Source organism: Mchenga conophoros, linkage group LG7 (genome assembly GCF_057382185.1).
Source record: "Mchenga conophoros isolate Kocher_MC1m ecotype Shallow Benthic linkage group LG7, M_conophoros_male_GT1.1, whole genome shotgun sequence".
In the NCBI taxonomy this organism is placed as follows: Eukaryota; Metazoa; Chordata; class Actinopteri; order Cichliformes; family Cichlidae; genus Mchenga; species Mchenga conophoros.
In genome coordinates, this window is record NC_140532.1 from 27,848,897 (window position 1) to 28,092,765 (window position 243,869).

The 243,869-nt window shown below is 39.7% G+C and overlaps 5 protein-coding genes across 7 annotated transcripts; 1 reads left to right on the plus strand and 4 right to left on the minus strand.

Annotated features, from left to right (window-relative positions):
• Positions 1-18,501: 18,501 nt before the first annotated feature.
• On the minus strand, positions 18,502-26,673 carry fezf1 (FEZ family zinc finger 1). The gene is made up of 4 exons (XM_085281158.1): positions 25,775-26,673; positions 24,682-24,816; positions 23,885-24,017; positions 18,502-21,530 (listed from the first exon to the last, which is right to left on the minus strand). Exons 1-4 carry the CDS (start codon positions 26,582-26,584, stop codon positions 21,295-21,297), a joined length of 1,314 nt encoding a protein of 437 aa, XP_085137284.1. The 5' UTR covers positions 26,585-26,673; the 3' UTR covers positions 18,502-21,294.
• Positions 26,674-39,967: 13,294 nt separating this feature from the next.
• On the minus strand, positions 39,968-224,710 carry cadps2 (Ca++-dependent secretion activator 2). Of its 3 annotated transcripts, none has more exons than XM_085283227.1 (27): positions 224,240-224,710; positions 205,068-205,181; positions 192,287-192,619; positions 187,978-188,058; positions 187,706-187,858; positions 187,099-187,220; positions 185,731-185,842; positions 183,460-183,599; positions 178,318-178,384; positions 177,513-177,621; positions 176,842-177,042; positions 153,517-153,653; positions 130,512-130,699; positions 110,949-111,050; positions 104,875-104,938; positions 103,823-103,946; positions 103,462-103,562; positions 89,058-89,214; positions 86,382-86,523; positions 78,635-78,790; positions 76,879-77,026; positions 66,430-66,444; positions 64,113-64,187; positions 63,666-63,749; positions 53,472-53,579; positions 41,212-41,316; positions 39,968-40,565 (listed from the first exon to the last, which is right to left on the minus strand). In XM_085283227.1, exons 1-27 carry the CDS (start codon positions 224,570-224,572, stop codon positions 40,395-40,397), a joined length of 3,642 nt encoding a protein of 1,213 aa, XP_085139353.1. In that variant the 5' UTR covers positions 224,573-224,710; the 3' UTR covers positions 39,968-40,394. The 3 variants fall into 3 exon arrangements, with proteins under 3 accessions (XP_085139353.1, XP_085139352.1, XP_085139355.1); XM_085283226.1 differs by having other exon boundaries at positions 187,628-187,858; XM_085283229.1 differs by lacking the exon at positions 110,949-111,050 and having other exon boundaries at positions 187,628-187,858.
• On the plus strand, positions 73,331-75,192 carry LOC146570291 (zinc finger MYM-type protein 1-like). Its single transcript, XM_085283231.1, has 3 exons — positions 73,331-73,858; positions 74,283-74,397; positions 74,605-75,192. Exons 1-3 carry the CDS (start codon positions 73,419-73,421, stop codon positions 75,130-75,132), a joined length of 1,083 nt encoding a protein of 360 aa, XP_085139357.1. The 5' UTR covers positions 73,331-73,418; the 3' UTR covers positions 75,133-75,192.
• On the minus strand, positions 161,049-163,405 carry LOC146570292 (uncharacterized). Its single transcript, XM_085283232.1, has one exon. The coding sequence runs from the start codon at positions 163,337-163,339 to the stop codon at positions 162,644-162,646; it is 696 nt and encodes a 231-aa protein (XP_085139358.1). The 5' UTR covers positions 163,340-163,405; the 3' UTR covers positions 161,049-162,643.
• Positions 224,711-233,248: 8,538 nt separating the features above from the next.
• LOC146570293 (spexin prohormone 2-like) lies at positions 233,249-241,492 on the minus strand. Its single transcript, XM_085281159.1, has 4 exons — positions 241,418-241,492; positions 241,282-241,330; positions 240,712-240,789; positions 233,249-233,465 (listed from the first exon to the last, which is right to left on the minus strand). Exons 1-4 carry the CDS (start codon positions 241,490-241,492, stop codon positions 233,374-233,376), a joined length of 294 nt encoding a protein of 97 aa, XP_085137285.1. The 3' UTR covers positions 233,249-233,373.
• Positions 241,493-243,869: the final 2,377 nt, after the last annotated feature.

Consider the following 243,869-nt stretch of genomic DNA (forward strand, 5'->3'; position numbering starts at 1 on the left):
AGATTGACAGACGGATTGGTGCTGCGGCCACAGTGATGCGGACGCTGCACCGGTCCGTCGTGGTGAATGAAAAGCGTAAAAGTTGAGCGTAAAAAAAGTGAAGCTCTCAATTTACCGGTCGATCTACATCCCTATCCTCACCTATGGTCACAAGCTGTGGGTAGTGACGGAAAGAACGAGATCGCGGATACAAGCGGCAGGAAATGAGCTTCCTCCGAATGGTGGCTGGTCTCTCCCTTAGAGATAGGGTGAGAAGTTCAGCCATCCGGGAAGGACTCAGAGTAGAGCCGCTGCTCCTCCACATTGAAAGGAGCCAGTTGAGGTGGTTCGGGCATCTGACAAGGATGCCTCCTGGGTGAGGTGTTCCGGGCAGGTCCCACAGGGAGGAGGCCCCAGGGCAGAACCAGGACACACTGGAGAGATTATATCTCTCGGCTGGCCTGGGAACGCCTTGGTGTTCCCTCGGACAAGCTAAAGGAGGTGGCTGGTATTAGATTATTCTGTTATTATATGTTACCTTATATATGTAATCAAAGTAGTTGAATTAGAATACTGCTGTAGATCACATTATACCCTTTAATATAGAGTGTGTGAGCTGTATGTAGTTTAGTTCTCATTATACTTTTGAGTTAACAGAACATATTCACATATTAGTTCATTAGATAAATGTGCATCACTCTGTATCCTTGATCTGCTGGGAATGTGTTACACTGTTTTCTTGACATGCTTAATTGTTGAATCATGAAGAGAAGGTTGTAAGCAGGAGACTCTGTGTCTAAAGACAGGGGAGATAGATAGACCACATTCCACACCCCCACCTTACAGAAAGCAGAGAAACAACTGCCGAGGTCATAACTTAGGCGCTGTAACAGAGAAAAAATGTGATGTTTTGGCTTTTACGACTAGCTGGGGGCCACTAGAGACTATAAAAAGCTGAGCAACCCGTCACCATTTTGAGACATGTGCCTGACCCTCTGGTAGCATCTCTCCCGTCCGGACGTTGTAATGCTCTGACTGTTGAATTGTATGGAAATAAATGATTGTTGATTGAGCATTTATACACCGAGTATTGTCCCTCCTTCAGCCCAAAGATTCAAAGAATTGGGAGATTTCAACAACTTGGTGCCGTGTGACCCGGATCTTTGGTGTGCTGAGGAGGTGCAGATTTGACCTTTGGTGAGATCGTGAGGCGAGGTGAACAGAGGACCGGTCCAAAAATAAAAAGGTAAGCACAGCCTGTTGTATTATAAATACCAAATGTGCATATTGGGCTTTCCAAATTAATCTGTTCACTGAGTTACACGTATTTTCACAGTAAATTTGTCGGTGTCTGGTTTTTGGCGCAAGATACTAACAACATAAGTTGAGGCTGAATTCCAGTGTGTTAAATAAACTGCTTCTACCGAGATACTAATAACATACTACGTTGGACTAGTTGCAGTAAACTGCTTCTACCGAGATACTAATAACATACTACGTTGGACTAGTTGCAGCCACTTTACCTTCCACATTTAATTTTGTCTAATACTGGCTTCTGTAGCAATAATACATTAGAATTTATTCTGAAGACGCGGCCATTAGTCCAGTACATTGAAGTCGAGGTTTGTTTATTTTGTTTATGGTGTCAGTGACGTCCTGGCTTTTGCCGGCTATGAAATAGAAGTTGATTTAAGGAAAAGCAGATGCTGGCTTCACGGTGCAGTTGAACGCTGGCAACGCGAGAGCGAAACACGTCCGTAGGTTTGGTTTATGATACGGCGTGTTCCGGTGGTGCGGCCGTGAAGTGCAGTAGTGGTTGGTGCTAATTTTAGTACATTGAACAGAGGCTTGACGGTGGTTTGTGGCGTCAGTCGAGTTTTAAGGGCTGCGGTCATAATACAAAGTAAAATTTTAAGTACATAGAGCAACACCTGGTTTATGATGTCAGGTATAACTTCGGGGATGCAAGCATCACTTTTATGATGCGACTTTGCCCCGTTGTGGCGGTCATAAGCGCAGAGAAAGGGGTATTTTGGTCTATGGTGCAGTGTGCTTTATGAAGATCTAACAGTTGAGCTCAGAAGTTTCTGTGTAATCTTCCACTGATGAGGAACGCTCTCTGTGTGTCTCACTGATGGTGTAACGCGCTGTGTGTGTAAGGCGCGCTCTGGCTGTGTGTGAGGCGCGCGCTGAGTGTGTTTCTGTGTGTGAAGTCTGAACACAGTGACAGCAAAGACACATTTTAGGATCAAAGGTTGATGTCTAGTGTACCTGTGGAAATAATTTTGCCCTAGGAGTGGCGACCCTCCTGTTCGTGGACGCGCGGCCAGGACCGGCGGCGTCCGGATGCCGAGGTGGTGACTTGGGGAGGTGAGGGCCCCCGCATAGCTACGGAAATAACACTGGAACGGCCGTGTAATCACGGGTTCACATTTATTCCGGACTAGAACAAGACACATTTTGCGAACAAAGGTTGAGTCTAGATTAGTAAAGAAATAAAAAGGTTGAATTCCTCGTTTCAGTGGTTGAAATTGTTGTGTGCCTGTCCCCTGACGAGTGTGAAATTAAAATAAAGAGGGAATTTGGAGCCACATAGAGATAGACGGGCATAATTGGGTGTATTACTCTGTGGTGTAATAAAAATAAAAAGGAGAGATAGTAAGAGGTGTGCAGTGGAGAATTATGGAGGAGTAGAGAGAGGAATGTGTTGGGAGACTGGCGTACAGTTTACGCTGTCAAGGTAGGCGGGTTGCCTGCTTATCGGTTTAAAAGTGATGAAAATGAAATTAAAATAAATCTCTTAGTGTGTTAATACAGGAAGCTGCGGACCTGGACCAACTGCCCCCACAAGCACAGCGGCCGAAGCAAAATTATAGGTAATGGGAACCACACCCAGCACGAATCAGCAGCTGTGAAAAAGACAGCAGCGAGGAGAGAATTAGAGGAGAAATTAAGAGAAGTTTTAACACATAAAATTGGGGCCAACGGACTTGTGGAGGTTGGGAAGGCGTCCGGAGCATCACAACAAAAGGTGAAACAAAAGCACACACAAGCAGAGAAATCTGAGAGAAAGGCTCCTTTTAAGGTAACGCCTAGTTTGAGAAAAGATAAAATTAACCTGCTTTTATACAAATGCACATACACGCAATGAAGAAACAGCTTACACTCATGAACACGTGAAGATTTTCCAGCAAGGTTAAAGAAAAATTAACATACTTAAATGATGAAGTCTATACATTACTGACAAAGAAACCCTCTGGGTTGCAGGACAACAATTTAACTAAAAAAAAAAAAAAAGGAACACTGGTCTAACCAACCAGGCAAGACACAACAAATTTAGTGGTTAAAAGATTCAAATTGTGACATGTTTTCTGTTGATTGATTAATAAAAGTGATTACTGAATGAAAGAAAGTTCCTTTTTTGGGCTTTTAAACATGATCTTAAGAATTTTAACATATACCGGTGTTGTCCTGTCAACTTGGTGGGTTAGGAGTTGATTATATCGGGAGACAAAAAACAAAAAAAGGGGGAGAGAAGGCTGACACAGGGCCTGGCCCCATTGTCTCCCCTCTGAATAACACAGCCAACACAACAACATTTTCCTGTTCGTTTGTTTTTGTTTTTTGTTTGTTTTTGTTTTGTTTTGTTTTTGTTTTTTCTATACATATTTAATTACAGGCTGCTTTGCCGGCCCTGAAAGCCGAGGCTGACTGGACTCCTGCTCTCCCCCATACGTGACACTGACCAAATGCTGCAACAGCTGGACCCACAACAACGACCTGAGAATGTCAACAGACCTGCAGGAATGTGATCTCATGCAGCCGAGACGGAGAGCACTAAACCTAAGGCCCGTTTCACTACACGGGGGAAAATTCCCAGACTGCGTCAGCTGACAGAGCTGTGACGAGACGCCCGCCAAGCCCGAATGAAAAGTAAGGCCGAGCGAAAGAATGCTGACCTTGATAACTTTGCATTCACACTGTGCAGGACAGTGATGGACCAACACGGATGATCGGGCGGCAAAAAGGGCGTGACCGAGACAAGAGGAGTAACTGAGGACAGAAGGCACCTCAGAATGGACAAAAACACAGAAGAAGATGCAGGTTTCACCTGCGGTGAACATCGACACTGGAGAAAGGACTGCCCCAATTGGGGTCAGAACCAGGACGGACTGAATTTTGAGCAGCAGCAGCAGCAATGGTCGCAAACAAACTGAAAAGGAGGGGGGCAGGACCCCAGGGCATGCTTCAGGCCGTGGTTTACCCAGAACACCAGAACAGGAAAGTGATGAACACAAACACCCACACAAACACACACATCTACATGCACTGACTCAGAATGAAGAGAAACAAACACACACACACACACACACACACACACACACACATACACACACACACACGTCTCCAAACACACAGATTCAGAATGAAGTGAAATACTCACATGAACACGTGCACTCGTTGAGTGAGTGAGAAATGACACACACACACATATACACACACATACATGCACACACACATTGGAATGCTGATTCACTGAGAAGTGATGCACACACATACACATGCACACGCTTGTGCAATGAAGAGTGATCCACACGCACACACACATACACGCTGATGCAATGAAGAATGCTTTGCTTATGCTGATATGCAAAATGCTGCACACAAACATCCCAATGCATAATTTTTATGAGGAGCCATTGATTACCATTAAATACTTAGAATGTGTTATATGTCACCCAGAGGGCATTTATGTAGATTTTAGGAATAAGGTCTAAAAAAGTTTGGTTATGAAAACAATGTCTGTGCGTGATGTCTGTTTATGGCTCAAGGCCTTGACTGAATTCTTTGCTGTGCTTCACACAGCCCTGATGAGGAACAGTGGCACAGAGTGAAAATGATGAATTAATAGTGTAAGTTTTAGGTCGGAGTACGGCATTTTCTGTGATTGAGTTTTAATTCAAGGAGGAACAAAAGGTGTTACGGCACCTGAGGTTCTCATTCCCACACAATATTGTCCTGGCAGGAAGCAAAATGTTCCTGTGAATTTCTGGTTGATTGTTTGGTTTTGTTTAGCGCTAGCTTGATTTTATCAGTGAGCTTTGGCTTGTGTTCTTTCTCGTAAGCGAGAGAGGGATAGTTTTATGCTTGGACATGTCTGCAACGGGCCCTAGTTTGTGTTATTTTAGTAGTATTTTGTTGGTTATGTCTGTTTTCGTTTTTGTTACAGTGCACTGGAGAAAAAACATCTGAGAGGTGTGATCCACCGGTGGTGATATGTTGATATTTTGTGAGTTCATGATTTAACAATCAGCTCTTTAAACAAGGCCTGAAAGATTGAAATTTAAAGCGCTATAAAATATTATTACTGTAAACAGTTGCAAAGTGTGCTTCTCCATGATTGTAATTGGCTTGGGAGAAATTCACTTATAGGAAACACTGATCTAAAAGGATTGCACCGAGTCAATCCGGCCCAAAAAACAACAAGGAATTGTTTTCCTTTAAAATGATGACGTCATCTTGCTGGTGATGGAGGCTCGAATAGGTTGCGCGGGAGACTCCATTATCAGCAACATCTGGTATGAATGTGTATGGAGGTATGCATGTGAATGGACTGTGATGGACTGACGACTAAAAGTTTTGACTGACTTGATACTGAGACAATGACTGCACCCACTTTAGGATTAGTAAATGCCAATAAACAATTCATAAACAATTCACCCAGCCGACAAGAGAAGGGTGGATGCTTCGCTTTGTTTTGTTTTGTTTTTTCAGGAGCAGGAGGATAAGAGAGACTGGAGGAGGAGACTCTAGCTTCACATAAGTATGAACTGCAGACTTAACACTGTGGTTGCTGATTTTGAGTTACCGATGTTTGCATTAAGAAAACTGTGCTATATTAGCTGTGTTTTGAGTAAGGTATCATGTTATATTATTGGGAATGCCAAATGCTACAGTGGAGAAGACTTTTGATACCACTCATGACTGGAATATGTTATTATTAACCATAGCAGGCCACTGTAAAAAGTCAATTAAATTTTATAGAGGAAAATCGCCAAAATTGAACAATACCTATGAATGACTGGCCACATTCAGAATAGAGATATGCAATAATAAACATTGGTCCACGTGATTTAGGTTCTCACTTGAAATAGTAAGTTATTAAATGTAGAATATAATCGACAGGGACATTTGATAGGATGTGGTACTGCAAAAGAACAAGAGCAAAGTAAATAAAGAAAATATTGTGTTTAGTTTGGATAAATTCAAATTAAAATGTACCATTACACTCAGAGGATCAATATGAAATAAAACATATGCAAAATTTGTAGGAAGTACATGACTGATAACTGTTCTGTCCTGAGCGTTTGTTTCCAGAGCACCCACTTGACCACACCAACAGTTTCTCGCCACCGAGGAGGGGTACTTGCAAAAAGAATAAAATAAAAATCTGAGTTTAACAAAACATTTTAAATGTAAATATCAAGATTACCTTTCTTTTTCCATGAAATGTGCTTGTGGGCACGCCAGCCATTTTGAAAAGGTGGGCAAAACAATTGGCAAGGCCACACCCCCACACATGTGATATAATTTTAAAGGTACTGTTGCCCTCTCTAAGAAACATCAGGAATTAGAGGAGTGGCAAGTAGAGTATGCGAGCTACAAGCAAAAACTAAAATGTGTACTATAGTGTGCAAAAATGAAATACTGGGTCATCAGGGGGACATGAGGGACATTTATAAAACTAAAAGTCCCACTAACCTTAAAGTGCACTTGAAAAGCTCACACAAGAAGGCTAACCTAGCTTACCTAGAAGACCTCATCAGGGGGAGCACACTCCCCCTCCTTGAAGAGCTCACCCACTCAACCCGCATCCCCAGAAAACAGCTAACCCCAGATAAGGCAGCGTGATGTATCCCGAGACAACAGGACTGGGACATCTAAATAAAGGTGTGAAACAATCGCCTTCAAAAGGTTATCAATTCACTTCAACCAAAATTAGGACCACACGGTGCGGCAAGAGTTAATAGTTATTAGTCTCAACACCCAAGGATAACCAGAAGAGCTTGACTGATATGATGGAACTGGGATTTTGTTACACTTAATTTTTGCAAAACACAAATAAAACTAAATTGAAACTAAGGATTTTCAGAAAATAAAAACTACACTAAACTAGCAAAGAATTGGTAAAAACTAATTACAACTGGTAAAAATTGAAAATCTGGAGTCGAAACTAAATAAAAATAACAACTAATGGAAATGGCGAAAAGTTTAAAACCCTGGTGCAGAGATTGGCAAATCTGACCAGGAAACGTTATAAAATGGATTGTCAGGATAGTCAGCGTTAAAGCCACTTTTGACAGTCCATACTAGGATGGCATTGGACATCTTCGGGGCGGAAGAGGGTTGGTGTGACCAAGGTGTGGTTTGGCTTGTTGTATGTACATTTCAAAATGTTACAGCTCTGGATGGACCAGTTACCAGGGCATGGAAGGATGACAGACTTTATTACATGAGGAGAAGGGACATTTTCGGGATCGAAGATCCTCAGGGATGACAAGGCTGGAGCAACGGTACTCGAGAGAAGAATTTCTGATACTTTCTGAGATATGATGTCACCAACCTTCTCTTTTAATTGTCTAGCTCCAATGAATTGACACATGGGAGTGTGTCAAAAAGGGGGAAGTTGAGTCCGAACATCAAACAATGGTTTTATGAACATCTTATGACGTTATTTCTGTGTTTAATAATTTAGCTATGGTAAAACTTAAGCTTATAATGTGTTAGACTTAGAAAGGGTTCACTAATTTTTGATTTCTTTTACACACACATAGATTATGATTAGAATAGGTCCTAAACATAATATTTTAAACCAAATTTGAATCATTAGAACAACAATGGATAACAATATTAGATTATCAAGGCTAGGGAGAGAGGTGTTTTGGTTTTCTGTCTCTTGCAGAGAAAGGAAGAGACACCAGACGGGGACCCGGAGATGTGAGGACCCTTCACAGCAGGGACAGATGTAGGGACTGCCGAGACAGCAACTGGGGTCAAGTGTCATGACGTTTGGGCTCCTGGAGAAGATGGATCCCACAAACACAGCAATAACCATGAAGGGGTTGGCGAAAACCAGGAACACCAGACCAACGAGGTTCAAGAGGCTCTTGGCAAAAAGGGGGACACACCGGTGACCCCAAAATACACAGATCTTTGTTTGAAATCAGGGCAGAATAATCCCCAGAACTGTGCAATGACTAAAGGGTGGTCTAACCCCGGAGGTCGAAGAAAGAAGCTGAGAATCACCCAACTGGAAGACACTGGTAGCTGCAGCAATAAAAATAAAGGTTAAAAGCTCCTTAGACAGAGGTTCTAGTCTAAGTACATTTGAAAGGTATAAGGTGGCATTAAAATGGGAGTGGAAAACTGGAGCACCAAAATAAAGCTGTGGGAGAATTGGGGAGTGATGGGAGAGTCATCTGTAACTGCTGTTATGGTTGTAAATCTAACTTTGCTTGCATCTGAACTGCGTGAACACAGAGGTCATCCCACATATGGTCCACCCGTTAAAGGGGGACAGAGGGCCTCAGGATCAAGAAAACCTGGACCTTGCGACCCTGGAGTGCATGTTGTAAGTGATCTCTTTCAGAGATCAAAAGGGGGAATTATTAGATTATTCTGTTATTATATGTTACCTTATATATGTAATCAAAGTAGTTGAATTAGAATACTGCTGTAGATCACATTATACCCTTTAATATAGAGTGTGTGAGCTGTATGTAGTTTAGTTCTCATTATACTTTTGAGTTAACAGAACATATTCACATATTAGTTCATTAGATAAATGTGCATCACTCTGTATCCTTGATCTGCTGGGAATGTGTTACACTGTTTTCTTGACATGCTTAATTGTTGAATCATGAAGAGAAGGTTGTAAGCAGGAGACTCTGTGTCTAAAGACAGGGGAGATAGATAGACCACATTCCACACCCCCACCTTACAGAAAGCAGAGAAACAACTGCCGAGGTCATAACTTAGGCGCTGTAACAGAGAAAAAATGTGATGTTTTGGCTTTTACGACTAGCTGGGGAACACTAGAGACTATAAAAAGCTGAGCAACCCGTCACCATTTTGAGACATGTGCCTGACCCTCTGGTAGCATCTCTCCCGTCCGGACGTTGTAATGCTCTGACTGTTGAATTGTATGGAAATAAATGATTGTTGATTGAGCATTTATACACCGAGTATTGTCCCTCCTTCAGCCCAAAGATTCAAAGAATTGGGAGATTTCAACACTGGGGAGAGGGAAGTCTGGGCTTCTCTGCTTAGGCTGATGCCCCTGCGACCCGGCCCCGGATTAAGCGGAAGAAGATTGATGGATTTTTTATTTCCTATATTGTTTCTTTTTGCTTTTTTGTGATGAGAGATAAAATAATTTCATTCTCATCACATAAAAAGAAAAGAGAAATCAAATGTATTCAGGAGTTGGAAGAAATCATCAAATCATTAGAAAAAGCGTATGTGTCCTCCCTGGAACAGGAAATGCTGAACAAAATTTATAAAACAAAACTAGAGTTAAATGAGATTATTTAAAAAAACAACTAAAGTCTTAGTACAAAGACTGCACTTGCAAAATCTTTAACATGGTAACGAACCCAGTCGATTTCTAGATAACAAGTTAAAAAAATAAAGAAAAAAGTCGTAACTGGGAACACAGTATATGACCCTGAAAGAATAAACAACACTTTCAGGGACTTCTCTTTCACATACGCCATAGATAAACCACTTCAATTTGATGTCTTATATGAATGTTATTTATTTTAACTATGATAATAATAACAACTGTACTGCATTAAAACATTCACAGCAGGTGGGCTATCCAATCTTTAAATGATGACGTTACTATGTTACTACGTTACTACTCTGCATTTATACCATCATGTGGTGGCCTTGCTGGATCCGCTGTCCACCCGCCGTGTGATCCTCCAGGATCCCCCCACCCAAGGGAAATACACCGCTCTCAAGGCACTGCTGCAGTGCTACTCCCACTCCAATGCAGAGCAGGCCGAGAAACTCCTCTTTCTCTTCGGTCTGGGTGATGGTACCGCTCTTGAGCTCATGGAGAGCATGCTGTCCTTGCTAGGAACGGATGACAGCAGAGCTGGCCTCACCAACTCCCTGCTGCTGGCCGCAAACGATTACCGCTCACTCGCAGAAGAAGTGGATTGCATTCTCCTGGCTACTAGGAGCTTCAGCATCCTGGCAACAGTTCCTGACTCACTGACGGCATCTCCTGCACCCCCACCGATTCTCCGGGGGGGGGTGCACCATCTCCTCGATGGTGGCTGGGCCAGAGGTTGGTCTGTGCCTCACCTCTGGTGCCAGTACCCACATCTCAATTTTAAATCGCATGCAGACATTGAGGGTTGTTTGGAGGGGCTCGGGTGGTCTGTGTGTGCCTGTTTGTCTATGTGTCAGGTCTGGTTTTAGGCTCCACCTCTGTCAGAACATCTCAGTTCTGTGGGGGCCTATTTCCACCCACCACACTTTCTGCCAGTGGCTGGTGCCCCCACCTGCCAGTGCATTGGTGGTTCTTTGTGAGCGAGGCTGGGTGCTCGGGTGTGTAGTAGCTCACTCTCAGCAGCTGCTTGGTGGGGCCTGGCCTCTCTGGCTCTGTTGGGCCTCCGCTGGGGGTTTGGGGCCCTCAGGTCTCTGTTCTTGGGACCCTGTCTGCTCCGGTAGATCCTGCTCACTGCTGAGGCCCCCTGTGGCTTCTACACCGTGGCCACAGAGGAACCCTCATCCAGGGCTCTCCTCAGCTCTTTTCTAGGCAGGTGTCATGATTGCCCCTATGGTGGTCCTCCTGGGGCTCTCATGCTCTGGGGGGCCTCTGACTGTGCGGAGTCCAGGTCTCCTCCATGACTGAGTCATGTCTTGGGTGGCAGGGCAGTAGCAGTGTACAAAGGTGTACGAACAGGTATTTCAAATGCACACTATCTTGGTTGGCTGGTGCCTTTAAACATGTATCATTAATACTGTGTGCTGCTCAGTAACATTTAATATTTATTATTTACTGCTACTTGATGTTTTTTGCTTGTTCTTTTTTCAGTGGGTGGTGAAGAAGATTTTCAGTGTTTTTTCTCTCTCTCCTATCTCTCTTCTCTATTTTCTCTTAACTTTCCCAACTTCTTTTTTTTCCATGCCCCAGTCTTGTCTGTTCTGATTCTAATGACTGAAATAAAAAAAAATCTAATAGAAATCTAAAAAAAATATGACTATCATGTGGACCAGTATAGCAAAAGCCGTAATGGTCTAGAGCTTTATGTCTTAAAGACATTCCTGCAGTTTAACTGGTGTGTGTTATCTGGCTTCATGGATCGATGAAGTTGGGTGTCATCTGCATAGCAGTGGAAATGTATGCTATGCCTTCTGATAATACTGCCTAAGGGTAGCATCTCATGATCCAGTGTGTTTTGGCATTCTGGTGTATTCACTCTCACTCTAAATCTCACCTGCCTGCACTCCTGATCGCCACAACGTACCTCCGCTCTGGACGAGGAAAGAAAAAGGTTGGACATTCTATTCTACTAGTTCCATCACTCAGTCACTGACATGGAGATCCACCCCTCCCTTTAGTCTTGCTTCTTCCTGTAGACCTCCTATACTTACCATAGCAATCTTACTCACCTTCAACCTAAGCTCTGTGAATAACACGTCTTCTCCTGCTGTTCAAGTGCCTCCTGTTCCTGCAAAGTTCTCTCTCCATCATGCTTTTCAATTAATTTTTTTTTTCAATTCAATTTTATTTATATAGCACCAAATCACAACAACAGTTGCTTCAAGGTGCTTTATATTGTACAGTAGATCATACAATAATAGATTCAGAGAAAACCCAACAATCATGCTTTGACCTTAGCGATTCCTGTATTAAATAAAGTTTTGTCTAAAATTGAATAGCTGTCAAGGTTACGGGTGCAGGACTCAAATGCAGGACTCACTCTGGTTGAAAGTCAAAAAGGTAGTTTATTTACACAAGTGAAATATATACATATATAGAATGCTGGCGGGAAAATGGGGTCCAGGGCAGCCAGGAAAAGGTCCAGGGTAGGGAAGGTCCAAACTCCTCTTCACACAGCCAGTGAATCACTATTATCCGCAATCCAATCCAGTCCAAGCTCACTCACACTCACGCTCATCCACTCAGTATCCACAAGCAAGGGAAACAGGCCAGGGTCCAGGGAAGTCATTCCACAAGGAGAGAAGCTGACGTTAACAAGGAGCACTAGGAAAACACGAGGAAATCACTAGGCGAGCTGTGTTACACTGACGGAGGCTTGCACAATGATCCAGCAAAGAGTCAGACTCCACTGAGGCCTTAAGTACTGCAGGAGTACTCATCGGCGATGGATGGCAGGTGAGTAGAGCTGCACAGGTGAGTACTGAGCCGGGGACCAAAGCCAGAGTCCGCCCTGGCGATGAGGAGCGAAGGAAAAACAACAACAAACAACACTGAAGAAACCTGGGACCATGACAAAAGCTGTATATTGATTCTACTTTTGGGTCCAACATTTGCACACTAACCACTGACCTTGACAGTATAATGTAAACATGGTCCAAGCATAAAACTTTGTGGAACTCCATAATTAACCTTAGTTTGTGAAAAGGACTTTTTAGGTTTGTCAGCATCACTCTGGGACAGAATGTTTCTAACAGAGGTGGGACCAAGTCATTGTTTTGCAAGTCTCAAGTAAGTCTCAAGTCTTTATCCTCAAGTCTCAAGTCAAGTCTCAAGTAATGTCAGGCAAGTCAGAGTCGAGTCTCAAGTCACTGGTGTAAAAGTCCGAGTCAAGTCACAAGTCTGAAACTTTGAATTTCAAGTCCTTTCGAGTCTTTAAAAAAAAAAAACAACGAAAAAAAAATGTTGCAGTTATGCTAAATGTAAATATTAGACCATGTAATTTTAAAATCTGTGTTTTTCTCAACACATGACAAAATAGTGAACTTAGAAAATATACACAAATTGTGAAATTGCACCTCTTTAAAATGCAGCTCAATTAAACCTAGCTCCAAGAATAATTTTCACCGACAGTTCTGAGATAAGCTGCATGTTATTCTTGGATGCGGTTGTAGGACCCGCTTTAAAATCGCATGACAAAAATATCATACACATTAAAAAAAACTGCATCACCAACGTAGCCTGGACAACATTTGCTAGTTAGATGAAGTCAGCTATCTCATCGTAGCATATTTATATGCATATTTATAATCATACGGTTCTTGGAGTGAGTGCACACACTCATGAAGTTTAGTAACTTCCGGTCACTGCAACAAGCCCAGGTACAGTTTACCGACGGATGGGTGCAGGACCATGAAATGCACCGTGTAGAACGAAAGACCATCGTACGTATCATAAGTTTACCAGTCTCACAAATCGTCGTCATAAATACACATTCGTTAACCGTTTATTAATAGGACCTTTGAGCTCAAGGGTAATTAATTAGTAGTGGAAATAATTTCTGGTAGCATCACAGAAATGTAGCAGTGACAATAATACTGTATGCTGTAATCGTACTGGGCAATTAGTGATACAAAAAACCTGTTTTATCCTGTGAATAAAAGTATATGTTTTTGTCAATGTACCATAATAACAGAAGCGAAACGCAATATTATGTCAGGACAATTCACTATTTATGCACAATAAATAAAGGAGCATAGCGCGACCATTTCTGTTCAGCGCCAGACTTGCTTGTAACCTATATCACCAGTTATGTTATGAAAGTGACGCATTAACTACAACAGCAGACTGACCTTTGTGTAAATGCTTGGAGCAGACTAACCTGTGAGCTGGAGTGTTCTGGGACGTTATATTTGACCTTTGAATGGCTGCAATCCAGGCCACCCGTCACCTCTTTGTTACTTCGGAAACATGGCTCGAACAATTTCTCTTCAACGAGGTAATCCGATAACAACCGATCTCTTTACCCGTCGGCTTCCCGTGGCTGTCATGCGACCGGCTATTGCAGTTAATAATACAACAGCTTCTTGTGTTTCTTTTTATCGCTGTGTGACTGATTTCAATTGAAAGCCTGCGTGCGCTAGTACCGCTTGCCACGAGTTCCCAGAATCCTTTGCGGTTCTACCCGTGAATGACGTCACATTTTCAATCTCTATATAATATGCATGTTAAATTTTGTATTTGGGGTAAAATATCAAGTCTTTTCAAGTAAACCGGTTCAAGTCCAATTCAAGTCCCAAGTCATTGGTGTAAAAGTCCAAGTCAAGTCACAAGTCTTAGAACATTTTTTCAAGTCAAGTCTAAAGTCATAAAATTAATGACTCGAGTCTGACTCGAGTCCAAGTCATGTGACTCGAGTCCACACCTCTGGTTTCTAATTGTACAGATGTTGTGCAAATGAAAGAATTGGCCAATAATTACCCGAGACAAATGGATCCAATGATGGCTGTTAAATACAGGGAGTGCAGAATTATTAGGCAAGTTGTATTTTTGAGGAATAATTTTATTATTGAACAACAACCATGTTCTCAATGAACCCAAAAAACTCATTAATATCAAAGCTGAATGTTTTTGGAAGTAGTTTTTTAGTTTGTTTTTAGTTTTAGCTATTTTAGGGGGATATCTGTGTGTGCAGGTGACTATTACTGTGCATAATTATTAGGCAACTTAACAAAAAACAAATATATACCCATTTCAATTATTTATTTTTACCAGTGAAACCAATATAACATCTCCACATTCACAAATATACATTTCTGACATTCAAAAACAAAACAAAAACAAATCAGCGACCAATATAGCCACCTTTCTTTGCAAGGACACTCAAAAGCCTGCCATCCATGGATTCTGTCAGTGTTTTGATCTGTTCACCATCAACATTGCGTGCAGCAGCAACCACAGCCTCCCAGACACTGTTCAGAGAGGTGTACTGTTTTCCCTCCTTGTAAATCTCACATTTGATGATGGACCACAGGTTCTCAATGGGGTTCAGATCAGGTGAACAAGGTGGCCATGTCATTAGTTTTTCTTCTTTTATACCCTTTCTTGCCAGCCACGCTGTGGAGTACTTGGACGCATGTGATGGAGCATTGTCCTGCATGAAAATCATGTTTTTCTTGAAGGATGCAGACTTCTTCCTGTACCACTGCTTGAAGAAGGTGTCTTCCAGAAACTGGCAGTAGGACTGGGAGTTGAGCTTGACTCCATCCTCAACCCGAAAAGGCCCCACAAGCTCATCTTTGATGATACCAGCCCAAACCAGTACTCCACCTCCACCTTGCTGGCGTCTGAGTCGGACTGGAGCTCTCTGCCCTTTACCAATCCAGCCACGGGCCCATCCATCTGGCCCATCAAGACTCACTCTCATTTCATCAGTCCATAAAACCTTAGAAAAACCAGTCTTGAGATATTTCTTGGCCCAGTCTTGACGTTTCAGCTTGTGTGTCTTGTTCAGTGGTGGTCGTCTTTCAGCCTTTCTTACCTTGGCCATGTCTCTGAGTATTGCACACCTTGTGCTTTTGGGCACTCCAGTGATGTTGCAGCTCTGAAATATGGCCAAACTGGTGGCAAGTGGCATCTTGGCAGCTGCACGCTTGACTTTTCTCAGTTCATGGGCAGTTATTTGGCGCCTTGGTTTTTCCACACGCTTCTTGCGACCCTGTTGACTATTTTGAATGAAACGCTTGATTGTTGGATGATCACGCTTCAGAAGCTTTGCAATTTTGAGACTGCTGCATCCCTCTGCAAGATATCTCACTATTTTTGACTTTTCTGAGCCTGTCAAATCCTTCTTTTGACCCATTTTGCCAAAGGAAAGGACGTTGCCTAATAATTATGCACACCTGATATAGGGTGTTGATGTCATTAGACCACACCCCTTCTCATTACAGAGATGCACATCAGCTAATATGCTTAATTGGTAGTAGGCTTTCGAGCCTATACAGCTTGGAGTAAGACAACATGCATGAAGAGGATGATGTGGACAAAATACTCATTTGCCTAATAATTCTGCACTCCCTGTAATGGTTTAAGTACTGCTAGCCTAGTCCCAGCCAAGTCCTGTGGCATGTAGCCGATTAATAGAGATAGTTTGATCATATATAAAAGTGAAGCATTAATTATGGTACTATTTCTTTGAGAAGTCTTGAGGTGGGGTGTAAAAGACACTTTGATGGTTTGGAGGAAGTAATTACTGAAATTAACTCAAAAAGATCAATGAGCACACACAGTTGATTTTCATTTATTATGCTTTTTTGTTTAGCAGCAGGACAAAAAATTACTTTGACAAGAAACCCTTCTTCATATAACGTAGTCTTCAGTTCAGCTATTCTCTTTAGAATATAACACACTTTAAAATAAATATCATAAAATACTATTTTATTATTATTATTTTTACAATTCTCCTGAGATTGAAATCAAGTTTAGAAACAAACTAAAGAAAGGAAGGTTTCAACTTGTTCTCAGGACTCAGGACCAGAGATGCAGAGGTAAATAAGAAATGTATTGTATTTACTTATTTATTTTTGTTGTGGGTGGTGGGGGTTCTTTCATAGGACGTTAGAGCTGTGTGTCCTAGCAGATTAGGTTTTGTACACACAAATATTTAAATGCAAATCTTTAAAAAAAAATGTATGGAACCACTGAGAACCCAGATTTCGAAAGTTTTTGTGACTGACAGAGAAAAAAAATGCTGTAATAATGAAGTAAAATGCAACAAGGTACAATGGCTAAATTTAGTAAGTAAGGAAAAAATGAAAGCATCAGACATGATATAGAAACTGTACCCTTGCTTACATTAATTCATGAAACAGAAATTTCATATTTTAGCTACATTATATCCTTTTCTGTGGGTTTTCTTCAAGACATTATCTCGTTGCATTCTGTTTTTTCTTTTCTTTTTTTTTTCTGTTTTTTTTTTTTACAAGGATCTCTTATTAGGAATAGGAAACACCAGCCATGCTATCACTCCACTTCATATAATCATATAAACGTTTTAGATATAAAAATCTGGGCTTTTCTGTAGAATATGTTGTTAAAATTGGGGAATAATTTTGATATAAACCAGGTTAGCTTTCAGTTTTCAGCTTTGATTCAGTGGGATCCACATTCAGCTGACATGAACAGCAACAGAATTACAGTCATTTTTAACTACATTTTTTCTTCATCCGTTTTATCAATATTAATAACACTGTAATCACCCATTTATTTGCTTAAATCTGTAGAGTTGGTGAAATAAAGTATTTTATTAATACGGAAAATGTCCGAAATACTTCCTTACTGCACAGGAAAACTGGGTGCACACATCTACAGATGGTATAGTAGGAAGTTATCTTAAAATAACAATTTCACGACTAAAACTCCCAAGAAACTTTTGAGAAGATTCTTTCATTTGTGTCTCTATCAGAGGAATCAGCTGCTCTCTAAGGGAAGGTAGCACTTTGTGAAAGTTTACATACCTTTAAGGGTAGAATTTACAGCTTTAAAGTTGGTTAATTGGTTGATTGCAATGCCCATTTTTAAAAGATGTTCGTTGGTCTGTTTTTTCATTGCAGAATTGGACCCCAGAATGCTCTTTGATAGACCCTCTGTTTTTAAGGCATGTTCAATTGAGGAAAAAATACCTCTAGGATAGGTATTTATGAGTGACCCTTATAAGTTGCTGTGGGTGGGTAAACTAAACTCTGGAAATAATTACAAACTATGTCCCTCTATTGTTCTTGCTGTTTTGGCCTCCTAGAGCCTTTCACAAAGAGTGTTCTTAATAATTTATATTGTTTTGGTGCACCTCATCTCACAATGAAAAGAACCTGCAAGTCGATCCTAGAAGTACGTTCCTGGAAACAGGCTGGTTGAAGCATGAATATCCAGCGTGAATTTGAAACAGCAGCTTTTTGGGAGGGCTAACTATCTTGCAAAATCAAACACGGCTTCAGCCAATATTAAATATGCAGAAAATCTTAAGGAAGATTTTGTTCCTTGGAACATTCCCAGAGTTCAGGTACTAAGGCGGTGAGCAAAACGATGTTATTACTGATATAAATACCCACCAAATCTATAAAAATGTAATTAAAGTCACAAATTTAAGCAACTACAAACTCTGAAACCTGCTGGAGTACAGAGAAGAACAGTTTTGGACAATCGCCTTTTGTCATGAAATCAGTGTCACATTTGGATCACATGATTATGAGCGAGAAAACAGCATTCATGGTGACAAATGTCTGATATGCTATGAATAAAGGGAGTGAAAAATAAGCTAATAAGTTAACCTTTACAGATTTGGACACTGAAATAGTCTCTAAATTCTTTCTTTCTTAAACTATGAATTTTGATTGTTAGGTTTTATTTTTTGGTGGATGTGTTTTTAATGAAACACTAGTCAAATGTGTTTGGACGAACAATGTGAATTTATGGAAGAAACATGTTTAAATACGATGCCTTACTGTATTATTTTGTTTGCAATTGGTCTGCCCCCCCCCCCCCCCCCAAAAAAAAAAAAAAAAACCCAACAAAAACCAACAAAAACAAAAACAAAAGCTACTGGTTTCATCAAAAGCGGTGCCTGAAACAATTAGGCAACGCAATTTTTTAGGCAATGCAGGAGTAAAAAGTGCACCTGTTTGAGACTATTTCCTGTGGTGGAAATACACCAAACACATACTTGGTTCCTTGGTATTTATACTTTGAGGGAATTAGCTGATATTAAGAAAAATATAGATGTAACTAGATTTACTTTTTACTATTAAATCTTATTGAACATGAGTCTGCACTGTTTCACTGCTGTCACTTGTCTAGTCTAGTAATCTCACATCCTGAGTTCTGGCTGAAAAATAATACTGATGACTAATGATGGAATAATTATCCATCATTATAACAAAACAAGTGACTAGTAATTCGAGGATATGAAAGTTAAGTTTCCCCTCAGAGTAACCTCAGACCAGCAAGCTAAGAGAGACATGGAGCATGTCAGGACCAGGTATCAAGGGGCCACTATGGGGCTTTAAAGGGGTTAGGAGTCCCCCACACACACTTTCTTTCTTTCTTTCTTCCTTGACGTTCAAGTTCATAGTCATGGTTTGTGTTGGAGTGTTCAAGGAGAGAGTTTTCCTTTTTTGTTTTTCCTGGATCACAAATGAAAACGCAAATAACATTTTTGTGACTGGATGTTTAAAAAATGACTCTGTCAGGTATGCTAAGTGTAAAAGGGGTATTTAGGGAAATTTAATCATGTGTGACAAAATCCTTTTTAAATTCAAAGATTTTGTGCAAAAATGTACTTCCTGTCTGTTGTTGTGGTCGTAGACACAACAACAGGTCATAGAAGGGATTGTTTACTGATCAGTAGGTAAGTGGCTCAATCCTTGGCTCCTCCAGTAATTTAATCAAAGTATCCTTGACCAAGAAACTGAACTCCTCATGTTGCTCCTGATGCATCCATTGGAGTGTGACTGTGTGTAAATGTTAAACAAAGTGCTGCATGAATGTGTGTGTAATTTGGTGAGTGAGACTTGTAGCAGAAAGCATTTTGAGTGCTCAACCAGCTCAGGCGCACTCTCACTACTGGTAATGCGCTATTTCCTTGAGTTAAGTGAGCAAGACAGAATAAACATTTTCCGCTCTTCCATCACACGGGCACAGATTTTGTACCAGGAAGCTGTCAGGTTAAAGACAATTTAAATAGATCTGCATACACAAATTCAGCTCTTTTACATTTTACACGTACTAACAACATGCATCAGTGTGTTGTTTCACCTGGCATTACTGCCTACTTCTCTTCAGTTAACCAAAGTTCAACCCAGTACATAAGTAAACAACATGATTGGCTATCATGTGTGCCAATCAAAAGAATTCTGTTGTTAAAGATTTAATGGGACACTAACAAATGTTATAATTAAAAGTTGTTGGGTTTTTTCCATGGCTATCCCTCCTCAGACTGCAAAAACAATTATAGATAATATTGATTATTTTGTGAATATGTCACAGTGATGCCATCAGAAGGAGGGATAATCTCATTTTAGACTTTTGCCTTATTATTTATTTATTTAGTCATTGATTTATTTTGCCTCTTTGTTGGGATATTTAACGAAGAATTTGCGAGCAGAAGTGAGTCCAGATTCAGGAATAGTTGGAATGATTTTTGGATGGACAGCATTGTGCGTTGCAACATATCTTCACAAATACACATCAAATTGAAATAAGAAAAACTGAGAGAAATCATCTTGATGTAATCTAAAAATGATTAGAAACTTATGCAGATCCAGGAAATCCTCTGGATAACATAACTCAGTTTAGGCATGTTGTGGGTGGAGGTATGCAGACGCATTGATCTTTTAAGTCACTGGGTTTTGTGAAAAAGTTGTGCTATTTAGCAATTTTACGCAAAATGAAACTGCTCTTAATCACATGACACTAGGCCAACTGTTACAGGGGAATCTGTAGCCATTATATGCCAGGATATGATTGTAATAGAAAAATACTACATAAATTAAATTTGAATGTGATCCAGTTGTTGTTGTTTTTAGCCTTCAGTTAAAGATGGCAAAGTCTTCTTGTTAAATTTGTTAGAACACCTGTAACTTTGAATAAAATCATGTCTGAAATGCCTGGCTTTAGTTTTACAACTTTATCATCTGTTGTTATGATTTCTCTGGTGGGGGTGGGGGAGGGGGATTTTGGAAGACATCTATGATGATTTCTACAAATCATAAGTAACTCCTCCCCATATCACATCATTAAATCATGTAGAATTACAAGAAACAACACACAGGACATGATGTCAGTTAAAAACTTTGATCATAGTCAGAAACACATAAAGAACATAGTCATAGTCACAGTTTTAAGGATTCAGGGAGCTTCATTGCTGCTTGTGAGAGAAATCATATGATTGAGTTATATATTTTTTTAAATAATAATTTAAGGTTACAAAAGAACCCTCAAATTATTTAACTTCTTCAGTAAATGAGCCAATTAGTTAATATTGGTAAGGAAATTATTTAAAGACATTTACTCTTAAGCATCTGTAATTTGAGAACAGAAGGAGCAAAAACCATGATAAAAATGTATTTTAGTTACTTTCCAGTCTCACTTACTGATAAACTGGTGCATTAATTTGGATGAAAAAAGTGCACAAATTCTAAACACATGCATATGGCTGATTTATGAAAAACCTTCCCCTTACCACCTACAGGGCTTCTTAAGTCTAAGGACCAAAGTGTAGCTTATTTTACATGTAGCTTGGCTGAAATGTAATTGTTGACTATGCATTTTGGTGTGCTGGGGCTTCAGAGTCAGTGTTCAGGTTTTTACATCTGTGGGGGAGACTGTGCGCCGGCTGGGTCATGTAGCTTTCTGACGTGTTTCTTCAGGTCAAAGTTCCTGCAGAAGCCCTTGCCACAGGTTGGGCAGGTGAAGGGTTTCTTATCGTTGTGGGTGTGCATGTGGAAGGTGAGGTTGTACACCTGATGAAATGCCTTGCTGCAGATGGAGCACTTGAACTGCTTCTCGCCACTGTGTGTCAGCTTGTGGTTTTTGTAGTTTCCTGTGTTGAGGCAAAAGGGTGAAACTTAACAAGACATCAAGACATGGAATCTCCTTACAATTCCAAAGAATTTCCAAGAGTATATTTGCTCAGTGGTATCAGCATCACATAATCTGACTGTGAGGAAGTGAAATGGGACCAAAACAACAACAACAAAAAAAAACACAAAAAACAAGCAATTATACTTTACAGTACAAAAGTTATTAAATTGGTAATTGATGGTTAAAATGGTTTTACTTTTTAAACTAATTAACATTACATTTAGGTTAAAATGAAATAATAATTAATAATGTTCATATATTGATTCATAATTTGTTTTTAATGATCCTCTACAGAAATTGGATCGATGGTTATGGTAAAAATTGCAACTTATTACATAAACTAATTGCATAAGTAAAAATAAATTATAACATACTGATGTAAATCAGTCACTCGTACACATATTTTAAGAATTTGTGCACTTTGTTCAATTATTAGTAAATATTATTATTGATGTTATTATTAGTATTTCAATTTTTATCACCGGCAGAAGGGAATAACTACTAACATTTTATCAATTATCAGGATACCTTTTATCAGTGATGAATACATTACTGTATGAGTCCATAGCATGTGGGAAAAAAGCCCAGCAAATATTTTTCCTTATAATATTTATTTTTAATTTATTTATTTATGTTGCTTATTTTGTTTTGTTTTGTTGTTCTGAGAATTAGAAATCATGCCACATATATGTGTTTTTCGTTTGTGAAAAATACAGTTTTACTCACATTAACAACTAAAATAAGGATCACATGTTCACATTTGAGAAGCAAAATCCATCCAGTATTTGGCATTATTGCTGAAACCCTACTGAATTCTGTGATATTTAAAATAACCAAAAAAGAAACATATGTTTTCCTCCTGTTAATATGAACCAGAGGAGTGTTTTCAGAGCAATTCATCACCACAATCACCGGCATTACCTTAATATTAAATAAAACCTGAAATAAAATACAAGTATTACCGCATTTCTAACAACATAAAAAAAGGAAAATGTACACTTAAAAAATGACTTTTTGCTCTCAGTGAACACAAAGCAACACTGAAAATAATAAAATACTGAACTGTAAAAAAAAATCAAAGGTTTCTTTATTTAAAGAATTAATCACTGGCTGGTATAAACTAAATGTATACAAATTAAGTAAATTTTATTTGACCATATTCCATTTAACATTTTACACAGTACCTATGTAACAACATTTTATTTAAATGAAAATCTAATTTACATGTACTCAAATTACTTAAAGCATTTAGTCGTAAAAGTTTTCTGTGTGTTTCATGAGGCGATGTATTGGATGTATTAGAGCTGATGTATTAGTAGATGTAAAGCAGTAGCAATACAACAGTTTGAAGGGAATACATCAGTACAGCACAGTAAAACTGTAAGCATGTAGACAAATATAATGTCACAACTAAGAATGTGCGTTTCTATAGAAGATTTTTCACCACTTCATAACAGCTCAGGATGAATCCAGGGAGCGATTCCTCTTCAGATTTAACTGTTTGTTTTAGCCGTCATAGCAGACTAACCTTTTCTAAAATTACAAGTCCGGCTAATTTCAAGAAAGTAAACTTTGGTAATTGTTATGAATACATAAATACAACACAATCATCAACTACCACTCTAATGGGCTTTGGGCGACTGCTATGTGTCTGGCAGAGATGCCCCACATGGTTTGAAGGTTTGAAATAGCACCAAATATTTGGCCTTACAACATGTAACAGCTCTGCTACAGGCAGTTACAATGAAACATTTATGTTTCCATAACATATTTTAACAAAACAAACAAACAAAAAAGAAGAAAACAAAATAGTGCTGCTGGACAAGCATCTGTATTATTTTTGTGTCTGTTAAACTCGCATGTCTTGAATATGCTGAATTATGTTCGATTTACATTAATATATAATAATTATATATAATAAACAGTGTGGAGTCTGTAGCGAACTGTCTTCACGGGAACTTTAAACGGATTTAGCCTCAGACCCGCTGTATTTGTCCATCGCACCCACTTCTGTTACATATCATCACCTTTTGTTTTTGTTGTTTTTTCCCTCTTTATGCCAATGAATTTATCGTGTTTTCGCTCTGTGTTGTTTGACCTGTAAGTTCAGTCCAGCTGTATAGTGAGGATGTGGCTCTTCTCTCGGGATCTTTTGCTTTTTAGGATTTAACACCGCTCTAAAATGTAACGGATTCTTGGAATAAAATTTCTAATCAAGATGTTTTGGTTGATATATTAAATCTAATCCTTGAAAAAGGAGAAAAAACAAATAAGAAAATACTGATCCATTTTCTTTTTTTTTTACCGTCTCACCTTTTTGGTGAAATCCCTTCCCACAGAACTCGCACACGAATGGTTTGTATCCTGCATGGATGCGTGTGTGCGTGTTGAGGGTTGAACTCCTGTTAAAGGCTTTTCCGCACTGGTTACACTTGTGAGGCTTTTCCTGTAAAAAAAAATTACAGGGGGGAAATAAGTAACTCAGTGGAAAATGTGCCATAAATAAAAAATAGCACCAAAAAATACAAAATAATCTTGCAGAGATGCACAAGGACCTTATACTTTCACAGATAATGTATATAATGTGTAGAATCAAATTCATTAATATAACAGCGCATAAAGATGAATACTTTTTATGCTTAATTTATATTTTAAGCGAAACAAACATAATTAGCGCGTAATTAATTTCCTCTGTGAAAGTGACACCTCACAGGGGTAAATAAAACAGAAATCGATTTTTGAGTCTAAACCTGCAATCCGAACGCCACGCTGAAGCCACGCCCACCAAACGCATATTAAATCATATCAATCATCATGACTGAAAACAATCGATCGTACTTCAGTGTGATTAAATCTCTGCGTACGATTCAGAGGTGAAACATATTAAAGAAAAATAAATCAATAAACAGAATAATAAAGAGTGACCGACTTTATCGCGACCTTTGGTTGACATTTAAACGGTAAATAAAACAGAGAATATAACATTTTAAAACTTACAGAGATCAGCGAAATGATAATCAAACATAACATTTAAAACCATCATTAAAAAACAAAACAAAAAACGTTAAAAAAAAAAACCCCCCCGAGATGAATGACTGAACTCATCCTACCTGAGTGTGGATGATTTTGTGCCGGCACAGCGTGCTGGCCTGTCGGAATCCCTTCCCGCAAACTTTGCACACGAATGGTCGAGCGCCTGTGTGTACGGGCATGTGGCGGGTCAGGTTGTAGTGCGCGTTAAAGACCTGAACAGGAGGGGGGGGGGGGGGGGGGGGGGGGGGGGGGAAACCCGAGACAAAACAAATAAATAAACAAAAAGCAACACCTTGTCAACAAGAAAAATATAATCATTATTATTTTAATAATAATAATAAAATAATAAAATGTCAGCCGACTACATTGCTCAGTTAAAGGTTAATTATGTGGAAAAAAAGAAGAAGAATGGGTGCCTGTAATTATTAGATTAAGTCTAATTATGTGTAATCTGTTGGGGGGTAATTTATTGGACTTGGAATACACGGAATGGGTTCATTGTAACACAATAACAAATCTCTAAAGATGCGCAGCATGAGCCAAAATTTAAATTCCTAAACAACCCACCAAGTAGGCATTACGGTAATTTGGTCCTTTTAAAATGAGTTTTAGAGAAATTATAAATGTTAAATTCGATAAATTCCATCTGTTATTTCAAATAACCACAGCAAACCTCCGTTTTTTCCTTTATTTATGTACTCTGCGCTTCCATTCCGGGACTCCGTTTATTAATTTTGCGAACTAAATGCCGGGTCTGCACACTCTAAAAATTCTATTCGACATATGTATGCATTTTTATTTTAATGCATACATATGTCGAATACTTTTTTAGTCAGAGTTATTTTTTTTAAGGTTGTTTAGATCGTATAGAGTGACCGAGTGTATCGGACACTATATTATTTATCTAACCCTAAACACATCCATTAAACAAAACTTAACCTTATGTAAAAGGATCGAGTATTTGTAAGTTAAACACTAATAACTAATCAAATCCAACATTTAACTTACACTAGATTACTTGTTTAAAATATCTTCAAAACCTCCGAATTTTTTCATAAAAAAAAAAAGAGGGTGAGAGATAACTAACATCAATTCTGAAAATAAATCCATTTTCAGTTTCCTTCTGTGGATAAAGAGTAAATAAATTCAATAATCCGCGCTGACGCTCACCTTACCGCAGACCTCACAGGTAAAAACTTTGGGCTTGCTACCGGGACAGGAGCCGCTGAGCCTGGCGCTTGCCGCTGCAGCTGTCGCGGAGCCCTTGAAAATCTTGTCACTCAGGATCTGGTCCCTCTGCTTTATGTAGTGAATCTGGTTCGGAGATAGATCCTTGAAGGCCTGCACGCCGGAACCCGCGTACCGCTCCGCGGCCTGTTGCATGCCGGTCTTGCTCTTCTCTGCCATGAAGGCTTTATGTCGGGCAGTGAACAGGTACGAGGCCATAGGGTGCAGGTTCACCAGGCCAGCCGGCGGTGGACACGCTCCGGAATCCCCGCTGCAATTCAGGTAGCAAACAGTGCCCATCGTGGGAAAAGAGGACTGGTTTACCACCCTGGGTCTGAAGAGTTTGTACTGCCCGGTGGTTTGGCTGACAGCAGTGTCTTCTTGTTGATTTTTATAGTTTAGCCCAAACCCCAAAAATTCTGCGGGAGCCGGGAGAGAAGACGCGTCTAAGTGGCCCGGATCCAGCCCTGTGATACTGAGCCGGTGTCCCGGCTCATAGCCGAGCGGTACCAGCGGGATCATGCAATGCAGCGAGGACGGATATGCTTCGGGTTTCCCCACTGGAGCGGACTGAAACCAGTTGGGGAGCGGTATTGACTTGGGCTCGGGTGTCCTGGCCATAATCCGGTCGATGGAGAAAGCGAGAGGCTTGCTGCTGCCGCCGGAGGTGAGCATTTCTGAGCCCGCAGGTTGGCTCCCTGAAGCCGTGGGGGAGCCAAGGATCCCTGCTGGGCGGCGGAGAGGACCGTCCATCACCTCCGCATCAACCGGGTTGCGACAACAACAACTAAAGCTGCTGGAAAGAAGATGAGATCGGCGCTGCTCCTCACCGGCACGCAGAAAAGGACATCATCCGCCAGGGATCCCCCAACCCCACCCCCACCAAAACACAGACCCTGCTTTCCTGGTTGTTGACAACAATCAGGGCGCCCGAGGCTCGTTCGATATCGATGGGGCAAGAGCCGAGACCTTGCCGATCGTTACCGTCCAAGAAGGAGAGTGGAAAAGTAGATAATTTGCTCAATTCTCCTCTGTCGATTCTCTGCGTTTGTCGCCGCTGGAAGAGGAGGAGGAAAGTGTTCTTTACTTGGCAGGACTCCTGCTCAACTGAAAGGTACTTGGTGAATCCTAGGTCCCCTTGTGGTTTTACGTGACATCTTTTTTTTTTTAATCGTGATGAGCCAGACGCGCAGCGGCTGCAGGGTCAGGAACTGTCAGTGTTTTAGATCAGATTTGGACACGTCTTTGGCTCTCAAAACCCAGCCCTTTTACGCACGGTTCAAAGAAGACAGGGACATGTCATGTAGTTGAATTCAAAACAGAAAACAGATCGAGATATTGAGCAGAAAATGGATTTGATGTCATTGATGTCAGTCTGGATGGGTTTAGAAATCAACAACTTTAACTCAAAGCGCCCTTTTTTTTCTTTTACGCACCAGATTTTTAAATCTTAAAAAGCGGTTTGGAAAAAAGCGACTACTCGAGACAAAGAGATGGACAGAAATCTGCAGTGAAAATGCTCACTCTCCCCTATCGAGTCTTATCCTTTTTTCCAGTCACACGAATACAAGCAACTCTTTTATCCACAAAGCACAGAGCCGGTGGGCTGAAGCGCAAATTCCACAAGATGAATGAATGAAACCAATGGCGCACGAACCCACAACAATAGCTCCATCCTGTCAGTGATGGAGGCAGAGAGTGAATGGGCAGGTTCGGAGTGGACTGAGCTGAATTTGTCCTTCAAGGGTTTGAACAAAAGATGAAGAGAAATAAAAGTGACCGTCGAGGGCCCAGGGAGCGACAGCAGAAATTAGAGTGAACACAGTCACATCAGAAAAGAAAAGGTTAACAAGGTATTTGTGTTGGTTGACTATTAGTATAGTACACGCATTTCTTTTTCTTCTTCAGTGTCTCTCAGTTGGCTTAATGTAATAATGTTTTGTTTTGAAGTCAAACTGTTTTAAATAATGAGGGAATTAGATGGAAGTTGAATGTTTGTGTGTTCTTGGACGATGGTTTTTAATGAGTCAGGGGTCACAGAGGCTCAACAAATCAAGTATTCGTTTACACGTAATAAAAGTGTGATAAAATAAATTATGCGCCCATTATTAAAGCAAGAGACATTGCAGTGTTAACGTGAGGCCACGTCTCTCCTCACTTATCTACTAAAGCCTTACAGCACCAGTTTTAATCTGTCCAGCCGAGTTTCGTTGCTTTTATGCCATAGAAGTATTAGACAACTTATCATTTTTAATTGAAGTTATAATAATAATAGTAGTAGTAGTACTATAAGCGTATAATGTTGGGTGTGCGTCACCCCCCCCCCACACACACACACACTAAATATTCTAAAAATATTTACACACACACACACACACACACACACACACACACACACACACACACACACACACACACACACACACACACACACACACAGTTATACTTACATTAATTACTAAGATCTTCATATCTGAGCGTCAGGCCACGTCTCTTGTTATATACTGAAAGATCACAGCGGCAGTTTTACTCTATTTAGCCAAGTTTTCCTTTTTGCTTCTTTTTGCTAGAAACACCGCAAGACTTATTAATTATATTATAAGTCACGTTCTGAGAGTTATTATCATTTTTATTCCTATTTTTATTATCGTTTTCATTAAGCAACACGTTAAATCACTTCAAAATATTGTGATGTCTGCCAGCTAATTACATTTACGTCTAAATAATTAGCCATACTATTAATAGCAATATTAATAACAATTATTATAAATTGTTGTTGTTTCATTGATTTTTTTTGCCCATAAAGGCTTCTTATGCCAGAGCCTCTAATAAACCACTGTCGTGTTAGCGCCGCATAGACGCTGCTTCTGTGTAAACTGACTTTTCACCACTTCATATTTTGAACTGAACTAATAAACAATACTTTTATAAATAATTATGAGTGTCATCATAAGGAGTAGGTTATTCTGCCAACCTACCCTGGATTTTCGCGGTGTTATTTTTTTCCCCTGTTAATTCAGTTCTTACATTTTGTTCATGAAATATTAATTTCTCTTAACTTTATTTCATACTGCGCAAATAAATGTATTTTTTAAAATAATAACTTTAGAACTTTAGAAGTAGAACTCCAAACCTGTTCTACTTGTTTTATTTTATTCTCCTCAAACAGTTACAGGAGAAAGTATTTGTCTTTACCAATTTCTGAACAGAATGCCAATAAAATGAAAGTCAAAGTCTTGCTGATTTAATGGTACTTCTTTTGATTAATCGGTGACAGATTTATTTTGAAAATATTTTACGATTTTTTTTTTAATTTAATACAGTTCAAATGAGAACATAATATAAACAAGACCATGAATTTTGCTAAGAATTATCACGATATTAGTGACCTGGAGAATGTGTGTCCTATCGTCTGCTTGTCTTATTGATTTTTATGTGAGCGATAAATGTTTTGTGAGTTTTTAGTTGTTAGGCATTACTGAGGATTTTATTACAAAAAAGAAATTAATCCTTAGATTTTTAAAAAAACCCTTTCTGGTCTGTCTGGAAATGACTCAGATCTCCACCATGCTTGTTGCGTTAGTTACCTATTGAATAAAGATGCTACATATCCAACACTGTTTCTCAGATTTTAGATGATTTTCCCTGAAACTGAAAACAAACATTAAATTACACAAACACACACATACCTAACCATAACCTAATTGCAGCCCTGACACTAAAACCACATTTTGAGTCTCAAAAACGCCTTCAAACTTGTGGGGACCGGGATTTTGGTCCCCACGAGGGCTGTTTGTCCCCACAAGTATAGTAAATACCAAGTAGCCTCCCCCTGCTTTGTTGACAGCGCTAAAAACCCTTGGCCTTCGCTCAGCAAGCTTCATGATGTAGTCAGCTAAAATGGTTTCATTTCACAGGTGTGACTTGTCAGCGTTTATTTGTGGAATTTCTTGGCTTCTCAGTTGTGTTGTGTAAAAGTCAGGATGGTCCACAGCTGACAGCCCCATTTAACAACTGTTAGAATTTAGCTGAATGGTTCTTCCCATAATATAAGTAAAGAGAAATGAAAATCCAACATTACTTTAAGAACTGAAGATCAGTCAAAATTGCTGCAACTTTGAATGTGTCCCCAAGTGCAGTTGCAAAAACCATCAAGCGCTACAACGAAACTGGCTCATATGAGGACCGCCCCAGGAAAGGAAGGCCAAGAGTCACCTCTGCTGCTGAGGATAAATTCACCAGACTCAGAAATCGCAAGTCAACAGCACCTCAGATTAGAGTCCGGATAAATGCCACACAGAGTTCCAGGAGCAGACTCATCTCTACATCAACTGTTCAGAGGAGACTGCACGAATCAGGCCTTTATGGTCAAATAGCTGCTAAGAAACCACTACTAAGGAAAAGCAACAAGCAGAAGAGATTTGTTTGGGCCATTAGACCAGTGGAAATCTGTGCTTTGGTCTGATGAGTCCAAATTTGAGATCTTTGGTTCCCCGCCGTGTCTTTGCAAGAAAGGGTGCACGGATGGTCTTTATATGCATGGTCCCACAGTGAAGCGTGGACTTTCTAAAAGTACCATGGGAGGAAGAGCCTTCAGCTGTCAGGCTCCTTTCCTGTGTTCAAAGTTGGTACCATAAAATTTTTATGCAAATTGGAGATAGTCAAGCAGAAAATATTAAAAAAATTATTAGTTTTCTCAGTATTATATTTAACTGTCTTTGTTAGTTTTGGTACATTTAGAAGTAGACTCATGTGGTTAGAGATTTTCAGTTTCGTGCTACCCTTTTCTTCCCTTGTATCTTGTTGAATCACATTAGTTTCTGTGTTATTTTGCTAGTTGTTTTCTTTTTGCGTCTTGTAGTTTTACTTTCTTTGTTTCATCATCTGTGATTAGTTTTAGCTGTTCATGTTTCTGAGGCGTTTCCACTCCCAGTGTGTGTGTGTGTGTGTGTGTCCACAGTTATCCATGGGTTTCTGTAGATGGATTATTTTAGCTTTCCATCGTCTTATTCTACTCATGACTTACTTTAGTCATTTACATTCCAAGAGGTAAACTAAAGTTCAGAGGACATATGACCTTGTAATTAATCAACAGGGCAAAGCTTGTAATAGACACACTGGTTCATTGTGTGGATGTTACACTTTGCCTCTTTTATGTGCGAAATGCACACATGCAGAAGTTGCACACCAGGAGGGGGAGATAATATATTTGAGCAAAAATGTTGCTGACCAGGAAAGGTATGAAGTACATTCCAGGCTCCTTCTTAGGTAAGATTAAGCTAGATGGCAAATGAATTTACATGTAAATGTATTAGTAATGTCTCTCTAAATGCTTGTTTTCATTTTGGCTTGAAATAAAACATTGCCCACTGATGGAACTCAGCTTACTCTAACTACTGCATGCACGTCCATTTCACACTCACGTGAGACAAAGCATGACATCCACAGCTTGTCTTTTACATGCTTTGCTGTGATGTTGGGTTAAATTTAAAAACATTAAAAATAAAGATGAGCTGATTTGAAAAGGCTGGTAACAAAAATGATTTGCCTTTGAAGAATGAAAATATAACTCAATTTATTTCCCCAAGTGAAATACACCCTTCCCTCCTATAACAAATGTATCCAAAAGGCTTTAAACAACAGCCTAACTGGTGTTCCCCTGTCATCATCACAGTAAGTGATGCTAAACAAACCAGAATTCCACATGGATTTTAGCTGTTGCAGCCAAACACTCCAAGCTATTAATTGATTTATACTCAGTTTATCAGTCGTTAAGGCTACCATCAAGCGAGTAATAAGATGCCTTTTCAAAACAGAAGGTAACATTTGCCAGATATATACTGTCAGAATGTTTTGTCAGACTTCACCTTTACCAAGAACCAAAGGTTTTCAGTTTGTGTACAAGCTCTGCATTCAGTGCTGTGTGAAGATGTGTCTGGTTCCTCTTGAACGTCTCCAAAAATTTCACAAGATGAGCTATTCCATATTCCACACTCCACATTTGGAAGTCAACAGATGCATCAGGGGAGGCTGGGGCTCTCTGGCTGTCATGGAGTATTTGTTCCCTTTCACTTGTGGCTTTCATGACTCGTAGTTTGTCTGCATAGTCCAGAAATTTCACTATCACAACCCCAGGTGGCAGGAGACCATATCTCAACTTTAGCTCCACTACCAATTCTGCATGCTGATATAATCACCAAGTCCTCATGGAGCCACTTTTTGAAGAAAGTACACCAATCAGCACCTTGCCCTTCCTCCCAGAGAGAGAGCCCAACCAAATATTTGAACAGCAACTCCAGTTTTCCAAGTCATCCATTTTACATTGTAGTATATTTTATGGCAGTAGTTTAGTTTCTCAAAAACATTGATTTCACTTTTCTTAGTTCTGGTCATTTTGGTCACTATACCCAATAAGCACAAAGTGAACAAAATCATTGAAAATCTTGCAAATTTATTACAATTAAAAAACAAAACCTTTGTCATCTTGGCTGTGTGCTTAGGGTACGTTGGGTTCTTATTTCTCCACAAAGCAATACTGGAGCTCTGTCAAAGTCACCATTGGGATCCAACAGGTTCTTGGTCACCTCTCCGGCTTTCTACCCCAATCAGTCAGATCGGCCAGGTAGCCAGCTCTGGGAAGAATTCCTGGTTCTTCTTTTTCCATTTATGGATGATGGAGGCCACTGTATTCATTGGGACCTTCAATGTTCCAGAAAGTTTTTCTCTACCCCTTCCCAGAACAATTTAGTCTCAGAGGTCTACAGACTTGGACTTCATGCAACTTTATATCCTGTCAGATATGAAAATTATGCACTTTCGACTTTGCACTGCAGAGTTCCCACATGACACACCTCACTTCTGTTTAAAACTCAAAATTGTTTCTCATTTACCCCTTTATTCTTTAATATTTTGTGTTCCATAACGAGTCATATGAATTGTTATCTGGAAAATCCTTCAATTTTCCATTAATTTTTTTTATCCCTTATATAATCCTTCAAAATCAATAGGACAAAAAAAGCCACATTCCCCAAAAAATGCTGTATTTCTCCAATTTAAATAACTCTTTTAAAACTACTTCAGTCTGAACAATAAATATTAAATGTTAATTACGTTTTTGCATTTTAACCCTTTAAAGACCAGTATGCTTAAAAAGCTACACTACAACAAAATGATTTTGATAAAATACATTTAAGGAGTACATGATTATCCATGCAGTTTTATTTTTTCAACAGTGTCAAATTTATTATTATTTTTTTTTTTTACAAAAACTGACACTCAAGGACCTAGCAGAAAAATGCCACCTTCCCACAAAGATTTTCCACTTTAAATATATCAAATATTAATTATAGCTTTTGGATTTGAACCCTTTAAAGAAGAGGGACTCCAGCTGAGGTGGGGCAGAGGCTGCAAATGGACAGGCTGTGGTTTTTGCATGTAAGGTTCACACATGGTGCTGCCAGCTCTTCTCTTTCCATCTGTGCAAAAGTCACACTGCCCTTACATTTGCTGACGAGAGGGGATTGCAGTGGCACGCTGCAGACTTGAATTGATTAGATTTTTTTGACCTGTAAACATTGTCCAAAATGAGTGTCCCTATGCAAGCCTGCCCTCCATGTGTGTCAACATAAGCTGCTGAGTGTTTCCCATGCAGGTTTGTCATGGCCACAGTTTGAGTGTCATCCATCAGCAATAGTGCACAAATTGTGTCATGGTGTGTAGGTTCTGGGATCCAACCTCTGGCTGCTGGGATGTAGCAGTCTTTCTGTCTTTAACTATTTTAAGCCAATTTAAAGAACTGACAAAACAATTATAAAAGAAAATAAAAATCCATATATTCTGGCAAATATTAGCTATATTCACTCAGTACAGCCGAAATAGCATGAAAATAAAAAAAAGGAATTAAACAAATCGTCCCCAGGAGTCTAAGGTTATTCACAGTTACAGGTTTTACATGTTATCTTACATTTTACGTGTCAATTCAGTCTATTTTTATATATATATTTTGATATTTCATGCATTTAAAAATAACTGGAAAATTTAGCAAAACTTAACAGAAATATACCAGCTTTATTACTTAAGAACTTACAAAACAAACAAGATGGAAACCAGGAACAATTAATCAAATACACAAATCATTGAGGGGAAAAAATGTAAGGGAGGACAAAACAACTAGGACTCAACTGCACACAAGAAAATTTGGGAGGCAACAGCTGGGCAAAACAAGACAGGTGAACAGAATAACTAACGAGAAAAGGGGAAGCAAAACTTCACACAACACGCACAAGACAAGGAACTATCAAAATAAGATTAAGACGTGAACTTCACACAGTCACAGAGATAAACATGGAGACATGACTAACACTATCATACTGAAAGGACTACACCGTGTTCCAAATTATTATGCAAATAATATGTTTCTCTGATTTTCCTAAATAGTCGATTCAAATGGCAGTCGGCATAATATTCGAGTCATCAACCGTTAGAGTATAAGTCAAATGTTACTGAACAAACCTCCCAATGAAAACAGTATGTTTTCAAAAATAAAAAACTTAAAATGCACTGTTCCAAATTATTACGAACACAGAGTGTCAAAACATTTTATAGGTTATAGAGAATTGAAAATGGCCATTTGTCGAATTTGCAGCATTAGTAGATCAATTTTAGTGAAATCAAAAGCCATTTCAATCAAAAGCATCTTAACAGGTCAAGTTACATATTAACATAGGAACCCTTTATTGATAGCAGTTTCACAATTCTTGCATCCATGGAACTTGTGAGTTTTTGGAAAGTTTCTGCTTGAATGTCTTTGCAGGATGTCAGAATATCCTCCCAGAGCTGCTGTCTGGATGTGAACTGCCTCCCACCCTCATATTTTTTTGTTTGAGGATGCTCCAAAGGTTCTTAAGAGCATTGAAGTCAGGGAAGAATGGGGAACACACCATGAGTTCCTCTCCTTTTATGCTGATAGCAGCCAATGATGCACAGGTATTCCTTGCAGCATGACATTTGACACTGTCTTGCATGTAGGTGATTTTGTTGCAGAAGGCACAGTTCTTCTCTTTCTACCATGGAAGAAAGTGGTCAGTCAGAAACTCCACATACTTTGCAGAGGTCCTTTTGACACCTTCAGGGACCCTAAAGGAGCCGACCAGCTCTCTCTCTGTGATTCCGGCTCAAAAAATGACTCCACCCCCTCTTTGCTGACGATGCAGCTTTGTTGGGACATGGTGGCTGTCCACCAACCATCCACCACTGCATCCATCTTGACCATCCAGGGTTGCACGGCACTCATCAGTTAACAAGAATGTTTGAAAATTAGTCTTCATGTAGTTCTGGGCCCACTGCAGCTGTTTCTGCTTGTGAGCATTAGTTAGGGGTGGTTTATGCACAACTGCAAGTCTCTGGAGGATCCTACACCTTGATGTTTGCAGGGCTCCAGAGGCACCAGCAGATTCAAATATGTGTTTGCTGCTTTGTAATGGCCTTTTAGCAGCTGCTCTTAATCTGAAGTATTTGTCTGGCAGAAACCTTCCTCATTGTGCCTTTATCTGCATGAACCCGTGTGTGCTCTGACTCAGCCACAAATCTCTTAACATTATGGTGATCATGCTTAAATTTTTGTGAAATATCTAAGGTTTTCATTATGTGTCCAAGGCATTCAACTATTTCATGCAACAGCAGAGAGATCCTTTTTCCTTCCTATATTGCTTGAAAATGGTGGTCTGCTTAATAATGTGGAACATCCTTCTTTAGTGGTTTTTCCTTTAATTGAGCTCACCCGTCAAACTCATGATCACAGGTCTCCGAGATTAATTCAGTGATCCACAAATCCCTGAGACACAATTCCATCCATGAGTTTAATTGAAAAACAACTTATTTAATCTTTATGACACTTAAACACAATTTGCATAATAATTTGGAACTCGGTGTAGATACAGAGATGAAGAGCTATGATATAAGTTAGGTCTCAACATCCAAAAGAGCAAATCATGAGCTCACAGTAAAAACTCGAAATATCTTAAAATTCAAACCGCTGGGTAAAAGACCCAGGACTAGGACCGACACAAACATGATCAGAGGGTTAAATTAACTGGCAGATTATTGCAAACATTTGATCTGAAGAATACACTGAAATCAGTATGTAGCAGAGCTTCTGACATGAACTTTAAACATTGAAGCTTGGCTCTTACCTGCTGCTCCTTGGCAGGTAGCTCCATGCCCTCCTGGGTTTTAATTGCACCTTAGAACACATATGCATCAACACTACAATGAGCGGGTGGAGGGAGGTTTGGAGTCTTCTCCCACCCCCATTCTCTGCGGCCTGCTGGAGCGGGAGGGCTAGTAGGAGGAGTTGGCCGTCCGTCTGCCTCTCCCCACTGCAGGGAAAAGGGTAACACCACCTGGGTCTGGGTGCAATTCCCCCCTCCAGGGGCAAGGGTACCAAGACCCGGTTTGTAGAGTACGCTTGGGGAGTGTGATTGTGTGTACAGCGTCTCTTTATGTCTGTCTCCACGTTGGTTGAGTGTGGAGTGAGTGCATATGAGAGCATGAGGGTGGGAATGGATGTTTGTGTCTGTGTGTGCCTGTATGTCTGTGTCTATATGTCAGGTTGGGTATCAGACGCCACCTCTCTGGGGACACCTCAGGCCCTCCAAGGTTTGGAGGCCTATCTCCACCCACCACCACTTCCCCTGCCGGTGGCGGACTCCCTCAGGTGTCGGTGTGTTGGTGGTTCTTTGTGTCTGGGGGTGGGCGTCCGGGTACACACCGGCTCACTCCTTGGCGGCCGCTTGTCGGGGCCTGGGGCCTGGGGCTCGCTCGGGCCCCTTTGGAGGTGGGGTGCCCCCGGCCTCTCGGCCTAGGGCTCGGTCACTCAGGCGCAGCTGGGGGCCGGCGGAGCTCACGGGCGCGTCACTGCAACTCCCCCTGACTTCTGCTCCGCGGCTGCTGGGCGAGCCCTCATCTGGGACTCTCCTCAGCTCTCACTGGGACAGTGGCGCGGCTGCCCCTCTGTTGGTCTTCCATGGTCTCTTGTGTTCTGGGGGCCTCTGGATGTCTGGAGTTTTGATCTCCTCCATACCCACTTCACACCCTGGAGGACGGGGCTGTGGCCCCCCCACACTCCCTAGCAGATCATTACATGGAGAAACCTTTGGAATGCAAGCATGCTGATCCACACAGGTATGCACACATGGGTATTCACAGACGCGGACTAAAGCTTTCTTGGCTGCTGCCTCAAAGCACACTGTGCGCTGTCTATCTTGCGTGCTGCACAATATCGTTTATTACTTAGTGAATACTTATATCTATGACTAGCTAGTTTATTGTGATGGTGCTTTGTTTTCTCTATTATTATGTTGCTCTTTGTTGTTTGCTGTCTCCTCTGTTTGTTTTTGTTTGTTTGTTTGTTTTCTTTTTTTTCTCCATACAGGTGACCCAGGAGTTTTTTTTTTTTTTTTTGTCTCTCTTCCCCCCCCTTCTCACCGTCTCTTCTCCCCTTTGGTTTTCTTTCTTTCTCTCCCCCTCTCTCTCTCATTCACTCCCCCTGTCCTATTTATTAAAAAAAAAAAAAAAAAAAAAATGACAAAGGATGAACTGAAGCTCTGCCATCACGTAATGTCGCATACTGCTGTTTCTGATGTCATTTAAAAAAAAAAAAAAAAAAAAAAAAAAAAGCTTGGCTCTTGAAGGATGACTACAAATCACATTTTAAATTGCACAACATAATTTATAAGCATTTAAGCATGGAAATTATTATGTATGATATTGTTTTGTTTTTTAAACAGGAATTGGCTCACTGGTGTGGCAAGGACAATGGAAAGCTACGTTAAATATACAGTTGGAATTTGCTAAAATTCACAGCTGCCCACATGCACAACCCAAATGCCTTTTGGAGAAAGGTTTATGGCCAGACGAAACAAATAGAGCTATTTGGCCACAATGATATGAACGATAACAGGTATACTTGGAGGAGTAACTGTGAGGCTTTCAAAATTAAATATACTGTATCAACTGTCAAGCATGCTCTGGGGCTAAAGAGTATGATGGCATTGAAGCATGCCATTATTCTGGGGCTATTCTGCAGCCAGTGGTACTGGTACAATGGCACTGGTGCACAAAGCGGATGGAACAAGAAGGACTACCTCAAAATGCTGCAAGATCACCTGGTGGTTGAAACTTGGACACAATTGACCTTCCCAATGATGAAATGACCCCATTTGATCATTTTAGTCTTAAGTAGCTTGATCACTTGAGAGTTAATGTTCAGTTGTCATTTCAGTGGTCCACTGAAACCCTACTGATGAAAACTGGGCTGTGAAATCAGTTTCTTGACCATTAATATACAAATTGCCATAACCATTGATCAACATCCACTGATCAGTTTCAGTCATTATCTAAATGTACTGTTTATAAGGTTGGGGAAAGCTGCATTCAGCTGAGACTGAAGAAGTCACTTAGATGAGTGATGAAATCTTCAACTACAAACGCTACGTCCAGATGAACAGAAACAACTTTTGGGGTTTTCCTTACCTGGATGATGCATCAAGACATCAGTAACTTAAATTTGCTGATGTGAAACCTAAGCAAAGACGAGCTACATGTGCCTTTGTCAGCATCTACATGTAGCCACACCCCTAAAAATGCATTACTTCAGTACCAGTTGAATGTGTCCATTCACTTACCATGAAGGGAGAAATGAGCTATTAGCTTAGCAATTTTTACATGTAAGTAGAATCATTATAGGATGTACTGTATAATGCAGCAAATGGCTGAAGGGAATAAATAACTAGCAAACATTTTGTTTTAATCTGGGGTACAGGGCATTTCCAACGTTAGGCTACAGCTGTGAGCAAAGACATAATAGAAAGCGCCTCCAATTGCTAAGCTTTACTATACAAAGTTGCACCAGAGCATGGCTGTATGTCCATAAATCAGAGCATGGCTGTATGTCCATAAATCAGAGCATGGCTGTATGTCCATAAATCAGAGCATGGCTGTATGTCCATAAATCAAACCGCAGAGAATCTGGGAAACACTGATAGTCACATCTAATGCATTAGTGCGCTCTGTCTATCATTCACACACATTCATACTCTGATGACCAAAATCGGAGAGCACCTTGGGGTTGAGTATCTTGCCCAAGGATACTTTGGCATGTAGGCTAGAGCAGCGGTCCCCAACCTTTTTTGCGCCACGGACCGGTTTATGCCCAACAATATTTTCACGGAACGGCCTTTAAGGTGTCGCGGATAAATACAACAAAATAAAACTAGTACCGGTACAGAAAAAAAGAAGATTTATTCATAACACACGTGAAAAGACCCAGGAAAACCGATAAAAGGATAAAAACGATAACAAAAATAACGCTGAAAACCGATAAAAACCCTGAAAACTATACATTTCACACCTGAGCCTCAACTCTCGCGGCCCGGTACCAAACGACTCACGGACCGGTACCGGTCCGAGGCCCGGGGGTTGGGGACCGCTGGGCTAGAGTAGCCAGGGATGGAACCACCATACTTCCAATTGGGTGACTGTACCTCCTTGCCTACAGTCACCCCTATAATGAAGTAAGACTACTCACCTCCTTTACTACGACTGGTTATTGTGTTGTTAGCTCTATCATGAGGTGGACTGGAAAACACTCATAGCATCTCATATTGCATATTTGTGTGAATGTGTGTAAACTCTATATTACATATAAACACTATATAGTACAGCTACCTGCAGTGAACTATACCTACCAGGATGGTTCATCAGTAGTGGCTAAAAAGCTCCATAGTTTCAAACTTGGCTATGTAGTGGAAACGGGGGAATCAGTAACCAATTTTTAGCTATAAGGAAATGATAAGCTCTCATTAGGTATTTTTTGTGTTTAGCCCTCCCCTCCATATGCCAAATTTGCAAATTATTAATATAGAAAGTTTGGTACGTTATCAACTGGTGTGACTCAAAAGGATTAAAAATTTTGAGATACTTTCCCTCAAACCACCATTGAAAACTCCAGCTGTCCTTGAGTCTATTTGTACATCTAATTTTTGACCCATTTGACCCCTTTTGTACCTTATTACATTTCAGAAAAAAATACTGCATCTCACTACATTTACTTTAGATTTATGTCTTTTTATTTACTGATTTCAAGAATTCTAACATATGTGCACATGTTGTGCATCACTATGTTATAGAAATAAATTGTATATAATTGTAAATCAGACAAGAACTGAAACAGTGGAGAAAATACCATGGAGATGTACAACCAAAACTTAGAGGTTTCTGAATGCCAAGAGCGTCAACAGTTGTTGATGAGCTGTTAGCAAAACAACTACAGCAGAATAGAGCATCTCTCTGGCCAATGCAATCTAGCACTAATTGATAACTTGTCTTTGTTGAAACACCACAGCAATATTTCAGCCACAGTACAAGAAAAAAAAAATCTGTTAACTATTCTTTCAGCTTTGTGTGAACTACTTAGTGAAGCGTAGTAGTGTGTCACAGACTGCAATTGAATGTCCATTACAAAGGGTGATAATCAAGCAGTAACCGGTTGTGTGCAGATGTGTGTTTAGTCATCCTCTACATCACTGTCTCTCGTGCTGATGCCCCGTAGGCCATCACCTGCCTTGACAGCCACAGTAGCCTCCTCCATCGTCAGCCTGTTGTAGATGGTTTCATAGCTTTTGATGTTCAGTGTGCTGTCCTGGACTCCCTGCAACCTGAAGTCATGATAGGTCTTCTGTTGAGGTGAGAAGAAGATAAAAAGAGAAGGAATAGAAAAAAAATTCAGAAACCATCTCTGGAATGTATTAAGCAGGATAAGGTGTGTGCCATTCACTGTTCGAAAGGACAAAAACAGGAAGACTGAGGCCCAAGGACGTGCAGTCTTTTATGTGCCATACCAGGGCGACAGACGGTAGCATGCAAGGAATAATGTTTGCACCTTACATGAGGGCTATTATAATTCATTGTCTCATTGCTTTCAAGTTAAACTCTGTATATTAGCAACCAATGAAAAGACAAAGAGAGCTGGAAGCAACAACAGCCCACAGTTGAGCATTTTTTTTCCTTCACGTCTCCCCGCCTCTTCACACTGCTACTTACAAGGACACGTCAATGTCTTTATTATTTCTTCCTTTCCCTTTTTGTCAGATCTGACTCTTTTTGCACAAATAAGCCAGATTCTAAGATGTTCCTTTAATTGAATGGAGCCAGTCTCGGGTGATTCACTCCATTTTTTTTTAAAAAGAAAAGATGGCTTAAAATGTGGTAGCTGAACGCAATAGGTCATTTTGAATGACAAACAATCCCTTTTGGAAAAATGGACTTCTTTGTCTATCAAATGGTTAGGCTTGGTCTCTCTTACATACTTCACGTTTATTTACCTTAACAATGTTGATGAGTGTTTTCAGCTGATACATGTGCAGCTGCAGGTCCAGTCTGTCAGTGAGCCAAACACATATCGCCCTCATGGAGTCAGTGTACCATTGCTATAAGAAACAGAAACAAACCAAACAGGACAAAGATAATTATGAGAAGAGAAAACAATAGCTAGGGATAAGTCGAAGGCCCAAACTATCAGCTCTAAATATTTATCAGTTTGGCTGCTTCAACACCGGACAATGACAAAAGTAGATTTTAAATCAATCAATCAGGATGTTTTTGAAATGCAGAAATGCTTTGTTTCAAGGGGGCTAAAATAAGCATTGATTTGAGTATTTAGAAATTACAGCCATTTTTCTACAAAGTGCTGATCGTCAGAGATTCAAAAGTAATTGAAAAATTTTAAATAAATTGGATCAAAATCGTTTGCTTTCTATGAGTGCATGAAGTCCAGACCTGATGAACAACACAAGTTTTTGTATTTAACAACCAAAACACATACTATATTAGGTTGAGATCAGATGACTACCTCAGTGTTATTGCCTGACTTGATAGGGGTGACTCCATTTCACCCTATCACTAGTATCCTGCTCTGTCACACTAGTCCTCTTCATATCATTCACTACAACCATCAATCTTCTGTGTGGTTTTCTTCTTCTCCATCTCCTGCTTGGCAGCTCCATATTTAGCATCCTTTGTTCAATATATCCATCATCCCTTTTCTGCAAATGTCCAAACCATCTCAGCCTTACCTTTCGAATTTTGCTCAACCTCAGGCCGTTCCTCTGATGTATTCATTTCTAATCCCTTCTATGCTGACCACTTCCAAGGAAAACCTTGACATTTTCAGCTCTACCACCTCCAGCTCTGTCTCCTAGCTTTTTGTTAGTGTCACCACCATTTTCAAACCACAGATCATAGCAGGTCTCACTACCATCTTGTAAGTCTCCACCTGTTCCACCCTGCCTGGAATCTCCTGTTCATCTCTTGTGTACTGCCCCTTGCTTTGGAAGGTTGACCTCAAATGTTTAAACTCACCTGCCTTCACTATATCGACTCTTTGCATGTTCACCTGTCCAACTATCTCCTTTTTATTCATACACACGTATTCTGCCTTGCTCCTACTGATTTTTATTCCTCTTCTCTCCAGAGAATACCTCCATCTCAGGCACCTCCAGGCTCTCTCTCACCTGCTTTCTACTGAATCGGAATTAGAAATGATTATTCATGCCTTTGTTTCTTCACAATTGAACTATTGTAATTCCTTGTATTTTTTGTAGGTCAATGTACAAACACGCACAGGACTTTATAAAACATGCAACATTTTACAAAGTCACTGCAAACGTACATGACTTTGCAGCATTAAAATGAATAAACCATGTGAAGATCTGTGTACTGGATTTTGTAGTATGTATAAAGTGACCTTTGACTGGTAGAGCACATTCCTGGAGAAAGCTTTTTCAAGTCTGTTTTTGAAGTCAATAAGGCCAAGAAAATACTCTGAGGAGCATCTTTAAACATTTTTCTTTTCAGTTGCAGCCAAACCCCTGAAAAGATACTAATAAAAACTATACTATGTTAATTTAGCTACAGATACTCTGAACAAGAACAGTTTATGGTTTTCATACCTGTGTGTTCACCTTCAGATTCGTTTACGTGTTAGCCGTTTGCTTGTTGACAGATCTAAAATGCCTTGCTTTAATTCAGCTAGCAACACCACAATGTAAGGTCAAAGGACATGTGCTAACAAAAGTGCAAAACTCAAAGAGGGTAAAACATTTATTTATTCAAAGGCACCAATTTACTGGTGAAGTCCTGAATACGAGGACAGAGTTCAGGGCTCTGCTTTGAACTTCAAAGAGTTGGAAAAAAATCAGGTTCCTTCTTTGTAATGTTCATTAAATGATCTTCCTTCACACCTTCCACCAACAAGCCACAGCTGCAGGAAAATCAAACACACCTTTTCTCACCTAAAGAGCAATCCTCACTTACAGAAACATTCAAAATGCTGCTGGTAAAATGCACACACTGGGTGGCTTTATTCAGTTACCAGTCTTACAAGAATACTTGCGGAAATTGCTCTGACACAGTAATGACCCGTATATTCAGATCTGCTCTGAGAGATCACCGCTGACTTAATTCTATACAATGGCAAGGACTGTAATTACCTTCCCATTTAAGAGAGAAAAACAGTCCAAAGGTTTTTCACACACTTGACAAAAGCCAAAACACATCCATGATTACGCAGCTGTCATGCAAATATTTGATTCATTCTATTGTGAAAGCAATCTGTAACCTCCTACATCCTGGCTCCCAATTATACCAAAGTAATAAGTTTTTCACTCAGTCTAAGTAGCTTAGCCTCGAGGAAATGCAACAAAATACAAACTTAAAAATTAGGGTTTAAGTTCAGTCACCGTTCCTGATTTGATTATTTTTCTGCCCAGGCTGCATTAAAGCATTTTCTCTCTTTAAAAGTCTTATCTTTTCATCTGGAAAGTAATCAAATGGTGAAAAATTATATGCTTTTAAAAGAAAATTAACTTCTTATTTAATCAAGAATTTTACATTGCAAAAATGAGCTTGCCAAATTGTGCTGCAGTGGAGTAGAAAAGCACTGTACGAGAACCAATCGATTTACCACAAGAAGATGGGAGACCTAAATAGTTATTTTTAAAATAATTTATCTTTAAATAATTTTTAAAAATAACTGTAAGCTGATCAAATGAGAACTAAATTTTGCACTGCTGTATACATTACTGTTGGACTAGATGATGACGGTTCTTCTTGGGGAGCAGCATTGGTGCTGGTGACACCAACAGACTGAATGAAGGCTGGCTGGCTGGCTCTGCGATTAGCTGCAAATTTAAAACTTGTGAAGGTTTTGAAACAACTAATAATCAGGAGTCGGGCTCGGCACTTTAGTTCCAGTGAAATGAACTCTTAAGGATTCAACATACCAAGAACTTTTTGACAATTTCATGTTTCCAACTTTGTGGGAACAGTTTGGATGGCCTCCATCTGTTCTAACATGACTGCGCACCAGTTCACAAAACAATGTTGTAAAGACCATGGATGAGTGAGTTTAACATGCGAAAACTTGACTGGCCTGAACACCACTTTTGGACAATACCTTTGAGATAAATTAGAGCACAGTCAGGCCTTTTTGTGCAATATCACTTTCTGACCTTACAAGCGGTTCTGGAAGAATGGTCATGTCGGTAGCAAGCTAGGCAAAGATGCTCAGACCTCCGAACCTCCAACCCCCAGCTCCAGCTCTTCCAAGGGGGTACCCAAGGCATTACTGAGGTAACTGAGATTTCTCCAGTAGGTCGAGGGCCTGCCTAGGGTTCTCCTCCATCCCTGAGCCACTTCATCGATAACATGTCATGGATGTCTCAACCACCTTAACTGGCAGCTCAAGCAAATGATTTTTTTGGTCTCACCATTGAGAGGGCCAAAAGTTAGATAAAAAGCTTACACACTTTGCTACAGGTTTGTTGCTAGCTAGTTAGCGATGCTACACACCTGTGTTACACTCCTAGTCTATATGTTTGAATGATTCAGCCCTCCTTAGTTTTTGTTATCATATTTAGGACAGATGAAATCAGCTGCACGCTTACACTGAGGCCCAGAGTTACTGCAAATATCAGAATTATCTAGAAATTAAATGTTGTCATTTTTAGATTTTAACATAAGACTCACACTCATGGGAAATAATACACTATTAGCAAAACACAGAATGAAAGAATTACAGATTAAAGTTTTCAGTTGAAAATACAATTGAAGACCTTTTATCTTTAATCAGGTTTTATTTAATGCTGTCAGAGAAAATGTCGTGCCCTCTTCATGCAGCTTACTACATTCAGTTCAGTTTTACTTAGACAGCACCTAATTACAACAATAGTTGCCTTGTAATTTGGCGAGATGAGCAGCTTTCCTAAACACCAAACTGAGTTACTTTTTTATGCTTCTTTATACTTACATGGATGTCTGTCTTTTGTGCGACCACATTGCACAATAAGGTAATTTAGTCTTTATACTTTTTCATCATTGAATTTTGGATCAATTTAAAATTTACTCTAATATTGAATACGTATGCAGCATTAAGAGTGGGAATATAGGATGATTTCTCTGTTGTCACAAGGTGTGAATCCAAGTGTGCAAGTCCTGTAATCACAAAGAGAAATAAATAATCACAAACTGTCAACTCTAAAGTTTATCCCTTGAAGCTGAAACCTTGTTTTGATGCACCTCGGAATCTTCCCTTACCATTCTTCAGTTTAATTGTTCTATTGATGTGCTGACATCAGCATAACAGTAGAACAATACAATATATTAATTATACAATATAATATTTTACCTTTGACTCGCTGCTACTTTTTTTAAATTGAGATCGACAAAGATGATGTCGCAGGTTTCCAGTCAGTTTCAGTCGTGCTACTGCAGGAACACAAACATAACATAGGAGGCATGATCAGCGGTGTTCTGATCAGCTGCCTCAGTACTGGACAACATACATTAATGCTTCATATTATTTCTGCCAAAGGAAGTAAGCTGTGCAGAGTACTGCACATGTAACTTGGTGAACTCAAATTAGAACCTCAATAAGAATAATTTAGATCGCGTTTTAACCAGAGTACTTAAAACAAACTCTGTATCAAATGCATAGATAAATGCAAAGAGTCAGTGCTAAAAATTTAATGGAAAAATGAAACAAATTTGGACTTAACATGCCAAATGCTACCATTTGGCATTAGCACATAAATGCTAGATTTGGTTATTTCAATCGTATGGGCTCAAATTGTGGTCATAAATATTTTGTAGTTGTAAATCAAATGCGTTGTTGTGAGAGTTGTGAGTTTTGTAACCTTGTAAACCAAAATACCTGAAAATTTTATGTTTGTGCATCTATAGATGAGAATTTGTGTGTAAAAAAGATTTGTTTGTAAAAAATTATTTAGACAAGACACCTTTTTTTTGTTAAGGTCTGGTTACAGATACAAAGCAAAAACTACGTGTGAAACTCTGCGCTAAAGTTCCCTGGCTGTGTGTGAGTTTGAACTCACAAGTATGAATTTTGACCCAATTTTTCTTCCTTTCAGCTAATTGGTCAATGTCATGTCAATCACAAATTTAACAATCCAATCAGAGAACACATGGGTTTGGCTGTCGGAGGGGTGCTTTACTGAGCATACATTTTTCTGATATTTTGGTTTACAACGTTACAAAACTCAGTTCACAACTACGCATTCTGATTTACAAATACAAAATATTTATTGCCACAATTTGAGCCCATGCAATCCTGTTTCTTTTATTTTGTAGACATCTGCTGTTTTTGACCGGATATCAGCAAGAACTGATATTACAGGCTGAACGCTGAATGCAGTGAGAATATCTTAAATTCTCTCAGTAATTCATCTTCTGTTAAACCTGCATTAATTAAATCCACCATTAATAACGGGTTGCTGAAGTCCACACTTAAAAAACAAATCTGGTGTCACTGTTCTTACAGATGTGGAGAGAGAAACATGCAACTGTTTGCACAAATTCAATAACTGAACACGGCTTTCCCCAACAGCCGACAATGGTCTCAGCTAATTAGCTGTAGCACATTAATTAATGATTAGTTCCCAAACACACATTTAACTTACCAGAAAAGTGCAACGGTGCCTGAGGTTCTTCTGTTGATTAGTCCAGTTTACTGCAAAACATTTTTCGCTGTCAGTTTGAAACAGCCCAGTCCTGGTTTTGGAAAATAAACTGTGGGCCTCCTCTCAGAATCACTGCTGTATCTGCGCTTCCCAAACAGAGGCAAGTTTTTCCGTGACTGCTGCTGCCATCCAAGCTGTGATGAACGACTGTACCCCGATTTTACAGCATCGAGTTAATAATTAGAATCAAACTTCTGACAAATGAGACCCCATGGACACAAATTAGCATGAGGAGATGAATTTTTCATTCATAATTCTCCCTGTAGATATTAATAGTTAACTATGGTACATACTGCTCAAGCCTTTTAATTCAGCGGAGTTTTTGTTACTAATATACAATATAATATATAAAAAGGCCCATGTTTCTGAGCTCGTGAACATCAGATTTTTTTCATAGATTTGTGGTACAAACGTGTGATTTATAGAATATGATGCTGAACAAAATTGATTAATTGAATTACTTTTACTTTATGCACAATTTTCCAAAAATACAGTTTTATATGTGCTGACTGCCTTTCTGTAAAAGTCACCGCGTGCTGCTGGTGACTGCTAACATGTTAACACACATCTGCACACCACTGATGTATGGCTGCTTTGCCTCACAGCTAAATGCATTTGCAATAATTTGCAATTCCTGTTGGCTTATTCTCTGCAGCTCAGACTATTTACGCTGTTTTTTCCTCTATTATTCTGGACTAATTAAATTTAAAAAAATGTTGCAAGCATGTGTTTTTTTTAACCTAAATTGTAGCACATCATTCTTCAGTTTAGTTTGCATCAACTCATTTATGTGCGTCTGCTTGTGTCCTTATGCCGTCTCTGACAGCTCCTATGTGATTCCTAAAATTTGCTGTCATACTTTTTACACATTCTCTATCCTGCTATTATTTTCTCTTCCTCCTTTTCCTTCACAATCTTTTTTAAATGCTGCAGTTCACATAGTATCCTAATCAGCCTTGTACTCATTATTAACAAATGCTTGAGGATTTTCAAATTACTGCATGACACCCTCTGATTTTCTGCTCCTCCTCCATTCAAGGAAACGTATATTTGAGTGTCTGGGAGGCGAGTTTCTAGAGTGAGTAATCAGCTGCCTGCTGGTTTCCTTGCAAACCGCATTAACCATCATGGAAATTGAGAATGAAGAAGGTCCTTAACCCTCTGATGCATGAATTATGAAAGCCTTGGTCAAGATTTTTTTCTTAAGTGCTTTTATTCTTCTCAGGACATGAAAAAAAATGTTCAACTCTTTTTTCCCCAAAAATATGTTTTTTTATAAAGTTATAAACTTGTCCACTCCAGTGGACTACATGCGCCTGAGCACTTAGCATGAAATACTGTGAATTTACTATAAAAATTAATTACCTTGTGTTCTATTGTAAATATACAAACACTTGTTTGCTTGTATCCTTTGAAAAACATCTCAGCAATTTTTTTGGAACTTTCAACTCATAAGGCCCCAATGTTTAGACGTAAATAACAAAACCAATCAACAGTCCTAGCTGTGAATCCTACACCTGAATATGGCAAACTATCTCCAACAAGAGCAACATTTTTGAGTCTACACAGTTCTATAACGATGCAGGACAGTATTACCAAGCCCTTAGTAGCATGCTGGAAGAAAACACAAACTGACATCTTAGTCTCTGCATCTCCAAACACTTCTGTGTTCATCACACCTAGGCTGTCCGTAGTTCCTATGTCTCTGTTCTGCTCTGGCAGCCACTCTCATCATCACTGGACTTATCACTGAACTCATCATCACTGCACTCATCAATGAAATCATCATCACTGGAGCTGGATGGAATTTCCTGGACTATTCTGTACGCTGCCTTATTCTTTGCTGCATTTGAAGTCTACAAAATATGATAAAATAATTATTATAGTAACTCAAACTACAGCTGATCTGCACAGAAATATACATTTTAAATGAGTAGCTTATAAATGTAACAATTATATGCTTACTTATAACCAAAACAGTCCCAAAAAACAGTGAGACAATTTATGACTTATGTTAAAAAAATATAGTGGGTAATGCATGATGTCCACTACAGTGGACACATGGTTAATCGTAGTTTTCTACATATTAGACATAACAATTTCTTATTCCAAACAGATAATATCCTTCCCTAGATGTTACTGCATATCATCATATTTTTTTTACCTGTTGGGCTCTTTTAGCATAGAAGGATTGACAGGATATGCCAGCAGTGGTCGGCAGGGGTGACAGTTTGCCTGCCATCTTTGATTCAGAGGAAATTTACTTGCAGTTGCACTAACTGAACACTGAATTGACCTCAATGGAGCATGGCAGCAGAGAGCACTCTAGAGGCTAATATGCAGTTCCACCATAGAAACCAATGCATTAAAGAGATATGTACGTTTTAGTAGCTGTCCACTCCAGTGACCACTATGCATCAGAGGGTTAATTGAGATGATTAGAGGATAAGAGTGAAAACAGATGGAGGGAATAAGCACAGGAAGGATAGGGGAACGAGTAGGTATGCATTGGTCTTGTAAAAATTATGTGAAGAAATGGGTGTATGCTTCTCTGGTGCCAAAAAGATTTGAACATTTGAGATATATTCACACTTTTGCACAATAAATGTTCCTCGGTTATAAAGTTGTAAACTCCTGTATATAAAATGCCGGAGATGTTTTATTTCTGGGTCTATTTTTTGTTTCAATTGTTGAGTTCTGCTTTTTTCCTTAACAAATATATGTTATGTTTTCTCACATAAGAATTAAATGATCTAATATTTTGTTTTCTTTCTGAACTGAAACTAATATCAGAAATAAGGGGAAAAGAAAGAATCTCAAACATCTTATCTTGTTTTGAAGGATAAATCTGAGGTTGAATTAAGCCTGTTTTGAGATAAATTTTTAACTGTATCCAGGTTTGTCCTTGGTTTGTCAGTTGTTCCCTCCTAAAGTCGAGAACAGAGAACTGTGTGTGTGTGTGTGTGTGTGTGTGTGTGTGTGTGATGCACACAGATGCTCCCTGATGAGCACTTGTACACAAAAACACAGATGTTTGCATGCACAAGCAAAAGGGAAAAAAACTGTTAAGTGTGTTTACAGTTCATGTTGATTCCCCATCTTTTCATTTTGGTGTTCTTTGCTTTCATAGCCTTTTTCTTCCTCTTCTTTAAATCCATCAGTGTTGACAAAAGCTTTTGTTTAAAAGGTGTGGCAAATGTAAATAAATTTGCCTTTGACTCACAAAGCTCTATATAAACAAGGAAACCGCATACCCATATTGCTGCTGGCAGGAGGTCTGATGCTGCTGTCGAACAAAGGATTTGGTTCTTTGTTTACACACAAAATGCATGTGCGCACATATGTGTGTGTGTGTGTATGTGAGATACATGTTGAAGGGCTGAGTGGAGAAACCTCAAGGCCCCGCTGTCACCTCCTTCTTGGCGCATGACTGGGTGCTTCTGAGCTCTATTAGACTTACTCTCCTCGACCTCCCTTTTTCAAACACGAACGCGCACACACACACACAAAATTCAGTCCAGTGCAGATCGAGCCTCAGTCACAACACTCTGAACTCTCGGAGGAGGCGGTGGGTGGCAGAAATCCATCGCTCAGCTTCGTGCCGCTAATGTGTATGAAGGTCTGAACCGCCATGTCTGAGTTGCCGCGTTAACTAATGATGGCGAGCTGAGGCGTGTTTGACAACTTTCTGCTAAAATATTCTTAAAAATCTAAATCCAAGTGGGGGCGGTAGGTTATGAAAACGGACAGCGTGGGATAGAGGGATGATTAGGCGGATGGATAGCTGGGTATGTGAAAGTGTTTTTGGCTCCAGCAGAGCAAGCCAAAAGCTCTTGATGTTTTCTAAGTGATAAACAGGTCAACAGAAGCAGTCAGTGTTTTCGGAACTAAGCAACCTGCTGCTGCTTCGAAAGAGGAGAATCAGTGTGTGCAAACACCTGACTGTGAGCTCTGCTTGTAGAGATTTTATAAGCATTTACTGTATATATAAGATTCCTATGAACAGATCAGATACTATTCAAAATTATTTTTGGTTTTTGGTTTGCATGTCTTTATGTGTGCATATTAAATCCATTTTTTGTCTGTAATTAAACATTTTACACAACAACATAAAGCACAGAAAATATCAACCACAAACTGACTTGAAAGATGAGCATAAAATGTTTTGAGAACCCCAGAATTAGTGGTCAAATTGGATTCACAGCAGTTACAAGTATTTCTAATGAGTACGTTCCTGTTTAGTCACAGTCAGGTTAGTGAGGCATTATTTAAAACAAACAAACAAAAACTGCTTTCCATTTTTTTCTCTACAAAGATGCATTTACATTTAGAAAACCAGAAGTAACATTTATTACACTGCCTCACAAGGCTCGGTACTGGGGCCTGTTTTGTTTACGTTTGTGTGTGTGTGTGTGTGTGTGTGTGTGTGTGTGTGTGTGTGTGTGTGTGTGTGTGTGTATATATATATATATGCATATGCATGCTTGTATACATACATACACTTTTTCTTCCTTTTTTGGAACTAGCCAAATTTACATCTTTACATTGAGGATACATTAATGCAAATGTTTTTTGCTTTTTGAAAGTTGCAGCTATTATAATAAACGTGTCATAAATGGTACAAATAGTCAAAGAGTATCGGAGAACAAATATCAAAATATAAACGTTTTTTTCTGAAAGCTAAGGGTTTAATTCTAAGCCTGTACGTTGCTGCAGACTTGTGTGCGTCTTTATCAAACAAACTGAAATGATTAGTTTATGCTGCCTGTTACTGAGCTTGAGGAATCTAGTTTTACTTACTGTGTACCTGCAAACCACAATGACATGTACACAAAGCTGCCTCATTTTTCTGGGACTTCTGTTTGGATGCTGACAGAACTTGGAACGAATAAGATGTTTTCTCGGTGGTCCTGGTGATTAAGCGAGCACTTCTGTGTGCCACCGGTGGTAGAGCAGAGTATCAACTGTTTGCAGGTTTTGAAGTTCAATTCTGAATTATTGACCACAACACTGATTTTGAAGAAGGTTTAACCATCAGAGCACAACACAGCTCCTGAAAGCAGCTTTACGTCCAATGGTGTGAGTGTGAACATCACACCCACAGGAACAACAACAGACCGAAACAAACTGGAACCATTTCCCAGTATTCATGTTAATGAAAGAAATTAATCAGGTAAGTGGCGCCATATAGAAACACGTGGTGGCCCAAGGGGGCCCCGGGTGCAGATTAAAATTCTGTCTTTTTTGTACATTTCATACAACCAATTATGGAGTGTGTTAGGAGACTCTTCACTTACAAATAGAACTGGAAATACATCCTGCTGCCATTTTCATAAAATATTTTCCCTCTGGCTCTCCATCTCGGAGCTTTGTCAACAATAAAAAGAGGGAAAAAAAGTAGAAACAGTTCTACATTTTTTAACCAGTGGAAATGTTACATCAAAAATTTCTACACTCAAGAGCATAAGGTTTTATTTCCAAAAGTACTGACTTGAAAAATGTATTATTCAGCCTTCTGCAATTTGCCATGGAAAAAAAGTACTCCACCTATATAAAAAATTGTCTAGCTCTACAACTGTAGGTGCATAAAGGAATTAAAAAACTGATTCTATAAACAAAGTCTGAGAGTAAATTCAAATCAGCAATTTAGTGACAGCTGAACAGAGAATAAAAGCATTTTCTGCTGATAGAAAGATGGATACTTTATTGATCCCACAAGTGAAATTGTTGAAAGAAATAAAAAATAGATTTTTTTAAGATACAAATTCATCACTCTTGACCCTGTTTTTCTTTAGGAATGTACAGAAAGTTAAGAGACAGGCAAAACAGCAGAGGTAAAGCATGTGCTTAAAGAACAGAGACATGAAGCAGAAACATGTGTGCAAAGAGCTGAATGGCACACAAAGCCTTTAAAACCTTAAAACATGACAAAGTGCTTGCCCAAAGGGAATGGGCTCAATTTTGGAGAATATTATTGGATATTGACCTTACAATGTAAAGTTTGTAGATATTGCTTTCACTATGATTTTGTGCTATGTATGCAATTTAAACAAATTTGTAAATGTCAAGTTGGCTTGGAGTGGTGTTTATTATTGCTGATTTGCTTGAAGCGTTAGCATTCTTGCTGAAACAACTGTTGGCTGTGAAATAGTGAAGAGAATGTTAGACCTAACTTACTATGTCCCCAAGACAGAAAGCTACATTTATAGTTTAAATGTTTTTACATAATTTTTACATCACATGCAAATAGATCTATGACTGTTGCATCATTTAGCATACTCTTTCAGAAGAGCATTTTGATTTTAAATGAAGAAAAAGTAAGAGGATTTGTCTGATCCTGGTAAAAAGAAAAAGAAAGAAAAACTAACAAAAAACCACAACAATAAAACTAATTTTTAAAAGAATTTCTTTACATGTACTTACGTGACCAATTTGCTATTTTAGGCTTTTGCACACAGAATTACAGATTAACAAAGAAAGTTATGTATAACAATAACGTAGGAATATGAGCATAATTTCAGCAAACTGGAAACAGTACTTGCACTTACATCAAATACGGTCTCAATGTAGAGCTCATCACTGACACCACGGTGCAGAATGTCCTGGTTCTGTCGTACAAAACTAGTGTAAGTGTCAGCCAGATCCATCCTTGGTTTCTGCAGGACACAGGACAAAGGCAGGCCTGAGGGCAACTCATGGATGGTAGAGCATGAAAATACAATGTCAAACAATGTTACAAAAAGTATTTTTAGCACAAAGTTGTAACGAGACATAACTGGCATTAAATGTGAATAACTCAAAAAATAATGGTAGATTGCAATCTGCAGATACTCGGCTGGTTGTGCATGATGAGGTCTTCACACATTCTGAAATGTAGAGTGTTTAATGCAGCGAGGTGGAACACACATCCAAACACTATTGTCAGCGTGAAAACAAATAGCAATGCAAGCTAATACTCTTAGTGAATAAACCTTGATGCACTGATCTTTTGATTGTTTGGTCACTTTGGATCCACAGTGCATCCACTTCAATTGTTCCACATTTTGTCACCTTACAGTCTTTTTCTTGTAATGGATTAAATTCTTTTTTTTCCGACCACAACATTCTTCACACAATACCCATTTCCACTGATCATCTGTCAGATGTTTTTACAACTTTACTGGAATTCCACCAGTAGTAAATTCAGTTGACTGGACATGACTTGGATAGGCACTTATATATCATATAGGACACCGGGCAATGTAAAGTCTCATAGCTAACAGTGCATGTCAGAGGACAAACCAAGCCATGGAGACCAAGTTACTGTCTGTAGACCATTTTCCAACAAGTCAACAACTCTACACACACAGCCAAGATAATAAAGGAGTGGGTTCTGGACCACTCTGTGAATGTTCTTGAGTGGCCCCGACAGAGCACAGACTTGAACCCGACTGAACACTTTCCCTTAATTAACTTAATAAATAGCACTACTACATGCATCCCACTGTTCTCCTGGATACTCTGACTACTAATGGCTAATACAGCTTACTGACGTTCCAGGAATAATACATTTAGATTGTCAGGTTTTCAGTAATACAAATCTGTGCTGCTGTTGACATTAGCCAAGAAGTCTTTCTCTCACATTTAAAACTTCTATACGTCTGTGCCTTTCCAAATGATCGGCTGACACAGTGGACAAACGCAGATGTTCTGGAAACTCTTGCTTGTACTCTTTATTCTGAAGTGAATAAAAAGTGTATGATTTACTAAAATAATTTTCTCTGCAACAATTACAAGCAAAGCCTAACAATTGTTTTCACTCAGGAACTGTTACCTGCTGCTTCAATCATAAAAAGGAAAAAAAAATCCTGCCCTGGACATGCTGTCCAGAGATATTACACCTGTAATGCCAATAGTAATTGCCTCGACATCTTTCACAGCCATGTTTTCTGAGCTGACGTGCATTAGGCCCAAGAGGAGACTTGTCATTCTGTTTTCTGTGCTGCACAAGAAAACTAGAAACCTTCTGGATTTCACTTAAAGTCAACAGGCAGGTTGGATATGGACTCAATATTTATAATTGTAATATTTCATCAAAGACAGCATAAAAGTCATCAAATCATATCACAAAGTTTCAAGAGCCTCAATATGGACAAAGTCCAGACAAGGTCACACTGTTCTCTCAAATAATTTTAAAATATGCAAAGTTGTGAGGGCCTCCAAGGTTATGCCTGACATTACAATTTAGTGATTTGTCCGCATCGGTCCATGCAAATGAAGCATACATCCCTGTTTTTAAACACACGCGCCCACACAGACACCCGAGCAGCAAAGCTAAAATAATTAACTTATTCGTCAAATAGTTGCCTGACAGTAAATTAATTGGCAACTACTTAAATGACAAATTAATTGTTCAAGTGATTTTCCAAAGAGAGAAAAAAAATCAAGCAGTCATTAGATTATTGTAGCTTCTCAACTTTGACGGTAACTCTTAGAAGAAGATAATGTGACCTCTCTGGTAAGTTGAATGTCTTCTGGTAAAAACTGTCTCAGCAGTTGTTTCAAAGGTCTATCAGAGAATGACAGACTGGGGTCAGTCAGAGACGATTAGCTGTAATTCAGACAGACTACCGAAGAAGAAAACCTGCAGACACAAGAGGTTAAAGTGGGGTCACATGGCTGCAGGGGGACTGTTGTGTGTGATGAAAAGAAGAGAATGGAGTGTTATAATCATCCTGAAGAAGTTACCCAAGCCCACTGACTGACAACCCTGTCATAATTCTCATAAGGCACTAGAGTGACTGGGGAGGTAAGTGTAAAAGATGATACTCAGATGAGTATCGTCTCTGATGTGTACAAGCAGACACTTTGAGGTCATGCCCATGCTGATGCAAATATATTTCAAAACTATTTTTGCAACTGTTTCTGTGGTTTTTGTTGATTTCAGTTCAGAAATGCAGTTTTGTCAGATATCACTTGCATCCCCACCTTTACCTTTGATGTGTCTTTTAGCATTGGCTCTCTGATGCACAGTCCCATTTTATGACCCTACATCGTCCCTACTGGAGAGGTGGAGGTGGCAGGAATCATAACAACATCTGGGTAGTTGACTTATTAACATAAGTTAAATCACTTGAAGTTCTCCTTTTTAACTACATTTTGATACCAGGTTCATTCTTTCTTGATAATATTTGTTTTCTAATAAACTCATTTTTGATACTTTGAAATTCAGAGCCTTGTTTAAGAATATTTGAAATTCTTCTCTGATAGGGTTAAGTTCTCCTTCTGGCACAGTGCAGTATCATCCTAAGACTGAACAATAGCAATGATCTCCAATCTCAGTCTCAAAAACATCTTTTCTATGGTCCCAAAAATTGCTTACGACTTTCAGATTCATAACTTTTTCAAGGCACATGTTATAGTGGATGCATACTGACCAGTATTAACTTGTCACTTATGCTTCTAACTGATGCTGTAATATTTTTTTTATTTTGAATGTCTTCTGGTGATTCATAGTTTATCAGTTCTCCTGTATTAAGTTCCTTCATTTCAGGAAAAAAACATTATTTTTTACTTACCATGTTTTATTTTCTGCTTTATTTTGATAGTTATTCGTGCCTTGAGTTCAGTTTGACTTCCCCTTGTATCATTTCCCTGATTACTTGCTCCTTTGTTGTTCCCCAGCTGCATTCACTTCCCCTAATTTGCCTGTTTTTAAGTAGCTTTAGTATTCTCCCTATCCTCTTTCAGTGCATTTGTTATCTCTTCCCTTTGATGTTTCTGGTCATTTACAGTTTTAAATGGATTGACCCATATTATCAAGATAGCAATAATAATCTAGCAATCCTATTGATGGCGTGGCTGAATATCAGAAGGTTGAACAGGTCATCTACTCCAGTCTGCATGCCAGATATAGACAAATGCTCTATGAATGTGTGAATGTTACACAGAAAGCAGTTACACAGAAAAAGGTGCTTGTATTCATGGGTGCGACTAGATGACTGAAGCAAATTGTATAAAGCCTTTGAGTCCTCAGGTATGGTAGAGAAACACTATATAAAACCAGTCGATTTAGCAGAACCCTACAGTCAGAAAATGTTCCTAACTTCCATCCATCCATCCATCCATCGATCCAATCGCTTCCGCTTATCCTTTTCAGGGTCGCGGGGGGCGCTGGAGCCTGTCCCAGCTGTCATAGGGCGAGAGGCGGGGTACACCCTGGACAGGTCGCCAGTCTGTCACAGGGCCAACACACAGGGACAGACAACCATTCACACTCACATTCACATTCACACCTATGGGCAATTTGGATTAATCAATTAACCTATCCCCACAAGCTGCATGTCTTTGGACAGTGGGAGGAAGCCAGAGTACCCGGAGGGAACCCACGCAAACACGGGGAGAACATGCAAACTCCACACAGAAAGACCCCGGCCTGATGGTGGAATTGAACTCAGGACCTTCTTGCTGTGCGGCAACAGTGCTAACCACCGTGCTGCTGTGCTGTTCCTAACTTTACAAGTGAAATTCCACTGGAGGTAGTGAGTTGGAGATCTCATGACAAGGCCTGGATTTACTGCACGTGTGGTGGTCAGTTCATTTACTAGCACAGATGTTATGTGCAGCAAAGTTCCATAAGCAGGTTGAAATGTTAAAACCAGGAGCAACATCGCTTTGAACTTGAAGATACATTCTCTTGAGGTGAATAACAATATCTGTTGATAACAACACATATTAAGGCCACTCAGTGCTGCATACATTGGCGTGAATTGGCTTGATGCCATGACAGGTCACGTTAACTTAGTCTCAGATATCAAACAGCACCTTTAGATATCTTATATCTATGAAAGTGCCATTTGGTACCAGTATGCCTTGGTGGGTCAAAACTGCTTAGACTCATAATAGACCAAAAGCATAATATTCAGGTTGGTCATAAAGTCTGGACTTAGGTATGAAAGAAAAACAGTCAGGTTCCTATACATCTATGCACATTTGCCACACAACCACAGATATATGGACAGGTTCAAAGTGTATAAAGTACAGTTCTCCTGTATGAGGTACAACATTTAAGAGTGTGTATGTGTGTCACTGGCTACATGTAAATGCCCCTGGTGTCACTTGAGACATCAATTTTCTCTTACCCTTTCCTCCCCTTAAGGCTTTTCACAGTCATTCACCTCTTTTTCTTTTGTTCTGGCGAGGCGACAAAGCACCATGACAGATCACAGATGTCGGCACAGTTCCAGCCAACAAGATTAGAGATTCTCTCGTGTTGAGCAATAGAAAGGATAGACAGAGAAAAAGGGAAAATGCACATACAAGTAGTTCGTCACTGTTGTCCCGTTCTGCTTTCTCAATCTCCTTTACTGTTTCTTTAGTTTTACCTAAACACTAGTAATCCTCTCTGCATCTAGATAATGGATGTCTGTTAACTTATCAATATTTGACAGCAACAAAAAACATTTTAAAATAAAGATATGTTCCTGTACAGGTACTGATCAGTGCAGGTATAAGTCTAAAGAGAGGAGAGGGAGGAGGTGCCTTTTGTTATCAGGGTAATGGGGCATTAAATTATTAAGTAACTTCACAATGATATCAGTTCCATTTCCTGCCTTGGGTTCATTTAATTTTTTTCCAGGTGGATGTCCTGTATGGCAAAGAAGAAAGTGCTTGTGTGAATAGATGAATGAGGCTAGTTGTGTAAGCTTTTTTGAAATATATAACTGTGACCTGACAAAATGTGGAACAAGTGAAGCCCTTTTAATACTTTCCAGATGCACTGCTGCCTTAAGGGCCTGTGGTACATCAGCCATTAATCCGTTCTGATTATTTAAGATTGAAGTCTGAGGAGTTTGAAAAGAAGGTGACCGGACGTTAAGTATTTTGAAGATGTTTCACCTCTCATGCAAGAGGCTTCTACAGTTGTAAAACCAAAAGTTAGAGAGTCCCAGGTATTTAAACCCTAGTGGGGGTTGTCCCTTAGGAGGTTGTCACTGACCCACTATTACTCATGTGCATCATCACATGAGCCAAGGTGTCAAAAAAAAGGCCTGGGTCATTACCACGAGAGGTTTCAAGTGAAAACACTGTGCGACCTTGCCCCACCCACCATGTCAGCTATTGAGGTCACCTGATGTAAGATGTGAGTGGGGGTTTAGGTACCTGAGAAAGGATCTCAAGACTGTATTGTAGGTGGCTGACAGCTGGTGTTGTAAGCCACCACTTCTGTTCAATGATGGTTGTTCATAGTGGAACTAGATGGGCTTATTTACTCCTCTGTCTTCTCAGTCCAAAATGTGTACATTGGCATCCTTGAAAGATTGACTTATATAGCACAGATGTACAACTGCATCTTGTCATGTCAAGGTGGCTCTTCTATACTGTGCATTGCATTTATGGAGTTGCTGGTTTCTCCAGTTAAAAAGGTCTGGGGAAGGACGTTTTATCCTTGGGATCAACCATTTTTTAGGTGTGGCTGAAGCTCTGAGATTCTCTAACAAACCTGCAAGATGAGGAATGACTATGTTGTTATGTTTCTGCCTAGTTGTTGTCTAATCTTCTTTCTTGCGCATCTTTGCTGATTTGATGAAAGCCTGGTTGACATAACTACATGCTTCAAGAGCTTTCTCTGCACGTATGTGTTCCTTTTATTTTCCTTCTTTCCACTTCTGCATGAACATTGAAGTTTTAATTAATAGTAGGGCTTCTTTGAGTAGTCTTGACAATGACAACAAAAACAACAAATGTAATAATTGTCATAATAAGTAAATTAGATGCTTGGCTGGTAAAGATAAAGATAGAAATATAAAGCAACTTATATGTAATTTTTACAGATCTTATTTTCCATTGCTTAGCTAACATTTCAAGCAATCATATTTACATTAAATGTCATTAGCCGCAACATCTAACAGGCACCATCCAAAATCATACTTAAATCTCCATTGCTGAGGTAACATTTAGTTAGTAGACGTTAGCTAACATTTTTTAGGACGCACTTCAGTTGTGAATGCACCATTCAAGTTTTAGCTTATATAGTGATGAGATATAATAAAAAAAAGTTTATAAAATTCTGATGATTCAGTTTCCACCACATTGTTTTCCACTACTGTTAATAACTAAGAGATATAAAATGACAAAAAGCCTTACGCTGTGGGATTCTGGAAATCTACAATAGAAACTAAATATAATAAACTATGGTTACAGCTCATCGTTTTTAATAATCCTATAAAAAGGTGCGTTGGTATTAATGAAAAAGTTTACTAAAATTATATTTGGGAAAAGAAATCAGCCATAAATAAACTGACCCACTCACGACAATGAAGTGAAACAAAGGAAAACTAGAAATGAATGCTTTGTGTATTTGTGACCAGGTGTGAAGTCCAAAAGGCTCCGCCCCCTGCCCTTTATCCCAAAAGAGGCACACATGTCAGGTTACCACTAGACAAAAGACCAGAAGGCCAAGGTAGGGGTTACATTATAATTTCACCAGAAGAAGGAGCTGAGAGGGAAGTAAGCTAGGAACCAGAGAGAATTATAGGATAGAGGGAGATACAGCAGCTTAAGATTGTTCTCCTGTTCTCTCCTTAAAACTATAAATATATAAAAATCTGGAATCAGTGACCTTTCATTGAACTTTTTTTTCTTAATTAAATAGGATTTAAAAAAAAGAATTGTACCCCTTTTCAATAATAATAATGTACTGAAGTGTGAAACCCAAACACACTGAACTAACAATTCTCCTCTATCAGTTCAATGCATTGCTTACAAAACTGACTAATTAATATATATATATACACACACACACATATATATATATATATACACACACACACATACACATATATATATATATATATATATATATATATATATGTGCGCGTTTTTTATTTTGACAGCGAATGCGCACCTGCGGACCACTTATGTGCAGCCCCGGTTATTTAGCTCGTCATATTGCAGCCACAGAAATTCTTTTGTCCATGAAACCATAAAGCTGCACTTTCTTTTTGCCTTATAGTCTGATTTGTCATAACTTTTCCGTTTTGTGGTAAGCTTTTCTTTGGCTGTCACTTCTTCACCCTGACCTGTCTTATTTGGCTCAGCAGAACTAAAATATAAATCCTGCTGCTTTTACACACGCACTCACATAAGCTCAGCGATTCTCTGCGCGATCAACCTCTCACATGTTTAAGCTGCGGGAGATTTCACTTGTCATGTTTGCATAGTAAGCTAACGATTGATAAGACGATGTCAGAGGAATTGGTGCACAAATTATCATCACTCACAGATCAGTGCTGTCGCTCTCTATACACAGTTCGCACGATTGCAAAGTGAAAGCAAAAAACAAGCGCAAATTCAAACGCGATTTCAATATGTCACATATTGACAGCGGCTCACCGATGCCAATGACATAATTACCCAGCTACATTTCCGAAAGAATGCAAAAGCATTGACATATATTTCTCCTTCCTACGATAGCCCGACGGGCAGGGCAGAGATAGATTTTGGTAGCCCGACTGGAAAAATCGCTAGCTCCAGGACGTCGGGCTAGCGATTTTGCGAGCCCTGTATCTGATTGAGGAATCACTCATCTTTGGAAAAGAGAGTTTATTAAAGAGAAATGGCTCTTTCCAAAATAAAAGCTATACTATCCGCTTCTTCTGGGCTATATTCTCAGCAGCATATTAAACATATCAGGTCCCCATAAGGAGAATCCTGTGCTAACGGCTGTCTAAATGACTCGGGTAAAGTTTGTAGCATGCGTGCTTGTTGTTTTTGTCTGCTTCCACTTGTCTTTGCACTAGGATGATGTCGGTGTAAATGTGCAGTCATATTCGTTGTGTTCCCACTAGTGCTGTCAGCGTTAATCTCGTTGAAATGACCTTAACGCCACAACACGGCAAATCTCCGTTAACAAGCTACCCCTGATAGCCCCGTGCGTGGGGCTGGACGGCCAACACGTTAACGAGCTAACTGCGCTAATGCTGGGCAGACACTGTGCGATTTTTTCAGTCGCGCGATTCAGCTCCTGCTCAAACTGTACGATTGACTCGCAGGGGTTAGCAGTTCATGGGTCACGATGCAGGGTCTCACACTATACGGCCCGATGCTCTGATGCGACCTGAGTGCTCACACTGTGCGTCCATAAAATGAAGGTTATAACAGAAATTCTGTCGCTCGCTCTCTCTCTGTCTTTCACTCACACAGACACGCACACCACCACCATCAACTTTGCTAAATTGCTAATGAAAAACACTGATCAGGCAGCTGTGATTGAGCAGCAATGTAGATCCAACTATTTTCACGGTTGTTGTGGTCGTGATAATTTTGTGAGGCCACATCGAAAAGGCTCAGATGAGCTTTCCAAAGTTCTACAAGTTGTGCCTCCATCGCTTGTGTCCAGATCACACGCTGCACTGCCGTGCTGCACCGTCTTTTTCACTGACATTTGTGTTTGCGTGTTCGCAGCGTGAGAAACTGTGGTGACACCCTCATGACGGTCGTGAGGATTTCAAACATTGAAATCCTCACGACCAAGCGATTGATGATCGGGAGCTGGTCGTGAGGTGTTAATCGCTTCTCGTTACCCCACGTATACTACACGATGCACGACGCACGATGAAGGCCAATATCGGGCCGATCGCCAAAACGGTCGCACGACTCAAAAATCGGCTCAAAATGGGCCAAAAATCGCACAGTGTGAGCCCAGCATAAAACACTAGTTCAAACCCATGTAATTGAGCATTGCGTGGCACATCCGACATACTGTTTTACTTTAGCGCTTACCTTCAGGGTCATACGTCACATGAAAACCAAAATAATTCCAAACGCCAGATCTGAATGAGGGTGGGGGAGGTTCAATTTGCCATGTTGCAACGAGCTTAACTTCTGTCTCGCTAGCTTGCCCTGCGCTCAGTGAGTCTGCGTTCGACTACTCCGCCTAGGCTGCACTGTCGAGCGCAGATCCACTGAGCGCTCAACACAGACAGCATCGTCAGAAGGAAAGTTGATAAAATAAATTGAAAATTTTGTATTGTTCGATACACATGCGTACCGAACCAAAAGCACTGTATCGAACGGTTCAATATCGATACGAGTATCGTTGCACCCCTTATGAATAAAGGCAAACTAAATATTTAGAAAAGAGTGCTTTTCAACAACAGTTTGTTCAGTAACATTCAATGTCTTTTGCATACCTGTCAAAAACCTTTAATTAGAAACTGACACAAGTTTAAAAAAAAGGAACATAATTTAATTTTTGTTTGATATGTATGAATTTCTTTACTTTTTACTGAATTGAGAAATTGTTTTTAAACTCTTAAGTCTTCTATCATTTCAATGGATGTTAAAAAAGCTCATTAACAACTTGATAGCCAAATGCTGGTTTGTTATGTAATCTTTGTTTCTGGTATTGCAGACAGAATAAAGACCCTCCTTATCTTTCACATATGTTTGACACTGTGTGGAAAAAAAGTAACATGCAGCTGCAATAGGCTCTATGCAAAGAGCAGCCAACTTTGCATTTACAGGTTGCTTTATTTTCCAGCCAAAACTTGAATGATCTCAATGTGGATGGAGACACAAATATGTGATGAATGGGCTGAACAATAAAACAGCAGGCAGACAGACTCACAGGGAGTTCCACATATTTCGCAGCAGCTTTCAGCTTTCAAGATCTGGTTTCCAGCAAATAACAGGTTGCCTGGATAAGCAGTGAAATAACAGCACAGCACTCCATTTCCAGGAACAAAAACATGGCTACTCACTGTGAAAGACAGGACTGAAGAGAAGAATGTCCCTTCATCATATCTTGAGAGCTTGGAGAGGACACCGTTTAAAACAGCAGCAAACTACAGAGAGGTGGGAGCACAAAAACACTTCTAAGATTAGGTTTCTAGCTGCTTTCTTGAGTCTAGTGAGGAAAGTTATTATCTAATCTTGTTTCAAGATTCTTGGAATATTTTTAGAACAACAAAAATTAGCTCCCCCTTTCTGTAAAATGAAACTCACATTTCTTTAACAAAAAAAAAAAGCATGAAATTAATTAATCAAAGGAAAAAAAGTGTCTAAATACCAAAATCTGGAAAAACAAAACAAACAAACAAAAGCTAGGCTGGGTTATCAAAGAGTATGGTTTGACCCCTCTCCCTACTAAAATATTTTTGAAAAATATACAAAATAATAAAGCGTAAAAGAGTAAAGGTGAGGTTTACCTTTGACACGAGTGATGTAATAATGTCCTTTAATGCCTCGTCAATCAAAACATCAATTTTGGAGTGGTACTGTTGCTGTAGGGATGAGGGTAGGGGGGGACAAAAAGTCACATTATTTATTTGTTATTTTCAGGAAACTGACCAGGCACAGACATAATACAGACTACCCCTCTGCTCTGATATACAACAGTATTGTCTGTGCTGCAAAAGAAATAAAAACCTACAACAAATCCTCACACATGCACCCCTTCCCAGGACAGCCTAGAAAACCTTCCCATCCGTGTAACGCTGCTGTGTTAAGCAGCTAATAGGGTGCATTATGCAGCTGAATAATATGCCCATCTGTGCTGGAAACCTGACGGAATCTGAAGGATACTTTTTGTGCATCTCCCTACAATTAGAGCAGCCTTGTATTCCTCTAAAGCAGTGCTCTAGCTGAGAGGACCAAAGTCTCACACAAGATTCAATTAATCCACTATTTCATGTCTCGTTTGCCACTCCGTAAAAAATAAAATAAAATGAAAAAAATATATATACATATACATATATATATATATATATATATTTTTTTTTTATGGCACCCTTTTCCCTTCAAGGAAGGAGAGAGAAAGAAAAAATGCAGGGGCTGGGCACTGAATGGTAGCAGCAGCAGGGGGGTTCATCTCATAGTGACAATGCCCTTTCACTGGCCTTCTAAAGAACACCCAAATTAAAAATTTCAATCAACAAAGCATACAGATCGCTGACAAATTGCGGGTCCAGAGAGGTCATCGCCAATTTTTTTCCCTTCCAAAAGTCTTCAATATGGCAGCTCTCTTTCAGTGCTCTGAATCTTCCTAGCAAATCTTGAGAACTTTTCTTTTTTCTTCTTCTTACCTCAATTAACACTACTGCTCCTTCCTTTTTCCTACAATGCCTGCCTTAAAAAAAGCAGAGAGGAGGAGAAGAAATTGTTTGGTCTTTGCCATATGCGACACAAAACTGAAAAGAACAATTATATCTTTTAAAAACATTTATTTGCCTGTTGAGCTGTAACTACTGCTGCTACTTCAGCCTTGCGAATTGGCTGAGATCAGAATTAGGTCACATTTTTAATATGAGCCCCCCCCCCCCTACCCATCCCTCACCATTTAAATGTGCTCAGCAACAGAACAACAGCACATTGATTAGCAATTTCATGGGCTTTGTAAAAGCAAAACTGTTAATCAACCAGAGAAGTCTTTATCAAGGGTGGACTTTTCACAGACTCTGTGTTGCCTTCCAGTCAAACCCCTCACAGTTTTTTCTAAAACGGCAGGATTTGGCACAGAGGGATTTAAGAACGTCCAAACACTTTTCTGGAGATCAGTAGACTCTAAAACTTAAACAGAAAATTGTTGGTTTGGATTCAGTTCAGACTCTCATGGGGCTCATTCACAACCCCTACAAGCAACTTAAAAGGGGCCAGTTCACCTCAAAGGTATCAGATTTGGGCAATCACATTTTCATTTGGTAGGTGGTTACCCTCAGGGATACACATTTTCCCCTAGTGGTATGCCAGGGCTAGCATTTAGCATACAGCTGAAGGATGGGTAGACATTCTTCTTCACACTGTTACAAGTTGGAGGTGTATTTTCTTTTAGATGAAAGAAACTAGTTCTTACATGAAGCTGTTTACAACATTCCACCAGTTTTACCGACATACTTTAAAATGGTTTGAATCAATGACTGCAGAAAATATATATTTTCTACAGTCATTGGTTTGTACGGTTAGACCAGGCTTAATTTTGCTAATAGATTAGTCTAATGCAAAATAGACTGTTTAATTTCAAACCAAACCAAAACTCCCATCTTCAGGTTGGCACTCTTTATTAGTCAAGCTGAAGAATCCTGACAAAACTTCACATTCACATAACACTCAACATCAAAATATTTTCTAGGAAAAAAGGCTAACGTTAATTCAGTTTTTATAATTAGCTGTTTTAGCCGAGTTTTATAAGTTAGCTATCGTCAACTCAAACACCAGAAATATCAAATCTCCTGAGTATGAATATCACGTAATGGTAATGGTACTCTTTCCAGGTACTGCAAAGTTGCAGAACATATTTATTCACTGTGCTTCATATGCTTAAGAGTTTGGAGATAGCAACATATCTATTAACTGACCATTAACCATCAACTGGACAAAATAAATGGCTCAACTTTACAGGGTTCAAAGGAAGCTAAAATAAACTTCTGTTCATTCTTCATCATTTTATTGATGTTAATTTAGATTTCCTAACAAGGAAATGGGAAGGGCTGGGGAAAGGAAGGTTAATGAGGAGGTGGAGGCACTTACCCACTGTCCGTCAATCTGATGTTCAAACAATGATGAGAAGGAAACATGGATATGAGGGATGGTGGAGAACATGAGACAGAAAAGAAAAAAAGGACAGTAAGCCAAGATTTTCTTATTTTTAATTTTTAAATGCATCAATTAATGACTTGCAATATTCAACTCATTCAACACATGTCAAACAGATGATGCATATGACGACACTGAAACTGCTTGTGGCCTTTTCATAACATAATTAACATAACAGCCAGAAAAGTAGGTGTAAATGAACTCCAACCCCATCTTTTAATTCCCAAGTTGGAAATATGGCTTGAAAACTGTTTGCGTGCACTTTAAACCAAACACTCAAAATAATTAAGTAAATTAAGTTTTGTAAAGTTTTTTTTTTAAACAGTCCTAACTTTAACAGTTTAAGTTCATCTAACATTTTCTTCCATTTGAATTAGTTCATCTTATTATTTTTGACCAACTTCAACGATTTTGCATATTAAATACCTACTACTTAAATATTACATTTAATTTTACTTAGTTATTTCAATTATATGGCAGTCATGTTTGGAAGGTTTTGTTTCCTGGGGTCAATTTGACCCCCAACATAAAATGTAGCAGTCTTTTGTAGCAGTAGCAGCTGGACTGATTCAGATTCTGATAAAAGACCATGGAGTAAAAGTAAGATGTCCTCCTCTTTTATCAGTTGCCCACAGGTTCTTACCCTTCTTACAATGTCCACAAAGTTTAACATTTTTTCTTGTTTTATTTTCAAAAAAAAAAAAACAAATGCCTCAGAATAATACTTGTTTTTTTTTCTTTTTTTGATAAAATGCTTTTCATGGTGTAGAGACATTATACGAAAGTAGAATCTTTCAGTTTAACTGGAAGGAGTTAATATAGAATTCAGAAGTAATGAAAAAGGATAGGAATAATTGTTAGGTGAGTGACATCAGCTGGAAAGAGCAATGAGAGGTTAACCTTTGGTGATAGGACCGTGTACAGAAATCTCAGAACTTTTTTGGAGGAATTTGTTGCTGCACATCTACTCAGTTAAAGCAAAAGATGGCAGCAATCCAGAATTAGTCTTCTTTTGAAAAAACCTTGCAAATTTGTTTGTTCGAGTCTTTGAAAGTCAGAATTCTTGTTTTGTAAAATCAGTCTCTTGCAAAAATAACTAATATTACTAAAACCAAATGTGCTAACTACTTAGGTCAGTCTGATGTACAGTTTACGTTCTTATTCTCACCATAGCAAAGATGCTGGCAGGTCAAAACGTGGAGTACCCCTTACAACTTGTTTGGAGGAAGAAATACTACTGTATGGAGAAGAGCCATAACTATCACCTTATCAATTTATTTTGAGTGGTTTTGCTATATTGTACCTTTGATCTTTTTTCAGTGTAGGGTTTAAACAGAGCATGCCCAACATGTTCTACTACAAAACTTGACAGCTGTGTGATTCAACTCATGACTTCATTCAGATCCATTTGTTGTTTGTTCTCTAAACAATAACAACAAAAATAAGGTTGTAACTAAAACAATAGAGCTTTCAAACATCCTACACAGCAAAAGTTGTTGGGTGAGGCTTAAAGACATAAGGGTATTATGACAATTTGCAGAATAGTCTTTCTCTCATTCATTCATAATGAGCCTGATGAGCCAGATCTGAGATGGTGCAACGCTGTCATCATTGAAAGTAACTTTGTGGAGGTTTCCCAAGAACTGCTGATGAACTTCTTCAGCAATCTCGGTCCTTTAAGATAAAACTAATTTTCATTTCTATTCTATAGTTTACTTTGAAGCAATTGTTTCATCTTCAAAGTTCTGTTGTCCAACAATATTGGCACATTTTATTATGACACTCAATGAAATATTTCAAGTAAGTAGTTTTGAGAATTTGCAACAATCCTGAGCCACAAAACTCAACATGACCATGGTATTCAATTTTCTTCAGTCATATTTGCAACCACTCAACGACACAAGTAAAACATGTAAAACCAGTAAGCTGTAGAAAAGTTTTAAAGAATTTCTTCCTCTTAAAAACTTCAGAGAATGTTCTATTTCTTCATCAAGGTTATTTAGTTATTTAGGCAGACTTCAAAATCCTGACAAAACTGACTGAAACATCTGATGTCAAACTGACATTCACTGTGTTTGGAAACCCAGGATTCAAGGACAATATATAATCAATTTGTCCCTCTCAAGGAACAGAAAATGGTCAGTTAACTTTTTTCACTGAGGTCTCCATTCAATAAATTAAAAGTCTAAGGCTAAATTAATAATAAAACTATTGGAGATGTAATTTTCAGTAGACAATAACATACATTTTGAGAAAATCAGAAGTCAGAATCGATGTTCTTTGTTTCACCACGTTTGGTTCTCTATTACTGTGACGGTCCGTCTGCACTCACTGGTCGACTAGCTCTTCTGTCTTTCCCACCTCTTATCTCTCTCTCTCTCCTCTGTCGTGTGTATTTGTGTATTCTGGTTTTGGTACAGAGGCAGGACTCTCCAGGGTATCTCGCCTTCTGTGTCCAGACACCTGGTTTAATCACGCACCTGTACGTCTTGATGCATGCTCAATCATCCAGGTCAGTAAATCTCCAAAAGTTGATTCTGTTCATCTAGACGTAGCGTTTTGTGGGAGAAACGTTTCGTCACTCATCCAAGTGAAGTCCCAGCCCACTGAAAGAACAATGGGCTGGGAGGTCAGTTCCTCATGGCCATTGATCAGTGGTCTTTGATCAGTGGGCTTTGGTCAGTGGTTGTTAATCAATGGTCATGAGAATTTGCATAATTAAGATTAAGGAACTGACATCCCAGCCCATTGTTCCTTCAGTGGGCTGGTTTCAGTCATTATGCAAATGTACTGTTTATAAGATTGGGGAAACCTGCAGTCAGCTGAGACTGAAGAAGTCACTTGGACGAGTGATGAAACGTTTCTCCCACAAATTGCTACGTCCAGATGAACAGAATCAACTTTTGGAGAGACACGCTCCTGCTCCTGATGTCCTTTCTGTGGTCTCTTCTTAAGGGAGTGGCAGATTTTCAGTCTTACTTGGATTGTTGTCTTGCAACAGTCAGTGCCACCCAGCTCCAAGCCTCGAGTTAATGTTTCCACTAAACTGTGAAAGCAATACTTACCTGTATATTCCCTCTGCTCAGGTTTACCTGTCATGGAGTGGTGAGAAGTCTTGGCCTGGATTTGCTCAAACTGAGGAAACTCGTTGAACTCCTCTGCAAGTTTGAGAATGCTGTAGGGGGATTTTGTAGATGGTGAGGGTATGGTTGTCTCTCCACACATGGGAAGGGTTGTTGTCAATGACCTCTATCCACCTCCTATGGTCCTCCTTGACCTCTTCGATGCCCGTCCCTTCAAGCTGGCTCTGGCAGTGTTGTCCAGAGAATTGTTCCTCAGCCTGAGGGCTGAGTTTCAAGTTTTGATCAGAGCCTATTCTTCACTTGTCATCCAAAGTTTTCGGTTAAGAAAAACCTGGATGGTTTTGGTCACTGTCATTGAGTGAAGGTCTCCAGGTCCTGCTGTTCAAAGATGGACCAGTTCATCAGATCAAAACAATCCTGTAGCTGGAAAAGAGCATCATCTTGCCATTTAATGACCCAGGTACTCAGAGGGGTTTGTTTCCTAGAGGGGGTGTAAGAAGTGTAAGGAGGAGAGAGAGAGGTAGTCAGATCGCCCCAGGTGGGGGAGGGGTGTCACTCTGTAGGGCTGCTTGATGTTATTGTACACATTGGCACAGTGTCGTGTTGATGGAATTTGGGGAGTACAGATTTCAAAGGTGTATTGTTAAAGTTCCCAGAAACAATATGGATGCCCTCCGAGTGCTCACTTTGCGGTTTGTTGAGGATGAGTTGGAGATGGTTGAGTGCTGAGCAAATGGTAGCACTGGGGGGATATAAACGATGGTAATTATGGCTACCATTCGCTCACGAGGTAGATGAAAGGGCCTGCACTGAATGGACATGGCCTCTAAGTCTGGTGAGCAGTGACTGTCTATAATTCTAGTGCTACGGCACCAGTCCTGAAGGACATAAGCACAGAGCCCACTGCCCCGTCCCTTACAAGAGTCTTTGTAGATCGTAGATTTATTTGGGACTTCGATAATGTTGCCTTGCCTCTAATAAATCTCACCTCAGACAAGGTCTCGTTCCAGTGGAAACCCACAGCTCAGGAATCTTTAGACAGCCTAAGCAATGTTTTGCTGCAGCTCTTCATCTCAGAGGAAGAAACCCTCTTGCCTCTGTCCTGTGTTATCAGTTCTCAGATCAGCTGAAACACTCAGTTTATTTAAATCAAGTTTGAAGACTCACCTGATCTCAGCTGAATTTGAATAAAACACCAAATCCACACTTTTAAGCTTAAATTTCAAAACTTAAATTTTAACTACTGATTTTATATACTGTTCCTTCCTTTTTACTTTTTTTACTTTCAATTTTAAATCATGCTTTTTATTTGTTTTTGTTTTTTAATGTCTCTGTAAAGCACTTTGAATCACCTTGTTGTTGAATTGTACTATATAAATAAACTTGCCTTGCCTAGTATGAAACAATATCTATCTTATAACCTCTGTTCTGGTGGTCATCTTTGGCAAAAGATGTTTGTATGTCCTTGTTTGATCGGTTTTTGGCCAGAATAAGCCATTGAGCTTGCCACCTGCTGGGCTGTTGAGACTCTTTCTTCCTATGCCTGGCTGCCCATTGTCCCATTATCGCTTTGGATTTCATCACTGGCCTTCCACCCTCATCGGGTAATTCACCATCATTAACTGGTTTTCTAAAGCTGCTAATTTCCTTGCTTTGCCCAAGCTTTTATCCACCCTTGAAACAGCCCAGTTACTTACAGAGCACTTCTTCAGGTTACATGGGATCCTTTCTGAGATTGTCTCCAACTTTGGCCAATAGTGCACCTCACGTGTCAGAAAAGAATTCTGTTCAGCACTCGGAACGCAGGTTAGTCTAGCTGATTTCCACCCACAGACAAATGATCAAACCATGCGTGCCAATCAGGAACTGTAGGCAGTTCTCCACTGCATCGCTTCATCCACCTGAAGTTCACAGCTTCAATGTACGGAATATGCCTATAATTCCTCAATTCCTCTACCACCAAACTTTCATCATTCAAAGCGTCAATCGGTTACCTCATCTCTGCCTTGCGGTCAAAGTTGAACTCTGTCCCCTCTATGCAGCACCAACTTTGTTGCTGTTGCAGTTTGTGGAGGTTAACCCTCCTGAGAACAAAGGAACAAAACAATCGTCTGACTGATCAACACTACATCCCTGCGCCATCCAACCAATCATGTCAGAAGGTTTGGTTGCAGTGGCTGTAGCTCAGGAGGTAGAGCAGGCCATCTACTGACCAAAAGGTTGGTGGTTTGATCCCTGGCTCCCCCAGTCTGCATGCCAAATATCCTTGGGTAAGATACTAACCCCAAGTTGCTCTGAGTGCTTTAGTGAATGGGTAAATGTGGCATATTGTGTAAAGTGTTCTAGGAGAGGAGAAAAGTGCTTTATAATAATCAGTCCATTAACCATTTACTATGTGTCTGCAAAAAAATCCTGCTTCACATCAAGTCTAGGAAACTTTAAAGGACTTTGAAATAGACACCCTGTCACTTTCCATTTGACACTGGCACGCAAGATGAAGGTACCCTCATGTGTCTCAGCTCACACCTTTCCTGGGACATTCAAAACTTTTCTAATCATTTTAAAAGTGTTACCAATAAATGCACCGTATTTTATCCCTTTGTGTGAGTCCAACCTGTCTCCCTTGATACTATACAAATACCTGATCAAATTATGTTTCCACTCTGCATTTAATCATTAGTTATTCTTAATCTCTGACTTTGTTCCACAGGGTGTCTTTGTCTTGTCTTCCTCCCCTCATGCCTAACCGGTTGCAGCAGATGGCCGCCCCTCCCTGAGCCTGATACTGTCAGCAATTTCTTCCTATTAAAAGGCAGTTTTTCTTTTTCACACTCACCAAAGCGCTTGCTCATAGGGGGTCATCTAATTGTTGTGGTTCTCTCTGTATTGTACGGTTTTTACCTTATAATATTAATGCCCCTTGGGGCAACTGTTGTTGTGATTTGACACTATATAAATAAGACTGAACTGAACAGAAATGAATTGAACTTGGATGAAGGAACTCCAATTGCCAACAGGAGACCAAGGCTGTTCATTTTCATGTTTTCTAAATGGATTGTTGGTGTGGAACACAGACGGTATAAATAATGGACGTACCTAATGTGACCCACTGGTTTGTTAAGTCCTGTTTTGAAGACTCAAGAAGAGTCTTTATGCTGTTGCTATCTTGGTGTTTTGTGAGTGGGGTTTGACTCTGGTTGTTCAACTACAAGCTTATTGGTTAATGGCTTGCTAATCACAACTCATTTACCAATGAGCAAATTCTAGAAAATCCTCCTTTTCTAAATTTAAAATAATTCAAATTTACAGAAACAATAATGAAATGCCCAGTGGCGGCTGGCCCATAGGGGGCGCTCGGGCTCCGCCCCCCCAAATGTGGAGGAGTAAAAATATATATTTTTAAAAAATTCATCAATGATAGTTTTACTATGTGTGTGCCCATATACAGCCAGGCGTATTTTAACATTTTCACCAGCTGACTCATTAAAGTTCAACCAACAAACGGTGTTTTTCTTCTTCTGGGGCGCTCGTCAAAGCGCCCTTGATATGCAGCGAAATAGCCTATCATTAAATGGTTGCCAGGGGAAAATAATAAATATTTGACCTATCAGCGTCGCTGAATTAAACGGTTTGGGGGCGCTTAAAATTGCGCCCCTGCAGAAAACGCGCGAAGATTTGCTGTTCTAGAATTTTACCTCAGTCAGTAGCCTAAGTGAGCTATAAGGGGCCGATGGGGCCGCTGTAATGAGGGGTACCACTGGAGGAGTGCAGCGTAAGATACAGGACATTTATGCTAACGCTCACTACGTACATTGTTATGCCCATCAGTTAAACCTGGTAATGCAACAAGCAACCTCCCACATCCCTCAAATCAGTCACTTTTTTTCCGACATAGCAGGATTCGCTTCTTTTTTTACTAAATCGAGCAAGAGGACTGCAGTGCTTGACGAGGTGGTGGCGCACCGACTTCCAAGTGCATCGGCAACCCGTTGGAACTTCAACAGTCGTGCTGTGAATACAGTGTATGAACATAAAGACGATCTGGTGAGGTGTTTTCAGACCATCCGTAACAGTGAAGGATTTGATGCCCCTACAAAGAGAGATGCCGGTGGTTTCGTGAGAATGCTGGAAGACGAAGCTTTCTGTTTTTTCCTGGCCTTGTTTCACAAGATAATGCCACATGTAGACATGCTGTATAACCACCTACAGAAGAGAAACATCGATTCTGTCACCATCGCAGGGATCACCCAGACATTCATCAGCCGCATGCAGGCTATCAGGTAGGCATAAAAGCATAAATATGTAACCTAGAATAAATGTTAATTATCTATGCATAGATTCTATCAAATTCTCTGCATATATTCTGTGTTCTGTGACTTAAATGTTTAATGGAATTCAGATAATTTTGATTTATATCAGCCTTTGAAGTAATTTTATGAAAAATATTTGATTAAGTATATTTGATGAAGTATATTCCCAGTAATGATTTGATGTAGCCTATACCATAGGCTATTTCCTGAAATTATGGCCAGGGCCTTTATTTACTTGCACTGGTTTTCCCCCAGCCATTAAACCAGGTCTGGTTATTAATTAAATCCGGTAATTCCCGGTAATTAGAACACAACCTTTGTTTGGTTTGTGTTTGGTTAATATATCCCTATTCAGTTTTCAGAAGCCATTAATGAAACTTATGTATTGGATCAGGGAGGCACTTCCTAATCTGGTTGTGGATGAGGAGTACAGGGGACCTGTTCAAGACCCACCCACAAAGAGACGGAGAACATTGGGGGAAGACAGGCAACACCATTTGGCACTGGAGGTAAGCACTAGCTGCTTGGTCTGATTTAAATCGGATCATCAGATAAAATCTAATGACGATGCTGTCAGATGTCATTTGATATAGTGGTCATGACTGTTTTGTTTTGTTATGGACAGATTTTTTTTTTCAGAATAATGATTAACATGAGACATGTGCCAAAGTCTTACCACTGAATCTAACTCTTACCAATTATATATTATTGGATAGGTGTGCGACACCATTATGAGCCATGCCAAGGAGAGGTTTTCTTTCACCAAGCACCTTGTCAGCGCCACTCTGTTGCAAGGAGACTTGTTCCAACAACACAGCAAAAATTTTCCAGATGCAGCACTACAAACCACAGTGGAAGCCTATCCCTCATTGGACAAAGCCAGACTTAAAACAGAACTGTCCCTGATCTACGACAACGAGGAGTTTCAGAGTTGTAGTGGTGCGCTGGCGCTCTATCAGGTTCTGATGGAAAACAACCTTCAAGACACATTCACCGAAACTGTAAGTCTTCTTAACATCCTCATCACCACACCAATGACAACATCAGAATCGGAGAGGTGTTTCTCTACTTTAAAGAGGATAAAAACTTTCCTGAGAAACAATATGGCTCAGGATCGGCTCAACGCTCTGGCTATGCTGTCCATAGAGAAAAAACTCACACAAGAACTTCCTGATTTCAACACCAGGGTCATCGAGAAATTTGCCACTCAGAAAGACAGACGAGCAAAGTTCTTGTACAAATAAGAACCCTTAACCATATTTACTCTCTTTCTCCATCCCTCTCTCTTTCTCTCTTTAGCCCACCCCCCCAATCAGTTTACAGTTGTTGTTTTCAATAGTTATTTTTCATTCATTCATTCAAAAAAAAAAAAATCTGTTCATGTTCATTTTTACAAATCTATACAAATGGCCAGAATATGGTTGTTCATTTTTACAAATCTATACAAATGGCCAGAATATGGTTGTTCATTTTAAATTTAAATTAAAATTGTGTTGTTTGATGTACTCATTAAATGGGTCATTTTAGTCGATATCATAAAAATTGCCCCCCCTGAGATTTTTTTCAGGAGCCGCCACTGGAAATGCCCCACATTCTTGCAAATTACTTGAACATGAAAACTTGAAAATATGAAACAGAGTAGCAGTAACAGTCTGAGTAGATGTTATTTACAAAGCTGGTATACAAAGGATGCAGACAGGAATTTATTGTGTGTCTGCTGGAAAAAAAATTACAGGAGATGTTTTTCAACAGCAGAGGGCTGGTGGAAGCTGAAGAATTGAGGAAGCTTAAGGTTAAGAGAACAGTGAGTCTAGCTTTCTGTCAAGATTGCCAACAGCCAAGGCTTTTGCTCTTCATGATGCCAAGGCCCCTGCCTCACACAGACTCCACAGTTATCCATTTAATAGCCTCTGACAGTTTCAAGTGAACATGAATACACCTGAACTTCCCTTTTGCTGGGTGTTTGGTAGAAAACTTTAGTGGCTGATCTGACAATTTGACTCAACCTTTTCAGACTAAAGCCAGAAATAAAAGACTGCTAAGGTTTGTTAAAAGCTCACTCACTTTCACTCTGTAGGGAAAATTGATGGTGAGCTGTGAGATTGAAATGGAAAAATATAAATAAAGCCATCTAAATAAGTGATTTAATCTGATATTCAAACCAGGACTAAATTTTCCACAGACATTTCTGATCACAATCAGTAAATTTCAGAGTGACTTCTGCAAGTGAGCTGGGACATGGTTAAACTGAGCATCTGAATTAACTCAATTAAATTATCCCACTTAGAACTGTTATAAAGGAAACTATCCACCAAGACCAAAACGACTTTGTAGCAGACTGTAAATATGTTTATGTCTGAGGTAAAATTGGACATTATAACACATGAGTGGATTGGTGACTCACGTTTTGTTAGCTGACTTACTTGTGGCTATTAGAGGAACTTTACTGGCACGTTTACATTAGTTTTTAACACTTGGTTTTGACCTGGCTAGGACACCGTTAGCTATCAAACATGTTTCCAGTTGGCTAGTCAGCCACCGAAACTCACCAGCTAGCCCAACAAAGTCACTAATTTAACATCACATTACACAGGATAAGATAATAAAGCCAACACGCGTTCATTCTGAAACCATGACTTGGTTTCAAAGTAAAATCAGCATGACTGGAATTGGAGCCACTACCAAAGTGATTTTTCTGTCACAGCAGGAAAAAACTTTTAACAATCCCATCATTATAATATGTAAGAAAGCATATTAAAGTGGCAGACTGTTGTTTATTTATTTTTTGTTTTTGTTTTTAAAGAAAACCACAGGAGGACACAAAAAGAATTACATTAATAAAATGCAAAATGTTCTTTCAGAGATTTTCTCATATTAACAATATATTCTTATATTATTAAGTGTAATGACAGTAATAACCCCTTTTGTCATTGGCTAATAACTTCAAATGTAAATTTGATCCAACAGAACTACAATTATAAATAGTTTACCTCCTGTTCGCTGTCCAGCACACAGAGTTTGGAGCATTGGTTTTTGGCATCAATCAGCACGTTGAACATGGTGCAAACTGACAGTGGTAGAAGGGAGTCTGTTGACTTACACACTTTCTGCATTTTGGCATCAAATGCAGATTTTGTTCTACAGGACAAAACAGAAAAAAATGTTTAAACTGTGTTAGTCTTTTCCATTAAGCAGTGACACATGTTTGTGGATGGTTACATTTAGGTAAACTAAAACAATTTAGCCATTTTATGATCGACTGAAGTAAAGCACTTTTCAAAAGAAAAGCTTTTATATTATCAGGTAATAAATTTTTTTGGTTATATACATTTAATGCTGTCTTCTATCTTTTTAAATAATCCGATGAACACATAGAAGGTAGTACTTGAAATTTAGGCCTCATTCACAATTCAATTAAGTTCAATTTTATTTATACAGTGCCAAATCACAGCAACAGTTGCCTCAAGGTGCTTTATATTGTAAAATAAAGACCCTACAATAATACAGAGAAAACCCCAACAATCATGACTCCCTATGAGCAAGCACTTGGCAACAGTGGAAAAGAAAAACTCCCTTTAAACAGGAAGAAATTAGATAGATAGGATTCAAACCACATAAAAAGATCATTTATAACCTTCACAACCTGACTGAAACTCTTCAAATAAGCCATTCCTCTGCAGATGTTCAGTAACCATTTTACAACTAATTTTTCAAAAACAAAAACAAAAAACAAACAAAAAAACAAAAGGCTGGTGATTGGCCTTTAATAAGACAGCTGGGTCAACTGATGGATTTCTTAGTAATGGTTTAATTATTGCTAGCTTGAAGATCTACTGACAAGATATGAAATATTTATTTTACATTTATGCAAGAGATGTCCCAGGGTAGAAGTGAAACCAGGATTGTGCAGTAGCCTCTCGCCATATTGCTCACTTGCTTAGAGCCCAGTGAGTTACAATAAATAAGTATTGAAAAAAATAAATATCACTGCCAACAGTTGAGTTATGTGCAGGGAAAAATAAGACAAAATGACAGAAAAAAATAAATGTAAATCAAACTTCTTTTTAAATTGCATGGTTCATGTCCCTTTAAAGATCATAAATTTTACTTTTGTGAAGTAGTTGAACGTTTTTGTAAAGTGATGGATGTAGCCATCATGAGCTTTCTTTTTCGAAGTTCCATCAAATTCCCATCTTTTTCCACTGAGAATAACACATCTGTTTGTGACTTCATATTGTCTGACAACATCCTCCTAAATTAAATCTGATCTTTAATATCTGATATTATGTTTTCCATATATACCAAAAGTATTCAGTCACCCATCTAAATCATTGAATTCAGGTGTGCCAATCACTTCCATGGTCACAGGTATATAACATTAAGCACCTAGGCATTCAGACTGTCTCTACAAAAAATTGTGAAAGAATGGGTCGCTTTCAGGAGCCATTCCTGTTGATGGTTAAGTACCTCACAAATGTACTTTTGGAAGAATGGTCAAAAATTCCCATAAACATACTGTTAAACTTTGTGGAAAGTCTTCCTAGAAGAGTTGAAGTTGTTATAACTGCAAAGGATGGGCCAACGTCATATTAAACCTTATGAATTAGGATGTCACTCAAAATCATATGCATATGAAGGCAGATGAGTGAATATTCTGGTAATATAGCTTATGTCTAAGCAGGTCCTATCATGCATCATGTTTATCTATTTCCTATGAAGTAATTAAAGGTGTTTGTGCAGTCTGACCTTTTGACGCAGGCCTCCATCATGTCACTGGCCATCAGTTTGAGTCTTTGCTCCAGATGCTTTGCAAACTCTGGTTCTGGCCAGTGAAGGTCCATCACAAACATTTGTAGAGTGTTCAGCTTCCAGAACAAATCCTCTGAGGTAGCTGAACCATTGCTGCGTGAAAGATTGAGGGGGGTTAATAACTGAAATGGACTCCAACGACAATGAATACAAGCTCTAACAAGCTTGTAAGTTTTCCGCTGGCCCAACAGGTTCTTTTATAATTCACTTTTGTTTTAACAACTCTGTAGTACTGTATTTAGAAAAAGGTGTATGAAGTGCAGGAGACTATGAACAGAGCATGAAGTGGATATCTCAGTGATCTCAGTGGATAGACTGAAAGCCAACTTAACAACGATTACTAGAATAAATTATTTTCAGCATAATGTACCAGATAAACAACTTTAATGAAATACATGTTTTACATCCGCAAACTTAATTTCAGTGATCCACATTTCCTGTTGATGGTCATTCTTAACTTGACTGTATTTTTATTTTATCATTACTTTTAAAAAAGAAATGTTATTGTACTCATAACGTACTAATAGTTATTTATATGCTGAAGAACAACACTTTATTTGTAAATGAGTCTAGCAGAGTAAACTGTGCTTTCTAGACACTTTTAGGACTCAGTGTGTGTAGAGCCTGAATTATTATTTGACAGGAAACACATACACTGGCTAAATAGCAGTAACTGATTAAATATTTAAATTTAACCAAAAACCAAAGTCCAACTTTCTTGGATGGCCTGGTATAGTTAACTGCTTAAAAAGTTATTTTTATTTGTTAGGTAATTTCATAAGAATTACCTAAGCCTGCAGTTCTCCATTGCATCTAGTGTGTGTGTGTGTGTGTGTGTGTGTGTGTATGTGTGTGTTTGTGTGTGTGTGTGTGTGTGTGTGTGCTTATATCTATGGACTCAAATCAGGGTCACAAAGAATCTCCAGCACCAAAGTCAATCCTCAGAGGGAATGGTAGAACTAACCACAAGTCTCAGCTGCCAGATCTCTTTTAAAAAAGCAAAGACGCACATCTGGGATCATTACATCAAAGCAAGCAGATATAGCTGCCAAAAAACCTTAAGTTCAGAAAAGGAATGACCCCTACTTACAGCTCCTGCAGCAACATCAAAACATACACAACACAGTGCTAGAACAGACAAATGTGTGGTACAGACCACTAGTGGATGAAGTCCTTATTCTTTGGGTGATTTCCATGAGTCTTAAAACGGAGACCCTTAGCTATCAAATCTGACCTTGAAACAGATAAGCATGCAGCTACCTACTTACTTAATTCTTAATACAACAGGACAAGTGGACAAAGCAAGGTCCATAAAGACACAGGTGAGTGTGTTTGATGTAGAAAAATCTGACCGGCTTGGCTTTAACCTGAAAGAACACCTTTGGGATGAATTAGAATGTCGACTGTGAGCTAGCCCAAAAATGTGCTACTGGAAGAATGCTCAAAAATTCCCATAAACACTCTCCTAAACCCTGTGGATGGCCTCCCCAGAAGAGTTTAAGCCATTATAACTGCAAAGGGTGGGCCGACATCATATTAAATCCTGTGGAATAATACTTTTGTTAATGCAGTGGTCCCTCGCTATAACGCGGTTCACCTTTCGCGGTCTCGCTGTTTCACTTATTTTTATTTTTGAGCAATTTTGCATGCTTTTTTTTTTCTTACAGCACATTGTGTTCTGCATCCTGATTGGCTGTAGACTATTGTCAATCAATCTTGTGCCATGTCTCCTGTACAGCACAGAATGCGTTCAGCTTGTTATATTTACATAAATCTTCTATCGCTAGCAGTGTGACTCTGAAGTGCTGCACTGTATGTTTATAAGTTTTCTCCCCAATGTTCATGCCTGTCTGAGAAAAGTATATAGTGTGTAGTGTGGGGTTTAATAGCTTTAAAACATCTATAATAATTGAAAAAATAAAGTTGGCTACTTCACAGATTTCTCATATCGCGGGTTATTTTTAGAACGCAACTCCCGCGATAAACAAAGGACCACTGTATATCATATGATATCATGTATGCATATCTCATGTAACATGTATCATAAGAGCTTAGCATCTCTGGGTATTCTGCATCTGTTGTGGTTCTTTAATAGGTTCTGCTAGTTTGTGTGTTGATCTGTTCAGCTTCAACACACTGCCAGGCTGAAACAGAGACAGGCGGACACTTCCCGACATTCTCCCCTGTGCACAGGTTGCACAGCAACACATGGTAAATGCTTACTGACATAGAAGTGTTCAGTGCCCAGCTAGACTGGAGTGGGGAGGGTGGAGGATGGAGGAGCAGAGAGAACAAAGGTGACGGGGGTTAAAACGACCACCTCTCACAACCTCACTTTTCTCACTTCGCCTTTAAAAGACTGTTACCTTAACAAGTGGCACACAGGAATACATGCTTTGGGCCGAGTCCGTAGTGCAATTAAATGCTCAGTGGTTATCCCCCTCATGTCTAATTAGTGGTGCTCGTCTCTGACTGTGCTCTGCCATACTCCCTGGGGAACAGAACAATCCCACTCACCAGTCTGTGCTCATTAATGAAGTGCCAGCTTTTTAGTTTCTCTTTTTTTACGGATAGGGGAGGGCCAAGTAAAGTGAGCTAGAGGAAAATTGTGGTCTATGTTGTGGGAAAGACTGGGGGAGTAAGAATGAGGAGCCTTTTTAAGAAACACACCCTCAACCAGTATTTTGAGACCCCCCCACCACGCAATATGTCCACCAATAATGTCAGCTCTAATGCAGACTCTACAGACAGACACACACAAATACTTTGCAATAATTAAAGAAAACTAGACTAGACATGCAATTTCACAGATGAAGGTGAACCCACAGTACAACTACAGTCTTAATTCATCATTTTCTAGTGCTCACGCTGAAGCTTAAACATCATCTTATGTGTAGCAACACAGTCAAACACATTCAGTCCATAATATACATAAAAGAAAGAGAAGGTAGTATCTGCAATTAAGGTGAACATTTGCCTCTTTTATTCAATTAAACCACTATTTCCAGGCCACATTTGAAGGGAAGTTTGTTTATTTTAAAAAGAATCATTGTCAATAACGGATTTTTATCTGGAGGTAAATTAGATAAAATAATGGACAAATCATTCACTTCTATTTAGGGATTATAAGTTGCACTTCATTGTTTTTCTAAGCTTAGCAGCTGCATCACTTTTCAAATCATAAATGATGGACATAATCACCATGAGTTTTTCAGATGAAATTACTTGTAGTCCCCCTCTTTTTAAGTCAGGCATGTAGTGCATATATAATGCAAGTCATGGCTTGATTTTTTATTTTTTTTTTGCAGTGAATGGCCAAAGGTTATAGGGACAGCTACTTTAAAGATAGTCCTCATATTCTGTATGTTGAAATTTTTTTTAAGTATATTTCTAATAAAATGCCAACTGGAGAACAAATATAATCCAAACTGTAAAATCAGGACAATCATGTTGATTTTCTGCATATTTTGCCACATAATCACTATTAAAAAAAATTTTGAGGTAAAGAGAAGCATACAGGTTTTCTCACATAATCTTTTTTCTTAATCTACATCACATAGATTCATTCCTTGCAGGCTGCAGCAGAAAATTGAAGGTTTGTGTTGTTATTACACTGATACTTAAAACACTGAGGCATGCACAGTGCAAAGCATAAAGACTCAACACACATGAGGGACCTTTAGCTATATCACTGTAATCTCTCTGAGGGACAGAGTTTTATCTGAAACCACAAACCTCACACTCATGCTGAGCCCAGCTCATTCAGACAAGAAAGAAAAGTACATACTTCTAAAGTTCACTCTCTGAGACGAGGAGTAAATGGCAAAGTTTTTGTGTCTCTGAGGAGAAAGAACACCTGTGTGTCTTGTCACATGGCTACTCTCTGTTGGTCATTGGACAGAATGTAAGTTTGGGACGCTGCAGTTGCTCCACTTTTCTGGTCACAGTCTACAGTCAGCCTTCTATTGCTTTAGCGTAATGATGTCAGGCTCCAACATGAGCATGCTACTATTAGCTTTCAGCTTCTTATCAAAATATTGCTAAAAACAAAAAAGAACGTTAAGCGACTTTCTAAATTTTAAAACCTTTTAAACACAGCTTTCTGACACAAACGATAAAATAAACCATCAGCTATCTTGGTGTGTTCAATTAAAATTAGACAGTGGAGCATTTAACATGGACCTTCTGTACCATCTCCATTTAGAATTTACTAGCATGTTGATTGGCTGTGTTAAAGCAAAGCAATAGACAAAGCAGACAGCTCACAATTCAAGTCCTGTGACAGAATGTCGACCTGTCCATGGAGTACACCCCACGGCTTTTAAGAGGAAGAGAATGGATGGATAGCAAGTTTTGGATAATTCAGAACATTTGCACACCACTAGTCCAGAGCCTCTGAGATCCCCATCCACCCATCATCGTGTTGGGCAAGTTACTTTGAAAAAGTAATTAATTGTAGTTACTTGTTACTTCTTCAAAGAAGTAACTGAGTTACAATATTCTAAAAGTAATTAATTACTTGTAAAGTAACTAAAGTAACTAAAGTAAAGTAAAAAAAACAAAAAACGTTTAACCCTCTGGGGTCCAGGGTATAATTGGCCATTTTTAACTACTTTTGATGTTTCCTCTACATTTTATCTTTAAAGACTATTTACTTTGCCTTGTTTGGTATCATCCTTTAAAGCACAACCTCACGTGTTTGAATTTACAGTTAAGTTTTCATTTTGACATACTGTACTAACACAATTGATCTAAAATCAGACAAAAAACATAAAATCAGAGTAGAAAAAGTTATATTTTTTACTGTAACAACCACAAACATGTTTAATGAATCATATTTCATAACTTCAAATGCAAATATAAATTGTCAATTTAAAATCCTATGCACAAGTTTTGCAAACAAAGTTATTTGCAGCCATTTACCTTTTACCTTGATTTTTTAAATAACCATTTCAAACTATTTACAGAACAATCAGCTCTTCTGCATTCAATAAGATGCCACAAATTATTTGTGCCACTCCAAATATTTCTGTCCACTATAAAGGAGAACATCACAGCCTGATACCTGCAGGTCTGACAGCAGCAGGTGTATCACTCCTTTTTGTACCTGGAGACAGCAGGTTCATTGTTCTGACACACAACACAAAACTATCCACAACACTACACACTAACTACACAAGACAACACATTAACTACACACTCCAAACACACTAAACGTCACAAATCTCTCACATCTCAAAACTCACTCTCTCTCTTTTCTGCTGTCTTTCTCTCTCTCTCACTTCTTAAACTTCCCCTGCTTTTTTAAAAATTTGTTGCTCATAAGCAGAGAGCGCTTGCTACGCTGTCCTTAGACAGTAAACATCAGAGATGGGAAGTAACGCGTTACTGTAATCTGATTACTTTTCTCAAGTAACGAGTAAAGTAAGGGATTACTATTGCAAAAACGGTAATTAGATTACCGTTACTTTCCCGTAGGAACGCTGCGTTACTAAAACCGTGATTTTTTGCGAGAGTGTCTCATGACAGTGACGTAAGCGAGTGCGACGTTCGTGGCAACAGCTGTCTGCAGATCAACAATGGATCATATATCGAGTGTGGGAGAGAGTATGAGCGTGCAGCGTTTAAAGCGTGGACGTACTGACCTTACTTTGAGTTTGATTCCATAAAAAGTGACAAAAACATTAGCGTCCGTTGTGCGTGGGAAGAAAACTTCTTTTTACAGCGAAAAAAACCCCTAAACTTCCAAACAAGCACCGAGTGCGCAATGACGTAATGGGCAATTCACGGAGAAAGTCGCAGATTCTTCAACTGACCGCTGCGACACACCTGCACCAGGGTAAACCTCCGCCTACCGCAGTCCTGCTTTACAGGCGAAAATAGAGCAAAAGGACCGCTGAGTCTTTGACTTTATTTATGTTCTGCTGTGTTTTACTTGCATCTATTTGAAAGACTGAGTGTAAACACAAAAAATATTTTATTTTATGTGCTGGAATGTGCAGAAAATAGGTTTAAATGTTAAACTAATTTCTTCAAGTCAGAGAATGGTGCATATAATTTAATTTTTGCTTGATGCATAAAGTTAAAAGATTAAAACTAATAAAACAAGTTTTAAAAAGAGACTTTTCCATTTGATTACATTTTGTATGATGGATTATGTAGAAAAAGTAGAATTGGGTAAGCTGAACACAGCTTCAACCGTCTGTTTGTTGAAAAATAGTAACGGACCACGTTTTCTTGTTAGTAACTGTAACGGCGTTGTAACGATAGGAACAGTAATTAGTTCGATTACTCGTTACTGAAAAAAGTAACGGTGTTATTCCCATCACTGCCCATCATACATATGTGTTGCCATACAGCGGCCCCAACCAGGCAGTTGCAAAGAAGATTGGTATCTGCGGAAGCTTAAGGGGGAAGGCTGGCTACTTTATGCAGAAGAAAGCTTGCTAGATTGTCTGTTAATGATCTGCCAGGTCAGAGTAAGTGCAAGGTTCATCAACGGCAAAAAAAGAAAATGTCAAAAGGATATAATAGGTGAAGAGAGAAAGAAGAAACACTGAGTGTAAAAGTAGCCGTCCTTTTCCGCAGCACAAATACAAACCAGAATAGCAGCTACTTGTTTTGTCGGCAACATCTGATGAAATCAAAGAACAATAAAGAAGAGTCACTGCTCACTTCTATTCATGCCATTTTCTTTCACTACAGATGCTTTTTGTCAAAGAGGGCAGTGTGTCCTTGCTGTTTGTGTTCACTTCCATCCTAGCTTATTATTTAGTTTCGATGATGACACATCAACAATCATTATTGCTGATAGCAAACAAGTAAAATGACAATACTTCTTCTTTCATAGGAAAACTAAAACTGAAGAAAAAATATCATATAGAGCAAAAGCAGAACTCAGATAAAGAATGGGAGAAAAAACAGAGGCTTCTGTTCAAGCTGTTTTCTTTGCCACAGTTCCTCCCAGGCAAATTTACGTGTACTCACTCCTTCGCTTTTACTTTAAATGCCATTCTAAAGCTTTTAAATTTGCTATGATTAAAGTGTAAACTGTTTAACAATAATTCAAAGAAGTAATCACAGTATGGAGGAACCATCTCATGTTTATACTCTTTATATATAATGGCTAATATAACTTAATTTCACAAACTAGGTATACAGAAAGGAATTTGTAGATCACCGGACTTGAGAATCATGAATCCACAGAGAAATAACACCCTAGAATTTAAATATGAAGTTGATGCTAAATGCACATTTAGAAGTCCATGTCTCAAAAGTAAAATCCAAATTTCTGGTTGAGAAAAAAAAAAAAAAAAACACTTTTAGTTTTAAACATTGTAAAAAAGTTGCCTATCAACAGGTTTTTGGATCTGCACAAATACTCCAACACCACTGTTTGCAGGAGGTCAGAGGTTCAAGAGAACATTTGCAAGACTGAATGCATGTCACCTTTAAAACACTGTAAAGAACAAAACACATTTGTAGCAAAGAAGCAAAATTTCATGAACACCTGACAAGGGCATGTTAATGTATTAGTGAAATATTTAAGATATTTGTTGTTTGATATTTTCACTTTTCATGTAAAAAGCTCAGTAGGAATATAAACTTTTGCATAATAAAGAAGAAACTCAAGGAGTATTTTATGCTTATAAGCATAGTGACGGATTACATGGGTGAGCCTTACTTGACAGGCTGCCAGGTTTCCTTCTGGAAGCTGCGGTGGATTGATTGAGCAATGGCCAACTCCATTAGATCAATGTATCGTACCACCAGTGGGATGTACAGGTCTTGGAGGTGTTTGTGGAACATCCCATTGCACAAGTGAGCTGTTTGGGGGGGGGATGAGAAAAATGTTATAACTATGTGGACTTTCTGTTCACATTAACAGTCATTAGATGGATTGAGCCCGCAAAGTCTCATCTCAAACTTCAAAATAGTTTTTAGCTTTTTAGCAGGTTTCCAGTCCTCACGACTGAAAATGTGCTCTTCTGGATTAAAGTAAGGAATAAGACAAAACAGAAATGATTAAAGGTTATTCAATAGTCAAATACAAGTTTTCTGGGATAAAAACAAACAAATAAACATTAAAAAATCCACAAAAATTTAAGCTAAGACTGAGTATTTATTTTGTTTATGGTTGAGATTATTACTTCAGATATAAGAAACGTGATGGATTTTACTTCTGATATTGTTCTCTCTCACACACAGTATGCTACTATTTTTAGTTCTTGCCCTTTATTAACTTCGCTTAAATTTCAGTGTAAGCTTTAGCGACACCTAAATTGCTACTTGTTTAAAAGTGTAGAACTTATTACGCAACCATTGTAATATGACAAATCCATTCATGCATTGCTTTTCTGGTGTTACAGCAGCCACATCCAGTCTTCATATGGAGACTGGGAGAGCTGTTGGCATTGGGATATTTTAGCCAACAGTGTGGCTCCAACTTTACATTAAGAGTTTTTGTTTTCTTATGTGACATTTCCTAATTGGACAAGCTGATACAGACATTTTACCCAAATTAATATCTATTTGATAAATTCTAAAAGTTTAAATTAAAAAGCTTCACTAAATTCAAATGTATACTCTAGAAGGTCTACACGTCTTTTATCAAATGTCATTGTGTCCACAGGTGTTCCTATTATCACTCCATTATCCCCCATTCAAACTGTAATGGTGGGTTTTGGAAAGACAGATAAATCCCTGCAGACAGTCGACAGTCCACAGTGAGGAGAGACAAAGATAAGGTGTTGGTGAGAAGCAAGCAAGCTGGTCTCCCAGGACTTCATTAGTTTTAATTCCTCTCACTCTGCTCCATCATGATGAACACTAGCCTTTTTGCCCACTAGAGAGTAGAATCCACCTCCCTCACGAAAGCTTGTCACATATGACAATCAAGTGAGCATTTAAATAATCTGCAACCGAGAGATAATACACACGCTGAAGAAAATACTTAGAAATCAGCCGACCAGTGAGTATTGCAGAGGATTTGTTGTCCAAAAAAACAATGATGTGAATGATTAAAAACAACGACATATTATATTTTTGTGAAGCTTTGAGAAAGCGATTCATAAATAAACACTCTTGTCCATCAAATCCTTTTTTCCCTCTTTTGTTTGTGAGCTGCAGCGTTTTCAGTGATTGGGACTAAAACTAATCAAACCAATCCCTTACCTCTCACTTCAAGCATAATTATAAGAAGGAAGACCTCATTTGTGCAAACAGTGAAAACTATGATTTCGCTCATACTCTGTTTCATCTTTTTCTATTGCCTCGTTACACTCCAAATCAAGTTGGCTAATGTTGTGACACTTGGAATAATTATGGTACAAACAGAAGATGGTAATTAGAAAGAATGCAAGATATGAGCCACAGAAAAGAGATTTGTGGTTTCTATGCATAATGAAACACTGAGTCTTTATTCTCAACACCGCCCTTGGGCTGTCTATCTGCCTGCCTGTCTGTTACTGTATTTGAGGTATTTTGGCATCCACCATGTTAAATATTGCATCTTGCCAAATCTCTGCTGGCTTGAAGACAAAGCCCCACAGCTGAGGGAGGGTTTGAAAGGAGAAACACAATGAGCCAATTAGATTTTTTCTCCAGCAGTCAAATGAAATATTTACAGTGAAAGAAAGTTTATCAAGGAAGAGAATTCAATATTTACAGTGAAGTACAGTTCATTGCGGTAGAAAATGTTAACAAAATCTCAGGAATAAAAGTGCAACATTTATGTTTGTCATAATTTGAATTCTCCAGGTTCCCCTTTTAGGGAGTTTTCTTTTTCCATTGTTGGGACTTTGACATGAAACCTACATTCACATAACTTGGGTATTAATAAACTTCCCATTAGCTGCAACTTATTCTTTAGGAATCTTGACAAAGCAAAAAAATTAGAAAGTATTATTAAACTGGATCTGTTCCTCTCATGTCTTGCTCTACTTGTTTGCTCTTAGACGGTGCTAGAGTAGCTTTGCACCAGTCACAGTGCAAAACAACCCTTATTTAACATGCAGAACTAAGTTTGTTGTGAAGAGGGAACTAAGTGCCAATATGAAAACAGCAAATGAAGTATAACAGAGAAGCATCATGCTTTGTTGGTTGCTTTAGATAAATTTACCAATGATTACTAGGTGCTGCTCACACATTCTATCTGCCACCACCACTACTTTTGGAACTTGTTGAAATGTGGGCTTGTTCCCTTAGTGTACCAAGGCAGAACAGGTCTGGCAGCAGCACTGCTTAGTGGAAAACAGGCATTTGACATCATTTCCTGTAATGAGCTTTAGCAATCAGCTCAAAGCAGTCCTGAGCTTTAGAGAAGGCCTTAAAAAACGTGTTCAGAAAAACCAAGACCTACGGTCTGTTCGTAGAAAGTTGTTGAAGAGCTGAAATAGTGGGAAGCTATTCCAGGAATCGATCGACTGGACCTGAAGAGCTGCCTCCATGTCGGCTCTGTACAGAGACAGAAACTTCTCAGCATGTTCAGCCATCAACTCTGGCCAACATGAAAAAGCCTGGAACAGATGCAGATGAAACGAAATTATATCAGAAAAACAGATAATGCAATCACAGAGTGTTCTTTTGGTTTTAATACATTGATTTCTGCTCATTTTAGATCAGTTCTTTGTGTCTGTACTCATTCCCAGTAGTATAATAGTGAACCCTGTGACTAGTATTACTAGTGTTACTAGTATCTCCCATTTTGACCTTGGGACTTCCAGGCCAAATTCGGCACAGATGTTTCTATATACTATGCCGGCCACTTGGTTATGGCGTTCCATGTATGCCCGAGCAAGTAGTCGGTCGTGGTCATCTTCCTCATGTACTCGTAGATATTCATCGTCTCATCCTGGACTGTGATACTACAACTCAAAAGTGTCGGGCCTCCTTCCGCTTAGTGTACAGTCTCAGGATACTTGGTGGTTGCAGCTTTCATAGCAGCCTCTTCCTCTACATCCCAGGACTCTGGGCTTGTAGCTTGAAAGATAGAGACCATCCACAGGGCGAGGGGGGAATTTATTTTATTTTAAAATATGGTTTGTTTATCATGAATTTGTCCACTGGATAAGAACTTTGGTGTGGCTTTCTTTAAATGATTGTTGTTGTTGTTGTTTTTTTAAATGCAGAATATTTACAATGCAGTGAAAAGGAGTTGCACAAGAGGATAATATTAAGTGGGAGATCAGCCAGTCAATTATCATTTATATTTTATAAACCTTTTTGACTGTAGCTTTATAGAGTTGCAAAGTAAGTATGAGGTGAAAGTTGAGGAGGATATATGTGGCAAAAAGTAGAGGAAATAATGGAATGGAAATATTATTTATATGTACACTCATACAAAAAGCAAAACCTACAATGTACATAAACATCTAGAAGAATCAATGTTTATTTTCAGAAAACCTCAATGTAGTCTATACTGTAACATCCTTACAAGACTTTAAAATAATATAAAAAGAAAAATCCAACAATCAGATGTCACCCTGTGAGCAAGCACTTTGGCATCAGTGGGAAGGAAAAACAGCCATCTGCCTCGACCGGTTTGGGGTTAAAGTAGGGAGATAGGACAAAGGACATGCTGTGAAAGAGGGCCAGAGATTAATTACTTAAAGGACTGTTGGTAACGTCACATCACTTGATCATCTTTTTGATGTTAAAAATATGACAACAAAATTATTCCCCAAATATAGACAGAGAAAAAGGATTCACATTTTTGTTTTTGTCTGCCAACTTTCCAAGGCTAACCACAATTCTGGTAATAATACATAAACACACACATATACAAACAAACACACACACACACATATTATATACATATATATACATATATACACACATACACACACACCCCTTGTGTGTGTATGTGTGTATATATGTATATGTATATATGTATATGTATATATGTATTAGGGGTGCAACGATATTCGTATCGATATTGAACCGTTCGATACAGTGCTTTCGGTTCGGTACGCATATGTATCGAACAATACAACATTTGTAATTTATTTTATCAATTTTCCTTCTGACGATGCTGTTTGTGTTGAGCGCTCAGTGAATCTGCGTTCGACTACTCCGCCTAGGCTGCACTGTCGAGCGCAGATCCACTGAGCGCTCAACACAGACAGCATAGTCAGAAGGAAGAGCGCAGGGCAAGCTAGTGAGACAGAAGTTAAGCTCTCCTTGCAACATGGACCTCCCCCACCCTCATTCAGATCTGGCGTTTGGAATTATTTTGGTTTTCATGTGACGTATGACCCTGAAGGTAAGCTAGTCATGGACTAAAGTAAAACAGTATGTTGAATGTGCCACGCAATGCTCAATTACATGGGTGGGAGCTAGTGTGTTAGCGCAGTTAGCTCGTTAACGTGTTGGCCGTCTAGCCCCATGCACGGAGCGATCGGCGGTAGCTCGTTAACGGAGATTTGCCGTGTTGCGGCGTTAAGGTCATTTCAACGAGATTAACCTGAAAGCACTAGTGGGAACACAACGAATATGACTGCACATTTATGCCGACATCATCCTAGTGCAAAGACAAAAACAAGAAGCATGCTACTAACTTTAGCCGAGTCATTTAGACAGCTGTTAGCACATGATTCTCCTTATGCTGCTTAGAATATAGCCCAGAAGAAGCGGATAGTATAACTTTTATTTTGGAAAGAGCCATTTCTCTGTAATAAACTCTCTTTTCCAAAGATGAGTGATTCCTCAATCAGATACAGGGCTCGCAAAATCGCTAGCCCGACGTCCTGGGGCTAGCGATTTTTTCAGTCGGGCTACCAAAATCTATCTCTGCCCTGCCCGTCGGGCTATTGTAGGAAGGAAAAATATATGTCAATGCTTTTGCATTCTTTCGGAAATGTAGCTGGGTAATTATGTCATTGGCATCGGTGAGCCACTGTCAATATGTGACATATTGAAATCGCGTTTGAATTTGCGCTTGTTTTTTTGCTTTCACTTTGCAATCGTGCGAACTGTGTATAGAGAGCGACAGCACATAATTTGTGCACCAATTCCTCTGACATCGTCTTATTAATCGTTAGCTTACTATGCAAACATGACAAGTGAAATCTCCCGCAGCAAGCTTAAACATGTGAGAGGTTGATCGCGCAGAGAATCGCTGAGCTTATGTGAGTGTGTGTGTAAAAGTAGCAGGATATATATTTTAGTTCTGCTGAGCCAAATAAGACAGGTCAGGGTGAAGAAGTGACAGCCAAAGAAAAGCTTACCACAAAACGGAAAAGTTATGACAAATCAGACTATAAGGCAAAAAGAAAGTGCAGCTTTATGGTTTCATGGACAAAATAATTTCTGTGGCTGCAATATGACGAGCTATATAACCGGGGCTGCACATAAGTGGTCCGCAGGTGCGCATTCGCTGTCAAAATAAAAAACACGCACAAGGGTTAGGGTTAAATTTAAAAACTGTACTTTTGAGTTAAAATATATATTTATAATTTTAATAAATGACAAATTAAAAAGGCATGAACATTTTTTTTGTATCGAAAAAATATCGAACCGTGACACCAAAGTATCGAACCGAACCGTGAATTTTGTGTATCGTTGCACCCCTAATATGTATATATACATACACACACACACACACACACACACACACACACACACACACATATATATTTATATATATCATTCAGTCATGCTTCCTTCAATGATTTGATGCCTTTTAGTCTCTTTTTTTCATTTAATTAACAGAATTTATTCACAGGCAACTTGAATGAATACGGCGTCAAGAAATCATTCGACATTAATTGTGGAAGAATTGTCAGCCTGTGTTTTCATTTTGCAGTTTCCAGCATCAAGAAACTGAAAAGGAACATTTGAAATATCGCCTGATTCTCCCCTCAAGGTCACAAATACAAGGCATTACCATGTCAAAGGAGCTTGCAAAGAAAACCGTCTGGACTTCTTTAAGTTGCTTGAAGACGTTTTCAAGCAACTTAAAGAAGTCCAGATGCTTTTCTTAACAAGCTCCTTTGACTACGATGACCTGGATGACTGAGAACCTTCACAGACATACGGCATTACCATGTCATTTTTTTCTGGCATCTTACATATCTGCCTCATCTTCCTCTGTTGAACAGAAAAACTGACCTCAGCGCATCAGCATATGATTTGAGGCTGGATGCACTTTTCTCTCCAACTTCATGTAGCTATCAACAGCAGAGGTCGACTTAGCGAAACAACCTTTGTTCACTGGACTACTACACAGCCTTGATTCTCTTCAGTTAGCTGAAGAAACCTGTGTTAGTGAGTCGTTAAAGTTTTCACAACAGCACCTGTGGGTTTTTTGTTAAAACACTTAATCGCTTTACAAAGAACCAGCAGTCACAGTAGTGACCTTGGCTCACATCTACTTTTAACAGGCCAACTTTACTTTCCTAATTCAGTTTTAGTCATCAAACATTTTAAGAGACATTAGCTCTTTCACACATAGTGGTCACTACAGTGGACAGCTATTCAAAGGCTGTATTCTTGTATTTGTGTCAGTGTTGATGGTATACTTGCACATAAACCACTACACTGGACAGTGATGTGTCACTCCATACCCTGCCACCCACTGGTCCTTCAATGTTACTATAGATGTATGACATGTCTCATTGTAATTTTTTTTATGCCTAAAGATGAATAAAAATACTTAAGAAAACAATGCTGATTGAGGTTGTCATAATTCATGCATGACAGCCCATATGGAAAAGATACATATAAATCTTATAAGGTTTGTATCGGTCTTGTGTGAAGCTTGTATGAAAAGCATACAAAAGTGAAGACAGATATAAGATCCCTTGAAAAATCATATAAATGAAACTTGTATGTTTTGGATAATTACTAAAACAATATATGAAAGTGGCCACTTTCATGAGTAAATCATATAAGCCTTATATGATTCACTACATGAAGTAGGCCACATCTGATGCAAGTCTTTTATTAGTTTTTTCTATTTCTTTTCCATATGGGAGGGTTAAACACATGGTAAGTGGATTAAACATAGTTTCTAATAAAATAACTCCACTTCCTGTTTTTGCTAGATACAGGATCTATTCCAGATGCTCAACTGTTTGAGTGGTTTTCTAGCCAAACAAATGCATGCAGGTAAATGTGATCAGAATGATACTAAGGGTATTTTTTGGCACCACAGGAGAAATTGTTATAGTAAGTGATAAGGTCTGTTTGGCAGACTAGGTTGCATTTGTCCCAAAGATACAAGATTTAGGTCAGGGTTTTGCACACGGTAGTTCTTCCACCCAAAACTGGGGAAAACTAGGAAACTTTTCTTTCTACTTTTAGGCAACACATTTGTGTTGTTATTTTGGGTTTATACTGCTAAACTGATAAAGAGATGATTCATTCTATGAGTGTGAGGCAGACAGATTTTATAACCAAAGAGTAAAATAAACCAGTAACTTAGAGATACGATCTTATATGAGCCCTGAAAAGGTTAAATGCACTGGTTCTTATATAGCGCTTTTCTACACTACCGGAGCACTCAAAGCACTTTATACAACATGCCTCATTCACCCATTCACACAAGCACTTTTTTCTAAGCTTAAGTGTCTGACATTTACACGCATTCATAGTTGGAGCTTTAAGTTGCTCATCACATTATCATCTACTAATATTTTGCTCTGTAAAAGATACAAAAGTTAACTACATGGCAGAGAAAAGTGAACTGTAAACAAAAAGTATTTGCCCGCTTCCTGATTTCTTTTTTGCATTTGTCATATTTCAGATGTTCAAACATATTTTAATATTAGACAAAGATAACCCAAGCAAATAAAAATGCAGCTTTTAAAAAAATGATATTATTTATTAAGGGGAAAAAGTTATCTAACCTACTTGGCTGTAAATGAAAACCTACAGTGGGGCAAAAAAGTATTTAGTCAGCCACCGATTGTGCAAGTTCCCCCACTTAAAATGATGACAGAGGTCAGTAATTTGCACCAGAGGTACACTTCAACTGTGAGAGACAGAATGTGAAAAAAAATCCATGAATTCACATGGTAGGATTTGTAAAGAATTTATTCGTAAATCAGGGTGGAAAATAAGTATTTGGTCACCTCAAACAAGGAAAATCTCTGGCTCTCACAGACCTGTAACGTCCTCTGTAAGAAGCTTTTCTGTCCCCCACTCGTTACCTGTATGAATGGCACCTGTTTGAACTCATCATCTGTATAAAAGACACCTGTCCACAGCCTCAAACAGTCAGACTCCAAACTCCGCCATGGCCAAGACCAAAGAGCTTTCGAAGGACACCAGGAAAAGTATTGTAGACCTGCACCAGACTGGGAAGAGTGAATCTACAATAGGCAAGCAGCTTGGTGTGAAAAAATCAACTGTGGGAGCAATCATCAGAAAATGGAAGACATACAAGACCACTGATAATCTCCCTCGATCTGGGGCTCCACGCAAGATCTCATCCCGTGGGATCAAAATGATCATGAGAACGGTGAGCAAAGATCCCAGAACCACACGGGGGGACCTGGTGAATGACCTGCAGAGAGCTGGGACCAAAGTAACAAAGGTCACCATCAGTAACACACTACAACGGCAGGGAATCAGTGCCAGACGTGTTCCGCTGCTGAAGCCAGTGCATGTCCAGGCCCGTCTGAAGTTTGCCAGAGAGCACATGGATGATACAGAAGAGGATTGGGAGAATGTCATGTGGTCAGATGAAACCAAAGTAGAACTTTTTGGTATAAACTCAACTCGTCGTGTTTGGAGGAAGAAGAATACTGAGTTGCATCCCAAGAACACCATACCTACTGTGAAGCATGGGGGTGGAAACATCATGCTATGGGGCTGTTTTTCTGCCAAGGGGACAGGACGACTGATCCGTGTTAAGGACAGAATGAATGGGGCCATGTATCGTGAGATTTTGAGCCAAAACCTCCTTCCATCAGTGAGAACTTTGAAGATGAAACGAGGCTGGGTCTTCCAACATGACAATGATCCAAAACACACCGCCCGGGCAACAAAGGAGTGGCTCCGTAAGAAGCATTTGAAAGTCCTGGAGTGGCCTAGCCAGTCTCCAGACCTCAACCCCATAGAAAATCTGTGGCGGGAGTTGAAAGTCCGTGTTGCTCGGCGACAGCCCCAAAACATCACTGCTCTCGAGAAGATCTGCATGGAGGAATGGGCCAAAATACCAGCTACTGTGTGTGCAAACCTGGTAAAGACCTATAGTAAACGTTTGACCTCTGTTATTGCCAACAAAGGTTATGTTACAAAGTATTGAGTTGTATTTTTGTTATTGACCAAATACTTATTTTCCACCCTGATTTACGAATAAATTCTTTACAAATCCTACCATGTGGATTCATGGATTTTTTTTCACATTCTGTCTCTCACAGTTGAAGTGTACCTCTGGTGCAAATTACTGACCTCTGTCATCATTTTAAGTGGGGGAACTTGCACAATCGGTGGCTGACTAAATACTTTTTTGCCCCACTGTATGTCTTACATTGTTAAAGTAACCAAAGCATTACTGTGACCTCTGCCCCAAAACCTACGGCCTCACCACAGACAGTAATTACTTCTTATTTTATCATTTACACACTCAATTTTATCAGAAAAAACTCAGTTTTACCAGAAAAAAAAAAGATGTGTAACCAGTAAAGCCAGTAAGTATTTTGTAACCACAGGCCATACTATGAAAACTTTACAGGCTGGTGTAATGATGTACAGTGGAGGGGAGGATAACTGCAAACAGCAAACTTGCCTCTCTTCCCTTCCCATGACAGAATAAAGGAAAGGGAGAAAAAGAAAGGAGCCAAATAAACAATCATGCTAAAACAGTTTTCTGTTATATAAAAAAAACAAGTCAAAGTGTTGTTTAAAAACAAGACTGTTTTTATATCCATCATATTCAAAATGGACTTTTACGTGATGAAATGCTTCATTCACTGCTTTAGTTTCCTTAGATAATCCCCCCAAACATATTGAAGAGTCAATCTTTAAACAAAAAGACTCCAGAGAGAAAAAACAGCATTAGTAAGAACTGATTTAAACACTAGGTTGTCACTCTGACATCTCTGTATAGAAACAGCAACAACACAAACTAGCAAGGCAGTAAGCAAAGACACAGCAACTGAGTAAACAATTATTAATTTCTAAATTTAAGCTGTGACAGCTTGCGATGGTCTGAAAAAAAAAAGGCCTCTAATTTGTAGTTAACATCACATCTGAAGCATCCACCAGTCGCCATGGCAGCAGCAGAGCATGGCTTGTTAATAATAGTGCAGAAACAGATGCCTGAGTGCCATGCTGCCACTTAGGGCTGATTAAAAACACCACATCTCAACACCTAGGATTGATCAGTTTTACACTGTGGCATAAAATTCTATGTGCATATGGGGTGTGGGCGTTGTTTTCATCGTGCCTCTACTGCAGACGTTAATGCAACGCAGCCATTTGCCATGTCATCTGCCATTTTAACATGAGCTGCCAAACAAGGCAAAGAAAAGAAAAGAAAAAGGAAGTGCTGTGAAAGTGATCAAGAGACATATGAAATGATCAAGTGACATGTGGCATCTTTGCCACTACCACTCAGATGACGAAAAAACCCCTCATAGTTCGAAAAGAGTTTCAGAGTTACGCTTCTGCAGTTTGAAAAGACTTGTTAGCGAGACGTATTCTCACAACACTGAGAACACACAGTTTTGAATACTTTAACATACACTACGTCAGATGCAGTCGGCTTTTAAGATTTGAAGAACTTACTAGTTTCATAATGCTTCTTCACTATATAATGGATAATTCTGGTTGCAGTTTTTTTCCGTTGATATCAGCATCGGTGTGACATCCAAGGCCCTAGAGTGGCACCTAGAGTGGCACCAATTGATAGTTTTTAGGTCAACCATTTCTTCTTATGCCAATTATTTTATTTATTTACTCAATGATTCAGACTTTAGTTTAGATTTTTGGAATTATCCATTTCTAAATTCCTTAAGCTTAAAACGTTCCTTTTTTGCTAAAGCATATAGTTAGGGCTGGGTCAGGTGACCCTGAATCCTCCCTCAGTTATGCTGCAATAGATGTAGACTGCTGGGGGATTCCCGTGATGCACTGAGTGTTTCTTCTTCAGTCACCTTTCTCACTCACTGCGTGTTTATATACTTTTCTGCATTGAATCGTACTTGTTATTAATCTCTGACTCTCTTCGACAGCATGTCTTAGATCCTGTCTTCCCTCTCTCACCCAAACCAGTCAAAGCAGATGACCGCCTGGTTCTGCTGAAGGCTTCATCCAGGTAAAACCTTCCTTCACACTGTTGCCAAAGTGCTTGCTCATAGGGGGTCATATGATGCTGGGTTTTTCTCTGTATGTATTATTGTAGGGTCTACCTTACAATGTAGAGCCCCTTAGGTGACTGTTGTTTCAATTTGGAGCTGTATAAAAAAATTGAATTGAATTAAGAAATTTACAATACAATTTTATTTATATAGCACATTTAAAAACAAGGTGTATGCCAAAGTGCTTCACAGAAACCAAATAAGAGCAATAATAAAATAAATAAAATAATATAAGTACAAATAGAATATACTAACAGGTGGGAGACATAACTAACCAATGATACCAGGCATAGTAGGCACGAGCCGAAAGGCTGAAGGCTGAAGGCAAGGCTAAATAAATACGTTTTTAATCGAGATTTAAAAGATTGAATTGAATCAGACGCGCGGATAGCTTGAGGAAGATTATTCGAGAGGTAGGGTGCGACAGCGGTGAATGCGCGGTCACCTCTGGTCTTAAGGCGGGATCTAGGTCGCACCAGGAGCATTTGGCCTGCTGATCTAAGCGCTCTCCTAGGGGTATAGAAGCTGAGGAGATCCTTAAGATAGCTGGGCGCGGTGTTACTTATGATTTTAAAAGTGAGCAATAAGATTTTAAAATCAATGCGATGTTTAATGGGGAGCCAGTGCAGGTCGGAGAGAACTGGAGTAATAGACTCAAACCTACCAGTTCCGGTTAAGAGACGCGCAGCAGCGTTTTGAACAAGCTGCAGTTTGTGAATAAGGGCAGAATGGAGACCAGTATAAAGGGAATTACAGTAATCTAATATTGATGTAACAAAGGCATGGATACGTTTCTCCAGGTCCTTACGTGGTATGTAGGGCTTGGCCTTAGAGATTACACGTAATACAATACAAAATACTACATAGAGTGCACTATACAGGTCATCGGATGTTCAAGATGGGCTTTACATCTTCCAACAACTGCTCACACTGTCAAGGCAATACACCAGACAATTATATCCACGCTCTTTGGTTCTGTCCACCAGTGCAGATGTTTTGGCGCGAGATATGTGAAGACTTATCGAAGTGTCTGAAATGTAACATTCCAACTTCCCCCTTAGTGTGTTTGTTGGGCAGCTTAGATAATGTCACTTCAGAAAAGAATATCGCCCATATGGTTTTCACTGCCCTATGCATAGCCAAGAAAACTGTCCTCATGAACTGGAGAAATAAAAATAATCTTAATTCTAACCAATATAGAAATTATCTATTAGATTACATTAGTCTTGATACAGCCTCTGCCACCACATCAGATCAATTGCTCTGGGCTCCTTTGATCAGCTCCATCACCTAGTGGGGGTGGGGGGTCATAGTTTGGTCCCGCCTTCACTGTTGTGATTGGTGTGGGGGTAGGGACAGGCTTAGGGCGTCGGGGGGTTCCCCGGAGGCATCTTTCTTGGGGGGCTCAACCAGGGATAGCGGTCATGTCCGGTTGGGGGCTCTATTGGCTCTCAGGTGACTGTTTCCTCGTGGCTGCGTGCAGCGGGGCTAGGGGAGGGTCTGTGCTGACGGACGTGGGTTACTGACCTGGTAGCCTGGCTGCCCCTGGGTGGGTCCGGGATGGGCGTGAGGTTCTGGGGGTGCTCCGTCTCTGGGCTGGGGCCCTGGCCGGGCCTCGGGGCCTTGGGTCCTGGTTTGTGTGTTGCCGAGGTTGTGGGCGGGTGAGTGCATGGGGGCCCATCCCTGGCGCAGGGTGCCGCCGGTGCGTCGAGCCACCTGGGGGGCCCTTCAACTGGTGGGGGAGATTGTCACACCTTGCAGGAGCTTTCCTCTCCTCAGGAACTCTCTGCAGGAGGGGGAGATACAGGAGAGGTGGAGGAAGATCTCAGCCTGGGCGTCTATTGTCTCATGTAGTCTGGAAGATGAGTGGATGGTGGGGTGGGTGCAGTTTTCTCTGTGGTGGGGTTGGGTGGACTGTCCCGGGCTCTGTGGGGCGCTGCTGCGCTGGGCCCCGGTCTGGATGGGCCTGGGCCCCCTTTCCCTGGCGGGTCGCGGAGTATGGGAGTGCCTACTGGGGTCAGCGGGGGAGCTGGCCCCAGGGAGAGGGGTCACCTGCCCCTCCCTTCCTTCCCTCCCCATCTCCAGCTGCCTCCCTCTTCCCGCTCCACCACAACCACCCACACATGCAGGGCCTTGGAGTAGGGGTATGTCACCAGGGTGCAGAGGAGGCTACCCCCCCCTCTGTCCCCTTCTGGCTGCCTCTGCCTCAATTTTATCCCACAACTTAGACATTCACATTACTCACACTCTCATTACACATACATATAGGATCTTGGGGGTGGGCACGATACACGGAATCCAAAGTACCATCAGGGTGTACACCTCACCCCTGGCATCGTTGCCCACCTCTCAATTTTAAATACACGTAGACATTGAGGGCTAGCAGGAGGGACCATGCGCTTACCTGCTGCTCTCTGGCAGGTAGCTCCATGCCCTCCTGGGTTTTAATTGCACCTTAGAACACACATGCATCAACACTACAATGAGCGGGTGGAGGGAGGTTTGGAGTCTTCTCTCACCCCCATTCTCTGCGGCCTGCTGGAGCGGGGGGCTAGGAGGAGTTGGCTGTCCGACTGCGGTCTGGAGTGTGGGGCCTTCCTGCTGCTGCGGAGTCGGGGCGGTCTGCCTCTCCCCACCGCAGGGAAAAGGGTAACACCACCTGGGTCTGGGTGCAGTTCCCCCCTCCAGGGGCAAGGGTACCTAGACCCGGTTCGTAGAGTATGCTTGGGGAGTGTGATCGTGTGTACAGCGTCTCTTTATGTCTGTCTCCACGTTGGTTGAGTGTTGAGTAAGTGCATATGAGACCATGAGGGTGGGAATGGATGTTTGTGTCTGTGTGTGCCTGTATGTCTGTGTCTATATGTCAGGTTGGGTATCAGACGCCACCTCTCTGGGGACATCTCAGGCCCTCCAAGGTTTGGAGGCCTATCTCCACCCACCACCACTTCCCCTGCCAGTGGCGGACTCCCTCAGGTGTCGGTGCGTTGGTGGTTCTTTGTGTCTGGGGATGGGCGTCCGGGTACACACCGGCTCACTCCTTGGCGGCCGCTTATCGGGGCCTGGAGCCTGGGGCTCGCTCAGGCCACTTCGGAGGTGGGGTGCCCCCGGCCTCTCGGCCTGGGGCTCGGTCACTCAGGCACAGCTGGCTGCCGGGCGCGTCACTGCAACTCCCCCTGGCTTCTGCTCCGCGGCTGCTGAGTGGGCCCTCATCTGGGACTCTCCTCAGCTCTTACTGGGACAGTGGCGCGGCTGCCCCTCTGTTGGTCTTCCTTGGTCTCTTGTGTTCTTGGGGCCTCTGGATGTCTGGAGTTTTGATCTCCTCCATACCTGCTTCATACCCTGGAGGACGGGGCTGTGGCTCCCCACACTCTCTAGCAGATCGTTACATGAAGAAACCTTTGGAATGCAAGCATGCTGATCCACACAGGTATGCACACAGGTGTACACACGGGTATTCACAGACGCGGACTACAGCTTTCTTGGCTGCTGCCTCAAAGAACATTGTGCGCTGTCTATCTTGCGTGCTGCACAATATCGTTTATTATTTAGTATCTACTGATATCTACTGCTAGCTAGTTTATTGTGATGGTGCTGTTTTTTCTATTATGTTGCTCTTTGTTGTTTGCTTTCTCTTCTTTTTTTTTTCTCCATACAGGTGACCCAGGTGTTTTGGTTTTTTTGTTTGTTTTTGTTTTTCTTTCTTTCCCCCTTCTCACCGTCTCTTCTCCCCTTTGGTTTTCTTTCTTTCTCTCCCTCTCTTTCTTTCATTCTTTCTCCCTGTCCTATCCCCCAGTCATGTCTGTCCCATTTGTAGCAACTGAAAATAAAATAAATTCATAATTATAATAAAGGTCAATCAAATGGACCAATATGGCAAGGCCATGATGATCCACTTGGTAAAATAAATCCGCTTGGCATCTTTCTTGGCCTTAAGACAACAATTCTGATGGCTAAAGATCCAAACAGGACACAAAAAAAAGGAAAAAAAAAAGAGATTAGACGTAATTGATAGAAGCCAGATTTAACTACAGAGGACACATGTTTGTCCAGCTTGAAGGAACTGTCCAAGACAACACCCAAGTTCCTCACAGTGTCAGAAAGGGAGTTGGCAAAGGGCCCAAATACACCAGTTAGTTCAGCCCGAGGGATGGGAGTATCAAAGATTACAATTTCTGTCTTCTTATCATTTAAAATGAGGGAATTGCTCAGTAGCCAGTTTTTAACTTCACTCATACAATCAAAGAAGTGTTGCAACGATGACGCGACATCCTCAGCTAGTTCAAAATAGATTTGAATGTTATCTGCGTAAAAATGAAAGGAAATATTATATTTATCAAAGATTCGGCCCAAGGGTAACAAGTATAAAGAGAACAGCAAAGGACCCAGCGCAGACCCCTGGGGGACACCAGAGGTGACAGGGGCAGTGGAGGAGGAGTAGATAGGATTTAAACCAGCTAAGGGCACTGCCCGTGATGCCCACCAGATGCTTAAGCCTCATTAAAAGGACATTATGATCCACCAAATCAAAAGCAGAGGACAAATCAAGCAAAACTAAGACCACAGGGTGCCCTGAGTCAGCAATTGAGAGAAGGTCATTAAAGACTTTCAGTAATGCAGTTTCCATGCTATGGCGTGGCTTAAACCCCGACTGAAATTATTCCCCAATATTATTTGCATCCAAATAAGTTTGGAGTTGGGAGTGAACAATCTTCTCTAGGACTTTAGACAGAAATGGGAGTTTGGAAATAGGACTAAAGTTAGCGAGATCATTCTGATCGAGGAAGCTCCTTTTGAGTATAGTTTGCACTACAGCGTGTTTAAAGGCAGCCGGAACATAGCCCAATAACAATGACAGGTTCATTAGTGATAAAATATAGGGCCCGATAATGTTAAACCCTTCTTTAATAATGCGAGATGGAAGAATGTCATGAACAGCGTTTGCATTTTTCAGGTGATCAATTATACCCCTGAGAGTGGGCAGTGAAAGTGGATCAAACTGATTGAGGTTAGTGGAGCATCGTAAAGCTGGGGCCTGACTCATCACAGTGGGGTGCGAGACTCTTAGAGATAAGATTCTGCCTGTAAAATGATTTAAAAATCCTTCACAAAGAGCTAAGGAAGCCAGTCTAGGCATTACAGGACAGGGATTAATCAATGAGTTAAAGGTTTTAAATAAAAAATGTGGATTGTGACTGTTATCTGTAATGACAGCCGACAGGAAACCTGCCTTAGACAACCTAACAGATTTCTGGAATTCCAGGCGGGTCCTGCGAAGGATGTCAAAAGACACCTGGAGCTTATCTTTTTTCTTTTAAATTTGCATATTTTTGTCACTCAACACATTCTGAGGTGGGAAAAAAAGGACCTTCTTTGAAATAAAAGTCAAAAGTCTAGCAGTCTTTTAAATTGCATCTGAAGTCCTAATGTATTAAAGACAGAAAAAAAGGAATAAAATACCTCAGAGTGATGTTCTTCATTCTGTTGCAAGACTTCGATGCAGAGCTCTCCCAGCCTCATCATGTCCTCCAGTCTTTTCTCTGGAGGTACCTGATGTTCCACTATGTGGGAAAATTCCATAGCAAAGAAGCAGAAGCCATTGCAGATTAGTTTTACACTCAAACATGACTACAGAACATTTCAGAGAAGCCTCTGTTGTGTGTACAGTATGTTGGGTTCTGGGTCAAACCCTACTGATCACTAACAAATCTATCATTACGTTATTCATGATCATCTATCGTTTACTGTGATCCTCTGTTCTCCCTTCAAGCACCACCCTGAAGTGACATCTTTTGGTAAAAATCAAGCTATAAACTCTCACCCTTGATTTTAGCATATTCAATCAACTGACTATAGTTGATTTGAGCTGCTTGTTCCAGACACCTCTGCACCAGTTTCTTCATATCCTCTGGAGGAACAGGGGTAGTGATGTCTTTCATCAAAACCTGAAAAAACACATATCTCATTTAGGTCTTCTTAGAGCTCAAGAGAAGCCCCACTGTATGGCTTGTCAAACCTTCTGTGTGTCAGATGCAGCCAATCAGAATAAAACCGGTGGTCAAACAGTAGGATAGCCTCCTTGGACATAGAGCCACATAAAGTGGGGTGTTGAGCACCAGAGTAAAAATATGACGTGAAAATAAGTTGGATAAAACTTGATTTTAGTCAGGATAAAAGTCAGAATACTTTCTGGGTGCTGTCATGTTGAGCTTTATTTAAATTTCCATGTATCCATCCATTTACATTATATATAATATATACATTAGGTGAATGTGCAGTAGTAGCATGTATGCAGCAAGCAGGTGAATTCTGTACATTAAGTGAATTAGATTCACTTAATTAATTGACTTACTTGAACAAAGATTTGTTCAAGTAAGACTGGGGTTAGCTTTCTTGCCTTTCTAGCAGCATAAGTCTTCTTCAAGTCTTATTCCCTTGAAAACTGGTCTGTACTTTGTCTGAAGACATTGATAATCACTTGAAACCAAATTGCACAGATACGTGATTAAACTGATTCTAAGACAGCTGATAAACAAAGGCAACACGCTTTCCTTTTCTATACATGTATGTTACATGTTTCATGAAAAAACTGTGCAGGACATTTGTACAGTGGTGCAAAAAATATTTAAGCCCTTCCTGATCTCCTAACTTTTTTTGTATGTTTGTCACGGTTACAGTAAATGTTTCAGATGATTAAAAAAATGTAAATATTAGACAAAGACAACACAAATAAACACAAAATGGGGGGTGTTTATTATTAAGTAGAAAAGAAATACAAACCTGGATTATGACACATACAAAAAAATCGGGGCAAACACTTTTTCACACCACTGTGCTGTATGTTAAAATATGATTTAATCAGAGGCCAATTACCCGTTCCTGAAGGGAGAGCGTGGCCTTTAGGGCCCCATCTGGTCGTCCAAAGGGAAAGCAATACCTGCAGATGCAAAACGTAGGCAGCCACTTAGAAACAATCTCAAGGACAACTTCATAGAAAAAAAAAAGAAAAAAAAAAGAGAAGAAGAAGAATAGGAAAATGCGTTCAGTGGCAGAAAACGGTCAGTTGGCAACAGATGGCTGCCTGCTCTTGTCTAATTACACTGATGAAGGAAGCGTTTCTCACCTACAGCTCCATCGGAGTACAGATGAGGCAGTTCATGCAGGTTTCTCGTTGTTAATTGACAAGTGAACAGTACTTAATAAACAAAGGCATGCAGTCACACAGGTCAGCCATTTATTAGACCAAAAAGAAATACAGGCAGATGTTTTGCTCTGCTAACAGAGAAGAAATTATGAAACTCACTAAACTAAACTAATATCACATCGGACTTTGTTTAAAGATTCAATTCATACTTTATGTCACAAGTTCATGATCTTCATTTAAAAGAAAAATCAATCTCCACTAAAGACCAAAATGCTCAAAAGGCCTGAAATGTCTTTGATAAATACGTATTTTATCTGCATCGGCAAGCAAGCTTCTGACAGAAAGGAGACATAAGTGGTGATAATGTTTAAATGAGTGAATATGAGATATCTGATTAAAGAGAAAATCGGCAGAATTTTAGTCAGTCAATTCTATTTTAGTCAGTATGGGAAAACGAGGATTTTTAAGTGCTATAGTAAAAATTTTATAAAAAAAACCAAGACTATTTATGGTAAATCTTCAAAGTTTCTAAGCATATGTAATGATAACTGTGAAATTGTATCTTTATATATTTAATATTTTTTAACATATTTTTAAAAAACCAATGAAAATGTTGTGCTTTTATTTTTAATAGTGTAATAGCTTTTGAGGTATTCATGTTCAAACATATCCACAGATTTCAATCTGGGATGGACCATTTTTCAAGAGACTTGAAAAGTATTTGATATTTGAAGCTAAAATTTAACTGAATCCTCTTTGGACCATAAATGTCTATTTTATTTTAAATAGTTTTTTGGAATTTGACTTTAATGAATAGAGACAATAAAGACAGACAGGAAAGTGGAGGAAGGAGAGGGGAAGACACGCTGCAAAGGGCTGCGGGTCAGACTTGAACCCAGGCAGCTACTTTCTGGCCATGCGGCATATGGCTGCCTGCTCACCCACTGAGCCAAACCGGCGCCCCGACCACAGAGCTTTTACACAAATGGGGGAGGGATGAACAGAATGTTCTAAAACTTGGCTGACAGGGCTGAGACAGAACGACCCTTATATAAATTTAAATGACACAAGGGAAAGAAATTGATGATGTGAAAGATATTTAATTGTTGATGGCACTAGTACAGCACATTTACTGTTATGACATCTACTAAGGGAGTTTCAACAGCGTTTCTCTGATTAACCTTCACAAAGAGAAATTTTACTGAAGTGATGTAAAACATGAGGGTACAAGCATCATGTTATCATCTTTCTGACCCATTCATCCACTCCAACCTCTTCCAATGTTGAAGCACTACAGATGCATGATGTAAGTTAAAATTTCCTTTGTTTTTCTGGTTGAGACAGTAGATATGACAGTGCTAATAAAGGTGAGAGATCGTTTCCAGTCTCAGACATGAAAAGCTCTTTTTCATGTCTGATTTTATTTCATTTCATCATCCAAATATTGTCTAAGCAATCTGTTTTGCTTTCCAAAAACTATGAATCCCACATGCACTTAATAAAAAACAACAATAACAACAAATAGTAACTATGCATTACTATGTACTGGACCAGACAATATAAGTAAGAGACTGCAGGGATTTTCAGGTTTCACTCAGACAGCCACACTGAAGCCTACTGAGAACTTACACTAAAATTACAGACTGTCAGACTAATTTTCAGTTTGTTAACAAAAAGCTGATATTTTTCAAATAAAATAAACGGTGGTCTGCCTGAAAAATGTGAAACTGGAGGAGTAGGACTGATTATCAGTGATTCAATGTAGGTACGGGGGCAAATTTTATAGTGAAAGGAAGTTAAAAGACATTAACAACTCTGACTTAATCCAAACCAAACTGTGGAAATCCATCTCTTTTCTGGGTGACATTTGCATAATCCCTGCCTTGTCTTGGCCATTGTTTATCAGCATTAGCCTCTTGTTTAGGTGAGTTAGTAATGACTCCTGCTGATCGACCCCCTCTTCCCGGCCCCTCCTGTGTTCTCTGGAGCCAGATGGAGGGCCCTCTCAGACATGAAGGGTTTAAAGAGATGGGTTTCAGTACAGTTAATGGCACAGGTCCATTCAGATGAGTGTTGCTCAAGGTCTTGGGGCTGTCGCTTTCACACCATCCTCACAATGTGCTCAAACAGCAGCGGCATTGCTGAATGGCAGCACGCAGATTCAGGGAGGTCTCATCAGCTGCCATCAATACATGTCTTGCACCTGTTGCATGTTGCCGATGGTGCTAAAAATACCCTGACTGCTTTCATTTATGAGAATGAAGATAATGTTTTTATTTTTGTTTTACAAATTTTCGGCATTTTGTTTTTTGTTTTTGTCAATTTATTTTTAAATGCTTTTTTTTATTACGTTTTAACACCCCCACCCTCCCACGACAGTCCATCTACATAGTTGGCAAATCCACAATCATAGATTAAGAAAACCACACATTGTAATAAGAATATAAATGATTACAATAGTAATAATAAACAATCTTACTGTGTAGTCCAATTTATGTATGTCTTTTTAAGTTAACCAGTTAGCAACAGCCATCAACTTAACAATTACAGGCATTATTATTTCAACAAGTTCCTCTGAAATAGATGACCTGAACCTAGAAATCAATTTATACTCCCAGAAGCAGTGACAATATGAACAGCACTTAATGTGCAGAGGAGAGCGAGAGCAGTTTATCTTGTGCAAAACAACAGAATGAAGAATCTAACACTGAGTTTCTCTCAGTCTGTTGCATATGAAGGTAGATTTGATCAGGACTATAGCTACCTGCCTGTCATCCCTTACATATTCTGTGCCTAAATCCTTTACCCACTTATGAGGAGAAAGAGAAGGGAGTAGAATACAGAAGGTGCTCCAAGACAAATATCCAAAGAAGCGTTCCTTTGGAAGTTTTGCCTACAACTGTTGGCTCATCTTCAAACAGGTCTCCAAGTACATGAATCCCCCTGTCCCACCATTAATGCTGTCATATAAAATAGGATTGAGCTTTACCACTGGACTTCTATTACGGACATCACAAGTGACCAGACTCCATGGGGAGTGTGGAGAACAACTCCACGAATTAATACATGATTCCTTTTAAAATACGCATGTAGCTAAGACCAAAAACAGCAGGCATGGCAAACCCAGTTGTACAACAGAATTTTAGGCATCCGTGTCTGTATGTAATTGTAAAAGTCTAAGCCTCTGTTTAGGTTTTTTGCCATCCCGTATAAAATTAGAGACGGCCTTTTCTGTATCCTGAATTTTCTTCTTCGGCAAGTACAGAGGATGCATCTGCAGAGAGTATAAAATACGAAACAAAGTGGTAATTCATGCCATCATTCAAGGTCTATTTTAACTGCATGCAATAAACTGGAAGAAAATTGAGCTTCCACAGGTCCACATGTTTGGTGATATTTTAATTCCTAAATATGTAAATCCAGATACTGACCGACTGAAGGGAATATTGTTCATTGTCCCCCACATTTCCAGTAGTGTGGCCTGAGATTGACTAAAGTTGACCTTTTAACGAGTTATAGAGCCTAATTCACTAAAGAGTGTTAGAGTAGCCACAACTGATAATCAAGAGGAGGACAAAAACAAAAGAATATCATCAGTCAGACATTTCTGAGGAGAGAAAAAAAGTCTATTCTAAAGTTATGGAGGGCGACATACAAGTTGTAAAGAGATTCACACATTTTCTTGGAGGGAAACATAAAAGTACATACAGGCCCTCCTTAATAGTTATTGTTTTGTCAAGTGTTAAGGAGGGCAGCAATGTAAAAAACTAATTCCCATGCTTTTTGAGTTATATGATGCCAGCCTAGCTCCTTTGCAATTTACTATGGTCCAGATCTGAAAAATGAGTTTCTTAAAATTTGCCATTTCTTTCTTAAGGAGTGACAGGATATTGACGACATGGTTGATGCCCTTCAGATTAAGTGATAGAATTTTAATATCACTCATATGTATTATTTTTCATGTGATTATGAAATTAGTAATCACACACACAAGAACTGGTGCATAGCACACATGCAGTGTAAAAAAGACTGTCCCTAATAACCCACCCACAACCACAAACTCCAGCTTTGAACAGCCCCACAAGACCCCACAAGAACAGAAACAAATAAACACAGAATGGAATTATGACCTCTTGAGCAAGTGAAGCCAAGATCCGTCCCTCCACCATAAAGAGAGAACCATATACCGCCAGCAGGGGTATCCCACTCATGATGTTAGTTCCCCACACACTCCCACACCCTGGCCAATTGGCAGTGTCAATGAATGCAAACCACAGTAAGTCAAGAATTATTTGAGAATAAAAAAAAAAAAGCAACATAAAGAAAAAAGGGAGAGACAAAGAGAAAAACAAAAATAATAAAATTCTTAAAATACTAATGTGTTAGTATGGTCCAACACTGCTTACTCATTTTGTAATGCAGTGCACCTCCAAAGAAAAAGAAAAAAAAACAAAATCGGCATAGCCTGTTCGTATCTCCTTATCACAAACAACTGCAACTGAGTTTCACTCAGAACACTGAAATATATACGGATACTGTATTTCCTCTCTTTATAGGGTGCTCACGCGCCCCGTTAAATTGCCGTCTGGCCCCTCACCTGCGTTAAACAATCTTGGCAATGTAAATCTTGCTTCCTTGAAACGACAGGTCGCCTTTCTCCCTGCCCGCTGATTGCATTCTGCTTTTGTCACTTACGTTGTGCAGTTTGATGATAGTAGATTGTTGTCGTTTTTCATCAGGGGGCCAAGGCTGAGCCCTGTCGATCGTAACAGTTCTTTGTTTAGCTTCCAGGCCCAGCATCTTCTGAAGCCAGGTTTCAAACAACTAGATTGCCTGTTTTCCTTCTGTGTCTCAAGTTCATTATCAGGATCCGTGACTCTTCCCTCCAACGAGACTGTGCAGCGTATATCATTTACAGTTTCTTATTGGTACTGTTTCGAATTTATATCAGTGCAAGTCAAAAAGCCGCTGGGTCAGCTTTTTGACTTGCACTGACATACCTACAACCATGAGGGAAAATAATGACAAACCTGCATTCATATACTAATGAATAAGGAGTATCAGTGTTTCAATGTGATTGTTACATGTGAAAAATTAATTTGTTCTCAAATGTGAATCATGTATGCAATGTCTGGTGAGTCATATAAAATCTTGTGAAAAAGTATTTCACCCTTACTGATTTCTTTTCTGTTTTATGTTGTATATTTGTCGAACTTACATATTTGAGATCTTCAAATTAATTTTAACATTAGACAAATATTACCCGAATAAATACAAAATGCTAATTAATCATAGTTAATTAATGATTTAATGTAAGTTAACAATGATGAACCACATTATTTTGGGAAAGCTGACTTCAATTTCACAGGCCACACCCCCCCTGAATACTGCTAGACAAGCTAAATCAAGAACTCACTTAAACAGAATCTGTCTGACTAAGTGACTCTAGCTCTTCTGGGAGACACCGATGGGCACCTAAGCTAGCTGAGAAACATAATCTTGTCTCTATATCACAGGTTCCCCTTTCCATAATGAAACTAATATTTAAACAAGTCGACAAAGTCTAAAATAAAAGATCAACACTGATTTTTGGCAGAAGGACAGAAATCTGAATTTTCTATGTAAATGACATTGAACAGTTCATCCACACAGAAGGTTTTGATTACAATTTTAAATTCCATGACTTCCATGACAGAAATTTCATGACCACATAAGTCTTGACACTTTCTAGTTTTAGCTGAAAAAATAAGTCTTCAGAAACAAATATACTTCTATTGGTCTTCAATATGAAGGTGTTACATACCTAAAATGTGTGATCTGGTTCTCCAGCAGAGCAATGAGACGACTTCTGATTGCCTCAAACTGCACTTTTTCCTCCATGGTCACTGTGCCTATCCCATCAGGCCTGATGAGAACGAGAGAGAGAGGGGAAAAAAGAGACAGACTCATGTTTACATAATGGTGACAAATTACTGCTTGACGGTGGGAAGCAGCTGGCGTTTTTAGCATGACCAACTGATAATGAATCGTGGAGTCTAGATTTCATGTAAAAAGCTACGTTCAGAGTTCGCCACAGGGGGTAGCTCTGCATGCTTGATTTGACATTTGAGTCTTATGTCTAATGCCCTTCCTGACACAATCTTAAAGGACCTATTACTTGCTAAGCAAATATGTAAACTACTACACTATACATTATAAAACTAAACTTGAAGCTTGAAAGCTAAGCTTGTTGTTTCCCTTCTACAATGTGGTTAGCATTGTGAAAGGGTTTATTTTAATGCAAATCAACATCTTTTCTTAAATATAAATTGGTACTTTTGGTTGCTAACCCTAGTAGTAAGTGAACCGCACAATACTAAAAGAAGTCTCCTTAACTCAACTCAGCATGAAACTAAAGTGCTAAAGTGCTTCACAGGTAAAAAAAAAAAAAAAGGGAGATCAGGAAGAATACTTTTGCAAAATCTTACCAACATTAAGACAGTAAAATGTTCAAGATAAAAAAATAAAGCTGAAAATAAATAAAGTAAGCACAATAAGTATCACCATGACTAAGTTGTCTTCCATTTAAAAAAGACAACTATCCATCTACTGTCCTGCAGCCTCAACTTCTGGATGCCAGATGGAGATGGGTGCCAGGTCACCTCAGGTATAAATGATCTCAGAGCAGAGGCAAAAAAGCTTTCTCCTGGCAACACTTCCAAACAGTCGTACTGGCTCAGTGTTTTTCTAATGATACTTTCATGAAATAAATAATGCCATGGTGTAATATTTCATGTGTTGTTGTGTTTCAAGGTTGTAGTTTACAAATAATAATAATAATAATGATAATAATAACAATATAAACTAATAATAAAATAATAATAGACCTTAATTCAAAACCTTAGAATTGAAAGTGGCAGTACTGTGTAAACTGTGGGCTGTATATACTATACATAATTCTTAGTCTTCATTCTTCATCAAGACTCTCTTAACCTCCTAAGACCCGAACTCTTCCACGACATGCATGTTTAATTTCTCTTTGATATTTGGGCTGGTTGGGGCCCGATGAATGTAAAAACAAAGAATTACCAGATTTTTTTTTTTTACCTTATTTTTGTTTTTAAGAAAATTAAGAGCCACATATGAGGATATTTGTTTAAATAATAGAACAGTAGCAGTATAATGCCCTCGTAAGTGGATATCAGGCCCTTGTAGACCAAAATTGAGTATTTTGTTCTAAATAACCCAAAATGTGATGTCCACATATGTGGACACCAGGTCCTAGGAGGTTAAAAAGCAAAAGATTTTTATAACTAAGAACTCTACACCAGCTAAATGCCTGAAACATCAAGAACCGAAATAAAAGCAAAATTCAACACCACAGAAAAGAGTCAGGGTGCTTTTTCTCTCCTTGGCTTCTTTTTTTACTCTGGCTTGTTTCACAAACAAACAACAAACTGATCAGTCAGCCAATTTTTCTACGATAACCTCAAAGTTAACCAATCAAACGCTCAGACTTGTCCTGCTCCTCACAATTCATCTGGCTGTCAGCAGGAGAGTTGACAAAAAATGTTTGGTGAATGCTTCATTAATGCTTTTAAAGCCTTCATTCTGTTCTTGCCTTGGTCTGAATAGCAGTTTGTTAAAAAAAAAAAAAAAGGGAAAAATGCAATCAGGACCCAGAGCAAGCAGCCTTGACTTTCTGGGCTTTCTCTGTGCCTCTGAAAGAGAAAAGAACCCTCTCTAAACGGCACTTGTGGGCACCGGAGGGAAGAAGCACGGAGGTTGTCTGTTAATGAGTTGTTCTTATAAAAGCTTTCAGTGGTTTAGCCCATGACTGCTGCATGTTGAGTACCAACAACTCTGCTGAGCTCTTCAAGGCACATCATGACTCTCCAAAGTTGAAAATAATAGCATGACAAGAAAGCAACAAAGTCTCAAAGACAGAACTGCGGATACTGAATCATCAAGCATTAACCTCCTGAGAAGCATAAATGTGACAATAATAAATTTACTTTACTTTACTCAGAAAAATGTTTTTCTACAGCAGAGTTGTGGAAAGGACACCAGTGAACACAATGATGGAAGAAAACAAAAGAGAAATGAAACTAAATTATATTTTTATTCTCTGATGTTCAATAGTGCCACCTGCTCTCTTGTAGAAAAAAATATGTTTAATTTAAAAAAGGAAAGAAAATTTAATTCAGTATATAACATGAATAATATAAACATAAATATTTCATATAATATAAAATAAGTAAAACTACTTAGCATTACAAATACAGACTTTTAAATTAATAAAGATGTCAGTAGTTACTTATAAGGGGTTCAAATTAAACACATTTAAAAAGATTTTTTTTAAACTAAAACAATTACATAAATTAATTAAATAACTTTTTTCTTTTAAAGCAAAGACATGCAAAGTTAACTAAAATCCGATTCAGTGTTATTCACAGCCCGGGGAAGGTGGAAGTTGCAGAGGTGGTGGTGGATAACAACAGGACGTTGTCATGTATTGTGAGAGAACATCAGTGCCACTCTTCAGCTCCACTCAACTCAATTCAATCAGTAATGAGAAGCAGCTTTCTTTGCACAACAGCACTTGTTAGCACAACTTGTAAACCCTGTTGTTCCCCAAATCTTTCAATTCATCACAACTCCCCCACCGCACTGCTCACAACCTTATTTAACAAGCACCAGTTAATCCTGAGGGAACAGAAAGCAGAGCCATTGTGAGGGGGGCGTGTGTGTTCACTCATGTAAAAATTTGCTTTCATGCTGAAGAAGCCAAGGGTCTCATTGCACAAATGAAGATGTGAAGACTGTGATGGGAGCAAGATGCATGATAGAGGGACTGCCTGAGGCTCCAAGCCCCCACAGTTATTGCCAGCTGTTCTGTAATCTGAGTTGTTCATCTTGCTCAAACAATCAATCTGCATCCCAGAGAAAGATGACAGAAAATAAAAATGGCTGTAGAGTTTTGCAGCTCTTGCCTTTTTGTAACAAGACTATATGAATAGTTTGAAGGTCAGGTGGTTTTTTTATATTGAGTTGCTGTTTTTAACATATTAGACATCTATCTTGGTGCATAATTTGTCATATTTGACTATAATACACAAAACCTCAGGAGCTGAGCAACAAATCTCAGCACACAGATACATTTTAGGTTCCTAAAGGTTCTTATTTAGATATTATGTTGTCTTCATACTGCCAAAAAGGCAAAACAGCCTCTACTATTCTCCATCTGATGTAGCTCAGGAGGTAGCGAAGATCTGCTAACTGGAAGGTTGGTGGTTCGATGCTCGATGATATTTAGGCATACATTTCTGCATGCCTAAATATCATCGGGTAAGACTATGAACCCTGAGTTGCTCGCGAATGCTCCCTTTAGAATAAATGTGTGTGAATATTAGCTAGCTCTTAGGTGGAGAGAAAAGTGCTTGTACGAATGGGTGAATGAGACATGTTGTATAAAGCACTTTGAGTGTTCAGTTCAGTTCAGTTCATTTTTATTTCAAACATTTCAAACATGTGCCTTCACAATCATTACAAAATATCATTCCATTATTTGTTTGAAAAGGAGTAGGCTGAAGTATTTACTTATTTGTCCCTACCCCCTCAAGTTTTACCTCTCAGTATGAACCTGACCCAGTATGAACCTTCCAGATCCCTCAGGTCATCTGGATCCGGTCTTTTATCAGTTCCCAGAGTCAGAACCAGACACGGAGAAGCTGCATTCAGCTTTTATGCTCCTTATATCTGGAACAAACTCCCAGAAAGCCTCAGATCAGCTGAAACACTCAGTTTATTTAAATCCAGGTTGAAGACTCACCTATTCTCAGCTGCATTTGAATAAAGCACCAAATCCACACTTTTAAGCTTAAATTTCAAAACTTACATTTAACTACTGATCTTATCTATTTCTGATTTTATCTGTTTTGATTTTATATACTGTTTTGTTTGTTTGTTAAGCTTAAATTTCAAAACTTACATTAACTACTGATTTTATCTACTGTTCTGATTTTATCTGTTTTGATTTTATATACTGTTTTGTTTGTTTGTTTGTTTGTTTGTTAAGTGGGTTTAGAGCTCTGGGTAGCTTCCCAGCTGGGTCTAGACTGGGTCTAGAGAGTATTTTAAATTCAGGGAATTTAAAATAGAAAGTAGCTCGTCCACAGAAGGACTGGTAGCTCCCCTTACGATAAGGGTTCAGATCGCGCGAACAGGTGTGGGATTAGAGCTCTGGGTAGCTCCCCAAGTGGGTCTAGACTGGGTCTAGAGATTTTAAATTCAGGGAATTTAAAATAGAAAGTAGCTCGTCCACAGAAGGACTGGTAGCTCCCCTTACGATAAGAGTTCAGATCGCGCGAACAGGTGTGAAATGTGTGTGTTTAGTTAGTTAGTTAGTTGGTTTTAATCAATTTTAAATCATGCTTTTTATTTGTTTTTGTTTCTAATGTCTCTGTAAAGCACTTTGAATCACCTTGTTGTTGAATTGTGCTATACAAATAAATTTGCCTTGCCTTGCCTTGCCTCTCATTCATTTAATTTTTTTTTGTCTTAAATTAAACAAACAACATATGAAACATATGAAGTAAAACAAAACATAACATACATAAATCAAAACAAGAAATTAGCAAGCCCCACCACAGTATAGTTTCTTTCATATGAAAAATACAGAATGTGTATATTTGCAGATACACAAGTTATGGAAAAACAACAAACCAAAACAAAACAAAAAAAACAAAAAAGAACCGCAACACCATTTCCAGCAACATTACCGTCCTGAGTGTTCACGTAGAGTAGAAAAGTGCTATGTAAGAAAGAGTCCATTTACCATTTATAAAAGCATCATATCTTTTTTATTTCACAATACTAACATCTAATTTAAAAAGGTTGAATTATGCATGTTAGTTTGCCTGGAAACCAACTTACAATTGGTGGCTTACAGGCAATATTTTACAGGCAAGTCCAATGAATAGCTTAAAATGATACAAAAGTAAGTGGTGAACTGCCAGAGGTTAAAAAAAAGGTAAGGTTACTCAAAACTGAAAAATATTGTGTATTTCATAATTATACCAAAAAACAAAAACAAAAAAAACCCCAGCAACACAAAATGGGTTAACAGTTTAAATCTGTTCTGCACCAATAGAGGTTGATCAAGCCTTGAAAGCTGGTGCTACTAATTCCTACAGGTGTTCCAACTTTTTGGGATTACTTACAACCCACTCTGTCTGCATAAAAGCAGTGCTGGAACACACTGTGGTACCATACCCATCAGTGAGCCTCAGCTGAACAGCATTGTGCTGCAGAAAGTAGTGTGTAGCTATAAAAATGGCGAGAAAAAGGCAATTAACAATGGAAGAGAGACAGACCATTATAACACTTAAAAATATAGATCTTTCCTACAGAGAAATTGTGTCAGTGATTCCAGTTTCCCTCAGCATCAAAAAGCACTCAGAAACTACTTGCTCTCAGGCTAGAGCAATAACTACCATTGTTAATTTCTCCAGATCAGACAGGTTTCGTGAAGGGTATGCATGGTTTTTTCAACCTGCGCAGGTTTTTAAACATATTACACACCAAGTCAACTACAACCCCTGAAATTGCCTTATTACTCGATGCTGAGAAGGCATTTGACCGGGTGGAGTGGGATTATCTGTTTTATACTCTACATAAATTTGGATTTGGCCCTAATTTCATTTCATGGATTCAGTTACTTTACTCCTCACCTTTGGCACGTGTTAGAACAAATTCGTTGTTCTCTTCTTATTTCCCACTTCTCCGTGGTACGAGACAAGGTTGTCCCTTATCCCCTCTTCTTTTTGCATTATCAATTGAACCATTGGCGATTAAACTGCGAGCTGACAGTTGCATTAAGGGCATCTTCAGAGGTGACCAGGAGCACAAAATATCCTTATATGCTGACGACCTCCTGCTGTATATGTCAGAGCCTTTATGCTCTCTTCCCCGTGCTCTTGCCATTTTTGAATGTTTTGGTAATATTTCAGGTTACAAGTTGAACCTGCATAAAAGTGAACTTCTCTGTGTCAACTCTATAGCCAGAAAGATTTCATTTGCAGATTTTCAATTTAACGTTAAATCAGGGTATGTGACCTATCTGGGGGTTAAGGTTACCCATTCATACAAAGGTCTTTATGAAAGAAACTTTGTCCCGCTGCTTAAGAATACTGAGACAGATCTTCAGAGGTGGAACAATTTACCACTGTCATTAACTGGCCGCATCAATTCTATCAAAATGAACATACTACCCAAGTTCCTTTATTTGTTTCAATGTATCCCATGCTACTTACCCAATAAGTATTTTATAACACTGAATAAGCATATCTCTGCATTTATTTGAAATGGCAAAAGTCCACGAATTCGTAAAGATTTCATGCAGAGGACTAGGCCAATGGGTGGATTAGCCTTGCCAAACTTTCAGTCTTATTATTGGGCAGCAAATATTCGAAATATGCTGTACTGGATGAGTAATTTTACTACAGAGACTCCAGCTTGGCTCCAAATTGAGTCATCCAATTGTGGCAAAATTTGCCTATCGGCTTTGTTGAGTTCAGCTCTCCCATTAGAACTATACACCTACAGGGAGTGCAGAATTATTAGGCAAGTTGTATTTTTGAGGAATAATTTTATTACTGAACAACAACCATGTTCTCAATGAACCCAAAAAACTCATTAATATCAAAGCTGAATGTTTTTGGAAGTAGTTTTTAGTTTGTTTTTAGTTTGAGCTATTTTAGGGGGATATCTGTGTGTGCAGGTGACTATTACTGTGCATAATTATTAGGCAACTTAACAAAAAACAAATATATACCCATTTCAATTATTTATTTTTACCAGTGAAACCAATATAACATCTCCACATTCACAAATATACATTTCTGACATTCAAAAACAAAACAAAAACAAATCAGCGACCAATATAGCCACTGTAAAATTATGATATTATTTTATGCCATGTTAGACCCCGAAATAAAGATTGTGAATTATTATGTAGTTTAAGTTGGCATTATTCTCCTGAATTAGAAGAAGGTGATAATTATTGCAGTATTTAAACTGATTTGCATTGCATTAGACTGCTGATTTATTGTGAATGAATGATATTGTTTATGATGCATTATACTGTTGAGTTATAAGAAATACTGTTCGCAGAAAGTCATCGCCTTATTTGTCTGATTAGAAGAGAATAGAACATGCTGGAGTTTTCTGCCCCATCTCAGCACGAGCAGATAAACAGGGAGCCAAGGTCGTAGCTTAGGCGCCGTGTGAGAGAAAGAATGTGAATGTTTAGGCTTTTATGATAAGATGGGAGAACCAGAGGCTATAAGAGTTTGAGCAATGCTCCACCACTTTGAGATTTGAGGCTGTCTGCATCAGTGTCCATCTCCCACGTGTGTGATCATTAAATCATCGTTTGACTCAACCCGACCGGACCAGTGTTGTTATTGTGGTTTTTCTCTTGTCTCCATCCCCAATATTTTGAACCTTAACACCACCTTTCTTTGCAAGGACACTCAAAAGCCTGCCATCCATGGATTCTGTCAGTGTTTTGATCTGTTCACCATCAACATTGCGTGCAGCAGCAACCACAGCCTCCCAGACACTGTTCAGAGAGGTGTACTGTTTTCCCTCCTTGTAAATCTCACATTTGATGATGGACCACAGGTTCTCAATGGGGTTCAGATCAGGTGAACAAGGTGGCCATGTCATTAGTTTTTCTTCTTTTATACCCTTTCTTGCCAGCCACGCTGTGGAGTACTTGGACGCGTGTGATGGAGCATTGTCCTGCATGAAAATCATGTTTTTCTTGAAGGATGCAGACTTCTTCCTGTACCACTGCTTGAAGAAGGTGTCTTCCAGAAACTGGCAGTAGGACTGGGAGTTGAGCTTGACTCCATCCTCAACCCAAAAAGGCCCCACAAGCTCATCTTTGATGATACCAGTCCAAACCAGTACTCCACCTCCACCTTGCTGGCGTCTGAGTCGGACTGGAGCTCTCTGCCCTTTACCAATCCAGCCACGGGCCCATCCATCTGGCCCATCAAGACTCACTCTCATTTCATCAGTCCATAAAACCTTAGAAAAACCAGTCTTGAGATATTTCTTGGCCCAGTCTTGACGTTTCAGCTTGTGTCTTGTTCAGTGGTGGTCGTCTTTCAGCCTTTCTTACCTTGGCCATGTCTCTGAGTATTGCACACCTTGTGCTTTTGGGCACTCCAGTGATGTTGCAGCTCTGAAATATGGCCAAACTGGTGGCAAGTGGCATCTTGGCAGCTGCACGCTTGACTTTTCTCAGTTCATGGGCAGTTATTTGGCGCCTTGGGTTTTCCACACGCTTCTTGCGACCCTGTTGACTATTTTGAATGAAACGCTTGATTGTTCGATGATCACGCTTCAGAAGCTTTGCAATTTTGAGACTGCTGCATCCCTCTGCAAGATATCTCACTATTTTTGACTTTTCTGAGCCTGTCAAGTCCTTCTTTTGACCCATTTTGCCAAAGGAAAGGACGTTGCCTAATAATTATGCACACCTGATATAGGGTGTTGATGTCATTAGACCACACCCCTTCTCATTACACATCACCTAATATGCTTAATTGGTAGTAGGCTTTCGAGCCTATACAGCTTGGAGTAAGACAACATGCATGAAGAGGATGATGTGGACAAAATACTCATTTGCCTAATAATTCTGCACTCCCTGTATAAACGTAACCCTTTGTTGTCTGACTCGCTCAGAATCTGGGTGCAATGTAGGAAAAGGTTGGGGTTACACTTAATGTCAATTAAAGCACCTATCTGCTCAAATCCTATGTTCCCACCCTCCAGGATGGATTCTGTCGTGGTCTGGGTGGTTTTCCACAGCATCGGCTCCTCCCCACTGGGTGGAGTCTTTGTTGTTCCTCACCTGATGGCAATCATACCAGCAGTATTTATGACCGGCGCACTCAACTGGTCTTCGCCAGATTATCTGCCAACTTTAGTCAGTTCTCGGCCTCACGTCTGTTCCTTGGTGACTCATCGTGTGTATTAACCTTATTTCCTCTGTTTTCTCGTCAGCCTCTGAAACCCACCTACCAAGCTCTCCTGGATACAAGTTTGCAGCCGCCGGTAATCTCTCCCCATTTTGGAACTGCCAGTCTCTCCTGCCTGCCTCCCTGCATTGCATGCAGCACCCACCTGGACCTCTCCTGCCTCCCCCCTCCACGCAACCCCCACCTGCAAGCTTGTAAGACAGCTCAGTGTATTATCCTCAGATTCACTCGCAGCCCTCTGTGGGATTCCCCTGACTGCTCTCTCCTCTGTTTCAGTGCCCTGGCCAGCCACAGTTTCCCCTGCATAGTACCTGCACCCAGTTATCCCTGCCATCTAGTTATAGTCACAGTATTTTCTCTCGCCTCAGACATCTAGTTTATGTTCCTTAATTCTAGTCTGCAATTTCTGTTAGCCTCTGAGCATTGTAAATAAAGTCTCTTTTCGTTACACCACACCTCTGGCCTCCGGGTTTGAATCTGCACTTGAGTCCATCCCATTTCCACGGGCCACTGCGCCATGACAGCTTCTGCCTTTAAAATATGGGAAAGTAATGGCCTTAGAAATATCAAAGACCTTTTTGTAGATGGGATTTTTGCCTCATTCACGCAGCTCCTGAAGCAGTTTAATGTTCCTCGGCAACATTTTTTCCGCTATCTACAAATTCGCCACTTTGTAAAGAGTGGATTTCCTTCCTGAACTACCTGAGGAAACTTCTTTGGATAAAATTATTAATATAAACGGTCATAAGAGAGGGGCGATTAAAGAAATCTGTGCTATATTATTAGATCTTCAATCTCCTTCTTCTCCATCCTTAAAGCACAGTGGGAGAGAGACCTTGGGATGACTATAACAGATGAGCTCTGGCAATCTTTTCTCCAGAGGGTACACTCTTCTTCGATATGTGCCAGGCATGGGCTCCTTCAATTCAAGGTCCTATACCGATTACATATCTCCAAGGAAACGTTAGCCAAGTTCTATCCAGGAGCTGACCCTCTGTGTAACAGATGTAAAGCAGAAACAGGTTCGCTCCTTCATACCTTTTGGACATGCCCCAATCTTCATAACTATTGGGTGGGAAAACCAGCACACTGCAGACCACGGCCTCTCTGTGTGAGGATCTAAACGTATTCTACGCTAGATTCGACACAGCGAACACCATGAGACCGGACAGTGTGCGCACCGCGGATGACGTCAGTGCGCACACTGTGTCTGAGGAGGATGTGCGGAAGTGCTTCAGGAAGGTGAACGCACGCAAAGCTACTGGTCCGGACGGGATTCCCGGCCGCGTCCTCAAGTCATGCGCGGCTCAGCTGGCTGGAGTGTTCACACACATCTTCAACCTTTCCCTCTCTCTGTCTGTAGTCCCAGCCTGCTTCAAAATGGCCACCGTCGTCCCTGTACCCAAATCCTCCACCATCTCCTCATTGAACGACTGGCGACCTGTAGCCCTGACCCCCATCGTAAGCAAATGCTTCGAGAAGCTGGCCAGGGACTTCATCTGCTCTGCACTACCCGACTCACTGGACCCTCTACAGTTCGCATACCGCCACAACAGGTCCACTGATGATGCCATAGCCCTGACACTACACACTGCCCTGTCACACCTGGAGAAGAGAGACACGTATGTGAGAATGCTGTTTGTAGATTACAGCTCAGCATTCAATACCATCGTTCCCTCGAAGCTGGACAGGAAACTGCAGGATCTAGGACTGAGCAGCTCCCTCTGCAGCTGGATCCTTAGCTTCCTGTCTGACAGACGCCAAGTGGTCAGACTGGGCAGCATCACCTCATCCCCCATCACACTGAACACTGGTGCTCCACAGGGGTGTGTACTGAGCCCTCTCCTGTACTCACTCTACACCTACGACTGCACAGCCACTAACAGCTCCAACATCATTGTGAAGTTTGCGGACGACACTACAGTGGTGGGTCTTATCACCAATGGTGATGAGACGGCTTACAGGGAGGAGGTCAGCGCCCTGACCCACTGGTGTCAAGACAACCATCTCACCCTCAACGTCGCAAAGACAAAGGAGTTGATAGTGGACTTCCGGAGGTGCAGAGAAGTACACACCCCCATCACCATCAGCGGCGCTGCTGTGGAGAGAGTGAGCAGCTTCCGGTTCCTTGGCGTACACCTGGCTGAGGATCTTACGTGGTCAGTACACACAAACAAAACAGTGAAGAAGGCGCAGCAGCGCCTCTTCTTTCTCAGGAGACTGAAAAGATTCGGCATGAGCCCCCGCATCCTCAGGACCTTCTATCACTGTGCCATTGAGAGCATCCTCACTGGATGCATCACCACCTGGTACGGCAACAGCACCGCCTACAACTGCAAAGCTCTCCAGCGAGTAGTGCGGTGCTCTGAACGGATAATTGGAGGTGAGCTTCCCTCCCTCCAAGACATCTACAGGAAGCGCTGCCTGAGGAAAGCGGGGAGGATCATCAAGGACTCCAGTCACCCCAGCCATAAACTGTTCAGACTACTTCCATCAGGAAGGAGGTTCTGCAGCATCCGGTCCTGAACCAGCAGACTGAGAGACAGCTTCTTCCACCAGGCCATCAGACTGCTGAACACTTCATAGACACCTCAGCTTCACTACTGGAACTTCAACATTATGCACTCCATACTGTACAGTAATGCCACTGTTTTGCACATGTCTCAACTCTGTATATTTTTATATATTTTATTTATTGTTTACTCTATTTAATTTGTAAAATATGTGTATATACACACACACACACACACACACACACACACACACACGTAGAAAAACATTTAGTATACACATCCAGAAATGCATATACTATTATATATTGTACATATATTTATTAGTTCAGATGTAGCCATTCTTGTATTTTGCTTGTTTACATTATTGTATTTTGCACAACTCTGTTGCTTGTGAAGCTCGCACACAAGAATTTCACTCACATGTGCTGTACCAATGTACCTGCACATGTGATGTGACAATAAAAGTGATTTGATTTGTCTATATTTAACACTCTGTCAGAGATGTATAACGTTAAATATGATCCTTCTGCTCTAACGGCTATCTTTGGGATGATACCTCAAGACATCACTTTGCCAAAATGCTATTCGAATTCTATTGCCTTTGCTTCACTTATCGCAAGGCGCCTTATACTTTTAAGATGGAAGCAGGAAGCTCCTCCCACACATGAACAGTGGCTTGCAGAGCTCATGAGGTTTTTACATTTAGAAAAGATGAGATATACATTGGCAGGTTCAACCACCAAATTTCTTAAGGCATGGCAGCCATTCCTGATGTACATGGAAACATTTAAAATGACCACCTTGTCATCACCAGATGCCATATCTCTATATCACTATCATAGTTAACTGTACACTGAATGTCCCTTATACATTTTATTTTTATATTTGTTTGTTGTTGGGGTTTTTTTTGTTGTTTTGCAGGGGTTTCTTTGGTTTGTTTGTTTTCCTTCTCCATTTCTGTTATTTTTTGGGATATTGTAAATACTGAGCAGCAAACTACTGTATGTTCAATGTTTTGTTATTAACATGCTGCTGTGACTGAAAATAAAATTTATAATAAAAAAATAAAAAATAAATTTTTTTTTTTTTTAAAAGCACACAGAAACTGGGGCAAACTGACAGGAAAAGGTCTGGCAGACCCAAAGCCACCACTGAACCAGAGGACAAGTTTCTGTGTGATAAGCAGCTCACAGGACAACAGCTTCAAGCACAGCTTAATAGTGGTGGTAGTAAGCAAGTCTGAGTTTCAAAGACAAGACTTTGAGCTGCAGATTTGACAGGATGAGTTGCAGCAATAAAGGCATTGCTAAGATGTCAGAATAAGGCAAGAAGGCTTTCCTGGGCCATTAAACACCATCATTGGACTACTGAAGTCTGGAAGAAGGTATTACAGACTGATTAATCAAAATCTAAAATCTTTGGTTCATCACGCAGGATCTTTGTATGCCGCTAAGTAGGCGAGAGGATGGTTCCACAGTGTGTGGCATCAACTCAAACATAGAGGAGGAAGTGTGACAGTCTGGGGCTGTTTTGCTGGATCCAGGGTCACTGACTTGTACAGAGTGGGAGGCTCCCTGAACCAAAATGGCTACCACAGCATTGCAATACCCTCTGATATGTGCCTAGTTGGTCAGGGGTTCATTCTACAGCAAGATAACAACCCAAAGCATAAGTACATGCTATGCCAGAACTATCTCAGGAAAAAAGAACGAGATGGTGAGCTTGAAAACATGAAGTGGCCAGCACAGTCTCCAGACTTAAACCCATCGAGCTGGTTTGGGGTGAACTGGACAGAACAGTGAAAGCAAAGCAACCTACAAGTGCCACACATTTATATGAACTTATGTAAGAGATATGGGAAGAACTTTCTGAAGAATATTTAATGTACATTGTAGAAAGAATGCCATGAGTGTGACCGGTAGTGTATACACACACACACACACACACACACACACACGCAGTTGGCAGTGTAGTGTCCAAGGTGACATGGTTGAAGTCACCTGAGATAGCAATAAAGGCACTCGGGTGCTTAGTCTGTAACCGGGCTATGGCGGAGTGGGTAATGTCACATGCAGCTGTGGGGTTAGCAGAAGGAGGAGCATAAACCGCCAACAAGATTACATGAGTAAATCCCAACAGTGCACCGTTCAGTGTCCGGGCAACAAATCTGCTCTTTCATTGTTATGTGAGCAGGGTTATACCACTAGTTATTAACAAGAACGGCAAGCCCTCCTTTCTGCTCACCACTGGCTGCACTGTCCCTGTCGGCCTGAACAGCTGCTCCAGACCTTCTGCAGATGTGTTGTGATCAGGCATATCCTGATGACAGACATGTTTTGTACCTCTTTCTCTGTTTAGGCCTCTGCTATCTCGCCGTCTCCCTCCTTCTCTTCTTCTGTCCTCCACCTCTGCATCCATGGTGTATTTTTCTCCAGATTTCAGCCGGTATATCCATGGTTCTGGCTGGTTAGCTGGCTGGCATCAGGGTGATCAGCTGATCTCTGGAGTAAACAAAGTGTGCGGTGTGTAGCTGCTGCGCCACGGTCCCATTCCTCAATGAAAGTAACAGTTCCACGGTAACAAGGAGAACCAAAACGAGCTCGATCCACATTTTTGAAAAGAAAGATATTAAAACAAACTCTCTAAAATACTAAGTAAAAAACTAAGAAAAAAAGCAAGAAAAGTAAAAGTAAAGAGAAAAAAACAGGATCAACTGAAAAAACAGGCTGCATGTGAGTTGATCCATGTGTGCTTCTGATTACATAGTAAAGCATAAAATTATTTAAATCAAACTAATTTTTCAGCATCATACACAGGATGTTTCTAATTTAAGAGGAAAAAATGGAAGAAAACATTTTAATTTTAGCAGCATTGTGCAGATGACAGAAAGGATTCAATCACAGTCAGTTAACGAGCACACTGAAGGGTATATCCTGGTTACAAATGACTTCAAGATTCCTCACAATGTCATTATATACAGAGGCCAAGGCAATGCCATTCAGAGTAGGTACCTGCTTAGAAACCATGTTTCTAAGACTTTTAGAAACAAGTTTTGTCTGAATTCAGAAAAAAGGAAATCAGAGGTCATCAGACCTTTAGTACTACTTCCAGCAGAGAACCTCATGGAAAAGGAAAACTATAAATCTCTGTGTGTAAAGAAAACTCCCCGCATGAGAAATCTTTAGAGGAATTACTTTAGGTAGGAAATACCCTCAAAACTAACTCCTGTAAGTAACAGCAGTTATTCAAGTTGCTGTTCTTAATGATATCTGTGTCCTGAGCCACAGCGGTACACATAAACGGGGTAGGTTGCATCAGGAAGGCCATCTGGTGTAAAATCTTTGCCAGATCAAACATGCAGCTCATCAAGAATAAGATTTTGTTACTGGATCGGTCAGGCACAAGTTAACAACTATTCAGTCAACCAATTCTTTCCATTCTGGTTGCTTCCATTAAAAATCTTCAACATCTTCAGCTCTGCTATTTCCAAGTCAGCCTCTCGTCTTTTTGTTAGTGCCACCGTCTCCAAATCATAAATCATGGCATGTTTCACTATTATTTTATCAACCTTCCCTTTCACTGCTATCCTTCTGTCAAAGATCACCTCTAATATATGCCTTCAACCACTGCCTACACTCTCTTCTTCGCCTCTCTTGTGCACTGTCCATTGCTTTGGATAATTGACCCCAGATACTTAAACTTGTCCACCTTCACTACCTCTACTTACATCTTTACTACACCTTCTCATTCACACATATGTGTTCTTCTCACTTTTAGGACTGTATAAAACAATCTGGTTAAAAAGTCCACCGGCCTTTCTCCTAAACATTTCCATACCTCCAAACCTGAACCAAGTGTCTTTCCACTCTACATCCTCTTGATTGTCGTCCTCATTTCCTCCTTACTAATCCTCTGCACTTCCTGGTTCTTTAATGTCCAGCCTGACATTTTTTGAAGGGCGCATTTGAAGATCGATTAAGCCACATCGAGGCAACATAAGCTGTAAAATTCCAAATGCAGTCTAAACAGTCTAAACAAAGCTATCAAGGAATAACATTTCACAAGTTATGTTACATATGTGACAATAGTGAAACAGGCCCCATTGTTTAGGTTTTAAAGCTTTACTTTAAAACCTAAACAATACGAAAACTGACTTTAATATTTCAGAGTTTGTTGCAATTTTATGCGTAATTAATATAATAATATTTCCTATTTTTCATTTACATGAATATCACTTTTAACGTCCTTGACTAAAGCAGTTTGATACCAAAGTCTGTTTGGCAGTATGAAGCCAGTCAAGTGTTCCCATAACTGTCAAAACATTGCCTAATTCAAAGCAACTCAGACAAAATAACTGATTTTTTTCCAATCAATAAGGTTGAATGTGAATGCACCATGCCAGCAGATTTGTTGTCTGTGTGCACTTTCTATAACATTTCCATGAAAACTTTACAACAAATAAAAAAGCAAGCACAAAGGCACAGAAAAATCTCTTTTAAATGGGGTCTTTAGTGGTTACTAAGATCAATTCAGTGAGTTGGAAGCTGACATATTTTCTCTGATACTCACAAAGAGCTCATCAAGAGCTTTCAAATGATACGAGAAACTGAATTTTCCCAGCAAATGTCACTCAAACCCTCTGAATGAAATTACAGCTGAAAACAAATCAGACGGGGCACAGGTTGGCAAGAAGCCAAACTCAAAATGTGCCGAGCTGAGAGAAACACAACACAAAGCGGTGTTTGGTTTGGTAGCACTCAAGGCAGAGTGTTGAGTGACAGCTTGTCGGGGCTTAGATGTATTGTTGCTGCTAAATGAAGCAAGTGCAATGGAGGCGAGGCTGCTGTCAATGCTTCTCTGGGGTTGGGGATGGTGATGGGGAGATGTATCCCTGTAGACTTAAGTTTGTGTGTTTGCTTTCAGTTTGGCTCAAGTGAAAACAATAAGTACTACATCTGCCTGCGGGATCCAACTAACCCTCTGGCTCTTTAGTGATGATGTCAGTTGACAAGAGTTGTCATGAGTCGAGCTTGCTGAGCGGCATGGCAGAGCACTGGGTGTAGATGCCACTTCACCTTACATTTGTAGAAAGGAGATGAGGCCGAGTGGCATGTGATTCTGTTTGTCACCTACCTCCTCTCCTATTTACGTCTGTGTAGATGGAGAGGATTGTTGTTTAAAGGGTTGGGGGAGGTAAAAGCTGCTGTCACATCCTGTGTTGCTGCGGTGTAGATGGCTCTGAGCAGAAGAGATCTCAACTGACAGGTGACTCCCGCTGGCTCTGATAATGCTCCTTTAAACTCGATCCTGATTCAAATCCATCTCATCAAACTTACGCAAACCTTCAAACAAGTCATCTCAGAGTTCCTTTTGAAGCCGGCTAAAGTTTGACTGTTTTATCAAACACACAGCACAAGTTATTGATTTAAAGGTCAGACACAATTGATTATGTTGTATTTTACAAAATTTGTGTAGTGTAGTGACACTTTGGCTCCCATTATCATAAGGGACAGGGCCTGTAAATAAACACTTCCACGAGGAACTTAGCTACAACTGGGAGGATTAGAGATGCTGTAGCTTAGACACTTGCTTCTTTGCTTTTTTGATGCAGGAAACCGCTTTATTCCAAAGATGCAACCATTAGCCCCACAATGTTCACCAAATTTAGATGGATCCAATTTGATTCTGTCATAGCAGACAAGGTACAGCTTCCTGACACTGCATATCAGGAAGATGTTTGCACTGTTATTGTTGTAAATTGTGAAAAACGTGCAATATTTGCTCACATCTCTTAAGACTAAAAGGTTATTATAAAGGCATTAACATATAACTGAACACTACTGTTTAATCCTGTAAGTTATAATACTGTTTTATAGTTTCTTCACAAAGGCTGCAAAGCAGGAAAATCAAACCTTACAAAATTGCTTTGTTGTTTTTCATTACTTAAAAAAATAAAACACAGTCATAGTGTCATTTAAGCCACTAAAATAGAGACATAAGCTGCAAACATGTTTTCAATTTGCCATAAAAATGAAAAAAGCCACTAAAACAATAAAACGATAAAACGATAAGACATGAGAAAATAACTTTTAGTTTGGAATTAAATTGTGAGAAGAAATAGGTTAATGGCCGACCCTTCAGAATAAATTATCATTCATAAAGGAGAGAAAAACTAGCTGTTAACAAGAACTGTTAAATCACAACTGAGGTGGAGCTACTATACAAAAATGAAACAAGGAAAAGTATATAAAGAGTGTTCTGGAAGTAAAGCTGAAGGTGTGATGTTGACTGTTGTCAGCGCATTAGCCCCACAAGTGGGATTAGTGGTAGAAAGTATTCCTGGTGGAAAGAGTGATGATTGGACAGACTTCAGTGGACATGTAGGTGAAGCGAACACAGGTGATGATTAGGTCTTGGGTTGGTATGGTGTTAAGGTGAGGAATGTGGAGGCAGATGAATTTTGCGAAAAGAACAGAAATGGCTGTGGTAGTGAGGGAAACTGCCAAGAAGATATGTAGTGTATGATGTGGACGGAGGATAGAAGACAAAGCAAAGCTAAAGTGGGATAGTCGAAGAGATGAAGAAAGTAGACAAGCTGTTTATTGAGTTGAGCATAAGGTTGAACATAAAGAAAGGAGTAAAGATGGAACTGTACTAACAAGAGAAGAGACTGTGCTGAGAAGATGGAAGGAGTACTTTGATGGGGGAGATGAATGAAGAGAATAAGAGAGAGAGCAGGATTGATGGAGAAAAAAACAGGACGAAGAGGGTAAGTAAGGTGAAAGTAAGGGCAGCTATGAAGAGAATGAAAAGTGGAAAACCACTGAGAATATTTATGAATGCAATTAAGTAGGACTGAACTGAATGCTAGGGTGAGATGGAGGCAGCTGATCCACTGTGGTGAACCCTAAAAGGACTATGTGAAAGAACAAGAAGAAAGATTAGTGCAAAGCAAAAGAGTACGACTGCTTTAAGAAGTCGTGAAATATATATTTATATAGTTTTTCAGAGATAAGAGTCACAAAGTGCCTTACAAAAGCTAATATAGAAAGGTATAATTAAACGGGAATACAATTTTTATAATTAGGAAATTAAAAAGTAAAAGAAGCAGAAATAAAGCCAATATAAAAGAATAAGGGATAAATACAGAAACATGAATAAAAATGACCAAAACTGAGGTGCCTTTAACAATACGTAGAGGAAAAAACAGCAGCGTCTGTGATTTTAGCAAACAATTAAGAGAAAAAAAAAAAGGATTTTTGTTTATATTCAACTACTGAAGCTCTCTAACAACCATAAGGAATTGTGACTCTGGTTCATCAGGAGCAAAGATAAACACTGTGATATCATAAAACACACACACAAAAGTTCACAAAGGGTGTTAGGGGTGGATGTGCAGCTCGAGTTTGCTACCCACACACAGTGCTGGCATTGGTATACTTTAATCCCTGCAGTCCCAAAACCTAACATCTTAGCAAGCACCAGACTACTTTACATGGAATTATCTATTCCATATAAATATTTGACATATCTGAAATTCCCAAATGGAAATCTTGAAGAACTGTAAGCTAAAATGTATGTTAGAGATTTGATTTTAAAGTTAACATCTTCTAGTTTCCTAAACTATGCTTATTTACCATGTGGATAAAATAAAACCTAGCCCTAACAATAGCACTAAGTGATTTGCCACCAAGCGAGTGGATGTTAAGTGATCAACATTTGTTACCATCTATGCTCTTATTTAGACCTTTTCATTCTGTAGAAATGAGACAAAGATCTCCATGCCTGTGGAGTGCAGTTACTCTAATGATTCCTAACTACCTGTTTCCGTGGACGTGGGAGGCGCAGAAGGCATAGCTGTAGTGTAGCAGCATTGGGTCGACGAGAGCATTGTTCTCCGAATAATCCATCAGCTCCTTCAGGTAGCTCAGATGGCGGTGGCAGCCTCGAACACCATACCGAGCACAGTACTCATCCAGGACAAACACCTGACCAGGACTGAACCAGCCCTAAAGATAAAATACATGCACACCAGACAGATAAGTTAAAACAAACCAACAAAGATTGGCTAATAAAGCGTCAGACCTTAGTGACGTGTACGGGTTATTTAGACTAATTTTGCCTTCTTTTTTGGAGAACTTCCACAGATTAAACATTTCTTTCAAGCCACTCATCTTATCAAACTTAAAATCCGCTAGATAAAGTTTAAAGTATAGTTTAAAATTATATTGAAACGATTTTCAAAATCAAGACGGGGGGGGGGCAGTTGTGGTGTCTGATGAGGACTCATCTGATGCCTCTGCTACTTCAGGTTTACCTGCAGTTTTTCACAAACCTGTCCATGCCTTACTATCAGCATAGAACAATGCATTAGTTTTATTTTTCCTCCTTGCACCTCCCTTTATAAAACTTTTTAAATTAATCTATAGACTTTATTATCATTTCAGTGCTTTTCAATCGTAAAACAATAAATTGATGTTACATTTTTGTAAATATTCTTTGTTTATCAAACATATGAGTGTTGGGATCCTTATAGCCAAAATGCATGACTAATAAAAGATCATTTATGTGAATGATTTTATTGTTTTAAGAAAGATAAACCTAGGACTTGAGAGAAAACACAGTTTGTTCCAAAGTTTAGACATGGCTGAACATCCTCTTCACAAATTCCTGTAACTGTGGGAGATGCAAAACAAAATGCCACAATTAGGCACTACAAACTCAAAAATACTACAATTAAGAACCAGTCCAAAGGTTAACTCTTCTATTATTAATTCTCTGCTAGAATTTAAAAAGATAAAAAGCAGGAAAAAGGTGTGGAACAACTGGAACATCTTGAGATGTTCATTAGCTCAGTCATCTCGCACATAATCACTAAATTAGGCATGAAGCTTACAACAGTAATTAGGATTCCTAACAGAAGGAACATTAACAAATTAGCGCCTCTAGTGAGCTGACAGTCCCCCCCCCAAAACACACACACACACACACACACACAGCTCTTCACCAGGCAACAAGCAACTCAGGAGAGAAGACAACCAGGAGAGAAACAGTTTCACCTTCAACACAGGTTGCGTCTGTACTGGATTACCTGTCATTTGAAAGTCAAAAGAGTCCGTTTGTATAGCAAAATGACAGTGGGTAGATCAAATGTTTCTTTTAATAAAATAAAGTGATATTGTCTAAAATTCAAATACATGAAATTGTAAAGTGAAGGTTGTTCTTTTGTTTGATTGTGCTTCTGTGAAATAGTTTTTCTTCCAGCTCAGCCACTTTAGGATACAAAATGTTACAGAAATGTCATGACTTTATACTTTGATTTCAAAGACTCTTTGAAAAACTAGGCGAGAGATCACTGGTTGAAATACACTGAATCTTTTGTGAATTAAGAATAAATAGCATTCGTGCCTTGATGATTCTGTAACTCACTTGGGAAGAAAACTTTTTTCAATGTTCATTTGTTCATTTAAAAAAAAAAAAGGTTCCAGTCTGTGTAGAGTTTGCGTATTTGCATATTGTTGTGATTAAGCCGAAAGAGGCAAAGATTTATGCTGACATTCAGTGTTAAGACGTGACTGATATTGAAAGAAAAATCAAGTAAAATGAGAAAAGGCAGAAATGAATGGTCTTTCCAAATAGAGCAGGGCGATATGGCCATAAATATTTATCACGATATATATTTGAAAATTTGCGATAACGATATATATATATAATAATATAACGATATATAATTGATGCGAGACAAAATACAACTCCACAACATTACTAGCGCAAAAAGACAACCTTCCATTTATTTTCACTTAAACAAGAAGCTGGTTTTTATGTGTATTAAAGCTATATAAAAATTTAACAGTGCAAATGCAAATTCCTTGCTGAAAGTTTAACCAAAAGGCATTTCCAGTAGAAATGGGCTGACATATCCTGAGCATAACCATGTATAATATCCACTGAAGTTAAAAAGAGGTGCTTTGCAACATTAAACTGCAGTGTGCAGTACGTATTTTTTGGACCATAAGGTGCACGGGATTATAAGGCACATTAAGCGAAACAAAGCAGTCAGATAAATCAAACTTTATTAAACTCATTCTTCTTGCTTCCTCCACTTCTGTACCATTGATTCATTAATGTTGAATTCTCTGGCAGCTGCTCTATTCCCATGTTGTTGCAGTATATTAATGACTAACCTCGTATTGTGGATGGATTATCTCAGTTGTTCTCCTGACTGAAGTTTGGTCCGTTTACAGCATCCTGCCATGCGATTGCATTTGTCTCTAACTATCAGGAACCTTAACGTTAACTTTTATAAGTGGAAAAGTGTTAGTGTTCGTCCTCCAGCTTCACTGTGTATGTTATGCTAACATAGCTGTGTCGCTAGCGATCACGTAGCACATCATTATATACCAGCTAGCCCAACTTCAGTAACCCTACAAACGTCACTGCTATTTAGTTTCCTCTCTTCATTTATGTTGGAAGTGATAGCAGAGCTGTACGTTTGAATTTTTTCAGAAATCTCTCAGTCAGAACATGCAATATCATGCTTAGGTAACTAGCAAAACTAGCGAGCTAACTCCCGCTAGCTTCCTGCTAACTTCTAACTCCGTTAAATGTAATAACTTTTGTTTTCATAGATGCCTGGAAGTTAAACTTCATAGTTACACCTGCTAAAGCAGCAATGCTGATCGTTTTATTAAAGATGAAAGAATTTAGACAGTTTTTAACTCTCAGTGATGCTGCAGTGTTCGTTTGACCTGAAGCATACGGAGTTACCCAGATTACTCCCAGATTTAAGAGCATCTTAGTCCGACAAATACGACAATAACGACGGCCGCTTGCATGACTGCTCCCCTACCCATCTCTCAAACACCATCTCAAGGGGGGATGAGTCGGACTACAGAGATGAGGTTAACAGACTGACTGAGTGGTGTTCAGTTAACAACCTCCAACTGATCACCATGAAAACTAAAGAACTTATCTTGGACTTCAGGAAGGGCAGAGCAGACCCGGCCCCACTTTACATTCACGGGAGCTGTGTGGAGAGGGTACGCTCCATGAGGTTTCTGGGCGTGCAGACCTCTGATGACCTCTCCTGGACTGCAAATACCACGGCAGTGGTAAAAAAGGCCCAGCAGCGTCTCCACTTTCTGAGAGTGCTCAGGAGGAACAACCTGGAGGAGAGGCTGCTGGTGACATTTTACAGAGCCACCATAGAGAGCATCCTAACGTACGGCATAACAACATGGTATGCAGGGTGCTCAGCTGCGGACAGGAAAGTACTGCAGAGGGTCATCAACACAGCCCAGAAGATCACTGGCTGCTCTCTGGCCAGCCTGGAGGTCATTGCAAACTCTCGGTACCTCAGCAGAGCTGGCAATATCATCAAGGACCACTCTCACCCCAGCAACCAACAGTTTGAACTATTACTGTCAGGCCGACGGTACAGGTCACATAAAACCAGGACAAACAGATTCAGGGATAGCTTCTTTCCCAGAGCTATCACCGTAGTAAATAAGCACAAAAACAATTGAACCTGCTTAGCTATACCATACCGTCACTGCCATTATATCATGCTGCTATTCATACTGTCATTATATTAATGCTGCTATGCTGTATATATCTTACTTACTATTGTTTGAATACTTGTGATTGTTTTATTGTACTTTTTATATTTTACATTATATTTATTATTGAATCTTGCACCAAGGGAGTGGCACTCCAATTTCGTTGTACTCTGTACAATGACAATAAAGGCAATTCTATTCTATTCTATTCTATGTTCTGCAAAAAAATGTGCTTTGTTGTGTATCTGACGGACAAACACCAAACCAGTTCCACATCACTGAAGTTGCACCATTTTCACAAACCAATTCTGGTTCATCTGTTTCACTCAACAATCGGCCATGTGCGTATGAAAACAAAGGCACTGCGCATGCGCGTTTTACTCATATTCTATCGCGATATTTTATTTTCCTATCGTTGCCTAACATTATACTGGTATTACCGTGAACGGTATAATATGGCCCAGCCCTATTTCCAAAGACATTTTATACTGAAACTTGTTATATTCAAAGATAACACAGTCAAAAAGGTATGTATGGTAGTACACAAACTTCAACCGCTCCAGAACGTTTGGCCACCACACGCAGCCATTTATTTGTCAAGTCTCTGGAAAAGAGTTCAAAGAATACATAGTGTGTAAGTGGGTGCTTGGTCTCTAAGGTTGAACCCACTAGGCAGTACCTTCAACAAGGCCAAACAGAGTACTTTCAGGAGGGAAGCGCTGATCCAATTTGTCTGATCCATTCATTTCAGTTCTATATTTTTCCTGTTTATGTCACCATGCAACAGCTGCAGCTAAGTAGCATGAAGGATGCTTAAGGGTCAGCAGTTTGGATATACTACACCAACAGCTTCTACATGTTTTTATCTTATACCTGGTATGGAATTAGAGTAGTGAGAATGAATATGAGGTAACCTCTCCTGCTAGGTGCTAGATGTGAGAATGGGCAACTTCTACTCCACTACTACTCACAGTGAGCCTCCTAAAAGTATTGGTTGAATTTGAAAATTCACTATGAACACCATTCAATTCATAAACCACAAAAAAGAGGGTTTTTTTTTTTTTTTACATCTTTCCAAAAGAAGATGCAAGAAATTATTTATGTTGACTTAAAAAAAATCTGCTTGAAAGATCATTTAAGGATTTGAAATGAAAACTACTTCCAGTTTTTTTATTTAGAGTCTAAGTGACATGCTGTTTCTTGTCAGGTTTAACTGGACCTGACAGAGCCCCCTCACCCCCAACCCACCCACCCAAACTCTCAGTTTGTTTGTCACTTCTTCAATTTCTTCATTTTTCTTTCCGTCTGTGGACTTGAGCTATTAATATCGCACCACGGAAGGAGAGAGAGAGGGTCTTGTCGGCAGGCGTTAAGCGACAAGATGTTCCTCTGTGACAAACAGATGGCACACTCCAGTCTTGGCACTAACAGCTCAATTAGCAGCTAACGAGCCGACTGCCTTGTTAGCTCCATCAGCCGTGGCTGCCTATCTCCATGTCAGAGCGCCAACGTCCGCCACCCCCTCTGAGGGATGACATGACCCATGAGGAGTCAAAGCAGTGTGGCAGCTCTGAAGTAGCGAACAGCTTGGCTTTTCATCACCTTACTACAGATGGAAAGCTGAGAGTAAAATGCTAAGGATTTTTTACCTCAGGGTCTTGCTGACTTCTTTTTGGCCAGTTAGGCCATTTTTTAATCCAAGAATTCTTCTGACCCCACCAGACAAGAGTAGTCACTTCATCATGCAGATTTACATGGCATATGTAGAATTACATGCTCTACATATTCTTCATCAAAAATATCACTGTCTTTGTCTCACTGGGAATCCAAAACAAAGGCAAGACATGGCTGGTATTTAAGCACTACTGTTTAGTTTCTGTAACCTGTAGATATGCTTGCGTATGCCTATCAACAGCAAAGTGAAGCTGAAATGACAGCAGCTCAGCCAAACAGACCCAATAGAAGGTCTACAAGAAAAAACAAGAAGAGTTTACACACTGAATTTATTAGTTTTAGTGATTCTTCTCACAATTACTGACATGTTACTTGAGGCCTGTACCACAAAGTTGGTTCAGCATACCCATGGTATCATTAGTCAATCTGGATTCACTTACCCTAACAGTGGCAAGCGGTCACATGAAGCTAGCTATCAACTCACTAAGTTTCCCCAGGGTTTCCCTTGTACATTCACATAAAATGGGTGACGTTAGCAGAAATGACTAATCACAATTATGAATAAATGTACTGGCATTAGAGTGACTGATTTTACAAAGGAAGATGAAACTATACTATGGGGAAAAATCTGAAGAGGTTAAACAAGTAATACGACCAGCAAGGTAACTGCCAGAGACCAAGCAGCTGAGTGTGAGAGGTAAAGAGAAAAGCACTGTAGAGTAACATAGCATTAAAAGTTTGCACTTTAAGGGGTTTGGTCAGTAAGACTGGAAAACAGCTACTATATTAATCAAGTTTAGTCTATCTGAAGCCTGGAAAGAAAGCCAACAAAAATACAGACTAAGTTAACTGCCTTATCAATGTGACAATGCTATCATTCAGACATCTGATAGATTTTAATCAAAGATTTCATTAAATTAATGTTTAAAGGACAGTTTTAGTTTTTATTCTCTCAGCTGCACGCTCAGTGGTGTTTAATAGTTTGACAGTAAAGAATAAATATAAACAGAACACAGGTTTAGTCTATGTGGAAGTTTGATACAAGGTCAGCATGTACAGTGTAGGTATACTGCTTTAAGATCATATATTATTGCTTACAGAACACTAAAATTGTTCCTGGGTGAGAGAGGACAAAGAGCGATTCTGACAGGGAAAAAAAATAATAGTGGAAAAATTTAAGGAATCCACGTCTCCCTGCCTGAGACAGAATCACCTGGTGCCTTAACCAACTAGCTATAGTCAGGCTCACCACAGTACACAGTCTGCAACCAGTTTCCTGGAGAGGTGTTGGACTCTGTTAAACTCAGGATTTGCCCTAGGTGAGAGGGGGCAGGCAGGGGTAGGTATACTTGTACGCTACATGCACATTGGGGTTTTCCTTGGTGGGCTGTTTCCCTGCGCCTCCGGGTCAGGAAATGGGTCCCTAATGTTGTTTGTGCCTATATGCGCAAGTACCCAGACTTCATAGAGTCACTGATGGAAAAGCTTGGGTGAAGTTAGACATTCCACCGCATCTCTCGAGGTTTAAAAAGTGTCCGCTTCCTCACACATAATTAATGGCAGATTTAATGCAACATTAACTCAAGCTGAATTTCTGAGAGGACTGAAAATTATAAGAGTATTTTGGGCCAATGTTCACGAACTGCCTGTAATATTGTTTCCTGTTTCTACTTGATATCTCAGTTTGTGTGCTATCAGTGACACAGCTGATATCCACAAACTAAAAGAAAAGTTTAATTTTAAATCTTAAAAAAAAGCAAAGCTACATCTTTATGTGCTGAAATCAAATGATGGCATCTGGCTGTCAGGATCTGGGCAGACTGTGTGTGTTTTTGTGTCTTCTGCTGCAGGTGATTTGGTGTGCAGACACCCTGGGGTCTGAGTACTAATTTCTGGAAATCACTTAGGGGAGCGTTTTTCCACACACACATAAAGATTTGGTCACTTTTATAGCAAGAACAAATCCAGACCTGGGCGCAGGTCCCCCGCCCCCCACCCTAGAACAGGTCACATAATGTTGCTCCTGAAGCATTCATGTTGACAGCCAACTTTGGAGTATGTCCTGTGGTGGCTTTAGTTCAGGTGGTAGAGCAGGTCACCTACTAATCGGAAAGTTGGTGGTTTGTGATCCCCATTTTCTCTAGTCTGCATGCCAAATATCCTTGGGCAAGATATTAACCCCAACTTCCTTTTTGATGGCTGTGAGTCACACACTATGAATGTTAGATAGAAAGCACTTACATAGAACGAGGACAGAAAAAAGTGCTTGTGTCAGTGGTGAATGAGGCAAGTTGTGTAAAGCGCTTTGAGTGCTCAGAGTAGTAAAGCTATATGTAAGAACCAGTCCATTTAAGATTTTTCCATTATGTGCAAGCAGTAAGTCAGGAACACAACCATCTGCCAGTTAGCTCAAGTCATCCTTGGTCCCAGATTCACCATAGCTGTACATTTCATGCCACTACCCAAGCTACCCTCAGCATTTTAAACAGCTAAAAGGTTAACCAAGCATGTGTTCAGTTTCTATGGCAACCCTAGTGACATTTTTGATATTGTGATTTTTTTTTTCAAGCAGTCAGGTTACAAAGTATTCTAAATTATTCTTAATGAGGAATTAGGCAAAAATTTACATGTGCAGTACTCCATACAGTTTACATCCTTTTAGAGAAATATTATGCAGAATTAATATTCACTTTAGTTCAGTTCAATTCAGTTCATGTCAAATCACAAAAACAATTGCCCTAACAATCATATGACCCCCTATGAGCAAGTGCTTTCGTGACAGTAGGAAGGAAAAACTTCCTTTTAACAGGAATAAACCTCCAGCAGAACCAGGCTCGGGAGGGACGGCCATCTGCAACAATAAGTTGGGACTTATGGGAGGAAGTCAGGACAAAGACATGATGTGGAAGAGAGCCACTGATTAATAATAACAAATGATTAAATGCAGAATAGTGTATAAACCCACTTTCTGGAAATAAAAGATTGACATAATGACTATTACCTACACATTACAAATCCTTATGATAATATTTTTGATGCTGACATTTTTGGGGGGTTTTTCATAACCAAAAGTGAACACTTAGAATTCTACGCTCAAGTCTCGAAGTTACCAGCTAATGCTAACTAGCTTTGGTAGCAAGCTATATTCATAGACTTTACAAGGTACAGTGCACAGAGACACATACCTGATTGGTAAATGGACTGGTTCTTATATGGCACTTTTCTACTTTAACTGAGCACTGAAAGCGGCTTTATACATCTTCCCTCATTCACCCATTCTCAAGAATTTTTTCCAGGCTTTTCTTATGTAAGTGTTTTCAATCTAACATTCACACACATTCAAAATTCATTTGTTTGCAACTACAAGCAGAACTGAATCTGACTTTTTCCCCTCAGTTGAGGCTCCCTCTTCCCAGTTTCACATTTGCCAAGCTTGCCACATCCTTAATAAAAAATAATCTCACCATCTCCAGGTCTGCCTTCTGGGTCCAACTTTAACCTCCCTGACATTATCAATTTGTTAGTCAAAGAGAATGAGCTGGAAAGAATATGCAACAGATCCGGGTTATTAAAATAAATGGAAATGTACTAACAACTGAAAAGAATATGTTGAGAAGTTGGAAGGAGTACTTTTAACAAGGTTATGAAATAAACAGAGAGAGAAAAGAACCAATGGAAAACAGCAACTCATGAAGGATTAGTAAATAGGAACTGAGGGCAGCTGTGAAGAGAATGAAATTGGAAGGCAGTTAGTCCAGATGACATACCCATGGAGAAGATAAGCAGAGACAAGCCTTCCACCAAAGACTAGTTTATCCAAAATGCTCATGCGCCTGAAAGGAGAAGTCTCAAAAAAAATCTACCTGTAATAAGTTGAGCTCTGTTCTGTGAAGATTGACTTGCCTATTTTGAGAGTCACTGCCCCCAGCGCTCCCATCCTATTAATGTATCCCCTTGCGCTGATGGTTACATAGTAGCATTCCAAAAGTGCCTCATTTTCATGTCTTGCTCACCGATGCCATCTTGTTCTATTAGCACACTTCTCATCAGGGTGTCCTGGTTCCTCAACACTTGATGTCAACCTTGTTAATCTGGGCACCATTCGAGTTGGTATGGCTTCATATTTATGTCTCTTGCTCATGTCTGAGGTGGGCTTGGCAGCAGTGCTTAGTGACATGCTTGTCTTCAAGGTGAACAGCCACAAGTAACAGTATCCTCATGGAGGATGAGACCATAGAAAGGTGCAATAAAGAAGTTGCCTAAGAAGTACAGCAAGCTGCTCATACTTCTAGCCTTGGAAACTGCCAAGAAAAGACTCACAGCACTGGCCAGCCACTTGAAGAGGTATACCAGAGAGATAGAAGGCAAGAGGGTAAGCCAGCTCTACTCCATGTAACCATCTAAGGTATACTCCCAGTGGCAGGGGAACAGTATGAGAAAAGCACCATCAAAGCTAGAGATGGATCAATACTGGAAGAGCATATGGGAAGGATGAAATGCATAACCATCACAGACATCCAAGAATGGGTCTCCAGTATGAAGAGTTGGGGTTGGACAACCTTAGGCCCTGACATGATTCACGCTTACTGGCTGAAGAAGCTGACTGCATTCCATGAGCATCTGGCAGCACCACTGAACCAGATGCTAGTCGACAAGAGACAATCGTAATACCTAACTGAAGGCTGGACACTCCTTATCCCAGAAGGGACCAGTCCCATCCAACTACCGGCGAATAAACTGCCTCAGTACCACATGGAAGCTCCTATCAGGCATCATAGCAGCTAAGATGAACAGGAACGTGATTCAATACATGAGCGGAGCACATAAAAGGAATTGGCAGAGGAGCAAAACACCAGCTACTGGTAGACAGAGCAGTCGCTCAAGACTGCAAGACCAGATTGACCAATGTGTGCACTGCCTGGATTGTCTAATAGAAGGCCTTTGACTTGATGCCCCACACCTGGATCCTGAAATGCCTGGAACTGTACAAGATCAACAGCACCCTAAGAGCCTTCATCCGGAACTTAATCAGGATGTGGTGTACAGCACTCACCCTTAAGCCAACTTGAACAGCTTGACAGCTGCAGGACCAGTTGGTTCCTGGCCAACAACGCCGCCGGCCTCATCAGGGTCCTTTGACTGCATGGGGAATGGAGGCGACCCCCACGCCATTCCGGAGGTCAGCGTGTAGTGCATGTAGGAGGAACCTGCCACGCCTTCGCCAGAAGTTGTCACGCCGGTGGGACGTGCTCTGGCCGAGCCGGAGATTAGTGCACCGGATGGACCGACAACTGCCAAACCACCTGTGAGCCCTGTCTCATGTCACGCCTACTGCACCAGACACCTGGCAAGCTGCCCATGAGCCATGGGTTGTGCCTGCTGTGCCGCCGCTGGATACGTGATCAACTCCCAGATCCCATTCATCCCTGCCACTGGTCCATTGGCCACTGGCAAGGAGTAGATTCAGCCGGACCTCCCTGGCCTCAGTCGAGCAATGAGGGTATGTGGCAGGTGTGGTTTGTGGCGCGGCGGCAGGGGAAGCCGACGCAAGGGAGCGTCATCAGCAATCACACCTCACTGCATAAAAAGAATTAACTGGGTCCTGAGTTTGTTGTTGTTATTGTGTATGTATGGCTGGCAGCTGAAAAGCTGCAGGTATGTTGAAACATCAACCAAGGATTAAAGTGTGTCAAAAGTGTGAACTATGGTGGTGCGGTCCGTCCTTACTGCCACAATACATAAAGGATGCTGAATATGGAGATGCCAGGGAAAAGTAAAAAACGAATGAGAAGATTCATGAGTGAAGGAGGACATGCACAGGACTGGTATAACAAAAGAGGGTGCTAAGCATTGGGTGAGATTGAGGCAGATGATTGAGATGATCCTTCAAAGGAGCAGTTGAAAGAATAACTGAGAAGTACACAAAGAATTATATTAACTAGAACAGTGGTTCTCAAACACGTACCACTAGAGGGAGCTCACCCAAAAACTTTTTTAAGATTAATTAATATACCATGTTCTGATTGAGGGATTTCTAAAAAGTTAAAATGTACAGCTCTGCTATCACTTCCGACATAAATGAAGACAGGAAACTAAAGTGATGTTGTAGGGTTACTGAAGTTGGACTAGCTGGTATATAATGATGTGCTACGTGATGGCTAGCTACACAGCTATGGTTAGTATAATATAAACCAGGGGTCAGCAACCTTTAAGACCCAAAGAGCCATTTGGACCCAGTTTCCATGCAAAAGAAAACACTGGGAGCCGCAAATACTTTTTGACATATAAAATGAAGATAACACTGTATATACTGTTTTTTACCTTTATTCTTTGTGTGAACAACTAAGGTGTGTTGCTTATGAAATCCATGAAGTGCTACAGAGAAAATTACATTTTATTTATGTAATTAACACATTTTGAAAGCTACAGCCGGCTCTATGCGTCAGCAACCATGTGTGAAAAGTGGTCAATAAAGAGATGCTGAAAAGCGTGTTCATGCAAACATCGTCAGGTCTGCCGTGGTACAATGGAATTTCTGCTCCCGAACCTCCGAACCCCCTGAACAGCAGGACTGTAAGCTGTCATCTGTGAGGCATGAGCGGTGTTTGTTTTTAACATAGTTCACGGTGGAGAACAGCTGCTGACATAATGTGGATCCGAAGACCCACAATTGGCCTACCTGGGGTTGAAAGTCTCGATAAATGCACGGCATTTTGGCAGGTACACTGGCTTCCGCGAGTGTGACGCTTATTTTGAGCAATGAAAAAATAATAAAATATAATTTTATTTTTATATTTCAATATCACAATAATCTTCCAATTTAGAACTACAAGTTAAAAAAAGAACATAAATAAAATACACTTCAACTAAATACTTGTTTATTACTAATCTACTTTCCCAAACCACGCGGAGCCGCACTATAAGGACTAAAGAGCCACAGGCGGCTCCGGAGCCGCAGGTTGTCGACCCCTGATATAAACACATTAGCACAGTGAAGCTGGAGGATGAACGCTAACTTTGCCACTCGATAAAAGCTAACACAAGGGTTCCCGATGGTTAAGGACAAATGCAATCGCATGTTGGGATGATGTAAATGAATCAAGCTTCAGTCAGGAGAACAACTGAGATAATCCATCCACAATACAAGATTATTCATTAATATACTGCTGCATGGGCTGGGCTTTAGTTACATTGTAAGGTTTTAAAAACTGAGCTTTAAAATGAACAGTGGTAATAAAAACCAAGAGAGTCCGACAGTAATCACTGCCTCATTTTTAGGGTCTTACTGAGATTAAACAGAACAAGATACAAAGCATTAAAACATGTTAAAAACACAACAGCCTTGATAAAGACAGACTAGCTTTGACCCGGAAGCGGGATTCATACTGTATGTCTTCACTTAAAGACCGGATAATCTACCTGTTCTAAATGTTTTAATGCATTACAGTTTTTATTATTATTTTCACTGTCACATCCTGTTTATGACAGTTAAAATAAATAACATTCATAAAAGAAATAAAATTGTCTCATGTAAGCTGTATATGGTGCTAAATAGGCATACACTACTGTACTTTAATGTTGGTACTTCAAGAGCCACATACTTTATGAGGTGGTATTCATTGTAAAAAGTTTGAGAACCACTAGTACATCCCAAATTTAGCCTTCATTCACAGTAAGTAACACGTTCATTAGTATGGCTCCACAGATAGTAATTTCCATCATTCGGAGACTAGAGAAGTCAGTTCAAGGAAATCTTCCAGTTTAGCTAATCTCACCAAGAATGCACATACAGTAACTACTACCATCAAACCTGCTCGAAAGAGATGGTTAAATGTTCATTCTGAACTACATCTGAGTGTATGACTGGGTATAAACGTTGTCAACTTTTATTTTTAAAGGGTCAGGAATCATTGAAAGTTTATTGGAGCACAGCGCTAAACGAGTGAAGATTTCACACAGTTAATAGGTACCAACTTCATCAAAAGGTTACAAAGTGTTTGCTCAAAAGGAGTTATCAGGTTCTTTCTATAACATTGTAAAGCGCTCTGAGCTATCAATTCAATTCAGTTTTTTTATGTTCCACCAAATCACAGCAGCAGTTGCCTCAAATTGTTTTATATTGTAAGGTAAAGACCCTACAATGATACAAAGAAAAACTCAACAATCATATGACCCCCTGTAAGCAAGCGCTTTGGTGACAGTGGGAAGTAAAAACTCCCTTTTAATAGGAAAAAAACCTCTGGCAGAAATGGATTTAGGGAGGGGGCAACAATCTGCCATGACTGGCTGGGGGTGAGTGGAGGAAGACAGGACAAAGACATACTGTGGAAGAGAGCCAGAGATTATTAATAAAAATAATTAAATGCAGAGAGGTATATAAACACATAGTGAGTGAAAAAAGTGACTGAAGAAGAAACACCGAATGCATCATGGGAATCCCCAAGCAGCCTAGACCTAACACAGCATAACAAAGGGAGGATTCAGGGTCACCTGGTCCAGCCCTGACTATATGCCTTACTAAAAAGGAAAGTTTTAGGCCTAATATTAAAAGTAGAGAGTGTCCGTTTCCCAAAACCAAACTGGAAGCTGGTTCCACAGAAGAGGGGCCTGAAAGCTGAAGGCTCTCCCTCCCATTCTACTTTTAAATACTCTAGGACAGGGGTGCCCAATCCCGGTCCTCGAGAGCTACCGTCCTGCAGCTTTTAGATGCATCCTTGTTCCCACACACCTGAATCAAATGAATGGCTTGTTATCAGGCCTTTGCCAAACATGATGGCATGCTGAAGAGGTAATCAAACCATTTGATTCAGCTGTGTTGGAGTAGGGATGCATCTAAAAGCTGCAGGATAGTAGCTCTCGAGGACTGGGATTGGGCAGCCCTGCTCTAGGAACTACAAGTAAGCCTGCAGTGCGAGAGCAAAGTGCTCTAATAGGGTGATATGGTACTACAAGGTCAATAAGATAAGATGGGGCCTGCTTATTTAAGACCTTGTATGTGAGGAGCAGGATTTTAAATTCAATTCTAGATTTAACAGGAAGGCAATGAAGGGAAGCCAGTACAGGAGAAATATGCAACCGAAGGCTTTTTAGGGAGTTATTAGGATATCCTTATAATAATGAATTACAGTAGTAAAAAAAATGTAATTCAATATAAAAGATTACATTAATACTGTCAGGTAGTGCAACTATACTCATATTTTTGTTCAACTAATGTTTTAAATATTGTTGACATATTTAGGGTGGCTGTAGCCCCAACGACAGAGCAGGTGATTTACTCATTGCAAGGTTGGTGGTTTGATCCCTGGCTGCTCCAGTCTGCATGAATAGAATACAGTAATATCTTCCAACCGACAATATACTAAAAACAAATCAAAAAGATTTATTTATACAATAATTAGCAACAGTAATCCTTGGTTTGGTTTTTAGTTCATTGGTTTGGTTCTTATGCAGATCTACACTTGAATAAACAACAGCTTTGTGCTACAGTATTTCACTCTAAGCAGTATTATCTGCTAATATTTGTTAATTACTAACATCCATGACAGTATATATGTCAGCTGAAAAGTTAATTAGTGTTATAGGTAATTTAAAAAAAAGTGTCACCATTATAAATGTATCCACTAGAGAGCTCTAGATGGAAAATAGACATGGTAAATCCCTCCCAACATTTTCCTACTTGGATTTTTTCCCAGGAGGGCTGGCAGTCTATCTCTCCATACAACACAATCTGGAGCCTGTTAGTTTTTCTTATGCAGATTCCTCTAATTAGTACAAATATAACTGAATAATTTGAAAGCTTCAGAATTAAAGGAGTGAGAGTCTGGACCGTGTGCAAGCATAGACCTAAGTAATTACATTAGGATCTATAATGATAGAAGCATAACACAAAGTTAATTTAGCAGCAGGATGCTCAGACAGGTTCAAAGGGAGGTGAGGACACCTGCGTCTTCATCCTCCAAAAGTATGGTGATGTGATACAAAGAGTTTTTAATGTCTAATGATAAACTTTTTTTTTTAGAATTGAAGGTAAATTACTGCGCTTCAAATGTTGTCTAGTTCAGTGCACACTTTTACAGGCCCCTTTATATATAACCCAATAAAGGGGTGGTGTGGGGGTGGGTGGTTATAGAAAAGCACAGCTGATGGTCAGATCCATCACCTCATGACAACATAAATTTTTGTTTTTGTTTTATTATAAAGATTTTGCATTATATCATAAATAAATGTGGGTCATCCTAAAGCAAGCACAATACCCATGATAAAATACATATTTGTGTGTTTGTGTGACTTTTTGTACTACTTTTTCGTGGCTTGGTCTTCCTAAACCAGAGCTCTTTTCAACGCTTTACTTCAAATATGGAATCCTAATTCCAACAATGCACTGGATGAGGTTTTCAGAATCCACAGTGAAAAAAATACATGATTTAAATGAGAGAGAGAGAAGCTGCAATAAATCCCTCCCAGGATGACAACTGTGTGCCCATCCCAGCAGAAGGAGGAGGGAGGCTCCAGATGGAGCCCTCACGACCAAAAGACAACAGCTCCAGAGAACCAGCGGCAACAGGCAGTCTACTCTGCAACAGCCCATCCATCCCGTCATAAGCCAACAGCGATCCCCAGGTGCCAGAGAACTGCGCCACTAAACGAACAGCGACCCTGGGACGCGGCCAGCCTGGCCCTCGAGCCACCAGGCAACCACTGCCCTGGCAGGGTGCAGGAACACCCGCCCACTCCCCTTCCCACTCGTCAAAGTTGGAAGTGATATATTGGTGCGTATGTTGGTGTACGGTAGTGTGAAAAAGTGTTTGCCCCCTTCCTGATTTCCTATATTTTTGTATGTTTGTCACACTTTCAGATCAGCAAAAATGTAAATATTAGATAACGCTAACACAAAACACAAAATGCAGTTTCTAAATTAAGGTGTTTATGATTAAGGAGGAAAAAAATCCAAACTTATATGGCTCTGAGTGAAAAAGTGATTGCCTCCTACAGCTAATAACTGGTTCGGCCACCATTAGAAGCAACAACTGTAATGAAGGACTTATGATAACTAGCAATGAATCTCTGTGGAGGAATTTTGACTCATTCATCTTTGCAGAGTTGTTGTAATTGTCACGGCGGGGTGCGCCGATGTGTGTGGAAACAGGACCCAAAAGCAGATGATGACGAGGAGTTGTAAGGTTAAACAGAAAAGTGAAGCTTTATTTAAATGACGGCAGGGATAAACCAGGAAACCAAAACAAACTGGCAAAACACTAAGAGGTACTAAGACCAAAAACTATAACTGTGGAGAAAATAAACAGGCAAAGACAAAAACTAAGGCTAAGGTCAACATAACAAACGAAAACCGTAACTAAGACTGAGGTCAAATAAACAGACGAACCGATAAAGGCAAGCAGAAAACAAAAGGCTTAAATACAGACATGAGGTGATCAGGGGAAATGGCGACACATGGGGGAACAGCTGACAAACATAACCCTAATGACAGGACCAAGAGAGAGTGAAACTAAATACAATGACCAAAGAACACACGACACTGTCAGAATAAAACAGGAAACACTGAAAACTAAACATGACAACACAATAAGACAGACCTAATACGTGATGAATGAATACAAAACCCCAAACATAAAAAGCCCAGGAACAATAACCAATAACTGCCCAAACTAAAGGCAAAATAGGAAATAACACAAAAACTAATAACATATCAAAAAATGAGAAAAATACAAAGAGAACTCAGAGTGCAGGGTCGGAGACCCAGCCTGTGACAGTAATTCAGCTACATTGGAGGGTTTTCAAGCATGAACCACCTTTGTAAGGTCATGCCACAGCATCTCAATCATATTCAGGTCAGGACTTTGCCTAGGCCACTCCAACATTTTTCTTAAACCATTTGGAGGAGGACCTGCTGGTGCATTTTGGATCATTGTCCTGCTCCTGCACTTCAGCTTGAGGTCACAAACAGCCAGCCGGACATTCTCCTTCAGGATGTTTTTGTAGACAGAAGAATTCATGGTTCCATTTACCACAGCAAGTCTTCTAGGTCCTGAGCAAAACAGCCCCAGACCAGCCTCATACTACCACCACCATATGTTACTGTCGGTATAATGTTCCTTTTTTTAAAATGCTGTGTTAGTTTTATGCCAGATGTAATTGGGGACACACATTCCAAAGTTAAACTTTTGTCTCGTCAGTCCACAGAGTATTTTCCCAAAGGTCTTTGGGATCATCAAGCTGCTTTCTGGAGGAACGGAGGCGAACCTTTATGTTCCTTTTGCTTAGCAATGGTTTTTGTCTTGGAACTGTGGAAGGGACGAACACTTTTTCGTACCACTGTATGTGTACAAAGTGAAAAAGATGGGTATAACTTTGTGTAAACTAGAGTGCTATTAAAACTGATGGAATAGATGTGACATGAGCACCTGACTGTTGGTCATTGACTACAATGTAATTAAAAACCAGGGGCAGGTCATCGCACAGCACATCAAGCAAATTCATATAAATGGCCCAAACCACTGTGGTCCATGCAGACCCTATGTCTGGGAGTGGTGTGTTGTTTAAGGGAGTAGCGGGGAGGGTTGGGATACATATGACCGGGAGGTAAAGGAGTACCCTCAGAAGGAGAGAACCATGCTAACAACTGACTCAGTAAGGACCCCTATTCCACAGACCTCACGGCAAAAAAAAATAGGATCCAGGGCCCGCAATGACAACACCCTGGACCACCACCACGTCCCAACGCCAGTCATTAACTCAAAGGACTTATCTTATCTTAAACATTTATATGTATATTTTGCAAGAGTAGATATGGGAGCAGGTTTTAAAAGGCTATTTAAAAGCAATTTTACAGTGGAATTTTACAAGAAATTGTGATGCAGTCTTTTGAGGTCTGAAACTTTCAAACTAGGAAGTATTACTCAACTGCACTTTTCATCAGTATTACTCATTTCTGGCCTAATTTCAAGTGTGAATGCGTTTTCATACTTTGAAATGTGTATGAGCTGAAGACATCAAGGGATTGACTTGACCAGTTTTAAAGTTTAGGGTATCTTCATTCAATGATAATTCTGTGAATTTTAAAGGATAGAAGGAAGTTGTCATAAATAATATGAAGTTATCGTGTCTCTTTGCACAGGCTATCATATTCTCCAAGCACATTCACATATTTATGTGAATAAAATATTAAGCTCCAATAACTGAGAGCTTATTTTCCTCAACAAAAAAATACTGCACATAGAGCAGGCAATTTGGTTCCCGGTGATCATTCCCTTGTTTGAAAATCACTTGAATGTTTGGTTAAACACTCTTTCTCCCATCTGGATCAGCCTCCTGCTCATAATGACTTTTATGATTATTTGATTAAAACTTCTACAAACACCTAGTCAGCCAGTTTACTGCACTTTTTAAACTTACAGCACCTACATACATTTATTTCCTCATTGTGTGATAAATGCAAAGCAATGGAAGGAACTCTTGGCCACCTTTTCTGGTCTTGCCCTACACTTAGGTGTTTCTGGGAAGAGATATTTAATATATATAGCTGGATTTATGACTTAAAATTAAAGCCAGAGGGTATACTTGCAGTGCTAGCCCTATGTGAGATGATTGCATTTCTGTATATTGTAGAGGTTCGTTATGGTCTTGCTAACACTCACTTTAAATTTTTTAAAATCTGGAACTCTTTTCTCAATCATATTAACAGAGAATCAACAATGTTTAACCCATTCACCTGCACTTTATGTTTATGTGAAACTACACCTCTGCCGGACCCTAACTCCTTCTTGGACTTGTTCCCCACATCTTTTAGACTCTGAACTTTCTGTTGCCCTGTCTAACTTCACACAGAAGACCATTTTGTTCGGACTCCATTATTTCTCTTGTACTTTTAATATGGACTGACTAACCAGTGTTGTTGTTGCTGTTGTTTTCTTTTCTCTGTCCTTTGTACTTTTATCTTGGGTGATTTGATGTCATTTCGAACTTAAAATGTTATAAATAACCTTTAAAAATAAAAGAAAAAGAAAATCACTTGAATTACTTTTACTAATAAAAAAGATATTAAAAGATTGATTCCTTTTTTTCTTTAATGAAAACTTCCATTGGTATATTTTGTTAATGAACAACACTTTGTGGATTTGGATCAATGCTTCCCAACCACAACTGCACACACTATAAAAAACAAAAAAACAACAACAACAAAAAAATCACATACACATATGGACTCGCTTATTTAGGCTTCACTTCACTGCTTCCTCCTCCTCCATTGACTCAGAACAGCAGTTGTCCATGAGGGTCATGTTCCTATTTGGAAAGTATTGATTAGAGTGCTTATCCCCTTAATCAGTGTGAGAGAGCGCCCCAGGCTGAACACACACACACGCACTGAGCTCCTACATCTCTTTCCTTCTTCAAACTGTTCTGAAAAGTTTTAGTTATTTTTGTTTTCATTCATTTTTTAAATATGCAGTGCTTCAACAATAATTTGGATAGAAAACAGCAGAACCTAAATTAAAATTATATTTACGAGTTTAAAAATTCTTATTTTGTTGGAGCACTAATCCAAAACCAGCAGACATTTAAGCACAACTGAAGGCATCACAAATTATTCACGTTTGAAAAGATGACTATTTCCACCTAGGAGGTCCCTGGACTGGGGCCAGGCTGCATCTGTTGTTAAAATGCAACCCGTCACCATTATTTGAAGGTCACCGAGCATGACAAATTAGCTGAACGGCTTGTCTAGTGCTAAAATGAAGTTCAGTGACATCAGTGCGTACCGATTCATTGTTAAAAAGCTTTTAATTCTTATTTTATCTTTTGTTAAGGAGAAGAAAAAATATATTAAGTTTATCTTTTTATCTTTTGTTCAAATAGTGTGTTATTCATTTTGGCCTCACAATTGGCGAGGTGAGTGAATTTGGGGATTATGTTGTGAGTAAAAAATCCAGGGATTAACCGGTTAAAGGCAAGGCAAGGCAAGGCAAGTTTATTTGTATAGCACAATTCAACAACAAGGTGATTCAAAGTGCTTTACAGAGACATTAGAAACAAGAACAAATAAAAAGCATGATTTAAAATTGATTAAAACAAGCAAATAAACTAACTAACTAATTAACAAACAAACAAACAAACAACAGTATATAAAATCAAAACAGATAAAATCAGAACAGTAGATAAAATCAGTAGTTAAATGTAAGTTTTGAAATTTAAGCTTAAAGTGTGGATTTGGTGCTTTATTCAAATGCAGCTGAGAACAGGTGAGTCTTCAACCTGGATTTAAATAAACTGAGTGTTTCAGCTGATCTGAGGCTTTCTGGGAGTTTGTTCCAGATATAAGGAGCATAAAAGCTGAATGCAGCTTCTCCGTGTCTGGTTCTGACTCTGGGAACTGATAAAAGACCGGATCCAGATGACCTGAGGGATCTGGAAGGTTCATACTGGGTCAGGAGGTCATTGATGTATTTTGGTCCTAAACCATTCAGAGCTTTATAGGCCAGCATCAGAACTTTAAAGTCTATCCTCTGACGGACAGGCAGCCAGTGTAAGGACCTCAGAGCTGGACTGATGTGGTCCACTTTTTTGGTCTTAGTGAGGACTCGAGCAGCAGAGTTCTGAATGAGCTGTAGTTGTCTGACTGATTTTTTAGGTAGACCTGTAAAAATGCTGTTACAGTAATCAAGCCTACTAAAGATGAATGCATGGACTAGTTTTTCCAGGTCCTGTTGAGACATCAGATCTTTTATCCTTGAAATATTCTTGAGGTGATAGTAAGCTGACTTTGTTATTGTCTTAATGTGTTTTTCTAAGTTTAGGTCTGCATCCATCACTACACCCAAATTTCTCGCCTGGTTTGTGGTTTTTAGATGTATAGATTGAAGTTCTCTGGTGACCTGTAATCGTTTTTCTTTGGCGCTGGAGAAAATTGTGGCACAACCAGTCATTGATTTCCTCAATGCATTTACCAAGAGCCTGTACAGGGCCTCGGTCTCCTGGTGACATTGTGATATATATTTGTGTGTCATCTGCATAGCTGTGATAGTTTATTTTGTTGTTGTTTATAATCTGTGCCAGTGGGAGCATGTAGATGTTAAACAGAAGGGGTCCCAAGATGGAACCTTGGGGAACTCCACATGTGATACTTGTCTGCTCAGATGTGAAGTTACCTATTGATACAAAGTATTTCCTGTTTTCTACGTATGTTTTGAACCAGTTTAGTACAGTTCCTGAAAGACCTGTCCAGTTCTCCAGTCGTTTGAGTAATATGTTGTGGTCAACTGTATCAAATGCTGCACAGAGATCCAGTAAAACTAGGACTGACATTTTTCCACTGTCTGTATTCAGACATATGTCATTAAACACTTTGGTCAGAGCGGTTTCAGTGCTGTGGTTCTGTCTAAAACCTGACTGGAAGGCATCGTAGCAATTATTCTGTTTTAAGAAGTAACTGAGCTGTTGAGAAAGCATTAAACAACATTAAAAGTAGTTGTTGAATAATCTTTGGTCGGTTAATGAATAGACTGATTTGATTATTTACACATATACTACATGTACAGACATAAAGCTATAAATTATAACTATATTAAATATCTAACTGTATCCTAGCTATAAAAACAGACAAAAAATGTTACTAGATGCAGAAAATGTTTATATATGTTGTAATTTTTCCACACACACATTAATCCATCCAACTATTCATTTCTTCTGCTCATCCATAAGGCGCTGTACACTCTGGACAGCCTGCCACAGTATAGACAGTATTAGCTCATGAAAATATTCTGATGTAATTTTAAAAAAACAGGTGGACAGGTGTGCTTTTTTAAAATATATTTTAGAAAGTCACAGTAGCTATACATCTACGTGATGTACAAAAGAAGTTGAATTTTATTTAAAAGTCATCAATTTATCCAATAGTTGAAAGTCTGGTTGTGATCAGAGTGTGTGTAGATATTTCTATAAAGAATGTATGGCAGTAATTAATAATTTATTGTGAACACCATGCATTTTACCATCCATTCGTTTTAGTCTAATAAGTATTTGATGTTACTTACTAGTTGTTGTTTTTTTTTTTTTTTTTAGAAATGATTCCAACTGAATGCCTTTTTAAAAACATCAACAACATTTGGAGCTCTTTGCATCAGTGTGTTGTTTTACTTTTGTCTTTCTATTATTCTCACACTTCATTAGTGGGAACCTTTCTGTTTTGTAGCGTCCACTTTTTTCTGCTACCCGGCAAATTTACTGGCAGTACCAGAAACCAAAAACAATCCTCTTATTGTTTTGGTTGCACAGTCAAGCCATCATTATAGACTGAGAACCCTGAAGGTAAAATGTACTGTATGTACACAAATATTATCTACGTATTAAAGTACTTGTTGGTTATTTTTTTGGTGATTCATAAACTTTAATTAAACAACTTGTTTTAGCAATACCATTACAAGCTCACTGCAGGTTCTTCTTTAACTGCTCTGTTTCATGAGGATTTTAAGCAGCTTACGTATTTTGGTATAGATGATAGAAGAAAGTTTGTGTGATGAATGAGCAGTATTGTGGATAGTCAATGAAGACGAATGATGAAAAGGTTCTTGTTCACATACCAGGCAGGAGAAGGAGTCGTTCATTCGATGCTGGAGTGTGTGTTTCTGTAAAATGGTGAACAGGGCAGCGTGGTCGAACTGACACGGAGACGCTGAGATCAACTTTTCCACTGCCTGACGCTGAGATGGATCAAGACCTGAAAAGAAAATACAGAGGTGGATGAAGGAACGACAATTAGATGTGCACAACCTTGCCAAGAGTTTAAAAAAATTGAACTCGATAACTAGATGTGAACTGTAAAATCCATACTATGCTACTATGGTGTTTTTTTTTTCAGAGCAGCGGAGTCTGGATGAGGTTAGGGAAACATGCTCTTTGGTCTGAAACTCAACAACAATTAAAACAATTAGTGATAAAGATATGAGAGATGTTGCAATCCTGAATATAAATCTATGGGATATTTCTCTAAAGATTAGTTAGAATAATTAAAGTAGATGTCCCAACACTACCCACAAAGAGCCATTTTACAACTGACTCAGGAAACATGAGGTGATCATTAAACACTTGAAAGTAGGGTAGAAAAAAAACACAGACAGGAAAATAGCAATAAATCAGTTATTAAAACAGCAGATCAGGCTTCATGTCTACATTCAAACATTGTGCAATGTGCCATGTTTTACTGATGACAAAATGTGAGTTGCTCAACAGCTGATGGGACAAATGAGACTGACTTAAGAAACTTTGAGGAGGCAATGACAAGAGACTTCGACTTCTGACAATAGTGTATGTGTTCAGTCAAGTCTTTGATCTTAATTGTATATAAGCCAGTAGGCCAGAAACTGAAATAACATCAATAGCAATGAGTTTGTGCAATCATGCTCAATCATGTTCAATCTTGTGTCATCACTGGGTCAAGTCATATGATTGAGAAAATGGAGTTTGAAAAATCACTGGGTCAAGGTTTGGTACCGTTACATCTGTATGTTTGAGTTTACAGGAGACAGAAAGACTGGGACATCTGCAGAGTCCCAGTCCCAAGGTGTTTTCAGGCTGGATATACTAAAATCTCTCCGGTCCATTCTGAGGGTTTCTTCCCAGAGTTTAGAAATGAGCCCATCCTAAAAACATTGAAGTAGAGGCGCCCAGGAAGAGCCGAACCACCTCATGTCTTGACTTAAAAGCTTCCCACCACATGTCTGAGTTCCTCATCCCTTCTCCAAGTCTGAGCACAGTTGCTGCTCAATTCAACCACTTGTATCCACAGTCATATAATTTCAGTCATTTACCCGTGTTAATGACCATCGGTAAGTGCTGGAAAATACTTAAACCATGGCAATAAGAACATGCCAATGAGAGCAATCCACTATAAATAAAAACATGTCAGTTACTTTTATAATAATATGTAAATATTTAAAAAGCTACAGCTCAGGTGGTAAAGGGGATTGCTACAAATTACAGTGTTATTAGTTTGATTACAGGTCAAACTAATAACAGGTCAGTATGCACAAGACAAATCACTGATTCATCCTTTTATCCCATCATTGGCAGTGCTGTTGCCATAGACATACGATGGATGGACAAGACAGACAATGAGAAGCACTTTGTGGAATTACTAAGGTTAAATGAATACTGCAGTTTCCAAACACAGTCATACATGAGAAACATGTTAAACAGAAGAAAATATTAGAAAAAAGGGGTTTTAAAGGGGTGATTAATAGGAAAAAAAAAATAAATAAAAAATAAAATATATATATATATATATATATATATATATATATATATATATATATATATTTTTTTTTTTTTTTTTTTTTTTTTTTTTACTAAAAATATGGAAAGTTTGATACAATACCATGGATCTATTCATGTCTTGTCTCAGGTCTTGGTATCAGACATGCTAAAGTCCTAATGTGTGTACTGCAAAAGAAAAGTGACTGCATAATGTAAAGATGCACAATATGGGAAAAATCAAGCAAATTGCAGTTTTTATTTCTTCTTATGAGTATTGTGGGGTGGCAGGTGTGTATGTGACTGTGTCAAAACAAAGTGCAACAAATGTGGGACAAAGTCCAGCTATAAAACTAAAAAATGTATTTTAAAAAAATGCACACAATACATATTATTTAAACTGATTATTTCATTAACTTGGGTGTGTTCCTGAGTTTTATTAATGATAACAGAGAAAAAAAACATTACAAGATTTTCATATGAGTACATTCTGGAATAGCTAGTAATGAAGTCATTTTTATGCAGCAGCCCTGACAGTTCACTTTGGATGTGCACTGCCTGAAGCTGCAGGCGATAATGAGGCTTTGGGGTCAGTGATGAAAGAATCAACAGAAAATGAAAAAAAAAATAAAAGAAGCCGAAGAGGCACAGGGTGTCCCAGCCTGAGCAAACCTGGGTCATTTCCAGTCCTTTCAGGCCTTTCTGATAATGGCCCTGCCAAATGAAAAGCCTAACACTCTCCACTCTGCCTTTATTGTGGGAGTACATTTCAGGATGGGAAGCTTCTGACCGTGACACATGGCCCCACAAAAGACCACAGCTCACTGAGAATACTGGCGCTGTTTCCACGCCTGTGGCTCATGCCCAAGACAAGCTTTAGTGATCACTTTTATTATCGCTGTCATTTTGTTTTTTGTGTGGATGCAGAGAAGCCCATGAGGACTCTCAGGCATTTGTGCTTTTCATCTCCTCCTCATTTTCTTGTTGCCTTTGTCCAAAAGAGAAAAGCGAAAAACAAAAAAACAGGAGAAGTGAAATCTCCACAATCAACTTCCAATCAACGCTCCTCTGCTTTCTTTTTCCATCTTTTCTTTTCATTCTTCCACTTTTCTGTCAGCGACTGCCCTTCGGGTGTGATGGCCTGCTTTCTCTCTAATTCCAATGTAGGTCATTTTAAATTTGTTACCTCCATAACAGTGTACTGTCCTCAATGTAATTTAGAGAAAAGACAGGGAGTGAAGGAGATAGGACTCTAAAGAAAGCGAGACAAAGAGATATAGATTAGTACTGATAATAAGAGGAGGGAAAAGGAGGGGTAATATTGATTGGGAGACAGACGGCCGGAGGAGTGATGTTGATTTCTGTCAAGTCCAACTTTCAGCTATTATGTTCAGGTTGTGTGTGTGCGCGTGTGTGTGCGTCTGTGTGTGTGTGAATGAGCAGAAAATATGGATCGATCTTCATGCATTTTTCTCGGCTATCTACAGGTTTTTCTGCTCTGGAAGTTTCTCATTAGTGTGACTACATGAGCATAATTTTCTGGTTTTGCTGAACATGACACACAATTGCACAAAAAATGGTCAGTCAAAGGCACAAATTCAATTGATTATTCTTAGGACTGGTTTCTGTTGGGGACACCAAACTATGACTAGTATTAGTAGCTACATGCAACCTAAACTAAACACGCACAGCCATTGTTTATAAGTTTCATAAATGAATAAAACAGACACACAAATCCATACACCAGTTAAGTACAGGCAGAAAGTAAAAAAACAAACCAAACAAAGCAAAGAAGCAACCAACATTTTTAAACTTCAGTGTCAATAAAGAATGAATACCTTCTTAAAACTAATTGAAACAAATAATAATATTCAGGCAAAACATTAGCAGCCTGAATTAACTGCATTCAAGACATTTAAAATTGCCTTAGATTTATTAAGTTCGATACATTTTTGTTTACTCTGCAGCTGATTACAAGAGGAAGGAGCTGCAAATTTGAATGGTCTTTTTCTAAATTCAGCACAAACCTCTGAGACAGAACTCTTGGGATCTAACACAATACCTTTTTTGACGAAGTCTATAAATTACATGCAAGCAAACCAAGAACAGCCTTATAAATGTGAATATATCAGTGGGCGAGTCTACAGCATACTTTGGTTTCGACCAGTCCTCTATTTATCGTCTCCAGTTGGTCCAAAAATGCAACTGCTTGTCTGTTGACTAGTACAAAATGGAGGGAGCATATAACCCAGTGTTGGCCTCTTTACACTGGCTTCCTATTAGTTACAGGAACCAAATTAACATTTTACGTTTTGTTTTTAAACAGATAGGTAAGACGAGCCCCTTCTTACCTATCTGAGCTTCTATCAATGCATGCAAACAATGCAAACTAATGTTATTTATTCCAAGGTCGAAACCTAAATCTCGCTGTGAAAGGACCTGCTACATCTCTCTGTTGCAGGTCCCAGACTCCGGAATAGACTACTGCCAAATATTAGATCTACACAAAACACTAGAATATTTTAAATCTCTACTACTAATTACAGCATGGAGCCCTACTCTAAAAGAACATAAAGGTAAACACTGTCTGTGAAGCTGGATTTAAGAAATAAGTGTTTAAGTTGAAGCATTTATAACAGTTGAGGGCCATCTTGTGCCAGCACATCCAACCAATACATAAAATAACAGGTTACTACATGTGCATCACATCACAAAATATATCTTTTTTTACCAAAGCACAATGAAATCCCAACACTAACACACAACATACAAACCACTTACTGCTAAAGAGACAGAATGAAAGTGGGCAGTGTATCTTTGCCTTTTTAAAAATAAAAACCGCTGCAGCAGGGGGCAGTACAAAAGCAACCCCTTACACTGCTTTTTGGTTTTAGTTTCCTTGTTTACACTAAATGATCAATTCTGTCACTAGTTAACTAACAAACTACTCTAAGCAACAAACTCTTAGCAGCAATCAACCAACCCAGTGAAGTTATGTTCTCTACAGGCACGAGATGGTGCTCAACACCTTCTAACGTTCTAAAAAATGTAAACACGTATGGCTTAAACCAAGTCGCAGACAGTCTTAAATCTACAGCAGTTGTTTTAGATTTATTTCATGAATAATATATGTAGTGTTTAAGGTCCACTTTAATAAATTCCTTTAAAACATTAAATCATTATTTATTTACATTTTTTAAATCCGCAGATTATGTTTGTCTGTTATTCAATACTGATGATCTGAAACATTTAAGTATGAAAAATATTTTAAAATGTTAGAAATCATGGAACAAAAAGGACCAAATTCAGACTCCAGCAACAGAATTCATAATCAATAAAAAAACAAACTTTTATTTAATCTACTTCGACGATGAGATCTTTAAGATGTGATGATCATTCAGGATAAATAGTCACACTGTATGCATCAAAGTTGTTCAAGTGTTTATGACAGCATGCAAGCTTTAAATATCCTTTTTTAAATAAAAAGAAAAAAAGTTAAAATTGAGCTTTCACACATCTGTTGTTGGCTTCTCTTTACTGGCAAGAGATGGAGACGTTATGGTTGTTTTTCCTGAAATCACCATAGAATTAACCAGTAATTAAATTTACTTACCCAGTACTTAAAATATAGCATAACGAGTATTTTGAAATTATGGCTATCTTACAGGAAAGGAGACACATGGTGACGGAATTACCAAGGGACTTTAGCTTGCATAACACTCAGGTATTCTATGTATGAAAATATCTTGCTGGAGTGGAAGTTGCTAACAGGAGAAGGTGGTGCCAAATCTCAAACCTTTAATCATCTCAAACTGGTTCGCTTGGGATGTGGTGAAATGGGGTATTTTCAAGATGGATGTGCAGATTGATTGATTGATTGAATCTTTATTTTGAACATGTTGAAAAAGTATAAAAAGAAAAATAGAATTAAAAGAGACAAATGAACAAAGCAAACAAAAGGAAAACGAGCAACCACAACTCCAAATAACGTCCATGTTCAAAAAGGAGCAGGAAGAAGCATAAGCTTATTTAATCCCACCCCTTTTCCACTATCTAGTATCAATAGACTACAGAAATACCTCCTTGCAATTACATTATATGTTATGTGTAATTTTTTTTTTTTTTTTAATATATCCATACATACGTATATACACACACAGACGCACATATACACATTTTCAATAACCCCATTAACACCTCAAGGATACACAACCTACAATTATATATATATATATATATATATATATATATATATATAGCCATACCAACAAACCCGTGCATGCGCACACACATTTAAATATTAGACAAGAACACCCTATCAAATCTCTACCTTTTCCCTGTACCCTGTAATAACCATATCCTTAAACCGCTTTTTAAACTGCGCCATGCTTGGACATTGCTTCATATCTTTACTTAGTCTGTTCCACAGCTTCACTCCACACACAGAGATGCAAAAACTTTTTAATGTTGTACGGATACGAGGATGTTTTAAATTTAATTCCCCCCTCAAATTGTATCCCCGTTCCCTTTTAGAAAACATTTTTAGAATATTGTCAGGAAGCAGGTTATTTATTGCTTTATATATAATTTGTGCTGTGAGAAAATGAACCAGATCTGTGAATTTTAGAATTTTTGATTTTAAGAATAGTGAATTTGTATGATCTCTGTAACCAGTTTTATGGATTATCCTTATGGCCCTTTTTTGTAATATAAAGATTGATGATAGCGAACATTTGTAAGTATTGCCCCAAACCTCTGCACAGTAATTCAAATACGGTGCAATCAGGGAACAATAGAGAATGTGGAGTGATTTGTGGTCCAGAATGTGTTTTACTTTACTCAAGATTGAGACACTTCTTGAAATTTTGTTATGTATATGATTTATATGAGACTTCCAGTTTAATTTATCATCTATAATCACACCAAGAAACTTATGTTCAAGTACTCTTTCAATTTCCACACCATCTACATGAATCTGCACTTGTGCATTTCTAAGGGAATTCCCAAATAAGATAATTTTAGTTTTACTTAGATTTAGCGATAGTTTGTTCCTGTTTAACCATTTTTTAATTTTGCACATTTCTGAAGTAATTGTATCCAGCAGCTCCTTTAGATTCCCCCCAGAACAAAAAATATTTGTGTCATCTGCAAATAATACTAATTTTAATATATCAGATGCCTTACAAATATCATTTATATAAATAATAAATAATTTTGGACCCAGTACAGAGCCTTGTGGAACACCACAAGCAATGTCCAAGCATGATGAGGAATGGACACCCAGCTTCACAAATTGTTTCTGGTCACTTATAATTTTTCACCCATTGCAGTACAACCCCCCTAATCCCATACCGTTCCAGTTTATTAATTAATATGTCATGATTGATTGTGTCTAATGCTTTCTTGAGATCCAGAAATACTCCAGCTGCATACTGTTTCTGATCTATAGCATTCGTAATCTCCTCAATTGATTCGATTAATGCCAGAGATGTTGATCTTTTTGATCTGAATCCATATTGACTGTCAGAGAGTAATTTATATTTATCTAAGAATTTGTCTAATCGTTTATTAAACAGGTTTTCTAGGATTTTGGAGAATTGTGGTAGTAAAGAAACAGGCCTGTAATTTGTGAAGTGGCGTCTATCCCCGGTTTTATACAGCGGCACAACTTTAGCTATTTTCATTTTGTTTGGCACTTTTCCCGTCTGAAATGATAAGTTGCAAATATATGTTAGAGGTCCTACAATTCCTTCAATGACCTTGACGATTTTCATGTCAATATCATTACAATCAGTAGATGTTTTATATTTACACATGTGTACAATGTCAATTATTTCTTTTTCCTCCACTGATGTGAGGAACATTGAGTTAGGGTTCCTTTCAATCAGGTTTTCACTACATTCTACTGATGGCAGTGACTCAGGAATTTGTTCTGCCAGTTTTGGTCCAATATTTACAAAATAATGATTAAAGCTGTTGACCTTATCAGCAGTGTTTTCCATAATATTGCCATTATCGATAAAGTATTGTGGATAACTTTGTTGTCCAGAATTATTTTTAATGATACCGTTTAAAACATCCCATATTCCGTTCATATTATGTTTATTGTTGTTCAATATTTTACTATAATACTCCTTTCTACATACACGTATAATATTGGTCAACTTATTTTTGTATTTTTTATATTTATTTTCAGCTTCTTTTGTTCTTTGTTTTAGGTATTCCCTATAGAGTGTATTTTTCTTTTTACATGCATTTTGTAAACCCTTAGTGAGCCATGGTCTATCTGAATATTTGTGCTTTCTGTTGTATTTTATTGTTGGACAGTTTTTATCGTACAACTCCATGAATATTCTTAAAAATATGCCATATGCAATATCAATATCAGCTTCTTTGTACACATTGTCCCAGTCCTGATTTAATAGATCGTTCTTAAATGCAGTCATCGTTTCTTCCGTCCTTACACGTCTGTATCTCAGTTGTTCTTCATGCTGATTTTTCTTATAATTAGTGTCATAAACTGCAAAAACTGGTAGGTGATCACTGATGTCATTAATTAATATTCCGCTCACAATGTTGTTTTCCATATTGTTAGTGAAAATATTGTCAAGTAAGGTGGCACAATGTGGTGTAATTCTGCTAGGCCTGGTTATTTTAGGATGTAAACTCAAACTGTACATAGTGTTTAGGAATTCGTCGGTCATTTTATGCTTTTTTGGATTCAACAGGTCAATATTAAAATCACCACAGATAAACATAACTTTTTGATTTGTTTTAGAGAATATTTCCTCTATGAAGTCATTAAATACTTGAATACTAGAGCCAGGTGTTCTATATATACACAGCTAATTATTACATTTTTTTCTTTTTCCTTATAAATTTCAATTGTTATACATTCTAGTAAATTATCAATTACAGTTGTCATACTTTCTACCACCTTGTAGTTTAGGTTTTTATCCACATACACAGCTACTCCCCCTCCACTCTTGTTCCTTCTATTTACAAAATTCACTTCATATCCCTCCAGTCCAAAGTCCATTCCTTTCTCCGCATTGATCCATGTTTCAGAAATGGCAATAATTCCAAATGGATTTGTCAACTCATTTAGACATTCCTTTATATTGTTGAAGTTGGCAAACAGACTTCTGCTATTAAAATGGATTATTGATAATTTATTTTCCGTGTTGATGGTGTGCTTAAACTGTTCATCAGTGAAGTAGCAGCAGTTACAGCTGATGTTGTAGAAGAAATTATTTTCCGGGTCTATATCCTTTTCTAAGTCTAGAACATTATGGTCTGTGTATCGAAATGTTCTCAGTTCCAGATTATCATAAAGAGAATTCCAATGAGTTATGTTGATATTGTTGCCGGATGCAGATGAAGTTCTTTTGGACTGTGCCATGTGTTGTGTTGTGTGTCACATCACATGTGTATTCATACCTCCAGAGTAAGTTGACCTCAGTATTTGTCCAGCTCTTCCATATTTCTGATGACCAACACTTTGGCTTGTTCCGGTGTTCCATTGAGTTTAATGAATACTTTGCAGTTGGTGGTCCATGTATTTTGAATTTTTCCCTGTTTCTTCAAGTAACGTGCTTTCCTGGCAATGTCCGCATTTCTTTTTATCAGATGTTCGTTCATGAAGACATCGGATCCTTTCAGTTTCTTTCCTTGTTTTAACAGTGCTGTTTTCTGTTTTCTGTTTGCAAATCTCACAATGATGGCTGGTTTGTCACTGTCATTTTTTCGGGGTAGAGGGTGGCAAGCCTCAATGTTGTTATAATCCACTTCCACACCTTTGGACCGTAGAAAGGTAACCACTTGATGCTCCGTGGAGTTGACATCTTCCTCTCCTGGCCCTCCTACATTGTCAGTGGCGACCGCCCGGGCGTATGACCGGGGTTTGATGCGAAGCCCCGTGATGATAACATCGTTCATCCGGGTGTACTGCTCCAAATCCGCCACTCTGTTCTCCAGGTACGCCAGCCGCCGATCCTTCTCGGCGTTCTGGATGCGGAGAGCCTTAACTTCCTCGACCAGGTCCAGGATGGCTTTCTGCTGCAGTTTGACAGTAGAAATCTCCTCTGTCATAAACTGCAGCGACTTCTTAATATCGTCTCCTTCCTCGGCTGACAGAAATTTTTTCGGGCCCATGCTGAGAGACGCTCTTGTAGCTTTGCCGTGACGACCGGCTAGCTAGTTGATGCTAGCGTCCTTCCTCTCACTCACCGCTACGGTTCAAAAACATCAACTTATGAGTTTTCGAGAGGTCGCAAATGACGAGCCACCACTTCTGGACGGTTTCCCACACACGCTCTCAAAGATTAGTATGTGCAGAGTATTGTGGGGGTCTGCTAATCCTGGAAGACCCCAGTGTCATCAGTCTTGGACAGCGTCCGTGTCCACAGGAGTGAATCTCCTCAGATGACAAGTCTGCAGAAACTTTGTAATGCTATCATGTCAGTATGGTGAAAAACATCTGAGAGGAATGTTTCCAGCACCTTGTTGAACCTATGCTACGAAAAATTAAGGCAATTCGGAATTAAATTCAGTTCAGAACTGAAGAAGCTTCTCGGATGAGAGGTAACATTTTCAAGCAACTTAAAGAAATCCAGACGCTTTTCTTTCCAAGATCCTTAGTCAAGTAATTCAAGTGCAAAGGTCACAGGGAGGGTGGATCTTCTGCCAGCTGTCATAGGACAAGTAGTTCATTTATGATTTTAATGCTAAAGGGAAAAAGTGTATTCAAGACTGCTGAAAACATGATCTTCAATTGTCTGATTGTCTGTACAGGTGCACATCACTCAAAAAGGAGAAGGCTTTGGTGTGCTACCCTGTTATTTGGGATGACTGCGAAATATGCAGTCAGTCTCATGTTTTTGGACACTTGTTCAAAGGAAAAAGCATTTTCCAAATTGAGAGGAAAACAGAAACTTCTGAATTCCACGGTGTTTCTGAGTGTAAGTACTGTTTTGTACAGTGCTGTATCCTTAAAGCCATTTTTTCCAGAGTTATGGAATTGTTTCATGTTATTGTTTTTAATTAATGGTTAATGAAAATAACAAATTTTGTCTCCATTATTATAGGATCAGATGAGCTTGCAAAGTTTGTATGGATGAATGTATAGTTTGTAATAAGAAAGGAAGAAAAGCTCGTATTACACTATCATTTTTATATTTAACATAACAAGAGAGTTTCATAGTGAAGCGTCCATTATGCACCAAATTACTTAAGCAGTCTTTACTTACTATCTAATTACACTGAACTTAAAATTACTTACAGTACAATTTGCGCCCTTCCCTGTAAAATATATGGAAGTTAGAAAGCTTAAGTTACTCCATAAGGCTCATGCCATGAGAAGTACAGCGTACTTGTGATGTAACATAAGGGGAAAAGAAATGTCTGGGAATTACCATGAAATTAAGCTGTACTTAAAATTACATGCACTATAATATGCTACCGCCATGCTTAATTAGACCTTTCCAACTAGTCTTTTGGCCCAGCTCACTTCATTCCAGTCAATACAGGCAATAGGTTTCAACAAGAAAGCACCAATTAAAAAGAAAGAAAAAGAAAGATTATGTTTGCTAGATTATTTTCGATTGTTTGCCAAAACACCACCCATCTCAGGTGCGCAACTAAAATGTAACACATGCTCATCTGTATCTTCTCTTCATGTGTATTCATCTCTGTCCAACCTCTCTATACCCATCTAGTCTGCGTTTCATTGCCATCATCACAGCAACAGTCACATCTATGTGACAACCTGCTCTGAAAAGAGGCAGTGGCCCCTGATGGCAGGTTATTGACGCAGACAAAGAGGATAAGGACAAAGTGTTTCAGTTTCAGGTGCACATGGTTGAAAGATTTGACATGACCTCCCTGTCGGAGCAGAGCAGCTCTGCTGATGACAGAACAAACAGAGACGAAGACACAGACAGACAAGTCCATCAGCCTTGGTCTGGCTGATTGCAGCTTCACACTGTGTAGAGCTTAAAGAGACAAACTAAACTCTGTCAAAAAATAAAAAGGAGCACACACAAACTTTCAGAGCTCTTCTTCTGCATTTAAGAGGGATGCTGAACCCCAAGAGCGTAACATAATTGGACATTCCCCTCAGGATCATCCTTGATTTCAAACCAACCACCAGCTTCTTTCAAAAACACAGATGACAGGTGGAAACATCTCTTCAGGAGCCATTCTGTAGATCTGTCTTAACATATTAACAAAAAAAGTCGATGTCTGTGTGAGAAAAGTGGAATTCAAGAGTCCAAAAGTCACAGCCTCCGATGGTTTCCACTGATTTGGACTTTGTTCTTGGTCCATTTCATTCAATCATTGAAATCATGTTAACTCAAATTTCTTTCAGACTTGGTTGTCCTTTCAATAAAGTTCGGAGGTGAGAACATTAGCAGCTTAATTGACCCCACAAAGAGCTAACATATGTCTTGAAAAATAGGTTTTCTCATTGCTAAATATAAAGACTAAACTTTCCCATAGCCTCTAGTGATTTATCCTATTTAGATCAAACTTTTAAGTCAAACTACTGTAATGCTTGAACTACTGGCGCAATCGAAGAATCCCAGCGGTCCCCAAAAGCATCAACTCGGTGCTTTTTCGATGATATTAGGATCATTACAGTAATCCCAGGACAGGGGCCACATCCAAATCTCAGCAAACAACACAGCAAACACCCACATCTAAACAATTAAAAAAAAAATATGGTAAAAGGAAATGCACAATAAAAGCTCCACTAAAGCTCCACTTTTTAGACAATTCCTCACACAGTAAAAGATATTTTCCAAATTAAGAGAAAAGCAAAAACTTCTGAATTCCATGGTGTTTCTGAGTGTAAGTACTGTTTTGTACGGTACTACTGTATATCCTTAAAGCTATTTTTTAAGGTTATGGAATTGTTTCTTGTTCTTGTTTTTAACTAAAGGTTAATTAAAATTAAATTAAATTAAATGAATTAAATCAAGGTTATAGGTTTGCTGTGTTGTTTTCTGTGTTATTTGCCGAGATTTGGATGTGGCGAGGATTACCGTAATGACCCTAATATCACTGAAAAGCACAGAGCCACCGCTTTCAGGAACCAGTGAAATTCTTTCAATTGAGCAAATGGTTCAGGAGATGAACCAGGACATCAACTGTGGTGTTCAAATTTTTCAGAAGGAATTCAGGAGAAATATCTGTTGTTTAAAAAGATTTAATTTGCTTTGGCAGTTGAAATTATAAGTTTTACAGCACTGGACATTCACAGAAGAGATCCTGAAAATGAAAGTTGCAAAACATCTGTCTGGTGTCATGTCTGGCAACATGTTAGGCTTTAGAGAGTTAACATTTCTAAAACAAAGTGATTAAGACTGCATTACAAGCCTATAAAAACATTGGTATCCTTTTGTTTTTGGTCTCATCTCTTTGGCACAGAGATTTCGCACGAGTCTTTAGAGGATATTACGTACTACAGATAACAGGATTATTTGCAATTTTATGTTAAAGGGAACATTATTGTGAAATTGCTGAACCTTTGCCCCATCTTTACTTTACCAGAATAAACTGGTTGTCTGCCAATTAACCTTCCTCCAGTTGTTTTTGTTTTCTGTACTATATACTTTTCCAGCCTCTTCTTGCACCTATCCCTGCTGTGGAGCTGCCCTTAAAACGAGGTACTAGTTTATACTAAAAATAGTAAAACGTCTCAATTTAAATATTTGTTATATTTCTATGTTCTATTGTGAATAAAATGTGTTTATGAGATCTGCAAAACCCATGTATTCTCTTTTTAATTACATATTGTACAGTGTCCCAGGTATTTAGAAGTGGAAATTGTAACTCCAGTGTCTTGCAAAGAAAAGATCATTTTAACATATCTATATTGTTTCTCATTTTTATGGTAGATTCATTTTGATAAAGAGAGAAAGAATATCATCCAAAAATCCAGAAAAAAAAAACATTAGATGAAAGTTGAGTGAAATAAGAATTTTTGAGGCCTGGACTTCCCAACCTGCTGGTCTAAAAGATATGTTGACCGTTAACTCAGAAGGATCAATTGGAGAAAAAGAGTCTATATAAATATTAATGGTATTGAAAGTAGTAAACAAACATGGAGACATTGACTGGCAGACACAGAGACAGTCACCAGAATGGGGAATAAGGGTAACTCAAGATAATGGAGAACATGATCACTAGGCCGGGGAACATGGGAAGATAAAAGGACAAAAGCAGATGAAACTGGGACACAAAGGAATACAGAATGGGAAGACAACAGGACTGTAACTACAGGGAGTGCAGAATTATTAGGCAAGTTGTATTTTTGAGGAATAATTTTATTATTGAACAACAACCATGTTCTCAATGAACCCAAAAAACTCATTAATATCAAAGCTGAATGTTTTTGGAAGTAGTTTTTAGTTTGTTTTTAGTTTTAGCTATTTTAGGGGGATATCTGTGTGTGCAGGTGACTATTACTGTGCATAATTATTAGGCAACTTAACAAAAAACAAATATATACCCATTTCAATTATTTATTTTTACCAGTGAAACCAATATAACATCTCATCTCAATATAACATCAGATCAGGTGAACAAGGAGGCCATGTCATTAGTTTTTCTTCTTTTATACCCTTTCTTGCCAGCCACGCTGTGGAGTACTTGGACGTGTGTGATGGAGCATTGTCCTGCATGAAAATCATGTTTTTCTTGAAGGATGCAGACTTCTTCCTGTACCACTGCTTGAAGAAGGTGTCTTCCAGAAACTGGCAGTAGGACTGGGAGTTGAGCTTGACTCCATCCTCAACCCGAAAAGGCCCCACAAGCTCATCTTTGATGATACCAGTCCAAACCAGTACTCCACCTCCACCTTGCTGGCGTCTGAGTCGGACTGGAGCTCTCTGCCCTTTACCAATCCAGCCACGGGCCCATCCATCTGGCCCATCAAGACTCACTCTCATTTCATCAGTCCATAAAACCTTAGAAAAACCAGTCTTGAGATATTTCTTGGCCCAGTCTTGACGTTTCAGCTTGTGTGTCTTGTTCAGTGGTGGTCGTCTTTCAGCCTTTCTTACCTTGGCCATGTCTCTGAGTATTGCACACCTTGTGCTTTTGGGCACTCCAGTGATGTTGCAGCTCTGAAATATGGCCAAACTGGTGGCAAATGGCATCTTGGCAGCTGCACGCTTGACTTTTCTCAGTTCATGGGCAGTTATTTTGCACCTTGGTTTTTCCACACGCTTCTTGCGACCCTGTTGACTATTTTGAATGAAACGCTTGATTGTTCGATGATCACGCTTCAGAAGCTTTGCAATTTTGAGACTGCTGCATCCCTCTGCAAGATATCTCACTATTTTTGACTTTTCTGAGCCTGTCAAGTCCTTCTTTTGACCCATTTTGCCAAAGGAAAGGACGTTGCCTAATAATTATGCACACCTGATATAGGGTGTTGATGTCATTAGACCACACCCCTTCTCATTACAGAGATGCACATCACCTAATATGCTTAATTGGTAGTAGGCTTTTGAGCCTATACAGCTTGGAGTAAGACAACATGCATGAAGAGGATGATGTGGACAAAATACTCATTTGCCTAATTATTCTGCACTCCCTGTATATACCAGCACAGCAGACAAACAACTACTAACATGCAACAGCAACAAACCCGGACAGAAACGATAACGACACAAAGCACAGAGAACACAGGGCAAACATGATAACGAAAACAAAGAATGAATCACACCTAATAACCCAGAATAGACTCAAGACACTGGGACCAAAACCTAGGAACCCTTGTTTTGCTTGAGAATCAAATAGTTATTTCATTCACTGACATGCAAATCTACTTTCACTGATATTCTCCCTTCATTAAACTACCAGAAAAATCAGTTACTGTTCATTCCTTCGTAAGTGAGCAAACTTGCAAAATCTGCAGGGGGGATTTCCCCCACTATATATATACACACTGTAGCCTTTTTAATTTTACAGTCAGCACAATGGCAATTTTGCTTTTTTTAAGTACTATGTTTGCATAGGTAATACATGGACAATAGTGATAGTGAAGTGCTAACACTGTCACTTCACAGCAACATTGTTCCTGGTTCCTGTGTAAGTTTTCTCTGCCTGCTCCAGGTTTCTCTCACAGCCCAAAGATATGCATGTTATCCCTTTTGGAGATTCCAAATTGCTGATGGATGTGCAGTTGTTAAAGTGCTCAGAGCCTACAGATTAAAATACCATATAAATGAACAGTTACAACGTGACATGTGGTCCAAAGTCCTTTGAGGGGTCAGTAAGACAAGAAAAGCACTATAAAACCAATTAATATATAAATACATTATATTTCTCTGGGGAAAATGATACTTAGTATCATTTGTGTGGCTTCTCCAGAAAGTCTAACTGCTGATAAGTCTGGTAACCCATTAGCTAGTGGGTTTACTTAGCACTGGAAGTATTTAGGGCTCTCACTGTAGTCAGAATATTTGGTTAGCAGATAACAGATCCACTCCAAGGCTTCATGTTCCAAGTTCTAGTCACCATTTACAAATGCAGACAACTTTAAAGAAGCCATTGAATTCTAATGAAATTCAGTGATTATGGCATAGTGACCCAACTACATAACAACTTACAGCTCACATACATAGTCATTGGAAAAGGATCATCAAAAGCTCGACAACCCCTGCTCAATAACCCTTATTATAACATGAAGTTAATCTCGTAAATCGTAAATAGACTTGCTCTTATATAATGGTTTTGCAGCAATTCAAAGCGTCATGTCTCATTTACCCAAGTATTTGTTTTTATATCTAACATTCACACTCTGACGAACATTTCATCCTTGGGGCAACTCAGGGTTCAGTATCTTGCTCAAGAATCCTGCTGACTGGAGTACTCAGGGATTGAACCAACAATTCCCCAATTAGTAGACAACCTGTGCTACCCCAGCCTGAGCCACAGCCACATTATTATTATTATGTAAGTTATTGTCCCCAATAGTCAGCCAGTGAACCTCTCTGTTCCTGAGTCAGATCTATGGTTTTAAATGGCAATAGCAGAAACGCTCAGACTGATGTTCCACAACAGTTTTTTTTTTTTTTAAATCAACAGATAACAATGGCTACAGTCATCTATTATATATACAACAACAGTCTCAACCAGTCTGAACAAGCAACAATGAAAGACTGCTGACTGAATTCACAAATATCTAAAGGTTTTACACAGAAAACCATTAAGTGTGAGAAAACTGTTGGGCATCAGCTGGTACATAAAATGACCAGTTTATCCCTGAAAACAGAAAGTGTGGATTCACGGAGCAGGACAGTAACTGTGAGTAGGCTGATATGTGTGAGCCTCTGACATGGCTTCCATGTGTAAACAGCTTCATTATTAGAGCTGACACGCCAGTCAATAAAATCTGATGCTGCTGTCTGTTCTAAAGACAAAGAAAAGATACTGTGACTCTGCTCTCATTGTCTCACCTCTGAGTTATTAACCTTCAAATAGAAAACAAAACCATCTCGCTCATGTTTAAAAAAAAAAAATTGCAGCTATTTCCATGGAGTCAAGACAGAACAAGTGGGACTTTATTAATGGTAATAACCCATTTCACATGCAGTCATTAGTGAAATGTAACCCCCACATTGATTTTTATCAAAAGCACACCTGCAGGGCGACTGGAAATGAAGATGCAGGTTAACAGCTATGATTGTTATTAAAGTGAGAATGACTTCCTCTCAAGCCCATTACGCACAAACATGCTCACACACACAGCAACACTTTGCACCCAGTTAAGAGCTATTTCAGGGAAACCTTCCATTTCCTTTTGCAAACACTGTGTCAGCACCTCTCGCGATTGACGTTTCAATCTATTCCATTAAACACTAACGAGTTGTGGCGAGAATGGACCGCAGTCACACCACATTACATAAATACAGCTATAATCAGCTTCATTTCACAGTACCTGGCATGGGAGGAGTTGAAAATGTAGACATGTCTTCTATATACAGGTTTAAAAAAAATAATGTTTGTAGGTCCAGTCAAGGAAGAGTAAAACAGAAACGTCCAAATGAAAAATTATACAAAAGATGAAAAATAAATAAATACAGGACAAAAAATATAAATAGAACAATGAGGGAAATACAGAAAAAGACAAGTGGTTCATTAAGTTTTTTGACCACAAGACGTTTTTAGGGACAATTACAATAACCTCAGTTTTATCTGAATTTAAAAGCACAGAATTTGAGGTCATCCAGCTCTTTATGTCTTTAAGAAATTCCTGCAGTTTAACTTATTGGTGTGTGTTATCTGGTTTCGTGGATAGATAATGTTGGGTGTCGTCTGCATAGCAGTGAAAATGTATGCTGATGTCTTCTGAGGACACTGCCTAAGGAAAGCATGTATAATGTAAACAGCTTTGGTCCTAGCACTGAACCCTGTGGAACTCCATCACTAACCTCAGTGTGTGAAGAAGACTCTCCATTTACATGAACAAATTGGAGTCTCTTAGATAGATATGATACAAACCACTGCAGTGCAGTAGCTGTAATACCTACACAGTGTGCTCTAATTGTTCTAATAGAATATTATGGTTGACAGTATCGAACGCTGGACTGAGGACAAGCAGGACTGACTGACCAAAGTACATGAGAACTCAGGGCTGTGTGTCAGACAGGGTCTTCTGCAGTACGGTGGCCCCACAGGGAACTGTTCTGGCTCCGTTCCTCTTCACCATCTACACTGCAGACTTCTCCCACAACTCCACCCAGTGCTTTCTTCAGAAATTCTCTGATGACTCCGCAATAGTCGGCCTGATGATCACTGATGGGGATGACAGGGAGTACCCTTAACTGACCCAAGACTTTGTGGACTGGTGCCAGCAGAACTACCTCCAAATCAACACTAGTAAAACCAAGGAGCTGGTGGTAGACTTCTGCAGGCACAAACATCCTCCAGTGCAACCACTGAACATTCAAGGTATGGACACTGAGGCTGTGGACAGCTACAGGTACCTTGGTGTTTATGTGAACGATAAACTGGACTGGACAGGACAGAGTCTCAGGTCTTTTGGGGTGAAGGGCCCACTCCTGAAGACCTTCTATGACTCTGTGGTGGCCTCAGCCATCTTTTATGGTGTGGTCTGCTGGGGTGGCAGCATCTCTGCTGGGGACAGGAAGAGACTGAACAAGCTGATCCGAAGGGCCAGCTCTGTTCTAGGATGCTCTCTGGACCCAGTGGAGGTGGTAAGAGACCGGAGAATGGTGGCTAAGCTGTCATCCTTGTTGATGAGTGCAATTCTCTTTTTCTGACAACGTTGTATTTTATTCTATTGTATATAGTATGTTATTCTTATTATACTGTCCTATTCCAGTGTTTTTCTTAGTTTTTGCTACTGTAATTTTCCACTGTCCACTTTCTGCTGTGACACAACAAATTTCCCACGAGTGGGACTAATAAAGGTTATCTTATCTTATGAATAAACTATTTCTCAGCAGATGATGAGTTAGCTGTTTCACAACTACTCTTTCAAGATTTTTTTAGATAAAAGGAAGGTTAGAGATAAGACTGCTGAGTCAAGAGATGGCTTTTTTTAATGGTTTAACTACTGCCAGCTCAAAGGCCTGTTGTATTTAGCCAATTATTAGCGGTAAGTTGATCATATTTAAGATTGAAGCATTAATTAATGGTAAAACTTCTTTGAGCAGTCTTATCCGGTTGTTCAGTGATGACACGACGAAACTTCCGGGCCTAAAGTAGTCTGCGTTTAATATGGCTTTTGTGTTGTTAACATGTTTAATGTTATGTATTTTCTTCTATTTGATCTCAAAAAGCTCCTAAAACAGTCAGTAATCACTGTTGACCTCCCTCGGCTTTTATTACCGCTAATCATTTATTTAAGCTGAGTTTTTAAAACCTTAGGATGTAACTAAAGCCCAGCCCATGCAGCAGTATATGAATGACTAACCTCGTATTGTGGATGGATTATCTCAGTTGTTCTCCTGGCTGAAGTTTGGTCCTTTTACAGCATCCTGCCATGCGATTACATTTGTTCCTGACCACAAGAACACTCACATTAACTTTTATCGAGTGGAAAAAAAGTTAGCTTGTTTATATTATACTAACATAGCTGTGTCGCTAGCGGTCACGTAGCACATCATTATGTACCAGCTAGCCCAACTTCAGTAACCCTACAAACGTCACTGCTGTTTAGTTTTCTGTCTTCATTTATGCTGGAAGTGATAGCAGAGCTGTACGTTTTAATTTGTTTCCAAAACCCCGCAGTCAGGACATGCTATATTGTATTTAGATAGAAGCTAGCAAGCTAACTCCCTGCTAACTTCTAACTCCGTTAAATGTCATAAATTCCGTTTTCATGGATGCCTGGATGTTAAACTCAATTGTTACACCTGGTAGAGCAGAACGCTGATCATTTTATTAAAGATGAAAGACTTTAGACAGTTTGTAACTCTCAGTAATGCCATAGTGATCGTTTGATATATGGACCTGCAGCGGAGTTTAGGTCCAGACACGGCTAGTGACGTCAGACTGAACAACCGGATAGGAATGGGGTCTAAAAGACACTTTGATGGTTTGGAGGAAGTAATTACTGAAGTTAATTTAAAAAGATTAATTGGTGAAAAGGACTAAATGAATATCAGTGAAAGTACTGAAAGTACCGAAAGTAGCCGTAGATAATGCTACATCTATGATATCATTATCAGTGACTCTTTCCTCTAATCGTTAAAATTTTATTTGTAAAGAAATTCATGAAGTCATTACTCGTTAATTGTTAACTATTAATAGCAAGCCAACCATTAATACCATTGTATTAATGTTTGGCTCAAGAGTGCTCTGACTTTGTGTCAGCCTGGCTACTGCACTGAAGAGAAACCTGTTGCTCTTATTTTCTTCAATCAGTGATGAATTTTAGGATATTCTAGCTTTAAGTAAGGCTTTTTTTTTTTTAAATTAAAGCAGCAAACTATTTCTCTAAATTATGATCTTCTAAATTAGTGAGACTCCATTACTGAGTTTGACAGTTATACCAGGGAGTTAAGTACTTCTGATTTGAGGCTCTCTTTATAGTCATGCAAGGCATATGTAGTGAAGAAGGTAAATGATTAACAAGATAATCAACCTGTGCAGGAGTAGCTGCTCTGCAATATGTTGGTAAAAGGCATTAAAGATGATAACAGTTGGTGAATTTTATCCTCCAACTTAGTACCAGTACTTTCAGAAAGATATCTGATGTGATGAAATCTATCCCCCATGGCTATGTAATCAATTATTGTAAAAGTAAGTTTTTCAAGGGTGCAAAGCGAGTCTCTAATTCAAACTGGCCTCCAGACTTGAAAATAGGCTACATTTATTACTGTGTGCTGTTAAGAAAAAAGGAGGAAGTCATTTCAAGAAGATGAGAACACGGCAAGAAAATGGATGAACAGTATGTGATGTATTAAAGAAAAAAGTGTCACCATTTAATTTTGTCTTCATACTCTCTTCCTTCCATCTTTACCATATGTTGTGTTTGTTTTTCCTCTCTCACAGTAGTGTGACCTACAATGCTGTTAAGCTGTTTCGATCCGACTCTTGCTGTGTGACTGTGTGATACAGAACCAATCAGCATGTGAACATGAAACCCTCTCCAAACAAAAAACACCATCTTGGAACCTGCTGTCTGATTGGTGTTCTGTAATGAAAAACTCTTCACACTGTGTACAGTGGAAAGAAGGGAGCAACATCGCAATAAAAACGTGTTATGGTAAAAGGATGGCAGTGGATGAGAAAAAAAAGGAAAGAATTACTTTAAATTAAAGACTGTCAGGACCAAAAATTAGAAAAACATACAGTGATATCAAACTCTTCAGATTTGGTCTGCAGGCTTCAACAGAGTTTTATTTATTTTAACATAACCTGATGCTAAAAAGGTGCTGTTTCTCTTCCATCAAACTGTTTTCCATTAGGCTGACTACAGAGTACCAAAACAACCCCAGGATAAGGCTGTGCTAATGTAATACTATGAGCTATCAAGGAAATAATTGCATAATCCAATTGTATTATATTGTATTGTATTGTATGACTGAACCAACAAACACAATGCTGCTGTGAGGTTTCTACAGCAGTGCTGGTGCTAAAACACTGAAATGCTATATAATGGTAATCTCAGGATACATGATGGTAACGTTGTGCATGTCAAACTGTTAATTTGTCAGTATTCTGACAAATTAGTATAATAGTATAATAAACTTGTATGAAGGTGTACTAGGGCCACATTAAGAAAAAATATTATTGATAATTTTGAGAATAAAGTTAAAATACTATTTTGAGAAAAAAGTTGTAATTGTATTTTCGACTGTAATCTGTAATCCGCACATCCAATTATGAGCAGATTACAGTTACGGTTTCAGAACAAACTGCCTCAACTGCTGTAACCTCTACAAAACGCCTCGTGTAGATGACTTAGTAAAACAAATTGATCAGCGGTCTGACACAACACACAATCTCTTTGCTGCATGAGGGTGTAACTATTGATAACCTTGCATTTGTCCTTTACCAGCCACTTCATTTTGAAAAACACAAACTCTTCCTTGTTTCTGTGTTTTTCCCTCACCAGATGCAGCTTACTCAAACCATCCTTTCAATGCCCTTATACATACACCGCATCGTTTATGTGCTAAAAGAGAAATCATTTCCTTTATTGCTACTAAAACATTTTCTGAAGTAGGCTTTAATTAATTGACAGGGTATAGCAACCGTGGTGATCTCCACATTTTGACTTTTTTCTGGAGATGCAAATACAAATGTTTTCTCAAAATAAATTTTCAATTTTAATATGAAAATTTTGACTTTATTCTCAAAATGATCAATAATCTATTTTTTCTTAATGTGACTCTAATATAATAACAACAACAATAATAATAACAATCTTTGTATTGTTATTATTATTATTCATTTTGTCATTGTTTTGCTGTGTTTTATTTTATTGTTAAGTGTCCGTGGGTGTCTTGAAAGGCGCTTTTAAACAGAAGTTGTTGTTGTCGTCGTCATCATCATCATCATCATCATCATCATCATCATCATTATTATTATTATTATTATCATTATCATTATCATTATTATTATTATTATTATTACAACAACACTTATACCTTAAACTTTTCTTGAGTCGGACCTGGTACATAAAAAAAAAAAGTACATTCCCACCAACCTGTTTCACTGTTAGGAAGTAAATTATGGGAATGCGACAAAAATCATCAAGTAAATTTGGATTTATCTCTCAAGAGAAAGATTTGTAACTGACCTGCTTTTATACAAATGGTTCTATTTACAGTTTTAATTTCACTAAAATAAACGAAAACTAAAGGTTTTCTAATGGTTTCCATTTAAGAGCAACCACAATAATAAAGACACTAAAACTTAGAAAACAACAACTTACAATCACTCAGGTTCTGCCAAGTCTCTATAGATAAATAAAGATTGCAGGCAGAAGCATTCAACAGAATATGTAACTATGCACCTGAACTCTGTGTTTTACAGTTGTGGTTCCTTTCCCAATAAACACTGTTTGATTTTAAAAGCTATTCGAACACTTTCTGTAGTTTGCCACTTTTCATTTCTTCAATGACATTCAGATAATCAAAACAGATCGAGTGAGAAGCTGAACTTACTGATGGGGGATGTCAGTTTTTGGTTTCCTCCTCTGCAGTTTGGGGTTTTGTTTTTGGGGTGGAGGATCGGTTTGTAGGACTGTCCAGTCGCTCGGTACATGGCCTGGATCCACAGCACCCGTTCCTGCTCATCATCACAAGCAAACATCACCAAATCGCCTTCCTTCAACACGTTAAAAAAAACCCGACCACCTTGCAGACCTAAAGAGGAGATAAAAGAAGTGAATGTTAAAGGGAAGAATAATGAAAAATAAGCACATCCAAATCTTACTTTGTGACAATTTCATCATATTCATCATATTCCATGAAATCATTTCTTGATGATTTATAATTAATTTCTTTTTAAACTGTAGTAAATCTGTGCTCCCTACTTTTCTCAAAAGTGAGATATTGAAAAGTCTGTAATGTAATCTTCAAAATAGAGAACGTGGTTATGAACAAAATTTAGCAGAGAAACAGATAACACAACAAAAATTATAAAAATTGCATTTAAACGTAACATTTAAACAGCTTTTTTGACAGTGTTTTGGGGAGATTAGTATAATTCCATAAATTAGAGTTGTTTTAATTATTTTATTGGCTCCAATAACTTTATTCTTTGTACACAATCAGTTTCAAGATGATCAAAATCTATCGTGCTATTGTTTTTAACATTTCTTTTTCATGTCTACCTGGCCGAGGCTCACAGGAGTCCACTGTGTAGCCCTCCAGCTGCATCAGCTCCTGAGGCTCAGCCTTCTTCTCTCTATAGCTGCACATTGCAAATGTGTACTGACTAACCTGCAGGACAGCGACACAAATTCATGAGCAATCAAAAACAGACACACATGCATGCACACACACCCACACACAGTCCATAGACATGAAAGTTCTCCAGGTTCATTTTCTTTGCTGTCCCACAAAATGTGCTAAAAAAATGTAAAATTTAGTGTTAGGGCTACGCAATGACTGTTAAATATGAATCATGTGAACTTGTTAAGATTATGACATATTCTGACTGTCACATCTGATTTCAGAAAGACGGTAAAAGCAAACTCAAGTCTTCACAAATCAGTGGGCAATGTCATTGTGTCCACTTTGGCTACACAGTGTCTTACTACCAGTCGTCATTAAATATGAACAGCCGTTAAACATTTGATTCCAGGTGCAGAGAAACAGTATCTGAGGACGTTACACGCTCGTGGGGGTTGGCTGTCACAAAAGCATGGGGTAGATTTGCAAGAATCTGCCCCATGTGCCTCTAATGCTCAGAAAGTTAATGTCAGCTTAAGTTGAAAAAAAAAAGTGTCAAAGGAATTGAGACAACCGGTTTCCTATGAAGGCCGAAGCTTTCATATGTGACTGCTGCGTCCTACCAAAACGCTGCCTGAATCAGATCCTTCAAATGTCAACACTTTGCTGCTGCTGTATTACACCTCTGTCCATATCAGTCACAGCTTACAAATTCATCTGAGCAGCGTCTCACCAGTTTCATACCTGGACAAGAACAAAATATCTTTTTTTCCAGCGTTTCCAGACCCTCTGCCCCATAGCGTACAGGTATCTGAAGCACAAAGAAAGACAGTGAGTTACTGATTGCTTTTTTAAAAAACATTTTTTCCTGAAGTGAACCGCATGTACGATACTGTGTTTCACACACTAATTTAACAGATGACTCACTCATTTTACCCATTTATATACGTCTCATTTTAGCTAGCTAAATAAGCTGGCTAAAATGAGACTAGATTAGTTATTCTGATGGGTACTTAAAGCAGTTGGAATAGTTACAAATAAATTAATCATATGTAATAGTCCTGCCTAAAATGGATTTACATCCATTTTAAACTATTTAACCCAATTTGTCAGTTTTACTATTAAATCATGTAGAAAATATTTTTTCCAAGGTGAGAAATTTGCATAAAACTTAAGCCACTTATCTCTTAAACTGACTCACAGACTCTGCTCAAATTAAATAAAGATATTCTTGAGAATAAGAAAATACTCTGAGGCATTTTGCCTGATGAACTGTGGTTGCAGTGGATTTTTAAAAATGTATGTGGTCCTCTAAATCACAAAAACAAGCAAAATTACTTTTTTCCTTATAAGTAGTAGAAACTCTTATTACTCTTGTTCTTTAAATGGTCTGTAGAATTCGGTTCATCGGGTTTTGTGCTCACCAACAATTTCAGTAACATTTTGAGAAGTCCTACTTTACAGAGTGTTATGGTTTACTCTTTCTTTCTTTTTCATGCCCACACACACCACACAAGTGCTTTTAGTGCTCAGAGTAGAAAAGCGCTATATAGGAACCAGTCCATCTATCATGTACAAAATGTTACCGAGGGCTGCTACTGGCCTACAGGATGCACTTTCAAAATATTTGACATATAGTTTGTCATCTCTAATTCAAACAGCAACCCAAGTCTCACACTGAAGAGTTAAAAAGCTTTTGAAGATTTCCAGCAGCTGATAAAGATCATGCAATACCATTGAAAGATCCAGAAGAGCCACTAAAGGGGTCCTGAGGAAAGACTGTTTTGTCAAATGTGAAATGGATTTGTGGAGCTCCACAGGAGTTTTTGTATTTTCTAAAATAAAAGAGCATACTTATTTTCTTTTCTTGTAGTTTAATAAATTCGAATGTCAAATGCATTAATTTTGATAAACGCCTAACCTTTAAAGTCAATCACTCTTTGGATTTTGGACTGCTGCCTTGGGTGTGGGCAGTGTCGTCTTACAATTCACCAATAAATGAAGGAAAAACTGGTTACTATTACTGTTCTTGAAGCTTGTAGGTACAAATGACAAAAAACCAAGTATAGAAATGCATAACTTCAGGAGAAATTGTTTTCAACGTTTTGCTTGAAATATTCATTTGCCTCCTGCTTCAGATAAAAGGTTAGTATACTGTTTTAATGCAACCCACCCCAAGAAGAACAAAACATAAAAGAACAAAAACTACATTTACATTTAAAATATTTACAAGCTTTTGTGAGCCTCTTTGTACCAAATCATTATTTTGATATTATTTTTATTGTGTCTCATATCCCAATATGACACCAAATTATTAGTAACAATTATTTTTTATCTAAAGTGAAACTAAAGTAATGAGTTTTGAGCTGAAAGAGGCCATGACAACAGCAGCAGCTCAAAATGGAAGAATAACCAGCATGGCCTCTCAATCAATGGCTGCTCCTGGGCCTCCTAAAGCGTGGGATACAGGCAAGTGCAAGTGAGGAAAATCAATCCATGGCGAGACCTCTTTCTTCAGCCCTGATGCCTGCCCTTAAAGAAAAGGCCTCCAGTCAAGGCTGTGGTGTGTCTGGATGGAGAATCTGGGCCATTCTGCATGACTCCAGGTTAACATGTGGCACTGTTCGCCAGCCACTTGTGTAAATTATTTGGTTGCTGGTCCTGCTCCTTCCTGCTGTTTCAAACATCCTTCAGCTGCAAGGATCCAAAGAGATGGACGGTTGATGCCAAAAAGTTCACTGCAGACATTTAACAGTCCTCACAGCACAAAAACATCCATCTTAAACTGGTCATTTAGCCAGACATTTAGACTCTGAGGGTTTTAAAGTCTGTCGACACACTGAGCAACTACAGTGTTTCTCATTGCATTTATATATTAGGCACCATTTGTTTGAAATAAAAGAACCGATGTTACAACAATGAAGAAAGTTTTTGTGTCTAAATCTGGTTATAACCGTAGCAGATTGGCTGCGATTTTAAAAATTGTAAGAAAAAAAGACATACTTTAAGACAAAGTAATAGAACAGATTATCCGCAGCAGTATTACTGAGTTTGTAATAGACTTCATTTATTTCAGCACAAATAAAAAAAGAGATACTTTGCCTCCTGGAGAGATGATTCTTCTTATTTAAATAAAAAGTGTCAGTTATTTATAGTTCGTAATTAATCAGTACTGTTTCACACAATACAATTTATAGTGATGTGGAGAATACGAAGACATTTCCTTGTTAAAATAAGAAAAAAACATTTTTGGAAAATGATGCGTTCATGTTTTAAAACTAACATAGATGCCTACGGTCAACTTATATTTGTTTGTAACAAATGACAGATAAAAACAAATATCTGCCATAAAATAATGAATGTTAGATTATGAGAAAATGAGATTTTAGCAAATGAATCGGTTTCACTGGGAGAATCTGAGCAAAGCAACATTTTTCATAAAACAACTTTGTTCTCTCACACACACACGCGCGCGCGCGCACACACACACACAAACACACACACTCGCGCGCATGCACACACATGCACACACATGCACACACACACACACACACACACACACAGTCAAACATTGGACTTTAAGACAAGACCGAATCATATTTATGATAAATGAGTGTAGACTGCTGGTTTTCTTCTACTGTTCACATAAAATACAAAAACACATTTGAAATAAAGAAAACGCTACGTCCAGATGAACAGAATCAACGTTTGTGGATTTAAATAAAGTATTTCCATTTTGTTTCCCTGCCCGTTTTATTTTGACCATCAAATGTGTTTTTGCATCTGTTGGTCTCCTAATCGAGTTTAATTCACTTTGACTACTTTTTTACTGTTTTGTTTTTTTCTACAGTTTGAACCTAAGCCCACAAACACTGCCAAATGCAAAATGTCTTTTAACAGAATAAGTTTTCTATTTTTATATATTTTCTTTGCTATAAGAGAAGTAATGAAATGCTTCAGTTGGACTCATTTCATTGACATGTGTGGAGTTATTTTGATAATCTTATAGGTAAAACTCAGAAATGCAGCATGTAAGACATTGACCTCAGTTGGTGGAACAGCATCAAAGCAGCAGGCACAGCACAACCCTTAATAAATCAAATGCCAGAAAACCAACAAAGAGAAGAGCTGAACATGGACCAGAGAGGCAGAAGTAACAGAGAGACCGATACTGACCCCTTGTGTAAACCAAGAAGGCTACAGATGGAGTGCAGTTACCAACCAGCCAGTCAATTATTAAAACTGCCCGACTCCCACATTGTTACAGTAATGAACAGAACCGTTTGTCAGCTCCTGCGGGAGGCTCATTAGATGTGTGAGGCTCATTCATACACAAGACTCATTCACATACACATTCATACAAGCGCTTCTTCTAAACCTAAGTGCCTAAAATTTGAAGGATACATCACGAGCAACTTAGGGTTCAGTATCTCGCCCAAGGAATTGGAAAGCAAACACAGACCTTAGAATTTTTAGACAAACCACGTTTCTGCCTGAGTCATAAACCATGAGTCAAAATGAGAGGTGTGACTCATTCCTCTCGTCTTACTGAAAATACAGCAGAATTTAGTTACATGAAGTCAGATTGTCCACCGGATTGTTTGTTTTTTGTTTGTTTTCCACAAAGAGTGGAAACACTGAAAACTGCTGAGACCATAGACTCTGCATCATCTTTTCCAAGGAAATTTGAATTTAAAACTGTTAGTTTAAAACCAATTCTAATTATTACTGTAAATTTTGAAGGAAAAAAAAACCTGACTCCATACAATATATTTTAAAAAAATGAACTCTTCAATTGAGACATGAAATGTTAAAAGAAAATAAATATTTCTCTCAGCAACACTTGCAGGCTGGAAAATTAGAATTTGCTTCCATCTTCTGGTTAAAATAAAAACTACACAGTAACAACTCAAACAGGTCTTACACAGAAATATTTTAAAAGAATAGTGATTCTAATTTTAGCTGCCATTGAGAAAACCAACCAGGCTAAAAAGTGCTGATAAAAAAGCAAAATAAAACCTTCCTCAATGAACATATGTGAACATTTGTGACTTATGTCCAGAAAGAAAGAACAAAGCATAGCAATGTGATATTTCTTTAAAATCTATTTATCCCAATGTGGAATGTGGCAGTATTCCTGATTAAATTCTGCAAGTGTTTTGTACAATGGCAAACCTCAGACACTGCTGCCTGAAACCAATTACTTGATATACTTTATTGTCCCCTTAGGGAAATTTGTTGTGGACTCAGGTGCTGCCGTCACAGAGTTAACAGACATTAAAGAAAGGAGAAATAAATAATAGATTTAAAAAAGCAACAACAAAAACAAAACCTTAGTCCATCTTTAACCACAAACTACTCCATTTGTTTGTTTGTTACAAACACGCCACAGCACAACTCTACTATACTGCAGAAAATATATTTTGGATTTTTTTTTTTTAACACTCCGAGCCGCAACTGTTTTATTTCCATAGAGAAGAAGGACGTAAGCCTACAGTGATCACCCTCAGTCTCCTAGGAAATAAACCTATGATTCCAATTTCAAAATCCTCCTCAGAAAACTTGACTTCTGATGTCAAGGTCATCAGGGTTCGAATGTTTCACTAAACATGTTGGTATGATTTTGAAAATCCTAGGTGACTCCCGTCTCAAGTTTTCGCATTCACAAGATCGAGAATTGAACTTGTCAGAGATTTTTCGTAGACAGACCTATGGTGTCAAGTCACTTCCTTCTTGAGTTATTACATTTACAAACTTGGGCTGGGCTGTGACCTCTTTGCTATCCAACTGTCAAGCACTGAAGTAAAAAACTTTGGGGGAAAAAACCCAACTGAAACCGCGCCCGCCAAAAAAGAAAAAAGAAACAGGATGTAGCATGTGACTCACCCGCTGTGCTTCATGTTGGGAGGTTTGTCCATGCGGACAGCCAGTTTGATTTTCAGCTCTGTGTCCTGGCTGTTCTTGGGGACAATCATACGATGGAACTCTGTGTGCTTTGGTCCATTGGTAGTCGGGTTCAGGATTACCTGAGAGGGAGGAATGGAGAAATAGATCAGGAAAAAAAAACAAACAAACAAAAAAAAAAGTATAATGTCTATGGGAAAATAGCCCTCAGCTTCCTGACCTAAAACCGCAGTAAAGACCTATTTAACAGTTCCTACTAAATTTATGGTCTTGAGTCTTATTTATTAAAGCATAATGTTTTTGTAAATTGTGGTTCGATTCAAAGGAATTGATAAGTTGTGTGATGCAAAGATAACTTCGGAGGCTGTGAGAGAGTGGTTATGAGAAAAAGATGAGGATGTGTGAGTGAGTGACACCAAGGAGCAACTCATGTAAAACAATGTCTGACCTTTTGAATGTATGATTTAATAAGAGTATATTGTGATGAGCAAACCCAGAGATTTAAAGAAAAAGGTAAAAGAAAGTATTCCTATGTAAGTGAATAAAAGAACATTTGATTTTAAAGTGTGTATGTGTAAGTCAAATGGAGAGAGGATGATAAAGTGTGGCTGGACTGTGTGGTTGGATGTCACCGTGCATGATGCTAGTTGTCATCTCAGAAGATATAAGGTCCAGTAAGAGAAGAGAGGCGGTAGAAAGGATGACAAGCTATAAATGCTTTGTGCAGAGGAAATAAGTGGTTCTTCCCATTGTTTTCTGTGAGATGAGCAGTTCACATTGGATCAAAGAGTACTCTGTTCATTTTTGACTATTTTTGCCAATACCTTGTTATAGTGTCTTTATTTTTTACTAAGAATGGAACAGCTTCAGAAGACAAGTGGTCTGCCAAACAATGACCACATCCTCGCCAACAATTAAGTTGTTCCCTGGTCCGTCTGGCCTTTTGTTTTGGAGTTATAAAAAAACCTTACACTATTTTTTCATGAAATCCCTTAACATATGAGACCGTATTAGTTCTTTGGGCTACACTAAATATTAAAATTTTAATCTTGATTGTTGTTTCGACTTCCCAAAATTAAATGAATATGTTCAAGCAGTATTGAAATCACATGCTTCATCAATAGAACAGGAAGGAAACGCAAATCAAGCATTCCCTAAATCGGCACCTGACCACATGCTTGCATGTACCAATCACAGCTGCTCTCATGCAGTAAGACGTTTCATTCATATAGTCTGGAAGAAATAAGAAACTTCCAACCAGCAACTGTCAGTCATTGTTTTCACTGTGCTTTGACTTCCCTGACCTTCAATTATCTCCTCCATACACACAATGAACTGTGAATTCAGCTTAATCGGGATTGAACTTGTATACAACAACAGCATGTTTGGATCTTGTAGATATGTGTGAAAATTACAAATAACATCTGAAGCTTTTAGAACTTCGAGTTGTCTCACCTGCCAATCAAATTCTCTAAACCTTCACTGATGGATTCCTTTCCTCCAAACAAATTTTTCATGACCTCTGAAATTATTCTGATCTTGTACGGACTTATCAGTTATAGTGCTAGGTAACTGGACTTTTTTCCCCCATGTCTAGTGTTTCTTCGATTTCTGATTGTCAGAAGACGTCTTGGGAAGTCTTGGTACCCACAGCCCTCTAACAGATACACCTGTGGTACCAATTTCAAAATTCTACATCACTTTGTTCTCAAGTTACCGTATTCACAATCTTGGGTGTCCATGTTGCCTGCCCATCCGCTGCCCAGCAGGGTGACAACATTACCCAATCAGCCCATTGTGGTCAAAGGGTTAAAAAAAAAAGAAAAAAAAAAGTATCTGGTTCACTTAGCAGTCACCCAAGTTTCTGAGCAAAAAAAACATCTTTGATACAACATTAAGGTTGTATCAAAGTTTCAAACAACTTTCACACGATACTCATTTATAAATGTGGACAACCTGGAGAAAAATATCAATTCATTATCGAAGTCTGGAAATTAAAAAAAAAACAAACTCACAACAGAGAAATGAAATTGAAGAAATGTTGTATCTAAAGTCACATTTATTATCAATAACACTACGCCTAAAATGACAATGTAACTAATGCAGACTAAATTACACAGTTATTTTCATTTTGATCATTTGAATGTAGTTAATTATCTTTATATAGAGAACTTTTCTAAACAAGTAAATATTATCTACTAAACATTATACACTAAATAGACTTTAATAAACCAGAATAATAGATTTATTCACCTTGCCCAGCTCCTTGTCATCCAAAGCTAAGACCCCGGTGCTCTCTAGGAAGAGCTTCACTTTAACTGAAGGCAGAGGTTGAGTTGTGGTGAAGTCCCCCTGAGTCCCCCACCTGAAAGACATGAGAATTTTAATGATTTGTAAAATTGTAGGTTGGCACTGCTGTTGACACTGGGACAGGGAGGAATTGAAGATAAACAGATTTAACTCGAGCTAACATTAGCAGCCTTTTTGCTGCCTCACCACTGTATGTTCTACTACCACACCATCTTGGTACTGCTTTGGCTGCTAACCGCACAGCAAGTCACATTATTTGGCAGACAATTGTATTAAAAATGCCTGTTAGTCAAAGCAACCACCTCCATAATAGAGAAAAATTTAAGGTTATATGAGATTTCAACTAGTTACATTTTTTTTAATCCACCACCTTATGGAACTCATAGAAATATTTGTTTTTAAAGAAGCAACTGTAAAATTAGACATAATTAGAAATTTTAACATTGAAATTCACTGGAATGTACTCATTTTTGGAGTGTTTTGGGGGACTTCTCCTTCAACTGGCTTCAAATTCAGTCCTAGAGGTTATAATTATTGTACATATTTTTCTACAAAAACAAAATTCTGCATGTTCCATCTTGTCTAGGTGGTCATTAATCTGCATAGCATGACTTTTATTGCTCCAGTCTGTCTGGGTTTCTCCCTTTTTTCATTCATTTTGGTTCCGACCTGAACTGAATAAACTTGGTTGGTCTCCTGCTGCAATTTCCCCTCAACCCTTTACTATGAAATTAAATTGAAAAGAATATTCTAACAAAATTCTGCCTGGGATAGTATCAGCCGGTTTTATTAATGGGCCAACAAACTGTGCGGCTAAAATTGACACTTAAAGATTAGAAGCTGGAATTATGAGTTTAGCCTGAAGTAGTTAGTCCCACTGTATATGGGACTGTACAGCAATTTGTCCCCTTCTCTTTTATCTCTTCCCTTCTCAAGTTATCGCATTCACAAAATTTTCCTTGACCATGAGGTCGAGGTCACTGAACTGTCCAAGACTTTTAGATATACCTGTGGTATCAGTTTGAAACTCCTTTGTTCTCAGGTTATAACATTCACAAACTTGGGTGGTCAAAACTGAGATTTGGGTATTCTAAACAGTCTAAATCAAATGTGGGCAATTCATTTTCCCAAGAGAGTAATAAGACAGTAATAAGAGAGAAATAAGTTCAACAGGAGATGAAATAACATGGAGCAGGACTGAGTTCAGCTTACTGCTGCAGACCTCCACAACAGTCACAATTTCTCATGTGGTCCCTTGGTAAAAAATAATTGCCCACCGCTGGTCTGAACAGATCAGGAAGATTAACTCACTGTGGTCTTGAGGCTTCTACTTGGTCGGTCTGTAGCTTTTCTTCTCCTTCTACCTCCATGGTACAGTAAACCATACGGTCTGGGGCCACTGACTTCAGGCCCTGGACCTCCATGATTACAATCTGAGAAAATCAACAGAGGTTTGGCACCAACAAACAGAACAACAAACAAACTCAGTTTTCAACCCAGAGTAACCCATTCACATCCCCAGCTTTTACCACTGACACTTTCTCTTTGAAGAGGTAACAGAAAGAGGAAACACACCCAGCTGGAAGAGTTTTGAATGAATGAACTACAGGCCATGAAGTATGCTAGGATTACCTGGATTTCAAATCATACAATTAAAAAAGAATTTTAATCTACTCAGGTCATCTTTGTCTAAAAAAAATTAAAATGTGTTAAATGATCCAAAATATTTTTTTGCATGTTTGTCACAAGCATAATAAATAGTGAAGGGGCAAATACATTTTCACAGCACTGTATTTTGTGAGCAAGTTACCAGCAGACATTTCTATAAACCCAAACACACCTCCAGAGTGAAAGACAAGACGATGTCCGACTTAGACAGATCTCCCTCATCTCCAAGATCTAGAAAGGAGTTATTTACAGTGGAGCGTTTGAGCTTCTGTTTGAAGTCTGGACCTCCTTTAGACACAGGCAGACTCTCCAAATTTGCCATCAGTAGGTTGACAGATGATCGCAGCTCCTCCACATACAGAGCCTCCATATCAGCAGAGACAAACTTTGGGTATTTCCGTTCCTGAAGGAAACACAACATACATTAAAGTTCATCTTAACGTAAACATCAACATTGGATGTGTATCTTTCAGGAAATAGAAGTCATGTGACATTTTCTGGATGCAAGTAATCAGTTAGTACCTTGGCAATCTTTTCGGCCAACTGTAACCTGCCATCCAGCTCTCTACGGATCTGAGCTGCCTGTTCATCCATGCTATCGAGCTGAAAAAGAAGGGAGGAAAAAAAAAAAAAAAAAAAGATTGTCACTAACTGTCCAGTGAAAAGTGAAATTCTCTGACATACAACCAGTCAGCAGCTGAGGGGTGAGGATGTGAGAGTTTCAGCAGGATGTCAAGCCTGTGAAAAACATACCACGCACGCACGCACGCACGCACGCACGCACGCACGCACGCACGCACGCACGCACACACGCACACACACACACACACACACACACACACACACACACCATGAAGAGGCCAGTAGGAAAACAACAACCACCAAATACTTGCAGAAAGTGAGGCAAGTCCAGAGGAGTCAGTTAAATGGGAAGAACAAGGTCCAGGCAATAAACACCTACGTCCCTGCTAGTCGTCAGATACCCTGCTGGGATAATCGACTGGCTGAAAGTGGAGATCAAGCCCCTGACATCAAAACAAGGAAGCTCCTTATCATGCATGCAATGTTTGTTTGTTTTTAATATACACCTTTAAAAACTAATGTTAGTCAACATACAACATTGTCAGATGTTATGTAGGCCAAACAACAGACACGCAAGTGAAAAATCTGTCAATGATGATTTTTCACTTGTTGTTTGTCCAATAAAATATTTGGTTCTTGATTGGAAGTTGTTGACTGTCGACTGTTCACAGTTTATTTAAGATGGTGCTGCTTGGTGTTTCATTGTCTAATGAAAAGCAGGTGTGCTCGAAACGTCACTAGATGTGTGCAGAAGTGTGCAGATGTTATTTTCCTTTAATCATCCTATTTATTGTTATTTATTTATTTTTAAATGGCTCCAATGATTGAACCAATCTATAAACCCCAATCTTAATCTTATAATCTTAAGATTTATGATACAGACATGAATGAATGAGTTTGTGCGTTTTATGGACTTTCAGGGTGCAGGAGGCTTTTTTGTTTGTTTGTTTTGTTTTCTCAATACAACAAGTTAATCACATTGTTCAGTGCTACTTTGAATTCCTGTTGTCTGTGGTTACATTCAAATCTGATTAGAGGTACTGACAGGAGAGCTCACAATCTGCTCATTAGACACTTTATTCAGCAGAGTCAAACAAATGTCATAGCTGACATAATGAAATAAAAAGCAAAACACCGTATTTTCCAGACCATAAGGCGCACTGTCGATGAACAGGTCTGTTTCCATACATAAGGCGCACCAGATTATAAGGCGCATTAAGTGAAACAAAACAAATAAGTCAAACTTTACTCAACTCATTCTTCTTGCTTCCTCCACTTCCGTACCATTGACTCATTAATGCAGAATTGTCTCGCAGCTGCTCTATTCTCATGTTGTTTCAGTATATTAATGACTAACCTTAGCTTATCACATACAAATTGATGAAAGAGGGAAAAACATGTAATTCATGCACCATTTATAGCGCTATACCAGTGGTGCAGCCACAACAACCTGGTGCTGAACGCCCAGAAGACAGTGGAGATTATTGTGGACTTCAGGAAGCACAAAGCTCCACTCCCCCCATCATCCTGACTGACACCCTCATCACCTCTGTGGACTCATTCTGCTTCCTGGGTACCACCATCACCCAGGACCTGAAGTGGGAGCCCACCATCACCTCCGTCATCAAGAAAGCCCAGCAGAGGATGTACTTCCTGAGGCAGCTGAAGAAATTCAACCTGCCAACACGGACGATGATGCAATTCTACACTGCAATCATCGAGTCCATCCTCACCTCCTCCATCACCGTGTGGTACGCTGGAGCCACTATCAGGGACAAACAGAGACTGCAGCGTGTTGTGCGCTCTGCTGAGAAGGTGATTGGCTGCAGACTCCCATCTCTGCAGGACCTGTACACCTCCAGGACACTGGGGCGTGCAGCTCGGATCTCAGCTGACCCTTCTCACCCTGGACACAGTCTGTTTGACCTGCTCCCCTCAGGCAGGAGGCTCCGGTCCATTCGCACCAGAACCTCTCGCCATAAGAACAGTTTCTTCCCCTCTGCTGTTGGACACATGAACAATAACCGTATGACTGTTCCCACCACTAACACATGACCCTACGCTGTGTTCACTGCATCATTCCATGTTTGGCACTGATCACCACCTGCACTCATATATATATCATGTATATATCTATCTATCTACTTAGCACTTTTAATTCTTATTCTTATTTTTATTTATTTATTTATTTATTTTTTCATGTCTATTTAAGCGTAATTTATGACAGTATGTTTGCACTGAAGCACCGCAGCAATTTCCTAATGTTGTAAACCTGCTCAACGTTTGGCAATAAAACCCTTTCTGATTCTGATTCTGATACCCAGGGGTTAAACAGGGCCAAAAAGATCTGGAACGGCATTTTTGTTCTGTTTATCCTGCAGCTTAGTGCAGGATAAACTGGTTTGCTTGCCATCAGAGATGGGCTGTAACGCGTTACTGTAATCCGATTATTTTTTTTAAGTAACGAGTAAAGTAAGGGATTACTATTTCAAAATCGGTAATTAGATTACTGTTACTTTCCCGTAGGAACGCTGCGTTACTGCGTTACTAAAACCATGATTTTCTGCGAGAATGTCTCATGACAGTGACGTAAGCGAGTGCGCCGTTAGTGACAACAGCTGTGTGCAGATCAACAATGGATAATATATCGAGTGCGGGAGAGAGTATGAGCGTGCAGCGTTTAAAGCGTGGAAGCACTGTCCTTACTTTGAGTTTGATTCCATAAAAAGTGACAAAAACATTAGTGTCCGTTGTGCGTGGGAAGAAAACTTCTTTTTACAGCAAAAAAACCCCTAAACTTCCAAACAAGCACCGAGTGCGCTACGACGTAATGGGAAACTCACAGAGAAACTCGCGGATTCTTCAACTGACTGTCGCGGCACACCTGCACCAGGGTAAACCTCCGCCTACCCCACTCCTGCTTTACAGGTGAAAATAGAGCAAAAGGACCGCTAGTCTTTGACTTTATTTATTTTCTGCTGTGTTTTACTTGCATCTATTTGAAAGAGTGAGTGTAAACACAAATATTTTATTTCATGTGCTGGAATGTGCAGAAAATAGGTTTAAATATTAAACTAATTTCTTCCAGTCAGAGAATGTTGCATATTATTAAATTTTTGCTTGATGCATAAAGTTAAAAGATTAAAACTGATAAAACAAGTTTTAAAAAGAGACTTTTCCATTTGATTACATTTTGTATGATGGATTATGCAGAAAAAGTAGAATTGGGCTGAAAGATCTATCGCTTTATCACCTATTCAGGTTGTAAATCGTGTTTTTAAAAAGTAACTAAGTAACTAAGTAATTAATTACTTTTGAAAATAAGTAATCAGTAAAGTAACAGGATTACTTTTTTGGGGAAGTAATCAGGAATTAGTTACTGATTACTTTTTTCAAGTAACTTGACCAACACTGCTTGCCATACTGTGGTGAACTTACAGTAACGGACTGTGTTGGATTGCTGCACAGAGGCCGTGGTGTTTATGGTCAAAGTTAGGTTACATCAAGTGTAGCAGGGACGAGTTTGGATTTAAAGTGCTTAGATTAATTCACAGAATTCTACATTTACATAGGTGAAGTACATACTGTGGTATAAAGACAGCAGCACAGGTCAGCTGATCACACCATGAATATAAGAGTAAAGATAGTGAGTTTTGACTCTTTACCCCACAGTGAGCCAGTATAACTGATTCTAGGTTTCCCCACACCTGCTGAATTCCAGTTTAACGCCTGATTATTTTTTTCCAATATAAAGACAAACACATCCCCAGCTTTAAGTGCAAATAACATATGCACAATATTTCTGGTTTTAGCAATGATGCTGGGACAAAACATACTGACGTGAGAAATTATTTAAAGTATGGACACAACAATTTGTACAACAGAATAATATTCTGATTCTCGTGGAATATGTTTAAATTCTGAATAGAAATTAGAAGAATATATGAAATGGAAAACATGGTGGTGCTGCTCCTTCAGCCAAAACAAGTAAAAGGGAGAAAAACCCTGATCTGAAAGGGACTGAGAAGTGTTATAAAAAAGACACACAGAAGAAAAAAAAATGTACTGTTGAGAGAAGTTGGTTAGGGGCTTTCCACTGATTTCAGTATTTTCTATCAAGCAGGTCTAGCAAATAATTAGAAAAGAAGACAGGATTTCTCTTTACATTTAAGCAATGGACGTTGAAGTATTCACTATTATGCATTCAGTTTGTGTGTCTGGCTGTAACGGTCACCCTCAAGCAGCTCACCTGGCAGGCATTGTACAACAGCTGGTGCTCAAACTTGCGGATATTGAGGATCTGCTGGAACATCTCGTAGAGTTGCTCTTTACTAAGGATGAGCTCTGAAACAGCACTTAGGTGTGCCCTCTGTGGTTGGCGCCACAGGTCCTCATCCCCTCTGTAGATAGCATCATACTTTGCAATCCAGGAACTGAGCACAGTCTCTTTGCTCAGCCCATCGATCTCAGGAAGGCTGCGGACACGGCGCTCAATGTTTTTCTTGAAAACCTCACGAAAGTCATTAGCTGAACAGCCACCGCTCTGAACCATCCGGGAAATACGCTCACTCTTTAGGAAGCCCTGCAAAGGAAAGACGGCATTACAATAATCTAAACGCGATTACACAAATGCATGAATAATTTTTTCTAGTTCAGCAGAGGAGAGCATATGTTGCAATTCAGAAATATTCATTAAATAAAAGAAACAGGAACAAGCCAAAGATTTTACATGAGAGTTGAAGCCCAAGATTTCAAATGCTGGACTTAGCAGTGGGCTCTCTGTCTCCTTAGCTTGGTCATTGTGGGCTAACTGCACTGAAACCTGAACATCCACCTGTTAGCTAAAATATTGGGATTTGTACAGCACTTTATAAAGGACCATGTGGAGGAGAGCCTGTTTGAGCCAGGTGCACTGGCGTTTCAGTGGACGAGCAAAAATAAATAAATAAACACCGTCCCTCTGTGTTGGACTTCTCCTGGTCAGTTGGACAAACCAACCAGGGCAAGCAGCTGACAGAGCATATGTCCACGAGATCCAATCAGCAGTTTTATGCAATTAAACAGTCTGTCTATTCTCAAGCATATCCAAACAGTTTACCACAAACATGAACAGGTTTCTTACCAAAGCACAAGGGTCAGTTCTTTGTGCTGATGTCCAGGATGTTGAAAAAACAAACAAACAAACAAACAAAAAAAAACCCCAACTCCTTAGTATAGGTTCCTTCACTTTATATTTGGATTTCACTTTTTCTCACTTCTAGTATGGTAAATGGCCTGTATTTGTATAGCGCTTTTACTAGTCCCTAAGGACCCCAAAGCGCTTTACACATCCAGTCATCCACCCATTCACACACACATTCACACACTGGTGATGGCAGCTACATTGTAGCCACAGCCACCCTGGGGCGCACTGACAGAGGCGAGGCTGCCGGACACTGGCGCCACTGGGCCCTCTGACCACCACTGATATGAATCAGTATCAGTGAGGTAAGAATTTCTCAATAAAAACAAGGAAATAAGGTTTCCAAAAAGTATAGCAGCTCTTGTCGTTTTCTCCTTCTCTGTTTTTGTCCATCACATACATCTATTTCCCTACAGACATGCTGATGGATATCAAGATTTCTGATCATGCTATGTAAGAAACATACAAAGCCTATTAGTCTGTTAGCAGCAACCAAACCAACCAACAGCAGACCAACAAACCTAGTGAGGTCATTTAGTATTCGCACAGGATGACACTACAGATTCTCTGAAAGCTATAACTTTAAACTTTATTTCTTCAATCCAACTTCACATAGTGTTAAATCTATAACTTTTTTTTTAGACCAGTCATTTGTCTTTAAAGACAAATGCATCAAAACGACACTGTCAAGACTTAAGATGACGTATCAGCAGACGGCGCCTCGCCGAGACCAAAGTTTTAATTTGCGTTAAAAGTGCAAACTTCAAACTCTATACCAGTTTTTAAATTGTGTTGACAGGCCAACAAAAACTCGAGTTCTAAAAAAGAATTTCCAACATAATTTTTCGCAAGTACTGTTGTCACATTTACTGCAGGAACACGTGATAAATATTGGACTTTCTAAACACAGCGCTCACCTTGCTAGTGGAAAAATCCACCACATTAACAAATAAAAAAAAAAACACTATGTCAACCCGTGGTTAGTTGGTGTGTGTGTGTTCTACTTTGTACAGCACTTTGGTCAACCTGTGCTGTTTGTTTTTTTTGTTTGCTTTTGTTGTTTTGTTTTTTTTTAAACACGTGCTTATAAATAAATTGATTGATTGATTAGTAACAAGTCATTCATTTTTGGAACAAGGATGCATCTAAAATGCATCTAAAAGAAACTTCCTTTCTTTCATCACAGCTGTCCTGTGCCAGATGTTCTATTGACCCACTGAGAGAGGCATCATTTTAGAAACATCAGGAACACTGAAGCTGAAGCTCATCGCAGGGATCAAGGACTCATCTTCGCCATCAGCTCCCTCACAGGGAAATCTTAAAAGCTCCACCATAGGCCTGCCCCCGAAAATGGATAAACCCAGCATTTCATCAACACTGTGATGGAGACTTGCTTTACATATAATTTGTACTCATTCCTGTAGAAAGTTATATGTGTAAATATATATTATGCTCTACACTACTAGCAAAACACAGTTTGGAAGAATTGTAGATTAAAGTTTTTAGTTCAACATAAAAGTGATGACCTTTGACCTGTATCAGGTTTAAATTGTGTCAGAGAAAATCTCATGTCCTCTTCATGGAGCTGACTACATTCAGTGTTTAAAACAGAAGCTCTGCAGGTCTGAAATCAGCAGCTTTGTGAAACACCAAACTGAGGTCCCGTTAATGCTGATATCCAATGATGCTCTTTCTCTGCATTTGGCATGTGGAGGAGCTTTACCTCCTCCACACTGTCAGTGATGATTTTCTGTTGCACATTGAGAGTAAAGATTTCATCCATTAGGAAGTCAAGAGACTTTTCAATGTCCTCGACTTCTCAGCTGTCCAAGTCCTCCTCATGTTACTGGTGCCTGTATTTTCAGTTGTCAACATGTCATTATCATTTTCGGTACTTTGCATACATTTGTGATTTGTATGGAAGTTTATTTTAGCATACTGCTTTAGGTCTTATTGCCCGTTATTTGATTTCTATATTAGTGTGATGACCCACTGCACCCTGCCTTCCTTTTGGCTCATGTGTGTCTTGTTAGCAGGCATTGGAGAGGTGGAGTTCCCGTTTACAATCAGTGACACTGGCAACACCTGGGCCAGTGTACCAGGACTCTATATAAAAAAAGCCTTTAGGGCATAGTTTTAGTTGGCTCTGAGACACCAGGTTGGACTCTGGCTGCGTTAGGTTTGGTTTTTGCTTTTGACACTATTACATGCATCATCTTCCACTCATCCATTCCTTCACACACTACTGATGGTACTGATTACACACACCACTGTTTGTTTTTGACAGTAGGGTTTCTTTTCTGTTTTATTTGTTTTAAAAGAATAAAGCAGCTTGGAATACATTCCTAACCACGTCTGGGGTTTTCTTTGTCATGACCGTACGGCCCGGTTCGTGACAAGTGGGGGCTCGTCCATTTGGGTTTGATTTGATGGTTGCTGATTTGGTTTTGGTTATGTGGATCTGGTCTCAGTATGGTGGGTTTGTTGCTTGATTTGTGTGGTGCCTCAGGTTCATGTGGCATCAAGTAGGTGTGACTTCTTAGCAGTGATTGCAGGGTTCTCTGGGGTGGTAAGTGTTTTGTGGAGTCTCCCTTTGTAGGTGCAGCAGCGTGTTCCTTTTGGACTCGGTTTGTTTTTTTGGTTTGGTTTTTTTTTGTGTGGTGTGCGGTTAGAGCATTCGTCTCGGGGACACTTCCAGGGCTGTCAGGTGAGTACCCAGCTTGCTGGGGGCCTAACCAGGTTACTGGGTTGAGTGTTTAAAGAGCCTGCTGCTAATCTGCATGAAGACTAGGGTTATGGTGTAGGCAAGTTGGGGTAGGCAGGTTAGTAAGGAGGAGATTTCCACTTTAGCGAGAGATGTTTGTCTTTCGGGGCACGATTTGACCTGGGGAACCACTGTTTTTTTGCTTGTTTGTTTTCTGCTGTTTTTTTTCTCTTCCTCCTCTTTCCTTTGCTGCACTCTTTGAGCCTTGCAGCATCATGGCAGGTATAGAGGAGTTTGTTGCTGCACCTTGTGAGGATTTCCTGGATCGCTGCACTAAGGACCAGCTGTTGAAGGTTGCAGATGAGTATGATCTTGATTTGAGTGGGCTTGGGGATAAACGTCGCAAAGATACTGTGAAATCTGCGGTTAAGTTGCAGTTAGTTGAAAAGGGTGTTTTGGTGGCTGGGCAACAGAAAACTGGTCAGCCAGTAACTGTGCCATTGGGAGTTTTTCCGGGAAACTTGACTTTTGAGAAGCAAAAGGAGCTGATGTCATTGCAAATTTCTTTTGAAAAGGAAAAGCAAGAGTTGGAGCTGGAGAAACAGAAGATGGACATGGAAAAACACAAACTGGAGGCTGACAAGCAGGTGGAGATTGAAAGGTTGCGACGGGAGACTGAGCAGGCAAAGACAGATTTGCAGAATACTCGTTTAACTTTGGTTAAAGAGGGTAAGCTTTCAGGGGACGTCTTGTTGGATGAGGGGCGTTCATCTTTGTCATCTCCTGATATGGTGAGCAATTTGCGTCTCTTACCTAAGTTTAATGAGGAAGACCCTGATGTTTTTTCTTTTTCTTTGTTTGAACGTGTCGCAGAGGCAGGAAAGTGGTCAGATTCTGAACGGATTCTGCTTTTGCAGTGTGTGTTGTGTGGGAGGGCGCAAGAGGCATATGCATCATTGGGCAGTGATGGTTTGACGTACAAGTCTGTTAAGGACTGTGCTGTGTTGAAGGCGTATGAGTTGGTCCCTGAAGCTTATCGTCAACGGTTTAGGACACCGGAGAAGAAGGTTGCTCGGTCACATTTGGAGTTTGTGAGGGAGATAACGAACCATTTTAACCGCTGGTGTGTGGCTTCCGGGGTCAATAATTTTGAAGGCTTGTGTGATTTAATCATTCTGGAACAAGCAGGGATGTGTGTAATTATTGTCAGGAGTCTGGTCATTGGAAGGTGAATCGTCCCATCCTCCTGGCAAGAGACTGCTCTGGGGGGGGGCGGGGGGTAAACAGGGGAATCCTATTGCCCTAGCTGCAAGCCTTCCTGTTCCTTTGGGTTTGGACAGGGGGTATGGTGAGTACAAGGAATGTGACATGTTTGACGGGCCTAGGAAGTCTTTGATGCCTGTCTGGGGTGGGTTTGTTACCCTGCCTGGGGGGCACACGTAACGGTGTGTTCACACCGAACGCGATAGAGGCAGGCAGAGCGTCAGGCTTACATGTAAAGTCAATGGAAAGGCGCGCTGACCCGCGATTGCGGCTCCCGCGAAAATTCGGAAGCAGATTTGCGTCGCGAAAACGCCAAAACGCCTGAAACGCGCGTGAGTGTAGCGCGTTTCAGGCGTTTGACTCGCGAAAAAAAACACGCGCGTGAGTTTGTGTGTTGCATTTTGTGCATACACGCGTTTCGCGTCCCCCGCTCGAGTTGGAAAAATCTGAACTCCAGCGTCAAATCGCGCCGCGACAACCAATCAGGAGCCTGGTGACGTGGCTGTTACCTAGTTCAAAGGGGCAGATCCAGCCAAAGCCCTTTATTCTTCAATAGAAGGAAGGCTAATCAATGCCGTAGCAAACAACCCGGAGCCGTACGACACCAGCTGCTTTCTGTACCGAGACAGGAATATAAAGGACCGAGCTTGGAGGAAGATATGTAAAGAGATCGGGCAACCTGGTAAGTTCATTCATTTTTCTCAAGTTTTCTCTAAAGTTTTCACTGACCCGGGGAAGCCGCACAAAAGCTAGCAAGCCACCGCTATTTTCCCACTGACATACAAATACCGTTCTGCTTTTAGGCATGTTGTCATTTAAGAATATATGTTATTGTTTATTAATAAGCAGCACACAGTGGTCCCGCTGTTCATCCGTCACTGCCTCTTTTTTCTTAATTTTCATTTTCTCTTTTTTGCACCGGACAGCATTGCATTCTGCAGCCTGATTGACAAATCTCCTGCGCTTGCCAAATTTATCATGTTTGGTTTTGATAACCATCACGTCCAATAGAAAAAACAGCACAAAAACACCCATAACTATGAGCCTCATTCGGAAATAGACACCTGCACCGCGAAGGAAAAAGGCGCACGAAAGTGGCAGGCAGATGAAGACAAAACACGGCATAATAATACGTTTACGTTTTGCAATCTACAAAGGTTTGCACTTTGAGAATCAATTGTGAGAACTGTGACCAATGGTCATGTGTGTGTGTGGAAAACAGTGTATAAAGTGCGTGGCCAGGGGCTAGTTATTCTGAGAACCCCTGCTGCAATAAATGAGGGACCACTGTCTACTCTATGATTATTATATTCAACCTGTTAACATTTAATACTGTATTGATAGAACCAACTGATTCTGCAGCAGAGCATCCCCTGTAGCTTCTCCTGGCTCCCCAGTCCCTGAGCTCCTGCTGCTGCACCCACAGATATGTACAGCAAGCACTGATACCTTTTTAGTCGGTGGGATTGCCTGTGATGACCTTTACTAAATATCTACAACCAATCTGATTATATCCTGTTTTTAGTTTGTTTGTTTTTTTCAATGTTGAAATTAAAATCTAGTAGCAGCCTTCTCATTTCTTTGTGTTTTGTGCTGTGTTTTACAGGCCCACAGGGGAGGACGGCTCCGAGGCAGATGAGGGACGGGTCCCAGGACGGTCCATCGGTGGTGGAGCTGGCCACCCTGGTGTCCCTGAAGAGTCCACACCAGTCTCCAATGGAGCATTTCCTCCTCAGCCTGGTTCCTGCTCTGGAGAGCAGCTGGTCCTTTTTATTCCTGTCTCTCTGTAAATACTTATATTTTATATATTTATGTTTAATGTATTTCTGTGTGAGAATTTTAACATTATTTCAAATAAATTTTTATAATGACTAATGTCTCAGTTCTACTACACAGCAAATGTTGGCACACGACTTGACACATGTAGAATTTATTTCATATTATACTAATGACAAAATATACTAATACAGTGGGACGCTGGAACTTTCCTCTGTGCTGTGCAGCTCTGGATGGGAAGCACGTCCAGACAAAGGCATACAGGAGACACACACAGTGATATTTGAGAAGTGAAAAGAAGTTTACTGGATTTACAAAAAGTGTGCAATAATTATTTAAACAAAATCAAGCAGGTGCATAAATTTGGGCACCACAAAAAATAAATGAAATAAATATTTAGTGTATATCAATGTGTGTGTCTCCTATATGATATATGGGGTGCCTTTGTCTGGACGTGCTTCCCATCCAGAGCTGCACAGCACAGAGGAAAGTTCCAGCGCTACTGGAGTCCCTCTGTGATGGACCGCCAGTCTCCAGGTGAAGGCACAGCCATGAAGTCGTCCACTAGACAGTCCCAGATGGCCGTCGCTGCCTGGGGGGTGATCTGACACACCGACTCTGTAACTGAACGCTTGGTGCTGAAGGAGTCCGCGGTGACAAGGAACCTGGACAAAATTGTTCAAAATCAGTATTATGTGTACTGCAGTTACAAAATACATTATTCAAATTCCAAAATACTTTGGTGATGTCAGATTTAATCACAAAACTTAAATCTTACATAAAACATTTTGTAATTATAAGGATAATTACAAAATGTATATTAGATGATATCTAAAACAGTTGTGTTTTGTTTTAACTTTAACATATCATAATTTGATTGGTAGCAACTTTCGCAACTACAGTGAGCCAATCACTCATAATTCCTAAACATGTCAATCAGGTAGGAATGAAGTAAGACATTAATAGAAATAAAGAGTTGTATGTTGACATGTAGCCCTTTCCTTGCTTAAATCATTAATATTTTTGAAAAATTAATCTGTGATAAGACAGCTTATCAAGATAGAACCATGTAACTAGAGATGAACCAAACTGTTCACAGTTTTATCTAACTCTGTTTTAATAAAGGCTGGTGACCCCTGTTATAGAGTCTGACAGCTGCAGGGATTATATACAAATATTCAACTATCCCAGAATTAAACCAGGTCTAAATAAAAAGGAGTGAGTATCACTACAAAGGTTAACTCAGTGGTCCTAATGCTACAGTTTGATATCAGCAAACACCGAGAGCATTCACTGTTAGCATAGCACATCCATGTTAGCAGTGTATAAATGGATGGTTTAGCATATATTAGCACAGGTATCAATAAAGGACTACGTATTAAACACTTTTACTAACCTCAGGCAGACGGACAGGCGCTCTGCAGATGGGATTGAGCGCCTGTAGTCGGTGTCTAGGCGGGCGATTCTGGGACCGACGCGGGACAGCAGGTCCTCAAACTGGCCGAGTGAATGACGGTGATAGCGCTGGAATCGGCCGTCATCCAGGCGCAGCTCCTGGAGCAAGTGGTGAAACTCACCAAACTGCTCACGCCTCTGGAGGACCTGATGGACCCAGGTACGGCAAGGATGTCCTTTACGCCGCTACTCTGCTCTCCACAGTAAATAGAGAAGGGAGACTCTCTCTTCAAGCGCTAGCTCGACAGCTGCCATCTTGCAAAGATACTGGTCTTGCAAAACTTCCTCCCACATCCCTCCCACATTTCCGGTTCACGCGCGTTAAAATATGATATTTTGGGGCGCGATGGATTTTTCTTGGACACGCGTAGAGGTGCGAATGTGCACGCGTCAAGTTAGGGGCGTTTGGGGCTTTTTTCACGCGCCCATCGCGTTCGGTGTGAACACACCGTAAGTCTCAGTTAGGATCTTGAGAGACACTGGCGCTGTCAACTCTTATGCTGTGGGGTCCATTCTCCCACTTTCAGATGAGACAGCTACTGGGGATAAGATCCTTATGCGAGGAATGGGGATAATGGTGGTTCCGGTTTCGGTGCATAGGTTGAACACTGAGGGCGAATTCGTGAGGTTTTAGTGGGGGTTAGGCCTGCATTGCCAGTGGAAGGGGTGGATATCATTCTAGGTCAGGGGTGCTCAATACGTCGATCGCGATCGACCAGTCGATCGCAAAGGTAGTATTGGTAGATCGCATGGCATTAAAAAAATAGATGCCAGCCTATCATCCATCCCGTCACTTGATTGATACAGGGAAGCCAGTCAGATGACAGCAGATTTTTTCTGACGCTTAGGTCGCTGCGCATGCGCAAACAGCGGCGCGAAGTGTAGTAAAACTGACAAGCTAGTCAGCGAGTTAACTCCAATTTTTAGCTCTCGGTTTTTTCTCTTAAACCTGGCCGTCAGCAGCTACTGTCCGGACTATGCATCCCTGGCTGATTCAATTCAGTGCAAGTCATCAGAGTAAACTCAGGTAATGACAAAAAATTTACATAGTTAATTGTGTTGTGAAATATTGGATATTGCGGTTATGCATGTATATACATTGTAGATATAAAGAATCCTCAATATATTTATAAATAAGTATATGTTTTGGATTTTTGTAGTGGGTAGATCATTTTGACTTGGTCATTTTATAAGTAGCTCACATGCGGAAAAAGTGTGAGCACCCCTGTTCTAGGTAATGATTTGGCCGGAGGTCAGGTGTGGGGAAAGGTGTCATCAGCACTAGTAGTTACGGATTCGCCTTCCAGGTTAGATCGGTTGGATAGTGCCAGCAGTCGTCACTTCTCTTACCCGGCCTGTGCTGTTACACGGGCAATAAGTAAAGGTGAGTGTACAGAAGCCGCTGTTAAGGATGAACCTGTTTTACTGACTTTGCCAGCTTCACCTCTGGATGTGCCCCGCAGTGAGTTGATGAGTGCGCAGAGGGCTGACCCATCCTTGGAATGGCAGTTGGAGTCTGTGTTGTCAGCTCTGGAGGTGAAAAGTGTGGCTGGCTATTTTTTGCAGGATGGTGTTCTGGTGAGGAAGTGGGTGCCCCATGGGGAGGACTTTGGGGGGGGATCCAGTGTTCCAGGTAGTAATTCCATCAAAGTATCGTGGTCAGGTGTTGAACCTAGCTCATGATAGGTCAGGGCACTTGGGTGTGCGGAAGACATATGACTGAGTTTTGCGTCATTTTTTTGGCCACATTTGAAGAAGGATGTATCAATTAGCATCGCAGAGATGCATTATTGTTGTGCTTAGGAAAGTTGCCCAGCTGCCTAGTTTTGTGACATTGTATAAAACTTTCATGTTTAATGCAGCATTTATACAGTAGGACTTGTTGTTTTTTACATTGTTGTTTACAGTGTGTCTCCATTGTTTATATGGCAACCTACAGTGGGGCAAAAAAGTATTTAGTCAGCCACCGATTGTGCAAGTTCCCCCACTTAAAATGATGACAGAGGTCAGTAATTTGCACCAGAGGTACACTTCAACTGTGAGAGACAGAATGTGAAAAAAAAATCCATGAATCCACATGGTAGGATTTGTAAAGAATTTATTCGTAAATTAGGGTGGAAAATAAGTATTTGGTCACCTCAAACAAGGAAAATCTCTGGCCCTCACAGACCTGTAACGTCTTCTGTAAGAAGCTTTTCTGTCCCCCACTCGTTACCTGTATGAATGGCACCTGTTTGAACTCATCATCTGTATAAAAGACACCTGTCCACAGCCTCAAACAGTCAGACTCCAAACTCCGCCATGGCCAAGACCAAAGAGCTTTCGAAGGACACCAGGAAAAGTATTGTAGACCTGCACCAGACTGGGAAGAGTGAATCTACAATAGGCAAGCAGCTTGGTGTGAAAAAATCAACTGTGGGAGCAATCATCAGAAAATGGAAGACATACAAGACCACTGATAATCTCCCTCGATCTGGGGCTCCACGCAAGATCTCATCCCGTGGGATCAAAATGATCATGAGAACGGTGAGCAAAGATCCCAGAACCACACGGGGGGACCTGGTGAATGACCTGCAGAGAGCTGGGACCAAAGTAACAAAGGTCACCATCAGTAACACACTACAACGGCAGGGAATCAAATCCCGCAGTGCCAGACGTGTTCCACTGCTGAAGCCAGTGCATGTCCAGGCCAGTCTGAAGTTTGCCAGAGAGCACATGGACGATACAGCAGAGGATTGGGAGAATGTCATTGTGGTGGGGCGTGGTCTGCGGTGCCGTGCGGACGCACCTGCACGGCATCCGCAATCATGCCCGCCGTGTTATAACACGGGGACTCAGAGGTTGGTGTGTGTGTGGTGTGACGTGAATTAAATAAAGTTGGCTCTGAACGTTGCTCCGTGGTCCCGCCGTGCCTTATTCACGCCACAGTCATGTGGTCAGATGAAACCAAAGTAGAACTTTTTGGTATAAACTCAACTCGTCGTGTTTGGAGGAAGAAGAATACTGAGTTGCATCCCAAGAACACCATACCTACTGTGAAGCATGGGGGTGGAAACATCATGCTATGGGGCTGTTTTTCTGCCAAGGGGACAGGACGACTGATCCGTGTTAAGGACAGAATGAATGGGGCCATGTATCGTGAGATTTTGAGCCAAAACCTCCTTCCATCAGTGAGAACTTTGAAGATGAAACGAGGCTGGGTCTTCCAACATGACAATGATCCAAAACACACCGCCCGGGCAACAAAGGAGTGGCTCCGTAAGAAGCATTTGAAAGTCCTGGAGTGGCCTAGCCAGTCTCCAGACCTCAACCCCATAGAAAATCTGTGGCGGGAGTTGAAAGTCCGTGTTGCTCGGCGACAGCCCCAAAACATCACTGCTCTCGAGAAGATCTGCATGGAGGAATGGGCCAAAATACCAGCTAATGTGTGTGCAAACCTGGTAAAGACATATAGTAAACGTTTGACCTCTGTTATTGCCAACAAAGGTTATGTTACAAAGCATTGAGTTGTATTTTTATTATATTATTATTAATAATAATAATATATTATTATTATATCATTTTATCCTGTCTTCCTTCTCTCACCCCAACCGGTCGCAGCAGATGGCCGCCCCTCCCTGAGCCTGGTTCTGCCGGAGGTTTCTTCCTGTTAAAAGGGAGTTTTTCCTTCCCACTGTTCCCAAAGTGCTTGCTCTTAGGGGGTCATATGATTGTTGTTGTTTTTTTCTCTGTATCTATGATGCGCCTTGAGGCGACTTATGTTGTGATTTGGCGCTATATAAATAAAATTGAATTGAATTGAATATTTTTGTTATTGACCAAATACTTATTTTCCACCCTGATTTACGAATAAATTCTTTACAAATCCTACCATGTGGATTCATGGATTTTTTTTCCACATTCTGTCTCTCACAGTTGAAGTGTACCTCTGGTGCAAATTACTGACCTCTGTCATCATTTTAAGTGGGGGAACTTGCACAATCGGTGGCTGACTAAATATTTTTTTTGCCCCACTGTATGTAAATGAGTGTCTGAGCAGGATATGTTTGTTGATTTCTTTCAGTTTTACTCTGACAGCATTTTGAAGGAAACTTAATAAATAAACTTAATAAACTTAATAAGAAAATCTTAATAAATGAGACAATAGGCCTGTCAGCTTGAAACAGTAGAAGCTCCCAGCAAGAAAGCTGTTGCCACTAAAGATTCACATTTCAAATTAAGTAGTGCATCATCAATAACAATAACTCAGTAGAAATGAAAAATAGGATTTACTTATACTTATATATGTTGCTACAGCATTCAAGGCAGTTTATAAGCATGAAAAGTTATCTTTTGTTTCATACTAGCTTCAGTCAGCTTTACAAAGAATAAAGATAGTTCTAGTTGTTTCATGTCAGCATTAATATTGACAAACTGGGTAAATTCACCACCTCTGTTGAAAACAAATAAGAAGGACACAGTCAAGTAACTATAAGAGTATATCGTCAGGTTGGTTCCACCTTTCTGTCAGACGGTTTGTGGGTCAGAAACAACATAACAGGAATTAAGGCAATGCCTGAAGAGAGTCCCTGTCCTGCCATAGAATTGTAAAGCTAAAATCACATTTGTTTCTGTGAAAAATGTTTTACAAAACTCACTCAATCACTTTACCTCATAGTAGCTTCTCACGGCATTGCAGAAAGCTTCATCAGCCACAATTTGAGTTTCTCCATTGAGGAAAGCAAGAAAACGCTCCTTTACTGCCTGTAGCTGCTGCTTATTGACCTAAGAAAGACAACAATGAAGAACAGAGAGAAATGATACAGAGTGGTGGTAGAGAAGGGCATAATTATTATGAAGTGAGAGTTTAATATGAGGTGGTGGCGGTATGAATGAAAAACAAAACAAATATAAGCTTAAAGTCACTGTTAAAGTGCTAGCAAAAACCCGCTTTGTGGGAGGTTTTCAAATTCTTCATTCTGTTTTTTGTGGCAATTCAAACATAATTCCACCACGAATAAAAGTTGTGGTGACCGTTAAGCTACATACATGCAACACGTGTTGACTATAACACATCAAGCAAACGCAAACAGAGAATGTGGCATCTCATTTGCAAGGGCACGTTGAATACAAAAATATAAAGAACAGTGATTTATAATAAACCTCTGGTAAAAAAGAAAGATTTTAATTGCTTGGACGTTGCTTGGATTAACAAGGTCTGTGTCAAGTATTGAGGAACCAGGACACACTGATGAGAAGTGGGCTACTGGAACAAGAAGGCATAAGTGGAAAAGGAATGAGAATAGGGAGCTACTGGAATGCTACACGAGTAATCCCTGCAGAAGGGGTTACATGAAAAGTATGTGGGACCTATGGATTCTTTGACATCAAATATGTAAACTAACGGTAAAATAACTCGTTTCTCAGTGTTCCAACATCAGCAAGATGGCCACAACTGATCATGTGCTTAGAGAATAGCTCAGGCAGCAGAAACCCAAGAAAGAAGAGGAGCATAAAGAGGAGCCATTATGGAAGGACAGGCTGCTTTACAGCATATACAACCGCCAAACAGAACAAGTGATACTGAGAAATCCTACCAACGGCTGGACCAAGCTAGACTGAAAGACAGCACAGAGGCACTAATCATGGCAACATCGGAACAAGATCTAAGCACAAGATCAATAGATAGAGACTAGATTCTACCACACCAGGCAAGGCCCTAGTGCAGGTTGTGCAGAGATGCCACTGAAATAATCTGGGACATAACAGCAAAGTGCAAGATGCTAGCAGGCAGGGCTTACATGGAATGCCATGACCAAGATACTGGCACAGTATACAGGATCATCTGTTCCAAGTATGGCCTGGAACTCCCAAGGTCAAAATGGGATATGTCCTCTAGGGTGGCTGATAATGACCAAGCTAAGATCCTGTGAGATTTCCAGATACAGATGGACAAGCTGGTGATGGCTAACCAAACTGACATAGTAGTGGTGGAGGAAGATAGTATAGCTACATCTATGACTATGACTAAGTGATTGCAACATCAGGAAGGATTAGAAGCTTAATAAGCCCCAAGGGCTGAGAGAGGAACTAGAGAAGATGCGGAGGGTGAAGGTAACAGTGGTTCCTGTGGAGAATGGGGGTACTCGGGGCAGGCAGTGACCTCCAAACTGGGCAAGTGGCTACAGCAGGTCCCAGGAACAACATCTGAGATCTCTATCCAGAAGAGCACAGTCCTAGGAACAGCAAAGATACTGTGTAGGACCCATAAGTTCCCAGACCTCTGGTAGAGAACCAGATAAAATAGTCGGATGGCTCTGGGTTGATGAGGAATCCTAATGTTCAAACCATAAAAACATAAATCAATATATCTGATACTTATTCTGGATACTGTTACGTTGGTCTCCAATAAGAATGTGAGGAATTATTTTCTGTGTAATGCAAGACGGGGGGAGACTCGTCATGGCAGATCCAGTCACTGAGAGAATAACCGAGCTATCAGTAATTCAACAAGACTATAGCTGACCAAAAGCTGACAACTGTCAGAATGCCCATTTTGCACAGTTTACTTCACTCACCACAAAATGGATTTGAATGCCACTCCAAACACCTCAAAACCATGTAGAGGTACGATTGTTTCATCCACAGACACCAACAATCTGTAGTGTACTGTCTAAACAAAAAGCCTGGCCCACTAATAACAATTCTTGATAATATCAAAGAAAACTCAAACAGTCCAACAACTCCCGTTAAACCCTCATTAAAGCACTCAGCAAATGGAGTTGGTCATGACCAGAGATGGGCAGTAACGCGTTACTGTAATCAGATTATTTTTTTCAAGCAACCAGTAAAGTCAGGGATTACTATTGCAAAAAAATTAGATTCCTGCTACTTTCCCATAAGCAGGCTGCGTTACTGAGTTGCTAAACCACGATTTTGTTTGTGAGTGTCTCATTACAATGACAATTATGATAATAAAATATATCTGTTAATTAAACTGTTTATACACAACACAGGACCTTCCTTGATGGCACTCCCTCAGCTTGGATGTAAATAGTTCTTGTTGTGTGTGCACGTGTGTGTTTTAAAAGTTAATTCATGCATTTCCTTTCCCTCTTTCAAAAGAGGAGTAAAGGGCTAGAAGAACTGAGATAAAGAAAAATGCCCCCATTCTTTCTTCTGCTTTTTTTTTTTAAACTAATCTTAGTCAATTACCTTTTTGTGTACTTGCTTTTTATGTTGTATCCATTTTTAGTATCACAAGAATAAGAAAAATTCCTGGTAGAAGCCTTTTGCAGAAGTGCTGTTTCCTAATAAAGAAAAGGAAAGGTTGAAAATGAACTTTGGTGAAAGTGTGGTATTAGTCACCACACGTTGCACCTTTAAGAGATAGAGATATTTTAACACTGACCTCTACAGCTGGCTATAATAACATAAACACGTTTTAATAAACTATTGCAAAAGTAAAAAAGGTAAAGTTTATCAGTTTGTCCACATCTGTCACCTTGTCACCAAACCTCAGTCAACAGCTCTTCAATTCTGCTTTTCAGGTCTGAAGTCCTCCAGATTTCACTCTTTATTTGCTCTGATTCGTTTTCCACACTCTTGAGTCTCTGCTCTGTTCAACTGTGGTTCCTCTGTTGCTCTGTACAACCAGCAATCTGTCAGGTTCCCCATATGTACATAATACACTCTCCCGTAGCCCAATACTCCATGCGTGACCCATTAAACCAGCAACAATTATCCATCTGTTATCTAACTGCAGCCTGCTAGTTCCCACGGTAATGGCGACAGATGGCTAATGTGGCTATTGGGTAATTGTTCATAGTTGAACAGCTAATGTTAAGGTTTACTACTTATTTACTTCCCAAGAAGTAGATTCTGTTCATCTGGACATCACATTTTCTGTGGGAGAAACATTTCATCACTCATCTAAGGGACTTCTTCAGTCTCAGCTGACTGCAGGTTCCCCCAACCTTATAAACAGTCCTATTGAACATCATATCATGAAGTGCCCTGAGTAAATGTGGTTATCCCAGTTGGACATTTGTGAAAGCTGGGAAGCCACCTAAAGAATGCTCCAGAGAGAGATAAGGATAGCTGCTGCATAAGTGACAACCTTTAGTGATCCCAGCAGTATCAGAACAGCTGAGATACATTTCTGTAAGTACCTCGTCTCTGTGGCTTTCAAACCTAAAACACACTGCGCAAAAATTGGTCCACCCTAAAGATCTGGTCACCTGGCACAAGTAGAGTAATATAGTGTACGCTGTTAAGTGCCAAATAAATTAAAAATAAACCACTGGTGAACCAATAACTGGTGAAACCAAAATAGCTTATTGGCTAAATGTTGGAAAGACTTTGAAGAGCAAAATTACTGCACAAGAAGGCTCCATCTCATCTGTGAGACAAGGTGGTACTTTTGTTATGTCTTGGTATTTATGGTTGCAAGAAACACACTGACATTTCTTCAGTTTTGGAAAAAACATCAGGATGAATGCAGAAGTAAAAACACTGGCAGCCACCAGTGCTACCCCTCAGCCTCCCAGTAGACACACCTATCACATCAGTTTCAAAGTCCTACTTCCTTGACCTCTGACCTTGAGGTCAAGGTGACAGATTCAAACTCGGTATATTCTTGGTATATGCACCTATGGTATCAATATGAAGCTCTTATGTTGCCTCATTCTCAAGTTGTCACATTCACAAACTTAGCTCTTCATGCCACCTGCACACACAGCTGACAACACTACCCCATCAACCTTTTATGACTGAGTCACTTATTCAACTAAATGCAATCAAACACATCTGATGACTTTTAATCAACCTGTCGGAAAGCTATCCTTGTCGCGTAAGACAGGAGTGGCTTCATAGTGCAGTGGTTAACACAATCTAAATGCTTACTAAATCTAGATTGTGGCAGGAGCTATCACAGCCTAAACATTAAAACTGTAAAATTAATTCAGCCGGTAATAATGTATGATCAGTAACTCCTTGTATTATGAGGGGTATAATAATACACAAACTAGATAGTTAAAATGGAGTCAAGTTCAGTGAAGCTGAGAAAACAGAGATATGAAATAGCTTAATTTTTATTTTATTTTCGATTTTCATGGTGATGCTCATGTCCACTTCTCTCCCTACAATAATTTGTTATTCTACTTTTTCTAACTTGTATTATTTAAAAACAACAACAACAAAACTGCTCCCTCTGTCAGCTATAAATCAATAACATCAAATGAGGCATGTAAGAGTGTGCTGTAAATTGATTAACTACAATAAAGAGGCTGACGTCACATGCCTACAGCAAACAGAGTTTATTGAAACAGGACCTGAAGGAGTCACTGAGTGGCTGAAGGAGAAATTCTGACAGACTACTCCTTGGTTGTGACTGCAATGTTTGTCAAAAACAATTCTCTAACTATCACGTTTGGCTGGAGCTGGAAACCATAGTCCTTCATAGTCGCCTCTGTCAGTGCGCCCCAGGGTGGCTGTGGCTACAATGTAGCTTACCATCACCAGTGTGTGAATGGGTGGATGACTGGATATGTAAAGCGCTTTGGGGTCCTTAGGGACTAGTAAAGCGCTATATAAATACAGGCCATTCCAATGAATTTGGCTTAGTTTCTGTTCCATTCTTCTCCATTTGCTACAGGTTCTCCAGCTCACAGCAGATCACCAGATAAGAACAAGGTCTACAGTCACCTGCTGCAGTGTATGATGGAGACATTAGAGTTTGACAATGAAACACGTGTTTCTGGAGAGGAAAAGGACCTGAACAACAAAACTTTGTCAGCCTGCCAAAAGAAAAAACACAAGAGGGAAAGGCCATGTCTAGCTCGCTAATGGCAACGCAACATTCAAAATAAGGACAAGGAGATTTTCAGTCATAAACAGAGTGAATGTTGTTGTCTCAGATGAAATTGTTAAAATGTAAAGTTTATGTGAGGAAAACACTTGACTGAGTGAAAGAACTACACCCAGCTAAAATAACTTAAAGATTTAGGCTAAAAGGAAGTTGGCCAACTCCCAAAAATACATTAATAATAATTATTGAAACATTTTTGTTTAACAAATTATTAAAAATAACAGAAAAACTATATTTTTGACAAATAAGAAGACACAGGCTCACTGTGCACTATAAAAAGACAGATCATTTTATCTGTCTACAAAACGTCCATTCTGAGCCTGAAAAATGACTTTCATCATATTAGCAATTTTGCTGACAGTTCTGTAAGAGTTTCTTCAAAGAACCAGCTCTGTCTCTTTCCATCTGCCTATGAGCTTGATACTCAACTTTTTGATAACAGTTTTCATGTTAGACCTAGCAAGCCGTACTAACCTGACAGTCAAGTAGTCATTTCTGTTCTACGTCTTTGATGTATAAAAGAAATGACCAGGATTCACATTTTGTCTTGTAATTACTAAATTAACGCTTATGATGCAACTGCTCCGATATAATACACTCTCCATCATTGTTATTTTTGCTGTGGATTGTGTGAAACTAATATAGACTATCCAAGAACCTAAACAATGGAATCCAAAATGTAGTAAAATAAACACTATATAGATATATAAATAACATAAATATCTTATTTTAATTACTGGCATATAGATGAGAGAAAGCGAGAGACAGAGACTGTTGGGTGAACTCCATTCACTCCTACACAGCAAATTCAAAAGTGTTAAATGTTTTGGTGTTAATAGTCTTCTTGCAAAAGTAGAGTTAATTTTACTCTAAGCAGAGTCACATTCTTTTAATGTAACTCTGAGGTGTAAAATGATAGTAGTTAAAATAGAGTGTTAAAAATGAGTGTTTCTCTGTCAAATCTGGAGGTGTTACAATGGAAACATTAACTCTTGACCTCTTAACTCTGAACTCCTACAGGGGCTATGACACCAACAGAGTAAATTCACAGACTCCGCCCCCAGCACCATAGGCTCCAATCGAAGCTGAAGTGAAGCCGTTTCAGAACATTTTGCTCTACATATTTGAGTTGTTTGCCATGCTTGGTAAGTCATTTTTTCAAAGATTGTTTCAATTATTATTATGAGCTTTTACTTCTGTGGCTCTTTGGAGTTGAGACAAAGCTGTGTGAAAGGCATTAGCCATGTTGCTCGGTGATAGCATAATATTCTGTTTTAGCTAGCTGAAAGGTATTGTCTGCGGGCAAATACCACAGCCTTGAAAAAAACTTGCATGTGAATTTTCAGTCAAACCTTTGGTCAAATACACCTAAAACAATGTCTAGAATGTGAAATGTTGGTATAATGGTGCTACTTGAAGCCTGAAAATGATCGCCCATGAAAAAAACGAGCAAACAGCAGTAGCTGACGTCCTGACTGGATTCTACGTTAGCATAGATCCCTCCAGAGTTTTGTGCACACGGTTTAGGTAAAAATGAAAAAGGTTGAGGTTTTACATTTAGTTCAGTATTACCTGTTGCCTGTGTCCTTGTCTTTTGGGAAAATACTTTACACAAGTAATGGCTCAAAAAGGATTCCTTTTTTTTTTTTTACTGTGCTGCAATTGTTTACTGGATTATTTGTGCCATTAATTAGTGTCAACTAATTTTTATTCGATCTCCGCACAGGATATGCTTGTGAAGATGGAATATGGGGGAGAGCAGAAGTGCGTTGAAGTTCCACAAAGGGATGAATGAAGGACATGCATATTGTATGGAAGAAATAAGTGATGAGAATGCTGTTATTTGCATTTACCATGTCAGACCTTTTGATAAACAAAATTCTAATGAAAGTGAGAACATGTATACTGTTACATCTTTCAGAAAATGTTTTCAAATTGTGGTGCACAGTTCAGAATAAATGTTTTTCAAAAACCATTGCATCTTTTTAGTAAATGTTTATTTCCAAAAGAAATTTCTAGAAATTCAGAACAGTAAAATTCCCGCTTTTTAGAATGAATTAGAAGATAACTCTTACGTAGTTAAACTAAAATACTCTTTGAGAGTTAATATATAAACTCTTAACACCAAGTGTTAAATTATCAACTCCAGACAGATTTGGTGTTTAACACTAAATCAGAGTTAACGTACCAACTCTCTAAAAAGAGTTAAATTAACACTCTCTGGTGTGGACCCATATAGACACTTTAATAGTGTTGAAATCAAATCCGACAGTGTTAATTTGGACATGCTGGATTTGCTGTGTATCAGCAGAGAGAGAGTGGCACACTGCGCTCTAAAATCATGAAATTATCTCAATAAACACCACCTCTGCTTTCATCGAGGAAATAAAACACGGATAAATTTTCAGTTCTGACTTAGTTTTCTAGTATTTTTCTACTTTCAACAGAAAATGTTATTTGCTCCGTCAAGTGACGTCATACACTGCGTTACTCACACACACCATAAAGAATATATTCATACTGTAAAAACAAAAGCTAGAAAAACACATCCATTAATTACAGATGATGTATTTCTTAACAATTTTCATGACAGATGAATTTTTTGTTTTCCTTTTTATTCTTGCTGACGCTTCCGTTGTGAATATCTCAAAAACAACAGGAGGCTCGCATGGTTAGAAGTTGCTCAGCAGAGGATGAGGATTGGTCAAAAAACATAACACGTGTTAACTTACAAAAAAGGAAAGCACATAGCATTTTATTTAAATATATATTCTTTTAATAATTCAAAACAAAAGCTAATGCTATGCTAGCTTCTAGCTTTGCTTGACAGTTTATAGAACAAGCCTGTTGACATACACCCCGAAAAACTTAATAGTCAACCAAAAACAGCTGGAAACCTGTGTGGTTATTACAGTAAACTTGGCTGTCTTTTGTCAAAGGAGCTTGCAAAGAAAAGCGTCTGGACTTCTTTAAGTTGCTTGAAGACGTTTCACCTCTCATCCGAGAAGCTTCTTCAGTTCTAAGGTCAAATGGTGGAGAGTCCCAGATATAAACCTAGTGGGAGTATCCCCCCACAGAGGGACAAAAGGACCCCCTGATGATCCTCTAATCGCCTGAGTGAAACGTCTTCAAGCAACTTAAAGAAGTCCAGACGCTTTTCTTTGCAAGCTCCTTTGACTACGATGACCTGGATGACTGAGAACCTTCACAGACATATTGCCGTACATTTTGGGAGGAACACCCTTCAACTGGTGCGGGAGTATGAAAGGGAATCAAGGAAACTAGCGGATTATAGGAACCATCTCCGTTTCAACCTAAGATGTAGACAAAGCAGAGTTGTTCCTAAGAGCCTGCGCCTTGGATCCACGGTCAGGGGATACAGAGCAGACTTGATTCTACAGAGAGCACAAAATCACCTTTTAAGTGAAAGGATAAGACAGGTCCATTTCACCATAGATGCCCTCCAGATCAAGATCAGCCAGACTCTGCGGGAACTGGAAATCCTTCTACCCTCTCCAATCTTAGAAGAGGTTTACAAGTTTGTGGACAAGGCTCAGCGGGTCCAACACTCTAAAGGAAAAGAAAGACAACGCAGGACATTTCACACCTTGCTTTCAAAAACACACACTCCTCATCCTGAACCTACACAACCCAGAGAAGAAAACACACCTGATGCCAGTCAGGAGAAATGGGTTAAGAACTTTTCAGACAGGATTCTCACTGAACCTGAAAAGAGAGTATTAGCCAAAGGACTCAATTTTGCCATTTCTCCACAACAGTTGCCCATAGTGGACCTCATCACAGCCACAGAATCTGCCATACGGATTAATAAATTATCACAGACAGAAGCAGAGCAAATCAGGATGAAAGTCTCAGCCACGCTCTCCAGTGCCAAAGTCCCTCCATCCAACCTCACAATACAGGAAAAGAAGGCCGTCACTTCCCTGAGCAAAGACCACAACATCACTGTTTTACCAGCTGATAAGGGAAGATGCACCGTGGTCCTAAACACTACAGATTACCATACAAAGATCACTACTCTCCTCAGTGACAACAATACCTACGAAGCCCTAAAGCGAGACCCCACAAGCAGCTACAAAAAGAAAGTTATAGCTTGCCTTCAAGACTTTGAAAGGGACAAAATTATTGACCGCCTTACATATCACCGCCTTTATCCAGGGGATGCCATGCCCTGCATCTATGGACTTCCTAAGATCCACAAGGAAGCTGTCCCACTCAGACCCATAGTCAGTAGCATAAACTCAGCCACTTACAACATTGCTAAACACCTTGCTACCATCCTTGCGCCTCTCGTGGGGAACACCCCGCAGACCACGGCCTCTCACCGCAGACCACGGCCTCTCTGTGTGAGGATCTAAACGTATTCTACGCTAGATTCGACGCAGCGAACACCATGAGACCGGACAGTGTGCGCACCGCGGATGACGTCAGTGCGCACACTGTGTCTGAGGAGGATGTGCGGAAGTGCTTCAGGAAGGTGAACGCGCGCAAAGCTACTGGTCCGGACGGGATTCCCGGCCGCGTCCTCAAGTCATGCGCGGCTCAGCTGGCTGGAGTGTTCACACACATCTTCAACCTTTCCCTCTCTCTGTCTGTTGTCCCAGCCTGCTTCAAAATGGCCACCATCGTCCCTGTACCCAAATCCTCCACCATCTCCTCATTGAACGACTGGCGACCTGTAGCCCTGACCCCCATCGTAAGCAAATGCTTCGAGAAGCTGGTCAGGGACTTCATCTGCTCTGCACTACCCGACTCACTGGACCCTCTACAGTTTGCATACCGCCACAACAGGTCCACTGATGATGCCATAGCCCTGACACTACACACTGCCCTGTCACACCTGGAGAAGAGAGACACGTATGTGAGAATGCTGTTTGTAGATTACAGCTCAGCATTCAATACCATCGTTCCCTCGAAGCTGGACAGGAAACTGCAGGATCTAGGACTGAGCAGCTCCCTCTGCAGCTGGATCCTTAGCTTCCTGTCTGACAGACGCCAGGTGGTCAGACTGGGCAGCATCACCTCATCCCCCATCACACTGAACACTGGTGCTCCACAGGGGTGTGTACTGAGCCCTCTCCTGTACTCACTCTACACCTACGACTGCACAGCCACTAACAGCTCCAACATCATTGTGAAGTTTGCGGACGACACTACAGTGGTGGGTCTTATCACCAACGGTGATGAGACGGCTTACAGGGAGGAGGTCAGCGCCCTGACCCACTGGTGTCAAGACAACCATCTCACCCTCAACGTCGCAAAGACAAAGGAGTTGATAGTGGACTTCCGGAGGTGCAGAGAAGTACACACCCCCATCACCATCAACGGCGCTGCTGTGGAGAGAGTGAGCAGCTTCCGGTTCCTTGGTGTACATCTGGCTGAGGATCTTACGTGGTCAGTACACACAAACAAAACAGTGAAGAAGGCGCAGCAGCGCCTCTTCTTTCTCAGGAGACTGAAAAGATTCGGCATGAGCCCCCGCATCCTCAGGACCTTCTATCACTGTGCCATTGAGAGCATCCTCACTGGATACATCACCACCTGGTATGGCAACAGCACCGCCTACAACTGCAAAGCTCTCCAGCGAGTAGTGCGGTGCTCTGAACGGATAATTGGAGGTGAGCTTCCCTCCCTCCAAGACATCTACAGGAAGCGCTGCCTGAGGAAAGCGGGGAGGATCATCAAGGACTCCAGTCACCCCAGCCATAAACTGTTCAGACTGCTTCCATCAGGAAGGAGGTTCTGCAGCATCCGGTCCCGTACCAGCAGACTGAGAGACAGCTTCTTCCATCAGGCCATCAGACTGCTGAACACGTCATAGACACCTCAGCTTCACTACTGGAACTTCAACATTATGCACTCCACACTGTATATAAATGCCACTTGTTTTGCACATATTCAACTCTGTATATTTTATATATTTTATTTTATTTTATTTATTTATTTTTATTTTTATTTTTTTTTTACTATTTAATTTGTAAAAATGTGTATACACACTAGGGCTGCCACGATTAGTCGACTAGTCACGATTATGTCGACTATTAAAATCGTCGACGACTAATTTAATAGTCGACGCATCGTTTGAAGCTTTGTAAGATCACAAAGGACGCAGGAATGAGTAGTAGGATTTAAGGGTGTAATAACGGACTGAAACAGAAGATGGCAGCACTGCATGTACAAGGATGCCAGCTGCCGTTAAACCCCGAAGAAGAAGAAGCTGTGTCCCAGAATTCATAGCGCAGCCCAGCGCAGTTGTCAACAATGGCGGCAGCTAGTTAGTTTTAACTTTACTCTTATTATTCTTTCTGGGTCACAAAATAAACGTTTAACATATTTTCAGGCGAGAATGTAGCTGTGTAAACCTCAAATATCGGCTCAGTTTATCAAGACACCGCATATTTTCAAAAGCTCTCCGACGTTTTCGGAGACGTCTGTTACCCACTAGCTCGTTAGCTAGGCGGGGGCAAGGCTAACTAGAGCCGTGAGAACACCGGACTCCCGGCAAATCGTTTTCAAACCCACCACTGTCTTTCGCTACTCAGGTTAAACATGATATATAAGTCACTTAGATAACTTAAAATGTTATTGTTTGGCTTTCTTTAGTATTTTATTTGTTCCTGAGTAAATCGGTTTGGCTAAGATTAAAGTTATAGTTTTTGCACAGCTAAATAAACTTCAAGCAGACAGCTGATCATCAGAAGTTTGAGACGCTGGATAATATACTCCGGTGTCCTGTTATATTTTAGAAAGCAAGGAGTTTATTAAACTTCACCGAAACAATCTGCAAATTTCATTAAAAATTAATAAACTACCATCTTGTCTTTATTTTTAGTTAGCACAAACACTTCAAGCTGTAAGCTAATGATAGTTATATAAGACCAGATGCTGCTGGTGCAATAAGCTGTACGCTGTACGTCCAATGGATGATGATCTGATTAGTCGACTAATCGCAAAAATAATCGGTGACTAGTCGACTATCAAAATAATCGTTTGTGGCAGCCCTAATACACACACACACACACGTAGGAAAATATTTAGTATACACATCCAGAAATGCATACACTATTATATATTGTACATATATTTATTAGTTTCAGGTTGGCCATTCTTCTATTTTGCTCGTTTGTGTTGTTGTGTTTGCACATCTCTGTAGCTTGTGGGGCTCGCACACAAGAATTTCACTCGCATGTGCTGTGCCAGTGTGCCTGCACATGTGATGTGACAATAAAAGTGATTTGATTTGATTTGATTTGACCCCACACCACATCAAGAACTCCACCGACTTCACTGACAAGGTCCAGAAACTTACCCTGGATCCAGATGAAACCATGGTGTCCTTTGATGTAGTCTCTCTTTTCACTTGCATACCCACCACGGAGGCCGTGGAGACTGTCAGAAAACGACTACAAGAAGACAGCTCCTTGGAGGACAGGACCAACTTCACACCTGATCAGATTTGCACACTGTTAGACCTCTGCCTCACCACTACATATTTCAAGTACAACGAAGGCTTTTACAGACAAAAACATGGCTGTGCCATAGGCTCCCCCGTGTCACCTATTGTAGCCAACCTTTACATGGAGGAAGTGGAAAGGAAGGCTCTTGGCTCTTTCAAAGGAAGAGTACCCAGCCACTGGTACAGATATGTGGACGACACCTGGGTCAAAATCAAGACACAAGAAGTGGAATCCTTCACTGCGCACATTAACGCTGTGGATAAAAACATCAAGTTCACCAGGGAAGACACAAAGGACGACTGTTTGCCTTTCCTGGACTGCGCCGTGCACATTGAAGAGAATGGCAAACTCAACATCAAAGTTTACCGGAAGCCCACACACACGGACCAGTACCTCCTGTTTGACTCCCATCACCCTCTGGAACACAAACTTGGAGTAATCAGGACCCTACGCCACCGGGCAGAACATGTTCCCTCTAAGCCTGAAGGGAAAAAGAAGGAACACACGCATGTAAAGGAAGCACTCAAAACGTGCGGCTATCCTAAATGGGCGTTCTTAAAGTCAGCAAAGAGGCACAGAAAAGAAGACCAGACACCAGCGAGGGAGGATAAGAAGGACAGACGCAACAACATTGTCATCCCCTATGTAGCCGGTGTATCAGAGAAACTCAGGAGAGTTTTCTCCAAGCATGACATCCCGGTGCATTTCAGACCCAGCAACACGCTCAGACAGAAACTGGTTCACCCGAAAGACAAAACGCCAAAACACAAACTTAACAATGTGGTGTATGCTGTACAGTGCAGCGAGGAATGCTCAGACCTCTACATTGGAGAGACCAAACAGCCACTTCACAAGCGCATGGCACAACACAGAAGAGCCACCTCCACAGGACAAGACTCAGCAGTCCGTCTGCATCTTAAGGATAAAGGACACTCTTTCGAGGATGCCAATGTTCACATTTTGGACAGAGAGGACAGATGGTTTGAAAGAGGAGTGAAAGAAGCCATCTATGTCCACTGTGAGCGACCATCTTTGAACAGAGGCGGGGGTTTACGACACCAACTCTCTGCCATCTATAATCCAGTTTTGAGATCCCTTCCCAGACACCTTAACGCCCACTCACATCCTGGGCCATCTGACCTCAGGAATTCGCATGATAAGGTGGGGCCAGGTTTCACAATGAGCTCACCCGAAACTCTGGCTGATTGGGACCCACGCCCAGTTTCACACCTTGGCTCAGGCGATTAGAGGATCATCAGGGGTCCTTTTGTCCCTCTGTGGGGGGGATACTCCCACTGGGTTTATATCTGGGACTCTCCACCATTTGACCTTAGAACTGAAGAAGCTTCTCGGATGAGAGGTGAAACGTCTTCAAGCAACTTAAAGAAGTCCAGACGCTTTTCTTTGCAAGTTCCTTTGACTACGATGACCTGGATGACTGAGAACCTTCACAGACATCTTGGCTGTCTTTTCTAAGAATGTTTTACTTTATAAATTGATTTACTGTGACCAACACGAATATTAACAGTTTGAGAGTTTTGCTGAAGCATACTGATCAGCACAATCACAGGATGCAGTCTTTGTGTGGGGATTTCTCCAAAACGTGTTGATCACAGTTTTTGACAGTCTGGTATAGTAAGTAGTTCATTTGTAATTGTGCTGGGCTTGTCTGTGTCATTGTTTCACAGAATAGCATTATCAAGATGTAGGGATACCCAAATTGGCCAAAGGTGTCGTGGTGGAGATGAGTTCGAAGCCTCGATACAATTCCGGCACAAACATGCTTCAGTGATTCACAAAGTCTTGCTTTGCCCATCACTAGACCTTGTTGACAAACCCACAAGGTCATAAAAACAGACAACAACATGGACGTATGTAGGACTACTCGCGCTGATGAAATTCATGCGACTCGGACCAGAGTAGCCTCTAGCTGACTCACAGATGCAGAAAGTATTATTCTTGTTTGAAACTACAAAGAAGCCAACTTTATAACCGCTCAGCTTGATCTTTGACATTGTTATGTAAATAAATATAATCTCTCCCATTTCCAGATTAATGTTCTGTCATTTAACTAGACTTATCTTGTATGATTAAATTATCTATAACATAATAAATGCTGATTGGAGAGGCTCTTTGTGAATTGTAAAGGACCCAAAACACTAGATTCACAACTGCTCTTGGTACAAGAGCCTGATCCACTTAATGAGTTTGTCATCCATCCATCCATTCGCTTCCGCTTATCCTTTTCAGGGTCGCGGGGGGCGCTGGAGCCTATCCCAGCTGTCATAGGGCGAGAGGCGGGGTACACCCTGGACAGGTCGCCAGTCTGTTGCAGGGCCAACACACAGGGACAGACAACCATTCGCGCTCACATTCACTCGCATATTCACACCTAATGGCAATTTGGATTTTCCAATTAACCTATCCCCTCAAGCTGCATGTCTTTGGACGGTGGGAGGAAGCCGGAGTACCCGGAGAGAACCCACGCAAACACAGGGAGAACATGCAAACTCCACACAGAAAGAGCCCGGCCTGATGTTGGAATTGAACTCAGGACCTTCTTGCTGTGCGGCAACAGTGCTAACCACCGTGCCACCGTGCTGATGAGTTTGTCATGAGAACATTTATTGATTTACTGAAACAGATGTTGGCTTCCTTTGTCTAAACACTGTGGAAAGATCCTCCACACTGTTTGCTTTTCACACTGCTGCAACATGTATTTATGCCCACCATTAAGGTGCAGGAAGCCGCTGCTGAACATCAGGTGTAACCACTTACGTATGGCTATCCATACATTGTGAGATGAGCCATAACCCTATCCCTAACCTTAACCAATAATCAGTAAAAAGAAAAATGTGCTTATGTTTAAATAAACATTATTTGCTTAGCTTTTGTCGTCTGTGCAATAGAGCTGGGCGATATAAGATTTTTTCATATCACGATATGTTTTTTTCATTTCAGGCGATAACGATATCTATCACGATATAAGCCAAATAACTATATTTGTAAGATTTAAATGTGCCGTTGCTCACAAGTAAAATGTGAAATAATCAGCAGCTTGTTTTTATTTAAATATTTATTTCCCATAATAAGTTCAACAGGGTAGATGTACTTAAGGAACATGAGACTTTTTCCAGATAAATAAAGGCAAATATTGCAAACTACACAAAAGGCAGCCGCTAAAGCGTTTAAGTTTCAAAATAGAACAAACGAAACAGACTAAATTGTCAATTCCACTTAGAAACAAAATATTAATTCTAAAAATAAATCTTAGTTTGTTTTACAGAAGAACAGACAAAACTGACGAACTTTTGTCAATATCAAATAAACTGAGAACTAAAAGGAAATTCTCAATCTCTCCTTGTTGTATAGCTGAGCTTTTCAAACAGTTTTAACAGTTACTTTAGTCTGACAAAAGCCGAATGACGAATTAGCGCTTCCAGTCAGAGACTGAGGCTACGTCCACACGTACACGGGTATTTTTGAAAATGGAGATTTTCCGTTTTCGTTTTAAAAAATAATCCCGTCCACACATAAAGGCAGAAATGAAGGAAAACGCTGCTATGAACATGCCAAAGCAGCAGGTGGCGCTAGATTCCTAACCGTGCAGAAATGTTGGCCAATCAGAAGTCTAGAAGCCTCGGTGGGAAAAAGTAAACAAAGCTGGGGCATAGAAGCAGAACCGAGTCGTATGTGTGGAGGGACAGTAACTGTGTGTATATGTAAGCATTTAAACACTGCAGAGAGTAGAATTAACAGTAACAGTATTGTAGAAATTCATTTCACCGAAACAATAACGTGGCGCACAGTGTGACGTCAAAAAATGTGCACACCTTTGACGCTGCGTTTTCTCAGTTTTCCTAGTCCACACATAAATGCAAAAACGGAGTTTTTAAAAATCTTCGTTTTCAGTGACCAAAAACGCCGTTTACGTGTGGACGAAAGGTGCAAACGCATAGAAAAATCTGCGTTTTCAAAAATACCCGGGTACGTGTGGACGTAGCGCATGCACCAGTTTATTGTATTTCCAGACTTGCTTTCGGCACAATTTACAATGAACGCTACTCTGTTTTTTGTCAGACTTGAAATAGCCGAAATACCTTCACCCTACGGAACTTCTATGGCTCTTCCGTTCGACAATCTCTCCGGCGTTGGAACCATCATCTGTTTTCTCTTCGGTCACGCTCGGTTGATTTTTCTAGTCAGCACACTCATTTCCTCCATTACCCGCTGGCTGCTTCCCAAACAAATACACATGTGCGGCTTGGCACTTGTGCTGTACGTATCAAGTCACGTGACGTGACGCTGCGGCTGTGATTGGTTCGGCTCTGCGCTACTTAATTTGGATTGTCTGTTCTTTTTTTCTTTTTTTAAAGAGGACAAGAGCAGCGAGGTCTATCGCGATAGTTGAATTTCTCTATCGAGTAAAAGTTATATCGCGATACATATCGTTATCGTTCTATCGCCCAGCTCTACTGTGCAATGAACTGACGACTCCTACATATGTGGTAGAATTTTTCGACAATGTATGATACTCAGATGTGTATGCTGAAATGTCAAAACATTGGGCTGCACTCCAGCTCTTCACAAATACATTCATGTGATTCTGATGTGGACAAACAGAAGGAAACTATTCACATAATCAGCTGAATCGTCCTGCATCCTGCAATCCAATCTAGAGCTGTGTGTTTGGCTAAAATGATTTGAGCTGGCTACTAGCTCCTTGAATGTGTCATACTCTTAGTACAATCAACCTAGTTACACTAGTACATCCTAGTGGTAGTGTGCCAATTCATAGTTTGCAAACCAGTCGCAACCAATAGCAAAAGCCAACCGAGAACACCAGCGTGCTGTGTGAGAAACATGCAGGAAAGTGTGCACCAGTGTACAGAGCCCTCACGGAGATCTAGTATAAGTCAACCAACAAGTCCCACATTCTCTAATGTTGTAAAGGCACTAACAGAGCGAGGCCCATAACATCACAGAAGCTAAAATAGATTTCTTATCCTAATTTTAATTTATTTTTAATGAAAAAAAGAAAAAAAAGAAATACAAAACAATAGTTTGATATAGTTGAATAGTTATTCAATACTAAAAATATCTAAGTGTGTTAAATATTGATACCAACAGTGTCATCTTGGCCTCTTCGAGCTTACGGAGAACTTCATCACTCCTTCCCTCACTAACAGCTGAAGTTCATCGTCATCACTCTGAACAACATTTTTGGAGAATTTTCAAGAGATGTGTAAAGCTCTCGTTTGAACAACATTAAAGTCTTAAACAGGTATCATAGACGTCAACATTGGTCATTCAACTATTAACAATTATCTGAGTGCCACATTAGTAGTCTTTTGTTATTAGCATAGTTGCCATCATGTGGTGTTTCTTCAGATTTCAATCATTCAGTCCAATAAAGGACACCAAACAAGAGTTAACAGCTGAATAAGCTGTTTGGCATTGACAGAGAAGGCAAATCTTTCCTGGAGGCAACTTATTCAGCTCTGCTGCACTATCCACAAAAAGTCATTTTCCTTACAAATGTAGGACCATTTAAGTGGAACTAAACAGGCTTACCAACAGTGTAAGATGTATATGCATTTGTAACAATGTTACAAAAAAGAAATAGACAACCAAACAGATTTCCTTAAATTCTGTGCTGTAAAGCAGATATATTACGAATGGGTTCATAAATCTGCCTAAACAGAAAAAATATCTCTTGCAACCACAGCTTTTAATGAGCTGCAACTCGTAAAACAACATTTTTGTAAAAAAAAAAAAAAAAAAAGTTTAAGCATAAACTCTTTCTCTTGTGTCTCTCTTTTCTCTTTTTTGTGAGTTTATGACTTGCAGACTAGCAGGTTGCTTCTCCCCTGCAGATGCGTCAACTCCTGCCGCAAAATGATGAGAAATGAATTGATTATCTGCTGAAAACGACTTGTGAAATATTCCAAGTTGTGGCACTGTATGCTTTCAGGGTATGACCGTGTAATCGTGATCTTGTTAGACTTGTAATACCGGTTAACACAACTAATCTCCCCGAGCGTAGCAATACCTGAAGCCGCTGCTCAGAGCAGATGCGGTGAGAGGAAAGAAGAACCACGACGGAGGACGGCGTTAACCCGAACGGTGAAACTGGAGGTCCGGTAAAAGTTCGTAAAACATCCTCCGTACGGTCATTTTTGCTCCCCTGATGCCAAGAGAACTTTCCCAAGCTCCGGTCTGGGAACGCTGCTACGAAAACCCTGTAACATTCTGCGAACCTTCACAGGATGTCCCGTCGTTTCTGGGTATATTTGGTTAAAATTGACGATTAACTGCGGATTAAATATAAACCGAATTGACCGGTTGGTTCTAGTGATCACAAAAACGATGCAGTTTTCTCGTTTGTGTTGACTTTTTAGACTGGTAAGACCAATTGCTTCCAGTTAACACATTTCCAGTGGTAGACAGTGGTTTTTGCATAGCAGACACTCAACAGGTGTGCAGCAATAACTCACCTTCTGCTGCCGACGGGACATGTCGGTGGGCTGCTTGGCGTTGAACGGGTAGGCTATGCACCGGAGGACGAACACATAAATCTGCAGTTTTATTTTCCTCTCCTCTTCCTCCTTCTGAATGGACTCACGTTTCCTCTTTTCCTGTTCTTCATCTGTAGCGCTGTTCACTTTCGTACTTTTGCCGGCGAGGCTTCCAGGTGTCGCGGAGCGCAGCTGCTGGCTGCCCGGGGGTCCCGTTTCCCGTTTCTCTGCAGAGGAAGAGGCGTCCGGTTTCCTCTGAGGCTCTAAGTCGGACTCCCCACCAGTGTCTTCGCTAGAAGACGAATCTAACATAGTGCACTGTGTCAAAATTCTGCTTCAGACTGAGAAAAAAGTCAGGAAACAATTTTTGAGCGTCTTTTTGTTTGTTTTAGTCGACGTGGCCTTGACGTCTGCGTAGGTGGCGCGCTCTGAACCACGACTTCAGTGGAATGTCAGGTTACTGCGGAAAGCAAAGGTAGGCGGAGTTTTCATTGTTAAGAGGTGGTCTCCGCGTGCACTTCGTTCCTTCACAGCTTTAAAGAATGCGTTGGCGCGTGCACAATGTGTTGTGCCCAAAACTAATTTCCAGTGTTTGTGTTTTTTATGTATTATATCTTTGCTTATGCTGATAGCCTGCAGTCAACAGGATTTAAGAAGGGGCTGTGTGTAAAATAAAGAAATGATCTGTTTTGCAAGTTTGCAAGTCTTTATGGCTCTGTGTTATTGTACATACATTATAATCAATTCAGTCCTTTTAGGCTGCTTAAAATATCTCTATATAACTGTTATATTTATTGCAGCTTCTGCTTCCCTCTCGACCTGATCTATCTTGAAAAAGTGAAATGTGTATTTTTGATTATTGTTTTGAGTGTCATTTGTCAACATGGTGATATAAATTTATGATCATTGTTGCAATAGGGGTGGTTTCATCTTACTTACTTTTTCAAACTGACCAAAGGACTTCATCAACTGGTATCAGCGCCGATTCCAGGTTAACACAAAATCAAGAACTGGTGGTGGATTTTTAGAAAGACAAACATGCTGGGAATGGGCATTGGCAAAACGGACTCATATAACCACCTGACCAATAAACTGGATTGGACTAACAATTCAAAGGCCATCTAAAACAAAAGTACAGGGCAGGCTGTATCTGCTAATGAGACTCTCAGATCTTTTAGAGCAAAGACGTGTATAGATACACATACATACACATCATATATACAGTGGGGCAAAAAAGTATTTAGTCAGCCACCGATTGTGCAAGTTCCCCCACTTAAAATGATGACAGAGGTCAGTAATTTGCACCAGAGGTACACTTCAACTGTGAGAGACAGAATGTGAAAAAAAAATCCATGAATCCACATGGTAGGATTTGTAAAGAATTTATTCGTAAATCAGGGTGGAAAATAAGTATTTGGTCAATAACAAAAATACAACTCAATACTTTGTAACATAACCTTTGTTGGCAATAACAGAGGTCAAACGTTTACTATATGTCTTTACCAGGTTTGCACACACAGTAGCTGGTATTTTGGCCCATTCCTCCATGCAGATCTTCTCGAGAGCAGTGATGTTTTGGGGCTGTCACCGAGCAACACGGACTTTCAACTCCCACCACAGATTTTCTATGGGGTTGAGGTCTGGAGACTGGCTAGGCCACTCCAGGACTTTCAAATGCTTCTTACGGAGCCACTCCTTTGTTGCCCGGGCGGTGTGTTTTGGATCATTGTCATGTTGGAAGACCCAGCCTCGTTTCATCTTCAAAGTTCTCACTGATGGAAGGAGGTTTTGGCTCAAAATCTCACGATACATGGCCCCATTCATTCTGTCCTTAACACGGATCAGTCGTCCTGTCCCCTTGGCAGAAAAACAGCCCCATAGCATGATGTTTCCACCCCCATGCTTCACAGTAGGTATGGTGTTCTTGGGATGCAACTCAGTATTCTTCTTCCTCCAAACACGACGAGTTGAGTTTATACCAAAAAGTTCTACTTTGGTTTCATCTGACCACATGACTGTGGCGTGAATAAGGCACGGCGGGACCACGGAGCAACGTTCAGAGCCAACTTTATTTAATTCATGTCACACCACACACACACCAACCTCTGAGTCCCCGTGTTATAACACGGCGGGCATGATTGCGGATGCCGTGCAGGTGCGTCCGCACGGCACCGCAGACCACGCCCCACCACAATGACATTCTCCCAATCCTCTGCTGTATCATCCATGTGCTCTCTGGCAAACTTCAGACTGGCCTGGACATGCACTGGCTTCAGCAGTGGAACACGTCTGGCACTGCGGGATTTGATTCCCTGCCGTTGTAGTGTGTTACTGATGGTGACCTTTGTTACTTTGGTCCCAGCTCTCTGCAGGTCATTCACCAGGTCCCCCCGTGTGGTTCTGGGATCTTTGCTCACCGTTCTCATGATCATTTTGACCCCACGGGATGAGATCTTGCGTGGAGCCCCAGATCGAGGGAGATTATCAGTGGTCTTGTATGTCTTCCATTTTCTGATGATTGCTCCCACAGTTGATTTTTTCACACCAAGCTGCTTGCCTATTGTAGATTCACTCTTCCCAGTCTGGTGCAGGTCTACAATACTTTTCCTGGTGTCCTTCGAAAGCTCTTTGGTCTTGGCCATGGCGGAGTTTGGAGTCTGACTGTTTGAGGCTGTGGACAGGTGTCTTTTATACAGATGATGAGTTCAAACAGGTGCCATTCATACAGGTAACGAGTGGGGGACAGAAAAGCTTCTTACAGAAGACGTTACAGGTCTGTGAGAGCCAGAGATTTTCCTTGTTTGAGGTGACCAAATACTTATTTTCCACCCTAATTTACGAATAAATTCTTTACAAATCCTACCATGTGAATTCATGGATTTTTTTTTTCACATTCTGTCTCTCACAGTTGAAGTGTACCTCTGGTGCAAATTACTGACCTCTGTCATCATTTTAAGTGAGGGAACTTGCACAATCGGTGGCTGACTAAATACTTTTTTGCCCCACTGTATATATTGGAGGTATACCAAGAGCTAAGAGAAGGGCTCAAGAAGATGTGGAGGGTGAAGGTAACAGTGGTCCCAGTGGTAATTGGAGGACTAGATGAGGTGACTCCCAAGTTAGATGAGTGGCTCCAGCAGATCCCGGGAACAACATTGGAGCTCTCTGTCCAGAAGAGGGTAGTCCTAGGAACAGCTTAGATACTGTGGTACACTGACACCTCTACAGGAAAACATGTCTATTAATCATGGCGTTAGGGGGAGCACCCTCTCTCTCTCTGCCCTCCCCTTCTATCCAGTCTTTAAGTCTGACGTTATTAGCCGTTTCTGGGTCCAAACTTCGCTCCAGGTCCCAAAATCAAACGAACACTGCTGTATCACTGAGAGTTACAAACTGTCTAAAGTCTTTCATCTTTAATAAAACGATCAGCATTGCTGCTTTACCAGGTGTAACAATTAAGTTTAACATCCAGGCATCCATGAAAACAAAATGTATGAAATTTAATGGAGTTAGAAGTTAGTAGGAAGTTAGCTCGCTAGTTTCCACCTAAACATGATATAGCATGTTCTGACTGAGAGATCACAGCTGTTAGTATAATATAAACAGTGCTAACTTTTTTCCACTCGACAAAAGTTAACGCAAGAGTTCCCGATGGTTAGGGACAAATGCAATTGCATGGCAGGATGCTGTGAATGGACCAAACTTCAGTCGGAAGAACAACTGAGATAATCCATCCACAATACGAGGTTAGTCATTAATATACTGCTGCATGGGCTGAGCTGTAGCTATATTGTAAGGTTTTAAAAACTGAGCTTTAAAATGAATAGTGATTTTATATATATATATATATATATATATATATATATATATATATATATATATATATATATATATATATATATATATAAGAAACAAAACACAACAGTTGTATTAAAAACACAACAGCCTTAATAGACGCAGAGTAGTTTGGACCTGAAAGCAGGATTCATACCTCATGACTTAACGACCGGATATGGCTGACTGGAGGATAAGAGATGGTTGTCATGGTGAACTACAGGAGGCCTTATTACAGGGAGATGTCCAGAAGGCGTAAGATGACCCAAGAGATGGACCCACGCCAAATAAGGGGGATCAAGTTTAAACTGCAGTCTTTCCCCAACCTTTTAACCAATCATATTAATATTTTGTTCGTCACATAGGAAAAATGTTTACTGCCTGGATGTGGTGCTGTTTTGTTCATTTGGTTTGCACAATGGAGGAAGAGCCATGGCGCCATTATTAATTAGAATCTTCAACTGCTTAATAAATTGAGGAAAATAAATACTTTGAGTTTCTTCATCTTCTCTCATAAATTGAACCTGACAGTATGCAGTGAAGAAGTAAAAATATTAGCAAGATAATCGACCTACGTGGGAGTAGCTCTTCTGCACCGTGTTGGCACAAGCATTTGAAGATAACAGTGGATGAATTATATCCTTAAACTTAGTTACGGCACTTTCAAAAAGACATCTGTTGTGATGAAATCTATTCCCCACTGCTGTGTAATCCATTATTGTAAAGGCTAAGCAAGGATAAGCATCAGGTTTTCAGATGAATTAAGAATTTGTCTAGGTCTTTAGGTCACAGTTATGAGCTAAAATTAATTTTATTAGGAAATGTGTCCAATTTTAGTGCAAAGTGTTTTATCTTTGCATTTCCATACTCTTGGCAGTGGAAAATCTTCACCAGCTGATGCTATTAGTCCCAGAGGAGCTATGGAGAAAACAGAGTGTTAAAGCTGGAGTTGTTCCACTGATCATTATGTGGAATGTTAAGTGTTTGAACCATGAAGTGGTTGAGTACGGTGAACTGATTAAGATCCAAAGAGGAACACTGAGAGCGGACTTTGATGTGCTTCATGGAGTATTACAGCTCATTTCAATCCTTTATGCTTCAGCTGAAATTTGTGCCAAAGCTTTATCTGTAACCTACAACTTAACCTGATGTGCAGGGTCAAGTGATGGGTTTATAAGGTAAAGGTATAATTACTGTCACCTTAAAGACCACTGGTACATAGTCCATTAAAAGAGATAAATCTGAAATTATGATCAATCTAAGAATTAATTAATGGTACAGCTTCTTTTAAAAGACTGAAGCAACCAGTGATTGAACCATTCTGATTAATAGATGCTCTACCTGCTGAGACATTTATCTGTTTTATTTGTGATAAATAACGTAATCTTGTAATCTATCTTATCTGCATCACCAGGAGTGTAAACCAGACTTGGCTTCCCTCAATTGATATACCATATTTTCTAACAGGCTGCGGGTATAAAAATGATTACATCAATAATAATCTATATTGCACTTCATGTGTCACTCGAAAAGGAATTTGTGAAAATGAGGCTGGTCTGATATAGAACAGGTTACGTGTTCAAAATTAGTTGCTATAATTATCTAGATAAGACAATCCCCATTGTGATATTAAAAACTCCCACAGAGACCAGCAGTTGTTTCTGATGGCATGTGTGCTGTGGATAAACCTCTGGTCTGTGATGGCAAACTGAGTGGAGACCAGCAGCTGATGAGCTTCGGTGATTTATCATTGTAACACAGTGGTTCTTAACCTTGTTGGAGGTACCGAACCCCGCCAGTTGCATATGCGCATTCACTGAACCCCTCTTTAGTGAAAAATAAAATATGATTTTTTTCAAATTCAAGACATAGATATGTTTTTTACTGGTGCACAAAATGAGCCGTGGTGGAGGCTCTGCCGAACCCCTGAGACCGACTCACCGAACCCCTAGGGTTCGATCGAACCCAGGTTAAGAACCACTGTTGTAACAGGTGAGTTTTGTCTTGGTGAATATGGTTGATGTAGAAAAGGTGGAGTGTGAAAAAGTTATCAATAACCCCTTTAGTACAGGGCGGGCCATTTATATGGATACACCGTAATAACATGGGAATGGTTGGTGATATTAAAGTCCTGTTTGTGGCACATTAGTATATGTGAGGGGGCAAACTCCTCAAGATGGGTGGTGACCATGGTGGCCATTTAGAAGTCGGCCATCTTGGATACAAGTTTTGTTTTTTCAATAGGAAGAGGGCCATGTGACACATCAAACTTATTGGTAATGTCACAAGAAAAACAATGATGTGCTTGGTTTCAATGTAACTTTATTCTTTCACGAGTTATTTACAAGTTTCTCTTTGTTCACAGCCATTGACATGTCGAAGAGGTTAACACGTGAGGAGCGGATCGAAATTGTGTTGATATCTGGTGACCACTTATAAAATGTGTTCAATGTGCTGCCCATTGTGTTGGATTGTCAATGCAACACTCTTCTCCCACTCTTCACACACTGATAGCAACACCGCAGGAGAAATGGTAAATGGTAAATGGCCTGTATTTATATAGTGCTTTACTAGTCCCTAAGGACCCCAAAGCGCTTTACATATCCAGTCATCCACCCATTCACACACACATTCACACACTGAGAAATGCCAGCACAGACATCCAGAATCCGTAGTTTCAGGTGCTGCACATCTCGTAGGGTGTCTTGCATTGAAATCTGCTGCAATGACCCGGTTACTGCATTCACCAGATATCAACACAATTTCGATTCGCTCCTCACGTGTTAACCTCTTTGACATGTCAATGGCTGTGAACAAAGAGAAGTTATGTTGAAACCAATCAACCTCAAGGCCACTGGATATTTGAAATTGCTACATGACGATGTCTTTCCCTCGTTTTCCAGCAAGATGGTGCACCACCACATTATGGGTGCCAGGTCCGAGCATTCCTAGATGAGCAGTTTCCTGGAAAGTGGATTGGTCGTCGTGGGCCATTTGAATGGTCCCCAAGGTCTCCCGATCTGACCCCCTTAGACTTTTATCTTTGGGGTCATCTGAAGGCAATTGTCTATGATGTGAAGATACGAGATGTGCAGCACCTGAAACTACGGATTCTGGATGTCTGTGCTGGCATTTCTCAGTGTGTGAATGTGTGTGTGAATGGGTGGATGACTGGATATGTAAAGCGCTTTGGGGTCCTTAGGGACTAGTAAAGCGCTATATAAATACAGGCCATTTACCATTTACCATTTCTCCTGCGGTGTTGCTATCAGTGTGTGAAGAGTGGGAGAAGAGGGTGGCATTGACAATCCAACACAATGGGCAGCACATTGAACACATTTTATGTGTATATGTGAGGGGGCAAACTCCTCAAGATGTTTGAGGAGTTTGCCCCCTCACATATACTAATGTGCCACAAACAGGACTTTAATATCACCAACCATTCCCATGTTATTACGGTGTATCCATATAAATGGCCCACCCGGTACATCAGCAAGAAAAACTGTGAGGATGATGAAGAAGGGAAGGCAGCTCTGTCAACATGACAACAGTTTTTTTTTCGGTGATATGGGGCCACTGTAAACATATGATTTATATATATTAAGCTTGACATTAAACAGAATTCAAATTATTTCAAATGAACTCAAAGTATGAAGCAGTAATATTATCCCATTTAATACTGATTGGGAACATTTTTCTGTAGAACAATTATTTTCACTTTATGCACAATTTTCCACTAATGCGTCGTCCCTGTACCAAAGTTGCCATGTCCCAGTGGCCCCCAGGATTACAGGCCTGTCATCCTGTCATCATTACATCATGAAGACCCTGGAAAGACTCATCCTGGACTAGCTCCGACCCATAGTAAGACCACATCAGGATCCCCTTCAATTTGCTTACCAGCCCCATCTAGGAACTAAGGACGCCATCATCTACCTGCTCAATCGTGTCTACACCCATCTGGACCAGTTGGCGAGCACTGTTAGGGTCATGTTTTTTGACTTTTCCAGTGCATTCAACACCATCAGGCCGACCCTCCTGGGTGATAAGCTGGGTGAGTCCTTTGTCACGTGGTGCGAGCAGAATTATCTGCAGCTCAACGTGGCAAAGATCAAGGAATTGATTGTGGATTGTAGGACGACCAGGAAAACCTTGACCCCGTTTCAATATTTAGTATTTATAATCCTCCACAACGTGGACATTGTGGAGGACTATAAATACCTTGGAGTACACATAGACAATAAACTGGACTGGGTTAAAAACACTACTGCACTTTACAGGAAGGGCCAGGGTCCACTCTATTTTCTGAGGTGGCTGAGGTCCTTCAACATCTGTCGGACAATGCTCAGGATTTTCCATGAGTCTGTTGTGGTCAGTGCTGTCCTCTATGCTGTTGCATGCTGGGGAAGCAGGTTAAGGGTTGCTGATGCCAACAGACTCAATAAACTGATCCGCAAGGCCAGTAACGTTTTGGGGATGGAGCTGGACTCTCTTAGGGTGGTGTCAGAGAGGCAAATGTTGTCCAAGATAACACAAAGTTGGACAATACGTCCCACCCACTGCATAACATGCTGACTAGCCACAGGAGCACGTTCAGTGAGAGACTGAGATTACCAAAAAGCACCACTGAACGACAAAGGAAATCATTCCTGCCTGTGGCCATCTCCCTGTACAACACAATCTAATACTCCGTAAACACTGCTATAGTTACATCTTTTTGCACACGCTCTTTCTTACTTATTAATGTTGCTGTCTATGGCAGATGTGGTTATATTTATTCAGTAACCCACATAATTTCCCTAGGGATTAATAAAGTATTCTGATTCTGATTCTGATGTCTACTGAGGTATTTCCATAATGTTTCATTGCTTCCTTTTTTATAGGAATGTTTTCTTCGAACACTAAATAATTTCTGGAAATACATAATAGATATTCATTGATGATCCTTAGATGACGGCCTTTAGTTTTCCTACAATATGTTGCTGGCCTCTTCTGGGCAAAATGATAAACTGCAGCCATGATATTTACACAAACAGCTTTATTTCAAGCATTTTCTGTATTTATCTATATCTATGCATCTATAGAAAGCTATCATGCATGAACAATTCAAATATACACATAATTATCTAATAATTCACTGGCTTTACCAGAGCTGGCATGCTAGATTCTTGTTGTAGTACCACGTCACTGTGTATCCACTGAAGTGAAATGGTTTTTAGGCCTTTTTCTCGATGAACTGTCAGTTTGGATTGCGTGTACACAGTCCGAGCTGGTGTGTCTCATCTCTTCTGGAGGTAGTGTATGAGGACTTTCTCTGAGCTCAGAATGTGACTGGGTCTTTTGAAGTCCAGCGACTGCAGTTTCTGGATGCCTACGTACACACACATGCAAGCACACACAAAAAGGGAGGTGTTTAAACTGCCATGTCAACCAGACTTTATTATATTTATGCACATCAGTACACTCTTTTTCAAGAATATAGCAACAATGAAACTTTTTACAGTACATTTGATTATAAACCAACTTGAAGTGTAAGTCGTTTAAATCAGCTTTTTTATACCTCTACAGTAACAGTTTCTGAAGTGTGTAAAATGTGTTGCATAATGATAGAAATTCATTGGAATAAATGAACTTATTACTGCTTCTGAGTACAGTAAATTATTACCGTTCACATTAAGACTTCTGTTTCAATGTTCTTAGTTTCTCAGTCCAGAAATAAAAAGCCACGATCATGGGAGTTGCCATAATGAAACTATTTGTTTTCAGGTTACTCTGGATAAGTTTAGAAAGGCCCTGTAGGTTTTTGTCTCATGGTAGCCTGGCCTTCAGATTCCCTGCACCAGCAACCGTGGGTGTGATATTTCATAAAGAGTTTGAACTTTGCACACAGCCTCTGGAGGACAAATGGTGTCACTGCCTCTATGGATGCCCTTTTCAGGTTGTGCTGCTCTCTTCAAACAGGAAAGAGCTGCGTCTAGACTGAAGAAAAAACAACCCAAACTTAAAAACCTTTATTTTCACGGGTTTACATTTAGGCTACTGTCTGTGTGTATAAATGGACTGATTCTTATATAGTGCTTTTCTACTCTACCTGAGCACTCAGAGCACTTTTATACAACTTGCCTTATTCACACCCATTCATACAAGTGTTTTTTCTGTGCTCTTTCTATCTAACATTCACATACATTCATACTCCAAGATCGGAGAACAACGTGGGGTTTGTATTTTGTCCAAAGATGTTTGGCCTGCAGACTGGACCAAACCAACAACCTGCTGATTAGCAGAAGACCTGCTACAGTGACCCAGTGTGTGCAGGTGTGTCTGTGTGCGTGCATGCACACAAGTTCTCTGAAATTAAGATACCAATCTGGAGCTATGGGCCTCAGGAGGAGGAACGCATCAGACCATGGTTAAAGAATTGCCAGAGACTAGCAACGTGGAAGTGGCCACAACAATAATCGGGTAATGAATGTCAGAGTCTCTACGCATTTTTTAAACCACATCCCGATCACCTCTCTGTAGTGCTGTGTGCATGAGCCTGATGTACACGACTTCCATAACTCGAGACGGAATTTCTCATTTAGATGTTACTACATGTGAGAACCAGAAGCTGTAAGAAGAGGAGAGCAAAATAACCAACACACCTGATTTTAAGTAATATAGAAACTGCATAATTTTCATACATCATAATGATGGATGATGGATTGAAATGCCCTGCAGGTATGCTGGTGAAAGCCATTAGAGAGAATCGTAATCCTTGATTTATACCCATGGGCCTTGTGAGACAAAAGGTCAGCAGCAGAAGATTGTATATAGATTTCAGGACACTGAACACTGTAAGGAAAGATGATTCACCTGGCCTACATGTGTGGAATGATTTCTACCATTAATGGTTGCAAGCACAAAATTTACTTGTGTGTGCAACCTGTTTTACTTATCACACACAATGACGGATGTTTAGAGAGTAATTTGGGATTCTTTTGCTCAAGGACTCTTACCAGAGTGGAGGAGCAGGGAGTCAAACCATTAACATTCTGAGTATTGTTAGGAGCAGTTTGGTTTGGGTTCAAGGAGGGAGGGAGCATATATTAGCCAGGGGAAACCTACACACAGTAATGCCAACTACAGTTTATTTAACTGGAACTTGAGGCCATTAAATGCTGCAAACTGAGAAGGATAATTTGTCAGGAGAATGCTTTACAGTGTACTGACAATAACGTGCTTGCCGAGTTATGGACAGCAAACCGAATACAGCAGAACTATAGAGAGTAGCTCAGCTTGCCTCTTTTGAGTCTGATAGTAGTGTAAGCAATAAATATTGTCTTTCCAGTTTTCCAGCAGGTTCCTGGTCAGTTTCAGTGCCCAGGAAAATATGATTTCACAGGAACTGGGACGATCAACCATTGAGCTAAATACTGTAAAAGAATGTAATGGAGAGTCTAAGAGCAATGGATGGATGCCAATGACGCCGGCATACCACTGTTTAAAAGGTATATATGATCTTGCCGGATAAGACAGTATGGAGTGTTTGTTGCAAAATGTGTTAAACATGATATACTTACTAAAGCTAGCTGACACAGAGCTGCTGGTTAGAATACAGTGGGGCAAAAAGTATTTAGTCAGCCACTGATTGTGCAAGTTCCCCCACTTAAAATGATGACAGAGGTCAGTAATTTGCACCAGAGGTACACTTCAACTGTGAGAGACAGAATGTGAAAAAAAGATCCATGAATCCACATGGTAGGATTTGTAAAGAATTTATTCGTAAATCAGGGTGGAAAATAAGTATTTGGTCAATAACAAAAATACAACTCAATACTTTGTAACATATCCTTTGTTGGCAATAACAGAGGTCAAACGTTTACTATAGGTCTTTACCAGGTTTGCACACACAGTAGCTGGTATTTTGGCCCATTCCTCCATGCAGATCTTCTCGAGAGCAGTGATGTTTTGGGGCTGTCGCCGAGCAACACGGACTTTCAACTCCCGCCACAGATTTTCTATGGGGTTGAGGTCTGGAGACTGGCTAGGCCACTCCAGGACTTTCAAATGCTTCTTACGGAGCCACTCCTTTGTTGCCCGGGCGGTGTGTTTTGGATCATTGTCATGTTGGAAGACCCAGCCTCGTTTCATCTTCAAAGTTCTCACTGATGGAAGGAGGTTTTGGCTCAAAATCTCACGATACATGGCCCCATTCATTCTGTCCTTAACACGGATCAGTCGTCCTGTCCCCTTGGCAGAAAAACAGCCCCATAGCATGATGTTCCCACCCCCATGCTTCACAGTAGGTATGGTGTTCTTGGGATGCAACTCAGTATTCTTCTTCCTCCAAACACGACGAGTTGAGTTTATACCAAAAAGTTCTACTTTGGTTTCATCTGACCACATGACATTCTCCCAATCCTCTGCTGTATCGTCCATGTGCTCTCTGGCAAACTTCAGACGGGCCTGGACATGCACTGGCTTCAGCAGCGGAACACGTCTGGCACTGCGGGATTTGATTCCCTGCCGTTGTAGTGTGTTACTGATGGTGACCTTTGTTACTTTGGTCCCAGCTCTCTGCAGGTCATTCACCAGGTCCCCCCGTGTGGTTCTGGGATCTTTGCTCACCGTTCTCATGATCATTTTGACCCCACGGGATGAGATCTTGCGTGGAGCCCCAGATCGAGGGAGATTATCAGTGGTCTTGTATGTCTTCCATTTTCTGATGATTGCTCCCACAGTTGATTTTTTCACACCAAGCTGCTTGCCTATTGTAGATTCACTCTTCCCAGTCTGGTGCAGGTCTACAATACTTTTCCTGGTGTCCTTCGAAAGCTCTTTGGTCTTGGCCATGGCGGAGTTTGGAGTCTGACTGTTTGAGGCTGTGGACAGGTGTCTTTTATACAGATGATGAGTTCAAACAGGTGCCATTCATACAGGTAACGAGTGGGGGACAGAAAAGCTTCTTACAGAAGACGTTACAGGTCTGTGAGAGCCAGAGATTTTCCTTGTTTGAGGTGACCAAATACTTATTTTCCACCCTAATTTACGAATAAATTCTTTACAAATCCTACCATGTGAATTCATGGATTTTTTTTCACATTCTGTCTCTCACAGTTGAAGTGTACCTCTGGTGCAAATTACTGACCTCTGTCATCATTTTAAGTGAGGGAACTTGCATAATCGGTGGCTGACTAAATACTTTTTTGCCCCACTGTATCTCATCATTTCAGTTCAATTCATTTTCATTTGTTCCAATTTTGAAGAGAAATCTCTTCACAACAGCCAACCAAATGATCAACACTCTCCAGGAGGTCGGTGTATCAATATCCAAGTCTACCATAAAGAGAAGACTGCATGAAGGTAAATACAGAGAGTTCACTGCAAGGTGCAAGCCACTCATAAGCCTCAAGAACAGAAAGGCTATATTCGACTTTGCTAAAAAACAAACAAACAAAAAACATCTAATAAAGCCAGTTCTGGAAAAAACATTCTTGGTACACATGAAACCAAGATCAGCCTCTACCAGAATGATGGCAAGAAAAAAGTTTGGAGAAGGCGTGGAACAGCTCATGATCCAAAGAGAACTACATCATCTGTAAAACATGGCAGAGGCAGCCTGATGGTTTGAGCGTGTATGGCTGTCAGTTGCTCTAGGACACTCGTGTTTATTGATGATGTGACACAGGACAGAAGTGGCTGAATGAATTCGGAGGTGTTCAGAGACATACTGTCTGCTCAAATCCAGCTAAATGCAGTCAAATTGATTGGGTTTCATAATGCAGATGGACAATGAACCAAAACCTACAGCCAAAGCAACCCAGGAGTTTATTAAAGCAAAGAAGTGGAATATTCTTGAATGGCCAAGTCAGTCACCTGATCTTAACCCATTTGAGCATTTCACTTGTTCAAGACTAAACTTCACACAGAAAGGCCCACAAAGAAAGAGCAACTGAAAACTGCTGCAGTTGAAAAGGAGGAAACCCAGCATCTGGTGATGTCCATGATTTCAGGACTTCAGGCTGTCATTGCCAGTGAAGGACTTTCAACTAAGTATTAGAAATTAACATTTTATTGTCAGTTATTTAATTTGTCCAATTACTTTTGAGCCCCTGAAATAAAGGGATTGTCTTAAAAATCCTTTAGTACCTCACGTTATTATGCAATCTTTTTGTTCAGCCCACTGAATTAAAGCAAAAAGTTTGCACTTCAACTGCATCTTGGTTGTTTCATTTAGAATTAATTGTGGTAATGTACAGAACCAAAATGATAAAAAAGTTGCCTGTATCCAAATATTTATGGAGCTAACAGTAATAACTGCAGTTAACTCAGAAAGACCAGTTGAAGAAAAAGAGTCAAAATAAATATCACTGGTCATGTAAATAGCAGTACATGATGTTATGTCTGTGAGTAGCTTTTTCCACATGTGACAGACACCGGGGCACATATTTTTTGACATACAAATGCACAAACACACAGACATCCATACACGCAGATGCACATGAATACTCAAAAATAGTAGCATATAGCAATAGTCAGTAATATCAGTAGGATTATTCCAGCTTTTGATGAGCACCATTGACAGTAACTACAGTCAGAGGTCCAGGGAATGAACACGTTTATCTAAATTGATCCTATAACCCACTCAATTTTCTTCCACTAGGCTATCAGAAGTCCACGACAGATTTAGCTCTACTAACGAAACATAAAAAGAGAGAAGCACAGAAGAGCAAAAGAGAGAAGCTCACTGACCACAAGCCCTCACAGACTCACTGGATGGATCACCATACCAAAAGAACTCCTCATTCGACGATCAGTTTATAGACCAAAATGGATTCTAGTCCATAATATCTTCCAGTCTTCAGTAGTCCAATGATGGTGTTTCATGGCCCAGAGAAGCCTCTTTGTCTTATTCTGATGTCTTAGTAATGGCTTTCTTGCTGCATCTCATCCTGTCAAACCTACAGCTCGAAGGCTTCCTTTCACAGTTGAAGCTGAGACTTGCTTACTACGACTACTATTAAGCTGTGAGCTGCCTATCACGCGAGCTGTTAACTCTCAGAAACTTGTCCTCTGGTTCAGTTTTCTGCATAAAGATTACTTAAAGCATAACTTACATATATAGTAGAACTATTATAATATGTCCACTTTATCATAACACTGAATATGGGGGAACTGTCCTCACTGTGAATGCTTACAGGCTGCAGCCTATGAACAAATAAAACTACTTCAGCTGTTCACAGTGGGTCACCACAGCGGGTAGAGCTCCATATTTGATATGGCAGACTTACATGAACTGACAAAAATGTCCCTCCAGACACAATCCTCTCCGGATTTGGATCTCCTCTTTGGAGCTTTTGCTGTTCAGCCAAATGTGTAAACCACTGCACTGTGGTGCTACTACATGAGTGAAATACATGTTGTGTATTTTGGAATGATATTTCATCTTTAGGCTGCTTCTTTGAGGTTACTACTGCAGTGATTTGGCACTATATAGAAAGAACTGAATTTAACTAAATTATCCAAAAATTGATTATGACTGCGGAAGTAAGTTGTAATTCAGCTCTTCACTTTTTTTTTACCTGGTGCTGAGTGGCAAACTTTTGAAGTTGAAGTCTTGAAGCTGTGAAGTTTTGAAGCTCCCATTCTTGAGGGGTTTTTTTTTGTTTGTTTTTTGCCTTTTGCTTTTTTTAATGACTTCATCGACAGCTACATTTTTTCCTCTGTTTTTTTGACCACAACAAAGAATGGGAGGGAATCTCAGTATTTTATTTGTTTCTATAATGGCTGACATCCCATGTAAACATCCCATGGAACATGACCACATGGTAAGTAACACTCTACACTCTCTCTGTAGGATCTACAAAACTTCTTCAGTCATATTCAGTAAGGGCTGACTTAGACTTTATCGTCCTGTGAAGGAACGTTTCTATGGCTTCAATATTAAACTGTTAGAATGCACAGAGGGAGCTTGTCTTTGCTGTTGCAATTTGAAACCAACATGTTGTTTGGATTTCTTCATCACTTGAGGCAGAGGTCCTCCAAATGACTGTGGCTGTGGTGAATGGATGTGGATAATTAATGGATTTAGGCCATCCTGCGACCAATTACTGCACACGCAGCTGAGCACTTTCATCTATTTCAACTCCACTGACAATTTCAGAAAATCTTTCATTTTCTATTTAATCTCTTTATTGTATCATATTAAACTATGACTGTCTGAGACCTGATTTTTTTTTTCATTTTTTACTTATCTATACATGTATCTGTCTATTTATGGCTACTGTAACACAGGAATTTCCCAGCACGTGAGATAAATTGGGCGTGGGGAGTGGTGGGGGGTAGAGTTGTTGATATTTTTTGGCCCATTGATAAGGCACTTCAAAGTTGGGTTACGTGAATGCAATTTTATTCCATTTTGAATGGAAACAAGTTATTCTCTGTTTATTTTTTGTACTTTTTGGTTTTCTTTTCTGTTATTCTCAAGTTGGTATGAGGAATCCATTTCTTTTTTAGTACCCATTTCACCTACCTCATCTCTTCCTTATATATCCCTTTAGAATAACTTTGCTTAAGGATACTATGTTAATAAGTCTTTCAGAAACAGAATGAGATAAAATCATGCCATACTGTACCTCGGATCACTGCATACCAGCCAAGGAGGCACTGCTTCAAAACACTGTTGTTGTCCTCTGAGACAAACCTCCTGCCATCTGACAACAAAAATTGGAGAAGACACTTTGTGCTAACACTGATCTTCTTACATGTATGATTCTCAGATGTACTGTAAAATAAAAAAGTCAAAGCTAACACAACTAACAGCTGAACTCAAGAGCTTCTACGGGAGATCAAGTGTGTTACTGATATGTTTTAATAAACATATGGTTCTGGGGCGCACAAGCGAAATGAGAATTATAGGAAGTGACATGTATAACCAGATTTACTTATTTTAAACAACCCTATCTCAACAAGCTTGAATCATAAGATGTTCTTTTTATTATTCCAAAATACATTGTGAAGATTTGTGTTACAAAATTATACAAAATGTAATGCATATGCAATAACAGTAAACTGAGTGCAGAAAATTGAGACATATTATTAAAAAGTTGGGATGATTGTTTTTTAAAAAGTTTAAATTAGAACTAAAATGAGTTTGACATCCCCGATATAGAGAGAAAAAGCGTCTGTGTTGTGGTTAAACTCACGTTTGCCCTTCAAGTACATCATGGACTGAGGGCCCCAGTGGATATTCAGCTGAAGGGGAAATACACAACAAATGTTTCCTGGTAAAATATGTGTTACAGAAAATCAGTGGAACAAGTGAGTGGCTATGAGTTTTACCTTCTGCGCATAACAGTAGTCAACAAACAGGCAGATGACTAAAGTACATGTCCAGATAACTGCCACTTTCGTCATCTGGGAATAAAAAGCAAACAAAAAAAATGTTTGTTGTCCAATATTTTGTATCCTGTACATCAACATGCCAACATTGTAAGAATCAGAAAAGTGTGTTAAGCTTCATATCACTTTATCATGCCGAAGAGCTGAAATTGGCACATGTTGAATGTATGTTGCATATTTTATATACATGTATCTGTAAATAAAATGTTTTCAAAAATCCAAGAATAGGTCAACAAAGTTGTTGCCTTTACTTTAATATAATTCATCCATTCATCCATTCATTAGTGACAAATCAGTAACACAGTAGATTAAAATAATTGTGTCTATTAGTCAAAAACAATGCAACTAGTAAAATAATTGAAATCCAAATATAAAATAATGTAGTAGTTAAAGGCATGAAAAAATGTCATACACACACACACACATATGTGTGTGTGTGTGTGTGTGTATATGACATTTTCACTAAAAAAATACTAAAAAAGCTGATGAATCTACTTTAAATAGGATGCCCCCAAAGAAGCAAAAAAAACCCCCAAACTAATAAAAAAACAACACACACACACACACACACACACACACACACACACACACTTATTTCCACTTACTATATCTGCTGTAGCGATAGCATTCAATCCAGTTGCAGCATGTGTGAGTGTGGGTCAGAAAGATATTCCAGTCTGCTTATATCTCCAATGAAAAGCAGGAGTAACACGTTCGATCCAGCCCCACATGAAGCCTGGCAGGACTCCTGTTTACTAAGAGCTAAAAAACAGACTGACGTCAAGACTGTGAGGTGCAGTGAGGAACATCAATCGTGGATCTGTTATATGAGGTCTATAAGTGGTGTGTTTGTGTGTGAATGTGTAACATTGTCCCAGTGAGTAACAGATATTTTATATGTTTACTGTTTTATTGTTGCTATTTTCATGAAATGTTTCCTAATATCAGAAATTATTATTCCTAAAAGTTTCTGTCATTCATTATCATTTATTGTGTCATTCGTTATCTGAGTCCATGGCCCTAATTTTCAGTTCATACATTCTAATAAACTGGAGATTTAAATGTTATACATGCATGACTTCATGACTTTCATGTGTGTGTGACACATGAAAAGAGGTAATTTTGCAATTTCGTTGACCAGGTGCTGTCCGCCGTGCTTGAGCATTTGTGCAGCATTTCTGCAGACACCATGTCCAGACCCGGTGATTGTCCAAGTCAGTGGCTCGGTTGGGTGTACTGAAGGCGAACGTGCTATCGACTGGACACTGGTTCAAGGTGTCTTTGAAGTGTTACAAACAAAAAAAAACATTATAGTAAATGTACATCTGAAAGGAATGGCTTTATATGGCTTTATATGCCACCACAACTACCTAAACTTTATTTACACACAAGCTGATTATTTCTTTGGACAGTGTTGCAGACTCAATGTGTGTAACACTTTCTTTTTCAGATCTAGTTGCTATTGGGAAAAGAAAACAGCTCAGAAGATTGGCTTAAAGTAGACATTGTAAGGCGTTGTGGTGTGGATGTGGAGAAGAGAGGACCCAAACAGAGGTTGGTGAAGGATGTGCACATTTTTTTTAATGTAAAGGCAGGATGAACAAAACATGAGACTGACTGGCTGAAGGGTGAGCTAACTCAACTGGAAAACTGGCACGTGGGATTGACGATAACAAGACAATGAACTGAGGGAAACTGAGGGCTTAAATACACAGGCTAATGATGATGATGATAAGAGACTGGTGAGTACACAGCTTAACTTAATCTAACTTATCTCTTGTTCTGCTTCCTGTGTTATAACACACGTAGACAGGTGGTTAACACAGTAAGACAGGAAACACATGGAAAATAAACAGTGAATATGAACAAACTGAAACACTGGGTCAACAACCCATGAACCCTGACAGACATAGAGATAAAGATGACTTTATTGTTGCTATACTTCGGCATCGTACTCTCTAGTTAGCTAACTTAAACTAATGCAGTTATATTAGCAGCAACCAGCCAACCTGGTGATGTCACTCTCGCTACTAGCACATAATAGTGCTATACTTCCTCTACAAACTTTAAGCACTTTTTTCTTAAATCCAGCTTCAAAGTGTGAGTGTCTCAGTGCTGAATTTGACAGCTGATCACAACAATTTCTATGTTGATCCCAGGAAATTTAGTGTGGTGATCAGTCAATAATCTGATAAGGTCTAATTTGTTCAGTTTGCTGATTACCCTCGTCATGGACCCTGGGTCAGAGTTGTTGTTCTGGACTTATTTTTGAAAGTGTAAGATAATGATGTCTGGTTCCTGAATATGTTATTTTCTAGACTTTCATGAGTTTTGTGTTTTAACTTAGGTTGACTGTCTCTCACACAAAATCACCATCGAAACACAGCACACA

What these genes read in the sequence shown, in the direction of transcription:
- LOC146570291 (XM_085283231.1), top strand. Translation starts at nt 73,419, where the DNA reads ATGCAACAAGCAACCTCCCACATCCCTCAAATCAGTCACTTTTTTTCC. An exon ending in AGCCGCATGCAGGCTATCAG is followed by an intron (nt 73,859 to 74,282) that starts GTAGGCATAAAA and finishes GTATTGGATCAG; the next exon opens with GGAGGCACTTCCTAATCTGG. An exon ending in AACACCATTTGGCACTGGAG is followed by an intron (nt 74,398 to 74,604) that starts GTAAGCACTAGC and finishes ATTATTGGATAG; the next exon opens with GTGTGCGACACCATTATGAG.
- LOC146570293 (XM_085281159.1), bottom strand. Translation starts at nt 241,492, where the DNA reads ATGACGAAAGTGGCAGTTATCTGGACATGTACTTTAGTCATCTGCCTG. An exon ending in ACTACTGTTATGCGCAGAAG is followed by an intron (nt 241,331 to 241,417) that starts GTAAAACTCATA and finishes TTTCCCCTTCAG; the next exon opens with CTGAATATCCACTGGGGCCC. An exon ending in CTGGTATGCAGTGATCCGAG is followed by an intron (nt 233,466 to 240,711) that starts GTACAGTATGGC and finishes GTGTGTACGTAG; the next exon opens with GCATCCAGAAACTGCAGTCG.
- fezf1 (XM_085281158.1), bottom strand. Translation starts at nt 26,584, where the DNA reads ATGGACGGTCCTCTCCGCCGCCCAGCAGGGATCCTTGGCTCCCCCACG. An exon ending in CCTGTGAGGTCTGCGGTAAG is followed by an intron (nt 24,817 to 25,774) that starts GTGAGCGTCAGC and finishes CCTCCTGTTCAG; the next exon opens with GTCTTTAACGCGCACTACAA. An exon ending in GAAGGGATTTCACCAAAAAG is followed by an intron (nt 21,531 to 23,884) that starts GTGAGACGGTAA and finishes GCCTCAACACAG; the next exon opens with GAAACTACAAAAACCACAAG.
- cadps2 (XM_085283226.1), bottom strand. Translation starts at nt 224,572, where the DNA reads ATGTTAGATTCGTCTTCTAGCGAAGACACTGGTGGGGAGTCCGACTTA. An exon ending in CTCCTGTGAGCCTCGGCCAG is followed by an intron (nt 177,043 to 177,512) that starts GTAGACATGAAA and finishes TCTCCTCTTTAG; the next exon opens with GTCTGCAAGGTGGTCGGGTT. An exon ending in AACCAGATCACACATTTTAG is followed by an intron (nt 104,939 to 110,948) that starts GTATGTAACACC and finishes TTGCATCTGCAG; the next exon opens with GTATTGCTTTCCCTTTGGAC.
- LOC146570292 (XM_085283232.1), bottom strand. Translation starts at nt 163,339, where the DNA reads ATGGGCCCGAAAAAATTTCTGTCAGCCGAGGAAGGAGACGATATTAAG.